Source organism: Solea solea, chromosome 10, assembly GCF_958295425.1.
Source record: "Solea solea chromosome 10, fSolSol10.1, whole genome shotgun sequence".
NCBI classification, from domain to species: Eukaryota; Metazoa; Chordata; class Actinopteri; order Pleuronectiformes; family Soleidae; genus Solea; species Solea solea.
In genome coordinates this window covers 18236327-18522070 of record NC_081143.1, presented here as the reverse complement: position 1 = coordinate 18522070, position 285744 = coordinate 18236327, and the positions used below count along the sequence as shown (strand labels likewise).

At 40.0% G+C, this 285744-nt stretch overlaps 17 protein-coding genes and 1 long non-coding RNA gene across 33 annotated transcripts; 14 read left to right on the top strand and 4 right to left on the bottom strand.

Annotated features, from left to right (window-relative positions):
- The first annotated feature begins 2237 nt into the window (after positions 1 to 2237).
- Positions 2238 to 3978, top strand: smdt1b (single-pass membrane protein with aspartate-rich tail 1b). Of its 2 annotated transcripts, none has more exons than XM_058639573.1 (3): positions 2238 to 2409; positions 3389 to 3543; positions 3713 to 3978. In XM_058639573.1, exons 1-2 carry the CDS (start codon positions 2248 to 2250, stop codon positions 3524 to 3526), a joined length of 300 nt encoding a protein of 99 aa, XP_058495556.1. In that variant the 5' UTR covers positions 2238 to 2247; the 3' UTR covers positions 3527 to 3543; positions 3713 to 3978. The 2 variants fall into 2 exon arrangements, with proteins under 2 accessions (XP_058495556.1, XP_058495555.1); XM_058639572.1 differs by having other exon boundaries at positions 3389 to 3548.
- A 79-nt stretch (positions 3979 to 4057) lies between these two features.
- Positions 4058 to 12437, bottom strand: LOC131466384 (TRIO and F-actin-binding protein-like). Its single transcript, XM_058639571.1, has 15 exons — positions 12214 to 12437; positions 11135 to 11274; positions 10809 to 10962; positions 10631 to 10708; positions 9741 to 9773; positions 9534 to 9602; positions 9295 to 9384; positions 9022 to 9116; positions 7669 to 8224; positions 7321 to 7555; positions 6430 to 6541; positions 6071 to 6230; positions 5308 to 5421; positions 4373 to 4459; positions 4058 to 4290 (listed from the first exon to the last, which is right to left on the bottom strand). Exons 1-15 carry the CDS (start codon positions 12277 to 12279, stop codon positions 4144 to 4146), a joined length of 2136 nt encoding a protein of 711 aa, XP_058495554.1. The 5' UTR covers positions 12280 to 12437; the 3' UTR covers positions 4058 to 4143.
- LOC131466386 (uncharacterized) lies at positions 10294 to 10911 on the top strand. The gene is made up of 3 exons (XR_009241420.1): positions 10294 to 10536; positions 10643 to 10726; positions 10823 to 10911. It is a non-coding gene; the product is annotated as an uncharacterized LOC131466386 (long non-coding RNA).
- Positions 12438 to 21659: 9222 nt separating the features above from the next.
- LOC131467693 (ATP-sensitive inward rectifier potassium channel 12-like) lies at positions 21660 to 31053 on the top strand. Its single transcript, XM_058641756.1, has 3 exons — positions 21660 to 21914; positions 27943 to 28122; positions 28620 to 31053. The coding sequence occupies exons 2-3, from the start codon at positions 28031 to 28033 to the stop codon at positions 30283 to 30285; spliced, it is 1758 nt and encodes a 585-aa protein (XP_058497739.1). The 5' UTR covers positions 21660 to 21914; positions 27943 to 28030; the 3' UTR covers positions 30286 to 31053.
- A 12735-nt stretch (positions 31054 to 43788) lies between these two features.
- On the top strand, positions 43789 to 46648 carry LOC131467393 (transcription factor Sox-10-like). The gene is made up of 4 exons (XM_058641270.1): positions 43789 to 43928; positions 44258 to 44942; positions 45327 to 45598; positions 45714 to 46648. Exons 2-4 carry the CDS (start codon positions 44500 to 44502, stop codon positions 46499 to 46501), a joined length of 1503 nt encoding a protein of 500 aa, XP_058497253.1. The 5' UTR covers positions 43789 to 43928; positions 44258 to 44499; the 3' UTR covers positions 46502 to 46648.
- Positions 46649 to 49200: 2552 nt separating this feature from the next.
- rnaseh2a (ribonuclease H2, subunit A) lies at positions 49201 to 56170 on the top strand. Its single transcript, XM_058639551.1, has 9 exons — positions 49201 to 49277; positions 50359 to 50487; positions 50578 to 50649; positions 52352 to 52478; positions 52570 to 52657; positions 52923 to 53060; positions 53532 to 53619; positions 53750 to 53873; positions 54796 to 56170. Exons 2-9 carry the CDS (start codon positions 50361 to 50363, stop codon positions 54950 to 54952), a joined length of 921 nt encoding a protein of 306 aa, XP_058495534.1. The 5' UTR covers positions 49201 to 49277; positions 50359 to 50360; the 3' UTR covers positions 54953 to 56170.
- Positions 56171 to 63780: 7610 nt separating this feature from the next.
- Positions 63781 to 129514, top strand: LOC131466919 (microtubule-associated serine/threonine-protein kinase 1-like). Of its 6 annotated transcripts, none has more exons than XM_058640515.1 (27): positions 63781 to 65011; positions 72565 to 72593; positions 94387 to 94475; positions 94803 to 94878; positions 95270 to 95342; positions 98951 to 99111; positions 102128 to 102203; positions 104514 to 104723; positions 104812 to 104913; positions 110650 to 110782; positions 112461 to 112531; positions 112632 to 112705; positions 112850 to 113058; positions 113717 to 113855; positions 114676 to 114808; positions 115866 to 116031; positions 117150 to 117251; positions 118044 to 118166; positions 118333 to 118442; positions 120771 to 120928; positions 122300 to 122544; positions 122801 to 123058; positions 123397 to 123629; positions 123840 to 123962; positions 124113 to 124249; positions 124576 to 124763; positions 124976 to 129514. In XM_058640515.1, the coding sequence occupies exons 1-27, from the start codon at positions 64973 to 64975 to the stop codon at positions 126682 to 126684; spliced, it is 5166 nt and encodes a 1721-aa protein (XP_058496498.1). In that variant the 5' UTR covers positions 63781 to 64972; the 3' UTR covers positions 126685 to 129514. The 6 variants fall into 6 exon arrangements, with proteins under 6 accessions (XP_058496498.1, XP_058496496.1, XP_058496497.1 ...); XM_058640513.1 differs by having other exon boundaries at positions 72562 to 72593; XM_058640514.1 differs by having other exon boundaries at positions 63782 to 65011; positions 72562 to 72593; positions 112464 to 112531.
- A 1205-nt stretch (positions 129515 to 130719) lies between these two features.
- Positions 130720 to 138107, top strand: atg4da (autophagy related 4D, cysteine peptidase a). Of its 2 annotated transcripts, none has more exons than XM_058641577.1 (11): positions 130720 to 131086; positions 133040 to 133279; positions 133401 to 133484; positions 133822 to 133995; positions 134557 to 134908; positions 135008 to 135072; positions 135183 to 135334; positions 135440 to 135518; positions 136366 to 136442; positions 136561 to 136680; positions 136770 to 138107. In XM_058641577.1, the coding sequence occupies exons 2-11, from the start codon at positions 133066 to 133068 to the stop codon at positions 136947 to 136949; spliced, it is 1497 nt and encodes a 498-aa protein (XP_058497560.1). In that variant the 5' UTR covers positions 130720 to 131086; positions 133040 to 133065; the 3' UTR covers positions 136950 to 138107. The 2 variants fall into 2 exon arrangements, with proteins under 2 accessions (XP_058497560.1, XP_058497561.1); XM_058641578.1 differs by lacking the exon at positions 130720 to 131086 and adding an exon at positions 132083 to 132318.
- Positions 138108 to 139042: 935 nt separating this feature from the next.
- LOC131467023 (transcription activator BRG1) lies at positions 139043 to 158724 on the top strand. 5 transcript variants are annotated; one of them, XM_058640702.1, is made up of 34 exons: positions 139043 to 139134; positions 140698 to 140954; positions 142082 to 142214; positions 143351 to 143893; positions 144058 to 144156; positions 145386 to 145644; positions 146699 to 146825; positions 146905 to 147078; positions 147190 to 147363; positions 147456 to 147629; positions 147747 to 147794; positions 148398 to 148528; positions 149203 to 149260; positions 149345 to 149454; positions 149556 to 149703; positions 149785 to 149948; positions 150055 to 150121; positions 150248 to 150358; positions 151319 to 151561; positions 151676 to 151789; positions 151943 to 152050; positions 152314 to 152400; positions 152478 to 152524; positions 152635 to 152801; positions 152917 to 153080; positions 153758 to 153985; positions 154107 to 154184; positions 154282 to 154500; positions 154632 to 154894; positions 155813 to 155921; positions 156251 to 156352; positions 156564 to 156696; positions 156902 to 157041; positions 157361 to 158724. In XM_058640702.1, exons 2-34 carry the CDS (start codon positions 140736 to 140738, stop codon positions 157394 to 157396), a joined length of 4977 nt encoding a protein of 1658 aa, XP_058496685.1. In that variant the 5' UTR covers positions 139043 to 139134; positions 140698 to 140735; the 3' UTR covers positions 157397 to 158724. The 5 variants fall into 5 exon arrangements, with proteins under 5 accessions (XP_058496685.1, XP_058496684.1, XP_058496683.1 ...); XM_058640701.1 differs by having other exon boundaries at positions 154629 to 154894; XM_058640700.1 differs by having other exon boundaries at positions 153758 to 154018.
- A 5153-nt stretch (positions 158725 to 163877) lies between these two features.
- On the top strand, positions 163878 to 174773 carry ldlrb (low density lipoprotein receptor b). Its single transcript, XM_058640058.1, has 18 exons — positions 163878 to 164131; positions 168161 to 168286; positions 168821 to 168943; positions 169380 to 169757; positions 169889 to 170011; positions 170142 to 170264; positions 170448 to 170570; positions 170719 to 170847; positions 170976 to 171147; positions 171267 to 171494; positions 171619 to 171737; positions 171829 to 171968; positions 172340 to 172481; positions 172585 to 172737; positions 172826 to 173023; positions 173257 to 173328; positions 173419 to 173579; positions 173680 to 174773. Exons 1-18 carry the CDS (start codon positions 164050 to 164052, stop codon positions 173716 to 173718), a joined length of 2631 nt encoding a protein of 876 aa, XP_058496041.1. The 5' UTR covers positions 163878 to 164049; the 3' UTR covers positions 173719 to 174773.
- Positions 174774 to 179550: 4777 nt separating this feature from the next.
- ap1m2 (adaptor related protein complex 1 subunit mu 2) lies at positions 179551 to 185303 on the top strand. Its single transcript, XM_058640060.1, has 12 exons — positions 179551 to 179782; positions 181284 to 181440; positions 181700 to 181767; positions 181903 to 182033; positions 182156 to 182303; positions 182733 to 182859; positions 183011 to 183153; positions 183671 to 183742; positions 183892 to 184050; positions 184204 to 184329; positions 184641 to 184716; positions 185047 to 185303. The coding sequence occupies exons 1-12, from the start codon at positions 179741 to 179743 to the stop codon at positions 185070 to 185072; spliced, it is 1275 nt and encodes a 424-aa protein (XP_058496043.1). The 5' UTR covers positions 179551 to 179740; the 3' UTR covers positions 185073 to 185303.
- A 325-nt stretch (positions 185304 to 185628) lies between these two features.
- Positions 185629 to 189446, top strand: cdkn2d (cyclin-dependent kinase inhibitor 2D (p19, inhibits CDK4)). The gene is made up of 3 exons (XM_058640061.1): positions 185629 to 185829; positions 187150 to 187308; positions 188468 to 189446. Exons 2-3 carry the CDS (start codon positions 187168 to 187170, stop codon positions 188819 to 188821), a joined length of 495 nt encoding a protein of 164 aa, XP_058496044.1. The 5' UTR covers positions 185629 to 185829; positions 187150 to 187167; the 3' UTR covers positions 188822 to 189446.
- Positions 189447 to 205797: 16351 nt separating this feature from the next.
- si:zfos-323e3.4 (volume-regulated anion channel subunit LRRC8C) lies at positions 205798 to 212759 on the bottom strand. 4 transcript variants are annotated; one of them, XM_058641545.1, is made up of 3 exons: positions 212527 to 212759; positions 211022 to 211176; positions 205798 to 209502 (listed from the first exon to the last, which is right to left on the bottom strand). In XM_058641545.1, exons 2-3 carry the CDS (start codon positions 211160 to 211162, stop codon positions 207217 to 207219), a joined length of 2427 nt encoding a protein of 808 aa, XP_058497528.1. In that variant the 5' UTR covers positions 211163 to 211176; positions 212527 to 212759; the 3' UTR covers positions 205798 to 207216. The 4 variants fall into 4 exon arrangements, with proteins under 4 accessions (XP_058497528.1, XP_058497530.1, XP_058497527.1 ...); XM_058641547.1 differs by having other exon boundaries at positions 211022 to 211170; XM_058641544.1 differs by having other exon boundaries at positions 211022 to 211179; positions 212527 to 212758.
- Positions 212760 to 215298: 2539 nt separating this feature from the next.
- On the bottom strand, positions 215299 to 228663 carry keap1b (kelch-like ECH-associated protein 1b). The gene is made up of 7 exons (XM_058641319.1): positions 228562 to 228663; positions 223015 to 224207; positions 222352 to 222597; positions 218789 to 219465; positions 217686 to 217891; positions 216973 to 217149; positions 215299 to 215894 (listed from the first exon to the last, which is right to left on the bottom strand). The coding sequence occupies exons 2-7, from the start codon at positions 223318 to 223320 to the stop codon at positions 215626 to 215628; spliced, it is 1881 nt and encodes a 626-aa protein (XP_058497302.1). The 5' UTR covers positions 223321 to 224207; positions 228562 to 228663; the 3' UTR covers positions 215299 to 215625.
- Positions 228664 to 230598: 1935 nt separating this feature from the next.
- On the bottom strand, positions 230599 to 257874 carry s1pr5b (sphingosine-1-phosphate receptor 5b). Of its 2 annotated transcripts, none has more exons than XM_058641017.1 (2): positions 257735 to 257874; positions 230599 to 233245 (listed from the first exon to the last, which is right to left on the bottom strand). In XM_058641017.1, exon 2 carries the CDS (start codon positions 233039 to 233041, stop codon positions 231812 to 231814), a length of 1230 nt encoding a protein of 409 aa, XP_058497000.1. In that variant the 5' UTR covers positions 233042 to 233245; positions 257735 to 257874; the 3' UTR covers positions 230599 to 231811. The 2 variants fall into 2 exon arrangements, with proteins under 2 accessions (XP_058497000.1, XP_058496999.1); XM_058641016.1 differs by lacking the exon at positions 257735 to 257874 and adding an exon at positions 234422 to 234568.
- A 5953-nt stretch (positions 257875 to 263827) lies between these two features.
- Positions 263828 to 266771, top strand: fdx2 (ferredoxin 2). The gene is made up of 5 exons (XM_058641019.1): positions 263828 to 264033; positions 264374 to 264425; positions 265242 to 265348; positions 265434 to 265521; positions 265605 to 266771. The coding sequence occupies exons 1-5, from the start codon at positions 263847 to 263849 to the stop codon at positions 265759 to 265761; spliced, it is 591 nt and encodes a 196-aa protein (XP_058497002.1). The 5' UTR covers positions 263828 to 263846; the 3' UTR covers positions 265762 to 266771.
- A 436-nt stretch (positions 266772 to 267207) lies between these two features.
- zglp1 (zinc finger GATA like protein 1) lies at positions 267208 to 273218 on the top strand. Its single transcript, XM_058641015.1, has 5 exons — positions 267208 to 267556; positions 268658 to 270053; positions 270148 to 270260; positions 271071 to 271164; positions 272320 to 273218. Exons 2-5 carry the CDS (start codon positions 268663 to 268665, stop codon positions 272465 to 272467), a joined length of 1746 nt encoding a protein of 581 aa, XP_058496998.1. The 5' UTR covers positions 267208 to 267556; positions 268658 to 268662; the 3' UTR covers positions 272468 to 273218.
- A 2442-nt stretch (positions 273219 to 275660) lies between these two features.
- LOC131467230 (forkhead box protein D2-like) lies at positions 275661 to 277261 on the top strand. The gene has a single exon (XM_058641018.1). It carries the CDS (start codon positions 275668 to 275670, stop codon positions 276634 to 276636), a length of 969 nt encoding a protein of 322 aa, XP_058497001.1. The 5' UTR covers positions 275661 to 275667; the 3' UTR covers positions 276637 to 277261.
- The last annotated feature ends 8483 nt before the right edge of the window (positions 277262 to 285744 follow it).

The following is a 285744-nucleotide window of genomic DNA, read 5'->3' as shown; positions in this document are numbered from 1 at the left end:
GCACCTCTCTGCAGACAGTCATCTCTACTGTCTTGCCAGGAATTTTCAACAGAAGAAATGTAATAGACACTCTGATTGAAATACAACCATCCTTGGTGGGTGTAATGATCTGTTAATAATGACAAAATAGAGTCAATAGAATTTTTACATTTTTGTTACTTTTATACCTCAATGTCATAGAGTTCAACTGTACCACATGTATTCAGCTTTATCTTGGACTCGTCTCCGTCTGTGTGAGCAAAAAGATTGACTTAAATTGACTTTAGGGCACCGTGCAAAAAACAGATCCACTGCATTGTCAATGTCCACTGGGAACAAGTGCTTTTAGCAGCCATATTTACAGAACAGTATAGATCAGACTTGGTTTTCCAGAGTTTTTACATTCTGTAATCATAGATACACATTTGCAGTTCATTTACTGCCCTTATCTGTGGTCAGTTCACCTAAAACCTGGTGACATCTAAAATAGGTCTCTGAAAGCTAAAATGTTGTCTGAAAGCTACTTTTAGCCAAAACATGTGACTAGGTTTTAACTGGTTGATTAGTTTGATTCTGACATGGAGCAGCTTCGGCTCACGTCCTGATTAAGTGACTGATCATCTTGGTCTTTTTCCCCACGTGGCTTTGAATTCCAGCTTATTTTAAAGTTGCATATACCCCACAAAACAATTAGGTGTTTTCTGAAAAAAGTGTGGCACTGAATGACGACAGACTTCCTCTCTTTTTCTCTCTGCCTCTATGCCCCACCCCAGCCAAGAGTACCATTCCTTTTAAAGTAAAAGCACTCTTGTATTTCTGCTTCCTGATTCCATTATTTTTCAACAAGGCATTTTTTGTGAAATATTTGGTATTATACTGAGTACAGATTTAGAGCATTTAAAAGTTATTCATTTTGGCAATAAAGGCCCCAAAACCACAGTAATATGCATAGTATAATATGCATAATAGCATGACAGCAGCACAACTCCAGTTACTTAATGAAATTCAGAAAACAATATGATCTTCACTGTAAATGTTGCTACACAATGAGGACAGCCCAGTCTCTGTTTCTGATTTTGTAATGTCCAGTTGCTGCGTTTCAAAAAAGTCACAGGAAAATAAAAAAGAGGCCACTCACCAAAAGCAAGACGCAGGGAAATGTTGAGAACAGCTTGTAGGATACACAGGAGTCCGAGGGTCACACCAACCACTGTGTAGAGGTTTCTCTCTGTGTGCAGATATCAGCATTATTAGTAAAGCCAACCTGACACTATATGAGACTCTTTTCATTTCTACAGAGGTTTCTTAATTTCTGGGAACAAAAGTAGTTTTTTTTTCTCTCAGACATTATAGCATTTTCTAAAAACACTGCCATCCTCAATAAAGAGTTGTCCATGAACTATACTATCAGACCATTCAGAATCTTTCAGCCTTAAAGTTGCTTACTATTGTTAGAAGCATCAAAACCAGCTCTGCCATCCATGATTATCTCAAACACTGTAACTGCTACAGTTACATAGAATTAACAGAAGACGGAATAAGTTTATGTACAAGGCGTTTTCTTTTCACTTCCCCATACTACTCACACTCAATTATCTTTCAGCATCAGACATATTTGTTCCTTGTTTTTGTTTTGAATTCATGCATCTTAAGTAGCATGTACGGAAGCGCATTGCATTCAGGTACTTCTTTTTTTTTAAACAGTAAACGCATTCATTCCTTTGAGAGCTTGATTTAATGGTAACGACATGGACAGTTTCTTTAGTTTAATCAAGTTTTAATTTGATCTGGGTTTAAGACACTGGGAGATAGTCCTGTCTTTGAGTCACATAGATGGTATTACCGTTAGTTTGTGGACTTTACGCAGGCACCTCAGGACTTTGCGGTTGTTCAGAAGGAACGCCCATTCAGATCAGCATGTATGTGCAGGCAGGAGGCAGGTTGTCGCGAGAGTATGTCGATAATTCAGAAAAAGGGAAATTACCACGAAATCGAGAAAAGAAATTACTCCGAAAAATAGAAAATAAATTCCGAAAATAAACTGAGAGTTTTTTTTTTCAAATGATTGGACCATGGACCATGAATTAACAAAATCCCTTTTTTTAATCAATCAATCTAATCATCAGAATGGTTCATACTTTACATACTTACTTGCTAATTGAGTGATTTCGAGAATATTTGTTGCTGTTTTGTGCCAAACGTCACCACCAAACGAACATAATAAATCACCTCACTAAGTCCCGCCCTCTGTCACAGACACAAGTAAAAATGGCGGCGAGTATACTGCGCCTTTCGATGCGACTTTCTACCAGAAATACGGCGAAAATGAGCCGTAACACTGGTCTGAAATCAACAAACATATCCAAGACGACTTCCATCCGAACCGCAGTATCAACGACTTCGGGGGCAATCCTGCCCAAACCGGATAAAGTGAGTTTATTACTGGCGCTATACCTTCACAGAAACAGACAAGAAATTAGTCATTGAGTGGGCGGGACTAAGCGCTGAAGTGACACGAATTATGGCCAATAGAAAAGCAGGATAACCGTGAGTTACTCGAGTCGACCAATGAAATTAACGTTTATGCGAACTGACGCTTCCAGGAAGTAACAACTACAGATAAATGTTATTACAAATCTAATCCAATCCTTGTCATAAGGAACATTTTTGTCTCGTCAGTTGAAATATTGTGCTGTTGGTTGAATGAATGATTGATTTGTTCAAGCGATAACGGTCCAGAGTCTTAGTCTTGCATATCTTGGTTTGCGTCGTCGTTGTCACGGCAAAGACAGGTCGGACCGTCAGAGGAAAATTAAAGATATATGTTAATATAAGGGGAACACAACTGTGTATTTTATAATGTTATCTTTTACTATCACATAATAGTAATAATAACAGCTCTTATTAGCACACATTTCATATAAAGATAATATTATGAACAAGTAACCCTCAAACATTTGCGACCTGGTTAAAAATGGTGCATTTTCTCAGATATTAAGAACAATACCTTAAAGCCAGTGAAACGTATTGTTATGTATCATCTGTTACCATGGTGCAAAAAAAGAGCTGCTAGGCATCTGTCACCCTCAACAATTGTATTTATTAATTCTTAACTGAAGCAGTTTCATATTGTATTTACACTTAATTACACCTGCTCTCCAGCTGTGTTGTAGCTCCCTGTGATACATGCCAGTGTTCTTTTGAAAGAGGAAGCTCTTATAGTTGTAGACCAAAGTATACTCCAGCAAATCGAGGCAGGAATTTGTTTCAATTTCAATATTATTTGTGTAGCGCCCTTTCATAACATAAACATTATCTCAAGGCACTTTACATAGAAAGGTCAAGACCTTATTTACACATTCATGCATCTGTTTATGGTTGAATAACGTCTCCTTCTCATGTCTTCCAGACACCGTTTGGTCTTATCCGCATGACGGTGGTCGTGGTGCCTTTCCTGTATGTTGGAACACTAATCAGCAAGAACTTTGCTGCTCTTTTGGAGGAACATGACATATTCGTCCCTGAGGATGATGATGACGACGACTGAGCTGACCTCAGTAAATGGTTAAGTCAGTTGTGCACCGGCCCCACCTTCTTTAATCTTTAAACATTTTTGCTGGGACAGTTTGTGGACAATCTTATCTGTAATAAAAGGGTGTAGGTGATACAGTTGTAGTGATGACAAGTGGAAAGTTTGAAAGCTGATGTTTGTCCTTTTTCTTTACATTCACAGGTGCTTTGAAATGCTGACTGAAAGCATAACCCATTAACCTGCATGAGGAAGAGGGAGAATATGGGGCATTTCGACATCCAAACACATCCCTCTACCTCCCACCATCTCACTGCCCTGTTTTCGGCTACTTATGTTATTGTCATGAAAATCATTTTAGAAATCTCATATCATGTGAGGCTATTACAACTACAAGTTATGTCCTCACTCTTGTTTGCATGTGTATGCCTGTCAACCCAATAAACAGACGTTTACATCTGGAAAAAAAATGTTTTTAATTCTTAGCGGTGGTTTGCAAGTACACAGTAGTTTCCATAAATATTTCTAAGCCACATCTGGTCATAACAACACAAACAGTTATTGTAAGTTAATGCTGTTATATGTTATAGTGGCTTGCTTTGATTCTGCGGGTACATTTTAACTGTCCTCATTGCTCAGGTCTGTCTTGGTCCTTCCTGAAGTGCAGCGTTGGTTAGTCTCAAGTGTTCATTGAGGGAGCTCATTTCCAGTTGGCTACGGCCCTTCAGGTCACTCAGCTCGACGTAGGCCTCCTTATAACGCCCATAAGCTGCTTCTTTTTCCTAAGATCAAGGTTGAGACAGTCAAGCATACAATATGTTGGAGTCATTTATTTTTAATCAAGAAATCATGAAAAAAACATACCTTTTTAAGAGACTGCAACTCATTCTGCAAACAGCTGATTTCTTTTTTAAGAGACTGGACCTCACTGTCTTTTGCTCTCAGCAGCATCTGAAAGACAACACATTAATTTATTAATTAATATTTCAAATTCAGCTGTTATGTATATGTACTTATATATAGTTATTTAGCAACCATATTGGTGGAGTTTTATGTTGCAGGTGGAGCCTTCAGTTATCGTCAAAAAATTTTTAGTTTGTCCACTGTTGTTGGCTGTTGCAAAAACATGATAATCCAAATTGACTGACTCTGAAGAGCTGACCTGGATCCTAATATCAAAATAAATGGCCAATGCTGGGCTATTGAAAAACAACAATTCATAGAATCAGGTCATTTTACAAATGTAACGAATGAATTATAAATATTTCATCTTTAATGTCTCCCAAATGATATAAAATCACTCTAAAGTTTACACACTGGACCTTTAATAAACATGAAAAAAGAATGTAATTTGGTTACCTAAAGTACAGAGAACATGTACTACATTATTATTGTGAAATACTATGTGCCTTATTTCAGGCAGTAGGTGGCACTATATGCTGCAACAGGCTGTGACCAACCACACACAAATGAGGCCAACTGGAAACAGGAAGGTGTGACGGTTGCTACAGGGAGTTACTGGTGATATAAGACAAAAAAAGAAAAACTGCTATTATTAGTTTTAAAGTGGTTTTACAATACCACCATGCATAAATCAAATCTTGCTCAAAATTGCTTCTCCATGACAACATTACTGTCAACATTTGTCCTTGAAGCCTAAGATAACGTTTTTTTTTGTGCAAGTGAAAGTGGTTTGGACTTCAGTGAGAGTTAAAGATGTTTTAGAGTCACCTACTTTCACATGAGATGACATTGCATATCTAATTTGGTCACAACTGTTGAACTTAAATTCTCAGTACCTCTACTTCTGATGCAGTGCGCTCAGTGCTGCCCACAGACACCATGTTCGACCTCTGACCTGTGATGAAATAACGCATGCGGCTCATCTCCTCTGCTAGTTTGGCCTTGAGCTCCTGAAGAAATAAAGTTTAAAGAGAGACGTTTACCTCATGTTAAGTCATGAGGAAAGTTTGTGAATTGAAAGTTGATTGTGACACTTTTTATAACATAACCCTATTAGAACATAAAGACAATTTGATCACATTAACAATAAGGGCTGGGATGATATGCTTTTTGTCACAATTGCATCACAATAACTGGGTAATGATTTGTATTACAATTCTTATTTATTGCATTTCTATCGATGTTTGACAGTATCAATAATTGTGACTTTCTTTTTCTCCTTAATTCAAAATTGAATGATACATTTCTTGACACAATGTCATATTTCCAAAAACAACGTGCAGAGCCTGACAGTTAACTGCTACATTTAGCTGCCCCTGCTATCAGTAAAATAAACACAATCAGGCCAAGTACAAAACAAAGTGTTTGTTTGTCTTTGCCTACTAAGCTAGCGCTATAAGAAAATAAAATGCAATGCTGGGCATAAATGAATAGAGCTTCTTAAAACGGGACACGGCACAAATGTGTGCCTTCAAATTAATCTGCTTCAACATGAAACTGAATTTTTTTTTCATAATCCCGGATTGCAGATGCAGATGAGGTACATTTGCAACTGGTACTCTTATAGGATATACAGTATAGCATGTAGTGAATATAAACCTTGTTCTCTCTTCGGAGCTGCTCCAGCTCTCTCTCCTTGTGGCCGAGCTCTGTCTCTCGACTCTTGCTGCTTTGCTCAGTGCGACTCAGCTCCAGGCAAGTCTGAGAGTAATGTTCTGACAGCACATCTAATTCACTGTGCAAAATATCCACTGGGGGCCTGGAACACACACACACACACACACACACACACACACACACACACACACACATACACACAAACAAACAAGTTATGGAGCAAATTATAGTACACCAAATTGTCATACAAGGGGTCATGGTTGAGTGCAGAACATCTAAAGCCTGCAGCAGAAGGCTGTGCGACAAAGCATGATTACAGAGTGCCTGTAAAGAAAACTTACATGGGCCTCCTGTATGAAGACTCCACGTGTGCGCCTCCTCCCGACAACCTCCTGGCCTTCTCCAGCTCTCTCTCAAGCTCATCTCTGTGAGTTGCTCTCAGCGCCTCCATGGCTTTATTTAAAAGTGGGTTAGTTAATTTCGCAATCATCCACAGCATGGAAAATTAGATTTGGTTTCGCAGAACAGCTTTAAAAACAAGACACAGCAGTTAAATATACCCCTCTATGATACCAAGAAGATAACATCAATAAACAATATTATTTAAAAAGATACAAACACAAAGTGCAATAACAAAGTGTTTACATCTCCTCCCTGTAAGTGAAACTTGTGCAGTGCAGGTGTAAAGTATAATATTGAAAATACATTATGATTTGAAATAATTATGTTTAAAATCATAAACATGTCCATTTACCCTAGTATTGCAATTCAGTGCAGTTTTATATTACAATTTGTTTTTAAACTTACTAACTTGGCAGCTTTAGTAACTAGTTTAGTACTGAATGGATTCAGATTGTCAATGCAGTATGAAACAGAACACTTTACTACTAAAGTAAAATGTTAAATGCTTGACTCTCATGAAAATATGTCTGCTCTGTGACACTGCTGTATTACCTCATTAAAATATCTACATAGCTGTATATGATTGTGAAGTAAAAGAATCACAAATGAAATGTTGAGATGTGACAGAGTAACATGTGATAATGGTAACTGTAAAAGATTATTTATTATTGTGAGGAAGGAAAAAATATAATTGTTTGAAAACTGTTCTGAACATTTTAGCAGGGCCAGAAATGTCACCATGTAAATCAGGCATAATAAAAATGCTTACAGGAACAAATGTTTGAATAGTGTTATTGTAAAACTCCTGCAGTCACTGTTGCTTGACTCACCCTTAGCAGCTGCCTCTCTCTCCTCCAGCAGCATCTTGTCTCTCTGCTTCTCCAGCTCCATGATCTCCCTCTTGTGTTTCTCTTGCAGCTCCTGCAGTGCTTTCTGATGGGCAACTTCCATGGCCTCCAGTGTGGCCCTACAGGGGGCCCTGGGGCCACAAGGACTGTCCACCTCCATCCCCATGGCTGCACGCTCTCTCTTAATGCTGTCAACTTGCTTTCGAAGAGAGAGGGCCTTCATGGGAGATGGATTTGTGATCAATGTATGGGTGAGAAAACATCATGATTGCTTAGAAAACACTTAATATTTTTTATTCATCACACAAGCAGCTGTAACTTCCTTCTTACCTCCTTTTGAAGAGCTTCGGCTGCATTAGTTTGAATGCTCGGGACACAACTGTCAGATGGAGGAGCTTCCTTTGCGTTTGTTAAATCTGTCTTTGAACCAGTGACACAGGGTTCAGCCTCCTTGGGGCTGAGGCTTGACTCATAGTTGTGGGTGGAAACTAGGGGCTGCGATGCCTGTGGGGTGCTTGACTGATTCGCCTGAGCTCCAATGAGCGACTGTGCACTCATGTCACTAAATGACAGCGTCTCGAATTCCACCCACTTCATGTTGACCTCTGAGTCCATGGTTTCAATGACAGGCACCGGTACACTCCCCTTTTTAAGCTCCATCGAGTCCCACCTGCTGCCCATCTCACTGAAGGAGACCCCCTCCTCAAACCACTTGTTTCTCTCCTCCAATCGCTTCGCCTGCTCTCTGTCCCAGCCTTCCCCTTCTCCTCTCTGACTGGCTGGAGAGAAGTCTGCGTGCTGATGCCCGTCTACAGTTTGGCGGTGGTCGGCCTGATGGGAGTTTGCAGCTGTGTTGGTGGAAGTGGTTGGTTCATAGTGTGAGTCCCTGCAGGTGAGAGCAGTGAGAGGTTGGTATGACGACGGTCTAGAGGAGAGGGGGTTCTCTTTCTCACTGCCGGTGTCTGATTGGCTGGGGTCAGAGTGAGGGAACGACAGGAGAGTAGAGTTACACATCAGAGGAAAGATGATAGAGGGGGTTCACAAGAGACAGACCACCCAGCCACATCGACTGCATTTCTGCACAGTGATTAGTTTCAGGAATTCAGGAATGTTGTTTATTTTGGCAGAAATATAAACAAATAACATTATAACTACTAAGGCTTCACCATATGGGATATCTTAAATTTGCAAATTACTGACCATAATAATTATTATTAATGTTATTATTATTATTATTATTATTATTGTTATTATTATTATAATAACAATAATACTACTACTACTACTAATAATAATAATAATAACAATAACAATTGGTTATCATAGGCCAGTGATGTAAATATTGTGTTACATTTAGTCTGCGTACATAAAATGATGAATTACCTATCTTAAAGGTTCAGTGAGTAACATTTAGGGTTTATTTGCACAAACTGAATAAACTACCAATAAGAATGCTTGTATAAGTATGTAATAAAACAAAAATAATTTGGGTTTTGTAGCATTATTGTTGCTTCCAATACATTATTATTTGCTCATAATAATACTGAACTTTATTTTAGGAACACTCTTAGTGTAGTACTTTCACTGGGACACATTGTGTTCAATGTTGTATTGTTGATTTTACTTCAGTAAAATGTCAAATACTTCCTCCACGGCTGCATCCGAAAATAAAGTCAGACTCACTGCCTGTTGTTTTGGATCGCCTGCTTTAGTAACTTCACCCAGTTCCGCCGTATTCTGGAGGTCACAGCAGAGAGAGTGAACACTGCTCGCTTTGTCTGGAGGAGATCAAAAGACAAAAGGCAGGGCAAAGACACACACACACACACACACACGCAGTTAAACAGGAAGCAGCCAAACATGATGTGGTAATGGGGGAGGCTTATGTGTCCAACTGTCCACCTGTCTTGCTAGACAGTACAATGGACTGGGCAAAACACAGCTCCAATCACATACTTGTATTTGGAGTCCATAGTTGTTCTCTACGTCACAGTCTGACACATTCACACAGTAGGTGAGGTCGATCTCTCCGTCCAGATCATCTGACTGCAGCACAAAGAGAAGAGCTCAGATTCAGTCAGGTCAAATAAGGCTGCAGCCCAAACATCAGTCACAGTCACACGTGATGGCAAAAGCTGCATTTCAAATCATGTGGACAGAAATAATATTTATTGCTTGTACTCATCAAGTCATACCTCCTCAGCCTCTGAGTCTCTGTAGTACCTTAGTGAGGAATCACCCAGCACAAACCAGTATTTCCTCCACTGAGCAAAACACAGTAAACATGGACAATTAAACTATAATAATAGTATATGATTATCTCAATTATGCCTTTTGTATCTGTCTGGTTGTGTGTGGTGTGTGATATTCTCTGTAATGTGAAAGAGAAGAATTGGGTTTACCTTTCCATGTTCATCCAGCCTTGACATCCACCCCTTAATGTAACATCTGCAATTAGAGTATAAAGAGAGCATAAGGAACAGGCTCTATGAGAGCATTCTGTAGTGGTTTGGCTGTGACCTTACAGGAAACGGAAACTGTTAGTGGCAGACGAGCATGTCATTGTGAGACAACGTCAAGATAATGAATCATAGTGAGGCGAGCAAAATATTACAGCATGAAGAGTGGAAAATGTGTGGCAGAGTAAAGCTCAAAAACCAAGACATGCAGCATTTACAAACTTGGATCGACAATGTAAAGTGGAGGTAACTGGGAAGAGATAGAATAGCCGATGAAAATATTATGCTGTTGGAGCATTTTAGCACAGAATACCAGAAAATACTCACCGCGCATCATGTTGTGACCATCACATAAGTGGGGGAGAGACAGAAATGGAGAAATAGAGATGACAAACACTATTATGTGAAGTGAAAAGAAAGAGGATGTCACTAAAGTGGTATCACATGTACAGTAGCTCTTACGATATGGAAACAAAAAGGCTGTGAGCTGCTAAAAACTTTACTGCGCTGGAAAAACAAAAACATTTGAACATGTCATTTTTATGACCATCCATCTCTTGGCTTTATTTGTTAGCTCAGCTGTTTTAGGGGTGACTCTGCAGTGCTGGGAACACAGGATACACTGGCTTGAACCATCCTGCTATCTAATAATAAAGAAGATAAATCATACGAACACGCTGCCCTAAAACACGGAGTGTAACTAATGGCTTCATACTATGGGGCTGGAGGGGCACCTGAGGTAAAGCAAAGCCAAAATAAATATCAAGAAATGATTTTAGCATGAATGCATGCATACCATACCATTTATGCTGACACATGTGGACTGTTCTCACCTGTGTTTGCAGATGCTCAGGAGGAGTTTGCTCCTTCAGCTTTGAAGATCTATGCTTTCCACTTTGATTATCTAAACTCTTAAATAGAATAAGCAGGTGAGGATTCAGTTTGTGCTTCCACTTTTAAAAAAAATAAATTATTATTATGTTGTTGTTTTTGAAAGTAATTTCACTGTACTTGTGTGTGAACAGATGCTGTTGACTGTCTTCGAGATGATCGTCCATTCTCAGAGTCCCGACACTTCTCTCGTCTGTCTCTTCCTCTCTCTCGAACTCTGCCCCTCTCATCTGGCTCCAGCCTTGAGCTGTAGACATCTATTTCATCTTGGTCCCTTTAGAATGTATTTTATTTAGAATAGGGCCATTGCACATTAATAACTTTCACCGTGTAACCATGCCAGATGACTCTTACTCCCCAACAATTTGCTACACTATCATTGTATTTCACTTTTCTTTCCAGCTGCTAAAGAGAGGTCAACCCATGATTCAGCCGTTAGTTCTAACCTGAATGTCCTGATTCTGTGGTCCCTGCAGGGGCTGGGGCTCTGGTTCCTCCTCCGCAGTCCAGCAAACTCTTCTTCGGACTCCAGATAGATGGTTGGAATCGCAGCCAGAGCTATGTAGTCCTCCATGGTCATCGTCACCTTAGATTCATAAAAGGTTCATCTTTATTTTACATGATGTCCAATCCAAGCACTTTTAATCAGCCACACTGTGGACCAACATACATCTAAAATAACTAAAATGAATTAAAAGATGTAAGATATCTTGATGTGGAGAGTTATCAGCTACATCAAATGGAATGGAAGGTGTTGCCTTCTGCATAACCTGAACATAAACTGAATTACTGGTTTGAATAATTCAGTCAAGCAGTTGGTCGAAGTATTATGAAGAGATAAAAATGTGCACTGTAAATGTATGATTTTCAGAAATAACACTGTCTGTAGTTCTATGTCAGCTTGTGTTTGCATGTAAAAAAGAAAATCACATTTATATATCTAAATATGAGAAGTAGTACTACCTAAACATTTATGTCTAAATAACATTTGAGCAAAATGACAACTACAACCTACAACCAAGTATTTAGACATGATCTGACGTTACTAATTACTTACTAACATAATGTTCTTCAAACCTCCTTTATCCTAGCTTCACATGAAACTATTCAGAGGTTCAATGGGATGGACCACATCCCACTTTGAAAGCCTATATTATAAAATAATGTCATTTTAATTCAAACGTTAATGGGGAGTTTCTTTGTTGAAATGAATAGTAGTAACAAGGGTTGGCTGTTGTTGTTGCTTTGTAAATTTATTGATGTATATTAATGAGAATTCAACTGTAAATAATCCACCTGTTATCGTCCAATTATAGTTGAGCAGTTGGGAGTTGCAATGGTGTCTAATAGGTTATTTTTTTAATCCTGGGAATAGTAAGGTGAAGAGTCTACAGTCTAAAGTTAAGTTGCAGGTGAGGTAAGTGACCTACAACAATGCGTAATTTAAATTGAACGTGTGCAGAAACTTTCAAAGCAATCAATTGAACTGTTGTTACATGTCAAGTAAAAACAAAACTATACTCACCTCCTCAGGTTCTACTTCCGATTTCTTGGGTTCAGAGGTCAACAACGCATCCATTCCTCGTCTCATGTTGCTACTGCTTCTGTCACCACTGAACTTATTATTCCCCTCAGTGCCCTTATCAGTTTCAGTGACTGCAGCATGGGACACGGCATTGTGAAGCAATGCACCTGAGCAATGCACCTGAGAGTCCACGCCTCGTCTTGATGTCGAAGACCCACGTGATGATGGTGGGAGGCTGAGTATGGAGTGTGCAGAACCCTGCCATGAACCTTGAGAAGGACTCAGTCTGCTGTCTCTGGAGTGAGAATCCTTCTGTGAGGTGGGGCTGTGTGTGCTGTAGATGTTCCTCACAGATGTTTCTGGTGATACCTCTCGGCTGTTAGAGGTGCGAGTGTTGGCAGAGCTGTTGACATTTGTTCTGGTTCTTGGAGATGCTTGAGAGCCTTTGTATGAGTTTTGCTGAACGTCTGAGGAGCCACGGCGAGAGATGAACTCCAGATTTCTGTAGAGTTTCTCAGAGTCCAGACTGTGTTTGACTGAAGCTCGTGATGGACTCCTTGACTCTCTGCTGCATCCCTTTTGAGCATCATAATCTCCGTTCTGGTAGTGGAATGAGTCGGTGTGCCTGTGAGACGAAGGGGCCCTCAAGGGGGAGCCAGTCCGAGAGATGAGGGACTCCCTTCTGCGAGATGGACTGGACCGGCCTGATGTGCGATGAGAGGGAACATGCGATGGGAGCTGAGAGGAACCACGTGATGAGACATGTGACCGAGCATGGCTCCTAGATAGAGAGCTCCCCCTCTGCGGTCCTGAAGGAGATTCGGGTAACTTGTAGCGATCTGGACTCACAGAGCTGTGACGGGTTGGAGAACTCGTCTGTGAGTCAGCTCCTCGTCTGAAGTTGGAGTGGTATGTGTATCTCTGTGGAGATTCACTCCTCCAAATTTCTTGCGTGTACGTCTCTGTGTTCCTCCTCTGGGACGGCACACCAAGGTTGACATTTCTGTAGGGGACGCAGGCCTTGGGTTCAAGATGGTGGTTGCTGGGTAGAGCATGCCCTCTCTCGTAGTAACGGAAAGTCCGTTTGTTGACGTCCTCCATCTGCCGCTCACGCTCACCTTTTCTGTCCGGAGAAAAGTAGCCACTCTCCTGCTCCCTAATTCCTCTGGACTCTGAAAATCATAGAAGCCTTAGGTCATTGATGTACTGTATGTAAACAGTAAGAGAACATAAGCACATCATGAATGACATTGCACTCTCTGACCACTCATCAGACAGAGAGTGCAAACTGCCTCTTAATGCCTCCTAATCAGTCGATCACATGGAAACAACCTAATGTATTTAGTCCTGCTGAAGTTCAAATTATTTAAGTGACTTAAAATGTGGGATGGGCGGCCACATGGTTGGTGTAGTGGTTAGCAGCAAAAACACTGGGGTTAGAGCCCCAGTTGGAACAAGGGCCTTTCCGCATGGAGTTTGCATGTTCTCCCTGTCTCTGCGTGGGTTTTCTCCGGGTGCTCTGGCTTCATCCCACAGTCCCAAAACATGCAATATGGGGATTAGGTCAATTGACCGTAAGCGTGAGAGTGAATGGTTGTTTTTCGCTATATGTGGCCCTGCGATGGACAGGCAAACTGTCCAGGGTATGACCCTGCCTATCGCCCTATGTCAGCTGAGATTGGCACAGCACCCCCCGCGACCCTTCCTGTGGAGGATAAAGCAGTAGAAAATGGATGGATAAACATGGTATGGTTTTTGGTGCCAGATGTGCTGGTCTTAATTTTTCACAAACTGCTACAGAAAATGGTCTGAAAAAAGATAATGTGTCCATTGAATGGCAATTTTCTGGGTTTAAATGCCTTATTGATGCCAGCGGTCAGGTGAGACTGGTTTGAAATAAAAGTAATTCAATAGTTACTCAAATCACCACCTGTTACAACCAAGGTATGCAGAAGACCATCTCTGAATGCACACATTGAACCTTAAAACTTAAAACCTGTTACTTTATAAGGTGTCCTCGGAACCTAACCTAAAGTGGCTTGTGTTTGTACAGTTTTTATGAATGTATGAATATGTCCTGTTATTTTGGGTTCTGGCTCATCTTTTTTTTATTTTATCTGTGACTGACCTGATGTCCGACGGGACCTGTCTCTGCTCCTCCTCTCGTCCATCCAGGATTTATCAGTGCCTCGTTGGGGAGAAGGGTCCAGTCGGGTCATATCTATTTGGGCCACACCACAGTGGCTCTCTGAGCTGAGGGAGCGGCTCCTCTCTGGACAGCCCCACTGGTTTGGACAGCTGGAGGAGGTATAGTAAAGAAGCTGGTACAAACTAAGAAATTTAAATAAATAAACATGTACGCTACGCACTGTTATAAGGGGCTGAGTTGAAAATGCAATAATATGATAATACTCACTCCTTAAACTATGTCCACCCACTATAGTGTATGCTGATTAGTTGCTCTAAACCTAATTTATGTTTTGTAGCCAAACCAAAAACCAGCCAAAACGATTATTATTAGGTTAATGGAGGGGTGAGCAGAGGAGCCCTCTGATTGTCACAATCTGCAGTCTCACCATTAGATGTCACTAATTCTTACACACTGGACCTTTAAATATAAAAGAAACAAAGCATATCCTTTAACATCTGACAAAATGCATATAGGCTTAAGCGTCAGTCTGTATGTGAGAATATTTTTAGGTCCGACCTACATATGCACTCTGTAAAAGTTATCTCTAAAAGTGGATTTGGAAAATCAGGAAGTGGATGGGCACCTGGATTGTATGTCAGTGACACAGATATTGAGTTCCCACTCAGGACTCAGGCTGCGGACAAGACTCCACTCATACATCCAGCCACTGCTGACGTCATCATCATCATCATCATCATCATCATCATCACTACTGGCGCTTGTGGTAACCTCAGAAAAAGCGTGATTGTCGTCATCTGCTTCCTGGTGTGGGGAGAAATAAGTTTTAAGTTTTAAGACATTTTGAAACATCATTTGGGGCCAAACTTGACTTTGAAACTTAAAAACAAAGGAACCATTAGGAAGTTAAACATTTAAAGTTGGTCCTATGAACTTTTTATTGAGCCCAATTTAACGTTGACTGTTAAATGGCTGTTTCTTCAGATTCCCTCAGTTTCCACATGTGATAATGTTTTAAAACAATGTCCCAACAGATACACATTCATACTGTCATTATGATGCCCAAACAAAAAGCACAACACAGCATCTACTTTAAGGTTCGAGTCCTTTGTCTCACATAGAATAATCAACAATACGTAACTTTCACAGAAGACACCACTAAAAAGCCAACAACAACCACCTAAATTCAAAACCCTGAGACATATTTCACTTACTCTGACAACTCACTGTCCTTTCAGCCAACTCTGCTGTCAAGGCTTCCAGCAACTATCTTCCTTCCCTCCTTCTTTCTTCTAGCTGAAGCAGTTCATTTAGACTCGGCACGTAACAGCACGTAACTCAAGCTAGCCTCTGCTCACGCTCATCATTATTTCATTGCTCTGATGCTTTTGCGTTACAAGAACCGCCCACTCTTCAACCTCGTCTTCTCATCTTCTTCTTGATCCCACCATCAGTTTGTCTCATTTCTATAAACTGTGATAACAATTGAACACATAACCCAGTTACTTGGTAACAAGGTTTTATTTATTATCTATCATTCTAGTTATTGTTGCTGGTTTAGGTATTTATTGTACATTTATTATTTTATTCTAGACCTGAGTAGGAATTTTCATTCTCCATGTTTTTAACATAATGAATACAGTGAACTTTGATCCTTGAGAAATATCCTTGATAATGTTTTTTGTCTTACTCCCACTGTACACTTTAACTTAAGTGGGTCAGTGTTGTGTGAGGGGGCTTGTTTGCATGCCTCATATGGGCGTCTCAAATTTCACCTCATTCCCCAAGGATAGTGATGAGTTTTCATTAATTAATGACACAGAATCAAATGCCACTTTGTTGTAGTTTCCTCCTCCTGCCACCTCCACACTGGTTTCAGTGGGTGATTGTGTAATTGGTTGAGCTCATCACAGCGTGGAGAGTAGAGTCGCTGTCAGTAAAGGAAAACAAAACAAAACAATGGAATGTAGTTCATAAGATTAGACTACTATTTTTGTACTGATCACTAATCCTTATCAACACCAAACAAGTTTTACTGTGTTTTGGAGTTTTTCAAAGACAGAATCCCTTCCGTCAAACAAGTTTCAGTCTTTTTGTCCCGGTTTGATCAGGTATTAAAACCACTCATTCCATATGTCCTTCTATACACTCGGTACACAGCTTATATCAAGTATAGTTTTAGATTGTTTTGCACTTGGTTCATTTTATAGTACTTGCAATGTTGCTGCTGAGGTGCATGTGATCAGGCCGAAGGCAGGAGCTGCAGCGGGAAGGGTCAAAGGTGTTGGGCTGGAAGTGATAGCAGTAGTAGTCCTCAGCAGGGGGCGCCATGTTGATCCTGCTGCTGACATTGAAATCTGAAGGGTTTGGTTGGGTATTCTCCTCCCTTTTTGACTGACTGATCACCTGCTGAAGTTCAAATCAAGCATCAGAACGAGGAAGAAAGGTGATTCGTGTGACTTTGATTGTCACTGGTGCTGGACAGGCTGGTCTGAGAAACTGCTGATGTAGTGGGATTTATTTTTGACACTACTATCTTTAGGGTTTACAGAGAATGGTCAGAAAAAATGAGAAATATTCAGTGAGCGGCAGGTGTCTGGACAAAAAAGCAGAAGTCAGAGGGGAATGACTTGACTGGTTTGAAATTATAGAAAGGCAACAGTAACTCAAGTTTGTTACAAAAAAGGTTGAACACACAACATGTTGGACCTTGAAGTGGATTTACCATGGCAGAAAGCTTAACCGGGTGCCACTTCTACCAATTTATTAGGTGTCCTGTGTACCTAATAAAGTGGCAGATGAGTGTACTTATCAGTGAGTCATGCCTCTATGTTACTAACAATGTAGGAAGATATCAGATAGTGTTACACTGCTGAGGAGAGGATTCTAACATAGAAATAATCCTCCACCATAATGTACCTACATACATTTCTAAAAATAAATGACAACATTCTTTACCTTGCAAAGTGATGCAGAGTCTTCATTTCTTCAGCCAAAAAAGGTAAAACGGTGTTTTATCTCCAAGAAAAGATCCTCCTTTACTGAAAGTTCACTATCTAGTGTGCTGTCACCGAGGCTGCGGACCGGCCTTTTGTCTGAAAACAAACCTTCACGGGCCCAGTATGTTGACTGCGTCCTATCAGATATCGTCATCTTTAGAAAGTGAAATGTGGCACTGACAGATGTCTTATGGACAGTGATGGGATAGCTTGCTGCACAGATGGTGTCTCTGGCAGAGTTTGGCCAACAGGGAAAATAATGATAAAGGCCAAAAAAGTGAAGTGTAAACTTCAAAAGGCCATGGATACAGACATACACACTATTTGAAGCACTACTTTTTTACATTTTCTCTCAAAAGTTAAACAATACGCTATCACCAAGGATTAGACAAACTGAACACTACTTAAACAACTTTATTTTGCAGATTAGAGCGGTGACATAGAAATATGTTAACAATAAAAGGATGATATTTTAAAATGTTACCTGGCCGTTTTATCGCTGCCGATTCCTACTTCAGAGTCCGTGTCTGAAAGCTGTTGACATAATTAGGTGACTAAATTCCCATCAGGAGAGAGAGGGAGTGCTGACTGAGACTGTTTTTCAGGCTTTAAACAAGCCACAGGAGGCGGCCTTTATGAGTCTCAGCAGAGCCACAGGTGAACAGTTCACACAAACCAGGGATGCACACAAACTGAATACAAACAGGCACAAGTGAATGTGTGCGCGCACATCGATGTAAACTTAGAACGCCACTGTGACGTTTTCTTGAGGATTAATTACAGTTTCATAAGCAGCCTACATTTTGTCAGTGATATCACATGAGAGATCCAACACATTGGAGTTTAATTAAACATCTCTAGCAAGTAAAATGACAATTAAGGAGAGTTATTTTTGTCCTCAGCTGTGTCTCATGCATGCTGTAGCTACATTCAGCTGCTCTGGTTCTAGAGCCAGTATCCATGGAAATGTCGTAGGAAAAGTTTGGCTCATATAACTTCAAACTAACTAACAGGCAGATAAACATTTGATGACTGCATCAGAGCTACATCATCTCACTGATTTCCTGCTCAGCTTTTAATATGCCGGGCCAGAGATTCAAACAACCCGAGTTTATCTACGTGATTAGAAGAAAGATGAAGAATAGACTTTAACTTAATATAAACAATCATAACAATCAAGTATTGATCACTATCGGTACCTTTTTTAATGTAAAGCACTGTAGCTGTAGCTGTGTATTAGTATTATTATTATTTATTGCCACATTTTAAATATTGCATATGAGAATGTCAGTGTTGTTATATCACTGTCATGGTGAGAAATGAGGAATTACAGAATAGAGGCTGTAAAAGTTAGTCACACAAAGAGGAAAATTGAATGCAGATTGTATCAAAACTGCATGTATCGATCCCAATGTTGTCAATCTAATTTGTGAAGTACCAGTGAAGCTGACAAATAAATCTTTCTGTGTTTCACAGTATACTGCAGTTTAACCATTGCTATCTTGTTTGTGTTTGGGTTTTTTTCAAATCAGAAGACACTTTTTGTGTGGTTTGGAGTGGGTGAAGGTGGGAAAAAAGAAAGTGATGTATCTTCCTGAGAGTGTGAGAACCGGCAGGTCACTGTGTTTGACAACTGACAACATAGAGACACTGAAAAGGTTGCTTTTGTTATGTTAATTGTATTTATTTAGTTTCCTCCTACAAGTCCAGAAACATGCAGATTTGGGGATCACTCTAAATTGACTGTAGGTGTGAGTGTGAGAGTGGATGGTTGTTTGTCTCTATGTGTCCCTGTGATGGGCTGGTGACCTCCAGGTTGTACCCCGCCTTTCACCCTATGTCAGCTGGGGTCCCCCGCGACCTCATGTGGAGGATAAAGTGGTAAAAGATGGATCCATGATGGTGTTTGTGTAATTACTCTCCCTGCCAGAAGGGGGAGAGAAAAGTAGGTTCAAGTAAGAGATTCTTGAGTCAGCTGAAAACAAAATATGAGAAACAATATAGTACACATGACATGTTGGTGTTGTAAAGAACACTGTACACAGTCTTTATTTAGAGTAAATGTATTCATCCACTGGGAGTGGTTGCCCCCCCCCGCCTCCTCACCCTCCTCCTGCCTCCCTCGGCCTGCTTTTCTAAAAACATGATGACCTGGATCAGCTCTCAAAGTGAGAAACGAGGCAGCTGCCTGCTTCTGAGTAAATTGTCTCTCGTGGCATTGGAGGGGGAGTCATCAGGCAGGCGAGGGCCCCAGAGACCCAGAGACGGTCGGCACTACAGAAAATAGCACCCGTCATCTGCTTATCAAATTTAAAACGGACTGAGGGGAAGAGTTGTTAACGGTGGTGTTGGTGGCTTTTGGTGGTGTTTTCTTTTTTTCTCACTGACCTCCTCAGTCAGGCTTGGTGGTGACTGAGACAGAAATACAGACTTTCCTCCCGAAAAGTATGCCAAAGGAAGTACATTAATATCTCACCGCCACCTAGATCAGCGTCAGTGAGGACGGTGTTTCCTTCACCTTGTTCAGCTCAGTGTCCTGCTAAAGACTTGACACTCTTTAATTAGAGTCGTTGACAGTCACACCGTGGCTGAAGAAGAATATGCTGAAACAGGTTTTTTACTACATTACAATTTTTTTTTTTATCGTATATCCTCAGGGCAAGTGCTAATTTGTGTTGCACTGTAAAACTTTGTGTACATTCACAGTCATCAGTTTCACACAGAAGTAACAACTTTTGTTTCATTCAGACTGGTAACATGAAGGACACTGTGTTCCTTCAAGCATGATTTACTCTCAACCCACTCATTCTCTCTGTACACCCACTCTGTTAACCCTTAACTGTACACCCACTCAGTTAACCCTTAACCTCTGGCTTGTGCCCACACGGTTCTCTCTTATATGACTGCTCCCCAACTTCCCACCTACACACTGCAACACCCACATCTTGTCTCATGGAACTAAAAAGAAAGGAGTTTTAAAAATAAACCATGGTACATGAGGGCGTGTGTGTGTGCGCGAGCCTGTTTATTTTTATGCAAGATAAAGAACAGAAAAAAAGGGGAAAAATTGGTTTCCATGGAAACTAAAAGAGTTGTGTCTAATTGGCAGTGACATCTCAAAGAGGTCTGAAATAAGAAACCGTTTGGACATGGCTGCCATGATCAAACAGCAAGTGGTTTAACTTATAAATGCTTTTGCTTATAGGAAACATAGGCATTTAGTCCGTCCAAAAATGCTTTTGGCTACATTTCTGGGACAAATTATTATCAGAAACTAAAGTGGGAGAGTTTATTTTGGTGCACAAGTAACACACATCGACTCACAGAGGTTCGGACAGCTATTCTTCTTGGAACACTGCATTGACTTCCATTCATTTACACTAAACAAAGCCTTATCCCTATATCAAGAAGACAAAAAGACAAGGAAGACAACAGCAGTGCATGTAAAACATTGTTATTGCATATATTTCTGGAGTCTCCAAGAAACTCCAAGGAGGATATTTAACAAAGACCACATCCCTGTACACGTGCAAGTCAATGCAGTGCGATGTAACAAGGGTTGTCCTGACCTCTACATTGGGGAAACCAAACATCCACTGCATAAACACAGAAGAGCCAGCTCATCTGGACAGGACTCTGCTGTGTAACTACATCTGAAGGACAAGGACAAGGGACAGGAGTGAAGGGAGTCATCAAAACAAAACTATATACACAATATAACAAAACTAAATGTCAAGTCTAAAGTCACCAGATTCCTGACTGGAGTTTGACTAAATTGCAAACGTCTGGAAATTAACACTGGTCTGCGGGATTTACACTGAATTACCAGTTTATTAGCATGTTACTTAAACTATGGTAGTTAAACATTTAGATAATAATATTCCATTAGTCTTTTTGGGTTATTTTCAACCATGTACTTGGTGATGCTGCTGAATTGTACCATGTTGCACTGACAAGTGTTTAGATTATTTAGTCTGCCCTGGATAATATCAAAGTATGTATTATGCACACATTTATATATAAAAAAACAACTTAATTATCCTTAAGTCACTTCACATCACTGCTGACACACACTATTTGAGGAATATCTACAATATAGAATACATATTGTACTATTAGACTAACAGTAAAATGCCTCAGAGACAGGTTTAAGTCTCTGCAGGATATCAGTGCAAGTATCCACAATAGCGTACATAAATAGGACTTAATCAGAGTTCTCTCTCGCTCTAGCCCCCTCTCTCTCTCTCTCTCTCTCTCTCTCTCCCTCTCCCACACATGCACATGCATGCTGGCAGGGATTGGGGCAGATGAACAGCCACCAGGCAGGAGCAGCAAATCTGTTCAGCGACTATGGAGCAACAGGACAAAGACCAGACTGGAGACATGTGCAAGTTTGTGCAACACAAAGTCATGACAAAGATGTTCGACTATTAAAAGGGGAAGCGAGGAAGATTTGAGGAGGAGAGGACGGTGCCACCTGTAAACCTCCTGAAACGGCTTTTTATGGAGGATGAAATCCCTCTTCAAGTGATTCACTTTGCAGTAATACCACGGTGAGTATTTATATCAGTCTGTCGGCTCTTTATGGGAAGATTATCAAGAAAATGTTACACAAAAGTCGTTGTTGTTTTTTTGAGTCAGATGTATAATTGAGTCAAATCTTAAAAACTGTATAGTTAGAAACTGCCTCTTTCTGTCAGTTCTGTGTAACAATGAAGCAAACTACTCAGAAAATACAAGTAGTTCTGTGACAGATGGCTCGTGCAGCTGAGCAAGTCAACTGTGAAACATGTGTGAAGTGTAAACAGAAAGAGAAAATATTTTAAAAGCTAACATCAAGGTTAGTGTATTGTTTGGTGCTCTCTCTCTCTCTCTCTCTCTCTCTTCTGTGTTCCCTGCTGTCGATTATTCCTGCAGGCTTTGGATTGATTTTCAGCACTGGACAGCTCCTGTGGCCTCATTGACATGAACATACGTCACGGCTGCTACTTAGTTTGCAAACATGCCCCGTCATAACTTCTGGTCGCACTGTCAAAACCATTGATCAGCATTTGTGTGACCTGTTCCTGCAGTGATGCATGTGCAAAGATGAAAACTGCTACATCACTCTGAACTGGTTTAACACATTAGAACATGTTTACTGGCTGAAAGGGCGATTTGTGACCCAGATTTATGGGATAGTTTTAGGACTTCTTTCGACTGGATTGGTATCACGTTCTTGTATGAAAATGCAAACTTTTTGGCACTGTGGGCGTTTTTCATTCAAATAAAATATCACTAATGATAACTCATAAATTACAGTTACTGAAGCAGGAGTTAGGAATGAGCAGCATTAGCTGCTTAAAGTATCAAAAACACTGATAATACAAAACAATTTACGACGGTATTTTCACAACAAGAAGGATTAAAAGTCATAATGATGCACTTAATGTTGCTTCACAGTGTTGAGCCTAAATTAAATATAACAAGACTTAATAAAAAACAACAAAAACATAGTTCAGTTTATTGTTACTTATTTCCATCATGTATTTAAATAACTACAATACAATGAAAACTATATATTTTAAAGGTAAAAGATTGTATTATTTATTAATAGTTCATTATTTCTGATACGTTTGGTGTGTCAGATGTTATTCTTTCACTCAGGCCCCATTTTCTTTTCTGAGGAGACAAGGACATATTGTGGCCCCAGTGTTGTCATCGGGGACATAAGCGCTCATTTTTATAGCTAATTTTAGGACAGCATCTCGTTCAGAGATTTAGAAATATATAGAAAGTTGGAGGACAATGGCAACGCTTAAAGCACAGAATGACCATGAGTTTGTTTTTCCGGTGGCTTTTAATCCAAGGCAGAAAAAAGAAGAGAACAAACAATTTTCTTTCATATATTGTGAGTGTGTGCGTGTGTGTGCGTGTGTGTGTGTGTGTGTGTGCATGTGTAAGTAAATCCTCCACATTTCTGCAAATGGCATTAGACATTAAACTTCCCCTGACGTCATAATCTCTTCATCTTAATCTGTATTTTTTATTAGATCTCACACCTGTAAAGCCCTCACTTTATCGGGTTTCTTTCTTTCTTTCTTTCTTTCTTTCTTTCTTTCTTTCTTTCTTTCTTTCTTTCGTTCTTTCTTTCTTTCTTTCTTTCTTTCTTTCTTTCTTTCTTTCTCTTTCTTACCCCCTCTTTGCTTCTTTCTTAGCCCCTCCCCCCGTCCCTTCTCATATCATCAGATCCCAGATTACACAAAAGGTCTTAAGGCAGGTCACACAACAACAACCAGCATCCACCTTTCATACTGTTGTTTGGATTGGTGGAGATTAAGAGACATGGTTATCTAGTGTTTGACGTGGTCTTCCTCTATAATTTTCCCTTTCCATGGGATTATGTTGTAATATACGTCAATTTGGTTCCTCTGACGTACTTGAATCAGAGAGACGTCAGATACAATAATCATTTTTCTAGGGGTAAAAGTTTTTTTTAATTTGTGCGCAGGTGTATTTTATCACACTTTGACCCTTAGTTATAGTGCTTTCTTTTCTAAAGGGAAAATAACACACACACACACACACAGAGTATGTGCATAGTCCCTTGGGAGGGAAGAGAGATGTTCCTATGGAGACGGCAAATACAGTAACTATGATCAACCATTAATTACTGTGATTCTCCCTCAGGGCTCTGCTGATAAAAAAAGACATCAGCCAGGTTCACACTGACAACTGTTGGCTGCGTTAGTACAAATGTTATGTGATTGCAGTATTGAGCATACAATTATTTATTCATTTTTGTCAGAAGCCTTTTTTGTCAGTCATTTGGAGCTTCACTAAAGCACAAGAGCTGCATCTTTGGTGTCAACATACTGGCACACTGTGTTTTTCACAATGTAAACAACGTCGTATGTGTTAAGGTCAACTTTTCACTGGGGAGAAAACTAATGATGAGCTTGGAAAAGTAAAACACATTCACTTACAAAAAGTATATATTTGTTTTAATTACGCTAAATCAGGGAAGCGTGGCTGTAATTCTTTAGTTTATGGTTAAACTTAAACAAACATCCCAACAACTCACAGTCACTACTCACTTTTCCCAGAGCTTTAATTTAATAGGATTTGCTCAGTTGCCATGGAGATGGATCCCACAACTCAGTTGGCAGTGGAGGCTGTGTTGATATGGTTTTGTCTTCTTGTATTCCTATTTATTCAACAGTTAGCTTAAGTTGATTTGGTAGTTTGATGTTTTTGTTGTTACTCTTAGAATTTCAACAACCGAAAATTCTTTAACCTTTTTACATAAATGTGTAATTTGAGAGCAAAGAGAAACACTCACACAGGCCACTTTATTAAGTACACAGTACAACTTTGTCATAACGGGTAGTTATTTTTTGAAACAGTCACCTTTCGAACATTTTCAACAAGTCTGGTCATGCCCCTCTGACCCCTGGCATCAAGGAGGCATTTTGCCTACAGACCTGCCGTTCATTGGATATTTTCTCTTTTTATGACCATACGCTGTAAACCCTATGGTTGTTGGTGAAAGTTCCAGTAAATCATTTTTTCTGTTTCTGAAATACTCGCCAACAACTATGTCAGATTCAAAGTCACTTAAATCACTTTTCTTCCCCACTCTAATACTCGGTTTGAACGTCACTCATCAAGTGTAGTGTTCTGGACAAGCCATCACAACTAAACCAGAACATTATAGTCTGTCAGTCATGCCTTCACTGTGAATCCACAACACCTGATCCCACACACGATGCCTCTGGAACTGACAACACTGACCTGTCTGAACTGTTATATTATTGGCTGGCGTCTTTAAGAGCTCAGTAAGAAAAGGTTGTTGATTTGCTGCAGCTAGTGCTCTCCTCCAGCTGTGTTGAGCTGACGTAATCATCTGACCTTTTGGGATTATCCAGTCGAAAATCACCCTTCATGCAGCCAATCAGCAGCAGGCAGATCGTAACATCTGTCCTCGGTGTAACAAAGAAAGTCTGGAAGCATCACACACACACACAAACACACACAAAATCCCTTCTGTGTGTGTTAAGTGTGTTTCCGTGTGTGCAGTCGACGTCACAGTGACCTCGAACAAAACCTTTTAAACTGCAGTGAATTCTTCCAAAGAAAATCCATTATGAACTTTTATGAATGCAGACCTGTCAGACAAAGAGATTCCCATATTATAAAACATCAACATGTGTGTATGTGTGTGTGTGTGTGTGTGTGTGTGTGTGTGTGCGCGGCCATGTGTTGATTATGCAACCTGGTGCTTTTTGAATCGTCTGGTTGCTGACTTGCTGACATAATAAGCTGAGCGAGATTACCCTCCAACCTTGTCATCAGGCCAAACCGCAGATCAATTGTTCCTCTAACAGTAAATTACCACTGATTCATCTCTTTTTTAGACCTTTGTCTCTTCCAATTGCTGTTTGGTTTTCCACCACTGGTTAGCCTGAAGCCACCTGAGGCTAACAACGAGCAAGAATCAGATCAATAAGCTTTCATTACACACAACTGTCTGGTCTGCTCTGTGCATTAGGGCAAATTTTTGATTCCTGTGATTTTAATCTATGCCGGCGGAGTGGCTCTATGGTTGCTCCGCCACTTTGGTGATACCTCAGCTTAGATATATGCCTCTTTTTTTCTTTCTCTCCTCCATGTCAGGCTACATGGTGACACCACATAGTTAAAGTTGTTCTATTAGTACTTGAGTTCAAGGCAAGAGCTGGGTAACACTGCTGCAGCTTTGTATTTGAATAGCATAATGAGATGCAGGTGAGCAGGTGAACTAGCGGGAGTTGAAACCACCATTAAGGACACACACAGACATACAGACAGGAAACTAGAAGAAAGGCGAGAAACTAGGAACATAAAAGACACACCATGGAGGGGAATCAGCAGAGTCATGGAAGAGTAGAGGAGTTTTACTGTCATAAAACAGAAGGGGAATACAGTTATAGGGTCAACAGAGGGTCACCCTTCCAATCAATCAAATACCAAATCCCTGCTCTGCTGGCACACGAAAAATACATCAATGAGCCAGAGGGGAGGGCGGGTCAGCATGAGGGCAAAGAGAACGGACTATGGCATGTATTTTTGAGCGACTTTATTTAAATACAATTTAAAAAAAAAGACTTTTTTTGACACGACACAAAATGACCAAGAGGTCAGATGAAGCGGGTTTTATGACTTTCATCCATTTTATGAACTCTAAATCTAAAGGTCTGTTCTCAAAAACTGATCGATCTGGTTTGTGTTTGGGTGCCAGAGTGCTGTCGTCAGCTGCTAGTCTGGTGTTGTCTGCAGAGCAGAGAGAGAGAGAGAGAGAGAAGGTTTTTGAATGGGGGTCGTATACCTGCAGGTATGGGTAAGTTAACTGTGTATTCAAAACAAGATAGGTAAGAACTCCATGAAAGAGGGTGTAAGGGGATTACACAACACAGCACACATTCCAGATGCTAGTTTGCCTGCTCACTTTGCCAATCCCTAGAAAGCGCACTTTTTAAAGAATAGTGAGTTACAGTTAGAAAACTGTATCCCACGCTAAGCAATAGCAATAAAGATAGTCTTTAATGGATCACAGGGAAAACAGGAATTTAAGACAAGAGAGGAAAGAGTTTGTTGTGGCTTGAACTTGTAGCTAGGTATGGTTGGGTTGGAGTGTTGACGTTGCCTTGTCACTACCCCCATTGCTATTGATGATGATACATTTTGGCCTTATGAAACAGGCAGCTAGGAAATGACCAGATTGATCTTGGTGCATGCACTTAGCAGCAGCCTGCATCCTGTACAGTTACCCAGCTGTAGACAGGTGAGTCCAGGCCTATCTCATCCGAACTCTGAACAAAGACACTGCTGATGAGAACAGTCTCAGTTAATCTTAACACACAGGGAAAAAGTAGTATTTACTGTATATTATTATTATTGTTGAAAACTTTAACACAAACAGTAACTATGATCACAAACAACCCAATAAAAGCATACCTTGGACTGAGCAGTAGAGTACTGAGGATATTGTAACATCGTGTTTAATTGTGGTCGAACATTTACCCCCCCCAAATCTCCAGTGAATCGCTCGGTGTGTGATGTGATGTAGGATTCTCATAGAGATGCAGGCGGAGGAGCTAGTTGTGGTTGTTTCCTGAGACTGACAGTCAGAGACAATGTGTAGTGGTTTGGAAAGAGTATGGGAGGCAACATTTTGATTGACAACAGACTGGTTAATGGCAGAGAGGTCATAGGGTGATTACCCATGTAGACCAAGTAGGATTTGTCTGGAAACTGCTCTGTGGTGGGAAGTGACGTCTAGCAGGTGAACTGTGGCCAGATTATTGTGTTTAGTTCAGTCAAACTACAGTTACAGACTTTTCCCTTTACACTTCCCTCTACCAAGGACATCATGTAACTATGGTGTTCTTCACAGAGAGGATGCCATTCTTCTTCGTTTGAAAAGAAAACTTCCACCCCACAATGTGGTTCTTTGGCTTTGGTGCTTTTTTTATTTTTTGATATACAAACTTTTTTATATATACAAACAAGCATACTTGTGGGTAAGCATTTGATTGAGTATCGTCTGCTCTTTGTCCACAGGCAAATATCCCTTTAAAAGACAGCGGTGTTAACAAATGCCAAACAGACCTGAGCTCATACCTCCCCTCTGTCCAGCAACAGAACTTTAATGGTTGGAACTGCCCGCCCCAACCTGCACTACTGCCCTCGCAGACATAGCCTGATGATCACTGGTGCCATGGGAGCGGTGCGAGTCAACAGGTGAGATACTAGGATGCAAAAATGAAATGAGTGGACTCGGTTGAATATTGAATATTTTGTAAAAACAAAATTAAAAAGATGTCTGACTTATCATTTCTTGTGCTCATCACTTGATGTGTAGTTGTTTGTATTACAGTCAGTCTTCTGTTCTTTGTCGAATCGTGTCCACCAGTTCTGTTTTGGGGTCTTTGTTTTGGGTTTTTGTAAGTTTTTGATTTAATTAATCTTTTTTTTGTTACAAACTAACACTTCTCCTGCGTTTGGGTCTTAACCTGCTCCCAAGCTTGAAAGAAGCCTGACGCCTTCACATGATTCTTATTTTAAACCCAGTCAGGATGTCATATTAGACGGCAGAGCAACACTGCCAGCGATATCTGTCATGTAAATAGTCAAAATTGCTACAATTAAGAATCATCTGTGTTTGAACATAAAAATCCATTTATCCAGCGTGGTTCTCCTACACCTACTTTTTCTTCTTCTTCTTGTTTTTGTTCCAGATACAGCATTGTTTCCACAGATGAAGATGCCCTTAAGATCTCCACCTTGGGCCTCCATAACGGCCACAGTCCTCTGACTCAGCAAACACTGTCGGGGGTCTGTATGCAAGGTGAGGAAGGAGAAGGAGGAGGAGGAGGAGGAGGAGGAGAAGGAGCATGTCCAGGAAGTGATGAAAGAAGAGGGGCTTTGTCTCTCAGGGTAACAAATGAGCCTATTGTCCACAACAGCTGCCGTGCTTCACCTTCATGCCATCTGGGCCTTGATCTAAGCACCAGTCGCCTGCGCAGCCGCTTTGTGAAGAAGAATGGCCAGTGCAATGTAATGTTCAACAATATGGAGGATAAACCACGGCGATACTTAGCTGATATTTTTACCACCTGTGTGGACATACGCTGGCGCTATTTGCTACTCATCTTCACCACCACCTTCCTTCTGTCTTGGTTGCTGTTTGGCCTGATCTTCTGGGGAGTGGCGCTTGCACACGGAGACTTTGCCCTCCGCATCCCTGTGAAGAATGAGGATCCCCGCAATACTGTGGAGGAAGGAAAAGACGAGTGGCGGCCATGCATTCTCCATATCCAGGGATTCATTGGAGCGTTCCTTTTCTCCATAGAGACCCAGACCACCATTGGATATGGTTTCAGGTGTGTCACTGAAGAGTGTCCAATTGCTGTGGTGACTGTGGTGGTGCAGTCCATTGTTGGCTGCATTATAGATGCCTTCATGATTGGCACCATCATGGCAAAGATGGTGCGGCCCAAGAAGCGGGCACAGACCCTGCTGTTCTCACACCATGCTGTCATTGCACTGCGAGACGGTAAACTGTGCCTCATGTGGCGTCTGGGAAACATGCGCAAGAGCCACATCGTAGAAGCACATGTGCGCGCTCAGCTCATTAAGCCGCACGTGACGACTGAGGGTGAGTACCTTCCTTTGGAACAAACAGACATTGACGTTGGCTATGATGACGGGACGGATCGACTGTTTTTGGTGTCCCCACTGGTGGTGGTCCACGAGATCAACAAGAACAGTCCTCTGTATGATCTGAGCAGCACCAACCTCCCGAAACAGGATTTTGAGATTGTGGTCATCCTTGAAGGCATGGTGGAGGCCACAGCTATGACCACTCAGGCCCGCACCTCCTACTTAGCCAAGGAGATTCTGTGGGGCCACCGCTTTGAGCCTGTGGTCTTTGAGAAGGGTGACCGCTACCATGTGGACTATTCCCGCTTCCATAAGACCTATGAAGTGCCATCTACACCTCACTGCAGTGCCAGGGAACTGAGCCAGATGATGGGCCGATGCCGACGATCTTCATCGTCCAGCTCGAGTTACTCCAGGTCTCCAACACCATTTTCCCCGAGGGCAGCTCGTCACCTGCTGGGTCCTCACTCTCCCAGTGCTTTCTGTTATGAGAACGAGGTAGCTTTGTGCTGCGGGGATGATGAGGTTGAGGAGGATGTTAAGCAGGAGGCAGGGAGCCTGAACATAAGAAGTGACAGAGATGTAACGATGCGAGATGACATTCACTTGGGTTTCAAGGAGACGTTTGTGAAAGAGCAGACAGTGGAGATGCTCTGTGTTCTGGACACAGAGAATCAAATCGGTCTTGACAGACTACAGCCCACCCTGCCTTTATACATCAGCAGAGAGTCGGGAGTTTAATCGATGGTAATGGCCCGGACCTTCAATTTGTTTCCTCTCTTTGTCTGTGTGCATCCAACCAAAGTATTGAACTGGTGTAAAATAAAAGGAGGACACAATTTAAACTGTACATCCAGGAAAGGAGAAGGATCCATTTTACAGCTGTTACAAATGTGTAACTTGCTCTGGTTTCAGGGATTGTACAGTTTCCTTTGTAACATCAGTATGTATGACACACACACTTCAACTGTTAAACATAGTGAACAGGTATTTCTCTCAAATAAGCTTCTCTCAAAAGGTTTTGTGGATTTTTTTGTTTTATTAAATATGACCTCTGTATGAGCTATAGTCAAGATACTTGTTTTTTTGTAAATATGATATGCTACTGTTAATATGCTAAGTCAAAATGATCTTGCATGTATATATATATATATATGTATATGTATATGTATATATACATATATCTTTACATATATTTACTTTGAAGGACGCATGATTCACATACTCTACTTTAACATGCACATTTCTTCTGCAAAACATGATTTATTCTCAGATACTTCTGTCTTCCAGCCTTAGTTCTGTAACTTTTCACATTTTATAAATTGAACTATTTTCTTTTACGTCATTGATCGCAGTTTATTCTACAACAGAAACACTAAGAAATGAAATCCTAAGCAATGGAAAACAGCGTCAAACATGTACAGATTAAAAAAAAAAAGAAATGCACTTTATTCTCACTTTTATCAGTAGATGAAACACTTTGCGACAGTGCGTTGTTTTGTGTGGACAAAGCACCAAATAAAAACAGTACTGTTAATGCTTCAATTGTATTTGTTGACCCTCTGTTGCACATTTACACAACAGTATAGCCATCATGCTGATACCCCTCCATATCCGTAAAATCACACACATCAAACCTCCAATGTTGGCAATTTTTGTCAGTTGTGTGTCGTTGGGGAGGATTTTTACTACTGTAATAGAATTTTTATTTTTTTTCTCTCATTTTCTTTTCATATAAAGATCATATGGTATTTTTTTTTTAGCATAGAATAAGCCTTTTAAATGTACTTTATAGTCAAGGGCCTTGCTCTATGCAGGCTGACATTTAAGGCTGACAGGTTTCTACAGCAGCCTGAATGGACAAAAACAGCCAGTGCATGTGTTCAGTGCTTTAAAACAGAAGCTTACTATGTAGATGAAAAAGAACAACAATCTTTTCTGGTATGTGAAGGCCACTGTTGTTCCCTTAGGTGCTTGGGAAAGGCAGAGTTGAGCTGAGGAGTCCTGTGTTCACTGCAATCTGCAGTGTCACCATTAGATGTCACTCCCTCTTACAATCTGGACCTTTAGACTGAAGAAAGGCAATGAAGAAAAAAGTATCTGCTGTTTGGTGATGAGTAAAAATATACCTAGGTCACCAAGGCACTGTATATGTGTAAAAATGAAACTGCCGTTGCTGTGTTCTTTTAACAAAATAGGTACAGTTTCATGATAAATTTGCAACATAAAATAATAAAAACAATGAAGAATAATTCCTTCAATTACAATAGGTCCTAACTAAAGCTATTTTTGACAGAATGCTTCTGTATGAGCAGTCACAAGCTGGAGGAGAAGTTGTGTGTCACAGTATGAACGATGTCCTTCAGTGACTCAAATACAGTCATTTTTGTCTTGTTAAGTTGCCATTGAAAAGTTCCACAGAGTGAAAGACTGCATCAAAATGGGCGAAACACACAGATGGCAGAATAATAAATAGACAAAACAGTGGTAACTCAAGACGTTCCATGTTGTTGTGGGGGGAAAAAAACATGTATGACTATTGGCTCCCTCATGTGGTCAAACAGTGACACTACAGTGAACAACAGTGCCCAAGTACTAATTTATGGGTTTTAATGGATTTCTAAACCATGCTGCTCTGTGGCTTTGTTGGATTTGGTTATTATACCCTGCATGTCCCACTTATTAATTAATTATACATTGTTTGATTCACTGTCTCATAGTTAAAAAAAAAGTTGTGGTTAATCTGACATTTATTTTCCCCTTCAAGATCTCACAGTATTATATGGAGTGCCATGTAGTTGTTTTCCATTATTTATTTAATTATATTTACAATATGTAAATATGTACAATATGTACAATATCTACACACATATATATATATATATAAATATATATATATATATACAGCCAAGTTAAATATTTGAAGGGTAAAATGACCCGCTGATCACAGCTCACAACTTTAAGATATTAACCATGCATCATGTGAGGAAGTGTCACATGCAGCCCCTTTATGGATTCACAAGCCATGAAGGTTGGGAACCGTGCATTTTGCGTCCAGTAATTGATACATTACACTAAATAACAACACTTTTCATTCATGTCTAGTTGCATCCCCCCCAGAGCAAAGCTGAAAAAGACAATATGCAGTATATACTTCACTCCTCTTGCTTTGAGTGTTCAATGTTCTGACTATTCTGTATTCGTCTGTCAGGCCACACTAACACAATATTATCTTCCTAACACATTAAGCAGCAGGCAACTTTATTTTTTATTTGAGTGTAATTTGAACCTTATCGCTGAAAACAAATTGTAAGAAAAAAAGAGTGAGTGCCATTACTTTCAGCACAGGCTGACAACTTTCAACCGTCCAATATAGCTACACCATTTCTGGTGCTCAAACGTTTTTCTTGTTCCTAATTAACATCATACTTACAATTTGTGTCACTAATCAGATCAGCCATAAATGCTCCATATTAAGGATATAGGGAGTTTCACATGTCATATGACAATTGTTTTGATTTTTCATTTGAACTTTTAAACAAAACTAAACTCCAATGGTTGTATTATGACACTTGTTGAACTAAAAGTTGACCATTTAAATAAACGCTACCACTAACTACCACTTTATTGCATAATGAAGATGTAGGGGCAGATCCAAAGCAATGTTAACAGGTGTCTCTGATTCTCTGGTTGCTGAGTATAACAGGACACGTCGAGGGCAGCTGAGAGTATGAGAGCTGGTGCGGGAGCAGCGGCTGAGTCAAACCCAGCATGTGCATGTTTGTATCAGCAGAATGAGGACACAAAGCCCTGAGGGGAAGCATGTGGCCGTCAGTCATCACCTGCTTAGCTCTGTCACACAGTACTCAGGTGACTTGCCTGACAAAATGGATATTGTCAGCATTAGCCCTCAGGTAGCATGTAATTGATTGGATAGAATCTAAGCTATCTTAAAGTTCCAGTGTGTAACATTTAGGATTGTTTTTATTATCAGGAATGGAATACACCATTCATATGTTTGTATTATTGCTTTTTTTAAGCCTTTTTATGAACTTAAAATGTTTCTACAACAGCCTGAATGGACAAACCAGCCACAGAGTCCATTTTGCGTTTTGAAGTGGAAGCTGACTACGTAAAAGAACGTCGTATGCGAAGGCTGCCATAGTTTCCTGACTGAAAGAAGAGGTGAGAGTCGTCAGTTTGCTCGTATCTGCAGTCTCATAATACACTAATGCATACAGTTAAGTTTACATCTACAACTAAAATACAACTCTATATTTTTGAAATATAATCGACATCGCTCGAGTCAAACGGACCGCAGCACTGCAGATGTGTCGTATAGCAACATTTGATTTATTATTGAATTAGTCATTTAAATGTGTTTCTATGAACTTGCAAAGGACTTGGCATACAAACTTAAGTGGCAACCAGTGGTGACCTCATCGAGACTCATGATCGAACAATAAAAGCTGTCAATCACACAGTTCAGTCTTATGTTATTGTGCCTTATAGCCTCTATTTTCCAATAGAGCTTTTTTTGCAACCTGTGGAGTATTCTTACTTCCTCTTTAGCTTCAACATGGCAAACTGGAAGACCATACTGAATCTGTCTGTGAAAATGACTTTTTATGACAGAAGCTTTTTACTTCAAATTGTTTTCCATGATTCTTCACACAGTCAGAGGGAAACTCCCTTCATCAGCTTCCTCTCCTGTAATCTAATCAATGGATCTCTCATGTAGTCAAATGTCGTCTCTTATCCACTCTAACAAGTTGTTTCCCCCTTCTTGCAATCTTCCCCTCCGCCTGCTGTCATCCCATCCTGCTCCTTTCTGATGCTGGTTAATTAAGCGCACTGTCACACCCCCTGTCATCAATGTTCATGAGGCAGAGCAGCTGGGTGACCTCTGTGACCTCTGGTCAGGCTGCTAATGGCTGACGAGGATCTTACCTAATAAGCTGGTGTGTGTTCATCTTCATGTAGGGTAAGTGTGTGCGAGTCTGTCCGCTTTAATGTGTGTGACTCCCAGTGCATCTCCATGCCCTCTCTGGCCTAACGGGCTGTTTGCGGCCTCGGGCTGTGTGACCAGAGCCGGTGACAGCGTGTGTGCTCAGCAGGGGACAGTATTTAGACACTGGGAGCTGTGGTCGGGGGAGCTTTGATTCCATAATGAGCTGTTTTGTGCTGTGGAGCTGTGAAGCAGCTCACCGAGGGGACAGAGGAGCATTGTGTGCAGCTCGGCAGAGGAGGCCTGACTGAAATGGCTGGGAAGCACCACAGGGCAAAGATCTTCTCGATCTGTCTGTCTGTCTGTCTGTCTGTCTGTCTGTAAAATATGAATGTAATGCTAGTCTGGTGACTTTGAGTTTTTAATTACCTCTCGAGACCTCTGCATGTCATAACAAAAGACAACAATGACCTCAAAAATACCTTATTAATGTTTTAAAATACATTATTCTGGTGCAATTTAGAGCAAGATTTCATTTTTAGTACAAAGAGAAGTCGTTTTTTAGTCACATTTGTTGATTTGTCTGTTTGTGAACACCATAATTCAAACAGGAGGGATTGGTATGAGACACAGGTTACGGGTTAAAAAATAATTAAAATTTTGTGGTGATCTGGATATGATTAATGCAATTGTTTACTATTTCAAAACTGATGCTGGTTGATTAGTTCTTATAGGCCTTAAAGTGCAAATGTGCATAATAACTCAAACAATCAAAGTAATGATTTATGGCATTTTAATAAGGGAGCTTTCAAAAACAGAGAGGATTTTCTTCCATTTTAGACAATATTATGGCAACTGTCTTTCACTTAAGACACTTAGCTACTGGCTACATAGCTTCATATTTATATGTGGACAAATTGTCTTTTGTGCTGCGTCTTTCAACAAACACTGGGCACATATTTGAAAACTGAACTTGAATTTTATGGTTTTTACTTTTGATGTTTTTAAGAATTGAAAAAAATATCGACACATAGTATGTGATCTAAATCATATGATCTAATCATACATGAGACAACCAGTTCCTTATTTTGAATGAATTCTCCTGGAAAACAATTTCAAGGTACTTCTTCTTTCTATAATCTATAAGACTGGATTAGAACAGGGTTCCCTTTGCTAATGAGGAACTTTGGAGAAAATAAAGTGGGCTATTGTTTTGTATTTTTTTTTAATCAACATAGTTGATTGAATGTGTTTCAGGCAGGTGTTGTCGAATATCTGCAGGAGTTCATTGGAAGGCGTCTGTTTCTAAGCATTCAGCATCATCACTGGCAGTTCTGGTAAGCTTGAATAAGACACACCTGTGTCAAATTTCTGAGAATCAGAGCATTAAAAAAGGTTATAAAGAACTGGAAGCATGCTGACTGCACACATGTAGTCGAATGGAAGAACACTACTAACAAAAATAAGGAACTTGGAAGTTGATTTTGAAAGAAAGTGGAATATGGCTGATGACAAATTGTAAAAAGTGATAAAAAAACACACTAGAAAACATAAAAAATGTAAATATTTATTATTTTTCCTTTGTTTTCTCTGCCACTTTTTCCACAATGATGTTGTTTATGTTTCTTTACAATTGTTTTATAGGTGTTTACAAAAAGAAACCACAAATTCTAACTGAAAAATAGTATGTTTTAAAGATGTTATCTCACCAGATTCATAAATATGAGTTAGTAAAAGTTGGCGGCACATTTTTTCATGTTCATTAATACTCATCTCTGACTGTCACACGATGGACATTCTCGGCTGCTCATATTCATCCACATCTTTTTCAGGAAATCAAAATGACAAGAAGGAGGAATGTCATAAATCACCATATTTCTCCGTCTCTGCTCCCAAAAATCTCATCCATCTTTCTGACTCCTTGTCTTTTATCTTCCCCTCTGCCCGAACAACAACAGCCTCTTTCATGTAGCAAACTTTTTCCTCACAGCCCTCGGGCCTTCTTCTTTTCTCTTTGGTTCACACAAGCTAATTAAATGCTCAGAGCTGGTAATTGGCAACGCCGCAACACTTTCCCTCGTTCATTTTGTCCCTCTTGCCTTTTTCAAGAGTCTCGTAAAAATTGGCCCTGTTGGCATTTCAGAGTTGGTGTATTAATGAAGACATGGATGCCATCTTTTTCATTTAAAATCCCTTTATTTATGGTTTTAGATCAGTGCACAACAAATACAGTATACAGTGAAATACAGCAGATAACATATTGTGTTTTGTTTTTTTGTGGGTTGTACAGTGGTTGGCAGCTGAAATATGACAGTTTGAAAATAATTGGGTTTCTTCTGCCTTTGTACTGTATGGTATTATTGGCCTGTGTTGATGTTTGGTTTTCTACCACACTTATTAAATAAAAACAAAGTAAGCAGACAATGTAAAATAAGTTTGCTTAACTTTTGGAGGAGTACACAAGTATTATTATCAACCTTATGCCAATAATGACATGTGTAGTCTGTTAGATCAATAATGTAAGTGAGAGCATGAGTGAAGACGTGTGTTGAATGGAGCGGCAAAGAAAACCACAACCAAACCCGAACAACTGAGCTCCATTGGGCCGTTGCACGGCAGCCATTTTACAGTCACATGCTTCAGCAGGAAAAACAAAGGTGTTACTGATCACCTTCACGATGGCTCTGCTCACTCCAGGTCAGTCAGCACAGTGTGACACAAGTTAAATGGAACTTGGCCATCACTGATTTGATTATTTACACAAAATGGCAAATGACCCGCAGCGCCATGCAGGTGCTGATGCCCCGCCCACCTCCACATACTACTGCAAAGAAAGCAGATGTCCGAGAGTCACAATAGGAAAAGTTTAAAATTGGGCAACCTGATAAAGTACCTGCAAAGACATTGCATGTACTGATATATTTAAGTAAGTGTGTGTGTGTGTGTGTGTGTGTGTGTGTATAGGCCTTAAATGTAGCTGTCTACAGCATCTCATATAACCTCCTTCGACTACTTCCCTCAGGTGCAGGCAGCATGAAGGAAAAAAGACGACCTAAGAGTTCACCTGGGTCCATATGATCCTAGTGCACTCGTCATTTTACTTTTCCACTTATTGTATTTTTGTTTGACCAGACACATTTTAACGGCAAAAAATACTATGCGGTATTTTTACACTGGTATACAAGTAAAAGGCCAAATAACATTCATGAGCTCAATCTGAAACATAAGCCATTAAGATAATAGTGTGAATAAAACACTGTGCCATCTCCAATTACCTTGAACTAAATAAGGTAAAAAAAAGAATAAGATATAATCAGATTAAAATATGTTGAGTATTCTGATTTTTATGTATATTATTATGTAGTCTTAGGCCTATCTTTTAAAGTAACATATACACAAGTCATAATCAGACCATGTTCTGTAACATGTTAACAGGAACATGAGTGGAAAATGACATGAGTAAATATTTTAAACGTCATAATCTGAATAAGGTCAATCCTTGGTATCCATGTGAACATCATCACTTTCAGTAAGGAAACATTCTTACATACTGATTTTGTTTTTGCTGCTTTGCAGAGGTTAACAGTCGTCTTAAATGCATGACTAAACAGCCTGCTGGCATGTATGACTGAGGGGCAAAACCGTCATAGAGACACGATATGAATGCCACCATTGTCCATGTCACCATCATCCCCATCTTCATCATCACCAGCACGCTCTGAGTTTCAACATCCTTTTGCATCTGAGTCACAGGCATAAATATAGTCTGTTTATGACTTCTTCTTCTTTTTTTCCACAGACTTTCTCTAAATCTTAACTGTCTTTTTTTTTTTTGCCAAGCACGTCTCTCATCTCTTGTTGTCATCAATGCCCCCGAACAGCTCTACATTTCTTCATCTCTGTGTTGTTTATGTTCTATTCCTCCATTTCTTTCAGTCAGGCTGAAGCTGTGGCAGAGCGATGCGGACACAGCAAACCACCAAACAATAGGCCATTCATGATAGCCTGCAATGCAATGATGATCCTGCTCTGCCCTCCACCCCTCACCCTGCACCAGCCTCCACAGCTGCACAAGAATGTGGTCCAACAAGTTACCCACTGCCCTCCTCCTCCTCCTCATCCTCCTCATCCCCCTCCCGCTGCTGCTGCCGCCACCACCATCGCTACCACTGCCACCACCTCACCAGTGCTGCCGCCATTGCAACCGAAGCCCCTCTTCCCCAAATAAAAAAGACGAAGAAGGCAAGAAACTATAGAGGGGGGAACTCTGCAGACGGAGCACAAAGAGAGGATTCATGGTTGGTCACATACACTCCCAGAGGAAAAAGAGGGGGACCCATTTAAGTGTGGTGCAGCTGCACTAATTCACTGGGTGAAAATAGGCAAAAGAAGACTGACAAGAGGTCAGATAGCAGAATCATTTTTTATTCATGCCCATGGGTAGCGTGTCACTGCATCATCACCACTTACAAAGTCAGTGTGATGGATAAATCAAGGGATGAATCCAGAGAACACCTGCTGCCCTTGCTGTGTTGAATTCACACTTGTTCTGGACATGATTTCAAAATAAAAGCTGACGATTTGCTCTCCCTAACAGGTCACTGAGTTGAACTAGAAGTGCCAACCACTACCCTTGTCTCAAGCCACATGTCGTTATTGTACTACAGATGAGATGACACGTTACTGTATGACCTTAAATCTATTTAATGGTTCTCTCAATCCAGGATTTGGTGTAAATCTCTGCTTAGGTCTCGCACATCAGCTGGAGGAGGGGTTAATAATTAGATTTACGGTTCAGCGTGAAAGTCTGAGTCAAAATATTTGAGTCACATGAGGGTCAGAATTATTGATAGTGCGGAGTCTGCGCGAGCTGGAATTCCCCAAGCAAAAGTATCGACCTCAACTGCTGTCTCGCACAAGCCCCAAGAGCAAATTTCATCTATAAACAGTGTTTTTCACCGTCTAAGAGCGCATAGAAGACCCAAAAGCATGAGAAAAGCCCTTGTATCTAGAGACAAACTGTAACTTAAGATGCAATTTCATCCCAGCAGGGACATGTTTTGATGAAATCTGTGGCCGAGGGAGAAGAAGAAGAGAACATGCCTCTGTGCCAATATTCACCATTTCTGACATATAATTTCGGATCCTTTTGTCAGGTTCATCATCATTTGGAACAAATAACAGCATTCATTTCAGGCCCAGTGTGGCTATTGACATGGGAATGAATGCTTTCCACCAATTATACATGAGTTTAATGCAGAATGTGACCCAGCATGTGAATATTTGACCGCATGCTTTCCTTATCTGCATCACCCTCTCTCTCACTCTCTTTCTCTCTCTCTCTCTCTCTCTCTCTCCCTCTCTCGCACACACACACACACACTCTATCTGCATCTTTCTGTTTTCCTCTCCACCCATGGTCAGATTTCAAGAATTCTCTCTGGGAGTATTAAGGCCAAAACTATCTTCTTTCTTAGTTTTCCCACTATTTTCTGTCTGAAACTTTCTCTTGCAAAATAAAGCTCAGAACTAGATATGTCTACTCTCATCAAACTGTGCCCCACGGGGCAACATAGTTTCATTCCAATCACAGCAGAGGGAAAAAAAAGAGGGCTGTTTGTGCCTCAGTGTGCACCTGAAGGCTGACTCTTTGACCCTCCTGCTGATCATGATCTTTGTCCTCCCTTGCTGATCATGAGATCTTGTCCTCCTCTGCGCTCCATGTTCTCAACCAGAGGGCAGAGGAAATGGGCTCTTGTGACACAGTGGTCTGTGCTGCGATGGTGAGGCCCATTAATGCAGTCACATGGCAGGTTAGCAGAGAAACTGATGCTACCATGTGAGCTCTATTTTCCAACCAGTTACAGCCGCCCCGAGGCCCATGACAGTTCCACACAGGATATAGAAAATGTCTGAAAATGCTTAGCAGGGTTTAGATTCTGTATAAAATGTGATGCTCTCCTCTTTCTTTTATCTCCATGAGTGAAACTGAATCAGAAACCAATTCGGTAAGCCTTCATCGAGTGACAGTTGTAACAAGCACAAGGAAAACATTTTTTTTCCCTTTTCCTCCTTTCCAAACAAGGTAGCTACATACAAGTTCTTAAAGAAAACAAATTAGTAGCCTGAGATGAGACATCTGTGATGCTCTGAGATTTCAATCATCCAGGTGTGACAGCAGACCTTGATTTGAATCTCCTAATTCAGAGATCAACAAAAATAATCTGTAAAACCTCTGAGAATGAAGCATGAAACTATTTGACTCTTGAGTCTGAGAGAGTAAAGTGGTGCTTGTCTATAGATCTGTCTCTTTATTCTATAAATTCTAGGAACTCATACCTTTATAATAAACATTGTATGTTTAAGGTTCAACAGTTTTAAAGTTTGAAGTTTGCCTTGAACTCCTAACAAAGACAAATATCTATGACAGACAGGCTTGGGTTGGATATATGAAAATAATGCCATAACAAAATTTAGGATAACAATAAACGACACAAAATCAAACAAGCAAAAAATAGTAATTATAATTCAAACATTGCAGAAGGTTTTTTGAAACTTTCGCCTATTTAGACAGATTCGTTATTTAAAAAAGCAAAAACAAAACTAAATTTGGCCCGAATAATTATGTATTACATTCGTCAAAACAACAATGATGAGAGTAATAACATTTTCATCAAACATCAAATTTACATAAATACATTAAACGTCATAAAACGACTATGATGCCTTACTTTTTCTACTTGTTCGAGTGTTTAAAATAAAAACACATTCATTGATAAACTACAGTGTGATATCTCTATTGATACACGTGCATTTAATAATGCAATTAAAACCTGATATGTTTGCATTTCGTTTCAGGCCGCGGCGATGGTTTGAGGAGGAGGAAGACCGCTTTAAAAGGTTATAGTATTATTATTTTTTCATTATAAACATTTGATCAATGTAAAAATGTAACCGGAATACAAACTTATATTGTCCCACAATTTATAAAACGAAGAAATCGCATGCATTAGGCTATTATTGTTTCAATTTAAATCTATTAAAAACAAATAGGAATAACGCTTCAGATAATTCTAAAAATCATAATTTGGCTTTTTGAACATCCCTCGCGTGATTTATTTACAATATTATTATTTTTAATTATTGATAACATCAACAAAACGAATTTAATATAAAATACACCAACTGTGAAATAAAACTTCGGAAGAGATTCCACTAGAAAAAAAAATGGAAACGATTATAATAATGTATGGATTTAACCAATTTCAGCATTAGGCCTAAACATTAACTTTAATAACTATTGTTATTTTATGATATACATTTGAATGTTGTCATCATTTTTTAAAACACATTTTCCTGCAGCTTCATGCAGATACTATGATCCTCGCAGTGGGTCAGATAAATTGCAATATATTGTTTTTTATATGTAACCCATTGATAATAAAAATAATTAAGTGGCGTAAATTTGAATTGTAAATCAGGCGATGGATGTTTTCAGTAACACACATTAAAAAAAAATAAAACCAAACCACCGTGTCCTGTCAGACAGACAGACTCACTCCCTGGGGGGCCGTGCACATCCAGTTGCTAAACTAAACACACTCCTTGAAACCGCAGCTTCCTCCAGCCCTCTGGTGGGAACCAGCCCCCAAAAAACACACTGCATTACAACGAATTAAATCGAATAAAACTGCGGCGTCGCTCCCTTCGCATCATTGACTCTAATACAGATAAAAACCACTCACTTCACGCACCTCGGCGGCCTAGAGCAGCTGTCCCAGAGTAGATTTTTGTGAATCGGTGGGGTGCAGCGGCATAAGGTGCACACACACACATTCCCATACACACACACATTCCCATACACACACACATGCGACCCCCAGCATCCTGAAACACCGCATCTCCCTCTACCATCCACACCTCCAGCGTCCAGCTCCAGGTGCTGCGGAGCATTTTGGAGTCAGAAAGTATAGTCGCGCTGTGGCGGCAGAAACAGAGAGATCCATGTGTCCTGACTGCTGCGGAGTGTTTTCTATGTGTGCGCGACCAGTGTCTTTGCTCGGACATAAGGGGAGAAAGACGCACACATCTCTCTCTGTTATCAATTTTTTCCATGTTTGCAAGCACAAAACTGCTTTTTGTTCCCCATTTTTTCATTTACGAGGGTTAATGGATAGAGGCTTGGGCGTTTGATCACATGTCTACAATTCACCTGAGATGGAGACAAAGAGAGCAAAGAGATCGGAGAGAGAGAGGGAGAAAACCGAGAGCCGGCCTCGACATGAGAGGCAACGGACACACAGGGGTTATTGTTGCTTTAATTTTGTATGTGTGTGTGTGTGCGCGCGCGTGCGTGTGCGTGTCCGGGTGCGCATCAGAAGCTACAAAAGCTACTCTTCCTTACCATAATGTCAAAGACACCAATCATGGTCCATAAACAAGTAACCATTAAGGGATGTGTTGTTGTTGTGGTTTTATATTCAATATTATATTATTATTTAAATGCACTGTAAAACTGTGCTCAACCTAACCACACCCTGCTTGTTTCCAGGACTACTTAACAAGCAGGGTATGATTCAATCTTGAAATTCGATCAGGATTTCTAGATTGATTATTGAATGAATAGCGTATGCGATAATATAAAAAGAGGATTAATTGAAGTTGAAAAAACTAGCCTTTAACAAATGAAAATATCATAAAGTTCCATTCATAATATTTAAGAAAATATGAACATGAGATATATGAGTTTATTTTGTTTAACAACATACAGACTGGGAGCTTGGGCAACTGTTAATTAAATGACATTATTTATCATCAACCACACATTGCTCATGAATCCTGATTTGCTTAAACCTTGTATTTCGTTTTAAATACATTTTAATGACCTCTTTTAATCACACGTGCTGTATGAAAACCATGAGCTTAATCTCCTGATCTTTACTTTTTTACTTTTACTTTTTTTTCTATGTTTGAAGAACGTGACCACATGAGGCAATAACTCTCCTCAGTGATTGTTTATTTGTTTGATATAAGATGTCAACACGTCCAACAAACCTGCCCTTTCTCCTGCCTGTAAAAGGGCGCTCTGTGGAGTCATTTAAGCCACTCCGATGTAAAAATCTCACCTCTTCTCTCTTGGATACGTTGCACTGATGGACGGACGGCCATTACCAGTGTGTCAGCCGGCGTCCAATCAGCGAGCGGCGGGATAATTAAAGAGCCAATAGGCGCGCGGCGAGGTGCCCGGGGGCGGGGCTAACACTGTGCTGGAATGCTGCCTCTCTGGGAATGTTTTCCACTTTCAATCACTTTTTTTTTCTCCCGGTCCTTCTCACAAGGCGCTCTTTAAGCTCCGCTGTCGCCACACAGAGCAGCCATTCATCGGCTCCACAGTCGGCCACACACTCCCATGTTGAACCACTGGACATCTAAATTGGTAAGTTATGTAATTTTTTTTTATAAAAAAAATAATACATTTGTAAGATAGAAGGCTATATTTCATTTCAGTGCTTTTGATTCTGATTTATTTTGTTTGTACTGAAATGGATTTGCTTCACTTTGACTGTACACTTTGTTTATACATTATTATTATTATTGATTTTTTTTTTAAATTATTATTTAGACGCTTTTTGTGTCGCATTTTGTCCGCTAAAACTTGAATCTATCTATCTCGGAATTAACCGAGCATCATAACAAACTAAAATCACACCTGAACTGTGGACTTATTATGTTTATGTCTGTTATAATTTGACATTTCATTTTAAGGTGTAGCTGTTTTTTCTGAGGAGGATTTCCAGCTCAGACTGGGGAGGATTTGGACACTTTTACGCAGCAGCATGACTTTGCCTGGAAAGAGTCCGCAGTAATTGGATCATCGTAGACTCCGAACAGCGTGTTCAGTTAAAACTATTTCATCGCTCTCGATAGTTTGGACACGATCTATAACTTCTTTTTTATTTTGTATTCAGTTTTGACTTTTCGTTTGCTGAAATTTAAAAATAATAATTATGTCGGGAGAGGAGCACAGCCTGTCCGAGGCGGAGATGAGTCCCGGAGGGTCAGACGACGGTCACTCACTGTCACCGACTCAACCCGGAGCGTCACACGGCCAAGGATCACCTCTGCCCGGGCCGCCGCAGCAGCTGACCGCGCTCTGCGTCGCGGACGGCGTCGGGGATGATGGAGATGGATCCAGGGCCAAATCAGAGGAAGATGACGATCGCTTTCCGATCGGAATCAGAGAAGCGGTCAGTCAGGTGCTGGACGGATATGACTGGACTCTTGTGCCAATGCCGGTGCGCGTTAACAACGGAAACAAATCAAAGCCCCACGTCAAGAGGCCCATGAACGCCTTCATGGTGTGGGCTCAGGCGGCGAGGAGGAAACTGGCTGACCAGTACCCCCACCTGCACAACGCGGAGCTCAGCAAGACCCTGGGCAAACTGTGGAGGTTTGTATGACGAGGCTGTCCCTAAACAAGAAGAACAGTGTGGTCATACATTGGCACATTTCCTGTGCAGCCTGTGCGTAAATGGATGTTGAGGGCGCACATGCTTATATATTTGCACCCAACGCTGATTGAAATTAAAAATACACATGGTCAAAGATTAAAAACACACTTGGTGTAGTTTATGTTGCAGTTCACAATAATACTCGATACAGTTTAATACGCAATCTAAACTTAGACTTAAAGTGTGTTTCGCTGTCCCACAATTTGTCCATTACGCACGGGATTTAAAGCAAAAAAGTTAGATATATTTAAAAAACACTTCTTCGTTAAGCCAGAATTCCATCAAGACTAAATCCCACCTTGTTGTTTTTTCTTTTCCCTCAGACTGCTGAACGAGAACGACAAGAGGCCATTCATCGAAGAGGCGGAGAGGCTGAGGAAACAGCACAAGAAGGACTACCCGGAGTACAAGTACCAGCCCCGGAGACGCAAAAACGGCAAACTATTGCCTCCCAGTGAGTCTGATATCCAAGGGGAAGGAGAGGCCAGCCACTCCCAGTCTCACTACAAGACCCTGCATCTGGAGCATAATGGTGGGGCTGGTTCTCCCCTGGGTGACCTGCACCACCACCACCATCACCACCACCATCCTGCTGGTACATAAGATTTAGAATTCAATCCACATAAATATGAGAAAAAGAAAAAAACAGTTTGGCAACTTGTACTTAATGTCAAAGTTCACCTGAACACTTTCCTCCTTCTCTTTCGTAGGTCAGGGTCACAGCCCACCAACGCCCCCCACCACACCCAAGACAGAGCTCCAGTCTGGAAAACTGTCTGATACCAAAAGGGATGGGGCAACAGGAGCGGCCGGAGGATCAGGAGGGTCCAGAGGAGCCCTGGGGGTGGGAGCTGAAGGTGCATCCGGTGGTCCCTCTTCATCGGGTGCTAAACCGCACATCGACTTTGGCACGATGGACATCGGTGAAATCAGCCATGAGGTGATGTCCAACATCGAGCCATTTGACGTGAATGAGTTTGACCAGTACCTCCCTCCCAATGGCCACCCACAGAGTGGACCCGGGGCCCCTTCAGCCGGCTCTTCTGCCTCGTCTTATGCCTATGCCTTGGCTGCGGCGAGCGGGCACTCAGCCTGGCTCTCCAAACAGCAGCAGCAGCCTCAGGCCTCACCATCGTCCTCTGACCCCTCTAAGGCCCAGATCAAGAGCGAGTCAGCTTCTGGGAGCCACTATGCTGAGGCCTCATCCTCTCCTTCCTCAGGCACCCATGTCACCTACACCCCGCTCAGCCTCCCTCACTACGGCTCCGCCTTCCCCTCGCTGGCCTCCAGGGCTCAGTTTGAGTACGGAGAGCACCAGGCCCCTGGGGCGTACTATGCCCACTCCAGCCAGGCCCCAGGGCTGTACTCAGCCTTCTCCTACATGGGCCCTACACAGAGGCCTCTGTACACTACCATAGGTGACCCCTCCAGCGTGGCCCCCTCTCACAGCCCCACACATTGGGAGCAGCCTGTTTACACCACACTCACAAGACCCTGAGGGAGACCAGCTGAGCAGAGGGAAATATGGGAAGCGTGTGAGTGGATCTGTGTGACTGCAAATATGTGAGAGTGTGTGTGTGCGTGTGTGTGTGAGTCTATGCCATACTGATGTTATGTTAGAGGTTTTTACTTTTTTAGCCAATAAAGTGCAGAAAAAAAGCCACAAACCCACATTGTATAAAATAAATCATGGATCAACAACAGCCAATCAAAAAACAAATACACCTTAACAACTGTGTGCCATTATAAATATGTATGGAGTCTGGATGTACAGTAGACAAAAGAGAGAGACACTGACAGTGGACAGATATTGATGAGTGACTCTGATTTGACCCAGACAGCGATGGGTTTAGAATGACATAATCAGTTTTTATTAACCAAACTAAAGGATGTTTTTGATGTTATTGTGTTATTTTATATGAGTAGTAAGTTTATTGTCATTGTCGATATCCTACATAGGGTGTAACTTTATTGTGACTGATTTGACCCCACATTTACACATCTGCACCACTGCTTTGGGAAAAAGCATGTTTTGTTTCAGTAGCAAGTTCCCTGGTATTTTGCTCCATGGCCAGAAAAGGAGAGTTTCTTCGACCTTCATTCTTTGTAGATAGCACAGTTTTCTAACTCTGTCCTTTCTTTACATGTTCTTCGTTGAACTGAACAATTAAGCATTTAAGGGGAAAATAGGAAAAAGAGAGGGAAAGAGAGCTCTTAAAGGGTGTATTTCAGCTTGTTGCTCAGTCATGGACACTTACCTCAATGTTATTCATTTTGTGCCAGTATAGAAAAGGTGTACAACCATGTACACTTGATTGGAAAGCAATTTGAAAAATCCAGAATTCTGAAACCTCCACTTCAGCCTCTTTATTTTTTTTGCTTTTAAAGTGCCTAATGTTTTTCCAATTCACATTCTTATTGATTCAATAACTGAGTTAAAATCTATAAGGACTAAGTCTTGACCAAACATCTCAAGATAATTGGCCAGCTTTGGGATCTACTTAAGGATTAGAATCACATGTACAACCATTTTATGTAGGCCAAAAGCATGTTTTCTTCTTTACATGTAGCCCTCTTCTTCTTCTTCTTCTTCCTCGTCGTCCTCTTCTTCAGCAATGTGAATAATGGTCATTACCACAGGCTTCACCTTTATCAAGTGATGCATACTTTATCATTTTATACTGATCCTCTTTACCACGCAGTTATTATTTTTTATGTAAGTAATAATGTATTGTGTGTCACACCTTTGCTTCTTTCATTTTGTATAATTCTGGATAGTTTTGTAAAGTGTTTGCTCTACACTCACTCGAGTATTTTTTGCTTCCTTACAAGAAAAGCAATGTTGAAATGTTATTGTTGTCATTTATTAAATCAATTTATTTATAAAAAATATATACATCCAGTGTAAACTTGTTTTTTTCATGCGGTAGTGCCGGTTTGGAGATAACACACGGTGCAGTAGCAAGTGAAGGGCGAACAACATAAAATCAGAAGCATGCTGCTGACGTGTGAACTGTAATAACAACACAATCAGAGCCCCACCAGGCTAAGCTGTTTAGTGTGTTTGTGTGTTGTAGGCTAAAATTGACTACTAATTCCCCACATTTAATCGGCTGGGGACTGCATGTTACTGAGAAAGACAAAGAGAACCATTCAGTGAGGCAGAGGGACAGAAAGAGAGAGAAGGGGTGGGTGTAAAGCGCCAGAGGCAAGGCCAATTTCAGCGCCGTAACCAGCACACACTTAGACTTTTGTACACGTTTCTCCTTTCACTGTGGCCTCGCCTCTCCACCTGAGGCTGCCTCCACACTCAGCTGCAGTTAAAACCCATTCAGAAAGCATCCTCAATAAAAATGTCAACTTCATACTGGCATTCTTTTAGATGTAAATCAAAGGTCAGGGTGGAGGCAGTGAGAAGGGAAAGTATTCTCAGGGTATGAAGAAAAGCGATGCAACTTGCTGATGAAAAACACAAAAACATAAATTACATTCCCGGTTCACACGGAGGCGAAGTGGCTAGCACTGTTGCCTTGCCAGGAAAGAAATCTGGGTTCACGACGTAGTCTGAACGAGGTGCGTTTGTTTTCTCCAGGTGATCCTGTTTCCTCCCACAGTCCAAAAACATGCATTAATTGAACACGTGTAGGTGTGATGTGAGAGAGTGAATGGTTGTTTGTCTCTGTATGTTTGACCTTTAATGGACTGGTGACCTGTCCAGGGTCCACAGCCCACGACAAACGATACCCACGATATATATATCTCAAAATGTGCTGCTTATTTCTTTTGAATTACTTTAATGATTCTGAGACTGAACTTGGAAGATATCACTTTTATGTGAAGATGCCATTATCCATATAAAATATTGTTTAGTCTACAAATCAGTAATCAATGTGATCTTAAAGCACAAATAAATGACATTTTGTTGATGTACACAAATGTTTTTATACAAGTAATATCATCACTGTAGGACTGATTTCCCATTTATTTTATGGGACTTTTTCACTGAGTGCAGGAAGCATAATTTAAATTGAAAAAATATGATAACAAGCAGAGATTACATATGAAAAAATGTATTAGTTGTACTCATTTGCTGTGGCGACCCCTAGAGCGCAATAGTAACTGCAGGCCTTGCAGTTCAAACTCCAGACCGCGTGGAGGCAGCAACGCGCCTATATTTTTACTTTAGACGAAGAAGATTTTTCTTCCTGGGGCGCCAAATCCACAGCAAACGAGCACAAGTTACTCCAAGCCGGTTATAATCACCGCATTTACAGGTAAGAGCCGGTTACTATAATTATTAGCTTTGTCATGAAACGTAAACTCTATGTCTTTAATGACAAACACCCATGTTTATTGTATAAATGGCCAGTTTGAGCAGGTTGAACCGTGTCAACAGTGTGTTAGCATTTAGCTTCTGCATCATAACACTGTCAGCCAGGGAACTGTATGTGTGCGCAGTTCAGTGCTAACGACGAAATGAAGTGAGCAGCGGAAAGACTCAAAACTCAGTCTTTTTTATTTTGCCTAAACAAAATCTGTTTTGTCTTCTATCTCCTATTGAGATTGATCTCCTTTTTACACGGGATACTTTCCCAAATAAATAAGTCACAGCACATAGATTACATAGACTTTCAAACAACATTAACACGTTGTTTGAAAGTCATCAACAGAGGTGGACATAATTTATTTGCAGATATCCACATTTCACATTGTGGGTATCTGCATGAATCAATGATATTTTAATGCATATCCAGCCTAGCTATTTAATGTTAAAACAGCTTAACATATACTAGTCCTGTGGCTTTATTTGGCAAGTTTAAGATTTTTATTTTAAAAGTTTTATATCATATAAGATGGAGTAGTGATTAGCACTCTTGCCTTAGTAGCATGAAGACCTGGGTTTGCAACCATGTCCAAACGGGGTCTTTCTGCATGGAGTTTACACTTATTGTAAGTCGCTTTGGATAAAAGCATCTGCTAAATGACATGTAATGTAATGTAATGTTCTCCCCGTGTGATCTCCGGGTTCTCCGGTTTCCTCCCACAGTCTAAAAACATGCAGGTTGTAGGATTAGGTAAACTGGACACTCTAAATTGACCACAAGTGTAAGAGTGGATAGTTGTTTGACTCTCCTTTTGCCCCACTGTATGTCAGATGGGATTGGCACCAGCAGCCCCTGTGACCCTCATGTGGAGGATAAAGTGTAAATAATGAATGAATGAATTAAACATCATTTATATGCTGCTAAAATGGCAGTTAGAGAGCTCTCACCCACTTTATGATTTCTCAGTGGGACAGAATAAACGCTGACTTTCATTCACTGAGTGACCATCTGTTTTTTACACTGCCAACAGTCATGGATCTCAGTCCCTTTGAAAAAGACAACGCTGTAAGCTGTCGACTAGCTTCTCAGATACCTGATGTCTGCAAGATGGAGGACTGTTGTCTGGGCATCGACGAGGCAGGCAGGGGGCCTGTGCTGGGTATGATGTCAGGATGATGATTTGATTTGCTTTTACTTGTTTCAGCTGTGACGATGTATATACTAACAGTTTTTATGTTTTGTAAATCAGGACCCATGGTGTATGGAATATGTTTCTGTCCAGTATCCAAAAAGGAGGAGCTGAAAAGTTCGAAAGTGGCAGGTAATCTTGTTTATCTGAACAGCCTTCACTAGCATGTATTTATTTGTTTATTTATTTATTTACTTACTATTTTTTTGCCCTCTGGTAAAATTAGCCTGTTCAACTTAATTTTTTCAATTAATTGATTAGTTTTGTCCATAAATTAAAAAAGGTGTTAAATGTCAGCAAAAAAACAGTCCATAAATTATTCACATTTGAGAAGCTGAAATCACATAACTTGTTTTTATAATAATAATAATAATAATAATAATACATTTTATTTGTTGGGGCCTTTCTGACCCACAAGGTCACCTTACATAAAAACACACAAATACAACATAAAAATAGAATAAAATACAGTAAAATATAATAATAAAAGACAATAAAATTGTGTTTTTCAAAAAAAGGTGAGTTTTTAGTTGCGATTTGAAGTGTGTTTTGGAGGTCAGGTGGGAGGGAATTCCAGAGGTGTGGGGCAGAGCGGCTGAATGCTCTGCTCCCCATGGTGACGAGACGGGCAGGAGGGACAGTCAGGTTCATGGAGGAGGAGGATCTGAAGGTGCGGGCAGGAGTGGATATGTGGAGGAGATCTGAGAGGTACGGAGGTGCAAGGTTGTGTATGGCTTTGAAGGTGAGGAGCAGTATTTTATAATTGATGCGTTGTGTGATGGGGAGCCAGTGGAGCTGCTGTAGGACCGGTGTGATGTGATGGATGGAGGGGCTTTGTAAGATGATACGTGCAGCAGAGTTCTGAACCAGTTGTAGTTTGTGGAGGGTTTTCTGAGGGAGACTATACAGAAGTGAGTTGCAATAATCCAGACGGGAAGTGACAAGACTGTGGACCAGGATGGCAGTGGTGTGAGGAGTGAGAGAGGGGCGGAGACAGTTAATGTTGTTCAGAGGTGGAAGTAGGCAGACCGAGTAATATTATTGACATGGGATGTGAATGAGAGAGTGCTGTCGACGATGACACCCAGATTCTTTACCTGAGGGGAGGGGGAGATGGAAGAGTGAAGAGGGGACAATACCAGTGGTGAGGGAAGAATGAATTATTTGTGTTATGAAGGGGACCAGGGACGGAAGGGTGGTTTTAACTAGAATGGTAGGGAGGGGGTTGCAGTAGCAGAGGGTACTGTAAAGGATGAGAATGGGTGGGTGAGGGACACAGAGGGGACCAGGGAAGATGAAGTTTGGGAGATGTTTGGGATGACTTGTGGATGGATTAAGTTATTTTGGGATGTGAAGAATGACATGAGTGAATTGCAGAATGTTGTGGAGTACATGTGAGGAGGGAGTGAGCTACAGGGTTGTGTGATTTTGTGTAGTACTGTAAAAAGAGCCGAAGAGTTTCCTTGATTGGAGCAGATGAAATCAGAGTAGTATGAGGATTTTGCTTGTGATAGACAGTCCTTGTAGTGAAGTGTGTGGTTGTGGTATATTTCTTTATGAACAGTGAGTCCAGTTTTCTTGTGGAGACATTCCAGTTGGCGGCCTTGGGATTTGAGTTGACGGAGAAGGAGTGAACCATGGGACAGAACAGATGAAGGGTTTTGAGAGGGGCAATGTTATTGAAAGCAGTTCATCAGGGGTGTGGAGACTGTCCGTGCTGGGGAGGTTATTGATTTATGTTACAGACCCACTGATAAATAGATTATAAAAGAATAGTTGTCATAATTTACACACCGGCATCTTATATTGATGCATTTTATCTCTCCTACTACAGATTCTAAGACCTTAACAGAAGCAGAAAGGGAAAACCTTTTTCAAAAACTGGATGAAGCCAATAGTTATGTGGGCTGGGCACTGCAGATTCTCTCCCCCAACACCATCTCTACCAGCATGTTACAGAGGTACAGTGTCTTCTGCAAATGGCATTTTACAGACAGAAGCATTTTATTTTAATTTACACACGTCTGACATAATCTTTGCTTTTCCTTCAAGGACAAAATACAACCTGAATGCTCTTTCACATGATACAGCGATTGGTTTAGTGCAGTATGCTTTGGACAGTGGAGTACAGCTTAAAGAGGTAAACATTTTACTTAATATAAAGTATAAATGTATGCATGTTGGGTTGTTTAGGCCCTATTTTCCTGATGTGTCTATGATCTTCAATGTAGTCCTTTTTTACTACTTTCGTCAGGCTGTAACCAATGACCATAAACAATCACCAACTTTTATGGAACTTATTGTTTAGAGGCAGTCATGGTGATTATCATCTCGCCTTACTTTTCTCTTCTCTCTCTCGGTTTCATTCTTGGTTTGCCTTCTTCCTTATGTGTGGCACTCTGCAGGTTTATGTGGACACAGTCGGTCCAGCAGAAAAATATGAGCAGAAGCTCTCCCACATATTCCCAGGTATCAATGTGACTGTGAGGCCAAAAGCTGACTCCCTCTTCCCCATTGTCAGTGCAGCAAGTATCTGTGCTAAGGTAAGTGAAGACCAACATGGTCTCATTCACTTCTTCTTAAATAATACAATTTGCCTTCCCCGTGATGTCACAGCGTAACATTATGGTTTACATGTTTCTGTCCAATTCACAACTCCACTGCTACCAGTGGCGAGACACAGATTATCATGGAAGAGGAGGAGCCATACATGTAGTTGAATTGCTGCTAGTCAGTTGTTTGTCAGCCACTAGATTTTTCAATGGAGAGGGACAATTTGGCAAGTTGCATGAAATTGAATGAAATGAGTGTTACCTTATATTGTTTATTTTTTAAATGTGTAAGTTTAATAAAAGAGTAAATGGAGACGTGGAAGAGAAAAGGCTGATTGATGGTGAAGTCAAAGGCTGTTTTATCTTTTATCACAGATGCCACATAAAAGGTCATTTTTTTTCCTAGATGGAATAATAACCCTCAGTAAATCCAGTCTATAGCTTTGCGTATATATTTTTCAGGTTGCCAGGGATCGTGTCGTAAAAGGCTGGAACTTTGCTGAGGACCTAGGAGATGTGGAAACAGATTATGGCTCAGGATATCCGAATGGTAACAAATAGCAACACTTATTGGAATAAAATTGTGTGAAACATCATCATCAAATCACTCATAATAATACCTAAATAAATCGATGACCCATATTCCTGTTACTGAGGCTGACTCTTGAGTGTGTTTTCAGACCCCAAGACTAAAGCGTGGCTGCTGAAGTACCTGGATCCAGTGTTTGGTTATCCTCAGTTTGTTCGATTTAGCTGGAGCACTGCCCAAACCCTGATGGACAGCAAGGCAGTGGCCGTTCACTGGTAAAACATTTTTCAGACTTGTTCTTTTACATATGAAGGCAGAGAATTTGGCACAAAACATGATTGATAGTATCTGATTTCCTTTGGGGTAATGATTGTATTGCAGATATCAAAAAGCTTTTAGCAATTTTCCAAGTCTGTACAAGCTCCAAAACAAGGAGGAAGTTCTTGTACTCTTGCCTATTTGACGTGCTGTTGTTTATCCTTGTATGGATATGTTTCCTTTGAAGTGAGGACCGGTAGGGCTTAGGCATTTAGTTGTTTAACATAAGGGTAAGAGAATACATTACGTCAGTAAGTGTACTTGCAGAGATAGACATACAAAAGTGTGTGTGAATAAATAAAGTACTTTGAGTTAAAAATATTTGATTTTTGAGCACATTTCAACAAGGAAACTTTTAATTCTGTCCTCTATGCCTCTTGGGGGCATTACAGCAAGGACTGGGTTCAGATCATTTAAAAGGAAAGGAAAGTAAATCATCTTTATTGTCATTATGTGTATTTCTCTGTGAGATGAATAAAGTATCTATCTATCTATCTATCTATCTATCATTATACAACTGACATTGGACAGTGAAATTTGGAGGTCAGATGGAGGTTAATGACATGAATGAATATGAACAAGGTTCATCAGCACCATTTGCACCCTAATTCTAATTTTATGCCTATAAAGGCGTGATAAATGTGACTCATTTAATTTTATTATGAAAAAAAAGATGTTTGTATTAAGTTCATACTGTGTATTTTGAAAGAGTAAAATGTCCGTGGGGTGTACTTCACATGACATGTGAGAATACTTCCATGTGTTCATGTACGGAAACCACAACGCGTTTAATTTTCCACACACAAATCGTTTTACCTCAGGCGACGAACTCTAAGCGCACTGTAAAAATCAGCCTTATTTTGTTCAATCTGTCCTCAGGGATGATGATGAGGAGGACGGGGAGAAGACGGCACAGCGGCAAGGCAACAAGTCCATGTTGTCCTACTTTGGTGCTTCAGCTGGAGGTAACGAGCAAAACCACCAGACACACCGGTTCTTCACTGAGAGGCGGCTGAAAAGCCTCAGCACACTCTGAAGACATACCCAAACACACCGGGCAGAATAAAGCCCTTGTGAGAAGTACATAGTGTATAGTGAAGCAGTTGAACATGGACTGGGATGAAACATTGCCGGTGTCCACCTTTATTTGACCTGTGTGTATGTGTTATACACAAATATACAGTTTTTTGTAAAAAGTGTTTTTCCTTTTTCTGGACACAAACAAGCAACACAACTTTGTTGGGATTTTCTTTCCAGGTAATACTGCCCTCTGCTGGTAAGATGATAAAATCCACCAGGTGTTTGAAAAGCATCAGTAAGCACAATTATGTGCTGAAGACACTTGTGCACTTGTAGCTTTTTCACAGTAAAAAAAAGCATGTCACAGAATGATAAGCACATGTGTACATAATTACAGAAGATTATAAATATAGTAAATAATCGTTAATGTTATCAGTAACGTGCTTTTCCTGCCGTGACATGTCAACATTTTCAAAAACAATGTGATAAGGACAGAATAAACAACCCACAGTCTCTGCAATCTTTTGCACCGTCACAAATCTGTACCATAATTCTCTACTGTACATACAATATTAATATTAATCAATTTAATACTTTTCTTTTTTTTGCCTGGACCTTCTGTACAACACTTACTTACATGTAGTTTGTGTTTCATTTCTTCACTTATCTATTGTAATCCCACTTTAAAATCTGTTCACAATATATATACGTAATGTACACTCAGGACACATACATGGTTTATTTTCTGATAACATTTTTAATGTTACAACACTGCACTTGCATTGTGGTCATTTTATGCCAAAAGCCTGCGTACAGAGTTTTAATAGCAACACTAAGGCAATAGGCTACTTTTCTGTAATAACATTCTTTATAAAGGAATATGTACATACATTTTTTTTACCTGGTCAGTTTTTGTCATTTAAAATAAAACACTTATATTCTCAAATGTCTAAAAAACAGACATTTATAAAAGAATATTGCCAACAGTCAGTGCTCATCTTCAGTTGTTGATTTGTCCTCCAAAGCTTCATCCTCGTCTGGCTCCGGCTTTTTCTCCAGGCTAACTTGAACACTCGGGGAATCTTCACCTGTGACACATATTAACACATTATAAGTATTTTCCATGGAAACACAAATGATAACCACCTATGAAGGGATGTCAGTCATACCATAATTATTTGACTTGCCTGGTTTAACACAAATAATAATAAAAAAAAGGCATATCCATCTGTTGTATCCTAGTTGCTGTTGGGTTTGTGTCTTGACTCCTGCATCCGCTTCCCACAGTTCATAGCTAAAGTTGAGACCGCAAACGAGGACAGGATCATGATGGAGCTCCCCACAAAGTGAGACGAAGCTCCTCTGGGGGTCATTCGCAGGGCTTTCCTGGCGAAGGTCTCTCTGTCAAAGGCTGCAGAGTCACTCCCCGTCTGGGCCAAAGGCTCTATGGTTGGAGACGATGCTTGCATGTCCAGAAACTGAAGGCCTTAGTTTCAGTAGCTCAGGCGTTGGTTCCTCAGTGTAACTGGTGCAGTTTAAGCGTGAGGTGTCTGGATCTCTCTGGCCTCACTACCACGTCAGAGGTTTGATCTGTTGTGTCCGGTCTGATTGCCCTCCTAATCTTTAACTTCACATCCATTTATAACCTTCCCAGGCTGCTAATCTCACCCCCCACCCCCACACTAACCTCGTCTCCTACTGCGTCAGTGGAATTAAATATAGTAATCCCATGTTTGAAGAGGATTTATGTGGTTTAGCCAATAAAACATTGTAGATTGATGTAGATTATCAGAACATTGGAACTTAAATCCTTTTTTCTTTTTTTTTTTACCTTGGTCTTGTATTGTTATATAGTGAGCATCAGCAGCACAGAGTGCGAAAACAAAATATTTTAAAACCACCAACTAAATTTATGCTTGTTAATCTGAGCAATCTTGTGATATGATTGTGCACACTGGTGAGTAAACCTTATCTCCATCCGTCAACTAAAAACACTTTGAATATTTGCACTGATATCTGTGACTTGTGTGCTCTTGTCAGCCCCAAGGACAGTTTAGCCATGACACAGGTCAGACGGTGTCAGCAGGTCTCTAATCCCGAGGTTGTTAACACACAGTTTATTTTCATGGCATGCCTTTAAATGTGCTTATTGGATTGTGCTGGTTCTTTTCCGCTATACTGACGCAGATTAGCCTTCATGAATGAATGAGTGGAGGCAAAACTGTTGTGGTCGTAAAAAAGATGTCTCGGCTATTAATTTAAGGAATAAATTCAGCATGGAGCATTAGAGTTATGGGTTGTCTAACTATTTTTGTCTCTTGTTTTACTGCTGGCTTTGCTTTTTTGAGTGACTTGTGAGTCAAACAAAAGGATTCAGACATATTAGCTGTATTAGAGGTGTATGATAAAGAACTTATTTGAGCTGAAACAATTACTAAATGAATCGTCCACTATTTGGATTATCAATTAATTATTCTTAAATTTGAATATTTTCTTAATTTCTTTGCTCCATATAACAAAGAAATCATTAAAAGTGAATGATTTTGGTATGTGGACAAAATAAGAGCAGACCAAACTGTCCTTGGGGGCTGTCGGCACACATTTTCTAAGTTTTTTTCATTTCCAGGTTTGACAAACACTGATCAACATTTTTTAACATTTTCTGATATTTTTGGACCAAACGATTGCTAGATTAATCGTGAAAATAATCGACAGATTAACCGATTATGAAGATAATCGTTAGTTGCGGCTCTAGAACGAATTGCTTAATAAAGTTATTATATTTTTGCTGATACATCTGCAGTGGGTTTCACAAACATGCTTGTGTTAAATGTATGTAATTAATAGTTGTAATTGTACAAAAGTGTGTACAGAATTCCGATAATGAACTTTTAGTTAAGATGTCAACATGATACTGCTCTTTATCTTCTGTTTGGGGGAAAAAAATGAAGACAAGTCTGCAGTAGCAACCAATTAGAACTGACAAATGGCAAGATGTAGTTTGTAAATGGCATTATCAAATTATGTGACCTTTGTTTTTGGTTGTCATCATTAAACTGTGTAAATGTCCCCTTGGCATTTCACATTGGCGCTGTCAGTACATTTTTAACCTTTCATTTCCTAAAGTAGGGAGCTCATGAAACATCAGAGCTTTACTTACTACTCGTAGAAATATTGTCTATCTTTGCTTTGGGTCCCGTATTATATTCCCACAGCATCTGTCCCTGGTCTCCACAGACTGTTGTACTCTTTTATCTTTGTCAATTACGCACTGGATCACAGAGATTTCTCTTGGCTCACACATACAGCGTTGTGGCCAATATTAATTGTAGTAGCCTGCCATTTCCACATAGTGTCGCTATTGCCTCATAATGAACGTTTTATGTTTTTATTTATTATTTTATTCCTATTACAATATCATTACATGAGACTTTAAGTTTGTGGAACAGACTTATAATATATTTAAACTTGGTAACATGGTTATGGTTTTGTCTCATCATTATTGGATTTTCAGTGTCAGTCATGCCAGAGGCCTTGGTGTTATCTTTAGCAGTTCAGTCAGATCAACAATGTTCAAGACTCACGTTCGAATCGTAGCCTAGTAGTATTTTAATGAATGTTTTTTTGCGTTTCTCTCCTGCTGCACGTTTTATTTTATATGAAGATGAATTATATTTTATCTTTTATGTCGGTTTTCTTTTGCTTCATATAGGGTTGACATAGAAATTCATGCGTGCATTTTCAGTTAAAGGGTAAACATTGAAGAAGACCGCATTTGGGTTTTACTTCATGAGAGAAAAATGTTATTAATATTTACCTGAAGCCTTGAATGTGAACATAAACTTAAAAAAACTTGGTTAAAACTAATAGAACATTAAATTTGGCCTTCTCCTTCCTCCACTGACTGACAGTGTATTTTACAGTGTACATTCTAAGGGTAACATTTAAGAAGATAAGAATACATGGTAAGCGAACCCAATAGTAAATTTACATTTACCTTGAATAATTTAGCAACACATCCGCATTAAAAAGCCAAACTCACTTCAGTGTAGCTAGCATGGTTATCATTAAAGTGATCACTGATAATTAAGACAAATTAATTAACAAAAAGTAGAGTTAATGGTCCAACAAAGATAAACATGTATGAGATGTAGGTTTATAGATTGAATATTTGCGTTGTCACAGTCTCCACAGATCTGACGAAATGGTGGATGTAACAGTGCCACGACACTGTGCCAGCAGGTGTTGCTATAGCAACGGAATGTTCAGCTGACACCACCTGCTGGTAGAAGAACATTCACAGTACGCTCAAGTTTCACAGTGGATAAAAAGTACACGCTGCTGAACTGATGACATTACAGACACCACCCTACTTATTGGTCCATTTAATCAGAATCTCCTGTATGGTAAGATAAATGTCATGGTTGCAAAATAGATAGACTGTGGGCGTTGAAGAAACACCGGTCGCAAGGGAGTGATGTTTTTCTGTCTATCAGCTGACTTATTACTCTGACTTACTGTGGTACCCCAGGGAAAGGATACTGAAAAATGGAACATTTTAGGCCAGTTATTTTGGTACTGTTCCTAATGGAAGCACAAAAAAATTTGTACCGAACCGAACTGTTCCACTCGCCATAAAGTTCCCTCTTGAGTCACTCTGGAGTCCTCCTGGCTGCCATTCATGTGTCCTCTAAAGAAAAAATATACGTTTAAAATTTTTTTTTACTGTTTCTAAAGGAGTGCCTTTCTAGTAAAGAAACGTCATGCAGTGCTCTATAATCTGTGATGGACTGGCGACCTGTCCAGGGTGTGAACCCCACCTTTCACACTATGTCAGCTGAGATTGGTACAGCGCCCTGCGCGACCCTCATGTGGAAGATAAAGTGGTAGACGATGGATGGATGGTCTTTGCTGTCAAAAGAGGATGCAGAGACCCCATGCGAGCGGACTTTGTAAATTTGTAAATGGGCTCGGAAATCATTACAGTATGTGCCGTCTGGAGCTCTCCATGCCCGCACAGAACACTGGACTCTGTCTGGTCCCAGAGTTAATCAGATGTGAGCACGTCACCGCAGGTTTTTCCTATCATGCCCACTCTCTGTGGAATAACATCCCTGCTGTCGTCAGACAATCGGACGCTGTCAAGGCCTTTAAATCAAACCCACATTTCAACTTAGCATTCAATTAGTGGCATGATTGCTGATTCACTTAGGTCGGATTTCTTATCTGACCAATATGGGGGGTTGTCTCAGTCTTAATGACGTTTCAATTATTGTTATTAGTAGTACATTATCCTGCCGACTGTAAATGACCAGTTCATTTTATCTTGTGACTGCTTTTCCTGGACTTTTCCAAACTGTACACTAGATCTCTCTCTCATTCCCTCTCTCTGGTCATCAGGGCTGAAAGGAGGCCATGCAGCTTCAGACTCCTCCCATCTTTCCTTAGGATGGACCTGTGACCGTGGACCACCCACAGCCTCATGCAAGTGGAAATTACTGTTTTTTTCTTAAACCAAAACAACAAAGCCGGAAACCCACTTAACTGGTCAAGCTGCATACATACATTATGTCTGACATCCTCCCATCTTCTCTACATCCGTGTTGGATTTATGTATATATGATGAGGTACTCCTGAGACCGCTGATTGTATGGTATTTTATTTAGAGGCTCATCTTCCCAGACCAGGCTTTTAGCAGAGTTGTAGTCTGTGACCCACTCTTTCAAGACAACCAGGCTAGAAATAAGATGAAGGAGGAACGAGCGTAGGGATTGTAATGAATCGTGGGGGCAAAAGGAGGTGTATATCTGTATATAGATACTGTATCATATCTGTTTATATAATTATCTGTCACCTTTTATATATATATATAAAAAAAAACATTAGCACCTTGTGATTTTTATAATTGCTGTCTAATTTGTGTTTTTAAAGGAAGTGCTCGTTGTTATGTCTGCTCTGAGGCACAGAATATTTTTTTCATTGTGCTAAATTGGAAGTGATGATTAAACAATTCTTCTGATTTGCAGAGCAGGGGAACTTATGAAGGGAGGGATTTGGAGATGTGGGCAAAGTGTACATTGTGTCCCTGTTTTATGAATCACGGCAGATAACTCAGATTATAGGGATTATAAAGAGCAGGTCGAGAACAAGTGGTTTTGATCAGTGAGTAATAATTTCTGTCATTCAAAATGACAAATAACTTTAATCTCCCAATCAGTACACAATGTAAATAAACTAAGTGGTTGTGTGTACGTACTGTATATGCAGCACCTGCACATGCAGTGACGTGATACATCACCAAGTGAAGAAATTCACTTAAAATAATGCCTACATGTTACAGTTTGCGTATGTGTGGGGAATCCTAAGACTTTTATCAAGCTGCACATAAACACACTCACACAGCAGATTTTATTTGGGGGGGGAGAGAGATGGCACTTGCACTCTATGAATAGATGTGGTGATGTGAGCTGACGTAGCTGTTGTGAGACAGGCTTGCAGTGGGCAAACTCCTAATCCCAGCTCTGCTACGTTTTTGGTTGCAGAGAGGTGATCTCATGTGACATCCCCCGCCCCCTCCGAACAGGGCATCCTTTTAGAAAGAGTGACATCATTTCTGAGAGTTTTTGGCCAGAGGGAAAGGTCCTTTGCATTTTAAAACGGTGCCTTGTGTGAGCTGCCGTCTTCTCCCCTCAACTAATCTCAGAGCGCATGAACAAAAAGATATAAAATTCATGTGCCTTCATCAATTATTTAATATTAATAAGAAAAAGCAGTATCGGCTTAATGTATTCCAGAAGTCAGACAAGCTGCTAACTGGGTCACTCGCTCCAACATCATTTTCCTCCTGCTGACACCTTTGCACAGTTCTGCTACCACAACGACCATTTTTGTAAGATAGAGATTTGCATATCGATCAACTGGTTTCACTTTATTCTCAGGCCACTGTCAGCATAATATATCTTCATGTTGGTATTTTACCATGTTCCTTCTGTGTGTGTGTGTGTACCTGTATTTGTTCCCTCTTCAGGACCTTTTGACATAAACACTAACCTTGTCAGCACCAGTAGTCCTAAGACCTAAGCCTCAAAATGTCCGTCTGGACTTTTTTTTGTGCTTATTTTAACATAAAAGGGGCAGACATTTCCTGTGAGTAAGTAATTTTGCCCATTTTTCCAGAATAACTTTCAGTATCTGGCAATTTGCTGCATGTTATAATAGTTTATTAACAATTTAAAATGAAGAAAAACAAAAAGGTTTATTCACATTCACATGAACACCAGATTTTGTATGTTCAATTTGACATTTGAACCTACAGTGATCTGAGAGCAGTAAAACCTCACAGAGACAGGGAACATTAAGGCCAAGATGCTAAAAGCCACTAAGTCTCCCACTTGTCTCTCTCTGTCCTGGAACTGGAGCTGGACCAGCTGCTTGGCCTCCAGTGTGTTTTTTTCTCTCTCTCTCTCTCTCCACATTGATCCATCCCACCGGCAACCTTTGGCCAACATGTCTCTTTTTTAGCCTTCCTTTATTTCTCTTGAGAATGTTTAACATTGTGTGAACATGGTAATGGACCTTGCCCTGAAATGATTCAGTATAGTCAGTGATTAATTGTACTTCACGGATGTTGATGAGTGAGGACGGGATGCTTCATTTGGTGAGAATATTAGATCTGCAAAAAAATACAGGTTTTCTCTACCTTTAAAATCGACAGGGGGAAGTTTGTTCCTATGGCATCGCTCATTCATTAATATTTGGGTGTGGGTAATTGAAGGTTCCTCACCATTACATTTTATGACACCGAGTCCCACGTGCAAATAATGAATACTGTCACCAATTCTTCACTGAAATAGGAAGCACGATGGCAGGCTGTGTCGACTGCTTATTTAGTCACACCACAAAGTATGTGAGCCAGACTAAACGCCATCTGAAAAAGGACTCTGTAAACATGCAAAGATGGTGGGTCCTGTCAGATTCAGACAAAGGTCTGAGGATTTCTGTTACACTCTGGCACACTTTATGGATCATGTGGATAAATTCTGTCATCGTCCTGTATGTCAAAATGTATAAGATTGAAACTGCGGACTGTAGCAAACGGATGACTGATCCACTCGCCCCGCTATTTTCCAAGTGAGTCAGGGAACTGTGAATGCCCGTCTCCTTCATTTGCATAGTAAGCTTACGCTTTAAAACGTGAAACGCACGCTCTGGTGCCATGTATAAAGTACATGTATAAACCATTTTTTTTATTTTAAAGTAGTTGTACAGTTACATGATCTTAAATCTCTGCACAGTAGTGTGCATATGTCTTAGAGCACCACCATTTTTTTTTGTTATTTTAATGTCTTGTCAAATTAGTTATCATTGGCATTTGGATTGCAATGACTTTAACTCATACAACGTGTGGATGTAATGTTTTTTTTTTTTACAGCAGATATAGTAGGACAAACACAGGTTTTACCACTAACAATAATTAAATATCGGGGTTCTCTGGTTTTCTCCCACAGTCCAAAAACATGCAGTTTAGGGGGATTATGCAAATTGGACACTGACTGTGTGTGTGAGTGTGAGGGTGGATGGACTTGGCGACCTGTCCAGGCTGTATCCCGACTTTCGGCCTACGTCAGCTGGGATTGGCACCCGCGACACCCGTGACCCTCATGTGGAGGATAAAGTGGTAGAAGATCAATGAATATTCCCATTTAGAGAAAAAAATAGATAATAAAGTGATGGCAGATATGTGTGGACACTAATGTGATCTGGTATCGGCCAAAAGGAGCCTTGTTGCAGTTTCAGAACAGGAGTGTAGATTCTTATAGGTGATTCATAGGTCATTACTGGGCATCATGTTGTTGGTTAGTTAATGAATACATTCTTAATCAATTAACATGGACTAATGCCTTATTATCACCACGCCTACACTGAATCCGCGTTTCCTCGTCCTTTTCTTATCACAATAAAAGTCCCCACCACATCTCGCTCACCAACTGTGTCTCCTCCACAGCGTCTGGTCGCTGAGGGGTTAACTGTCGCTCGGTGTAGGAAGTGGGTGGTTGGAGCTGAGGATGAGGAGCGAAGCCTGTGCTGTGCCGCCACAGATCATTTTCCACGAAGAAATAGCGGCATTACACCAGAGGAGGAGAGAGTGAGAGCACACCGTGTGACTGAGAGAAAGAGCGAGAGAGAGAGAAGAGAGAAAACCGAGGATTGTGTTTTACCTGAGGACGAAAACGTGAAGCTGGGATGAGAGCGTTTCATCAGAGGGACGAATTCACAGTCGCTGCTCCCAATTCTCACTGATTTGCCCCCTTTTTTTTTATTATTATTTAAATGCACAGATGCCGTGACAGTGTGTGTGCGGGGCGCTGATAATAACCAGGATGTGCAGTTTGATGATGGACAGCGTGTATTCAGTGAATCTGCACTGGTGTCCTCTCGTCACACACACACACACACACACTGATGTGGCTGCTTGTGTGTAGTGTTTGAATAATTGTGACTATTGGAAAGACTAATGTTTGCAGGATGACTGTAGTGCGCTGCTACTGCTGCTGAGATCGAGACACTTATGAAGTGATGGATTTTGTTTTGAACTGTGTGTCGCGCCGGAAGATGTGCGTAAAGTTGTTTGGCTCGTGTGGTTATCTCGGGTGTGACAGTCGGAGCTGTTTCATCTCCATCTCTCAGCTGTTGGAGTCGAGCGCATGCTGATCACGCTGATCTCACCAGTTATTCAGCACTTCCCACCACCAGTCGCTGTTTGTCAGCCACATTCTTTTAGTACTTTTGGCACATTTTCACGTTGTAGTTTTTACGCACGGGAACATAGCGCTTAGGTCACTTATCGGTATTCCGTCGATAAGTGTTGTTTATTAAATTCGTCAACACTACTCCAGAGAAATCCGGCTGCGTGATAAATTGTTGAGCCGTGCCGGCCCGGCTCATTGGTAGTCACGCGAGAGTGGAGATACCTCCTACGTTACGTCCCCTGGAAAACACGGGAGCCACGAGGCAGGTGTGAACCCGGACACGCGCCATGGATGATTCCGGGATCATCCGAAGACGGAGGCTGCAGGTGAGAATTTTTACCCAGAGATGGAAAGAGTATTGAGATATTCTACTCAAGTAAAAGTACCACTATGTTATTATTATTTATTTTTTTAAAGAACATTTTACTTAAGTACAAGTAAAAGTAGACTGGTCTAAGAATGTACTCAAATTAAAGTAGTAAATGTAAATGCATTACTTTCTACCTCTGTTTATATCTACAACATGTACTTGGGATGTAGATCAGGTTTTTTTGGTGGTGATGAAGGAAACTGAGCAGCCATGGTACATGTTTGAGTGCTTTCTTTTTTTCATTTTTTTCATATCAAAACATTCATCCTATTATGTTTGGATCCCTTTCTGGGATTTTAACAACCAGTCCTACTACGGATTCTATAAAATGTAAAAATGAATGGTCTTCATTATTTATGTGTCCAAAGTAGGTGGACATAACACATCCCTCTAGGACTATTAGAGTATCGCTCTATACTATATATATATATAATATCTTGATAGGTGCCTATGAATGATGTTAACATGTCTACAGTATGATAGTAATCAGTCATAGGGCTACTTTAAAGAGACTGAAAGTCAGGAGTAGATTAATATTTGCATGATTTAGGCTGGTCACTTAGCCCCCACCTTGCACATTAAGACTGTGCACAGGAAGGCACTGGTAAAAGCTTCCTTCCTTTGAGATGTTTGTCTCAGCGAGCGCGTGCATGAAATTGATCAAATGACGCAGGCAGCGCTCATTGTGCAGTTTTTTGTGAATTAACTCACAGTGAAAGTACTGTGATGCACATTGTGTCAGAATACGATGGATTGCTCTTGAAGATTGCTCATTATTTATAAATAATACACAAGAGCAAGTGGAAGATTTCCTGTACAAATGTTGATCATGTAGAAGAGCAGCACAACACTGCAGACTTCCAGAAAGTTTACAGTCCTCAGTAGGTGCAGTGTTTCTACTGTTTGACCAAAGTGGGGGCCATGGGCCAAAGTTGACCCACCAGTGGGTTTCATTTGGCCTATGGTCAACCTCTACTCCACCTCTACCAGCAGCTCTATTTGTTGAACAGTTCTACCCCGTTTTCTTGTTCTCACTGACATTTAAACTGTGACGTTTCATCATCTTTGTCTCTCTGTAGCAAATGAAACTACAGGGAGACATATGGCAGTGTTTTATTCTGCAGCAGTACACCACTGCTGCAAGATTAGTGAGCACCGCCGCTAAAATGTCACACAATCATTAATATCAATGTGCCACTAATGCTTATCACTTATAACTTGCACGATTAAGCATCAGAGGATGCAAATCAAGATACGAAAACTAATGTTTATATAACATTATAGCTATTTGGACTTGAGCGAATATGGGCCGTGCTGTCACGGCATCCTTGTGGACAATGGCACAACAGCACCGCTGCTGAAATTCTAGGGGAAACACTTGGTGGCCATTCATTGATATGATGTTTGTGCTGGAGTATTTTAGTTTTAAAAACAAGTTAAACATGTCTCCCCGTTATTGTCTGGATGAGTCATGTGGTTTTTAAAATGCCAGAAAGTAGTGAATCAACTTATCAGTCATTTGATGTATAAATTATTTAATCCATTTCAGGTCTGGCTGCAAAAGACTGGAGCGATACCTACACATACACACAGAAAGCTACAGAAGTAAAAGTGCTTTGTGTACATTATTAATCTAGTCTGGACAATAAAGAAATCACAGCCTCTCAAATTCACACACATGCACATATTACATATTTACATTATGAAAAAAGGCAACTTCAGTTTTGTGCAAAACTTCATCAATAAACTCTCTCAGTAGGTTTCGCTCCAGAGGCTGTAGGGACTGTGAATTTGAATCTGCCATCACTCACTGTACACCTGCTGCTGCTTCCGCGTGTCCAGTGTAGTTTCGAGTTGTATATCCCGAAGCAGGTAATACCTTAAACGACCTCTGAGACAACCCAACCAAAAAAAACATTGGTCCTGTTTGTTGCATCATTGCAAGGTCAATCGGTTTTCCCAGACAATGTTATTTATGGATCCCTACCAGGATGTGAAGAAGAGGGTTTGAATTAATGAGGCAAAATGTGTTTTTAGTAACCAATAACAGACAGCACATTTAATGGCATTTAGTTTTGATTCATGCCACAGTCTCAAATTCAAAGATCAGTGCTCTTTTCCTCTGAAATACACAGAGCAGGGAAGTCTGGCACAGGGGCAGGAGATAGTCTGACATGAATATAAAGGTTAAAAGTAATGCATACGGTACTCTGGGACACAGCAAGACATACAGTACTGTACACCCACACTGTGCCAGGATGGACTTTGTATTGAGCTGAAATGAAGAAGAGACAGACCCACAAAAAGAGACATGCACTTACAATGAGATCACACTGGTGAGTCAAGCCACACTTGGTCGTCAGATGTTGAGTGCATGTTAATGTGTTTGTGTGTCCGTCCGTCCACTCAGCCGATTGGACTGCAGCTACACCAAACATCTTGTCTCGCATGTCTGTGTGAGTGTGTGTGCGTGCGCGCACAACATTCATGCCTAGCGTATGTACATATCAAATTGACTCCCACCACCTGCCCCTACTCTCCATTTCCATTGAAGTGGTCGATATCCATATCTCAGACGGAGTAGGTCTGAATGCTGAGGATGTGGCACAGTTGTCAGACCCATTAACAGAACTAATGGTGGCCTAACAGCCCCTGTGTGCCCTCAGGGACGAAGACCAACCACCAGCAGCAGCAGCAGGACGGCCTGAAAGCTGGGCTGAATAGACTGGAGGCAGGGAGCAGCTGTGAGCTATAGTAGACCCCATTTTAAGAACCTATTACCATATGTGGATTTCTTAGCTGCCTGGATCTACTTTCACACAATAGACGGGAGGGAGGGAAGGGATTCTTTCTGTGTGTGTCTCATGTATTGTTATTTAATAATACATTGGATATAATATATATCGTAATACAATTTTCTTCATTAAGCTTCACTGTATATTGATATAACGTTTATACATTGTGCAAATATCCTTGCACGCAAGGGTATTCTTTAGGTTTTAGAATGGTGAGGTACATCCTCATTCAGTCACACAGTTACAGCTATGGTCCATTTAGAGCAGGCATGTCCAAGTCCGGCCTGCAGGCCAATCGCAGCCCTCGGTCAAATTTTGTATGGCCCACAGCTTCGGTTTTCATAATTAAGCCATGGCAGACGGACACACGTTCACTTATATTATGATATCTGACTCCTAATATGAAAGAAAGGCAGATTTGTTTCTTTTGTTCACTCCTGCGTGGCTTAGATTTGGTTGCGTTGCCATTTAAAAATGAGAATTGTGACAAGGAAAATACAATAATTATAAAACAGTGCATTTTATGTAACTTTCTGAAGTGAAGTGACCATCTCTTATATTATCGTTTGGACACCTGATTTAGTGTCCAATTAACACCTAAACCCCAAACTACAGAACAAAAGACAACTTAATTTTCAAGACAACTTCAGGTCTGGGAGATATTTACATCGTTTATAGCCCTAGACATGAATGTGGCAAAATGACTCATTAGCTCCCCCTATAAATTGTAAAAAAGCAGCCTGTGAGGTTTGTTAAATGCACATCTTTTATATTTTGGTGTGCTTATATAACAAGTCAAGATCTACAAAATATTTCCTTGGATACATAACCTTTTATTTGCCCTTTACTGTACAGATGTTGAACTTTAACAATTCTTTATTTGACGATTGACATTAAAGACAGGTATTAAATGTGGGGGTGGTGAAGGGAGAGGGAGACGACACGCAGCAAAAAACCTCTAGCTACAAGATCTCTTACTGTTGTTTAGTCAGACAATTAAATGTGACGTTTTCTTCTGACTGAATGTTGAAGAACCAAGTTGATTATGGTTTAAAAAGGAAAGGAAACAGAAACGTTTCTTAGCCCCACACTTAAACAGTTCTTCACAAATGAGGTTCTGCCTCATTCGGACCAGTTTGTAGTCTCCATGATGATTACTGGTTCCGACAAGGTCGGTGTTTATGCCTCCTGAAGAGGTAAAACAATAAAAGTACACATTCACACAAACACACACAGTACAATTTGTCCAATGTTTTTTCATGGGCCGTGTGCCCATTTCCAATATGCTCAGCACCGGGGATCAGTGCATGATCACTGCAGAAGATCCAACTGTTTTTGCCAAACCCTGTAACTATCCGCCATGTCCACTGCTTTCTTCTGCCTCGTCTGACTCTTCTGATGTCAGGATTATTTAGAAATGCTTGTCTCTGTACTGTGGGGCGAGAGTGTACATCAAAGCAACTGATCTGAGCCAGAATAAATTTGGGAATAGCTTTAGATGTTTGAACTACTTTAGCTGGGCTTCAGTGTATCATGCCGGGCGTCTTTAAACAACAGAAGCCGGAGTCTGACTCAAACCCCAGAACAGACAGAAATGGACAAGATAAGTAAAAAAAAAAAAAAAAAGAAAAGCACTTGTCAAGGTTTATAAATAGACCCAGAAAGTGGTAAAGGTGAAAGCGTGTGAGACAGTACTTGGTTTTAGACCTCAGTGTAATGACCAGTGGAGTCGGAAGCTTTCTAGATAAAAATGGAAGCCCTGTAGAATAATACACGGTGTGACATTTGCCTCACAATCTGCTGTCAGATTTGGCAGACGAAACACAACAGAAGCCTCACGACTTGGCCCAGTACAGCAGCATATTAACATTTTTCTTTTCTTTGGTTTCCAGTTGGACTTTGCTTTGTCCTTGGGTAAATATAAACCAAACATAAATAAATAAATGAGAGTCTATATGCAAAACACCTTCCTCACTGTCAAAGCAGAGGGAAAAAAAAATGTTTAAACATTAGCAGTTATTCACAGTTTCGGGGTGTGTGTGTGTGTGTGTGTGTGTGTGCATAATGTATAAGAACGTAGGTAAAGTAGGTGTTTGTTTGTATGTGCAGAAATGGGCGAGGGTCTGTGAAACGTCCTTAATTAATGTCACTTTGAGATTTTACCTTCTTGCTTTGAGCTACATATCCACAGCACACAGGTCACATCATTTTTAGGTACAGGGATACATTTACATCACATCACATGTTTGAAAAGGAGTAGGCAGAAGTATAAAGTGTAATAAATTTACCTATACCCCATTCCTATTACACACAACTCAATGTATCCCGTCACCAAATATTTACATATTTACAGTATTTTATACAACGTTGTTCATGTTCTCAGTACAACACAAGTATATGTCGTCTGGCTTTAAACACGTTTCCATCACCGTTTTGGATTAAACTGCTGCTTCTTATATTTATTAAAATTTGTATTTTGTGTCATCTTCTAAACTGATTTATGTTTTTACTTTAATTCGTCTTTGTTAGACTGTTCCAATAATTTAACCCCCGAGATTGAAGCACACATACTTTTTGTTGTTGTCCTGGCACTCTTGCATTTTTAAATTTAGTTTTATATCTTTATTTTTTATTTGGAAGTACGTTATTTCTTGCTTTGATTATTATTTGCGCCGTTTCAGATCAGAAATGTTAGAGCTTGTATATTTAAGAAGAGTTCATTTGCGTGGTCTCTGTATCCTGTGTTATTTATTAATCTGATATACATTATATTGGTTGAATATTGCTTTTGTTTCCCCTCATCTACACAGTAACCTTGTTTCCTCAGGATTTTGTGGTTCCTTTAATGATGCTGCAACTTCACTGCACTTGTTCAGTTCCCTATAATGATGACGGTTGTGTTTCTGCTGTTCCTCTAGCTCACCATACTTTCATATTAAATGCGAGTATTAATGCCTCACAGCATTAAAAAGTAAACCGGGCAAGCTTTGATGGCAAGCTTGTGTTGAGTTTGTCTCTAGACGACAGCTCCAGCTGTCAAATCGTGTTTCATGTGCTCGGCTTTGTTTGGTTTCTGTAATGCCTGTTTACTTATACAAAGACACACAGAGCGAGAGTATGAAATTCTTTGGAAATTCAAAAACAGCTTCTCATTTTCCCCTCATAATTTCCCTCTCTGTGTGTCATGAAGCTTTCCCTGAGTGAAACAAAACAAATGATATCTTTTGAGACAAGCCACTGGACTGGAGAAAATGGCTTAGACCGACTACACAAACTGGCGGTAACCCAATCTCACTTAGGCCAAGTGTTAAATGGAATCAAATTGGGAAGAGATGGGCAACAAGCACCACACAGATCCATCCTAGTTGTTCCTTATCACATCAGAGTCCTTGCTCTTGTGTCCCAGTATCATAAATATAGCAGCAACAATTTTTTTTTAAATTGATTTTGGCTCCATTCGACCTGCTGGTTCCTGAGGCTCTGAAGTCTCCTGGCACTTTGGAGGGATCAGTTTACAATCTGCTTCCTACTCACCCTAAACAATCAGGGCAGAAATGACTAAATCAAACCAAATTGTTCCTTCGTTATAGGTTTTTCATACTGTACGTCATCTGTTTTACTGGGTCATATGCAAATGATGCTCACAGTGTTGCTGAGGTAAGATACATGATTGTTAGTGAGCGTTCACAAATGAAATCAATAATCAGGAGAGGAATCGGTGCCAATTTGCCTCAATGATTTTCTTATTCACGGTAACCTAATGTCATCAACGTGCAGTCCATTATTCTGAGAAGGTTTGATGATCTTTAGTGTTTAAGAAGTATCAAACTATTGTAATTTAAAGAAGTAAAAAAGGGGTTTAGTTGTTGTTTCAATTGGATCAATGTAAAACTTCTCCATTGCTTACAATTCTATTAACCTTTAAAGAATCTAACAAGCAAGGTGAAAGTAGGATGAAAGTAGCAATTGACCACTAGGGGGCGACTCCATTACTTGGGTCTTCTTCCAAAGCACATGCTGTCAGTTTTTGAGATTATGTTTTTCATTTAGAGGACAAATGAGCGGACAGTGGACACCAGTGTGATTTACAGCTCGTCCAATAGGAGCCTGACGGCAGGTGCCGGTCCGATAACAAATGTCAAGGCTTCACAACGGGAGTTCATTTTTCAAACTGACGCTATATACATTTTTATAAATTGTCATTCCATTATTCATGGTTAATTACAGTATCTATCGTTCGTTTATTTCGACATTGTTAAAAACAACGATTTGCGGTGCATATTTCATATCTGAGGAGGAGCAGGACGTAAATTCGAATTTATCAGGTGGTCTGTCATAATCTGGGCTTAATCTCCCGTGTAGGCCTGACACTAACTCTGGAGGGTGTTAATTCAGATCAGTTGATCTACTGTATATAGAGTCTGTGTATACTAGAAATATGAAAAAGTTCAATCAATGACTTATGAGATATGTGATAAAAAAAATCTAAAATAAAATTGATAGGACAAATTATGAAGGTTTCATAAGAGTTTCATAAATCAATAAAATAAGGATCCATAAAGAACTCTGTTAGACATAAGTAACTGTAAAATTAATTAGATTTCCTTTTTTTTTTGTTCCACTGTAACGAGTTCTGCTGTAATAGACTCATCTAATGTGTCTGCTTTCCCCCTCTTTTCTTTTCCTCTCTTTGCTTCCTCTTTCTCACCAGAAGGATCTTCCTCTGCCCCGAAAAAGCAGCGGGTAAGTTCACACTGACACACGTGTTCTCTGTATGTGTTAAGTTACTTTACACCACAAGTGCAGTCTGGATTTCCTTTCATTTTAAATGTATTCTATTGTCATACAGGAAACAGATTAAAAGCACTTAAGTTGTTACAATGAAACTGATTTACAGTGGGTTCTTGTACTGCAGCGCAACAATTTATTACAATACAGAATAAAAAGCCGAATAAACAATCAACACATATATAATCTATAATATAATCTTACAACATATAGCTTTTATGTGATTGTTTGAATTTTGGAACAGAGGTAGTTGCTCCAATATAGGAAGGGAATATGATTTCAGATTTAGTATGAAAACGAGATCTTTTGTCAGTAGTTATTTTTGTAGGATGGCACTGGAAGAAGAGAAATGGATCTAGTGAATCAGTCCTGGGCGGAAGTATCAAGGAACGAGACAAATGAGTCACTTCAATGTGTCATGGCAACATATTATCCAACAAAATGTCTTTTTTCTACCTGTGGTGCTGGGGTTTTTTTTTTCTGTACAGTGTACTCGCTCACCTCAGAACCAAGCTGTTTTCTGGGCTAAAAGACACAAACAAGGAGGGAATTCTATTTTTAGGTCTTGGAATATTTCCATCTTTGTCACAGGAAGTCATGGTTAAGTGATGGTATTCCACAGTGGGAGTCTTGTCTTCAGACTGCAGCATGTCATAGCTTTGTGTGAGCCCTTTCACTCCCGGTCGGGCCAATCTGTTGCAATGAAAGTTTAGCAGCAGGAGAGCCGTGCTGTGACCTCACATCCCTGCGTGGTTCTGGGAAGGCGGAAACGGCTGAGAAAGTAGCATAGAGCAGTTAAGCCATGTAATACTTTGTATATACAACCTATTTGTAATTCAGTATTAATTAATTACCAGGAGTGGTGAAGATTTTGATTAAAACAGACAAAATTGTCTTTGTTTTAATGCAATTAGAGACAAGCTAAGAAAAAAATATTGGCCTCCACTTGAAGGCTAAAAGAACCTCAACCACAAAAGGAAGGCATCATTCAAACAGCAGTGCTGTGTTTTATAAACTCTTAAGTAATAATGATAATAATGATTTAAAAGGTACTCAAAAAGCACTTTTCAGAGATCGTTAATAAAACACAAACTAAACAACAGACCGACAAAAACAAGTGACATTACAGTTATTAAGTATAAAACCGTTTAAGTATAAAACAGTGAAAATAAATGGCAGGATCATACATTAAAGCTCCAGTGCAGATCTTCTGTTGTCCCCATGAGCAATTCTGAGTAATTATTAAAACACTTAACATAAAGTATGCTTAGTTGCAATAAGCATTTATCTTAGCATTTTTAGCATTTGCTTCCAACAGTCTTTATGTAAAATGAATCACTTCCTTTGTGCAGCATAGGAAATTCACTAGGTGACACAAGATCTTAACATGTACTCAGAAATACTACATATAGTACTTTTTTCATTATACAGTTCGAGCATGTGGTATAAGGCAAGTCATTTTCCATTACTGGAAGTACCTCCTCGGGGGGTCGTCATAGCATGGCTGCACAAAACTGCCGTTTTTTATACGCCACACAAACTAGATACACCAGACTCCTCTGTTAAATATTGAGATTTTAGAAATTCTCTTGCTAAATGTTGGAGATTAACGCACATTTTCAGGATCTTTAAGTCAGGAGGTCAGTGAGACTCAAGGTTATGGAGAGCTTTGTTGCTGGTGAGGAGGATTTTGTGTTGTATTCTTTGTTGGACAGAGATCCAGTGGAGGTTTTGGAGAACCGGGTGAACTGTGGTCTCTGCAGTAAGAGTCGGTGAGAAAACAGGTGGCCGAGTTAAAAAAAAAAAAAAAAATAATTAAGTTTATTCAAATAAAAGCTCCACAGAGAATGAGATTCTCTGTGGATAGCATACCTGGCATATTTCAGTTTTGCTGAAAAGAAGTGCTTGAAATCATAAATAGAAGTTTAACTTTCTCCTCAGCCTCTCGCGGGTACTCTTCGATGAAATCGCAAGTGGAAGTTCCTCCACAATGTCAAAAAAAAAACTGGACATTAACATTCAGAGGCAGCTCCACAAAATATGATTGGCCTCTCCGAGGCAAAACAAGACAATAAATTGGCTTCTCCTCAAAGATGGATTCTGTCTAGTGACTGAATTGTGAGTCTCTAAAGTCATTTTCTGTGCTGAATGGGATTGAATCATCCCTTGATGTGACAAAACTGATTTAAACATCATAATTTGCTGTGCATGTTCAGGAAAACAGCCACATTGTTACGAAATAATAGCAGGCAAATGTGAACGTTGTCGAAGAGCTGATCTTGTTTTCATGCAGTCTCTGTCCATGGTGCTGAAATTTACTTTTCAAACAGTTTTTTTTCCCCTGCAGTTTCTATATCTCTCTGTTACTCTTTTACATCTCTTTCTTTGTATCCACCGTGAATACAACACTAAACAGTGCAGTATTATTTTTTATTTCTCCATTTATATTGAAAGGTGCAATTTGTTTTAGCAACATGATAATCTGTTCTCTTATTAACAATAAAAAAAAGGTGATTAATAAGTAGTTTGACATTTTACAACCGTTTTATATTTGCTTCTAAAATAATTGCACATCGTCCCTGTAAAAAATAATCATGAACCAATTAAATATAATGAATAATAAGAATTCTTGTGCCAATGGATGTGGAGGCAGTGTAGGCCCTTCAACAAAATACTTTTCCACAGAGCTATTATTAATTCAGATTTTGAAATCTTTGAACATTTTCTGAAATTGCCGTAGTCCAGAGCTGTCAAATAACTCTTGATTATATAAACCTTTGCTGGTGCACAGAGAGTGTTGACAGAGTGGGTATTGTAAATACGAAGCATGGCTTTAGCGAAAAGTATTTTCTTCTTTATTTGTGTGTGTAGCTGTCTGCTCTGTATTCTGCATGCATCACACTCTGGACAGAGGTACTGTCTGGCAGAAATAGCCTGATGGTGTGAGCATACATACGTACCTGGCATATTTAATGTGAGTGTGTGACGTGTCATTACAATTTACTGCCGATTTGATTTATCCACATGCCTTTGTGTGTGTGTGTGTGTGTGTGTGTGTGTTCCTCACCACTGTCATCGGATGTGTTTTTCCCCCTGTGACCTCTGACACGTGTGGCGGGGTGGCAGATGTCATAGCATGATATAAAGGAGACACTGGAGGCTCATGGCCAACCGACAGCCCACCCCGCCTTTGCTGTTAAAATTTAAGACACCCATCGTCATGTGGGTGGAGCCGGAGTCCTTGTGTTCTGTTTGTGTAAAAAACTATCTAATAAAACAAAGTGACAGCCAAGTCGCCAAATACTTACAACACTGAGAGGTTAAATATTCTTCTGTAAATTACAGACACACCAAGCCTTCTATATGATATCATGCTCCTCGTCCCTGTCTGTGACCCCCCGCTGAGTTCCAGTGATATCACCACCCTCATCCTCCAGCAGCCCCCCCACCTGCAATCGTCTCCTCTCGCCCATGTATATTTTATCCGTCCAGACTCTCACATTAGAGACAGCATCCATTATTGAATCACTCCCTTCAGCACTTCTGTGCAACTGTCACCCCATGTCAGCTTTAACATTTAGTGGGTTTGTTTTAAAGGGAAGGAGGAAGGGTGTACAAACACACACACACACACACACACACACATTCACATTTGTGCATTACAGAACTACTTCTTTGATATCCAGTACAACTACATGATGCCAGAGTGCAAAAAGTAGTTCTGTATCATTGTTTGCACATTTAAAAATCTCTACCTTGTTTGTGGCACTCAGCTCCTACTGGAGATTTACATTTACACATCAATAATACATGTACATTAACATTTTTAAAGGCTCAGTAAAAGCACGGCTTCCTTTCTTTGAATGCAGTGTCTGCTACTGCGTCCACTTATTTAAGGAAATGAGCCGTAATTTTGCCGTATATAATCTGACTTTAGTTTGACTTTGGAAGGAATGGGCTCATGTCTGCGCAACACAGACGAGTCGGGGTGATCAGAAAATGTTTTTTTTGATTGTAGACAGAAGTGCTATAGGTTTATGGTCTGTACATATATTCAAATATAATATTGCAAAGCCTTAATACAAGCACTGCTCTCAGTAACTCATCCCACGTGCAGCATACATATATAATATCTCATGTTCAATCTTTGTTCATACTGTAAATATCAAGCCCATACTGTATATTCTGGAAACTGTCTATAATGCACTGTATATTCTATTTTAACTTTTTATAGTCATATTGTTAATATCTTTCTATATTGTCCTTTCTTGGAAACGCATGTTTGCTATTTATTATCTTTATCTTTACTGTCTTTGCTGCTGTGGCAATGTAACTCAATGTAAATGATCTTATCTTATAATAGTTACATGGTTTATGGTACAGAGGCACAGGTTCTGTCAGGAATTTGTTTATATAGTTGATAGTCTGTTTTTGTAACTTATTGTTGGCTTTTGTGTCATTGTGATTTGGATTACCAGGATAATCTCAATCATGAGTAAGATGTTTAACAGAAAAATCAGACAGAATACTTCATGGTGTCATGTTCAGTTCATTTATTTCTCTCTTTCTCTCTCTCTCTCTCACTCTCTCTCTCTCTCCATTCACATTAGTCTTCCGTTCACTGCTTCATCATCTCTCCACCTCTGATTGGCTTTCACCCTGTTTCTCTTTTTTTGCATTCTTGCTTGTTTTCTGCCCCATGCTCTCTCTTTCTCATTCATTCTGTTTACACTTGCTTTGACCCCCACCCTACTTTGTTTTATCTCTCTCTCTCTCTCTCTCTCTCTCTCTCTCTCTCTCTCCCTCTCTCTCTCTGTGCCCTCCTCCCCTCTCACACTGTCACGCTGCACTTCCTGGCTTGGCACGATACCCTTGAGAACAGCCCCACAATCCTCTCTCCCTGTGAGAGGGATGCTCGGCAGCCTGTTTCTCTCTCTCCGCCGCTTCCTCTTCTCTCGTTTCTCGCTCGCTCGCTCGCTTACGCCCGTGACAGCTGACATTTTATGCACACACTCCACGTTTTCCCCTTGCATACAGAGTCACTGAGAGACCTCAAAGAGAGATAGAGAGAGAGCCGAGAGTGTGTTTAACTGGCCAGAAGAGGCTCACAAGCCGGCGTTGAGCATAATCGCTGCCTCTTGACTGCCTCTCCATGTGTGTGTGTTTGTGTGAAGACTCAGCTGCTCTCATGTTCACTTGCCAGCACAGCCTTTGCTGCTAGCACCATGTTTCGACGCACGCAAAGGTAAATGGCAACAATCTGTGTGTGTGTGTGTGTGTGTTTGCGGTGTTTGTGACCAGTGTGCTGCCCAGCTGTTGTCCGTGTGTGTTGATTCACCAAAGGAGGTTGTGTTTTTCCATGTATTTTTCTTCTGCCTGCCAGATATCACGCCGTCTCACAGTTGTCTCCCAGTCTCCATTTAGCTCCAACAATATGGTGTGTGTGTGTGTGTACCTGATGTCTTTTTACGTGCATATGTCTGCGTGTAATGTGTTTCAAGGCGTCTAGTATGATTCTACAGCTCATGAATTTGTGACTGTAGGGGTTTTAAAGTAGCCTCTATCAAGGTCAATCATTTGTTTGCTCATGCATATTTCTGTTTGCTCCGTGTGTGTGTTCTAGTAAACTATACTGCTGCTACAGTCTGTATATATTTATATTTCCATTAAGCTGCATTGTACTTATGCACAGGTGCACAAGGATTTAGTCTTTAGCTTATGACTTGTGAGCTGGTGAAGGATGATACACACCAGTTGTTTGGCAGTGGTGAAGTGCTCTCTGTTTGACACGAGAACATGATCATTTTCTTCCTTTCTATCATCAACTTTTTATTCTTTATGTTTCCCATCTCTTTCCCATTCTTCCCTTGATTATTTCACAGTTTTTTGTGTTTTTGTGTTTTTTTCAATGCTTCATTGTGACTCTCCTCTCCTCAAGTCTGTACAAACCCTTTAGTCCCTCCTGCAGTGCTTCATTTCAGCTTTCTTCATCTCATCTAATCTCAGGGGGATTAGTGGCGTCTCCACCGTTGCTCCCACTGTGCAGGGAATGAAAAGCAAGATATTCTGTAAACGCACAGGAATAAAACCTTCCTTGTGTTCTTTGTTGGACGCATGTGTTTGTGAGAGAGTTTGCTTATGACGTGTGTTTGGCTGTTTCCTCGAAACGGTTTAAAATGTTTACTATTTTCGATAATTGTTTCTGTGACGCCAGCCACACAGTTGTTCTACTTCATGTGTGGTGATTTGCGTATTTTGCTAGTTAGACCAATAATCCATAACAGGGATAGCATGGTACCATTTTTTTGTGTGTGTCAATATCACAAAATCAAATATCTTCCGATACCGATATAAGTCCGATACACCTTTTAAGCCAGGGGTGTGAAACTCAAATGACCTGGGGGCCAATGAGTGTCCAATCTGATCCAGAGGGGGCCAATCTAGAGAACAAAAAAACAACTGTTCAGTAGCACAAGTTTAAAATGAAAACACAGTATTCCATCATGATACATATATTATCTTATATTCTGTCTATATTCTATCGCCTCACTAGCAGCTGTGCCTCACGCTGTGTTTCAAAGAAGGGGAGGTCGTGGGTCATGTTTTCACATGATATTAAGTGGTGGGCCACATGTAATCGATTGGGAGGGCTGTATGTGGCCTGCGGGCTGCCAGTTTGACACCTCTGTTTTAAGCTGTTACCAACACATTTTGTGCTATTTCAAGACATTTTAAAGATATAATCCTCTGGACAACATGTATTCTTATGTAAAGAAAAAAATTAACTCCTGACAACATGACTCAGCTAAAATGCGGATATTAATTTACATATTTACAGTCTGTTCATAGTGAAGCATGCGATGTAAAGGACGTTTGGATTGTATCACATTTTAAATTTGATATCTGATCCAGTGATTTTGACCATTATTGGATCGATACTGAGGATCGAATCGGCTAATCCATAATCCTAATATAAGATAAAATCTCATAATGGGAAAGCTACAAGCAGCAAATCTTTAGCACTTGGACACGATGCAGGCAGATATCAAAGCCGAGAGTGTCTGTTTCTGAGCTGCAACCAGGTAAATCCCTGAAGTCCAGACACTAGGTGGTGATGATTATTGGTGACCTGGTGAGACTGATGAAGGATGAAGACTGATGGATCAGATGTGACTTGGTGTTGATTGTGGAGGTGGAAGGTGGTCATGACAACAGTGTGAGAGAACTGAGGCAGAAAGAGACAAAGTATTTTAAAAGACGTGTGCAGATTTTATATTCTGGTAAGTGACTGCTGGGAATAGAGATTGTGCATAAATTATAATATAATCATTTTACTAATTATGACAAAACACAAAGTACTGTACAGCTGACGGTGGAGTCACGTGTACACATCACTTTCACATGTGATCCTGACACCTTGTGACTGTCGGACGTTAGCAGAGCAGTGTTTGTCATAGCCGTCTACCTAGCAACAGTTGCTAATGTTGTTTAAGTGATGGAGATGTGACGTCCACCATGTTTGCCACTTTTGAGTACACTCTGTCTGCAGCAGGGAGAAGTACTGTATGTTGTCTGAGAGCGCCATTTGAGCTGCGTAGTGTAATCTTAACGCATCATGTGATTTCATTGGCTAGCACCTGTTGGTATCATTTTTAATTGACTGACACTCAAAAATGGAACTAATTCTCTGCTGCGTGCATCGTGAGCGAAGCTTAAGCCTGCTCCACACTAGACGATAATTGCCCTCCCAACAGTCGTGGGCGTCTTCCAATTTTAGGCTGATTTGAACAGATTATCTGGCTAAATAATCCTGTAGTGTGAGGGGTTAACAGACGCAAGTGTTAATGTCATCGGATGCATCAGAGTCTTCCCGATTTCAAATCGTATGAAACATGTTTGATATTTACGACTGAACAGTGATTGGGGGCGTGAGCAGAACCCCGCAATAACCAATGAGAGGGAGTTGACCGGGAAATGGATGTTGCACACTTTTTTGTAGAACCGTAATTTGTACAAACCAAGTTGATTCAGTCTTCTCAGCCATGACCTTTTTTTTTGTGCTTTAGCAACAAACTCACAAAACAGGTCATCAACACTTGACGCTGCTCCATTCAAAGAGAAGGAGAAGTGTTTCAGATGACGCCTCCACTGTGTGCGTGTGAGTTATTGCCTCTGAGTCTTATGGGAAAGTCTTCTCCTTCCCACGTTGTCCTCATGGTGTAGCTTGTGAAAAGTCACTTTGTCACACTTTGTCCTAAATCTGACTCATACATATGTTTAGATCATATCTGAAATCCTATTTTGTGTGTGCCTGTATTTTTTTAATCATACTGTACATGTGTGTTTCCTTTGGCGTGCAATGTTAATTAAGAGAGTTTATGCGTTGTGCCAATTCCTGAACAAATTGAGCTTGTTGAAAATGAGTCATATAAAAGAAAAGCAGCCAAACTAAGGAAGAAGAGAGGGGTGGTATTAAAGGCAGAGTGCAAGGTGCACATGTAAGAGTAGCCCAATAGGGTTTACTTAGAGTATTTGTCTTCTCCTTTCCCTCATACCTGTCTTCTTCACCTGAAGGTTAACTGGTTTGTTTTGGCTTTTTTTTTTTTTTTTATTCAGATAATGACAGGAAGACAAAGAAACAGCAGGAGTACATTATTCAGGGTCTGACGCTGCATGACATCTTCAGTGGTTTTCTAACCAAGGAAGAACATGAGAGTGCATGTTTATTTTCAGTCACTCACAGAGCACATACAATATTGTCCCTCTCATGCAGATAATTAAAGCCATGCGTGATGCACAGTATAAACGATCCCACTCCCACACAGAGGACGCCGTGTTAACGTTGACTGATTAGACAGGGGACAGGTGGTTTCACTGCGCTGAACACAAAACAACTCTTACCTCGCATCAGCAATTTCATTTTACACATATGTTGATTCAGCTGTAATTTTTTTTGCGACGGGCACTCTGGAGTATTTCAAGGCCCGGTGTGTAAAAAACCATCTAATGATGAGACGGCAGATTTTAACAAACAGATGACTCCTCTGCTCACTACTCCCTTACCTGGTTGGGAACTATGGTGGCCTTCACATACCAACCAGAAAGGATGTCATTTGTCTTTGATTTATTTTTTAGTAATCTTCCACTTCATAAAAGCAGAATGCACTGGTTTGTCAGGTTGGGCTGCTGGAGAAACATAAAGGGTTAGAGCCTTTGTTTAAATAAGGCTTATTCTGAGGCTATGAAAACCGAACACAAACAATTCTAATTTTATACAAACATACTGATGGGTAGTATATTCAGTTTCTGCCAATAAACCCTCCTGAATGTTACACACTGGACCTTTAATTTCAACACAGCACACATTACGATGATGGACCTGAGCGCTCATTAGTAAGCACTACAATTATCAGCAAATGACCCATAGTTATAATAAGGCTCGTGCTCAGTGATGCTGTGGCTTCTAGATATTGCTAAACAAAGGTGATTTCTTTGATATTTTCATCGTCTTATTTGTTATTTACAAGGTCAAAATCTCTTCCAGAATCCAGAAAGGTGTCGTAGATTCAGTGACATGCATTTTTGCATTTTTTTAATTTTTTTTTTAAATGGGGAGCTGTAGAGCGAACAATAGTACGGGCAACGACAACTCCTGTACCTGCTCTACTGCTGTTGTTGGTACCATGACAGCACCATCTGTTAATGGCTGGTGTACAAGCTGGCCTTCACCGAAACACGCACAATGTTTGTGGTTTGTCTTTGATATAATGGTGACACGATAACACAACTTCTACCTCTAAACAGCGACCTGGCTGTGCGAGAATGATATGTTTCCAGTTTTACAGTTGTGGGTGACTCCTACTACTAAGAAAACAGTTTAATAATGTATTTAAGGATTGGATTTTAATGTTGATTTGTTGACTTTCTGATGCGAAACCAAAACATTATGGAATTACAACCACCAATGTGAACTATGTAGCACTGTCAGAGTGCGTGTCTATTTCCTTAGCACATATCCTCTGGGATTTTTTGTCCATATGTGCAGACTGCACTTGCTCGTTCAGGTTAGATGGGAAGTGTTGGTGTGCAACAGTCATTACGCCGTGCTACAAATTCTCATTTAGATCAACTCTAGGCTGTGATTATTTAGCTCAGTCTGTGTCATTTAAATGTCTTTTATTTACGGAATAAAATAGGTTTTCCCTCCTATGTTTTAAAAGGGTATTTTTCTTTTTACCTTAACAATTCTGACAATGTTTTAATAATATAAAATTTTAAATGGAAAACATTTAAAAGCAGCAAGGCACTGTGTATTCGGTTAGCAACATATCTGTGCCAAGATAATTCTGGAGCAGCACAGTTATTCAGTTGGTTCTAATGCAAAATTCCTATTATTGTTATTACAACTCTGATTGATTTGATTGGGGTCTCAAATAATGCTTAATGCTTGTAATGTCACCAACATAGTATATAAGGAAGTACAGTAATGCAACAAGCCTCATGGATGAGAGTTGAAATGTCTTCAAGAAATCTCATTGCTAGTGATTGAATGACATTTGGAGAACTGGTGGTTAATGAAGAGTTATCATCAATCATCAATAGTTATTACATGCAAATCTCATCTGCTTTTCACTGACAGTGCTCTGCTGTTCCTTGAAGCTTGTTTAAAATCATTAGTATCATAATTTGAAGTCTAGTAGCACCACATCAGGCAGTATATTAAGTTAACCTTGCTCATGCCATCTCCATTTTTACAGACGGGAAATGTGGCAGTGCTTTCTTGTGAGCCCTTATGCATTATCCATAATCCGATTAAGTCAATTTTAATGTCTCTTTAACATGCTGCGAGACTCTCCACTCATGCAAATGAGTGCTGTGTTCTGGAGAAGCTCTTTTAATTCTTTATGATGTAAATGCTACAGATCATTGGCCGAGCATAAGGTCACGGTGGAAAAGTCTCGAGCGCAGTGATTCAGAGCGCTTCTCCGGTCTCCACATGACTGGAAAGAGCTGAAACAGCAGCAGCCGCTGACAAATGCAAGGAGGAGAAACTAATGCAGACAAACAGAAAAGCAACGGACGAGGGGCTGATAGTGACACATGCGGAAAGATACGGCGAGGCCTTTGCACTGCTGTAATTTCCTGCTGCATCACTTTGCCTGAGGATCCACTTTCACACATTCAGAGGACATCTGACAACACCTTTGACTGGAGAGCTGTGATGTGACTAAAATAGATGGGTGGGTGGATGGGCGGATTTTTATTGTGTCCTGTTGTCTTCTATTCATGCGCTGGGTCTCTGATAGTTGTGTGTGTCGAACCACTCAGTCTTTGGATGTCATGAAATGACTTCTATAATCTTTTGAACTGCAGTGTGTAACTTTTTAAATGTATAGTTGTCCAATAGATTCAAACCTTTGTCAAATGAGTTCACACAATGCTGGTTGAGCCTATTATACCTTTACAGCTGGACGATGGCTGAAAAAGCCTAAATGTTTCTAAAAATAAACCTGGATGTTTAGTAGGGCTGTATACCATCCATCTATCTGCTTTATCCTGCACATGAGGGCCACGAGGGGTGCCAATCCTAGCTGACATAGTGCAACACATAGATACAAACAACCCTTCACTCTCACACCCACAGTGTCCAATTTGCCTAATCCCCAAATCTGCATGTTTTGAATGTGGGAGAAAACTGGAGAACACCTACGCACATGCACATAAGGGAGAACATGCAAACTCAATACACTGTACACTTGTATTTTCACTTGAATTTTAATCATGGCTTCTCATGATTAAATAAAGGGGATTGTGCTCCTCCAATAGAGGGCAAAGCAAAACCAGCATTCCCTACTCCCAAAACATCTGCCTAACAAGCCTGCAACTAGGCATACATCATGTAGAGATAATGGCGGTCTTTTGGTAATCATTCAAGATTCCTCAGGGGGCTGATGGAAGTTCCAGGCTGGAACTTTAATCATAAACAGGAAGCTTAGCGGAGCTCTGGTCATTTCAAGCTTGATCTTTTATACTTTACTGTGAATTCAAGGTCCAGAATCATCTGGCATCCGTCTTTATTGATTAATTGACTTTGGTGTCCTTTCATGACCGTATTGTAGAACATTGAAAACCTCAGTGTCAAGGAAAAGTCTGACCTTGTTTCTTATCTTGTGATACCTGAGCCAGCAGAATTTTCTTTTTTCTGAAGAGATTTGTTGTTAAAAAAGCCCAGAACTTGTGAGAGGTCTTTCTTCTGATTGTGTCATATTTAGTTGAGGTTAAGGATAAGTTAAGTTCTCAAATGAAAAAATGATCATAGGCTCCTCTGAAATTAATTAAAAGTAAAAAAAAATGTTTTTTAAAATGATGATACCACTCTCATCTGTCTGTCTGTCTATGAAACCAGAGCCAGCAGGTTATTAGCTTAAGTTTAGCCTCGTGGTGGTGTCTCAGTGGCAGTTTGTTTCTCTGTGAGTGGATTTAGACGACAGCCCCAGGCTGTGACAGACTTTAGTGTTATGACTCTATTTGTCAGACAGCCATTATAAAACTGGCCTGCCAGTGAAGCCAGAAATTCAGTCTGAATGTCAGCCAGCATGTCAGTCATCCAGTCAGTTGGTTAGTAATTCAGCTACTTTGTCTGCCAGCCAATTCTTTATTAGAGTCACAACAAAGCTCATTTGGACGCGTTTGTCCGTCTGATTGTGAGAATTATTACTCATGAAGGAAAAAAAAAAAGACAGATTTTGATTATATTTTCTTGGGAAGAAGATTTTTTTTGTGTTCAGGAAATTGTTAACCTTAAGAGACAAGGGAGTGTATTAACAGTGGGAAACTGAGTGGCCTTTGTGGAGGTTTCTCTAGTTTTCCTGTCCTCCTGAACACTGAGACCTGCCCCTAAATCACAGTATGAATTGCCAAAGTCACTGCTATTTTTCTAACATGGTTGGAGTCAGTTGTAATTCATGTTGTTCTTCTCATTGTCATTCTCTAACTGTGTTTTTTCTTCTTCTACAACTGCAGATGCAATGGTTGTTACTTTTTGGTTGGTCATGTTTTCATTTTTCTCCCCCTCCTTGTTTTCTCTTTCACGAGGAACAGCAGTCAATGTCTGTGTGTATTACATTGCATAGCAACAAGAAAGACATGTGACCAACCCCTGCAGTAATCCCTAACACCAAGACGCGCTGTCCTCCTAGTTTCACGTCATTTGTCTTTTCTAACCCACACTCCTTTTTTGTTTGCTTTCACCTTCTCCCTGTCGGCATCACTCAGCCATCCTCTCAATCTCCACCTGACTGTCTTGTGCTTGATAAATGCTCACATGGCTTAATGTGGACTCTCCACAGAGTTTGAAATTCACATAGGCCTAGATCCTAGTGGTTGTTTTTAACCGTGGCATGAAGAATGGTGGATGTTTCCTAATTCGAAGTGGACCAGGCCCTGTCAGAACGCAGAGCTTTTTAAATGGGAAGCATTTATTGTCTCAATTTTGATCCCAGAGAGAGAGAGAGAGAGAGAGAGAGAGAGGTCACCTGACAGGAAGTGAGTCTGGTGTAACTGTCAGGAAGGTCATGTCCTGTGAGTCAGCATTTAGAGCAGAAGATGACACGACAGATAGACACAAACACACACACACAAACACACACAGTTAATAATCTACTTAGTGGAGCACATTGAGCATGCACAGCCACTCACACCTGTCTTACATTGGCATGCAAATAGATAATCAGTTCAATCTAACATTACACACACAGAGAGTGTATACACACACACACACACACACATTATTGATATTTAAAGGTGTCAGTGTTGGCTCTTGATCCGGAACGGGCTCATTCCTTTAATTTGATTTTGGGGAACATGGAGTGATTGTGTTTAAACAGATCATTGTTCTCACTGCTCTTGTTGTTCTGCTCCTTTTTTTGTTAATTTATTTCTTTTTTCTATTTTTAGCGGTGTCCAGCTGTTGTAATGAGTGCACTCAGGTGTCTGAATATAACCTAAACCAGCCAGAGGCCATTTTGCTTGTGGACAGAGAAAAGTCATTATAGGGAGAAAAAAATAAATCACAATGTAATGTAACATGATGATGATGAGTTAAATAATTAATAAGCACTAATCAGAGTCTGCTCTGTCCGTGATAAAGACAAGTTAGACGTGTGGTATATATACATAGAAGTCAAAAATAAGGATGATAAAATATTGCATAATAATGCAATTATTGCATTCAATGTGTTCATTCACTTCTGTGTTCAGTTCAATAGATTTGCTTAAGTCTAGTCTTAAAACCAAATATTCAGTAGTACACTAAAAGAAAACTGAAGATGCTTTTTTTAAAAAATCATTCAAATGGGCAGCAGACACATTTGATGTCCCTCTTTGGTTGTAAAGACACAGACGTTTCAAAATGCTGGTCAGGACACAGGTATGTTCCTCAGTGCAGGTGCTATGATGCTATTCTCTGTTGTGTTCTGAATATCTTTGTATACCCAGTCCATCAGCTGTGACCAAAAAAGAATCACTTGTCCCCAGACAATAGCTTTGTGAACTCATTTGGCAATGGCTTGAATGTAATGGACATGAATTTATATTTAAAAATGACACAGTTTTATGTCGTATATTCTAGCTTTAAAGGGGCAACAAACAACCTTTTTCTCTTGAAGTGGTAACATTTGCACTTGTGCCAGATCGTGTTAATTTTTTTTTTTATCATCTCCTAGATTGTAATAGAATATTCAAAATGTTCACCACTACATATTTTATAAATGCTGGCACCTGAAAGCAACATGTCCAATTTTTAGATTACCAAATGATCACTGAATCTTGATCTTAGTGCAGTGCCAGAGGCACAGTAGACAGAAAGAAGTAGGTCACTTGCAGTTGTGAGTGGAAATAAAATGTTCTCGTCTAGTCTCAGAGCTCAGTTCACAATTTGATTGCCCATTGGGATCAACACAACATTCATTTTTTTTTTTTTTTTATCTCCCCATGTGTTTACCTGATGTTTTTGAGGTGTTCATGTGCTGTTCAACATTGTTGTTTTGCATGTTCTGGGACTGGGTTGTCTTCACCGCCCTGAGCATCACCCAACCAGCACAACTAAATATAAAAATGGATAAAGTCCTCTGGTTTAGTAAAGGCCAGGAAGTAGAACTGAAGTAGTATTTGCAAACTCTGTTTGAATGGAAGTCTAGGGGGAAATTGATCCTACTTCTTCTTTGATTTATAATTGCAGTAAACATAGAGAATTGACTCACTCATTTCAGATTCTCTATAATAACACATGATGTTTATGTTGTAAATTATATTCCCATTTGGAAGAAAATAGATGATAAAGCATAAACACCAAATGGTTGCACAAACTGTCATGGGGTCAAATGCAAATTTTGAGACTTCAAAATAAGACTTCATTTTGCCATTGGAACACTGCATGAATTTTCATATGTCTATATGTCTGCGGTATTTAGGCTATCTCACTGACTTCTGTCTTATCATGTAATCCCACACTGACTCAATGATGTAATGACCAGGGCCCTGTGGGGTCTATTGTACCATCTGTCACATGTTTCTTTCTGTAGCCCAGGATGCACAAACCATAACCTGGCTCTAGAGATGGACTTTTGTATATGTGCATTAGCCAAACACCACCATAGGTTCTTCTTATTATTATTTTTGTATTCATTATTTAACCATTTGACCCTGGCAGCTGTAGCGACCCTTATATGTGTGCTTCCCTGTGAGTGCAGTTACTGTTTTATCATCTCTTTGCTCTTAGCCGTAGTGACGCTGTTGTGTTGCTGCTTTGCACCAATTAGCTTAACGAGGACGTTGCTCTCATAACCAAAGCCCCAAATCACAATCACAACATATTTATACTTTAGGAACAAAACATTCTGAGAATATATGAGCTCATTTTTATTTATAAGCAGACACTTTGTTCAGTTGTCTCCTCCTAACTTACCACTAGGAGGTCGTCGTTTTAATGACCTGCATCCAAATGTTGGTGTTTTTCTTACTTGTGTTGCCAAAATGAATGTAGACAGTTTGTGACAGTTTGAGGGCAGTGTTAGGGGACCAGCGCTGTGTTTATGTGTTTTTTTATTTATGTGTGCGTGCATGTGTGTGTGTGTGTGTGTGTGTGTGAGTGTGAGTGTGAAGGAGACTAATGGTCCAGTGTCAGGCGAAGTCCTACAGGGGGATAATTGCTCGTCAAAGCTTCTGCACGAGTCATTACCACAGATTTAGCCTCTGACCCTTCCACAGCAGGCTGACCATAATGTTGCAGCCAATGAGAGTTCTGGGTTCCATTATTGGGAGCAGTGAGACATGAGAAGGGGTTGTTGGCTGTGTGTGTACGTGTGTGTGCGCGCGCGCGTGCATGTGACAGTAATTTCTGCGATTTCTCTCAGTCATAAATCGTGGTCAAACACAAAGCGTCATCAGTTTACTGCCAGCACTACACCTCCTCTGTTTTCAGACAGATGGTGATATCTCAATTCTTTTCTTTCATGCATGAATTGAATTTTGAAGAGAAGGCTAAACGTTCACTGAAAACAAGACAGCTTGCTTTAAATTACTCAGACCTTGTTTGAGCTAATGGGATTAATCAAGAACAAATCACCTCTTTCAAGAATTAGCTGATCAAAAAGAATACAAATGAAGAATTATGGGAGAGGGAGGGAGGGAGGTGTGAAGGGGAAAATTCTCGGCTGCATTTCCATAGCAACACATTTGGAGTCACATCTCCAACTGTCATCATCAACAACTTCTGTGTTCACCAGAGCTCATCTGTGATGAACTGAAACTGAAGTGTAAAGCAGCTTTGAGTGGTCATCAAGACTAGAAAAGTGCTATATAAATACTTTCAATGCCAGTGTCATAATCTGTCGTAATCCATTGTGTAAATCCATCATATAGGCTCAATCTGTGTGTGTGGTTCATGCATCGGGGTCAGTGTTGCATGTTTCTATTGTGCGGGCCTCTGTCGATGGACACCAGAGCTGCTGCGGTTTCCTTTATGTTTGTTTGTTTATTTTTTAGGGTGGAGGGATGTCGGGAGGATAGTGGTCCAATACTGGTCAAAATCATTGGATTGAACATGAGAAAAAGAAACATTACATCCGAAATGATCTAAAAACCCTTAACCCACTCATTGAAATACTTGGAAATAAACAAAATTCAACCCTAGAGTGTTATTGGAGATGTTTCCAGCACACCTGACTAATTTCATTAACTTACCATCATTAGTTTTTAAGATATTACCATGGAAGCAGGAGAAGACTGAGCCGTATGACCCTACTTTTTGCCTTCAGGAACTGCACAGAAGTTTCGAGCATCGCAGTTTAGAGCAAAGACTCTAAAAATGTAAATAAAAAGCAGCAATTTATTTTAACTGAGCCATGTTGTGGGAGTTTATTTCCTCTTAATGAAAGTATAGTAGTTGTTACACAGTTGGAGCATTTCCAGGTGGTACATGCATCAGCACTAATGTGTTGTTAACAGCTTAGTAGTTTCAAAGATGTAAAATTACTGTTTTGGAATGATATTGTTGTTGGTATATACTGTTCTCAAGGTTGAAATGTCTGCTTCTATATCAGACATGTAAAAGTAGAATTGAGGATGCAGGTGCTGTTAAGCTAAGCTCTTTTTAAATCCTTTGAGGATTCAACAAAAATGATGGACATAAAGAGATATTATACTGACATTTAAAAACAACATCTGTCTTGGGTACAAATAACGTCATGTAAATGATGTCGCTCACTTTTTCGCAATCATCTTTTCGACTGCTTTACAGAGTCATTTCAACATATCTTAGTTCACGGTTCACTATTTCTAGTTTCAGAAAGTGGCTGTCAATGGGGACACAAAGTGTGAAACACACACACTCGCATACACACACAGGTTTGCGTAGTTATTCTTCCTAGGACACTTCATTGACTAAAATCCATTTGTACATCCTAAACAGAGCATTGTCCCTGACCTTAGCCATAACCAATTAACAGTAACCTAAACTTTAACTTAATCGCAATTCATATCTTAGCCTCATTAGGATTAGGCTTTGGTCTCCATGAGGACTACTGGTCCTGGCAAGGTCAGTGTTTTGACAGAAAAGATCATAAAGAGGCAACAGATACACACCCAAGTACACACACACACACACACACACACACACACACACACACACACACACACACACACACACACACACCCTCTTAACCAGATTGGGGCAGGGTGAGTCCAGGCTGCATGGGCATAATGATATAATGATGACAGAGTCACATTTACACACACACACACACACACACACACACACCCTCTGCCCTCCACCAGCAGCACACTGTCACCTCTTATCTCGTGTATTTTTAAAGCTTGTTAGTCTTAAGCACTTACAGGCACATATAAGGCTCCACTCCTATAACCTTCACTGGCTGCCCATTAAGTGGCCATTCAGGGCAAGACGGGGGCGTATGACTGGACATGACAGGTTAACATGGACACCTTCTTGCTCATGCCACCTTATCTGTCTGTTCCGTTAGAGACGGGAGTGAGGTGAAAACCCTTATGACTGCAAAGGTTTTTTACAGTCGTGCTATTGATTGTGCTATTCCACACATTTAAACCTGATCATTGCATTTTCCATCCTGACCATATTTGGGTAAAGGTAATAATGCTGTTTACATGGTAGTGTCTAATTAAGCGTTAGAACTGTCTACTGACTTTATTTTGAATCAGTAATTATTACGGATGGATGATTATGACGCTTGCATGAGGTGGTAAGGAGATATTACCTTCATATTCCTGTTGAGGCTACATGTTAGAAGCCCAGTTATTACCATCCTATGATGAGACTGTAGACCATAGGTCTCAAACATGTGGTCCCCTGGTGAAGTTATAATGAGTTTTTTCTGTATGGTTTTTGCATCATAAATACATTTATATTGCAAGCTATTTATCGTTCCATATCAAAATGATACACTTCCAGTCTCACACTTTCTCTGCAATTTCCTCCTATTTATTTGTCCTTTTTTGTTTGCCCAGTAATCTTTTCAACTCAATCACATGTCTGTGCAAAATGATGCCTTCCATAAAGCAAGGCTCCTGCCTAAAGTACACATAAAAGGCGTATTCTAAGGAAATGAAAACCAAACTATTTTTATTTCAAGGCAATTACACATTTATACAAACATCCTTATCATTAGTTTATACGTATATGTTTTGCCAGTAAACCCTCCCTAAATGTTACACACTGCACCTTTAAAGAACATAATCCAGCTTTGACTAAGTCGTACATTATGTCCATTACTGAAATAATCACTACTGCGTCAGGTAAATAATGGAATACTGCTATCAAAGTAAAAATAGTTACTGAATGATCCTCCAAAGCAGAACTTTTAATGTGACCTTTACAGGCTGGTGGAGCCCAGACTAAAGCGTTACATTTAACCTTTTTTACACTACCATTCCTTTCTGATGATGCTCTTTGAGTCATTCATTTAAGATAAGCAAATAGCTGAAAGAGATTAGATTGCTTTGCCCTAGTGTTTTTATTCTGTATTCTAGTATTTTAGTTTAGTCTCTGACCCTTAAATCTGGAGTTATAGAGGAGGAATAAGATTTCTTCACTTATTCAAATACCTCATTCATAAAGAAGGAGGAAGCAGAATGAGAGCAAAGCAGGGTGTGAGGAACATGTGAAAAGGTGCAGGAGGAAACAAGTGACTGATTTAAAAGTCATCAAAAGATAACAAGTAGATTTACTGAGAGAGAATAATAAGCATTTGAGGAAGATTCACTCAAACGAGGTAGATTAAATGAATCCCTTTCCCTGTATGATGCGGTTTGCAACATTAGGCGCTAGCTACGAGTGAGTTGCTGCCATTTGGCAATTTGCTGGTGGAGCGGCGTTGCTGTACTGTAGATGTGATGAATCATAAATCAAAAGCTTAGAACATGTTGTGGAGGGATGCTTGATGTGCTCAAGTGATTCAGCTTTTGATTGAGAACGAGCCGCAATGAAAACGTGGATTGCAGAGAACAGGGCTCTAAAGAGGGAATTGAATAGGCAACTTCAAGAGCATACATGGGTTTAAGAAAGAAGGATTAAGAGGACACAAAAATCTATTAGAGGAATATATTTCAGTCTCTTCACTTTCTCCTCCTTCACCCTTCCCCCATGAAAGAGAAAGATGGTGTTCAGCCACTTCCAGCCCTCTGTCCAAAGCTAATGCATTTCCCTTAAATATTTCAAAAAGCTCCTCCTCTGTTCTGCAAGGTTGAGCACACGCATTCCCTCAGCTGGTGCCCAGAGAGGCGCAGTGCCACTGCTAACATCTGCCAGGGGTTTGATGTCTCCGAGTGTTAGAAACAAAGAAGAATGAGAAATGAGGCAGAATGTGGGAGAACTGTGAGATAGATTATGGGGTGAGATGTTCTTTTAGATGTATCAGAGAAGTGTGTCGCGTAAGGTTCAAAGAAGTGAACGTTACATCACCGCTGTCTTCTTCTGCTGATCACAGAGGGCACGAATGCAAGTCAAGCTGAGCTCGCCCTCTGCTTGACTACTGAGTAATTACTAATTACAAACCGTCTGACGCAGTTCTAGGCTGGATATTTTAACCTCAAACGTTTTTTTTATGTTAAAGTTTGAATTATCACCTTCTATTGTACTGTAGAGTTGCACTCATGTTTAAAAAAATCCATTAATCTTTCTTTATAATGTAAACATTAACATGTTTTAATGATGCACCAGGTTAGAGAGTTCAACATTTTGTATAATTTGCAACATTAGTGCTATAAAAAAAACTGATGCCCAGCCCTAGTGTTGTATGACCGTGCCCTTTCATATGTTATGTGTGCAGGCTGTGATTTGATGCACTGCCTGCACAAATGTAGAACAGCGTGCTGGCTGATGCAACTTGGGGCAAACTTGTGTTGTTTGTCAGAAGTGCCTCTGCTCTGCAAAATGTGCCCTGACAGGCTCAGGAGTAAATCGCATGCACACACACACAAACATTCAAGCATGTGGGCATGCATGCAATGAGGTAAAGGGAAAATGAGAACGCGAGAAAGAGAGCCATGACAGACCTGTGAGCAAAACCCATTCCACTAATGAAAATAACACCTGAAAAAATCACTTCCCACTATACAAGCTGTTATGTAAGACAATTCCCCTTGTGCATTGTGTTGTGTGAGTACACACATGTAAGTGTACGTGTGTGTGCGCGCGCATGCAGTGGTAACACTTCAGTCCCTGCTCCTGTGAGTGAAGTGTTTATGGTTCAATAATTTTGTCTCTTCATTATGGTCTATACCGTTCCTCCCTGCTCCTTTTATTCTTGCTCTCTATTTATTCTTCCCTCCCCCCCCTCCCTCCGTTTCCTCATCACTCCTCAGCCATTACGTTTCATAGCAGCATCCATCGCGGGGCTGGACATAGAGGAAATTAAAAATCTTTGTTGCTTTGTCCCTCTCCCCTGTGAGTGGGAGGCTATCAATAAAATCTTGCCAGTGCACACATACTGTACTCAACATAGAAAGCACATGCACTCACAGCCACACATGCTTTACTGTGTTGCAGGAAAGGCCATACATTTACTCAAGGGGATAAGCACACACAGAGCCAACACCGATATGGTATATTCATTAACCTGGGGGTCACCCGCTATTATCTGTGTGGTGCGGATGGAGTCTTGAACGTAATAAAGACAAATATTGACGTGCTCTTTGTTCTCGTGTGTTTTTGCAGTTGCAGAACTAGTAACCGGAAGAGCCTCATCCTGACCAGCACGTCCCCCACCCTGCCACGGCCACACTCTCCACTGCCTGGACACATAGGTCAGTATGTCCGTATTGAATGTGTGTACACGAAAGCAATAATTCATTATTCTGCATTTCGAAGCAAATCCTGTCCTGCGTGAAGGGCGGAAAAGTCAGTGACAATTGAAATTTCCAAACACTGCTAATATCCTCCCTGAAGATGGACTGCACACAGATTTGAACCCCACCCTCATAAGTGTCGATGTCAGCCAAAGTAATGCAATATTGCTTTCAAAGTGTGGTTGACTACGTATTGTAATGGAGTTGTTTTGACATAAATAACTTAAACGAAAGAATCCATAGTGTATGTTTTCTGTCATCGTCTGTGTCTATGTATGTAAACAGGAAGCAGCCCTTTGGACAGCCCACGCAACTTCTCACCAAGCGGACCTGCCCACTTTTCCTTCGCCTCTTCTCGAAGGTTGGCATCCATCCTTCATTCACACAACAAGTCACACATGCAATGGTGCAGGAACAGTGCTAAGTAGATTGGATTATTTTTACATGCACGCACACTGTCACAGTGAAACTAACCCTCCGGGAAGGCACCCCCATCCTCCTTCCACATACATGCAAAGTGAGGCTGTGCGCCATTTGTCCTTCGTGTGAGATCAGGATAAGACGACTCAGGCCAGGTTCCGGGGTTTCGCCCAAATGTGTGCCATTTATTATTCGCTCAGAAATCTCGGTGCTGAATGGGGAAGAGAGGAATAACGGGAGCAAACATATTTTATTGGATAAATTGAAAGAATAGGAAGGTGGTGAACTGGCTGTAGTATAACTGCTCTAACATCTATTCCATTTTCTTTCAGGCCTGATGGACGTAGATGGTCCTTGGCCTCTCTGCCTTCCTCAGGATATGGCACCAATACACCCAGTTCAACGGTAAGGAAGAAAAGTGATTTCTGTGCCACCTAAAACTGAGTTTGATTTTGATACCTGGTCCACTACTGTACAGGAACAGTATGAAATCATTGGCAGGAGGATCTGTCACGATGAGCTGTAGAGATGTCTTTTTTATAGAGATGTAATATCTCTTGATTGTGTCTTGCTGTGGCAGCTGCACAACTTTGGTTGTGTGAGTTCTTGTTAAAGGCAAGACTTCTGTGTAGGTTTCCTTTTTGGCACCAGGACACCATGACATTGACTTAGCATGAATGTTTGTCGTAAACCTGATGTTATACAACTTTGAGCAGCTCTCAGTATTTTTATTTTAGATCAACTGTAACATTTTCATTGTTGTTTTCTTCGTCCTCCTACTAGTTTTGTTTTCAGTGCATTTGTGACATCACAATTCGCATTGATCAAAAAGATCACCAGTGGTGTTAATCGCCTTTTTTTAGCAGGTTCACCCGGGTTCACAAATCCCTGGTACACCCACTCATTTTAGCGTGAAGGAGGCTTCACAAACAAATTGTCTTACTACGGTTGTACAGCACTGTTAAAGTGGAACTGCAGGATGGATGCTTCAATTCATGGGGCCAATGCAAGACACTGTTTGCAGTGTTTGTGGAACAATGGCAGTCATTTTGAGACTAAAGAAATCATCAATGGCTACTTTTAACAGCCTGCTTCAGAAGAGATGTTACCATCTCCACCACAGCGGTGACTACAGTGTAGCCACAACTAGCCTTCATCTATCAGATAGTGTTACTGCAGCAGACACTGCACCTTATCCTCTCCCAAATGAAGGGTAAAGCTGACTAAGTGTGTCCTTGCAACAAAAGCCTTGTGGCTATCAAGCTACACACCACAGTTCAGCAGCAGTGTCCTGAAGCAGACTCCCCGAGGTGGCTGTCTGGTTCTGCTGGTTTTTTTTGGAATATTCTTCCTTTGTGTGTCTATCCTCATACGTTCTTTTCTTCTAAGAGAGAAATTGGAGAAAAGTAAAAAAAAAAAACACTTTGATCTGCAAAATGGTACGTTTTGATTGTTCTCCCATTGCTAATTTGATGATGCTGGGTTTTTGTATCACTTCCATGAATGTGTAATTCCCTCAAAGAATGCATCTAACTCACTGTGTGCTATTCTGCATGTAAATTCATGTTCTCAACTCGCACCTTCTACTTTTGTTTTGTTTCGGTTTTAAGTGATTTACACACCATAGTGGCATCTAAATGCCATGACACACATACTGCTGCAGGTCTCAGATAACTATATAAAAGCATTTTGCTGGTGAAGGAGAACATGCATCACATGTAAATCAGCCCTAAAAATAACTTCACCGTTGCTAAGATATGATCGACCAGATTAATCTACTCATGATTACTTGGTTTCTTCAGAACGAGGTGTAGCGGGGATAATTGAAATGAAATAAAACCATCAGTATTTCTTCCCTCGCAGCGGTAAAACCAGTGTTCCAGTAACTATTTCTCCATCCATCACTTTATCCTGAGAGAAGCAGAGATCGAAGATAAAGAGGGGCAGCGGAGACAAATAAACGCGAGTGTAGGTGGAGGTGAAATGTGTTTTGAAGCAAGCGCGGAGACAACAACAACAATGTTCTCTTTCGTCTGGGTGAAAGATGTTTGGAGCGTGAGACACCACTCAAAGGGGAATGAACACTGCCGAGGGCCATTTGGTAAATAGTCCATTTGAGAAATGGACCTTAATGTGTACGACTCTTGTATGGAGGCAAGCTGTTGACTCATAATCCACTCCCTGTACATTTCTGTGCTGACCCAAACACAGTCACCCACAGTCCTCTGCATCTTTGCTGCATTTCTTTCATTGACTGTCTCTCAGCAGCACATATAGTAGAGCGAGAGAGCGAGAGAGACTGTAAGCAGCTGATTGATCTCTCTTTTTTACCAGTGACTGATGTTGAAGGTGGTTTCTCAGGTTGTCCACATAACTCTCCACCTCGTCCCTTCCATCCCTTCAAGTTGCAGAGCTCTGCTGATTCTTACACGGGTCATTACACACTTGATTAGTTACCGCGGGGATTAAAGGAGATGTGTCTACACTGGAGGATTTCGAAACATGAAGAGGTGGATGTGAGCTAAATTTATGCAGAGAAGCTGCAGGAGGTGTAAACAGTTGCGAGTGGAGGTAAGACAGGGAGGATGTTGCATGATGCTTAGATGTCACAGATGAAGAAGATATCCCAACTGCTGGTTAATCCCAGAGTCATAAACAACTTTCAACATTTGTTTAAAAAATTAATTTGTTTTCACGATCTGTCATTTCCACTGTCACCATGTATAATGTATAATGATCCTGTCACTGTCGGGAAGAGGAGAAACATTTTCAATTAATGGGACACTGAAAGTCGCTGTGCAGTGGGGAGAAAACTAATTTTGATATGATGAGGCACATTACTTATGAATATGTCAACAAATGTTTACTGTCACAGAGGAGCAAAGAAAACCAGAAATTATTCATATATAGCAGAAATCTGAAGCTTAAAAAATCACTCGAAATGATTCATTGATATTGAAAATGATTGCTTATCAGTTACTTATTAGTAATTGATTAAGTGCAGCCTTACTTTGTTACCAGATTACAAGCTGTGGTTGGACATCGAATATTTTAAGGGAAAGCATCCAGATCTAATCTCATAATCTGTTAAAAATGCATTCCCCTAATTCCTCTCTCCTTGTCTCTTCGGTGTCAGGGACTGAAATGCAGTGAATTAAGAAGCCCACTGAGGCAGACACCTAACATTTCACATCTGTGACAGCCGTCTTATCCGTTGGCATTTTCCTCCCTCTCTGAGCTCTCTGTGTCTCCAGAGATATTGTGATGATGCAGACTGGATCTGCTGCTTTCACAACATCATCAGTAGTCTGCAGCTTGCAAGAGGCTAAGACCTGAGTGGAGTCTCTAATGGATTTTTATAGCAGAAATTGTTGTGTGGCCAACGGACAACCCTGGTGTCCCACTGGGAGTTGTGTTCATTAAGCCTCCAATTGATCCAGAATGTTTTTCCCCTCCTGTGCCGAAGAAAAGACATTTGTTTAAGGCGAAAAAGTGCTGCCGTACCCGCTGATGAAGTAGACACCTAAGATGGCACAAAACTTTTGCTGTTTTTTTCCCCCCAGATTATTCCGTTTGTGCCCTCCTACTCTAACTCCTTCTGGATATTTTCCTTGTTTCTTCACCTCCCTTTCCCATCTCCCTTTAACTTAGTATCTTCTTTGTTTTACATGTTCCCACCCACGCACCTCAGAGAACACCTTGTCCTCCTCTCTTCTCTTCTCTTCTCTTCTCTTCTCTTCTCTTCTCTTCTCTTCTCTTCTCTTCTCTTCTCTTCTCTTCTCTTCTCTTCTCTTCTCTTCTCTTCTCTTCTCTTCTCTCCCTTGTCTCCACATCAATAAATCTGCTCTTGCCATTTGTTGTTTTTGAAGTCCTCTTCTCCATCACTGGGTTTCTATTTTTACTTTATTGATGCTGCAGCTGAAACAGAGGCTTTGAAAAAAAAAATCATATCAAACAAAATGCCGTTCATTTTTGTTTTTTTAACCTTGTCTCTTTTTCATGTCTGTCTCCAGTCATCCAGCTCGTCCCAGGAGCGTCTGCACCAACTGCCCTTCCAGCCCACCATGGACGAGTTGCACTTCCTGTCCAAGCACTTTGGCAGCACAGAGAGCATCACGGACGACGACGGGGGCCGACGCTCACCGCATGTCCGGCCTCGCTCTCGGAGTCTCAGGTGAGAGCAAATCAAACTCCCCTGCCTTTGTTTGTGACAGCAAATGTCGAATAAGGACTGTGGGTGTGTGATAGTCATAGCAGTATCTCTAGTAATAGTGTCAATGTCACGCTCAGCATAATGTTAAAATAATGTTACAAATGTTTAATTCTGACACAGTTTAATGCAAATGTCTGGTACTGTATATACAAAATGTAAAAGATCAACTTCATTGTTACATCACATTCAAAAACACTTTTCTAGCAATTACTCTACGTGGAGCATTGGTTAAGCAGAAGCATTAAACCGGTGCTATATGATTAAAACTCAAATGCAGCATGTAATAATAGAAGGACATTTAACAACCCTCAAAGAATATAGAAATTGTATCTTATTTAATTTGCTGGAACAATGTCAGTACAGGGTGATACGGCGGTGCAGTGGCAAGTATTGTTACCTCACAGCAAGAGGTTTAGATCCCAGTTTGACCAAGGGCCTTTCTGTGTGGACTTTGCATGTTCTCCTCCCTGTGTGCGCGTGGGTTCTCTTCTCTCCCACCTCTGGCTTCCTTCCACAGTCCAAAAACATACAGATTGAGTGGACAGTGTGTAGGTGTAGGTGTGAGTGTGAGAGTGAACGGTTGTCTGTGTATGTTAGCCTTGCCATGGACTGGGAACCTGTCCAGTGTGAAACTAGATCAGTTTTATTCAAATCACATCCAACACCTGAATTATCCTAAGTTGATGAAGACAGGTGCAGAGTTTGCTAAAGTACAGAATGTAAGAGTCCAATCAGCTAAGGTGCATTCAGTGGAAACCTGACATGTAACAGTCTCAGAGGAGAAGAAACAAAACAGGAGGAAAAGTGCCGGTGAAGAAAAATATTAAGAAAATGGATAGATGCGTCCACATCATATATTCTATAAGCTTATTAAATGTTTTGTGGGGAATAAAAAATACAAGTATATTGGGTTCGAAATTATCAATCATTCCAAATAGTGTGTATGAATTAGTTCTTTACTTGAGTACATATATTGTAGTGTTGGGATATTTTCCACTCTTATTATCTCAGTGTCCGTCCGACCCTCCAGTGTTTTGAGCCTCTGCAGTGTAGCGGCAGCTTCTTTATTAGCAGGAGTCTCTGGGGTACGCTCCCTCCAAACATGCCCATCATAATTATAATAGCCATCCCTCTGCATGCAGCACTGCCTAACTACATGTGACATGCTACTTAGTCTTTGTGTTTAACTCCTTAGCTGTCGCTGCTGTCCTAGATAAAATCCTGTGGCTTCAGTAGGCTGGATGCCTTTATGGTGCACTGACTCATTATCAGTGTTTGTATCACATCGTGTGATGCTGGCATGTGAGTGATGTGTTTGTATACAAGACAGAAAACATATATTCACAAGGTTTTGTCCCACTTTGCCCCATCGAAGTTACTGACTTGTTATCGGTTGTGTTTGATTATTAATTATGTCCAGGATTTACTCTGCCTCTCGCCCTCTGTCACCTGTGACTCTCCTGTGGAGGATGAAGTGGTAGAAAAAGGATGGATGGATTTCTAACTAGCTTGATTAAGAGAAACAGCGAAAAGTACCAGTTGCCGCTTAACCTCACAAAGTACTGGAAGTTCTGTGTTTTCTGCAATCCAGGGTTTTGAAAAGACATTTTCAGTTTCATTTGAAGCTTGTTAATTTGAAGGCTCACATGGATGTTGTGTCTTGTTTTGAGAAACTCTGACACTATCTGTTTTTATAATTAGGGGCAAAGGCAGGAGTTAGCCTAAAACACCCTTCTGTTGCACACCACCGTCCACTCAGTTTAGATTAAAGTCACGCTGACTCACTGACCTGCGATGTGCATTGATTTTGGAAAGATAACTAGTGGGTTATTGTAAAACATCCCAGCCCTAATATTTCATTTACTTATTCATTTTTTGCTAATTGATTAAACTCAATTTCTTTTCATTAGATTGAAGGTGCATTTTTGAGTATAATTCAATTATGTTCAGGGTTCCCACATATTGGTTGACATCAAATTTAAGGACTTTCCAGGATCAATTCCCTCAAATTCAAGGACAGAATATGCTGACACAGTTTAAGATGGGAGAGTAAGTACTTGTAAGAGCCGCCTCACCCATGGTGTCCACTTGTATTGATTTGCAGCACGCTCTGCATCCGGCCAAGTGATTGTCCTTGGGCTCTTGGACAAGCCAGGCTCTATAATTTTCTTTGGTGAGTCAGAGATTTTGGAATTTGCATTTCCCAGGCGTCACGTACAGTCAATTTGCTCTCTCTTGCTTGACGTTACTTGCTCATTGTTCTGCATGGAATCTCACGTCAGCGGCGGAGTGAGACAGTGGAAAGTAATTACAACTCGACATTTGACATCAAGCAATGCAGGGCGCATGATACAGTAGGTGGTGCCGTAACAAACAAGGTCACATCAGTGGCGGGAGATATTTACCTTAACTTCTTTCTTGCACAAAATTCAAGCACTTTCAATGACCCATGTCTATTTAGGGCAATTTCCCAAAACTTTCAAGGGCCTCAATCTTTCAAGGATTTCAAGGCCCCTGGGGAACCCTGATGTTGTTTATACATGGTTAATGCAGCAATAGAGATACTGATGAAAGAGACAATTGTATATGCTTTTTTTGTGATGGTCAAATTGGTTTTGCTTTGTTCCTGCCACATGTATGTGGCTTGTATATCTGTGCTGGTTGTTTCTGACATCTTCACCATTCTTAGTGGCGAGAGAGGAGTGCGGTATGACGTGCAGGAAGAAACCACGTCCATTAGAGCAACAGAGTATGCTGAATTTTTAATTGGTCGATTAGCATAATGTACAGAGGGGATGGGCATGGTGGGAAGCGGTGAATTATTCCTTCATTCGAGTGGAAAATGCAGAATTTCACGACTCCCCTGCCTCACCAGCTGCCTCCCTTCAATCACTGTGTCACTCAAACCTGCAGCCTTTAATTTTCTTAGTCAGGGCTGTAAATTACACTCCTGCTCTCTGTGTTTGTCTCTCCTCAGCCCGGGGCGCTCTCCATCCTGCTATGACAATGAAATTGTGATGATGAACCATGTCTACAAGGAGCGCTTCCCTAAGGTCGGCCTCGCAAACAAATACGCAAATGTAAACTGTGCATTTACACACACATCAAACATGCAGGGGAAACAATATACAAGCAGACAGTGACCTTCTTTTTTAGCTGCGCTAAGTGACTGCACTGCTTTAAGTATAAGTATGTTGCAGGCAAGTGTCTGCCATCGTCCCATCATCCTGTGCTCATTCACAGTGATGCAGAGTAGGTGCTAATGAGTCTTCCTAAAAACTACTGCACACTTTCCAGTATTGTCAGTGAATGTGCACTTTGCTGCGTCTCCACCATCATTACGAGGAGAATCATCATCAGCAGTTTCCTATGTTGGAAAAGTGTCAAGTGGAAACCTGAATTCTCTCAGCTTTATTTAGACTCCTTCACGTTTTTTCCCCCCTCTTGAATATGTTAATGTATTGCACACACCATACCCAAGTGAAGTGACTTTATCTGTATCCTACAGGTAGATGGCTGCAGTTGTAAGACATAGGCATCCTTTTGACACACATTTTACAGACTGCATAGCCAGCAACATTTGTCCTCTTTTACAAAAGCTGAGAGAAAGTTTGAAGATGTGTTCATCTCTGCGAATCAAACATCAATTGTCAGTGTTTATTTATGTAGCAAGAGTGTGTCTGTCTGCTTGTCTTCTTCTTCTAGTTCTAATAATAATTTATGGTAGGCTGCACACTGAAAGGTGTAATGCTGCCCTCCACAGTTTGAAGTTCTTCTTCTTTTTCATCTCCGTAGCTGCTTCTTTCTCTACCTCTTTCTATTTGTCTATCGTCAAAATGTGTGTGTCTGCCTATCCTTTTCTTCTTTTAATTCTAATTCTTCTAATTTAAGTTTGAAGTTCTGTATCACAGTTCTCATCCTGTCATCTCCTTAGTCTCATCCCGTTCATTGCAGTTCAAAGTTCTTCAAACTGTGGAGAGCAGCTGTGCAGCCTGTCGGAATTTCTAAGAAGAACTAATGCCCCAAACCTGTTACTTCGCTGCAAAATGCATTTAGAAGACAAAGGTTGAACAATTTACATTTAAACTAAATAAATTCACGTCACTTATGACATTTTGCTACAGTGAGAGTCACAAGGCTTTGGAGATTACACATGTTTGTTTAATTGTCAATATGAAAACTGAAAACCCACAGCAAGCAAAAATAAACATGAGTCTATGAGGACGAGGTTGAGGTTGCACTGTGAAAAAAGCACATGCTTGACATTTACATAAAAAGTACACCGTGTGAAAGAGGACAACATCTTCTACAAAACCTCTAAATTGTGTACTTGTGAAAGCTATGGGAGCTGAGAAAGAAGAAAGCTGAGAGAAAGTTATAATGAGTCCTCTCGCTGTTGCCTTTGATGTGCGTTCTATCTACCTTCCCTGCCTTTGAAATTCTGGCTTCACCCCATATTTGGATGTGCAACAAAATGAAATGTGTTCTTCCCCTCACTCACTCCCCCATCCCTCTACAATGCTTTGTGGAAATGGGTTTAGTTGTCTCTTTTTTTTGGAAAGCTGCTAGCAGACAGACAAAACAACAGATCCTGGTGAAAATGTAACCTCTGCCATGCAGGCCAAAAACAGGTATGCTTATCAAGCTGCCCGTGTGTGAGCTTTGGTACTTTACCAAGAAATTCCAAAGAATTCAAAAATGTCTTCCAATTAGCTTAGCTCTGGTGCCGTTCTGGAGCATCAGAACCTTGGTGCTTTCTGGCAAACCAGCCCACATACACACCACTTTAAATGGAACCAAAGTGGGAGGACGTAACTCTGCGTTACTCAGACAGTAAGTAAACACAACACTGGCAAAATCTCCATACTTCCTGCTGGAAAAACCAACATAGACCAGTATAGTTTCCATGCTGGTCCATGCTGGTCATGCTGTTTGACCAGCATAGACCGGCATAATGATGCTGGTGGACCAGCATAGACCAGCATAATGATGCTGGTGGACCAGCATAGACCAGCATAATGCTAGTTTGCTGGTCCCCAACATAGACCATCATTATGCTGGCCCAGCACCAAAACACAAACATTATGCTGGTTTTCTAGCAGGGGCTTCCTTTACTTTCCGCTCATCTTCACAAACCAGAATATGACACACCCACTGATGATGTCACGGTTTGCGTGGAAGAACCACTATATTTTGGGTCCAGCTGAGAACAACTGGTTCAGCCAACCGGTTCAAAATTAGGTTTGGGAACCCGGAACCGGCACAGAGCCCTGCCGGTGTGAAAGGGCTATGATTGTCTGTGTTTGCATTACTCTCTCAACACCAGTGTGACAATAACTGTTCACCCCTCTCCTGTCCATCAGGCCACAGCTCAGATGGAGGAGAGGCTGGCAGAGTTCATCCACATCTACTCCCCAGAAGGTGATCTGCCACTGGCTGATGGGGTCCTCAGTTTCATCCAACACCAGATAGCTGAGCTGTCCAGAGACTGCCTGGCCAAATCACGTGAGGGCCTTATTACCAGCATCTACTTCTGCGAACTGCAGGAGAACCTGGAGAAGCTGCTTAATGATGTAGGTTGTGGAGGTGGACGAGAGGTGAAGTCTGTCACTTCAGTTCAAACCCAACGTCTCACACACTGACCCTGTTTGTCTCCACCAGGCCTATGAGCGCTCAGAGAGTTCCGAACTCACCTTCGTCATTGAGCTGGTCAAAAAGCTCCTCATCATCATATCTCGTCCCGCCAGGCTCCTCGAGTGTTTGGTGAGTGTAACAACGCTCTCTAATAGCATATTCTGTGTTTTGTTAACCTCAAAATCAAGGCTCAGAGATTCCAAACACACACCAACATGGATCAAACATGCATCAATTGTGCATTTATTGAAATGAAGTTCAAGATTGTTTGTGTGCTCTCATTCGTTTGCCGGGAGAGACTCCCTGGGTCAATTCTTCAATGCTAAAATGGCATTTTGTGAATGTGATGAAGTGGAGTAGGCAGTCTACTCGGCAATCTGAAGGGATGAAAGACACGTTTTGCATGCATGCACTTTTGAAATGCTAATTGAGTTACAGCAGGGGAAGCTGTGCTGTTAACTCTTGAGGAGCACCATAACTGCAGAAAAGAAAGGAGTTACTGTTATTGTGTATCATACAATATGTTACACATACTGTAATTCATTCCTGATAGATAGTAATAGTAGATATTTATTTTTGATTAAGTGCTGAGGGTTTTATCTCATAACTTGGATTTTTTGTTGTTTTGTACTGATCTTCCCCACAATGATTTTTCTTTATGAGGACTCCAGAGATTCAGTCTTGAAAGAGAAAGAAGCTTTCATGGGTAAAAGTTGTATACAGAACCAGAACAATAGTTGGGACTAAAAATCAAGGTATCTTTGCCTTTGCTGCTTCAGCTCTGATCCCTCTTTATCTGTTTCCTGTCATTTCACACAATTTATGAAGATGCTATAATAAGTTGCTGGACTGTCTTTGTAAGCCTGCAGGGGAAACACATCTCATAAGCAGGAAGACTCAGGGAGAATTTGTCATTCTCTAACAACATTTGTAAAATGAGTGATGTCAAAGAGAATGGCAGCAACTGAGTCTGAAAGAAACTCCCTGATAACATCATGTCACACACTAGCTTTTAGACATCACATCAAAACCCAAGCAAGAGAAGTGGAAACACAGTAGGGTTTCAAATGCCATGCACTTACCTTAACCAATCAACAATTATTAACAATAAGTAATAAAACAGCAATTTGTGGAAGATGGCGGACCACGGTTTGGAGTAGACATGTTTGTAGGGAGCTCCACCTTCACAAAATTAATTTGCCTCACCTGAAAGATTTTGACTTAAAGTGTTTTGGATTTTGTTCTTGACAGGCAACACCCCCAAATGATTCCTTCTAAGAGCAGTGTGACCCTAAATAATCTTATACAGTCTCATAATTTGGTGGATATTTGGAGGCTTCTTAATCCCACAGGGAGAGATTTCTCCTATTTTTCAGCAGTTCATAAATCCTATTTGAGGATTGATTATTTCATATTAGATTCTAAATTACTGTCACAAATAGCAGACTGTACTTATAACAATATTCTCATACCAGATCATGCCCCAGTCTCTTTGAGGCTTAATTTGAATCATAAACGAGGAGAATTCACCTGGCGTCTAAATAACGCCTTACTGAAAGACAAGGAATTTTGCTCCTATCTTTCAAGCAAAGCAGCACACTGGTGAAGTTGATGATTCCATGCTTTGAGAGGCCATGATGGCAGATCTTAGGGGTCACATTATTTCCTATGAAGCGGCAGAGAGGAGAAAATCTAAAGAAAGGTTAACTGAAATAGATAATCAACTGACTAATCTGGAAGCGCTTTACAGGGAAAGTCATAAACCTGAGGCATTAAGGAAGATTACTGCATTAAAGTATGACTATATTTCTATACTGTCCAAGAATGCTGGCCCAAGTGAGGCAAAAGTATTTTGAGTTTGGTGGTAAACCCCAGAGATTACTTGCCCGCCAGTTAAGGCAATCTCAGGCCTCCAGGGCCATACATTCTATCTGGACGAATGGGGGGGCTCTCTTGACGGATCCTGGAAAAATTAATAAGTGTTTTGCTCATTTCTATGAGTGTATCTATCAGTCACAAGGTGAACCTGATCTTGGAGCGATGGAGGATTTTTTTGAGAATCTGGAATTGCTTTGTTTACCGGGAGAATCTTCTTCCTCACTGGATGCAGATTTGGATTTGAAATAAGGCAGCAGGGCCTGATGGATTTAGTGTTGACTTTTTTAAGGTATTTAGCCCTAAACTATCGCCTCTTATATTACGCATGTTTAAGCATTCAATGCTGAGCTCTAGGTTACCTCCAACTCTATATAGGGCTTCTTTCTTTCTTTCTTCCTTTCTTTTTCTTTCTGTCTTTCTTTCTGTTTCCTTTTTGTTTGTCTGTCTTTTGAAAAATAACAATAATAATAATAAAAAAAAAGTGATTTGTGTCATCCTGTCATGAAACGCACAGTATGAGTGTGTCATTTCTGACACGAGGGGCTTCTGAATCAAACAATAACAAAAGACCAAGTTTGATGATGTCGGAAAGCAGCATGGAGTCATGGGATGATTGTTTTCTTGTTGACTCATTTGGTTCCCCTGTGCTTTATGGGGAGAGCTTCGGCAGCAGAATACACAGCAAATGGCACCGAGTAGTCGTGATCCATTAGGGGCAAATGCACACAATAAAATGAAAAAACAACACACTGGTTAAGTAGTTGTATTGAATATTTCCTTCCTCACTTACTGTTTTATAGGAGGTTTTCCCCAGTAGTAGCAGAGATGGTTAAAGTCTGTTAATTTGAATAAAAAATAAAAACTTTGTACTTTTTATGCACAAGTTGAATCACGGGGGTTTCATTTTGTTTTGTTTTTATCAGTGTTTGGTCGACATTCACTCCAGGTCAGATAGTCATCATCTGCTCTATTTTTCACATGGGTTTAAAAATCCCAGGTATGCCCACTAATGTTAGTGTAAAAAGAGGCTATATAATATATTTTAAAATCAGGCTGCAGTCTCTGATGACATGAATGCCCCTGGAGTACTACACGACCAACCTGGAGGATCAGAGTGTGTTCACTTTCCACCAGTCAATACGATTAACACCCAGAGGAGAGGGGATAATTCCTTCATTCCTTTTTAATCAGTTCAATTCTTAATGGCAATTAACTAACTAAAGGTTAATAATTAACATCCATAAAATGCAGAACTGCAGTCTCTTCTCCTTCACCTTTTTCTGCACTTAGGTTTACCATGAACTAGGACTGGGCAAATATACAAATACAGTTGTGTGCAAAAGTTCTGAGATCATTGGCTTTTGGATTGGAATGATGATGATGATGATGAAAGTTGGTGTTACATATGACTAAGCTATCAGTGAGTTTAACAGCATGTGTGTGTAATGCTTAAGCATGTCTTGAATAAACCTGGTGTAATAGACCAGTTTCAACACAAAAAAAAGTACTTATCTTTCTTACTTTCTCTTTTTTAAACTGCTTACATGTTTCCCCTATTTTCCAATAAAGTAATTATATCGTGTGGTTATTAAAGCATTGTTGAAGCAACAAATCTAATGGTGGCCTTAGACATTTGCATAGTACTATATACTCTGCACTGCCTCCGATAATTGTACTGTCACCTTCAGCAGCATGAGATGTCGATGTATGAATGAATTCCTGGTGTTATGCACGTCATGGTTTAGATTATTCTGCTACAGTAGAATGAGCTCTCATTGCCACTCTAACTTTAAAGAATTCTCTCCACCTCCACTTTTCATTGTTCTTCTCAGCAGCAGCACATGTAACAGGCTGTAAATGTGTCCTTGGGATGTCGATGCATACAGAACATAACTCACTACAACTTACTTAGTAATAACAAAGTCTCTGTAGACAATAGAGACTCAGCAGTACCTGGATATCAGCTCACTGATTGATGGCCCCGATGTTCCTCATTGGTGCGGTTCCTCCTCGAGTGCCCGTGGCTCATCTTTCTGTTGCTAAGGCAACCGTCAGAAGAGGTCGATAGGGTCAGGCAGGATGTTGAGGGGACTTCAGATCCTCTTGGCCCTTAGCTCGGAGAGGAGAAGACAAGCAGATAAAATGTTGTCCAGGGCTGTAGAGTTCATTTAGCATTCAAGTCAGTTGTGAGGTCTGATTTGGTGAAAATGTCACGCCGTCGGAAGGCGTTAAGCGACACAAATATTATCCTGAAGCAGAGCATGCTATCAGACAGGCAGGTTAATGCCCTCCATCTCAATACCCTGGTTTTTCTGTGGTCTAGGGGAGCAGATATGAGTGAGTGGGGGAGGAAGGAAATGATCGTGGCTGCCCCAGGCTCCACTTTCTAATCAAAATGTTATTCCACCAGCAGGAATGAAAGTAAATCCCACAGGACAACACAAAAGGCTGCTTCACTGGAGCTGGAATTTTTTTTTTTTAATGTTTTCAAGAAAGCAATTTAAAGTTCTGAGGTGTATTAACACTGATTATATTTGTTTGACAGTCCCATAGAGGTGTTTGGTCAGTAATTTCCTGTAGGTTCAAATAAATTTGTGTTTTGTGATTTTTTTCAATTGAATTCGATTATACCATTTACTGTGATACATTGATGTAGTGCAACACACACACAACACAAAACAGTTAATCAGCATTCTTTCACTGTTAGCTCTTATCACATCACCCTGTTACTGCTTTACAATGATAGAAAACAACAACAAAGTCTTTTGAGATCAAAATCATTTTGAGACCAGGCAAAATAGCACACTAATGATGAAGAATGTAGAGAAATCGTCTTTCAAACCGCAGAAGTACAGACTATACAGATGCACAAAACAAAATACACCCCAAGGATAACATGCACATTCTTCGATGTCTAAAGGTTATTACATGACCGGCGCCACAAAGTTGGAAAAAGCTGCACTACCAAATTCCGAAATCGAGGATTCCTGGTAGAGCGGTCAATATTTTGTGAGTGACAAGACATTACGACATTAAGACATAAAGGGAATTCATTCTGTGTGGTTTGAATAATAAATTTAAGTTTGCCAATGTTGCTGTCTCGTTAGACTTAATGAAGGCCTGGAAACCAGATCTTAAAGTACACAGTGATGTTATGGGACAGTGAGTTGGATCTAAATGAGCGTCTACGCAGAGACAGTGTGCAAATAAATGATGTCCCCATGGTGTAGAACACTTACAGTAAGAGCACAGCCTGAACAAGTGTTCTTCTTCTTACTGCTACTTGCTCTGGGCTGGCAATACAAACTCAAAAGCTCAGTTTTCTTTGTCTTCATTAGTTTTTCCAATATGCACTTGACACGCACATGTGCACCTAACTCCAAGAAGCAGCTGCTGAGGGGACGAGTGCATCATCTGCATAAAGAGGCATTTACTGAAGGCATGCCACTCCAAATGTTGTTTAAATGTACCTAAATGTGAAAACTATAGAGGGGCTGGAATTGTTTCTTGGAGAACTCCCTTTGAATTAAATCATCTGCACATTCAAACCATCCTTCATGTGCAAGTTTGTCTCTGAGCCGCTCCATAGCTTTATCACATATAAAGACATCAGCTTTACTGAAAACCTGGCCAATTAGGATCAAGAAGATCTTGCAAATAAAGGGACAAATCTTTTATTTTCTAATCCCATATCAAACACCTCATCAGTAGCAAGTGTTTTGGTCGATTTTCTATTGTTTGTATCATGTGCCGATATGTCTCCCTGACTGCTCTTCAAAGTAATCGGCAGTAATAATTTTGCGGTGCTGCATGCACTATACTGTGTTCCCCCTTTCCCTTTGTTTTTTATTGGAGAACCTCTTATAGGTGCACCTAAAGTCTATATGTGACTTATTTTGCCTGCTTGCAGATCTTTCTCTGTGGCCGTTTAAGCTTTAAGATGTCTTCAATTATAGCTTTCTTTGGTTTTCTTTACTCTAATAACAGGAGTTCAACCCGGAGGAGTTTTACCATTTGCTGGAAGCAGCGGAGGATCACGCCAAGGAGGGACAACTGATGAAGGCAGACATCCCTCGGTACATCATCAGCCAGTTGGGGCTAACCAGGGACCCCTTGGAAGGTAAGAGAATTGCAGAGCCAGTTTTAGGTGAAGCATTCAGCATATAAATATTGTTACATAATTTCTGTTCGTACAGACCAAACAGAGGCAGAATGATAAAATAAAAAAAATCACTCATCCACTGCAGCTTTAAAAGCCTAGGACCTTGTTGCTATTGTGTTCTTCTCTGAGTCATAACTCAGTCAGATATAAACACAGAGAGCACATTCAGTGTGACATATACTTCTCAAGGATATATTATCTCCTGTGTCAATCACAAATAAATGTCTATAAATCTGGTGGGTTTTTTTCCACAGATTTATGGTCATTTTACAGCCTCGGGTAGATTGAAAAAAGAATTATGCTAATATTGTCATATTACTCATTTACTTTACCTGTTCAAACACAAATACTCTAAAGGAATGAGCCCAGGTTCTGTTTATACACTGACATTTACTCTGTATTGAAAAGCTGTGGACAAATCCTCATAGAGTAAAGCAGTGAAACTCCTGTCTATAAATCTAAAATTGTGTCCATGGGATGTAGGCTAATACGCCCCTTCTGCCTGAAGCTATCGATCAGCTTCACTGGATGTTCGGGAGTAGGACCTTTATGCTTTATGAGTCTGAAATGCTGGTTGATGGTGCAGTGGCATCACAGTCGTTCATTAATTGTCAAACCCTTAAGTCCCAGTCCAATCCATCAAGTGCATCATTAGCTTATGGACCCAGAAATGGCTCTTCAAAATAAATATCTGCAGTTTTGAATTAGAATTTTTGAATTCACGAAATATGTCAATAATATATCTTAAAGGAATACTTCACTGATTTGAATTTAGCTTTGTATTACTGGAATAGGGGTAGTATTTTTAGTAGTTTAGTTACGCTAACAGGACCAAGTGTCACTAGTAGTCCTACAGTATTAGCATAACTATTAGCAAAGATGCTAACACTGTTAGACACTGTTTACATTCTGGGAATTAGGTCCCGTCCCCCTACGAGTGGGTCTAAAAAAGTGTGGAATTAGCGTTGCAGTTTCAAGCCTCGGACCAATTAAGGCTCAGACGAAGTGTCACTGGTGGGCACGTAACAAAGTAAAGAATGAAGATGTTTCTCAACTCAGGGGAAACTGAGGTTGGGAAGCACTTTTTTTTTTTAAATACTACCCCTGTTCTAGTAATCCAAACCTAAATGCAAATTGGTGAAGTGTTCCTTTAACTCTTTCTCGGTTCATCCTTGCTGAAAATGTGCCACTTCACTCTCAGTCCTTTTCTTGTTTCCTCCCTGGAACTTTTTCAGCCCCCAACAGAAACCGACAGTATGGTCCTCATATCAGTTAAATTGAGTTAATATCGCCAGAATGACTCTGTAGATTCTAGTGCATTGTAGCTGCTGTCACAGACAGTCTTAAGGGCGCAAGGACATTGAAAACTAACTACCACGCCAATCAAGGAGGAAGGAAGTACAACTGTGAGGTGTGAGGAGAGCTAAAAGAGTCAAGAATATTTTATGTGAAGAACCTGTTTTATAAGGCTAATGCTACGTTTTATTTCTGCGATGTGTTGCACGATAGCACTTTTAATAAATTTGAGCATCTTGACAATTTTAATCTTCTCACAGCAATGTGGGAGGATTAGTGTTAGAATCTCACATCCTTTTTTTTGTCTCTGCATTTCGCTGTTAACTAACATGTTTCCCAGCAGAAATTGTGAGTCTTGACAGCTATGACAGCGAGGGTCCACATACCCCAGAGACGGATGACTCAGCGGAGGTGAGAACCCAATACGCACCAATAGATTTTTGTTTACGTGAATTCTTATACAGTATGTACCCATTTTTGCACCAACACACTTTTACACTCATTTCACCAGGGAAAGGGGAGAGTCCTCAATCCGTGTGAAGAAGATTTTCAGACCATCAAACTAATCAGCAATGGAGCTTATGGGTAAGCAACACAGTGATACCTCATAGATCTTTTATACAAACTTAATTACATCAAACTGAGCTCAGTTGTCATCTGCCCCCGCTGTCTGTTCCTTGATACTTACCCTGCTCCGTCCTGTGTTCCTCTGACTCTCCTTTGTTCCAGTGCTGTCTACCTGGTGCGGCACAGGGAGACACGTCAGCGTTTTGCCATGAAAAAGATTAACAAGCAGAATACGATTCTGAGGAACCAGATACAGCAGGCGTTTGTAGAGAGGGACATCCTCACCTTTGCAGAGAACCCCTTTGTCGTCTCTATGTTCTGCTCCTTTGAAACACGGCGACACCTCTGCATGGTCATGGAATATGTTGAGGGTAAGGGAGGAAGGTTTGCTTTACAGTAAAGGTTAAGCCATATTGAAAGAATGTTGATCATTAATAAAGCCTCTCTGAATCATTGACTTCATTTGTTGGAGGAAATGATCAGGTTACTATCTGGTTTGTATAATAACAGTTCTTTCAAGGCTCTTCTCACAGGCTTCTAATACCTGACTTGGCACTTCTCAAGTACTGGAAAATATTTTTTCCCTACACAGTTTGTTTAGCTTGTTGTGGGAGTGAACTTTTTTAATGTTGTTTAATAAATGGTTGTTTAAATCTAATTGCACATGCAAGGTTCTTTCAGTTCTCTATTTTGGGACCCATCTGTTTAACATCTGTCTGTTCCCACATGATAAGATTATATCAAGTATTCCTTTAAGCTGTAGGAGCGCTTATGTCACTTATATTTGCTGTTAGTGCGCACAGTCACAGTGGTGTGTATTTTACTCTAATGATGACGCTGCTAAAGGTGGATTACACTGAATAAAGATGAATTTCAGGCCAAAAAAAGAGAAGCATTACATGTACTTATTCAAAAGTGCAGGTAATTAAATAAAATAAGAGTGTGGGGTGCTCAGTTTTCCTGTCAAAACTATGACATTTGGCAAAAAATGGCTTTCTCAGTAATAACATGGTGTTTCTGTGTTTGTAGGTGGTGACTGTGCCACTTTGTTGAAGAACATCGGAGCTCTGCCTGTGGAGCTGGCGAGGATGTACTTTGCTGAGACTGTTTTAGCCCTCGAGTACCTGCACAACTATGGCATTGTCCACAGAGACCTCAAACCTGACAAGTGAGTTTCAATAGCGGGGCTTTTAATATTTTTAGTGACTGAGTGTCACGTAAAAGGGGAACCTTGATATTATGAGGAAATGACCACCTGGCAGGGGTCACATAGAGCTCTTGTTTAGTGTTTCGGCTCATTGTTTTGGTTTTACTGCCCACAACTTCATTCAGATTAGAAGTTTTAGCAGGAAAAAAGAGACTCTGATGGGCACAATTTGCACTACATGCCACCGAAACACAGCCAAAGCAGCCAAATATATTATACTATTTAACTGCCACAGGGGTCAGTGAAGATCAGAGACTTTAAATTCATCATGTGGCCAGAAACACTTGATCATTTGTGATTCCTGAACTGGACAACTGTTTGCTAATGTGCTCACCATATAGTAATTAGGGATGGGAATCGTTATGGGTCTTATTTTGGTCACCGGATCGGATATCGGACAGATATTTGTGTAAATCCAAAAATCAAATATGTTGCATGCTTCACTATGCACTGTATGACTGTAAAAATGTAAATAAATATCAGCAAAAGCATTTAGCATTTATTCATGTTTGGGCTGTTTATTACAACAATATTTGTTACACAGTTGGAGAATTATGTCTTTGAAATGACTCAGCACAAATGTGTTGTTAACAGCTTCATAGTTCAAGGAGAACATACTTGTGGACAGTTGCTTTTACAAAGTCTGTACCATGTATTTAGTCAATGGCATTTAGGTTTTCAGACTGCTATTCTCAAGATCTAGCAGTTTTAAAACCTCAAATAGGAAACAATAATCACACACTGATACAATTGAAACACACTGTTTTCTCTCCCCTTATAGTCTCCTGATCACCTCCATGGGCCACATCAAGCTCACAGACTTTGGCTTGTCGAAGATCGGCCTCATGAGTCTAACCACTAACCTATATGAGGGACACATTGAAAAAGATGCCAGAGAGTTCCTGGACAAGCAGGTAGAGTTCCTGTTACCTAGAAATAGCATGTGTGACAGATTTGTGGGCAGTAAATGCTGCACTGTAGCAGTCTACTAGTAATTGTGATTTCTGGCCGCTCTGTTTGTATATGTCTGTCATTGTGTTGTATTGTTACAAAACAAATAGCCTGATGGGGGTCATAGTTTTTACTAACAATATCATAAAGCCCTCTGTGATTTTACTGTGATGTCACACCATTTTCTGGATGATTATTTGATGTCAATGAGCCAGAAAATGCAGCTTAAAGTAAATGTAGGATCAAGTTAAGGGTCGAGGTCTCGGCAACTGCTCATTTAAAAAACTTTACAGACTTTGAAATCGATCAGGTAGAATATCGAAGGACAGACAGATAAAAAGAAAGACATGTATTATTTATTATTAGAGTTCTCAGACTGATCATATCGTGGCTGAGAAGACAGCTGCCATTACCAGCAGCTTTCAGTTTTCTTAAGTCATGCATGCCAATCTGCTAAGTCATCCGGCAAAATCAATACTCTCTAAATAAAGACACAGCATTACAAGGCTTGGTGTGTTGCCTGCATTATTCACGAATGCTCGCCCTCTCCATCCTAATCCCATTTAACTATCATAGTTTTTAATGCGGTGATTTACAGCAGTGCAATTGGCCCACGTGTTCTCCAGCTCTTTTAGGTGGGAGCAGGTATCTGTTTGCCTTTGTCTGCCAGTAATCAACTCACTTCTTTTTGCGGGTTTTTCTTGTTCAGTTAGCATCATAGATAACTGACAAACAACGCCATACACATTTGTTCTCACACTAACGCTGGTGCAATCATTTACATTTTCTTTCATTCCTCACAAATGTCACATATTGTTGTTATTGTGAGTGAAACCTTGCATTTGAAGAAATATAAAACAGAGGTGAACAACTGAAGGCACATGTAGTTTCCATTTTCACTGCCTCTTTTATTAATGACACAAACAAAGTAAGCTGCAGGTCTGAATAAGCCTAATGCTTCTTAACAAAAGTGATAGTTGTGTTTGATGACTTGGGTCTGTCAAATTTTTGTCCACACAGGTATGCGGTACTCCAGAGTACATTGCGCCGGAGGTGATTCTCCGTCAGGGCTATGGAAAACCAGTGGACTGGTGGGCCATGGGCATTATCCTCTATGAGTTCCTGCTGGGCTGTGTGCCTTTCTTTGGAGACACTCCTGAGGAGCTGTTTGGACAGGTTATAACAGGTAAGGAAACTTTAATCTTACATATTTTTTTCTGAAAGAAATTGAAGGGAGCTCAAATAACACAGGCCTCCACCAAGGAAGAGAGTGGAAAAAGGCCAGCCAGTCAATTTGGATCTGTTGCAAAGGGTATCGGATTCTTCCTTGGGTCATTACTGACCCCTCTAGAAAATTTCATGGAAATCAGATCAATTTCTAGCAACCAACAGCAATGAAAACATTGCCCCTGTGGTGGTGATACTGCATTACTAGGAATTAAAAGAAAAGCACACATTTTGTTCACATTCTCTCTTATAATAACCCTTAACCAGTGGTGATTGCTCTAAGACAGCAAGGGAAGCTCAGCTTCCTCTAAAATGTTGTCAAGTATGTACTGTGTTGTATTTACATTTCAATAATAATTATATTATATTATAACGTGTCACTAGTTTGTTCAGAATCAGCTGTATATCACGGATGACGGATTGTCTTACGTGATTTTCGTATTCCTGTAGCAGCCTCCACATTAAAACCACTTGAAGCTCAGCTTTAACTCTTCTCTATGGGACGACACAGAAAATGTTTTTTTTTCACTGTGGTGAGCTTGACGGTGATTGGACAAATGTGGCAAAAACATCACTTCCGGGGAAGCTCAGCTTCTCTCTGAGTCAATGGAGCAGTCGGCCTCTGCATGATGATTGGAGGAAGTGTCTAAAAGGCGGAACCAGTTAATGATTGACAGATTTGTAGAAACATACATGACAGCGGAGCCTTTTCTGCCTCAGGCCTGTGTGTATTTTGCAAGGGAAGAGTGTAGACAAACAGCTGGTCGTTGTGTGTTATTTTTTACCATTTTCATTTGTACATATGCACTATAAATTAAAACAGTTTTATAGCATTTTAGTTTTATAATTATCTAATTTCAATGTTCTAGTTGTTCGTTTGCAGACTTTATGTAAAAATACCGGCCTGAAATTAGCTTCCCCTGTTTCAAAGATCACAGACCGCCACTGTCTTCAAGAAATGGATGAATAAGTCACCATATACATTTTTCCATGTTAAACATTTTTTCACCTCTCATATTCAGTCACTCTGGCCTTTTGCTGTCTCTTTGTTGACTCTTTGTTGTCGTCTCTGTTAAGACAATGTAGTTTGGCCAGAAGGTGATGACGCCCTGCCTGCAGACGCCCAGGCTTTCATATCTGCTCTGCTGCAGACAAACCCTCTTGTGAGGTTGGGCACAGGTACTAACTTCTGCACTTACTTGACATCAGACCATCTGCTGCTGTTTGGCAACTAACTACTATAGAAGGAGGATCAAGATAGCATAAAGATGAATATTACATTTTTTCCAAATATGCTTATTTGTAGTCTAGTAGGCTGTTAAATGACTAGTTACCTCAGCTTAAGTTATTTACTGGACAACAAGAATTTGTGGATTCAAGGAGTTTTGCTCCTTGTTATATCCTGCTGCTGTGCTAAATGAACTTTCTCACCATATCTTTAATTTTACAGAACAAATGTGAAAAAAGTATTGATCTTCTCATCTTTAAATGAACGGGTGTATATTGTAAAATTAATGTTTCCATTAGTGAGAATGTTTCTGTATATTTAACCCAGATTATGAATTCACTTTATGAAATCAATTCTGTATTCAACTGTTTTCTACAATAGACCCCAACTGATATGGATTTGTATAAGCAGATTCTGATACTGTGAATTAAAAATATTTCTGATATGTTATATCAGGTAACATATATATTGTAAGATAAATAAATAAATAAATAAATAAATACAGCAAATACACAGAACATGAACTAAGTAACAGTTAACAGAAATGCCAATGTTTTCTCCATTGTAAACATTGCAAGGATCATTCTACACATCTTTAAAAAAAAAAAAAAGTTAAAATGCTTAATGGCACCATTTTCAACAACTGCTTTGTTAAATCATATAAAAAGTCAGTGAACTGATGAATCGTCCCTGTTTATGGCATGAAGCTAACTAGCTGTGTTGTTTCGTGCCCCTGCCACAAGGTGGAGCATTTGAGGTGAAGCAGCACCCATTCTTCACTGAGCTGGACTGGAACAGTTTGCTGAGACAGAAGGCGGAATTCATCCCTCACCTGGAGTCAGAGGAGGACACCAGCTACTTTGACAGTACGTGGGTCTGGATTTATGTTTCTGTAAAGTGCAGCAGCTACATCAATATTAGGTTTATGGGGTGTACAATAACATTCTGACACCGACATTCTAGTCAGAAATGCACATTTCTCTTTGAAGTGACAGCTCTTATATTTCATGGCCTCACTCTGTCCTCCGCCAGCCCGTTCGGATCGTTATCACCACATCAATACATATGACGAGGATGACACCAATGATGACGAGCCGGTGGAGATCAGACAGTTTTCCTCCTGTTCTCCTCGCTTCAGCAAGGTCTGCCTCTTTCTTTCTTCTGTGCATCCTTTCCTTTTTCGTGACTCTTTTGCTCTCTCTCTTTTTCATTTAAATATCTTTTTGGTCCCTCTTTCTCGCTGTTGAAATAATTGTCACATAGAATCACACTTTGCACACGTGAACATGTGATGTGTGACAGGAATAGACGAAGAAGGGAAGTCTCTTTGATGGGTAAAATGAGGTCTTACCACCTTTCAAGCCATGGTCTCACTTAACATTTCTTTGTGTTTAACAACTCAGATAATCTTTCAACTCTATTTTCATCCGCCCTGTAGTGCCACATCTCACCATTATGTTCCTTCTGTCACACCTCCCTTGACTGTCCTCACTCCAGCTTCCAGATTCCTGTGGAACTGCAATGATTATTTGACCCATTTACTACTTATATCATATAAAAATGATCACCAATTACCTTGATAATGAAAAAACTAGCTTGTCTCAGGTTCAGTGTGAGGGTCTTCTACCTCTCGTAGTTACAGATATTTGCTGTTCAGATAAAATAAGATGATAATGTTTAACATAACTTATAATATGACATTTTATAGTGTCGGAAAAAGTACAATTCAACATTTAAAATGAGAGCAAATAACATTTTCAAGACGATGAAAGACACAAAACAAACATGATATATTACTTAGTTTCAGGGTCTGACTGTTAACATTATTTTGGATTTTCCTGCTGTGAAGACAGCTGGATCTTCCCCTGTTTCCATGGTGCACTGCTGAATATTCTGTAGTCTTCCTTCAGCAGAACTCGTCTTGTTGTCCTCCCCCACAGCTTAGCTTTCCTTTGTTACTCTGCACATAATGAGTATTTTTCAGATCCAATGTGTGCATCTTCTTCTTTGTAGACGTGTCAGTGCTCACATGCATGCTTAGTAATGACATAGAAGCATGGAGGTTATTTTTCCAATAGAGTAGGTCACAGTGCTTGTGTCCTCTTTGGTCTGTGTGTGCTCCCTGTTATTTATCATGTAATCATGATAGCAAGAGCGGTTTGATCAATATGCAGCTGAGACTTGTGTGTAGCCTAAAGCAACTGTGGTGGGGAGGAGAGCAACACCTTTATATTACCAAAACAACTACTATAAATAAACTTGCAATACTGTAGTTTGTTATCCTTAGCATTCCTTCTTTACTGTCTTTTTTACATTAAACAAACCTCATTCAGTGTTATGCTAGATATTTTTAACAATCTGGCATCCTATTTACAACTGGTGCTTGATAAATACCCGATATTAGACTCATCTATTGATATTACATAATATTGACAAAGGCTAATGAATGATGTGGGCTGTGAAAGCCAATGTGGATTTTTTTATTTTTAGATGCAAGCTGCCGGTAGCAGTATATTGTGCCAATATTTAAATTTGGACCGTTTACATGACAAAAGGTTAAAAATAAATTGGCAGTCGAACATTCTACTTGTTGTGGTATACATTTGTAAAATATTATACGCCAGTAGAATTGTAAGCTTGTTCAGGTAGAAGAAAGTTTTGTGGCAACAGCAGACGAGAAAAAGCCAAGTGCCAAACAGTATTACCTGGTCATTATTGTTAAAGTGGAGATTAAAATCACTGCCAGCAACATTTTCTTTAGCAAGGAAATCACAATGAAAGTTAAACTCACCCACAGACCATTATCCTTTTTTTTTTTGCATTATCCTTGTCAAAGTCTACATTTAATCTACATTACCAACAATGCAACAGTGCTGACAGCTCGCAAATTTGAGCGCATTATGCTTGACGTGACTAACGTAGCCTCCAGCCACAGCCGACTGGACTTATTGTATTATTTTAAATCTCCTAAATCACTTAAGTCAATTTGTCAGATTTCACTGAACTCCCTCTGAAGTTTAAAAAGGCTTTATACAACTTAAAAAATACGGGTTTATATTAAATAAGAATTACGGGTTTCAAAAAAGTGATTTAATGAGCGTTTTTTATCATCATCATTATTATTATTATTATTATTATTATTATTATTATTTCAGCCATAAACACTCTTGTTTTAAACACCTGCATAAACACCTGCATTTTTGTTCCCATTGCTTTTCTTTCCTTTTTTATCACATGGACTTTTTATTGTGAATAGCAACTTTTATTGCATTTTTTTTATATGTCTCTTCTGTGGCGCATAACAACCGATCGATGCATATTTTCATATATCCAAAATACATACCAGTAAAAAGAAATCACGGTAAACAAATGACTGTAACACACACTCTCCCCAGTAACTATTTACCAAGCTATTAATAGCAGCTAACTGATCAAGTGATTATTATTAATCGGACCGTGTCCCTCTGCAGGTTTACAGCAGCATGGAGCATCTGTCTCAGCTGGAGCAGAAAGCTACGACCTCGGTGCCCCGTCGGGAGCACAAGGGCCCACGGGATGACAAGGTGACCAAGAGAGAGAGCCTGGGCAGCATGAGGGACAAGGGCTGGAGGACTGGATCACCTGAGATGTGAGTGAGGAATAATAGAGACAGTCATGATTTTACCACATATTTGTAGGACTGGCGCCAGTTGTTGTCAATATGTTTGTATAAAATGAGGCTGAAGGTTTGCTGTCACCTTATGCCTCACTGTCAGGTCCTGCCTATGTTTTAATGACGTTTCTTTACCTATTCATGTGTTTTAGAGCAGGTCCAGTACAAGGTTATAATAGTTTTGGTTTTTCATTAGTTTTAGTTTTGACTTTTTGTTTTTAAAATTGGTTCATTTTAATTTGTTTTTAGAGCGGGTTTGCTAGTTTTTATTAGTTTGTATTTATAGTATTAGTGTTGGTTTTTTGTAATATGGAGTATTTGCCAGGTGCAAGGTTCAAAAAGGTGATAATAATAAGTTTTGTGTCTCAAATACAACTTTTCAAAACTGCCGGCAGAGGAAAACATAAATACACGTCACATGAACCCAAAATGATTATGTGTGAAATGAATTTATAAAGACGAAAACTAAGCAGATTTTCACTACGATTTTAGTTTTAGCACAATTCAGTTTCAGTTAGACTCTAATGTTTTTTTCAATTTTAGTTGTTGTTATTTTCTTAGTTTTTATTAACTGTAATAACCTTGGTCAAGTATTCTGTTGCATTTGTCGTATGTGGATTATATATTGTGAGCCGTATGTTGTCTCTGTCGTGCTGTGATTTTTTCAGTGGATAAATTCTACTTCATATTAGGTTGAAAATTAGAGGGGGGATTTCTTTGGATTTAGTTTCAGCTCAGGGAATGAAAATGAACACTTTGATCCGTGATCTACATTCAGTAAACACAATTCTGCTCTGTTGTTACTCATGTCATGCAGCAGCTTAGACAGGGTGCAGCCTGTTGAGGTCACACATTATTCACTAATTCATTTTTCTGATTTAGAGCATAGAGCAAAATCAGATTGCCATCACTTCTCATAACTCAGTTTTACGTCAGCCTTTAGGAAACATATGACAGTCCCTGTATGTTCCTATTTAAGGTGAAATTATTCGTTCATACTCTCTGCGTTCATCATGGATTGAATCTTTTGATAAGGTGGAGGCAATTTATTACCTTACATATCGGATTTTCCCTTCTTCCATGTCAAGTAAGAATTATCTGTATCATCTCTCCAGGCATGATTCATTTGCTGCTGCTGCTCATTACAAAAAAATTGACAGTATTTCCATGACTCATCATCTTGTCATACATGAACATGCAGATATGTTAAGATGCCGCACGTAATAATTATTAAAAATGCTGATGTTAACTCTTATCTCAAAGCACTGCTGTGCCCAACGACTTGTCAGATAAAGGAATCTTATAGAGTGGACATGTTGTGACTGTTTCCATGTCTTCCTCCTGCAGGAAACGCCTGTCCTACTCAGAGTCCCTCTGCATGGAGGGCGATTCGAGCCCTCCCCTTGGTGCTCGGCGACGCTTCTCAGCACTGATGGATACACATCGCTTTGCCTCACCCCTAGAGGGTGAGTCAGACTTCCTGTCACGTCAGGCCCCCATCAAGGTCCGCGGAACCTCGCTGGACGGGACCAGTGTCCCAACACCGGGTCTCCTGGAACAGAAGGCCAGTCTGAAAGAGATAAATGGAGCAGGTGAGTTGCTGTTAGTGGTCTCCCAGGTAGCGAGGGCATAGGAAAGGAAAGAAATAAGAGACAACACTAGTGAAAGTGATAAAGAATTAATGGTAGGAGCATAGGAGGTGAAATAGCAGCATGTGATACCTAATTAAAAGGTTAGTGCTGTGCCAGTGCACCGCTGGACTATTGTTATCACATGCTATTTTCACCTCTCAAGTGCTGTTTAAAGCTTAAATAACTGTAATTTACATATGACCGTACATCTTCACAGACAAGCCCCCCAGGCCTGGAGAGACACCAGGCATTACTACGGCAGTCACCACATCATCCTCAGGTCCTGTAGTAACTGGCCGTGATGTGATGACCCCTCTGTATGACCCACTGGGGCCGCGGGCCACCAATGACCTGGTGCTCCGCAGGGCACGCCACCAACAAATGTCTGGTGATGGAGAGAAACGCAACTCCAGAGGTGGCAACAAGGTCATAAAATCAGCCTCTGCAACGGCCCTGTCTGTCATTATACCGTCAGGTAAGATGCACAAGGAGAGATTAAACTTAGATCTTTCAGGGGCCGTTCACATGCAGCATCTGAAAACACTTTTATGTATGCAAGAAACCATAGATATTTCCAGCTATAGCACGACCAAAACATGGGAGCTGCTGAGATGACTGATGTTGCTGCAGCTTCACTGAATTCATTCATGCATTAATGCCTTTGTACACATGACTGACGTGCATCTTCAGTAAAAAAAAAATGTATTTGTGCCAGCAAAAGATGCTGCATGTGAACGGCCCCTTAGGAAACAGTAATTTGTCATTCACTTATATGGTATCTGATTTCTCTCCCTCCACCGTTTCTGCAACTAGTGGAGCAGCATGGCGGCTTCTCTCCGCTGGCCAGCCCCATGTCTCCCCACTCTTTTTCCTCCAACCCTTCGTCTCGTGACTCGTCACCAAACAGAGACTTCTGCCCGGCAGTCAGCGTGCTGCGCCCCCCCATCACTATCCATCGCTCTGGAAAGAAGTACGGTTTCACCCTTAGGGCCATCAGGGTCTACATTGGAGACAGTGACATCTACAGCGTGCATCATATTGTTTGGGTAGGAACTTTGTCGTAGCATATGTCTCTGTGGTGGTGGTGGTGTGGTGGTGGTGAGCTGAAGTCACTGACTACACGGATTGTGTATGCTACATGCATCTGTGGGTGCATTTTTAAACGTAGCAAACAGTGAATTCTACAACAGTTCAAAAGAAGAAATCCTTTGATACGTGTCACTTTTCCTCACTCTGGATGTTTTGTGTGGTGGCAGCATGTGGAGGACGGCGGTCCTGCCCAGGAAGCTGGTCTCTGTGCTGGTGACCTCATCACTCACGTTAATGGAGAGCCTGTCCATGGTCTGGTTCACACTGAAGTGGTGGAGCTTATCCTCAAGGTAAGAACCAGCTTTTTTAATTTTTTCAATTTTAACACTTGCACTGGGAATATTTTTTTCTCCTACTTTGTGTTCTGTGAGATCATAAATTGTTGATTCTAATAAATATAAATAAGTGGAGTTTTCATTTAATGTCACTGTTCTGTGCAGAGTGGTAACAAGGTGACAGTGACAACTACACCTTTCGAGAACACCTCCATTAAAGTGGGACCTGCAAGGAAGGCCAGTTACAAGTGCAAGATGGCTCGACGAAACAAAAGGACCATGGCCAAAGACAGCCAGGACAGGTAGGACCAATCAGTACCTTACTGTAATGCACAGTAACCTTTGCATTTTTTCATGTGCCTTTATATTTGTTGATAATACCAATTCAAGAGCCAGTAGTTTTGCATGTCTTTACCCTTTGTTCATATTTGCATGTACAGTGATGATTAGTTTCTGTTGATTTTGGTTCAGTAAAAAAAAAAAGTCCCTTTTCACAGTGTCCATTCTGTCCCAGAGTTTCTCCGCTAAAAATGATTTTGAAAGTCAATTAATAGGTTAAAGTTTATTGTTTGTGTACTAAAAATCTTCCTTTGTCACTCACTCTTTTCATTCTCTCTTTATCCTGTAGTAAGAAGCGTAGCTCCTTGTTCCGTAAGATCACAAAACAGTCCAACCTGTTACACACCAGCCGCAGCCTGTCCTCTTTGAATCGCTCTCTGTCCTCCAGTGAGAGTCTTCCTTGCTCCCCAACTCACAGTCTGTCTGCAAGGTCTCCGACTCAGGGCTACCGTTCCACCCCTGAGCCGTCATACTTGGGTAGGACACTGGCACTTTATGTTTAAAACACTGTTTAAAAAGTGCTTGAAATATATACTTTTAGAACATGGATTTGGGGACTTATCCAAATTTGCTTTCTAGCCAGTGTTTATGTGCTGGACAATATAGACTTTTACATTGTTTTTACATGTTTAGATTTTCCTAAAGAACTCTATATTAATCTATATTTTCTTCACCCTGTGATCCTTTAGGTGCTTCCTCCCAGAACAGCTCTCCAGCCTCCAGCACTCCAAACTCCCCTGCTCCCTCACAGCACATGAGGCCCAGCTCCCTGCATGGCCTCTCACCTAAACTCCACCGACAGTACCGCTCTGCCCGTTGTAAATCAGCTGGTAATATCCCTCTGTCCCCACTTGCTCACACACCTTCCCCTACCCAGGCTTCTCCACCACCTTTACCAGGTCACACCATAGGAAGCTGCAACACCACCCAGTCTTTCCCTGTCAAGCTCCACTCCTCGCCACCGGTGGTGCGTCCCAGACCCAAGAGTGCGGAGCCTCCTCGTTCACCGCTTCTCAAACGGGTACAGTCAGCAGAAAAGCTGGGCTCACCTTTGAGCCAACCCAGCTCTACAGGAGGACTGGGTGGTCCACTGAGGAAACACAGCCTGGAGGTGCAGCACTCTGAGTACCGCAAGGATGCTTTCCTCTGTGAACTCGGGCTCCAGAGTCTGTTGGAGACAGAAGGGGAAAATTTGCCTCCTCGTCCTCCGCCCCTGCCCTCATCCATGACGACACCAGAGACAGGTGTGCTGAAGCCTGTGAGGAGACTTGGGAGGCAGGAATCCCCACTTAGCAGAGAAACACTGTTGGCAGGGAGGGAGAGGGAAGAGAGGGAGAGAGGAAGGGAGCGGGAGAGGGAGCGAGAGAGGGAGCGAGAGACAGAGACTGGGTCAAGTCGAGTTGTTGCAACAGCACCCCAGTCGTCATTAACAAGAAAACCTCATACAAGTGACCTGCCCCTGAACTCTCAAAGCTCCAGACTTGGAGTCGAAACCACTACTAGCACCCCTACCAAAATAAAAGCAGGTCTAAGTGCACAGAAAGCACCTGAAAAAATCCATCAGGGTCAGGTAGACTTTAGTCAAAAGCAATTGGACCCAAAGGCTAGTAAAAGTCTATCTTATAGTAAAAATCCCCAGGAGCAGCAGCTAGGAGCTACAAGTGGGTCAAAGCAGGATGGAAGCAACAAGAGTGTTCACACTAGGCCGGGTTTTCTTGGTGCTGCCTTCACTAAGAGCTCTTCTTCCTCTCCAGATAAATCCATGGGCATCAACTTGACAATGACAGCAGGTCCTCTGAGTATAAACAAAACCTTTAAACCAAGTATGGGGGACAGTCTGAGGAAGGCTGGAGCTGAGAGCAGTGACTCAAGGACTCCAGACCTTGGCTCCAAAAGCCCCAAGCTTCCAGCTCGGATCCTCGCTCCTGTCGTTCCCTCACATGGGCAGTCGCTCTCTCTGGGTAAGGTGAGGCAGGGACTAGGAGGAGTTAACTGCTACAGGGGAACCCTTGATTGGGAGGACAAATGTCGCCTGGAGGTGGTAGAAGAGCATTCACCTTCCCCCTCTCCCTCACCTACTGCTGTCGCCCCCTCGCTCTGTGGCCCTTCCCTCTGTAAGTCGCGTCCTGCCTCCCCTGGCGACAAGACAAGCTTCGTCAGCCAGCTGACCACTGTGGCCAAAAATGTCCTCGGGCCAATCAAGCTTGGCTCCCTGGAGGGGGTCAAGTTCAAAGACCAGCAGACTAAGGCAGCAGAGGAAAAGCAAGGAGGAACAGCTGGGAAGTCCGACACTCCCACTGGAGGTCGAGTGGTTGCAGGAGCTGCAGTGGTCACCCAAAGCCCTGCTGGATCCCCACTAGAAAAGGCTGCAACAGGCAACAGCCCACCGAAAATGTGACCTCATGGTCTCTCACACACAAAAAAAGATGCCTTTTTTTTAAACAATGCGACAGAAGTGAAGCACTTAAAAACACTGTACATTCCAATTTTAGATTATATAAAATGTTATTTATTGATTCTAATCATTGACTGATTCCAGGAGTAAACCAGGAGTAAAAAACATCTGTAAATGTGCATTAACTATTGCTTTTCTATAATAAATTATTTAATAAGAAGACTCTTAATGTAATGTGGAACACTTTATCCGATGTACATGTGTGTGGGTCTCAGTGAATGCATGTCGTATGGTATGTACTGTACATGTTTCATAGGTACAAGAGGTCAAAAAGTGCTTTACTGATCAAAACATGCTGAATACTGTGAATACCAAATCCTGTCACTCTGTTTTGTCTGTCAACCAGCTCTTCTACTGCTTATACCAGGCAATGGAACAGGGTGGGGGAACTGAGGCACAGTCAAATGATGTTGTTATCAAACGACACAAATGCGTGAGTGGTTACGGCACGAAAGCAACAAGATGATTAAGCTAATTTCTCCATCATCCAGCAGTTTGCTTTCTCTGAGTTGCACTCTGACATTCTGTTAGCGGTTGTCACATCAAGAAGCACTGTCTACTTCTCAGTCAGGGGATTGTGTAGTGTGTGTGCACGCGTGTTGGTGTGTGTGTATGTGAAGCGACATTGGGTCTATTCCTGGTGGTTCTCGGAGGCTGTATCCTGCTGCACAAGAAAGCAGGCTTGACAGAGCCCAGGCTCAGCGCTTATCTCTCTTGTGCAGGAGAGCTGCCACAGCTCTTTTCTCCCTCTGCTTCTGACTATCAGGCCGACTGGCCACACAAACACATACACAGGTGCACAAACGCATACACACATCACCAGCCAAGAGGCAGCAACGTCAGCAGCTGATTTTCATGCATTTAAATCCATTCCCTTGAGCTCTACAAACTGGGACGCGCGAATGTGTTAGAGAGCGAGCGAGCTGAGAGGTGTGTGTGTGAACATATATGTCTTTTCTGGGGATAATATAACTCGGCACGGTTGACTCGCCAAGGGTCATGACCAAAACTGTGTTGGACATAAATGGAAAGCAATTAGGATTCCAGTAACAGTCTCAGGATTTTTAACAAATCCTACTGGCAAAGGGAAGATTTGTTGTCATAACGCATCACATAAAAGGCTTTAGAAAATATTGTAAGCACATATACACTGAACCCATACAAGAACAGGAGAAGCAGGCAGTCATGGATGTAGCATACGTAATATATTTGTTAAAGGGCTCTATAGCTGAGGTAGGGTTTGTGGATGTGGTGTATCACAATGCACCCGTTATTGTACAGACAAGGTCATCTTCAGTATATTCAGAATGACTGTTAGCTAGGTAATCAAGTTTTTATTCATGTATTGGTCATTTTTTTTGGTATATGACATACTGATAATTGTGTTTGAATCACTTTCAGCTGTAGCAGGGGTTAAACGGATACCAATCTTCACAGGATATTAAACTTCTCCTGTTGGACTCATTCATCTCTATATAGCTCATGTCTCAGTAACTATCCACTGTACATAATCTTATGCAACTCATTTGCAGCTGTGTGGCAGGACTGCTGTCCCCGCACAGCTTTGATGTGCTTTTTGAATTTCACTCTCTGTCTCTGATTTCATTGAATTTATTTGGATTCTTCCTGGCTCTACCAACATAAACTGATCCATCCAGCAATGACACGCATAAACAGGCTCAACTTGTTGGGTATCCACTTTTTACTCTCAGCTGTTTTTGGACTGGGTTATTTGTTCTCAGTTTAAGCTGGAAGCTCTTGCTCAGTGTTACTGGCAGCGATGTCTTGGTTTTATCCGTCTGAAAAATGTTAAAAATGAATTGAATATGGCTATAGGCGGTTTCGGCATTTTTACATCAAGTCATTAATGTGAACACCTTAGCTCAATGTGTTTTTGATGCAATATGAACAAACTTGAATCCATTTATATCCATGAATCTAATTCTATCTACTATTGTTTCATGATGTACTACTAATTTTACACAACACAAAGTCAAATGTCCCATGCAGTACATAAATTAGCCAGTGAGTTTTCTTTTAATTTGGCGTGGTACTCTGCTGCCATCCAGTGGATTACAATGTTCACTGTTCATGAGTTTTTCCTGTAATGAAGCCGTGACCATAGGTTTACTGAAGAACGGTTGTTATTAGCCATATGGGGTTACTGAATATGCATTAATGTATCAGAGTATTTGCAGTAATTATCAGAAAACACTTGAAACATGAATTTGCTCATTTTTGTTGTTGTGTTTTTCATGTGCCTGTTAACTATATCTTCTGAAATAGGGATTTACATTTTTCAATATGCTGTCTTATATATTCTACTGATAGGAAGGAGTTCTTTTATAACTTGATGTAACAAATGTGTCATCTGGTCAGCTCTGATGACCTGATGAACAAAACTTAACTGTAATGTACTCTTATACAGCTATTACCCACTTTCAGGCCTTCTCCAAGTCAATGGTGTCTATACTAGTGTTTTATGTTTGATCATTTATTTAATGTATTTGACAGAGAGAGTTGTGTAAATGCACTTTATTCAATAAAAAAAAAACTTAATTTGCTGATATTGGTTGTAAGTTACTTTGAATTAGTAAATATATTGTATAGAAATAGAAAATACTGATGTTACAAATGAACACAAACGTCCAAGTATAAAAACATTCCACGTTTCTCTGTTCACTGAAAAAGGTTTTTTTTGTGTGTGTGATAGATGTGATTCCAATGCAGACACCTGAAGTGCAGTATGTGGAATAAAATTCTGACATTTGTTCCAAAACTTTCCACCTCTCTGACTCTATAATTATCTGAATATAATCTGGGATAATGATCCTGAAGCAGTTTTGGTATAATCTCAGTAAACCACTGTATACACATGCACACTGTAACCATAGAGCTTTATTCACAGCATATATTTTGATGGGAAAAGAGATCTTGTATCACAATGGCTAAATAAAATAAAATAAAAATGTGTTAATAGATGTAATACTCTTTATGGCCCCATTTAAATATAAATGGGGCTTTCAAGTTCTGCTGTGCATTTTTCTAAACTGGGGGAAAACTCTATATTGAATAGACCTGTTTCACAGCAGATATGTTCATGTGTCAACTCAGCATATGAATTAATGAAGCTTTTATCATGATGTTATTGATCAAACAAAGAGTGCTTCTCTGAAACACCTGAATCCATTTAGCAGCATTTACTTGGACATCAAAATGAAGATTACAGTACAGGATACAGACATTTTAAACTGAGCAGAAATGAAAAACTAAAGTGGTCTGAAGAAGGGCTTGACCTCGAAACCTGACCTTGTCCCACTGATTAAAATGGGGGTAAATAGACTATTAAAATATTCACAAATATAATTATATATCTTGAGTGGTATGTTCTTACAATCAAATTAACATCTTCTATCCAAATACGTACAAGTTTGTCTTGCAAACCAATGTATAGGCATTAACATAATAATTATTATGTCGTGCATTTTGTTTTTACACTGCCATTTCACAGCAGAAGAAAACACTGTTTGCCACTGTGCTTTATTAGGCGCCCTATGTACCCAATAAAGTGGCCAGTGAGTGTAAAGGACATATTTTTAGATATCATTTTATATTCCTACTATTGCCCTTGTTTGATTTGTTCTTCCTTGTCATTTGCTATTTGTATTTTTTTGGTTGGTGGATTTGTAAGGTGACCGTGGCGCGTAATGGTAATAATAATAACAATAACAATAACAATAACAATAATAATAATAATTATTGTTATTGGTGTTGTTATAATAATTATATGTATTATTATTATAATAAAAATAATAATAATTATTATTATTATGTTGTTCATATTATTATTTGTTGCCTGGGTTACAGATTACCTAACAGTGAGTGCTACAACCAGAGAGGGAACGAAAGCTCATGGTCATATACTAGGATGATCCAATCACTTTTCTCTCAGCAATTACTCCAGCCAATGTCGTCGTATCAGGAAAGGACAACAGGAAGTGCGAGGAGGGAGATGCTAAAGCGGCGGAACAAGAGAATCATACCGAAACGCACAGACCCATGCCGACGAAGTAACTCGTCTGCCAGATGCAGGAAATCTTAGGCGCATCCATGACAGCTGTGTTCGGCGACCATTTAACTCATTAAGACGTTTGCTCTTGATGCTGTTTGAATGGTAGCACGCTAACTAGCTAGCTAGCGGACGCCGGGGCTAGCGCTCAGAAGCGGCTAAAGTGAAGCTAAGCTAACCGTGGAGAGAATTTACCCGAGGAGACAACAGCGGTGGACGAGAGGACAGAGACACAGAGACACAGGACGACACCGACATGAGTCAAACTGCTACGAGGTACAGACCAGTTTAACAGACCTTTATTGTAGCTGCATAGATGCCAGCTATTGAACTTTAAACTAGTCGCATTAGCCATTTGAAATTGTGTATGACAGACATATGTGAAATATTGGCAATGTTCCTCCAGTCAAGATTATCCCAACAAAAGAAATGTATTTAACCACAGTCCATCAACTTATTTTGAGCACCTTTTGTCGCAATGCCTAAGGAAAATGTCCCATTCCTTCGTGTTTGACTCAGTCATCAGTGTATTTGCATGAGTAGTTCAACTGCTTAATCTGCAGTGATTAATGCTGACAGCCACCACAGGCAGGTGACTTTCACAGACGCTGTGTAAAAAGCTTGAAACGGTAGCTGTCAAATGTCAATCACATGATGGGGTTCCACTCTGATGGGAAGTGTTCCCACACACACACACACACACACACACACACACACACTATTGTTCCTTGTTAAAACTGCTACTCATCAATTTCAAGGCAGACAGGTTGGAAATGTCACTGGTACTTTCCTCAAGTATTTTCTGCATTGTGAAATAAGCATGATGACGACTTGCTTTCACACGCATTTATTTATGACTTTCAGGAAGTGAGATTCTTTTTCTGGATGAGAGACTCATGAGTGCTATAGCGTAGTGAATAACTGAATTTGATTGGAAATTATGAATTGAAAGGGCAGATCAAACACAGGTAAGGAAGATGACACACAGATCAAAGGCAATGGCATGAGTTCACCTTACTGAGGGTAGAGAAATACACAGAGAAACATACACACATGGTGAGAGCGCTCAGTTTTCCCAAATACATTTTTTTGAGGTGAAACCATAACTTTGTTAAATTAGATTTGGCAAATGACTATTATTTGTCACATTCATGTCAAAAATAACTTTTCTAACAAATATATTAATGAAATGACCCAGTCGTTGATCTTTATATTTTTGATTGAGGAGCTGAAATAATGATAGTAATGATGATATTTGATAGTAATGTATCATAATGTCACAAAACACTTTCTTTTAGCTGTACTCTATTTCAGTTGGTAGTCTTTGTGAGTGTATAGTTTGTTGGATGAGTTTGATCACTCTTAATGTGGATTGTTTCTTTTTCTTTTTTTGAATGTGTAACACAGCTGAGAAACCTCTCAACAAGTTAATCTATAACGTCAGATATTGGCTTTTTCAATCGCCTTCTCAGCAAGAGCTTACTAAAAGAGACACGAACAAAGATGAGGTAAATCAAATAAACAATTTCTTTAATTTAAAGTTGTTTCATTGTAATCTTCACAGCATGTACAAGCCAAGACTGTCTACTAAAGCAGCAAAGATAAAGGAGCAATCTGATCATAATGGGTCAAGTCAAATTACATTTATCTCTAGTATATAGGTCAGTGTCACAAATCTCAAATTTATCTCAACGGTTTCTCACAGTTCGTACAACATGTGTTGAAAACAATACTTTCTAAGATACATTTCAGCGCAAACAGACATTTTTCCAGTTGCTAAAAGCTGCAGCACAACTGCGGAAGTATTCTTTTTGTTTGGGGGATGCAATACTTCAATTTGAGGATGTGAAGCATCGTGGAATCAAATCAAATCGATGTACAGCCCTAGTGTACCTTATGGGCAGATAAGGAAAAACTCAACAAAAGGGGATTAATAGGGAAAATAACAAAACACCTACACGTAGAGAGTAGTATCCCTCTTTAAGAACAAGAGATTTAATATTTTATTAAATCTTGAATATTATATTTATAGTGAACCAAAATATAAATGGTGAAACACAGTTAGTCGACAACACTGGGTTAAATTTTACAGGGGTGTACATATTAATTTTTCAAAAAGTTAAAGAGTTGTGTTTGGAGTGAAGAATGTGAACATTTTTCTGCAGTCAATAATTCACCTAATGTCCGTCCTTTTGTTCTTCTGCTCAAATCTGCAATGACCACTACCAGTGTCCAATGCTGAGCACTCTACAGGCATGAACTCCGTTTCTCCTAGCTCAGCACAGTACATCGGGGGAGTGATGCAGGATGAGCTGGCGGAAAATCGGAGGCAGTCCATGGAGCGGCAGGGCAGCTTTGGTCTCAGACAGCCTCAATCTCCAGATCCAAGCGGAGAAGCAGCTGGAGAGCCTGACGAGATGGACAAACTAAAAGCCAAACTCATGTCGGCATGGAACAGCGTGAAATATGGTTTGTTGTCCCACTATGTAGAAATGCATTTTATATATGTACAGTATTTAGATTTCCTATGCTATGTGGTTTACATGTTTGAGAATCACCTCACCCACTTCCATTACCTCTGCTCCTGTAGGCTGGACTGTTAAGTCTAAAACATCCTTCAACAAGATGTCACCAGTCACTATCCTGGGACACTCCTATTTGCTTAACAGTGAGGGTGAGTTCTAAACACAAACTAATCTTAAATGACTATGATATGTAATCCCTTTGATGCTGAGTAGATGTTTATTTAATCTCCATAATGGGAAACTTCAGCAAGTGCAGACCACAGAGTGAAGTGTGCCTTTGGTTAACCCCAGTAAAAAAGATTATGGGTTCACACCAAACAGAAGCAGGAAAACCCCCATATTTTAGTTCAGTAATGCATTTAATATAATTGCTCTCAAACTGGATGATTGTCATAGAGGACCTCTAGTTAGAATAAATGTGTAAATGTACCTTTTTCCTGATAGTTTGTTTTGTTGTCTCACCCGTCCTTTTAATCTTCCTCTCAGATGAGGTGGAGCGGTTTCGTTTGGCTTTTGTGTCCAGGATCTGGCTCACGTACAGACGGGAGTTCCCTCAGCTGGAGGGCTCCACCTGGACCACAGACTGTGGCTGGGGCTGCATGCTGCGCAGTGGCCAGATGCTGCTGGCTCAGGGACTCCTGGTCCACTTGATGGCAAGAGGTTTGTGTCTTTGTCTGACAGTGGCTTTCACTTAGAAAGCGACATGTACACTTAGTTAAAACCATACAGTGGGGCTGTAACTCGTGATTCTTTTCATAACTGATTAATTTGTCACAATTGTTGTTATTGTTTTCTTGATCAGTCAATTAGTTCTTCGGTCCATAAAAAATTCAGAACATGGTGAAAAATGAAGATTGTTTCCTCAAACCTCAAAAAATTACGCCCTTAAATATCGTGTTTGTCAGTTTTTCTAATTTTTCTTTGCTGTAATTAATTTGGTCATCAATTAACTGCTTAATTGTTGCTGCCTTAACAATCAGCACTTCAAACTTTCGTGAATGTGTGCTTTCCAAACAGTTAAATTCTGCGATACAGAAAAGCAAATGACTTTGTGTTTGTTGATTTTCCGTTTTTTTTTTCTGCTGCCAGTTTTTACTTTTAACCCTTATCCATTTTCTATTCACATATTTTCTGCCTCACTTCTCCTGATGTATTCTGTTCCAAACTTACGATCAGGGTTATGCTAGAACATGCAAGAACAAGTATTTTTGTTCTCCACAGATTGGGCTTGGCCTGACGCTCACCAGCTGACTGATGTGGACTTTGAGGTGTTCAGACCACGTTCCCCAGCTCGGGCTGGTGGTGTCCCCATTCCTTCTTTCGGTTTGCAACGAGGGTCTAGTACCCCTGAAAAGACCTTACCAAGTGATCAGCTCCCCAAATGCAGCCAGAAGAAGAGACCTGAAGGTTTCAGGGACAGTCGTGCGGAGGCCACCCACCACAGGTTGGTTAACTGGTTCGGGGATCATCCTCCAGCACCTTTTGGGGTTCACCAGCTGGTGGACATTGGTAAAAGTTCTGGGAAAAAGGCTGGCGACTGGTATGGCCCTTCGATAGTTGCACACATACTTCGGTAAGCAGAATTGTTTTTAGACCCAACTCTTTATTTTTTCTTCTTTTTTTTTCCACATTGCTGACAGAAATATTAAGCATTCATTTCTCTTTTTTTCAGAAAAGCAGTATCCAAAACTTCTGTGATCCACAACTTGGCTGTATATGTTGCTCAGGACTGTACAGGTGAACTCAAAAGACTTGGATATTTGTTGCATGAAGTAATGTCTGATTATGAGAGCAAAGAAATCCATGTTCTTAACATTTTCTCCTCACCACATGCCTGTGTTTTCTAGTGTACAAAGAGGATGTGGCTCGTCTGTGTGATCTGTCACTAAGTCAGACTCCTCCTGATCCGTCCAGTGAAGCCTGGAAATCAGTTATTATACTGGTGCCAGTACGACTGGGAGGGGAGGCCCTCAACCCAACTTACATCGAATGTGTCAAGGTCTGTTTTATGCCTCAGATATCCAAACAATCAATATGTCTGTATTCTTGGTCTGGAGTAATGTTTCCTGAAGAATAATAAAAAATAAATAAATAACATTTCTAGAACATCCTGAAGCTGGAGTGTTGTATTGGAATTATCGGAGGAAAGCCAAAGCATTCTCTATACTTCATTGGCTTCCAAGGTAAGGAACATTCTTTATGTTCTATTTGAAATAGTGAAAGTAAGGCAGAAGGGGAATAAAAAACAATATTTGTACTTGGAGGAAGGAACTGGTGTTTGTAGTTATCTGCATATTTCTGGCAATACTTGCATTAGAAAGGTAACTGGCTGTAGGGTTCCAGATGTGGTACATTTGCACTCAACATACTTTATTGTAATACTGTGTGTTTTTAATCTCGTCTTTCCTGTTTAAACTTGAGCATATAAACACTGCTTTGCTTAAGACAATGTGATAAACAGGAGGCAGCAGACTTGAGTACAGCTGAGGTGGAACAACCTGACTGTTGCTATCCGTGTTTAACGTTTACTCTGAGCTGTGAAGTTAAATCATTAAACAGGTGTTTCACCATTATATTAACAGGTCAAAATGTGATTAGTTATAGTTTACAGGATTCACATCCTGCTTCTGTGCACAAGTCCATACATGTTATACTTGCAGTATATTATGACGATGATGATGATACTGGATTATTTTTTTAAAACTGCTGTGAGCTGTGAAAGTATGTATTTTCCGTACGTCAGGACTCTTCTGTTTACTCATTACTCTTGCATTTTCTGGTAACAGTTCCTTTTTAGTATGGTTACAATAATAGTGACACACAGTCAGTCCACCTCTGTCTCTTTTAAAATGCTTTGCACAGCAGACATGTTGACATGTTTTAGCAGGAAAAGCATGACAAGTTGTTAAGCCATAGTTGCTACTTGGTTTCATTGGATCTGTTTCTGATTGGCTCTTGGTAGATGAAGATATTGTACTCCTATACTGTGTTTTGATTCGTCTTCACAACTTCTTTTTCTCTCCATTTCAGATGAACATCTGCTGTATCTGGACCCTCATTACTGCCAACCTGTGGTGGATGTAACACAAGTTAACTTCTCACTAGAGGTTAGTTGCTTTGTCTACCTGTCTCATTCCTGTCTATCTTGTCTTTGTAATGCAATAATATATGTTCAATCTCTTCTTCTTCTTTTTTTAACTTTACTCATCTGCTATTACTCTCTAGTCCTTCCACTGTAGCTCTCCTAAAAAGATGCCTTTCAACCGCATGGATCCCAGCTGCACGATTGGCTTTTACGCTAAGAACAAGAAGGACTTTGAGTCTTTGTGTTCTGCTGTAAATATGGTGAGTTCACATGTTCCTCCTAATGACTGATTCTAAATGTGATGATCTTTTTGATATGTCTATTTGACTGAGCTTTGTTGCCCTTACAGGCCTTGTCATCATCCAAGGAGAAGTACCCCGTGTTTACCTTTGTAGAGGGCCACTGTCAGGACTATGGATTTGAGGGTCATAGCAGCAATAACAGTGGAACCACAGCCCACATCCTGCCCCCGGGCAATCTAAGCCTGAGTAACAACAGAAGAAACAGTGATGAGTTTGTCTTCCTGTAAGGCCCTGAGGAGGATGCTCTCGCAGCTCTTACCTGTAGGTGGCAGGAAAGAGACAGAAAATTCCATTTCAAAGGGAAGGACTCCTGTTACTTTTGCAGCTGTGAGATGGACATGATGCCTTTGTACTCCATCATCCTCACTGGTGGACAACAAAATAAACAGTGGGGAGCCCGTTGCCCCGTCTGTATAGATGGGTATTATAAGCTATTTGAGTTGGGTCCTGACTGGAGCAGACATTTTCTGGGCAATGAAATATTTCAAGCTCATGAAGTATTCTTAATTCACTTGATCTAACGTCTTGAAAAAAGCTTCAAAGTCGGGCATGTGTGCAAACTCAAGTGCTTTACAGTACACGACTCAGTTCCTCTCAACTACTGTTTAGTCTCCTCATCTGAACTGGGCATATAGGAGACACTGTGTGGTCTGTTCTACATACAGTAATATTTATTGAGCTCACTGGTCAGGTGTAGCACTGTCCAATGTTCTTGACTCATACCAGATACCAACTGCTGTACATCTCTTTATTTCCCCTATTTATCAGGTTCCTGAGTGTGATTGAGTGAGTAAGTTAGTGAGTGTGGGGTTCATGTAGTTTATTTGTCTTTATTGATTGTACTGATGTATTTATGAGTCACACTGCAACCACCGAAGTTTCAGATTCTTCCAAGAGCATCTTGTACAACTGTTGTATGTTGCAGACTGGCTGGTTGTCACACAGCTGACTGCGGTAATTGATCCCAAATACATTCAGCTTCTGCACTCCAGTATTCATCAATGAGATTTATGGAACACTCTCATAAGTCTGCAGTTGAAATGCTCCTGTTGCTTAGTGGGAATAAATAGAAATGGTATTTTAAGTCATCTTTAGTCATTGAATTGAATCTCATGAATTTGGCTATTTGTAAGGTATAACCTAGGCAGTCTTTTGTTTAACTTGTGAAGTACTGGTTCTGGATTTTACTTGGCAAAGTCATTAAGTCCTGTCCAAGCCGAATTTTACTGGAATATTTAGCTCCTGATCTAATTTAATTAATTTGTGTTTAAGTTCTCCCTTTTTTTTCTTCTTTTTTAAAACAAAACAAAACATGAAAGCTATTTCTGCAAGTTGCACTACTGCTGTTGGATTGTTGTCCTGATTAAACTTCAAACACACTGGAATCACATGTATCGCTTGTATCTCTTACTAAGGAATGTTGTGTTGTAACCCAAACCATGTAAATTCACAGATCAGATGGTGAAAATATATATTCCTTTACAGACTTGAGTGAGGAACACTTGTAGTAAATGGCACTGGACAGAACAGACTTGACTCGACAAATACGACGTCACTGTAAACTCAACTTCTTTCCTTTGCACACCTGACTCTTTCATGTCCTCGCTCTGCTGATGCATGTAGCTTCTCTTTGGCTTTCTTTTTCAGGTGCCTACCAGCATCATCCTCAACACTTTCCTGCTGACATACTCTTCATCTAAGGATTGGGAATACCATGGCTACTTAAAAGGTATCTGACGATTTAACATGGTTTGTATGTTTGGCATGCCTTTTAAAGCACATTACAGCTGGATATAGAGTTTGTGTTAACCTCCACTCCCACTTTTAAAAGGTTACGGTTCTTTATTGTCTTGGCATAAAAAAATTAAGTTATTGATAGTTTATTGTCCTTCATTTGTAAAGCATTGTGTTGTATCTACAGCCAGAAGGGAGCAGTGTGTTGAACGAGTTCAGGGGTTAAATGGAAGTATTGACAGATGGAAATAGAGGTGCCTTGGCAGAGGTTGCTATTATGGCTAAATAAGTGGGCACATGAACACTTACATTTAACTGGCACAACATTATCTTGGCAATTTAAGAAGCAGTCATGCCATTATTATAAACCACTTTTATCTACACAGATTTTCTACAAGAAAATGATTTTGAAGTCTTGATTAAAGCATGAAAAAATTAACTGAACCTCACCAACATTTGAGCACCTTTGTTAGTGACTGTTCTGCGTGATTTACCAACACTGTGTACAGTACATACATGTTGCAGCATGAGCCTTTAAGTGTGAAGTTGCCGTCGCTGCTCACGCATGCGCAGGGGTGATCGGCCGTGACTAGACATTCGGTCATACGAGCAGTGGAGGGGGGCGCTCGAGCCACGTCGGTGAAACAAATCAACGCTCCGAGGCAGATTACAAAGAGGGTGAGTGCACTAATTGCGACAGTTGCTGCGTTTTCTTTCATTTCCCGCAAACATCAGACCCGGGAGCGCAGACATTCACGCAGGACTGTACATCCTGCTGACGCGGGTAGGTCAGTCACACAAGCACAGTCCGCCATTCCCCCCTTTTTTTTTATTAAACGAAGCACGTTTTCATTGTGTGACAGAGGATTGATCTCAGTATGGTTCATGCTCATATGTGTATTTGACTGTTTTACCCGGTGTTCAGTTCAACTCCAGCCCTCGACCCTACAGCTGGATGTGCGCGCAGCGAGCTTTGGTGCAGCGTAGCCGGTTAATAACAGACACAAATCAAGCATATTCTGCAAAGACTATGCACCCACTTTTGTTTTATTAGAGAATTTTATGTCATGCATCCATTTTATTTATCATTCTTTTTTTTTAATTATCATTTATTCTAATCAGACCACCATATTAATGATTATTGACCAGGATAGACATGAATATTTGATTATAAATGATTTGTTTGATCAGTTAATGTGACTATGTGGAACTATATTAAAAATGATACAAACCTGATTTGACAATTGGATTGATTAAAAAAGAAGCTCTCTTCCAATATAGAGATGGGATATACCACATTTTTGTGTTTGATATCTACCGATATTAGTGCGATACAGTCATTTTAGACCATTTATGAATCATGAAGCCGTTAACGACACATTTCTGAGTCATTTCAAAGATATAATTCTCCAGCTGTGTATCAAATATTGTTCTCTCAAACAATGAAAAAAAAATGAACATCACTCAGCTAAAATGCATTTGCTGGTGATTTATTTAAATTTTTGCAGTCTGCATATTGAAGCATGCGTAATAAAGGCTTTTTGGATTCTATCAGATATTACATTTTATCCGATCCAGTGATTTTGACCAGTATCGGACGGATACTGACTCATACCCATACTGAGTCCCATTCCTGCTTCAATAACTACCACATATGTGGAGCATCTATTACCACAGCGGAAGCACCAAACATATAGTTAGTGGACTGCATGCGTGTTTGCAGTAGTATTGGAATTTTAAAGGTTTCTTGAATGCATCTCATTAGCTACTCCCCTGTGAACTCGGCGAGCCCCCCTTCCTCCGTATTTCAGTTCAGTGACTGTGTCAGATGGAGTGTGTGCTCCGGTCATGTGTGAACAAATCTATTGAATTAACTAATGATTCAGTACACCAAAAACAACTGCTTTACAAGTCACTAGTCACTCGTTTGTGTGTGTGTGAGTCGTGTATAACACAGTCCCTGCAGTTTCATGCAGCCGTGCAGTGATGACTCCGCCCACTTTGAGGAGGTACTAGAAAACCAACCAAACCGTGTAGAGGAGAGCTGTGCCGTGCTGAGCCACTGGGTAGTGGAAAAAGTATTGGGGATATTGAATATTTCACAGATAACCCAGATTAATATTCGAATAGTATGTTTTTGCTTTAAATGCCCGCCCCTTTTATTTAGATGAGGAACTCTTAAGTGATGTCATCCCTGTGAGTTTTGCAAAGATCACTCCCTGCTTTTGTCTTTTCTCTCAGGTCTCTGCTGCTCAGCCAGGAGCAGGAGATCCAGGGCGATGTCCACACCAGATCCTCCCCCCATTGGAGGCACCCCACGCCCAGGTCCTTCCCCTGGTCCAGGTCCCTCCCCTGGGGCAATGCTAGGCCCCAGCCCTGGACCCTCCCCAGGCTCCTCTCATAGTATGATGGGCCCCAGCCCGGGTCCTCCATCCTCTGGACACTCCCAGGCAGGACCCTCTGGATATGGCCAGGACAGCATGCACTCTCTGCACAAAGTGAGGACACCGGCAATGCTTCACTGTCCCACTGAGACACACCAGCATTCTTCAAACAAGGATGATGTGAAGATTGATTCCACAACATTACCTAAATCATCTCTGGATTTACAGGGCAGAGTCGCCGTGTTTCTATGAAATATTTATATATGTTGTAAAGAGCATATATGCACATTTATTCAATTCAATTTTTACTGAACTCAAACGATTCATCTTAATCATATCACCTTCTAACTGACTGTAACTGCAAACACAGTTAAGAGGTTTTGACTCTTATTTGACACAATTGGAATTCGACCATTGAGGGATTTTCTATGGCCGATGCAGATGCTAATTTGCCGGTTGACCCATATATTATCCCGATTTTCTTTTTTTCCCTCCGTCTGATAAAATATAAATGTGTAATGACAACATATAATGCTTTATTTCAATAACCAGTTATTAAACAACAGCGTAATGTGTGGATAGTCTTTAAAGAGTCTTTGATGCTTGGACACGATGGGGGGAGGATATCAAACCTGGGAGCTTCTGCTTCTGAGCAGCAACCAGCAAAATCTTTCCAAGTCTATACACTGGTGGTGATGGTGGTTGGTGATCTGGTGAGACTAATGAAGAATGAAAAATCATAAATCAGATGAGGTGACGAAGACTTGGTGGTGACGGGGAGGTGGAGGGTGCTCATGACAGCAGAAGGAGACAACATATGTAAGAAAAATAAGGAATGAGACGAGGCAGGCGTCAAGCAGTGTGCTTGGGACCAGCTGATAAACAGCTGATCGCACCATTGACATTTTGGGAAATTACAGCTCTGAACTGAGAGTGTATTTATTTTGCTCAATTAAGTACATTTATATCTACATCTGCTGTGTGAGTATTACATAGTAGTACATGAGTATGCAAAATATTATGTTAATTTCACTACAGAAAAGAGTGAATGACCTCTGCATTGTGGCACAGGGAAAAACTTACATATATATCAGTATTGTATCAGTTATTGGCCCACGAATTCTCGATATATCGGCATATTTGATATTGGCAAAAAAGTCCAATATCGTGCAGCCCCATTATATAATGTTATTGGTGTTTTCCCACACGTTTCCTATTAACACTGTTGGATTTCTCCACAGCCAATGGAAAGCCTGCATGAGAAGAGCATGAGTGAGGAGAGCCGCTTCAGTCAGATGAAGGGACTGTCTATGAGACAGGGCGGGCACAGTGGGATGGGCCCCCCACCCAGCCCTCTGGACCAACACTCACAAGGTAGGAACAGCACACAGATTTGTCTTGAGCAATATCATCCTTCATAGCGTTACGTAAGCCTGTGTTTTACAGTGAGTGTGATTTACTGTCGCGGTGTAGTCACAAGGGCCTGTGTTTCTACTGTGACGAGCTCTGTCATGAATGAGTCATATGCTGATTTTCAAACTGTCTGGTTTCTTTTTCTTGTGAAACGGTAAATCATGCAAATCTGGAAAAACAAAGACAGTGTTTACAGTAAGGTGTTGGCTTGGACTCAGCTGTCTGCTGTAAAACAAGACAGTCAGACAGGTTAAGCATTGTGAAATGGAGTTTAAAAGATGAATCATGATGAAATAACAGGCAGGAGGGTATGAATAAGAATCACACCTGTGGCAACAGGTGGAGGACGTAACTCTTTTCTGTTCCCTGAAAACCCAGAGGGCAGGACAGACTGTTAATACAGGTGAAAGTGCTTGAATTGTAATGCAGTGTTTTCAAGGTTTGAAAGGTGCTTGAAAATGTTTGAAATCTCATCTGTATTTCTCTCACAATAACGAGATATCTTACTAAACAGTTAAGTTCATTAGATGAAGAAATTCCTGGTAGATCAACAGTTTTTGAAACCACAGCACATTTAAAGTCACTACCTTTCTTCTCCATTCTGATGCTTGATTTGAAATTTGGCTATTGGTTGCTGCCACGTGATTGGCTCAATAGAATTAACAAGTGGCCCATAACTGTATGTGCTGTATTATAATTCTGCTATTTTGAAACACAGTCTGGGTTGTTTATAGGATAATACCAGCTCTTTTAATGTGAATAAAAAGCGTAATGATAATTTCTGAGTAGGTATATTTATACTTTTGTATATAATAAGTAATATACAACAGCAGTTACTGCAATGATAAACAGAGGAAATAATCAGCTCAGTGTTTGGTAATGCACAAAACGCACACTGAGAACAACTCACCAGAAATCCCATATCGACATATAACTGAACTAATGAAAGCTGAGTGGATTCACAAGGACAAAAAAAGGCAAAGGAGAGAGAAGAAGATAGTGAGAACATTACAGAAGCCAACTGCCATAAAACACTAAGCACAATAAACACCGTGCAGAACTTGAAAAGATTGTTCTTTGCCTGTCTGGGTCTTTAGGCTACCACTCTCCATTAGGTGGCTCTGACCATTCCAGTCCTGTCCCGTCTAATGGTCCTCCTTCTGGTCCTCTAATGCCATCATCCTCCTCTTCCTCCTCCTCTGGTGGCCCTGGCTCTGCCTCTACACCTTTAGATGTTCCAAGTGGAGATCAGCACACACTTGGTTCCGGTAATCGTCCTGGTCCACCAGGTAGCTCTGGCCCAGGACCGAGCCCTGGACCCAGTCTTGGACCCAGCATCTCCACCCTTGGATCTGGCCTTGAACCTGGGGGTCCTACTGGCCCTGGAGGTCCTGGTGGACCAACTCCCTTCAACCAGAACCAACTCCACCAACTCAGAGCCCAAATCATGGCTTATAAGATGCTGGCTCGGGGGCAGCCCCTACCAGACCACCTACAGATGGCTGTCCAAGGGAAGAGGCCGATGCCTGGGATGCAGCAGCAACAGCCCATGCCTAGTCTGGCTCCTGGGCCTGGAGGTGGTCCTGCAGGACCAGGACCAGGGCCTGGCCCAATGGGCTCAGGCTACAGTCGAGCACATGGTGAGTATGCATGGAGGAAATCTGTAATACCAGGCTACGGCTGGGTCCAAAAGACTGAGACTACTATCAAATATCCTGTGGTCTGATGGTTAATAATTGAACTCTGTTTTCAAATTATAAAAGACCTGTGTAATAAATGTACTGTTTGTACCTTATTTTGTCAGGTATGATGGGTCCTAACATGCCTCCACCAGGCCCATCAGGGACCCCAACTGGAATACAGGGACAAAACCCAAATGGACCACCCAAGTCCTGGCCTGAAGGTGTGTGACATGACTGTAAGACCATGTTAAAAACCTGCTGTGTACCTTTGTAGAACATTTAATTTGGTAGTAGAGAAAGAGAGCCGATATTTCCATCTAACTTGCACTTATTATATATAATAATTATGGTAAAAGATAAGTCAGTGGAGATGATATCGTACATTCATGGGCCATTTTTAAAGTTTTGGCAGAGTAATAGATCATAATCTCCTTTACTGCTCTTTGTGTGGTGCTCTCCTCGTCAAATTTAGTAGAATAGAATAGAATAGAATGAAATAGAAACTCAGTAACCACTCGGGCTGAACCATTTCTCACATCTGATTGCGAATTTTTCTGACATACAGTAGGTTTCAAATGCAATTTGATTTGTGATATAACTTTTTAAATCATAGTTAATGATTCAGTCGTACAGACCCTAGCGTGTTACATCTATATCACCTTCCAGGATTTATCCTCATGTTAATCTTTAGAATTCATGTAAGGGTGCCATGTGCAGTCATATATAGTATGTAGTCTAATCTACATGCAGATGTGTCCTCGGGCAAGACACTTAACCCCACGTTGTTCTTGATGGCTGTGCCGGCAGCGTGTGAATGGGTATGAAAGATGAGTGACAGAAAATGCGCTGTAGGAAATTGTGAGTGAATGTGTGTGAATGGCAAAAACTGTTTCTGTTTTGACCAAAATGCAAAAGCTCTGTCTTTGTTATGTAACAGTTTCACTGTGTTTCATGAAACATCTCCCAAGAAAACTTCAAAAATATTTTAAATCACAAATTATTCACACCCATGTTTACTCGCTACCAGTTATTACTGGGCATTGCTTTGGCACTTTATTGTCTATCATAGTTCTATCAATGGTTTAAATGCAACAGGGTTACAGAATTACAGTGGAAATACTAGACCTTTTTTTTTCTTTGACGATTCTAAAAACATCTCTCTACGTCAAACGTTTTCACTGCAGAAATTAAAGGCTGCATCAGTGGAATACTCTGGTGGCAGTGGTTACTGCTCACTGCATGTGTCCATGTCCTTGTTTCCTGTCTGTATAAAATAAAGGCAGATAAGCCAAAGGTTATAGTTTGCTGTTGCAGTTTCAAGTTTGTTATGATTGCTTTGAGGATAGGTGTACTGGTATCCATCCATCCCATATATGAAACTCTGTCATATACTGTAGACTGCAGTGGTATTTACAGCAGTATGATTTCTGCTTACTTCCTGGCCTTCCAGGTCCTTTGGTAAATGCAGCAGCCCCTTCAAACACACCACAAAAGCTGATCCCCCCACAACCCACTGGCCGACCCTCTCCTGCGCCCCCTTCCGTTCCCCCTGCTGCCTCCCCAGTAATGCCTCCGCAGACACAGTCCCCTGGTCAGCCAGTACAACCTACTCCCATGATGCCTTACCATGCCAAGCAGAATCGCATTACCCCCATTCAAAAACCCTGCGGCCTCGACCCAGTGGAGATACTGCAGGAGAGGGAGTACAGGTATGTGATGGCCTTTGGGGATGCAGCTTTCTTCTCGTTTAGCTTTTCTGCTTTGATTGTTTCCATTATGACACAATGTGGATTTAGCTGTTGACAGCTGATTATTTTAGTTACACTATAATAAACTCTTAAAGTGATAGATCAGGTTTTTTTGAAGTTTGGGTCTAGGAGGAATTGATATAACAACATGGCTGCCACCAGGAAAACAAGGAAAAACTGATTCTAGCTACCAAACAAAAGGCTCACTTGATGAAATCTACACCTGCCTTAGTCTATAATATCTTTTCCTGCTGGAAACTAGAGTCTGTACACTGCTTACTGCTCACCAAAGTCCCTAGAGAAAATCAGTGGTTTTACTGCCTTCATCAATAAGGTCAAATGTGATATCTTGTGACTTTTTTTGCTCCCTCTCTAGAGGTGCAGTGCACAGTGCATCCTCACATTTGATTTGACCGAGATGTTTATGCCGGATGCCCTTCCTGATGCAACCCTTCCATTTATCCGGGCTTGGCACTAGCCTCCCTGTGGCTTGGGTCAATTAACAATAAGGGTACATTGCTCAGGTGTAACCCAGCCTTTGACTTGAATCAGCAACCCTTCTGTCACAAGCCAAGTTCTCTTTTTTCTTGAATGTGATATTTTGTGACTTAATTGTTTGAAATCCTTGAAATTACACAAGTGACACAAACTCAACAAAGGAGGCAGAGGTAGAGCAGCAGCTATTGTGTCCCTGCAAGGTAAAACACTGATTTTCTCAATGGACTTTTGGTGTTTCCAAACGTCAGTTTTTCAGACAGAGTGAGCAGACGGGAGGAGGAGTGGAGAGTATTGGTTGCGATGTATCTTGCCATATTAAGACACCATATTTCTTTATTTTTTTGACAACTTTATTAATGGCTATCAAAAAATAATTCAAACTGTATTATCACCGGAATATTAGCATTGCTTTGCTGCTGTACACTTTATCATTTTGACAGATGTGGAGCATGCTATTGCTATTAGCAGATTAATGAAGAAGAAATCATAATATCTGAGTCTATCTTTACTTCCTCAGGTTACAGGCTCGTATCACTCATCGTATCGCTGAACTGGAGAACCTGCCTGGTTCTCTTGCCGGTGATTTACGTACCAAAGCAACAATTGAGCTTAAAGCTCTTCGACTGCTTAACTTCCAGAGACAGGTACTGTGCATATAATATGATCTATACCTTCACCTTTAAATTTCGTCCACCATGAATTAAAGACTCTTGCATTCCACAGCTGCGTCAAGAGGTGGTGGTGTGCATGCGCCGTGACACAGCTCTGGAGACGGCCCTCGATCCCAAGGCCTACAAGCGTAGCAAGCGTCAGTCTCTGCGAGAGGCCCGCATCACAGAGAAACTGGAGAAACAGCAGAAGATTGAGCAAGAGCGCAAACGCCGGCAGAAGCATCAGGTAGAGGACTAAAGGCAGCTGTGACCTTAAAAGTTAAAAGTTAAAAGTTAAAAGTTGTTCTTATTGCTTTCTCTTTTGTGTCCAACTCCCAATTTCCTACTTGAACTCCAGGAATACCTCAACAGCATCCTCCAGCACGCCAAAGACTTCAAAGAGTACCACCGCTCGATAACAGGCAAAATTCAGAAACTGACCAAAGCCGTGGCCACCTACCACGCCAACACTGAGCGAGAGCAGAAGAAGGAGAATGAGCGTATCGAGAAAGAGAGGATGAGGAGGCTCATGGTAAGAAGGAAACCATGCAGACACAGTTATACAAGCGTGCACAAACACACTTAACAGCAGACACTCCCTCCAAATACTGTGTTTCTCCCCAGGCCGAGGATGAGGAGGGCTACCGTAAACTGATTGACCAGAAGAAGGACAAACGTCTGGCCTATCTGCTGCAGCAAACTGACGAGTATGTCGCCAACCTCACTGAGCTGGTCCGAGCTCACAAGGCCGCACAGGCTCTCAAAGAAAAGAAGAAGAAGAAGAAGAAAAAGAAGAAGGTAAAGAAAACTGGGAGACATAAAGATGTCTGATTTATGAGACGTTTATGATTTATTGTCCCATAATGAGTTGCACTGTACATGTTATTTCTGACTCAGTTGTGATCTGTATTGTAGTTGGAGAACGCTGAAGGTCAGACTCCTGCCTTGGGCCCTGATGGAGAGGTGAGCTGCTGCCGAAACTGTAGTGATGGCAAAGCTTTATAGACGTGAGAATTGTTAACTCTGTACACATAAATAGTTAAAGTATACGGTCGGTTCACAGCCGCTCTTTTGTTCTTTTGAATATGCATGGTTCCCATAGCAAAACTGATTGATTGCTTTGTTGCTTTCTGTGGTCTCCAAAGTGAGTTCCCGTAAACACTGCGCAGATCAAATTTCACACATAGCATTCAGGGGGTAGTGTTCCTTTTTTTTTAACTGTTGTCATGGCAATAAAAGTAGACACTGCCACTTTGTTCTGTGCTCCCACAATGATTTTTGTTTACTGTTGCTGTGCAACTTTTTGATCAATTGAATTTCATTGGGCACATAAACCGTTTAAAAGCCTCTGCTTCATGCAACAATGTCTGAATGAAAGCAGTGAGCAGTGTGTGGCCTTCAGTCACCGTCACCTGTTTCATTCATTGGTTAAAGAAAGTCAGAATAACTAACTGTGTTGCAAAAATACTAATTTATCCACTGTATTAAAGCTACTGTATGTTTGCTTGATGTAATTTGAATCAAAAGATAAAAGTCCAGACGTTAACTGGCATCCTCCCCCTGCAGCCTCTGGATGAAACAAGTCAGATGAGTGACCTGCCTGTGAAGGTCATCCATGTGGACAGTGGAAACATCCTGACAGGGGTGGATGCACCTAAAGCTGGACAGTTGGACACTTGGCTGGAGATGAACCCTGGGTGAGGCTTGAGAGAGAGAGAATGACTTGTGAATATGAAGTGGTTGCCATGTTGGAAAAAGAAGGTGTTTGGCTGAATTCCTGCATCTCTGCATTGGAGTGTCATCAGCTGGTTTGAGTCTTAGTTGGAATTGTTGTAATAATAAGCCGAAGCTACAGGATGTCGCATCATTGAGAGAAAGGTCAAATGTAGAGTTTCATTTGCACATTATTAAAATACTCATGATTTGGCATCACAGCTCTCGGTCCTCAGCTCGTCTCTTGAGTTGAACATAGACAGATTCACTGGATTTATTGCTCTTGTCAGTATTATTCACTCTGTTTTAGACTCTTTCCTTTTTTAAGGTTTCTTTGCGATATAAGAAGTTTTTTATCAGTGCTGCAGAACTGGGACTGCAGGTCAGTTCCCAGTTTCATTCAGATTTAGTTATGAGGTTGTAAAAAAAAATCCAATAATAGGCACAGAAGTGTCACTCTCTTTAAGGTCACTAGATTTATATTATACTAAAAGGTTAAAAGTCCTACCTACTGTACCTTTAATGCTACATACTGTGATGACGATCAGATGTTACACATGTTTAGGTAGCTAAATGTAAGTTAAATATGAATAACTTCAGTGTAAACATACAGTTTATGCAGATTTACTAACTCTCAGTGTGTTTGTGTTGTGACCAGCTATGAGGTGGCTCCCCGTTCGGACAGTGAAGACAGCGAAGAGGAGGAAGAGGAAGAGGCCAGTTACTTTGTTCGATGTGTTTGAATCACCTCTCACAGCCGCTGCTTCTCATGACAAACTGTTGTTTCCATTGTCTTTCAGGAGGAGGAAGAAGAGCCGCAGCCTTCGTCGACTGCAGTGGAGGAGAAGAAGAAAATAACGGACCCTGACTGTGAGGACGTGTCGGAAGTAGATGTTCGACACATCATTGAGTGAGTGCAAAGATTGAAGGATACAATTTAATAATTTGTGTTCTTCTGTACACCCAAGAAACAATACTTATACCCCAGTGTTTTTGATGTTTCCTCTTCAGAAATGCGAAGCAGGACGTGGATGATGAGTATAGTGGCGCAGCCTTTGCTCGAGGGCTACAGTCTTATTACTCAGTGGCTCATGCTGTGACAGAGAAGGTGGAGAAACAGTCCAGTTTGTTAATAAATGGACAACTTAAACAGTATCAGGTAAAAAAAAAAACCACACCATGCAGAAAGAAATGTTTGATTAGCTGCAGTCAGTCAGTACACATGAATTTTCACTTTCAGGTTAAAGGTCTGGAGTGGCTCGTTTCCCTCTACAACAACAACCTGAATGGGATCCTGGCAGACGAGATGGGTTTGGGAAAGACCATCCAGACCATCGCTCTCATCACTTACCTCATGGAGCACAAGCGTCTCAATGGACCCTACCTCATCATTGTACCCCTCTCGTGAGCTAAATCTATTCGTGTCTGTTTTTGTTCTCCACCATGAAGTCCCTTTAAATAGGTAGAGCCTGAACTGCTGAATGAAAACTGAGCCGTGTTTTATTGACAGAACTCTTTCTAACTGGGTGTACGAGTTTGACAAATGGGCACCAACAGTTGTCAAAGTGTCCTACAAGGTTAGTTTTTGCAGTTCACTATAAAGAATCTTGTGGCTTGCTTATTTTCTTGTGTTGATGGAGATACTGTTTTGTTTTTGTTGTTTTTCCCTTTTGTAATCTGTGATTTCTGTTTTTGGCTGTCAGGGATCTCCTGCTGCCAGAAGAGCCTTCGTTCCCCAGCTACGTAGTGGAAAATTTAACGTTTTGCTCACCACCTACGAGTACATCATCAAGGATAAACAAGTACTAGCCAAGGTGAGATGAGGTGAACAAACAAACACAAGCAGAAGAACACATAACAACAGTCAAACATCATGTAAACCTTTCTCTGTTCCCGTGTACACATGCTTGCACTGAGATCGTGTTGCTTTTATTTTGCTAATTATTTGCCTTTGCTTGACTTTTTCTTTGTTTGTTAGTTTTTTTGTGTGTTTTTTTCATTATCATTACTCCAATTCCCAAAGTGCTCCAAAAGTGTTTCATCCTGGCCAATCTGACCTCCTTCTGTGCTGCATCTCAGTCCTCTCTCCTAGGTCCTGCCACATTCTGACACCGCCTGTAAACCACATCTCCCTCTGTCGTCTGTGGCCATGTTGCTGCCATGCACTCATGTAGTCATATATGCTTCCTGACTGTGCTGCCAGGTGGGTATTGTAGTTCAGGCAAGGGTTTCCCCACATGGTGGACCGAGCCCGTTTGGGATATGAGGACAAAATGGAGAAGATATTCTCCATTTGAGCACTTTCCTATTTTATTTTATTTTTTTTGTAATTGAATGGGCAGAATCATACTCTATAAAAAGATGTACCTAGTCTTCCAGTTTGAAAAGTAAAGCCCAGGAAGAAGAATGGAGAAGCAGTTAGCCACCTGTTTCCAAAAGAACAGAGTGTCGATGACAGTCTATGGGAAAATGAGATGCTGATAACATCAGCAAATGTTTTCCCTGAGGAGTTAATGACTAGAATTTAGGTCTTCTCTAAAAGCACATGATGCCAAGTTTGGAAATGATGTTCCCATTTAGAGGAAAATAGATGATAAAATAGATGCATGGCACACACCAGTTATTAAAAACTGTCATGGTGCCAGTCAAATTGTCACTCTTGTTGCTTCAAAACAAGAGTTTGTTTTTCAACTGGAAGACTGGGCAGTGTCAGTGAAGCATTAGACTGACCGCTTCATCCAAATGTTCTCCTCTCCTTATGTCTTCCCCGTCAGATACGTTGGAAGTACATGATCGTTGATGAGGGCCACCGTATGAAGAACCACCACTGTAAACTAACCCAGGTTCTGAACACTCACTACCTTGCCCCACGGCGAGTCCTTTTGACAGGGACACCATTGCAGAACAAGTTGCCCGAGCTCTGGGCACTGCTCAACTTCCTCCTGCCTACCATCTTCAAGAGTTGTAGCACGTTCGAGCAGTGGTTCAACGCTCCCTTTGCCATGACTGGAGAGAAGGTGTGCTGGACTCAGTCATCGCTACATGCCTGTTTAACAATGCAGTCTGCATGTGCTGCTTGTGATTTGTCTCTTTGTGTTTTACAGATGCCAAATATTTCTCTTTCTCTTCAGGTGGATCTTAACGAAGAGGAGACCATCTTGATCATCCGCCGTCTCCACAAAGTGCTTCGCCCCTTCTTGCTGCGCAGGTTAAAGAAGGAAGTGGAGGCGCAGCTTCCAGAGAAGGCACGGCACAGTAGACGGACGACCATAGATACATGTTCACACACAAGAGGAGTTCATAATGGATAAGAAAACACGAAGAGAAACAGAGAGATGCGTCATGTCTGACCTCTTATGTGTCTTTTAAAAGTTGAATGCATCTCTCCTCTCTGGCAGGTGGAGTACGTGATCAAGTGTGACATGTCCTCTCTTCAGAGAGTGTTGTACAGACACATGCAGGCCAAGGGAGTTCTTCTTACTGACGGATCAGAGAAAGATAAGAAGGTGTGAAGTCTAATTTTGGTTTAGCTCGTCTGGTTTTAGACCACAGTTTGTGCACCATGGTTTTTCAAAAGTATAGCAACATGTGTCACACTATATATATAGAGTCTGAAATTAAAGCAACCGTTTTTATTTGCTTTGGTTTGGCTACCGTTGATCAGCGAGTATATAGATATATAGAGAGTATTTTTTTGATGATGCTTTAAACTGAGTATTGGTTACCTGTGCTTTTAATGTTGTACATTTCATCTTACTCTGTTTACCAGGGTAAAGGAGGCACAAAGACGCTGATGAACACCATCATGCAGCTAAGGAAGATCTGCAACCACCCTTACATGTTCCAGCAGATAGAGGTACCACTGAGGAGCACAGGGCAGGAATACTTTGCCTCTGGTTGTTTGTTTCACCAAATCCGACACTGTTTTTGCAGGAATCCTTTTCTGAACATTTAGGATTCTCTGGTGGGATAGTCCAGGGGTGAGTGTGAATTATTCTTTAGGCCAAGCACCATTTCCCCTCCCTTTTTCTCTCTCTCACTTGCACACACACACAAACACACACTGGACTTGTAATCCTCTCATTTCCAGAGCTGACCTGTATCGGGCATCGGGAAAGTTTGAGGTGTTGGATCGTATCCTGCCCAAACTGAGAGCGACAAACCACAAAGTTCTGCTCTTCTGTCAGATGACTTCACTCATGACCATTATGGAGGACTACTTTGCCTACCGCAGCTTCAAGTACCTGCGTCTAGATGGTTAGACGGTGTTCGTTACCGTGTCTTGCAGCGCTTGTGTGTCAGTCAGTGCCATTTTTCTCATCATCCCATCTGTGTTTCTTCTCTTTTTATTTCCACCTCCCTGACACCACAGGCACCACAAAGGCGGAAGACAGAGGGATGTTACTAAAGACGTTCAATGAACCAGAATCAGAGTACTTTATCTTCCTCCTGAGTACAAGAGCTGGAGGTCTAGGCCTCAACCTGCAGTCTGCTGACACCGTGGTCATCTTCGACTCCGACTGGAACCCACATCAGGTGAGATGCACGTTCAACATGCATTTATTTTTTAATTACACAAGGCACCATTTAAGAAAACCAAGCTGGTGTGTTTAGCACCTGGAGGCTCGTTTATGCCCAACACTTACTATACAACTAATAAAAGACTTGAACGTGGTATTTGGGGATGCATGCCCACAAGCCTCATTTAAAACCAGAGTTAAGGAGAAGAATGGGAAGCTTCTTCCAGCTCTGCAGTCAACTCTCCAGTCACTACTTATAACCTGAAATAATACTCATGCATCACACAGCTGGTTTTGAGATACTGTACTATGCACCTTTTAAGAGGAGTGACCTTCAAACTCGAGGTGTTCATTTCCCCTGGTGATTTTAAAGCTCTCTGAACATAGTTGCATGGTAACTGTTTCTGTGGATTGTGTTTCTGGTTCTCTGGCCTCTCTTGAAAAAGAGATCTTAGTCTCAATAAGGCTGCCTGTTTTAAAGTCTAAAGTAATAAATTAAAAAGTACAGCAAATAATTATGTCAGAGCTCCACAGTATTGTATGTAATATGCAAAATATGAGACAAAGAAAACAGCTCTTTAGACTATAATAAGTGTAAGACATTCTCCTTAAATTGAGTGCGGGATGACATTACACTACTACAGAATACTACTCTGAGTAATCTGATATACGAGTGTACTATTGTGTTTGCAGGATCTGCAGGCTCAGGACAGAGCTCACCGTATTGGTCAACAGAATGAGGTGCGTGTGCTCCGTCTCTGTACTGTCAACAGCGTGGAGGAGAAAATCTTGGCCGCTGCCAAGTACAAATTGAACGTGGACCAGAAAGTCATCCAGGCAGGCATGTTTGATCAGAAGTCTTCCAGCCACGAGCGTAGGGCCTTCCTACAGGCCATCCTGGAGCATGAGGAGCAAGACGAGGTCTGGGGACAAGAAGTGTGTCTACGCATAAATGTGTGTGCGTGCGTGCACCAGCGACACCCAATTTCAAAGATTGTGCTTTCTTATGCTCTGCTTGCCAATATGTGCCAATTGTATTCAGGAGGAGGACGAGGTTCCAGATGATGAGACGGTCAACCAGATGATCGCGAGGAGTGAGGACGAGTTTGACCAGTTCATGGTAAAGAGGTGATAGCTCAGGCTTCCAGCCTGCACTGAGTGTAATTAAATCTTTGATTGATTTGATTTTTTTTCTCTTCATCATCTTCATCCCGAAGCGTATGGACCTAGACCGGCGGCGAGAGGAGGCTCGAAATCCGCGGAGAAAACCTCGTCTGATGGAGGAGGATGAGCTGCCCACTTGGATCATGAAAGATGACGCCGAGGTGGAGCGGCTGACCTGCGAGGAGGAGGAGGAGAAAATGTTTGGACGAGGGTCTCGGCAGCGAAAAGAAGTGGACTACAGCGACTCTCTGACCGAGAAGCAGTGGCTCAAGGTTGTTAGCCATATGGGTGAAGTTTGGGAGACAGATGACGGAATATTAACTAAATCCAAAAGCCAAGAAGACAAATCTTTCTTTCTTTCTGTACTAAAATTTACTTTTATCACTTTTATTACCCCGAGCAGGCAATAGAGGAGGGTACACTGGAGGAGATTGAGGAAGAGGTACGACACAAAAAGACGACCCGCAAGAGGAAGAGAGATCGTGACATAGATCTTCCCGGTCCCTCCTCCTCGTCGGGGGGACGAGGACGAGGGGACAAAGACGATGACGGGAAGAGACAGAGGAAGAGGGGGCGACCTCCTGCTGAGAAACTTTCCCCAAATCCACCTGCACTCACAAAGAAGATGAGGAAGATTGTGGACGCTGTCATCAAATACAAAGACAGGTAGCAGCAGTGAGCTTTGGTTGTTGTCTGTGACGAAATGTGTGTGAACATGCAATAGGCACATCGTCACTTCCCTCTCTGTGGGTGTTTCTTTTACTGATATTAAGTGTGGAGCAAGATTCTTGACACACACCACTACTACTCACACCACCGTTTGAGTTGATTTCACAACTCACTGACTTGATCCGCACAGTTTTTATTTCTTTTTCAGACTTAAAATTTGCATCTGTTCCACAATTATGGCCTTTACCATGTACCAGGCAAATGGTACATGGTAAATAATAATAATAATGATAATGACTGCATTAGGCATCAGTGTGATTCCTCTTTCTGTTAAATCTCGGCACCATTTATTGACATTTTGAACTTTCTGTTGTGAAAATGTTACTTCTCTATTTTTTCAGGTCAGTTAAAGGAAGAGAAGTGAACGTAGTTAGTGATTTATAAGAAACTGAAAAAACTTCCAGATTACATTACCTTTTGTTGTTGTTTTTTCCCCTTAAACTGTAAACACAAAATCAAACCCATCAACCTGTTTTCCTCTCACTAAAACACTGGAGTTTAAATAATGATAGTTTATTGCCATTATTAATATATGATTTAGCTGTTAGATTTGTTTACAAGTTTACTTGTACAAATCTGCCCCTTTTGTGACCTGTTCCACTGCATGGTGGTGACCTTTTTCTGTGGCAGAAGTGGAAGAAGCTAAACTAACTAACTACTAACTCATACTTTTGTAAGGTTTTGCAAAACGAGCCAGTTTGCTGAAAATCGGTGACCAGTTCAGACCGGATCTGAATCCAAAGACTTAAGGAGGATCTGTTCATGCATTTAGATACAATTAGATTATGATAAGATTAGACTGAGATGTTAATAATGTGTTTTTGTTACTCCTGCTGATTTCATGATTCCCTGCAGCACCAGTGGGCGTCACCTGAGTGAAGTGTTCATCCAGCTGCCGTCACGGAAAGAGCTGCCCGAGTACTACGAGCTGATCCGCAAGCCTGTGGACTTCAGGAAGATCAAGGTGAGGATCATTCCAAACAGATGAAAGCACTCTGTCGCTAATACATTTACAGGTAATAAAAACATTTTATTCATCCTTAATATAGTCAGGAAAGTCCCATTACACTATACACAATCTCTTCCTCTAGGGAGTCCTGGTCAAGAAAACAGCAACAAATAGTACAAACAGTTACGGAGATAAAACAATTTCACATATAATAAAGTAAAGTGCAGAAGTATACAGGCCATACCAACAAGATCCTAAATCCGAACCCCTCAAAAAGGCAAAAAGTGTTTCTTTATTTTTTGATTATCTATAAATTATTATACATGACTTTAATCCAACAACAGGAGAGGATTAGGAGTCATCGCTACCGGAGTCTGGGTGACCTGGAGAGAGACGTCATGCTGCTCTTCCAGAACGCTCAGACCTTCAACCTGGAAGGATCGCTGGTGAGACACACCTGCTCGCTCATTCATTCATTCATTCATTCATTCATTCATTCATCCATTTCTGCCCCTTTATTTGGGAAACTCTGAGGTTTATTGGATAGGTAAGAATTGCCAGGCAGTTGCTGGTGTTACTGGTGTTACCTGTATGTACGTACATGGTTACAATGATTCTAAGCAGCTGTTTTCTCCCATGTTCCTCTGATGTGAGCAGATTTATGAAGACTCCATCGTCCTCCAGTCGGTGTTCACCAGTTTGAGGCAGAAGATCGAGAAGGAGGAGGAAAGTGAGGGGGAGGAGAGCGAAGATGAAGAGGAGGAGCAGGACGAAGGATCGGAGTCTGAAAGTGAGTGGGCTGCGTTTGTGAAGCACTTTCTCTGTCTCTGTGATCACTCAAACACTTTGTGTTGAAGCATCTGTTTATTTATCACTCCTATTCGTGTCAGCGCCACAGGAGAACAGTGTAATTTTTAAACGCTTTAGTTTGTAGTCGTCAGCCAGTGACTTCATCTCATTTTGTTTGGACTGTAAGAAACTGTGTCTGTGTCCAGCTCGCTCAGTGAAAGTGAAGATCCGTCTGGGGAGGAAGGATAAAGGTGCAGATCGGGGGAAGGGACGCAGCAGACGGACAGGACGCACCAGAGCCAAGCCTGTCGTCAGTGACGACGACTCTGAGGACGAGCAGGAAGAGGTAGATCATTGCTGCATGTGCTACAACAAAAGTGTGGTTTTCAAACTAAAGATAAAATTAAGAAATCGGTACAAGTTCTTCACCCACCATAGTGACATAAAGTGAGTTTTTTCTTAGTTTATACTGGTGTGTTCTTTTCATACGTATTGCAGCCGCGTACATCCTTAACATGAAGATAGACTTTGAATTTAAACTTGAATTTTCATTCTTTACCATCCCGATTTTTTCTTTTAAATGTGGTGTCAGAAATGTGGAATAATAATAATTCATATGTCAAGCTTCCCTTTTCTAGACATTTCTCTTCTTGCCCTTTTTCTAGGAGCGATCCCCCAGTGCTACTGATGAAGAGTCTTAAACTGTGCTGTGTCATGGAAGACAAGAGGGATAAAGGGACATTCCACTAATTCACCGAGCACCGTGTATACAGTAAATACAAAAACATGCCTCCGTCAACTCCATCCCCCCTTAAATTCAAATTCCAGAGGAGTAAAATACAAGGTTCCCAGTACGATAAACTAAACAATATCATCATATAAAAGACTAGTTTATAAAGCAGTGAATACATCACTGCATTAAATTGCTTTAACACATTTACAGATCATGAAAAATCCAGTGTTATGTTGCAATATTCAATATAACAAATACAGTGTTATAATCGTGACAAATCGTGAAACACCAACTTTTGTGCAGAAAACAAGACACTTGAGGAAGTTACTTTATGCATTTCCTGAAATTGATAATCCACAGATTGATCCTTAGTGACGATAATCAATTAAATACATACATTAAAAACATACATGTTTATATTCTGTTGATAAAGCTAGATGTTACAAATACTACATGTTTTACGTAGATATTTCATTTCCTAGGAAACCAACACAATTACTTTTCTTTTTTTCTTTTTTGCACAAACTACCAAAACGTGATGAAAATGAACCAGTAAGTGAAGTAAACAGCGTTGAATATAATCAGAGGTGACCTGATGTTTCAATCACAGCGCATCACATACTGAGTGTTTACGGTGGAAATGAAAGCAGCGGTGTTTGCACAAAGTGACGTCTCAGCAGCTCTTCAGGAACTCACCACAGTTTTTTGATTGAGGTTTAAGTCGTGTCCAGCTCGCTCATGAACATTACGGTACAGCATAAAAACACACTACTCTCTCCTCCTTGCTGCTGCTGCTGCTGCTGCTGCTGCGTACCTGTTATACTTCTAGTATGAGCACTTATAACTGTTGATTGTAGACTTAAAGAATCACGAGGTTGTATTTCATCGACGAGTACTGTAACTTTACTTGCTTCCCCTCCTGTTATCGTATGAGTAGTGATTTTAGGATTTCAGAATTGTTTGATGTACCTCAGCACTTTTTTCTTTTTGGATTCTATAATTTTTTTCGATTTGAAGACAAAGGACCAGAGGGACAGTGGCTCTTCTCTGCTTGTGAATGCCTGTTGGCTGTACGGTGTTGGATATACTGTTTTCTTTTTTTAAAAGTCCATGCACGTGTGTTCAGCCCGCCAGTTTATTACTGTACTTTATTTCCCCTTACGTTTACGGTTTACTAGAATGAACGTACAACCAAAGTATCGCCATTTTTGCCACTAAATTATTGACTTGTCTGTTGTGTTGTGTCATTATCGCTGGAACTTCACAATGTAACAATAAACTACAGTTAAAGTGAAAGCTGTTTGTTTGATGTGCTGAAGTAAAACAGTAGACTAATGAAACATAAACACATTTAACTATAACTGAAATGCTTGTTGTTCAACCAAAACAAGAGGCTTCCTAAATGCATCTTAGTTTTTGTTTGTGATGCATAAATGAGAGCCACACAGCGGTATAGTAGCTGGCACTGTTGCCTCACAGCAAGAAGGTCATGGGTTTGAAACCCAGTTCAACTCAGGGTCTTTCTGTGTAGAGTTTGCATGTTCTCCCCGTGTGTGCATGAGCTTTCTCCCGGTTCTCTGGTTAATCGGTCACTGTAAATTGACAGAGTGAATGATTGTTTGTCTCAGTGTGTTGTCACTGGGATATTGTGTACCCCAACTTTCGCCCTATGTCAGCTGGGATTTGCTCCAGTTCCCCGCAACCCTCATGTGGAGGATAAAGTGGTCGAAGATGAGTAGATGGATGGGTGTTACTTTTTTAAGTCATTAACCCTTAGTGCTCATGCGGCACAGATCTGTGCTGTAGGTGCACCCTTGGTAAATTGCCGTGGGAATAATGCAAATAAAAACTTCTTATATGGACATCCTGGGCACATTCTTATAGCCTCTGTATAAACTGTATGTTTAAACATAGTAATGGATAAAAGCAGCCAGAAATGCTCTGTGTTACCAACATTACCATCAGTCAAGTCTTCCGTCCTTTCATTTCAAAAATCTTTCATTTAAAAATCAAGCAGACTGCATTTAAATACTGAGGCCAAACAAAACCAACTTAATCTCACACTCGGGTTATTAATGCTGGATGATGGTGTAATACCTCTGTTTGACCACTAAGAGGAAGCATCAGGTAAATAGAAAACCGTTTTCAAGTCAAGTTTCAAAAATGGTTTTCCTTAAAAAAACAAACAAATACAAAACAATAGTTACAACACTAACATGTAAACGTGTGCATCTACTTGAGTTTTTAGTTACTTTGGCTCAATTTGACCTTATTTTCCTGTTCAATCCCTACAATGAAGCAACATGAACTCAGCATTGTTAGGTAAATAGGTGGAAATGATCAAGCCAGGTCAGATAATGTAAACAATTCAGCTTTGATTTTGTTTGCAGTTGTATGGCTCAGAAATACTGTGTGTTGTATGTATAGTGTCTGTTTAGAGGCCGTAACCTGGCACATGTCAGGAGAATGTGTGTTTCAAACAGAACCTCAACAGTGAGCCCTTTGTTGGGGGTTGGTGTGTTTGCTCCTCGTGGAGTCAAAGCGGGAAGGGGAGCAGATTCTGGATTTCAAGGAAACCACTAGATTGCTTCAGCATTTCAAGTCCAGCTGTTCACATCTGCCAGTGGGGGGAGGGGGGAAGGAAATGGCTGAAAAATAACAGACTTCAAGCACATTCACAGGCTTTTACCGAAACTACTGCTCCCATGGGGATCACATCCAAAGAAGGACAAATCTTCAAATTCTTACAGTGTTTGTCACTGTGGGTCAATTGGATCATTCTTAAGCCTGAGTTATTTAGATGAAAGATCTTCTCTTGTGATTGAATGTAAATGTTAGATGTATTTACACACTAACTGGCCCGTATGCTCCTGTATTTCATCAAATCTACAAACTTTGCAGTTACATTCACACGTTATGTGTTGTGAGAAAAGAAAACCCCTCACAGAAAGACAAAAACATGTTTACTTGAGGACAATTACTAAAAATCCCATGATGAACAGTCAGGCTAGAGCTAAAGACTCTGAAAAACAGCAGTTTAAAGATAAAAAGCCCCTGAAGAAGTGAGCCATGCAACAACGTGTGTTCTTGTATTTGTGACCTCTTTTAGTCAGTGAGCAGAAAGACCAAAAACCTGGTCCTAAAGAGGCAGAACCTCATTTCTGTGGAACTGGTTAAAGTTTAGGGTTGAGATTTGAATTGTTGGCAGGCTCAGACATTAACTGGTTATGGTTACGGTTGTCCAAATGAATGGAGGTCAATGAGAGTCTAGCATAACTGTGTGTGTGTGTGTGGGCTTATCATATCTGTCGGCCCTGAGAACTGGACATGACTTTGACAAGAGCAGAAGACATGAATACACATACTCTGCACACAGTTGGTGTGAGATAAACTATTACACAGTGTGAAAGCTGTGAATGTCTTGTTGGTGTAATGTTATGATTAGTGCTAACACTGAACGTAGTCTGGTCTGCCTGTGACTTCTGACTGTCACATTCAGAATGTTCAAAACAAAACAAAAACAAAAAGATAAAAGATAATAGGAATAGCATTTTGCCTGGAGCTACATCTCTGAATCAACCTTTGGAATACGTCCAGACCAAAGTAAATAATGAGTAATCACAAAAGGCAGTTATCAGGACCACATCAAAGAGATAAGAGGCGTCAGATATGAAGAAATATCTAAACTGCAGTTAAGAAAGAAAAAAACACGATAGGCTGTACAACATGCTGAATAGCTGCGTTGTGTTTTGAAACAATTCAGTCTGAACTCTAAATAATGAAAAACTTCAGTTATTCCCCATAATAGTTTCTGAGTGAGCTTGAGTGAGTCGGAAATACATGGATCTGCTGTTACAGTAAAACAGTCATTATGCTACTATTATTAATAAAGTGAACATACTATAAATAAATATTATACTGTGCTTAAAACCACTTGTCTAATAGCAGTTTAATGCAACTGTTCCTCTTTATATATATATGTATATACTGTGTATGTATATACATATATATATATATATATATATATATACTTTATATATATACTTTATATATATATATATATATACACTTTATATATACATACATGTGTGTCATTATGACATTTATGTTTTGACTTCATGTGTATATATATAATGTACAGTATATGTCATATATGGAAATTCAAAGGTAGAATCTATAGACTCATTGTCACATTTTATTTCACATTTCATTGACTGGCCTGGTTAATTATGCACACCCATGTAAACCCATGAATGACTCCCTCCCTCTCGTGACACAGTCTCCTACAGAAATCTCTGAAGTCGATGTTTCACTAAATCTTGTAGCAAGTGGTGGTAGAAATGTAGTGTGCACACATGCTCTCATGTGTCTGTGTGTGTGGATTAACGGAGGGTGTAGCAGAATATGTAATCCAGCAGCTATTTCGACATTCCAGGAATACCTCCCACGGCTCATTCCCTGACTTGACTGGGAGCAGTTGAGGTCCTCTGCCTCACACACACACACACACACACACACACGCACACTCACGTAGAGTTTCTTTCTCCCATTCACCCCGTTTATATTTCCGCCCTTTCTTCTAACCCAAAGCTCTGCCCACTCTGAACTCATACGCACATGAAACGTTTCATCATAAATCGTGGAGTTAAAAACAGAAAGTTCTGACTCACTTTTCTGACGTAAATCAGAATGAAGAGTGGAGTAGGAAAAGAAATTCCCCTGTGAACATCGCTTAAAAGGGAAACTATGAATAATCTCGGGACTAAAAATCTGCTACCAATTGAACTCATAATAGCTTCTGAACACTTGCAGTTGCTTGAGGGTTATCATGTTTCCTGCAGACCTGCACTCAGTAATAATACATTTTTGCTTTGCAAATGCTCTGTTTGCTTTGGAGGAGGAACAGAACACAGTGGCTGTGGATACAGATAACCTTCAGTTTTACGTTTGATCAGGTATCAGGCTACAGCAACCCCAAGCATGTGTCATCTGCTCGGTCACTGTCAATGTGAACACACCGCTGTCAAGATAGAACTATATTAAATGATATGAGATTTTTTTTTGTGTGGCACGTGTGTGAGAGTCTAGCCACAGTTGGGGAAATGTCTGAGGGAAAAACAAAGCTACAGTGTACAGTATGTCACTCTTATGACCCACAGCCAGAGGAGAGAGCATGTGACGGCACATGTTTTAATGTGGTCCCATGCACACGGCCAGTGTGATGTCATCACGGTCACCACTATGCTGTGCTGGGACTGTGGCTTTTGTTTCTTGAGTGACTGTGAATGTGATCTGTCTTTGTTTTGTCTTTCTTTTTGTGTCTCTTTGGTCTTCTTTCCTCTCTCTCTTTCTTTCTCACACACACACAAACACACACACACAGCATTCTCAGTGAGATTGCTGTTCAAGGCACTCGTAGACACAATTCATTTCCTTATAACCCCTTACCCTAACCTTAACCATCACAACTCAGCCTGACCTGGATCCAGTTCTAACCCTAAAACCAAAATGACCATCATAAAGCCCTTTAAAGTTGTGAGAACTGGTCAAAATGTCCTCACAAAGATGAGTTTAAATCATCAATTTGTCCTGTGTGTGTGTGTGTGGAGGATGTTTTCTAGTGTAAACACTGATCTTGTCAGGATCACCAGTAGTCCTCATTATTAGGGTTACTAACTGGTCATGGTTAGGTCAAGGAATATCTTTTGATTCGGCTTCGTCAAGTGGAGTCTCCTAACAAGAATAACCACGTAGGCCTATGTGTGTCCTTTGTGTCTTTATCAGGCTGTGAGGACACAACTTCAAATTAGTCAAAAATGTAGTTAAGATTGTGGAGAGTTAGAGATTATTAGGTTACGGTTAAATGTTAAAGGACAGAGAAAAGTACAAAATGTACTTGAGTACATATTAAAACCAGTACTTTTACTTGGAAATCTTTTAAAAATAGAGGTACTTTTACTTGAGTGGAATATTTCAGTACTCTTTCCACCTCTGTGGTTAGGCATGTCCATATGAATGGCAATCAGTGTGTGGTCAAACATGCACACTCACACACAAATGAATAGAGAGTGTGAACCTTATCTTGTTTTCATTTTATCCCTACATGTCTTTATAATATTTCACAACACAATTTCTCTTTTATTTTGACACTTGCGTTGACAGTGTCAACGTATGTTCCCATAACAATAAAGACCCTTTTTCAATTGAATGGAATTAAAAATTGAGAGAGAGACAGAGACAGAGAGGGAGGGGGGAGGCGATCATACAGGTTTGGGAGGAAGAGAAATCTGGAGTAGTGACGGAAGTAGTACCACACACACACACACACGCACACCCACTCTGTCATCACTGTGGCTCCTCCCCCAGCGATGCTCTCGTCTAATTTCAAACATCACACCACCGCTGTAGCTCCGCCCTCTTGCCGGCCTCGTAGAAAATGGTCAGTTGTGACTCGCGCTCCATAATATTTAGTCTCACAGACGCTTGCTGCGTGTCTCGTGTGTTGTCTCCTGTCGTGTCTGTCACATCCAGAGCCTTTTACGCACGGGCTCTCAGACCTGACTGTTTGACATTTGTCTTTACTTTGGCTGTGTAATTAAGGACAGACAGGGAGGACGGGAAATGTTTGGGATGTGGAGGACACTCGCAGGACTGTCCACATGCTGGTGTGTCCTGGTGCTGATTCAGTTTTCGACTCCATCAGGTAAGAAGATGCTCCAGTGTCTCAGAGTTCCATGTTTTCCGTGAATGGAGTTCAATGAGTTATTCAGGATTCATTTTAAACCTGACTTTGAATTATCCTGTAAAACTAGAACCGGGTTATTAGTGGGGAAATCGATTATTGACCGATATCGATGACAACAAAAGTGTGCTTTACAGTTCCATCGTCTATGAATGGAATTTACGCACCGCGCTTTGATTGGTTCGTTTCGTCTCGCGAATGTAGCCGAGTAGCCAATCGCGTCGGCCGCGTAACCGGCCCCGTGTCAGGTTTCACATCAGAGGAAGAGGAATCGACGAAACGCGCGGCTGTCTGTGCGCTGGGTGCGGTCAGAGTTTCTGGCATCCTCCCTGCGGCACCATGGAGTCAGAAGTGATGCAGGAAATTCCGCATTTTTCACAAGACTTTTTCACTCGAGCGTCTAACAATACGCGCGTGTGTGTGTGCGGGTGTGGACAACAGTAGCTGCCACACATTCATTAATAGACAGTCATGTTCTAATATTTGTTTATTTTATTTAATTTTATTTTACTTGTTCATGAGAAAAGAACAAAACAAAACAGCAACATTTCTGTATAACGAATTATCCACTACACTGTGCCAAACCATCTTTCTTTCTTTGTTTATTTTTTAAAGTTCTGTTTAGACTTATTTAATGTTTTCATTCCATCAGTACAGGTGTGCCATATATTTACTATTTCAGTTCTTACCAGGGGCTTTTGTACAATTATATTCTGCATAGATTGTATTATTATGTTCTTGTCTCATTTGGAACAACCATTGGCACATCTAGAAGCTGTTGTTTTATTATCATTATTATTATTATTATTATTATTATTGTTGTCATTAGTTGTAGTAGTAGTAGTGTTAGTAATAATAAAAGAATAATTTAGAATGTTATGTTTTTGCATTTAAAGGGAGCTTAGATCACACATCAAAGGACAAAGGTTCACAGATCTTACACAGATTTACAGGACACTTCTTACTAAATAATTAAAATAACCTAAAGCAAGGGAAAAACTGAAGAAAAAGCTCTCAGAGGAGGACGCAAACCTGCACCAAGGTTTCCCCACAGTGTCAGTACACGCCCCTATCTCGCAACAAACCCATCAGTGGACTGAGAACCAAGACTTTTCGTTCCTATTTTCCTATGAAACTGTGGTGTTTAGCCTCCATGGCTGAATGCAAAATGAGTCACTTAAAAAACACAGACACATGTGCTCAGAATAGACTCAGCTACAGCAGTCCCATTCTGCCAGCTCCCCTATGCTCATCGTCCAATAATCCCAACATTTTCAGATTAAACCTTTTATTCCAGTTGTAGAGAAATATCCACGTGTGCTTCCTCTCTCTGTAGGTCAGGCGCTGCTTTGTTTGATTTTGTCTATATTTAGCATACGTCTGAACAGAGGCAGAGCCATGCACCGCTGGAAAAAGACTGTGGTCACTCATGAAGATACTTAGAAACAGCTGGTTTTAGTGTCTTTACTGTTGCTAGTCAACATATGTTGGATCTGTAGGCAAATGTGCAGCAGTCATGCTCCAGTTTTAGTCCACAATTAACTTGGTTCGGTCAGTGTGAGCCATTAAAATAATCCCAGATCCACAGCAGAAGTGATCACTGATGGTTCTGATGACGCATACTGTACATTCTGGTTATTTATTAACTGGTGTGTTTAGGTTTGAGTCAATAAACACACCTTTCCGTCGAGGGTTATGAGGGTGTGCATGTTGCATTGTTAGTGGACAAAGTCACATGCAGCCACAATAGAGGACTGTTTTTCATACTGCTTTGTGATGACGAACGGAATCTTAGCTGCTTTGTGTGTTTGAGGTAGTACTCAAATGGCCTCATATGACTGAGTAGGGTTCTGGTTGTCAGGTTCAGCTGTCGGTATAAATAGCATCTGAAAGATTTGGTTTCTTTACAGAGGCGCTCTTAGCCTGAGACACTGGAAAAAGATCATTTTTACTTGCAGTTTGTGGAGTGAAAGCATCTGTATTGTATAGTTTTTCACAATAAATAGATTCTCATCTGTGCCAGGATGTTTTTAGATTTGGAAAATAAAGTAGCTGTGGCTTAGGTGACACCATTCAATCAATGAATTTTATTAACAGGCACTTGGTAACCTATGTGGTTATGCCTGTTTCCAGTGAAAATGAAGTAGATCAAAAATATTCAGGGCAAACAATTAATAACTGATATCCTCTTCAACGACCAAACTAAAATAAACTCACTTTCCTCCACAAAAAACCCCGGAAAATAAAGTCAAACTAGTCTCTTTTTACTGAACAGTGTTCTCTGTAGCTGTGTGACCCATGTGAGGAAGCAGAAGGGAAAGATAATCAGTGGAAAATGAAAACATTTGCTCGCACAGTTTATAGTTTCCACCCTTAGATACCGAGGCTGTGAGTTTGAGGGTCAGGAAGTGCAAGCTCATGACCCACTTTTGCTTCCTTTATGTGCAATACATGCACAAATGTAAAAAAGAAAGAGAGATTAGTGAGATCTGTTGAGAAACTTTTCAATGTTGCCGTAAACTTCTCTCCAGCAACAGCTGGACTGGTGCTTTTGAGAGCCCGTTCCTGGAAACCCCGCTGGCTGCAAGCCTGGCATCCCCACCGTGTGTGAGCAGTTTTCCCTTAAAAGGATGGGTGTGCGGGTTGCACAGGAAGAGCGCAGTTCTCTTTTTCTTTTCACATGTTTAATCTCCTCACACACATCAGTGTGTCACAGTCGCCCTGTCCCTTTTTTTTTTTCCCTCTGTTATCACTGACTCACTGAAGCTGACAGACTTCCTTGTGTTTCGAGTCTCCGCCTCACTTAGCCCGGGTCTCTGTGGTGATGCTGTTACGGGGAATGTCACTCTGGGACCAATCAGTAGCTGGTGGTGTGATTGTTCAGCTCCTCCCATGTCATATTGTCTTAAAGCCATAATCTGACATGTCACCAGCCCAGCCTCCATGTCACAGGAGGGACTTGTGGAGCAGAGGTGATGGAGGACGAGGAGCGCTGTGTTAGTGTTAAAGGCCTGTGTCAGTCTCATACACTCCTTAATGTCATTGCCCTTGTTTGCTTTGACTATAGGGTGCACTGTGGTGTTTATGTCAGCCGAGAGACCTTAGAGCCCAAAATAAACCAAGGTCACTTTGAGGTTGTACAACGTCAAACTCGAACCAAGTTGTGAGGCTGTTCACACCTGCGGGACAGAAGGATGTGCGAACGTGCTGTTACGTACCTTTAATGTGTCAAGTTTGGTTTAACTTGCTTTCTTTTTATGCTGTAGAGGAGATCAATGTGTAAAATACTAAGTAAAACATAGACATAATAAAAAAAAAAAATGACACACAATTATTTTGTTTTGATAGTTTCTACACAGAACTATATCTTGAGTGACAGAAGACACACGATCTAGATTGGTGTTTCCCAAAACCTTGAAATGAAGCAATGTAATCAGAAAATATTCACATTTGAGAAGCTATAATAAATAAAGCAGAAGTGCCTATGTGTGGTTGCACAGAGCCAGTTACATTACGATGCAGCTAAAGTGACGTATTTGTTCTAAATAATGATCATCTCCAGTCACTGACATTTTGTTTGTGTGAATGAGGAAACAAAAATACACAGAGGACCATGCAAGAAGGAACACCTCTGTCCTAACCCCTTTATAGTAAAGTGTCCTGTCTTCATACCTTGTTTAAGTCATGGAACCACACTGAGTTGTTAACTCTGAGTTTAGTAAAGAGTCAAAGGAGTGGATTTCACACCGTCACTTATCTGAACGTCAATAACTGTCTCTGAGTTTGTCCCGTTTTCGGTTAAACGTTAACCCTCAAAGGAAATCTGTTTACGTGCGTCCGACACAAAGTCGCGTATTACGAGGTGCTCACGAGTGGGGAAATGTCAATGGGGCAGTAAATGCTGATAGAGTCCGAGCGTAAATGTAAATGGTGGGAGTTTGCCCATGTGTGTCACACTGAGTGAACTCTTGTTGTTTTTATGGCTCACAGATGCAGCGTTCACGTGCAGCTCCACTCAGCTCAAGTGTGGAAATGGGAGGTGTGTGACACGCAAGTGGATCTGTGATGGAACTGACGACTGTGGTGATGGAACTGATGAACTGCCTGAGACCTGTGGTATGTTATTTCTGTTTTTTCTTTAAAATAAAGATGCAATATATGGTATTAGGGAAGCTAATCATTGTTATGTTATACTGTTGATTATTCTGACATTTATTTTTTCATCATAAATTCTTCATAAATATCTGTGTTCATTTCATATACACTAAGAAATTGAGAGAACACTTAATTTATATCATGTAGGTCCTACATTTTGAAGCAGTGTATATGAAAAAAGATCCAATCTGCACATTTTGAAATGGCAAAAATAGCATAAAGTAACTCTCTGTTCTTATACTAAGAACATGAGTCATAATAATCAAGTCAATGTTGAACTAAAATAGGATTCATTCAAGAAAAACAACTGTTATCAAATGTTCTTTTGACCTACTGACTCACTTGTAAGATAATATCAGCAGAAGCTACAACGGTTTATCATAAAAACACGTTACAGTAATAAAACTGTAGTTTCTAGGTGTAAATGATTATTCTGCCTTATCTCTGCGTTAAGCCATGAAAGGACTTGAGTCAAACATGTGTTTCTGTCCTCAGCGACCAAAACCTGTCTGGAGTCAGAGTTCAACTGTGGCCTCCCCACGAACCAGTGTATCTCGGGAAAGTGGCACTGCGATGGAGCAAACGACTGTGACAACGGGGCCGACGAGAAGAACTGCAGTACGTTAAATTTTCACCGCAAGAAGATTGTCTTATTTACTGTGCTAATAACAAAGGAATGATTGTCTACACATCACAAATGCTGTGAACATCCTGGTCCATAAAAGACAGGGTTACTAAGAAAGAGAACGATTTAAAAGTCCAGTGTAAAAGAATTCCCGACCTCTAATGGTGAGACAAAATACTTTCTAACCCCAATTAGATATTTTAAGGCCTTTATACACTTATACAAATATACTTATGGGTAGTATATTCAGTATTAGCCAGTACACCCTCCTTAATGTTACACACTGGACCTATAAACCATTCATACAGTAAACTCCTTTTTAAACATTTGTCAGCAGTGGTGTGTCCTACCATGGTCTATCTATCATAAGGTTATGAGAGCAATAAATCACATCGACTCCTCTCCTCTTTCTCCCCTGACTCACCACAGCGGCCAAAGAGTGTAGCGCTGAAGAGTTCCGTTGTGCCAACGGCCAGTGTATATCCAAATCCTTCGTCTGCGACAGTGAGAACGACTGCTCGGACGGCTCGGACGAGGCCTCATGTCTCAAGCCCACGTGCAACTCGCGATCCTTCCAGTGCCACAACTCGGTGTGCATGCCAAGTATGTGGCGCTGCGATGGCGACGAGGACTGCGCGGACGGCTCAGACGAGTGGCCGGAGAACTGTGTGGGAGAGCAGCCGAAGAAAACGGAAGCGCTCTGCCAGAGTCACGAGTTTCAGTGTGCCAACGGGGAATGTATCCACGGCAGCTGGAGGTGTGACGGAGGCACGGACTGCCGGGATCGATCGGACGAGAGCAACTGCAGTAAGTTTATCTTTTTCTGTCCATTCTGGGCCACCTGCAATTACGTTCTTATCCCGTGTCGTCCAATTGTTTCCATTAGTCTCTGTTTTCACTCATTGTCTTTTTTTCAACACCCATGTGTCTTTTTCTAGGTCGAGCTACTTGTAGTCCGGATGAATTCCAGTGTAATGACGGCACCTGCATCCATGGCAGCCTCCAATGTGACAAACGGCCCAACTGCAGGGACGTCAGTGATGAGATCGGCTGCAACATAGGTGACTCTCTCACACACACACACACACACACACACATCCTGCCAATTTTCACCCACACCACATCTGTCTGTATACTGAAGCTAATGCTCAGAAGGCCTTTGAACTCACGCTCCCCTGTTCTCCCTCACAGAAAATGCATGTGAAGGTCCGACTAAGTTCAAATGTAGCAGTGGGGAGTGCATCAGCGCGGAGAAGGTGTGTGACGAACGGAGAGACTGCGCGGACGCTTCTGATGAACCTGTCAAAGAGTGTGGTAAGTGAAATCAGTGACACCGCATTTCAAAGTGTGGAACATATGGTCACAAAAAAAGCCGACCGAGATAGTTTGTGGTTTGAGTGACGGTGTGTTTTGTCTTCAGTTAGAGCTACCATTAGGAAACTACTTGTCATAAATATTATTATTATTTCAATTCCCTGTGTATCTTCATCTCCATAGGCAACAACGAGTGTCTGACAGAAAACGGTGGCTGCTCCCATGTTTGTAGCGATCTGAAGGTCGGCTACAACTGCTCGTGCCCTTCTGGGTTCAGTCTGAAGGTGGACAAGAGAACGTGTGAAGGTGAGCAAAAGGAGCCTGAGGCCATCTTTGGTTCACGGATTTATACTTTAACAAACATCAGAAACTTAAAACAATTTGAGTTCCAATCAGCCAAATGCTACAGTCACTCTAGATTGTCCTATTGAACTCTGTATTTCTCCACCCGCAGACGTTGATGAATGTGCTCAGCCAGACATTTGCAGTCAGATTTGCATCAACTTGCCAGGCAGCTACAAGTGCGACTGCAAGGATGGCTTTGAAATCGACCCCGCGACCAAAACATGCAAGGCTGAATCAGGTAACATTAGAAAGGAACCTTGTCCCCACTCAATACCTACTCCTAAAAGACAATTAACAGACCGTATAAGCTCTTTAGAGTAATAACCCTGTCTGAAAACTACTCTCATCTCCTCTTGTGTCCTCCAGGCACTGTGCCAACCCTGTACTTCACCAACAGACATGAGGTGAGGAAGATGACAGTGGACCGCAGGGAGTACGTCCATGTGATCCCACAGCTGAAAAATGCAGTTGCTCTGGACATGGACATGCCAAACAAGATAATGTTCTGGTCCGACTTATCTCTGAAGAAAATCTACAGGTTAGAAAGACACTTTTTCAACCTTTTTATAGCGTCCTTTTGTTTTATCCAAGATCTTACCAGGAATCCTGAATCTGCAACACTCTCTAAAGTGATTCTGAACTCTGATCTCCCTGCAGCTCCAGCATCGACTTGGCGAGTAACTCCTCTTATCACTCTGTGGTTATTGGGAGTGACATCGAGGCTCCAGAGGGCATTGCAGTTGACTGGCTCCACGGCAACATCTACTGGACTGACAGCGTTATGAAGACCATCTCTGTAGCAACAACAGACGGCAGCAAGAGGAAGACCCTCATTACAGAAAACCTGGAAAAGCCGAGAGCCATCACCGTGGACCCAGTAAATAAGTGAGCGACAGTTTCAGACAAGTTGCAAAGATGCAAAAAACATGTCCCAACTTTGCGGAATCAGAAAATGTGCTTTGTTTTTCCTGATTATCAATGGTTTTGTGTTGTTCCGTGTCCTTTTTAGCTTCATGTACTGGACAGACTGGGGTGAGGAGGCTAAGATAGAGAAGAGTGGATTGAATGGAGCGGATCGTGTTACTCTGGTGACAAATAACATCGTGTGGCCCAATGGCATCACCCTGGGTAAGAAGGAAGACAAGAACGTCCGTTCAAACTGTACAGTTGTGATAAAAGTGTAATCACTGAAACACTTCTGCTCTCTCTCTCTCCACAGATATGCTCAACCAGCGTCTGTACTGGGTGGACTCCAAGTTGCACACACTCTCCAGCATTGACGTGAACGGCGGCACAAGACACACTGTCATTTTTGACTTGGAAAGACTCTCCCATCCTCTTTCCCTCGCTGTGTTTGAGGTGAGTGATGAAGGGAATTCATTCACCGTTTTGAAAATGTAGTTGCTTGTTACAGAAATGGTGCGCAGAATATGGTATGAAATATAAAGAAAAATAAAATGGGAACCTGTGTGTGTGTGTGTGTGCTTCAAAGGATCGTCAACTACTTTGTTTTTATGCAATTTTAGTAAAATGTTATGGCTAAATTTCAGACTAGCTAGTTAATAATAGTACTTGCAAAGCCAGTACTTTGCATGCCATTGCCTTTTTATTTCACCTTTTCAAATATTCATCCATTCTGTGTATGCATTTTATTTAGTCTCAGTGTTTCACTAAACTTTACTAAAGTAATTACAGAATTACTGAAGCTGTATGTCTTTCATTTTCCACAGGAGAAAGTGTTTTGGACCGACACAAGCAATGAAGCTGTTTTTAGTGCCAACCGTCTGACAGGAAAGGATATTACTGAGCTGGCAGGGAACCTGAACCATCCAGAGGACATCATCCTCTACCACAACCTCAAGCAGCCCAGCGGTACAGAAGCATTGCTCGATCTCACAGTTATCCTAAACAAACAGCAAGCTCTTTTGTCGTAATGTTGTCTGATGTTTATTGTGCTCTATTTTCTGTCATGTAGGTCTGAACTGGTGCAGCGGAAGTAACAGAATGAATGGAGGGTGTGAGTTCCTGTGCCTCCCCGCTCCCCAGATCAACCAGCGCTCTCCGAAGTACACCTGCGCCTGTCCCGATCACATGACCTTGGGAACTGACATGAGGACGTGCGTGACAGGTAAATGTCGCCGGCGCACAGGACCACAAATCACCTCAATACCAAACAGAATCACTACAGTAACCTTTGCATTCGTCGTCTTGTGCAGGCGCAGTCGTCCCTCCTGTCGAAGACAAAGGTGATGCGTCGCTCCCAGCTACAACCACCACCAAGCCCACGACACCCAAACAGCCTGTCCCCACTACAACAACAACGACAACCGACATCAGAGCAACAGAAAAACTCTCAACTATCTCAGCCTTTAAGACCACGCAGGGAACACAGCAGTCGTCTGCCGACGCTCAAGGTACAGAAATTCTACTCTGGACTTGGTCACTTACACAATTTTTAAAGGAATATGTCAATATTTTGGAGAAATACAGTTATTCAATGTCTATTTCATGTCTGTGCCATCAATTCCAAGCTATAGTAGTAACTGCAGTATAAGAAACGAGAACACCCAGTCCAAAGAAGTCTCACAAATCAACACTTTGCTCCCTGTCGGGATAACATGTATAAACAAATTCTTAATTCTTTCAGGTAACAGAGCATCCATGCCCAAAGAGGCCCCTGCCTCCCACCCCATTGCTCTCTATGCCGTGTTGCCTATAAGTAAGTTCCACATCTCAGCTCTCTGTCAAACGTGGTCTGCCTGTCACACACTGAGTCTAAATGACCTTTGACTCTTCTCCTGCTGTGTAGTGCTCATCACCGTGCTGGTCGTTGGAGCAATGTTGCTGAGGAGACGCTGGCGTCTGAAGAACACCAACACCATCCACTTTGACAATCCGGTGTACCAGAAAACCACCGAGGACGAGGTGCACATCTGCAGGAACAGCTCCGATGGCTATGTTTATCCTCAGGTAGTTTCACTTTGACGCCATTTTGACATTTATAACTAAATGAAACGGTGGTACTTTTTACAGCTTTGCTTATTTTATGTTACTGTTTTTTTCTTCCCAGAGGCAAATGCTGAGCATGGAGGACATGGATATTGCATAATCGAAAGATGAAGACGGGTTTTATTGGATGTGATTTGAAGCATCACATGACATTTTTCTGCACAACTGTTGCCTCCCTCCCCCAGTACCTCATTCTGTGGCGGATATTTCTAACCTCAGCACTGTGCCGTCCAATTTTGAAGAAACAACTTAAAAAAAGAGGGGAGGGGAAAAGATTCTTTCAAACTTTTTTTTACAACAAAATAGAGCAGAACTACAGGAAGCCGGTAATTCAGACCACAACGCGGCTTCAAAATGAAGGACTACTGCCTAGTTTTACAAGATTATCTCTCTGGTCACAGGCTACATGAAGCATCTTCTTTCTAAGGAGGTGCAGAAGAGATTTCAGCTTACCGTCAACACACCGCCTCGGTTTGATGATTAATACATGTGCATTACAATCTTTCTTCAATGTCTTTCACTTGGAAAGTCTGACCTTTACTGTCTTAACTCATACGTGTGCCTTCTATCCACTCTGGTGGTTTGGTGAAGTTTGTTGGATGTCGATACACTAAATGCCTTCACTGACCTCACTACCTTCCAAACCAGTTTCTGTGGTAAGTCAGTGTTTTAGTGCTTTAACCCCAGGCAGTGATGACCTGCACTGGGAAATATTGTGGCCTTCTCCTCTCCTGGATAGAGCTTTGCACATTTTGTTGTCTACTATCCTCCGTTTTAGTCCCTTAAATGAAAATCACATTTGAATCAGTGACCCGATGTTATTTTCCCCTCCAGATGAGACATCTGAGTATGAAGAGTAAAGTGAAAAAAGCTGCTAAGTTTTCTGAATCAAGCAAAATGAAGAAAATGCTCTTTTTTTAAATGAAGAACGTGAACAGTGATTGTACGATTGATGATGACCTATACCTGAAAATATTTTATTTTGTAAATACTGTTGTAAAGCACTCGAGTTAATGGTGGAGTTGCCTTCTACATTTGTAAATTTCAATCGAGATGTAAATATGTATAAGATTCCTCTATTTATTTGTGGGAAGGGTTTTTGGTTGTTGTTACTTGGTTGTAAATATACTACATATATATATGTGTGTGTGTGTGTATATATATATGTATATATATATGTGTATATATGTATATATATATTTTTATATATATATATATATATATATATTTTTATATATATAGTGTGTGTGTATGTGTCTGTGTGTGTGTATATAAGCATCCACCATGGTGAGTTGTTTTCGTTCCATCCGTGTCAGGTTGACTTTTACATTGTACAGCCATTATTTAACTTACGCCTCTGAAAACACAGCTCGGTTTTGTGTGTATTGACATCCTGTGTGAGTCACTGCTACAGAGTAGTGTAACCGTGATGCACTGCAGAGACAAACCACATAATTTATTTTGCTCCTGCCTTCCTGTACAGTTGCTTTATATTATATACAGTTCACGGCGGACAATACAACTCGGCTTTGTACAAACTTTGACGACATTATACACAACATCCTGCACATTGCTTTGTGTATTTTTTTTTATTTGTGTTAGACTTTTTTCTAATGAAAGAATAAAACATATGTATAAAAAAAATGCATTTATCTGTGTTGCATTTCCCTGTTTCACAATAAGAAGGTTGTTTTACAGAAAATAATGAATGGAGGAAGGATTTATTTGAAACATGTGAACTAAACACACAAAATTACAAAAAACAAACACAAAAAAACGAAGTGAAGTAAGGAGATAAAAAAAAGGTGTAGGAAGAAGCCCAAGCTTATTTATTCCTATGCCTTCTCCACTATTTAATTACTCATGATCACTTCCTGTTTACATCCTGGTTACAAATAACTTCTTATATACAAATGTGCAAAGCCCCACCTATAACAAAACAATATAATCAGTATCAGATCAGTTGGTATTATGTCATGTTAGTATAAAACTTAAAATACTATACTGTATTGTAAAATATGGACAATAACACATACTCCTGTCTGAGTTTATTAGACCATAAACTTTAAACTCCCCCGACTGAGCCGTTATAACATAACAAATGTTCATGAAACCTGTTTATATTCCTGTTGCCTGGAAACCTGGTTGCCTTCACTCCCCCATGCATACACAACGCGATACTAACAAAGAGCAGATGAGCGCTTCAACTAATCAGCATCAGACTCTCGTCCTTGCCCTCTGCCTTTGTTAGAGAAGCAGATGTATTATCACAGGAAGGGGAGTTTTATGTTTTTGCACACTGTTCCTGTCATTCGAGTGACTTTCCGGTTTCACCTGTTGGGTTTTGTTTTAACAGAGAATGTCAGCCTTAAGTATTGCCCACAGTGAATGTAGCTCACTCTGCTTTTCACCATTGTGCATGATGTGCATGCTATTGTTTTGTCTACACAAGTACACAAGAAAGTACTTGGGATATCTCCTCTCTCTCTCTCCCTCTCATTACAGATCAAGGCTTTTCACTCTGAAAGAGTTTGTTTAATTTTTCCTATTCTCTGCACAATGTCAGTTTCACCAGAAAGGTATTTTATAATGTAAAATAATATTAAATGATGGGTTTAATGGTTTCTAAAAAGGGAGTGTTTCTGTGCGATCTGACATATCCATCAAACAACCAGCCAACATCCTCCAAGTAATCTAATAAAGCTCGTCCATAATTCATGTCCAATATTGGTTCCTCTCTGTAAAGTAAATGAACCAGCAGTGCTCTGTCTGCTCCAGTGCATTAGAGATAAGAGGGGAACGGTCAACATGAAAGCAGCCGTGTTGCATCAGGAAGTCACAGAAGTCATAGAAAGAGGATACTGATGGGTTGTGCCAGTTTTTATTTCACTAGTTCTTGTGTTTTTTAATCGTTGTGATGCATTTTTAAAGCATAGATCCCTTGCAACTGATGTCACGTGTTACAGAAATGGCAGTGAAATCCGTCAGAGACATTTAATGATGCACAACGTTGCTCGTGTCGTGATTTATAATGGGTCACAATGGCTTGTCGTCATTAAATGGTTTGTCGTCACATTGGTTGGACAGAAGTCAGAATTGTAAGTGGATATATGAGTCACCTCTTGAGTGACGCAGAGAATACCAGAGGAGCTGGATTTTCATACCAAACTTTTTTTAAAGTGCCTCTAATAGCTTTCCTAATAGCCCTGCTTTGTACATGGGGATTTCAGCACCCAGCCCAAAATCACAAAGAGCTAGAGAAAGCACCCAGAGAGCACAAACCTCTGCCACTCAAGCAGTAATCCATTCAAATCTGTCCTCAACTTTTGACTTGTCTCACAATCAGACAAACAGAAAAACGCAGACAAACACATGATCTTTCTTTGCAGTGCAGGTGATAAGCTTCACAAAGCATCTTCTTTTCAGCTTTACCAGCAACACATCGCCTTGGCTTGATGATTAATACATATGCATTACAATCCTTCAATGTCTTTCACTTGACATGTCCGACCTTTACAGTCTGAACTCATATGTGTGCCTTCTATCTATCTGTGGTAGTTTGGTGAAGTTTGTTGGATGTAGATGAGCAGTGGTGATGTCTACAGAAAACACTTATTTATTTTCAATATAAAAGGTCAACTTTAATAATGCACACATTCGTTTTGAAGCACTTCACGTTCGACGTGTAAAAAGAACACGTCGAACGTGTGTGTGTGTGTGTGTGTGTGAGACATGGGCAGATCAGGAACATACTGCACCACCGTTTGAATGGGAGTGGTATGTTGTCTGTCAGGATTGGGGACCCACATTCCAGTGTGAAGGACTCCACACCCAACAGTGTCACATCTGACAAAAGACAAACATGGTCACCACTTCTGCATCTAAAAAAAGGGACAAATCTCTCATTTCACCAGTCACCAGGTGATCTACAGTCTGACTGCATCTACGGTCAAACTGCAGTGTTGTCATCACCCGCAGCATCACTGTTGACACTCTGCTCTAATTAGCTGGAGTATCACTTTGTGGTAATGGGCATTACCCATGAGGCAACAGGCAGATACACACCTGAGGCTCACATGACAGAGGACACCTGTCCCAGCTATGCTCTCTGTCATGCACATCACCACACAATATTCGCCGTCCTCTATTGGCCAACTGGTACCAAAAGGGTGGAGTTGCATCTCACACCACTGACTCGTAAGCAAAGAGGAGTGTCCTCGAAATCAACAGCGGGGGGAGGGGGGGAGGAGCTGCACGGATGGAGGACAGATATTCCCCTGTCACGACAAACAGGTCACGAAATGTCCCGATGACAAGGTGACAGCAAGAGCTTGTTTGGTCTCTGCCTGACGACCTGAGGGCCAAACAAGCTGAGCTGCAGGTCTCTGGCTGCAGGATGATGTAAGTGATACATGTGCTGTGAACCCCCCCCCCCCAAAGCTGTTTATCTTAATAATCTGTAAATGGAGACGGGCCAATGCTTCAGTTTACACGGTGGTGAAAGTCATGAGCGTCTCTGTTGGGTATACGGTCAAACTATCACTCACAGTTGCTATCAAAGCAGGTTTTACAGGAAGTCTCACTAATATCTCTTTCACTCTGATCCACCATGCTGAGCTCATCTTATCTGACCCCGGCAGTATCTGTTCACTCTCAACAATAGAGGGCCTTGACGGCCTTAAGCATCAAGTACATGATGAACAGGCAAACATAGTTCAGAGCTGCCTTTCTCATGACTCCATGATGGAATCAAGGTGATTGTTGTCTATAGAAACATAATTCACCTTTGATGCCATATTCAGTGATTTGAGTAGTTATGGGACAGGGTTAGTAGTATTTATGAAAGAAATGATTTGATGATTGTTTTAAAATAAATAAATATATAAGTTCATTTTTATACACTGTTCCTTAGTTAATGCTTAGGTTTTAGTCTGAAATGTTTCCGTTACTTAATTGATACATATTTATATAACAATGAAATCATATATTTCAACGTTGTTGTTTTTTTGTTTTCTTTAATCCAGGGATAGGTCGAGGGCTGAGACGTGCTGTCCACTGCTCTGGTGCCTGGATGTGTGTGTTCACTACTGGAAGGATGGATTGAATGCGGGGGTCAAACTCACTATCACTAACTGGTGTGTGTTTGTGTGCATATCAAATTCATATTCTAAACAAAAGGTGCTGAAAAGGAAATCTTCTACCAGCACAGACGGTCACATATTGCACCTACTTTAAGTAGGAAAAGTCACATTTTTAATCTTGTCTCACTGTGAGGTGTTTCCATATGTTTGTGTTGGACCTCTGCCACTACAGGCAACTCTGTGTAATCTGGATCACATTGAAGCACTGAGGGAGACTCAAACACACATAGACCAACACGTGGTTCAAGGTCAACATCGTAAAGATCATGTTAACATACAAGGGAAAAAATGCTCTTCCTGTAGTCTCACATCGATCTGGCTTGTTGGGTCAATGTTTGTCTTACAACAGTTACAACAGCAGACATCCTGTGTCTGAGATGTGACTTTATCATTAGATACAGGGTAAACAGATAAGGAGAACCAAACCTATATGGACAAAAGAGGTGGTTTAATAGGAAACTGGTCTCCAGTTTCACACATTCACAAATCCTTTGTGATGGTAGTGTTATTAACCATATTAACCTATATTCTCACATAGAGAATATGGTGAATATGGCAGTTTTTCTGGGGTCATCTCTCACCAGTTTTCTTTCCATAGTCTTTGAAATCTATCTATCTGTCTGTCTGTCTATCTATCTATCTATCTATCTATCTACGTACATGTATATGACGTGTGTTGGGAAACAGGTTTTTGTGGGTCTGTGGCGCTCTCTAGCGGATAAACCGAGCATCACACCCTCCTCCTCCTGCTGCTGCCCGCATGTGCTCAGGTGAATGTTTCACCTGAGCACGGTGACGTCACGACCCCTTCACGGGTAAAGGGGAAACGAAACGGTCGACTCGGTGACCAGCTGTGGCCGAGGCTCTTTGACTTCTCCCGGCGTGGATGGCGAAACCGCAGTGACACGAGTGGACACTTGAAGCTGAGTTTTGTTGTGTCGTGTCAACCGAACGTGGACGGAGAAGAAGAAGAAACACGACATGTCGGCCTCCGCTATATTCGTGTTGGACCTGAAGGGGAAGGTAAGATGATCGTCAGCACACACGCACACACGCACACACACACACACACACACAGACACTCACTACTCTAAATATGTACGTGTTTGTGTTTTTAACACACTTTCTTCTAACTTTGGCTGTTTTTTAACTTTAGTTTGAAACTGTTGCTTCAGCTGTTAAACATTAATGACACGTTAAAGATTAATGTCGAGCTCATTTATTGGCCCACTGGCCTTCCCCTCTCTACTTCCGGGATGTTTTTTATTTTTATTTGACCCATATTAAGTGACTGAGGGGGGGCCTTTAAAATTGAAATACAATCCGTTTTTAAAATTAAATACATATTCATTTTGTGTGTAGGCGATCTACTGCGCTTAAAATTAATTAAAAATAACATATTCAATCATGATATCACAATAAAGATATTCATGTTGATATTTCACAGAATTTCCAAGTAAAAGTGCTTGTTTTGATATAGAGTAACATACTTAACATAATTAAACACGTATATGATGCAAAATTATCTATTAATCGCAAAGACATAAATAAATCCAAGTTTAAGTGAATAATAATGTGCACAACCATAATTAAAACACCAAACAAGCTTATATATATATGTATGCAATTTAAAGTTGACTGTAATGATACTATTATAAAAAATATTGCTAGCAAATATATTAAGTATTACATTCTGCCTATATTCCATCACCTCACTGGCAGCTGTGCCTCAGCCACACACGTTGTGTTTAATGAAGAGGAGCCCGTGGGTTGCCAGTTTGACCTTATGTGTCGAAGCAATAAATTTGCTTTATAGAACAAAAGAAAAATGGTGCAAATGTGGTGGGAAAAATAACAAAACAAAATGAATATCAAATTGATTTATTGTAAGATAAAGGATGAAGGCATCAATCAGCAAATGGCACAAAAAGCACACAAAGTTTTCTGTAACCTAACACAGTAGTTAGTATAACTCAAAACAGATATTTTTTGTTTGATAAGAGGGTGTGGTGACAACTGGTAGTGATCTCTGACAAACATTGTGTCTCGTCTGCCAAATATCTTAAGGCATGATGAAATTAAACATTCATCCTCCTCACTCACTCAGTTACTCAAAACAAAGTAAATCTGCAAATCCTCACACCTGAATGAGGCTATTTGTGCCTCAAACCATCATAGATCGCTCATAATATTTTTCTTGATCAACAGAAATAAAATAAAAAAAATGTCTCTTCTACATTACTATATTTTTCTTGATCAACAGAAATAAAATAAAAAAAATGTCTCTTCTACATTACTATATCTACTTCTATATTTTGTATCTGATAAAAAGGGGGTTGGTAAATAAACTATTGCATTACCTCACTGGCCACCAGGAGGAGAGTAACTTTATTTTTAGACATATAATTATTTGTCCCTTGCTGGTAACATCTGTCATGTCTGAGCATCACTTCTGCTTCAGCAGCAGCAGGTCACATGTAAGACTTGTGATAACTACGTGGTGTGTTTTCTTCTCTGTGCTCAGGTTTTGATTTGTCGAAACTACAAGGGCGATGTGGACATGGCGGAGATCGACCACTTTATGTCTTTACTCATGCAGCACGAGGAGGACGGGCTTATCTGTCCAGTAATGTCACACGGAAACGTTCACTTCATGTGGATCAAGCACAGCAACCTTTACTGTATCCTTGTGTTTGATGATGACAGTCTTCCTTTATTTTCTCCTTTGGTGTTTTACAGCAGTAAACATCTGTAATGTTGCATTACTGCCTCCTTCCTCTCTTCCCTTTACACACCATAGCTGTGTGTGCTTTTCTACCCTGAATCTTTCTGAAACTGGACCAAGCATACGGTAAAACACAATGAAATAATAATTTATGCTGATTTTGAATTACCAAAACATGAAGGTGTGGAATACTCCTTGACCTGATCTTTGCATAGTGGTGGCCACCACAAACAAGAACTCCAACGCCTCCCTGGTGTACTCATTTCTCTACAAACTAGTCGAGGTGAGTGGCACAGGCTGTGCAGTTTTTTTTGAGTGTAGTTTTGCATTAATGTGGAAATTTGGTGAAAGACTGCAGTTAAATATGGTGCTTATTGGTGCTGTGGTGCGTGCTGTGCGTGTTGTGCGTGTTGTGCAGGTCTTCACAGAGTATTTCAAAGAGCTGGAGGAGGAGAGCATTCAGGATAATTTTGTGGTCGTCTATGAGCTGCTGGATGAGCTGATGGATTTTGGATTCCCTCAGACGACTGACAGCAAGATCCTACAGGAGTGAGATGCCCACTGACACACATGTCTACTATATAATCCGGATGTATACTGATTACACTGCACGACACTGAGTGTGGTGCTGAATTACAGCAGCTCTTCTCTTCTTATCTCGTTCTTTTCAGATACATTACCCAAGAAGGTGCCAAGCTCGAGGTGGCAAAGAGCAAGGTGCCGACAACTGTCACCAATGCTGTCTCCTGGAGGTCAGAGGGCATCAAGTACAAGAAGAACGAGGTGTTTATCGATGTCATTGAGTCCATCAACGTGCTGGTAAGTTGTTGTTAGGAAAACTGCACTTAATATTAACGATTAAAAAGTTTAAACATGTTAAAATGTGGCCATGGTAAAGTCAATATGCTTAATGTAGCAATATGTAATACTGTCTTTTAATAACATTGGTATCATTCTACTTTGTAATTTACTGTAATTTAATATAATTAATATTAATTAATTAATTAATTAATTAATTAATATATACAACAATACATACAATGTATTAGTAGTATTAGGGTCTTTGTGCCACTTTTATATTAAATGAACTGATTTCATATTCTGTAATCCTGAGACTATTTTCCGATATATGTCAACTTTCATTTCTCTTCCAATTTATTGGTTAAATTGACTAAATAAATTTGCTGATGATGATTCAGTTACATGATACATTAACATTGTATTGCTCCCTGTGTGTTGCATGTAAAGGTGAATGCTAACGGCAGTGTGATGAGCAGTGACATTGTGGGCAGCATCAAGCTGAAAACCATGCTCTCTGGGATGCCTGAACTGCGCCTGGGCCTCAATGATCGAGTACTTTTTGCCCTCACTGGACGTATGTATGGAGCTGCTGCTCATTTATATCATACCATAACCATATCTATCTGCTGCAACTCCAGACATCTACAAAGATATGTAGCTAACTGATCTGATTTGAGTCTGTTTAATGGATAAACACTCATGGTGTTATTCTTTTCTGTGCTCAGGTGACAAAGGGAAGACGGTGGTGATGGAAGACGTTAAATTTCACCAGTGTGTCCGTCTCTCACGTTTTGAGAGTGATCGCACAATCTCCTTCATCCCTCCAGACGGGGAATCTGAGCTCATGTCTTACCGCATCAATACTCATGTTAGTCAAGGATTGATATAATTTTGTAATGGTCATTCACATCATGATGACACCTAATGCCCTGTAAATATATGAATTCAGCATGACTGTTGACTATAGCACAGTCTAACATATAAGGAGACATAAACACAAAAGTAGACTTTATTAATGGAAATGTGGGTTATTTAACAAATCAACAAATTAAAGAAATTACATATAAAAGCAATATGTTATACTAATACAACCACTACAATAAAGGGTATGAGTTGCTGTATCATCTCCCTCCTCCCATCACACAGAGGGTGAATGAAAGGTTGCAAATATTTGTTTATTATGCAAAATACTGTACTGTACAGTAGAGCACAGACAAGCAGTGAGTTTAGCAGTGAAAATTCAGGAAAGCTTTATTGTTGGGTCCCTCCTGTTGTGCTTTTAAACAAAGTAATTAAAAACAAGGATACCTACCAATTTGCCTGTGTAACTCAAAAAGCGTGTTTTCTATAAATGGTGTTTTAATCGTGCCTTTCATCCTTCACAGGTGAAGCCTCTGATATGGATCGAATCAGTCATAGAGAAGTTTTCTCACAGTAGAGTGGAAATCATGGTGAAGGTATTGACAACATAATTGCCTGAATAAAAAATGTTGTTTGTCATTGAGCAGGCATGTCCTTTAGAAACTGATATAAATGTGTTAATAACAAATGGAAATGCAAGTTTTCACAACAGGTGTTCAAAATCAATGTGCTCTTGTATTTTTAGGCAAAGGGGCAGTTTAAAAAACAGTCAGTGGCAAATAATGTGGAGGTGAGGGTCCCAGTTCCCAGTGATGCTGACTCACCTAAGTTCAAAACCAGCACAGGCCATGCCAAGTATGTGCCTGAGAAGAACCTAGTGGTGTGGACCATCAAGTCTTTCCCTGTAAGAAATTCACATTTCAGTATGCTATGTAATTGAAATAATATTGCCTGTGTGTGGATATTCAGGTCAAATGTTGACATTTGTTTGTATTCAACTTGTCCTTGTCTGCGTATTTGTCTAATCTGCTGTCTGCGTTTGCGTTCATTCATTCAGGGGGGCAAAGAGTTTCTAATGAGAGCTCATTTCGGTTTGCCTAGTGTGGAAAATGAGGAGCTTGAGGGCAAACCTCCAATAACAGTCAAATTTGAAATCCCCTACTTCACAGTCTCAGGAATACAGGTATGTGTTCACACGGATTTTAGTTTGTTTATGGTTAGAACAAATGAAAATACAGTCTACAAAACTAACACACACATTTTTCTGGATCTAAGGCCTGTATTTTGATATAGACCACTAAAAGGTTGTAATAAGAACCTGAGACAATCCCAACTCTGTGTAGGGTGTAAACAGTAAATAAGTGTTTAGTCAAGTCGGGTCTACTTGGAGCTGATGATTGTGTGCTTAATGTAGAAAAAATAGATTTTATTTGATGAGGCACATTCAGGCTTCTTGCCTCAACATGTTTCTCTGTGCCACTATTTTCTCCACAGGTGCGATATATGAAGATCATAGAAAAAAGTGGCTACCAGGCTTTGCCCTGGGTCCGCTATATTACACAGAGTGGAGGTAAGTCAGTAATGTATTCGTGAAACCTCAATATCAGAATACATAATTGTTTTTGGAACATTTTATTAGGTACACTAGACACCTGATAAAAACAAGGGTTGATTCCTGTCTGGTCTTAGCGTGTTTAGAGATGTCTTCTTCATACCTTGGTTGTGATGAGTGTGTTATGAGTGGTTATTTAGGTGACCGTTGCCTTAGATATTTGTGTTAACAAGCGGTTGAATGGATGTGCCTGATAAAGAGGCCAGTGAGTGCCATATGGGGCTATTTTTGGAAGGGATCAGATAAGATAAAAGTGGATGTAAAACAATTGTTCTTTCTCTTATTTAGATTACCAGCTGAGGACCAATGTATAAAACTTGGAGGAATACACTGCTATGTATGACTCACTTCCAGGACTCCCGGAGGAGCGTCAATAATCACTTTAACTGTTGACTGAAAGAATGTCTTCAAAATTTCACCTGTTCTTTAAAATGTCAAATGTTTATGAAGTCTGTGTGTAGCTTGATTTTAGTGTTTTTACTGTGATCACTGTTAATTATTGAAATGCTTAATGATTCCCATTTAAACAAAAAAATTGTTGTGTATCCTCTTGCTTCTTGGTCTTTCTTGTGAGGTCACAACACCATGTAAGGGTTGAATCTGTAGTTGAAACGTTGTGCAATCACAGTCACTAAAAACTAAAAACGTCGACCCGCCTTTTTTCCACATTTGCTTCATGACATATACATCTAAAGAGGTTTAAAAGAGTGAATGAACTGCCATCAAAGACATCAACGTATACAAATCGCCCGCTTTCTTCGCTGCGGGCTCTGATTGGTCAACTGCCACTGTTGCCACAGACTTTGTGTAGTAACAGAGGTGTAGCCCCGCCTCTTTTACCACATATGGAAGGACGACGCCCACCGACTGAGCTGTGATTGGCCAGCGTGCGATCTCTCCAATGTTTGTAAATTGTTGTCTGAAACGGTGCAGTGTGGATCTCACCGCGCAAATGTATTTTCTAATGCCGATAAACTTTCCTGGTCTGGATTACATTTGAAAATCACCGGTCTTTGGAAAGAGTGGGACAGAAACCTGGACGGCGCTGTGGACCCCGACGAACCGCACAAGGTGAGCGTAATTAGCTCTGTATTTTGCTCTTGTGAGCTATTGCTAGCGGTTAGCCTGGGTGTTAACCGTTTGTAGCACTCGGTGGACTGTCTATCAGACGGCCGGAGTAAAACAACGCAAAAACAAACACCATACTTAGTTTAAACGTAGACGTTGTGTAACCGTGACCAGATGTAACATTACGACAGTCTGATAACATGGCGTCTACGCGGAGCTGAAGCTTACGTTAGCCGGATGTCGTAGTTGCTAGCCGTAGCCGTAAATGCATCTTCCTGAATAATAGTGGCTTCGCGTCTGTGTTGGTTTAGCGAACACGGTGACGATTGTACGTTCAGCCGCTTCAACACTTCATAGCCAGTGTGGATATCTGTTATACATATCCTCAATTCAAATATTCCCCGTGAAAATTAACATTTAAGGTATCCACCGTGACAGTCTTTCTACCCTCAATTGTCATGTCAGCCGACTTCGTTCTTCCTGGGACAAATGACGTCACTTTTCCCATTTATGTGTATGGGCTTTGTCGTTATTTCATTAATCGACATCCACAATATATGCATTTTTTATATATCTGCATTACAATTATAGCAATACACGATTTCAGTTTGAGAAATCTACATTTAAATTCTGACCGAGTTGTCATAATTGCAGCGGGATATTAAGAAATACTGGGATCTGGGATTATGACTATTCGAAACTAAACACTTAAAAAGTCCAACTACGAATAGTAATACTTTATTTGTAGATATCTGAAATGACAACTTCGGATAGGAATAATGACCGTGTGGATATCTGACATGTTTTGATCAGGAAGAAGTGAATCAGAAAATGAAACAGTAATCCCTAACCCTAACCCTTCACTCAAAAATAAAAAAAATTAAATAATTTCCAGAGATAAATGTTATTCGATAATGAAACATTGGATCTGAGATACATGTCTCATTCCCAGAGCAACAGAGGAGGTTGAGATTTGAAATAAATAAATACAATTCACAAAAATTGACTCTAAGAAAATAAAGCCCCACACTGCTCTTTGTGTGGGAAAAAAATGGGTTCATTTTGTTTTCAAACGTTGTTATGGACACAACAACGCAACAGAAAAAACATTCTGAGTCATAATGGTTATAGCAAATATGTGATTGTTTTCAAAGTGTGTTTACATAAGGCATCAATGTGTAATGAACCGTGGACATGATGTTTAACTAAATTATATTGCGATTTCTATTATTCAGATATAGCCCTGCACCATCTAGACTGTTAAAATAGCTTGCAATAGGCGTGTTGATGTTGTAAGTGAAAATGCTCTCTCCTACTGCACAGGCAGCAAGATAAAGTAGAATGGTCTTTATTGAGATGGACGACGGCAGAGCTTTGACGACGGCTGCAGCCAAAGGGAATACGACCGAGGTGCAGAGGATCCTGGAGGAGAGAAGAGTGCATCCTGATACTCTCAATCAGTTTGGCAGAACTGCGCTGCAGGTGAGTCAGTCTCTGTGGTTAAATGGTTACACATGATCTAAGCTGCACAAATACACTCAATCTTAGACTACGTCAGACACTCTTCCCTATTTACTTTTATTGGCACACAGTCAACTTAAACTTATAAATTTGATGTGGCGTGTGTTTGGACTGAATGTTCTGGTCACAATTTTTCTATTCGAACTTTAGTTTAATATTCACTGTCTTAAAAACATTGGGGTGCATCACTCACCACATGACTCTATCAGAAAAGTGAACTACTTACTATACAATTGTGCAAGGGTGAAAACTTATGAAAACACATTTCAAAATATAGCATTTTTAAGTGGTGTAACACAGAAAGAGGAAAAACAAGAATGATGGAAACTTGGAAAGTTTCTTCAATTCACTCTAAGAAGGATATTCATTCAGTGGTCATTTAATTAGATATTATGTGTCCTTAATAAATTGGCCAGTGTGGATTTATGCCGTAGCCCATCCATTTTAATGTTTGACTGCTTCTGCATACCATGGCTATAATGACCGCTTAATTAATTAATTTACCCTTGAGATGGATGTACGTGAAAATTCCAGTGGATCAGCAGTTCCTCTGGCACCAACAACCATGCCACGTTCAAAGTCACTTAAATCACCATTGTCCTCCTTTTGTGATGCCCTGTTGACAACGTCTACATGCCTAAATGCCTTGAGTTGCTGCCATGCAATTGGCTGATTAGATATTTGCGTTAACAAGCTGAGCAGTACACCTGTTGTACTGCTCAGTTGATCCTCACTTTTTTTTTGGTGTGTCTGTTTTTCGTTTCCCTAATTTTCTTTGACTATATAATAGCAGAATAAGATACAATGTATGTTTATAAAATGGGGGATTTCTAAGCCAAGTGAATTGGCATGACAAAATAAAAAAATCTGTATGTATGTAAAATGAATCCTGCACAATAATCATGAATTTAAACACCTATAAAAGCTGGACAATATAACCTTTATCAGGAAATGTATTTGATTTATTAGACTAGCATTAGTTGGACCTGATAATCTTGCAATTTATTGTATTAAGATAACCTGTTGTTATAGACACTATCACTGTAATAAAACCTAACAGGAACAACCCAGCCTGAACATTTACTATATGCTCTCATTATCTTTGTGATGTGTGCTACAGGTGATGATGATGGGGAACTCAAAGATCGCCCGGTTGCTGTTGGAAAATGGAGCACAGCCTAACATCCAGGACAGACACGGGATAGCGCCGGTCCACGATGCTGCCCGAACAGGGTTCTTGGACACTCTGGAGGTTCTGGTGGAGCACGGTGCTTCTGTCAACATCCCCGACCAGAGCGGGGCCTTGCCTATCCACATTGCGATCCGAGAAGGCCACCGGGACGTCGTGGAGTTCTTGGCGCCGCGGTCCGACCTGAAGCACACCAACATCAGCGGGCAGACGGCGATGGACGTGGCCCAGGCGTCACGGGTGCCTGATATGATTGACTTGCTTTTCGCTTACATTCATTGTTAGTTTAAAGTCCGGGTGCTTTTTTTTGGGTGACCTTGATATGTGTTTTGCTTCAAACCTGGTGACTTGAATTCATTGCTGTGTAAAAGATTATTGTTGTTTTTTCAGTTTTTTAGTGGTTCAGCATTAACATGTGACACAGGACATATTGTCTTGGCAGCTTATTTTCAGTGGTTGGTTGTCTACATACAGTAGACACCTCTTTTGCACAGTGCAGTTTAGGCACCTTACATATATATATATAAATATATATATATATCTGTTTTCCCTGTTGACTGGGAGTGCACATCTGTAGATACTTTTTCCCTCAGTGTTTTGTTATTATTGCATTATATTACATTGTGTATGAATTGTAACAGTTGATACAATGTGTTTTTAAAAAAAAATATTACACACTTGACATGGTGCACCCTGATTGCTTTGCATAGTTGTGTCTCTTAAATAGATGTACTTAGAATTTATTGTTATTTATTGTTGGAATAGATGTGAATATTCCTGTGACTCTGTTAACAGCGACATTTATTGTGATTTGTTGAAATGTTATTTATATAAATAGTTTTAAAACAAAAGTGAGATTTTTCACTTTGCTCTTTGAAGATGAAAGCACAAAATAAAGTCTTGAACTTGACGCCGTGGAGTCGTGTGGATTTTGTATTTGGTATAGTTTGTAGAGTATATTGTGTTTACTACTGACTGCACTTTATTTTCTTTCTGGTAATGTGGGTTGTATAATAAAATTTGTAGGTATTTACATGTGTCCGCAGGTGTTCAGCACTTCGACCAAGGTGATCCATCAAGGACATTTATAAATAACTAAACACTGGAATGCACTGCACAATGAAAACCTTCTTAATGATCTCACAGATACCTGGATTGAAACCCAGAATGAATGAATGAAGGCCCTGTGTTGGTGAGGATTGAAGGTAACACAGCTCGCCGATGTTTGTGCTCGGGACTCTTATGGGACAATGCGTATTTTGTTTTGTTGTGTTTTTCCCCCGTATGCCCTGCGAGAGGAAACAGTTCCACAGCTACTGTACGGCCAGCTATCTGTGTAGAAGCCCATGATGCCATGGAAATACACTCCACACATGTTCTCACAATGTAATCACATTTCAATTTTCTCAGTTGATATTCATAGATATTATGACTGTGATTTAATAAGTAGTCGAGAGAAACGCTACATTTTTACAATATGAATGTTAATTGGGAATTAAAAGCATTGTGTGATGATGCATATCCTGCAAATGTACTGTATTTGCCAATATAAATATTCTAAATTATTTATAATATGCCATTTCAAACGTATTGGTCAATATCAGAGGTCAATATTACTCGTGTTACTGTAATTAAGTTTTTGTGTACTTGTCCTTTTTAAAGTCATTTTAAAATGTGTTATATTAGTTTTACTTAAGTATGGTTTTTTGGAAGTACTGTACTTAGCTATGTTTTAAATGACGTCCATTACTGAGTAAAAGAAATGGCCTGAATTAAAAAAAAAAAACAAAAAAAGGACAGTTAATGTTGAGGACAATTAATGTCCCCGAGTGAGTGAGCCATTTTGACTGATTCATTATGTGTTTACATAATTTATTTTGTCAGCACTTCAATTTGTAAAGCTTTGCCTTTAATTAAAAACAATTCATGTGAGATTTGTGTCCCCTTGTCCTTTTTGACTTACACAAGAAAGAACCCCAACCTTGTTAAAAAAATGTCACTAAGTAACTTTAAGTCTAAGTATATTTTAAACAAGCTACTTTTTTACTTTAACTTGAGAACATTTTTAGACCAGTAAAAAATTAGAGTAGAATATTTCAGTACTCTTTCCACCTCTGGTTAATATATAAATTCTGTATAAGATTGATGTCATGTCTATAATCCACCTCAGTTTCTCATATCACTGTATCCAGTTCTATTGTTTACACAGTGCTTAAATGCTTTTCTCAAAATACTAGTATCACTTTTTGTCAAATTTTGGATGACATACTATAGTATGACTTTTTTGACTGATTTTAGACGACATACTATAGTATGACTTTTTTGACTGATTTTGGACGACATACGATGCTATGACTTTTTTGACTGATTTGGCACGACATACTATAGTATGACTTTTTTGTCCAATTTTGGACGACATACTATACTATGACTTTTTTGACTGATTTGGCACGACATACTATTATATGACTTTTTTGTCCAATTTTGGACGACATACTATACTATGTCTTTTTTGATTGATTTTGGACGACATACTATACTATGACTACTATGACTTTTTTGACTGATTTTGGACGACATAATATAGCATGACTTTTTTCACTGATTTTGGATGACATACTATAGTATGACTTTTTTCACTGATTTTGGACGACATACTATACTATGACTTTTTTGGTCAAATTTTGGACGACATACTATACTATGACTTTTTTGACAGATTTTAGACGACATACTATACTATGACTTTTTTGATTGATTTTGGACGACATACTATACTATGACTTTTTTGACTGATTTGGCACAACATACTATAGTATGACTTTTTTGTCCAATTTTGGACGACATACTATACTATGACTTTTTCGATTGATTTTGGATGACATACAATACTATGAGTTTTTGTCAAATTTTGGACGACATACTATACTATGACTTTTTTGACTGATTTTGGACACCACTATAGCATGACTTTTTTGACTGATTTGGCATGACATACTATACTATGACTTTTTTGACTGATTTGGCACAACATACTATAGTATGACTTTTTTCACTGATTTTGGATGACATACTATAGTATGACTTTTTTCACTGATTTTGGACGACATACTATACTATGTCTTTTTTGATTGATTTCGGACGACATACTATACTATGACTTTTTTGATTGATTTTGGACGACATACTATACTATGACTTTTTTGACTGATTTTGGACGACATACAAAAGCTTGACTTTTTTGACTGATTTGGCACGACATACTATAGTATGACTTTTTTGTCCAATTTTGGACGACATACTATACTATGACTTTTTTGACAGATTTTTGACGACTTACTATACTATGACTTTTTAGTCAAATTTTGGACGACATACTATACTATGACTTTTTTGATTGATTTTGGACGACATACTATACTATGACTTTTTTGACTGATTTTGGACGACATAATATAGCATGACTTTTTTGACTGATTTTGGATGACATACTATAGTACGACTTTTTTGATTGATTTTGGACGACAAACTATACTAGGACTTTTTCGATTTATTTTGGATGACATACAATACTATGAGTTTTTTGTCAAATTTTGGACGACATACTATACTATGACTTTTTTGTCAAATTTTGGACGACATACTATACTATGTCTTTTTTGATTGATTCTGGATGACAGACAATATTATGAGTTTTTTGTCAAATTTTGGACGACATACTATACTATGTCTTTTTTGATTGATTTTGGACGACATACTATACTATGACTTTTTTGACAGATTTTTGACGACTTACTATACTATGACTTTTTTTGACTGATTTTGGACGACATACTATAGCATGACTTTTTTGACTGATTTGGCACAACATACTATAGTATGACTTTTTTGACTGATTTGGCACAACATACTATAGTATGACTTTTTTGACTGATTTTGGATGACATACTATAGTATGACTTTTTTCACTGATTTTGGACGACATACTATACTATGACTTTTTTGTCAAATTTTGGACGACATACTATACTATGTCTTTTTTGATATATTCTGGATGACATACAATACTATGAGTTTTTTGTCAAATTTTGGAAGACATACTATACTATGTCTTTTTTGATTGATTTTGGACGACATACTATACAATGACTTTTTTGACTGATTTGGGACGACATACTATAGTATGACTTTTTTGTCCAATTTTGGACGACATACTATACTAAGACTTTTGACTGATTTTGGACGACATACTATACTATGACTTTTTTGACTGATTTGGCACAACATACTATAGTATGACTTTTTTGACTGATTTGGCACGACATACTATAGTATGACTTTTTTGACAGATTTTTGACGACATACTATAGTATGAACTTTTTGACTGATTTTGGACAACATACTATACTATGACTTTTTTGACAGATTTTTGACGACATACTATAGTATGACTTTTTTGTCAAATTTTGAATCACATGCTATACTATGTCTTTTTTGATTGATTTTGGATGACATACAATACTGAGTTTTTTGTCAAATTTTGGATGACATACTATACTATGACTTTTTTGTCAAATTTTGGACGACATACTATACTATGACTTTTTTGACTGATTTGGCACGACATACCTTAGTATGACTTTTTTGTCCAATTTTGGACGACATACTATACTATGTCTTTTTTGATTGATTTTGGACGACATACTATACTATGACTTTTTTGACTGATTTGGCACAACATACTATAGTATGACTTTTTTGACTGATTTTGGACAACATACTATACTATGTCTTTTTTGATTGATTTTGGACGACATACTATACTATGACTTTTTTGACTGATTTGGGACGACATACTATAGTATGACTTTTTTGTCCAATTTTGGACGATATACTATACTATGTCTTTTTTGATTGATTTTGGACGACATACTATACTATGACTTTTTTGACTGATTTTGGACGACATAATATAGCATGACTTTTTTGACTGATTTTGGATGACATACTATAGTACGACTTTTTTCACTGATTTTGGACAACATACTATACTATGTCTTTTTTGATTGATTTTGGACGACATACTATACTATGACTTTTTTGACTGATTTGGCACAACATACTATAGTATGACTTTTTTGACTGATTTTGGACGACATACTATACTATGACTTTTTCGATTGATTTTGGATGACATACAATACTATGAGTTTTTTGTCAAATTTTGGACGACATACTATACCATGTCTTTTTTGATTGATTTTGGATGACATACAATAGTATGAGTTTTTTGTCAAATTTTGGACGACATACTATACTATGACTTTTTTGACTGATTTGGCACAACATACTATAGTATGACTTTTTTGATTGATTTGGCACAACATACTATAGTAAGACTTTTTTGACTGATTTTGGACGACATACTATACTATGACTTTTTCGATTGATTTTGGATGACATACAATACTATGAGTTTTTTGTCAAATTTTGGACGACATACTATACTATGACTTTTTTGACTGATTTGGCACAACATACTATAGTATGACTTTTTTGACTGATTTTGGATGACATACTATAGTATGACTTTTTTCACTGATTTTGGACGACATACTATACTATGACTTTTTTGTCAAATTTTGGACGACATACTATACTATGTCTTTTTTGATTGATTCTGGATGACATACAATACTATGAGTTTTTTGTCAAATTTTGGACGACATACTATACTATGTCTTTTTTGATTGATTTTGGACGACATACTATACTATGACTTTTTTGACTGATTTGGGACGACATACTATAGTATGACTTTTTTGTCAAATTTTGGACGACATACTATACTATGTCTTTTTTGATTGATTTTGGACGACATACTATAGCATGACTCTTTTGACTGATTTGGCACGACATACTATACTATGACTTTTTTGACTGATTTGGCACAACATACTACAGTATGACTTTTTTGTCAAATTTTGGACAACATACTATACTATGTCTTTTTTGATTGATTTTGGATGACATACAATAGTATGAGTTTTTTGTCAAATTTTGGACGACATACTATACTATGACTTTTTTGACTGATTTGGCACAACATACTATAGTATGACTTTTTTGATTGATTTGGCACAACATACTATAGTATGACTTTTTGACTGATTTTGGACGACATACTATACTATGTCTTTTTTGACAGATTTTTGACGACATACTATAGTATGACTTTTTTGACTGATTTTGGACAACATACTATAGCATGACTTTTTTGACTGATTTGGCACAACATACTATAGTATGACTTTTTTGTCAAATTTAGAACCACATGCTATGACCTTTTTGTCAAATTTTGGACGACATACTATACTATGTCTTTTTTGATTGATTTGGCACAACATACTATAGTATGACTTTTTTGACTGATTTTGGACGACATACTATAGCTTGACTTTTTTGACTGATTTGGCACGACATACTATAGTATGACTTTTTTGTCCAATTTTGGACGACATACTATACTATGACTTTTTTGACAGGTTTTTGACGACTTACTATACTATGACTTTTTTGATTGATTTTGGACGACATACTATACTATGACTTTTTTGATTGATTTTGGACGACATACTATACTATGACTTTTTCGATTGATTTTGGATGACATACAATACTATGAGTTTTTTGTCAAATTTTGGACGACATACTATACTATGACTTTTTTGACTGATTTGGCACAACATACTTTAGTATGACTTTTTTGACTGATTTTGGATGACATACTATAGTATGAATTTTTTCACAGATTTTGGACGACATACTATACTATGACTTTTTTGTCAAATTTTGGACGACATACTATACTATGTCTTTTTTGATTGATTCTGGATGACAGACAATATTATGAGTTTTTTGTCAAATTTTGGACGACATACTATACTATGTCTTTTTTGATTGATTTTGGACGACATACTATACTATGACTTTTTTGACAGATTTTTGACGACTTACTATACTATGACTTTTTTTGACTGATTTTGGACGACATACTATAGCATGACTTTTTTGACTGATTTGGCACGACATACTATACTATGACTTTTTTGACTGATTTGGCACAACATACTATAGTATGACTTTTTTGACTGATTTGGCACAACATACTATAGTATGACTTTTTTGACTGATTTTGGATGACATACTATAGTATGACTTTTTTCACTGATTTTGGACGACATACTATACTATGTCTTTTTTGATATATTCTGGATGACATACAATACTATGAGTTTTTTGTCAAATTTTGGACGACATACTATACTATGTCTTTTTTAAATGATTTTGGACGACATACTATACAATGACTTTTTTGACTGATTTGGGACGACATACTATAGTATGACTTTTTTGTCCAATTTTGGACGACATACTATACTATGACTTTTGACTGATTTTGGACAACATACTATACTATGACTTTTTTGACTGATTTGGCACAACATACTATAGTATGACTTTTTTGACTGATTTGGCACAACATACTATAGTATGACTTTTTTGACAGATTTTTGACGACATACTATAGTATGAACTTTTTGACTGATTTTGGACAACATACTATACTATGACTTTTTTGACAGATTTTTGACGACATACTATAGTATGACTTTTTTGTCAAATTTGAATCACATGCTATACTATGTCTTTTTTGATTGATTTTGGATGACATACAATACTATGAGTTTTTTGTCAAATCTTGGATGACATACTATACTATGACTTTTTTGTCAAATTTTGGACGACATACTATACTATGACTTTTTTGACTGATTTGGCACGACATACTATAGTATGACTTTTTTGTCCAATTTTGGACGACATACTATACTATGTCTTTTTTGATTGATTTTGGACGACATACTATACTATGACTTTTTTGACTGATTTGGCACAACATACTATAGTATGACTTTTTTGTCAAATTTTGGACGACATACTATACTATGTCTTTTTTAAATGATTTTGGACGACATACTATACAATGACTTTTTTGACTGATTTGGGACGACATACTATAGTATGACTTTTTTGTCCAATTTTGGACGACATACTATACTATGACTTTTGACTGATTTTGGACGACATACTATACTATGACTTTTTTGACTGATTTGGCACAACATACTATAGTATGACTTTTTTGACTGATTTGGCACAACATACTATAGTATGACTTTTTTGACAGATTTTTGACGACATACTATAGTATGAACTTTTTGACTGATTTTGGACAACATACTATACTATGACTTTTTTGACAGATTTTTGACGACATACTATAGTATGACTTTTTTGTCAAATTTGAATCACATGCTATTCTATGTCTTTTTTGATTGATTTTGGATGACATACAATACTATGAGTTTTTTGTCAAATCTTGGATGACATACTATACTATGACTTTTTTGTCAAATTTTGGACGACATACTATACTATGACTTTTTTGACTGATTTGGCACGACATACTATAGTATGACTTTTTTGTCCAATTTTGGACGACATACTATACTATGTCTTTTTTGATTGATTTTGGACGACATACTATACTATGACTTTTTTGACTGATTTGGCACAACATACTATAGTATGACTTTTTTGACTGATTTTGGACAACATACTATACTATGTCTTTTTTCATTGATTTTGGACGACATACTATACTATGACTTTTTTGACTGATTTGGGACGACATACTATAGTATGACTTTTTTGTCCAATTTTGGACGATATACTATACTATGTCTTTTTTGTCCAATTTTGGACGACATACTATACTATGACTTTTTTGACTGATTTTGGACGACATAATATAGCATGACTTTTTTGACTGATTTTGGATGACATACTATAGTACGACTTTTTTCACTGATTTTGGACAACATACTATACTATGTCTTTTTTGATTGATTTTGGACGACATACTATACTATGACTTTTTTGACTGATTTGGCACAACATACTATAGTATGACTTTTTTGACTGATTTGGCACAACATACTATAGTATGACTTTTTTGACTGATTTTGGACAACATACTATACTATGTCTTTTTTCATTGATTTTGGACGACATACTATACTATGACTTTTTTGACTGATTTGGGACGACATACTATAGTATGACTTTTTTGTCCAATTTTGGACGATATACTATACTATGTCTTTTTTGTCAAATTTTGGACGACATACTATACTATGTCTTTTTTGATTGATTTCGGACGACATACTATACTATGACTTTTTTGACAGATTTTTGACGACTTACTATACTATGACTTTTTTTGACTGATTTTGGACGACATACTATAGCATGACTTTTTTGACTGATTTGGCACGACATACTATACTATGACTTTTTTGACTGATTTGGCACAACATACTATAGTATGACTTTTTTGACTGATTTGGCACAACATACTATAGTATGACTTTTTTGACTGATTTTGGATGACATACTATAGTATGACTTTTTTCACTGATTTTGGACGACATACTATACTATGACTTTTTTGTCAAATTTTGGACGACATACTATACTATGTCTTTTTTGATATATTCTGGATGACATACAATACTATGAGTTTTTTGTCAAATTTTGGACGACATACTATACTATGTCTTTTTTAATTGATTTTGGACGACATACTATACAATGACTTTTTTGACTGATTTGGGACGACATACTATAGTATGACTTTTTTGTCCAATTTTGGACGACATACTATAGTATGACTTTTGACTGATTTTGGACGACATACTATACTATGACTTTTTTGACTGATTTGGCACAACATACTATAGTATGACTTTTTTGACTGATTTGGCACAACATACTATAGTATGACTTTTTTGACAGATTTTTGACGACATACTATAGTATGAACTTTTTGACTGATTTTGGACAACATACTATACTATGACTTTTTTGACAGATTTTTGACGACATACTATAGTATGACTTTTTTGTCAAATTTGAATCACATGCTATACTATGTCTTTTTTGATTGATTTTGGATGACATACAATACTATGAGTTTTTTGTCAAATCTTGGATGACATACTATACTATGACTTTTTGGTCAAATTTTGGACGACATACTATACTATGACTTTTTTGACTGATTTGGCACGACATACTATAGTATGACTTTTTTGTCCAATTTTGGACGACATACTATACTATGTCTTTTTTGATTGATTTTGGACGACATACTATACTATGACTTTTTTGACTGATTTGGCACAACATACTATAGTATGACTTTTTTGACTGATTTTGGACAACATACTATACTATGTCTTTTTTCATTGATTTTGGACGACATACTATACTATGACTTTTTTGACTGATTTGGGACGACATACTATAGTATGACTTTTTTGTCCAATTTTGGACGATATACTATACTATGTCTTTTTTGTCCAATTTTGGACGACATACTATACTATGACTTTTTTGACTGATTTTGGACGACATAATATAGCATGACTTTTTTGACTGATTTTGGATGACATACTATAGTACGACTTTTTTCACTGATTTTGGACAACATACTATACTATGTCTTTTTTGATTGATTTTGGACGACATACTATACTATGACTTTTTTGACTGATTTGGCACAACATACTATAGTATGACTTTTTTGACTGATTTTGGACGACATACTATACTATGACTTTTTCGATTGATTTTGGATGACATACAATACTATGAGTTTTTTGTCAAATTTTGGACGACATACTATACCATGTCTTTTTTGATTGATTTTGGATGACATACAATAGTATGAGTTTTTTGTCAAATTTTGGACGACATACTATACTATGACTTTTTTGACTGATTTGGCACAACATACTATAGTATGACTTTTTTGATTGATTTGGCACAACATACTATAGTAAGACTTTTTTGACTGATTTTGGATGACATACTATAGTACGACTTTTTTCACTGATTTTGGACAACATACTATACTATGTCTTTTTTGATTGATTTTGGACGACATACTATACTATGACTTTTTTGACTGATTTGGCACAACATACTATAGTATGACTTTTTTGACTGATTTTGGACGACATACTATACTATGACTTTTTCGATTGATTTTGGATGACATACAATACTATGAGTTTTTTGTCAAATTTTGGACGACATACTATACTATGACTTTTGACTGATTTTGGACGACATACTATAGCATGACTTTTTTGACTGATTTGGCACGACATACTATACTATGACTTTTTTGACTGATTTGGCACAACATACTATAGTATGACTTTTTTGACTGATTTTGGATGACATACTATAGTTTGACTTTTTTCACTGATTTTGGCCGACATACTATACTATGTCTTTTTTGACTGATTTTGGATGACATACTATAGTATGACTTTTTTCACTGATTTTGGACGACATACTATACTATGACTTTTTTGTCAAATTTTGGACGACATACTATACTAAGTCTATTTTGATTGATTCTGGATGACATACAATACTATGAGTTTTTTGTCAAATTTTGGACGACATACTATACTATGTCTTTTTTGATTGATTTTGGACGACATACTATACTATGACTTTTTTGACTGATTTGGGACGACATACTATAGTATGACTTTTTTGTCAAATTTTGGACGACATACTATACTATGTCTTTTTTGATTGATTTTGGATGACATACTATACTATGACTTTTTTGACTGATTTTGGACGACATACTATAGCATGACTTTTTTGACTGATTTGGCACGACATACTATACTATGACTTTTTTGACTGATTTGGCACAACATACTATAGTATGACTTTTTTGTCAAATTTTGGACAACATACTATACTATGTCTTTTTTGATTGATTTTGGATGACATACAATAGTATGAGTTTTTTGTCAAATTTTGGACGACATACTATACTATGACTTTTTTGACTGATTTGGCACAACATACTATAGTATGACTTTTTTGATTGATTTGGCACAACATACTATAGTAAGACTTTTTTGACTGATTTTGGACGACATACTATACTATGACTTTTTTGACTGATTTGGCACAACATACTATAGTATGACTTTTTTGACTGATTTTGGATGACATACTATAGTATGACTTTTTTCACTGATTTTGGACGACATACTATACTATGACTTTTTTGTCAAATTTTGGACGACATACTATACTATGTCTTTTTTGATTGATTCTGGATGACATACAATACTATGAGTTTTTTGTCAAATTTTGGACGACATACTATACTATGTCTTTTTTGATTGATTTTGGACGACATACTATACTATGACTTTTTTGACTGATTTGGGACGACATACTATAGTATGACTTTTTTGTCAAATTTTGGACGACATACTATACTATGACTTTTTCGATTGATTTTGGATGACATACAATACTATGAGTTTTTTGTCAAATTTTGGACGACATACAATACTATGACTTTTTTGACTGATTTTGGACGACATACTATAGCATGACTTTTTTGACTGATTTGGCGCGACATACTATACTATGACTTTTTTGACTGATTTGGCACAACATACTATACTATGTCTTTTTTGATTGATTTTGGATGACATACAATAGTATGAGTTTTTTGTCAAATTTTGGACGACATACTATACTATGACTTTTTTGACTGATTTGGCACAACATACTATAGTATGACTTTTTTGATTGATTTGGCAGAACATACTATAGTATGACTTTTTGACTGATTTTGGACGACATACTATACTATGTCTTTTTTGACTGATTTGGCACAACATACTATAGTATGACTTTTTTGTCAAATTTAGAACCACATGCTATGACCTTTTTGTTAAATTTTGGACGACATACTATACTATGTCTTTTTTGATTGATTTGGCACAACATACTATAGTATGACTTTTTTAACTGATTTTGGACGACATACTATACTATGACTTTTTTGTCCAATTTTGGACGACATACTATACTATGTCTTTTTTGATTGATTTTGGACAACATACTATACTATGACTTTTTTGATTGATTTTGGACGACATACTATACTATGACTTTTTCGATTGATTTTGGATGACATACAATACTATGAGTTTTTTGTCAAATTTTGGACGACATACTATAGCTTGACTTTTTTGACTGATTTGGCACGACATACTATAGTATGACTTTTTTGACTGATTTGGCACAACATACTATAGTATGACTTTTTTGACAGATTTTTGACGACATACTATAGTATGACTTTTTTGACTGATTTTGGACGACATACTATACTATGACTTTTTTGTCAAATTTTGGACAACATACTATAGTATGACTTTTTTGTCCAATTTTGGACGACATACTATACTATGTCTTTTTTGATTGATTTTGGACGACATACTACGTATGACTTTTTTGACTGATTTTGGATGACATACTATACTATGACTTACTATACTATGACGTTTTTGACTGATTTTGGACGACATACTATACTATGTCTTTTTTGACAGATTTTTGACGACATACTATAGTATGACTTTTTTGACTGATTTTGGACGACATACTATAGCATGACTTTTTTGACTGATTTGGCACAACATACTATAGTATGACTTTTTTGTCAAATTTAGAACCACATGCTATGACCTTTTTGTTACATTTTGGACGACATACTATACTATGTCTTTTTTGATTGATTTGGCACAACATACTATAGTATGACTTTTTTGACTGATTTTGGACGACATACTATACTATGACTTTTTTGTCCAATTTTGGACGACATACTATACTATGTCTTTTTTGATTGATTTTGGACAACATACTATACTATGACTTTTTTGATTGATTTTGGACGACATACTATACTATGACTTTTTCGATTGATTTTGGATGACATACTATACTATGACTTTTTTGTCAAATTTTGAACCACATACTTAATGATGACTTTTTTGTCGAATTTTGGACGACATACTAAACTATGACTTATTTGTCAAATTTCGGACTTTTTTGACTGATTTTGGACGACATACTAAAGTATGACTTTTTTGTCAAATTTTGGACGACATACTATACTATGACTGTTTTGACTGATTTTGGACGACATACTATACTATGACTTTTTTGTCAAATTTTGAACCACACACTAAACTATGACTTTTTTGTCAAATTTTGGACGACATACTATACTATGACTGTTTTGACTGATTTTGGACGACATACTATACTATGACTTTTTTGACTGATTTTGGACGACATACTAAAGTATGACTTTTTTCTCAAAATTTGATCCACATACTAAAGTTTGACTTATTTGTCAAATTTTGGACGACATGCTAAAGTTTGACTTTTTGCTGAATTTTGGACGACATACTAAATTATAACGTTTTTGTAAAATGTTGGACGACGTACTAAACTTTGACTTTTTTGTCAAATTTTGGACGACATACTATACTATGACTGTTTTGACTGATTTTGGACGACATACTATACTATGACTTTTTTGTCAAATTTTGAACCACATACTAAATGATGAATTTTTTTTCAATTTTGGACGACATACTATACTATGACTTTTTTGACTTATTTTGGACGACTTACTAAAGTATGACTTTTTTCTCAAAATTTGAACCACATACTAAAGTTTGACTTACTTGTCAAATTTTTGACGACATACTATAGTATGACTTTTTTGTCAAATTTGAACCACATCTAAACTATGACTTTTTTGTCAAATTTTCGACGACATACTATACTATGACTTTTTTGACTGATTTTGGACGACGTACTATACTTTGACTTTTTTGACTGATTTTGAACGACATACTTTAGTATGACTTTTTTGTCAAATTTTGAACCACACGAAGTTATGTCTTTTTTGTCAAGTTTTGGATGACATACTATACTATGACTTTTTTGTCAAATTTTGAACCACATACTTAATGATGACTTTTTTGTCGAATTTTGGACGACATACTAAACTATGACTTATTTGTCAAATTTCGGACTTTTTTGACTGATTTTGGACGACATACTAAAGTATGACTTTTTTGTCCAATTTTGAACCACATACTATATTATGACTTTTTTGACTGATTTTGGACGACATACTAAAGTATGACTTATTTGTCAAATTTTCGACGACATACTATACTATGACTTTTTTGACTGATTTTGGACGACGTACTATACTTAGACTTTTTTGACTGATTTTGAACGACATACTTTAGTATGACTTTTTGGCAAATTTTGAACCACACGAAGTTATGTCTTTTTTGTCAAATTTTGGATGACATACTATACTATGGCTTTTTTGACTGATTTTGGACGACATACTATACTATGACTTTTTTGTCAAATTTTGAACCACATACTTAATGATGACTTTTTTGTCAAATTTTGGACAACATACTAAACTATGACTTATTTGTCAAATTTCTGACTTTTTTGACTGATTTTGGACGACATACTATATAATGACTTTTTTGACAGATTTTGGACGACATACTAAAGTATGACTTATTTGTCAAATTTTGGATGACATACTATACTATTACTTTTTTGACCGATTTTGGACGACATACTATACTATTACTTTTTTGACTGATTTCGGACGACATACTATACTATTACTTTTTTGACTGATTTTGGACGACATACTATACTATTACTTTTTTGACTGATTTCGGACGACATACTATACTATTACTTTTTTGACTGATTTTGGACGACATACTAAAGTATGACTTTTTTGTAAAATTTTTCACCACATACTAAAATATGACAATTTAGTGACTTTTTTGACAACATACTAAACTATGACATTTTGGTGACTGCATTATAAAATCTGAAAACGTGGATTGAACCTTCAAAACTAAAAGTACTTTGACAAAGTGGTATTTTGGTGGAATCAACCTTTAAAACACCAAGTTTTAAAGCAGAGAGAGAGAGAGCGAGAGAGAGTGTGGGGGTTTTCTCAAAACTGCGGTACGAGTTACACTCCAAGGTTTTGGGAGGAAGAGGAAAATCAAACGGAATAAATGCATAGAATAACAAGAGATGTTTGCGCTGCAATGCAATTGCTATGGAGAGAACTCTATGGAGTTCTCGCTAGTGTGCCTTGCAGCAGCAAGCACTAATAAACACACTCAGTCAGACATGCTCTGAGCCACAAGGTGAAGCTGCCTGACTTGAGTGTGTACGAATGTGGGTGTGGTGTGATGTGTGTGTGAAACCTCCTTGTACAAACACTGTTGCTTCTGTGCTTCTGAGAGATAAAGTTTTGCACCCAGCAACAAATAGTGGAAGCAGACAAGAAAAACAAGTATCAGGCTTCTCTCTCTCTCTCTCTCTCTCTCTCACGAGTACAACGACTGTGAGAATTACAGAGATACAGTTACAGTAAAATGGTGTGAGTCAAGAGTTACAACAAAGGTACAAACTGTCTTGACACACCCACACACGGATAAATGGATCATGGCGGTGACAGTAAGCCTATTCTTTGTTTGTTTCTTTGCTGCGATTAGATCGGAAGATCACAGAGGAAAAAAAGGGAAAGCAGGAGTTTGGAGATGAAAAGCAATAAAGATCTTCGACTGGACTTGAAGTGAGAACCCTCCTCCACTTAACAACTCTCTCAGAGCTCCATAAATTAGCTGAATGTTGAGTGAGGGAAAATTAATTGGCACCTACCCAGATATTCTATCTATCTATCTATCTATCCATCTATCTATCTATCTATCTATCTATCTATTTTATGAGATAATGAGGCTCAGTCCATTGAGTACCAGGGAAATGTAGCATGCAGTCCTAACTGTTCCAACCGGGGGAACTTCACAACTTCTCAAATCATAATTTGCCTGAAAGGGGAGGGGGAATTTATAATCCACACATTTAGTAACATCGTCTGTCCTTAGACCCTTGGTGAAGGTGGGTAAAATTCCCCTAAAAGTAGTTGAAAAATGGATGAGCCATTTCCTGGCCAGATAGGATATGTAATTCCTCTGGGTCTGCTGCAAGGTGTCGTCCTAGCTGGGCATGCTTATAAAATCTCCGGGAGTTTGTGATCAGATGCCAAACGACCTCAAGAGGCTCCTTTTGATGTGAATGACAACCAGTCCTAATAACACAAACCTCCCACATGACTATAGATACAGCTGCAGAATCTCATTTCTGAACTATTGTCCCCTCAAACTTTCAGAGCTCAAACACAGCCTATGAAATGTAAAAATGTGAATGAGATGAACACAAGGTTTCATGGAGGTGTGTGTGGCAGCGCGGGCAGGTCAGTGTATGTTAAGATATTACTGAGGTATTTCTGTAACCTGACAGACGGGATCACATCTTGTGGCCTTGCAAGCCAGGACATGACTGCACTGCAGCTCAGACAAAGCAGTGGATGAGAAGATGTATACTGCAAATCTGAGTCAGAGTTAGTGCTGGAGGGAACATGAGAGAGAGAGAGAATGAAAATACTGAAAACAGATTTGCAAGTCAACATGTATCCAATGTAGAGCTTCAACAATCACTGTACATCTAAACTAAGGCCATAACACAATAAAGTGACTAAATGAACATTTAATGTTCTAGTTTTTGTGTGTTCAAAATTTGTTCCACATGTATTTACTCTTTGTAGATGGTTTAGTTGTTGAAAAATGGTTGAAAAGAGTTTCTAGTTAGGTTAGTGTCATAGCAGCCATGTCGTATTAATCACATTCCACTTAACCAAGATGTTAAGAAACAACTCCCTATTTCCTCCATGATTTACTGTAAATGTTGAGTAAAACTGTCCTAAAGAGGAAGTACAAAATAAAACAGGTTTTCATGAATTCACAGATAAAGCTTTGAAAGAAAAATACACACTGCACTGCCAACCATCACAGGACATTGTTCAGGTAAAAAAAGTCATTTTGTCCTCTTTATCGCCACAAATGATTTTTTTGTGTGTGTCTTGCTTTTCATACTGCTGGATATTATGTTGACCTGAGATTTGCCAGATTCATTATTCTCAGAATGAATTCAGTCTTTCCTCTATTTGATGGAACATGTAAATAGAAGACTCGACATCTATTCTTCTGCGCCTGAAAGACTTTTTATCCCTCGACTTGTTTAGGGCCTGAATGGAAGCAACATGATCTTCTGCACAGGGGAAAACGTTGTATCATGCTGAAAAAAACCTGTCCAACAGGAAACATCACAGTTTCTAAACCCTTCAGCAAAGAAACTAAATGAATAAAAATACCAGGTCATGACAATTTGAAAAAAAAAAGTCTTTCTCATTGATTTTTTTTATTGTCAAGCGTTCAGCCCTTATATTAGATAACAGTAGTCTGATTTTGCATTAAAATACGCCTTGCCAATTTTTACATTTATATGCAATTTACATTATATTTTAGAAAAAAATAAATAAAAATAAATCCAGTAAAAATATTTACAAAAGGTATCTTTTGAATAAATGTATACAAAAAAACATGTGAACTATGATTTTTTTTTTTTTCACTTATCAACACAGAGAACTTAAAGTAAAATTCAGTTTTTAGCCTTGTTTTCCTTTTGTGTTCAGCTGTGACTTTGGTCATGGTATCCTCTTTGCTCCTTTGTGCAACCACTGACAATTAACCATTATTTAGCCTGGTTCGCACATCTGACGGCAGCAGATCCAGCAGTTTCTCCTCTACGATCAACCCACTGAGGTTCAGCAGGGGACAATCCGCTATTTCCACTGGTAGAGACTCCAAACGGTTTCCTTTAATCTCCAGACGGACCAGCTGGGCTAGATTGGCCACCCTGGAGCTCAGATATGACAGGCAGTTGTTTCCCAGAACCAAGGTCTTTAGTCTTTTGCAGGAGAACAGCTCATCTGGCAGTGTCTCTAGAGAGTTGAACGCAGCAGAGAAGACCTGGAGACCCTGTGGGACGCCCACCTCAGGAGGTAGAGAGGTGAGTTGGTTGTGGGAGACGTCGATGTGCCTGAGCTTGGTGCAGTAAAACAGCCGCGAGGGCAGCTTTCTTAGCTTGTTCCAGCTAACGTCAACCACCTCCAGGGAGTGCAGCTTACTGATGTGATCAGGGATGTAGGTGATTTTATTGTGCCACAGTCGGAGTGTCACTAAACGGCGACAGTGCTGCAAGCTTAAAATCTCCTCCACAGTGGTTAGTTTGTTGTCTTTCAGGTCCAACTCCTGTAGATTGTTGAGGCTGAAGACAGCACTTGGGATGCGCTCCAACTCACAGCCCACCAACTCCAATGAGACCAGGTTGGTTAACTTCTTGAGGCTGCTGAACGCTTGGAGCTTGATACCTTCATTGTAGATGCACAACCTCTGCAGCTGAAATGCCACATCCCCTACGCTCTGTGGGATCTTTGAAATGCTGGAGCAAAGAGTGAGGACTCTCAGAGCTCGAAGCTCTCGGAAGGATTCCAGGGTGCCACCCCTAGCTACCTCATTCAGAGGAACATTCAGATTTAATTCCTCCAGGTTATGCAGAGTATAAATCCACACAGGTACATCCTCTAAACTTTCAAAAGTTAAATTAAGGACCTTTAACTTTTCCTTCAGGTGGGTCAGGGCGGGCAGCTGGACCTTTGTAGGGCAGAAGATCAGCGATAGCTCCCGCAGAGATTCTAGCTTGGCCACACTTGTTGGAATAGTGACGTTTTTAACTTGCTCCAGTTTGAGTGATTCCACTTCTGGGATCTCAAAGACGGTGTCAGGAAGCCCTGGTAACATTAACAGGTGCAGCTCCAGAAGGTTACTTGTGTTCTTGGCAAGTCGGGCGCGCAGCTTTTTGGCAGTCCACTCATAGTTAAGGTTGAGCTGATGGAGATGACTCTCACTGACCTCAGAAAGAAAGACGGCAAATCTTTTCGAGTAAAGGGCATCATATTGGTCCACAAGGTGCAAGAGGAACGCAAAATCATTCTTTACGTCCGGTATGTCATTAATACCCGTCTCTAGTCTGACCTGCTCAAAGGAGTAAATCTTCAGAGGCCGATGAAAAAGCCAGTAGAGGGAATATATGCACAGGATTCCATACACTCCAACAAAGCAGATGTAGCAGTAGGCTAACTTAGAGAAAAGATGGGCTTTGTTGTTGTTACAGCAATAGATGTCAAAACCAGTCAAGTCAGGAGGCACTAAACAGCGCACAATAATCTCAACGTTTGGCGCCATCACTGCAGTGTAGATAATAATTAACACAAACTTGAAGACCTTGAGGGAGGTTTGTAGCACATACATGACATTCAAGAGGTCTCCCTCTTCCACATGAGTTCGCAACTTCTTCACCTTCTCAAACAGAGCTTTGGCCTGCTCTCCTTCTTTCTTATCTAGGACAGAAAGGGACGACTGAGGCTCTGCAGGTTTCTTTTCTGGATTAGACTTGACAGAGGAGGAGCGAAGCAACCCCACACTCTCCTCCTCGTCTGCCCGTCGCTCTGCATGGTCCTTTGAGGTGGTATTCCTCCTCAAAATGACAAGTTTCTCCTCTCCTCTTTCCTCAGAAACTTCACTCAGGGCTCGCGTGGTCCAGGGTGAATCAAAACACTTCCCCAAGATGGTCACAAAGAGATCAATTTTGGACGATGTCCCAGGGAACTTGAACCAGAAGCTGCTCGCTACCATGAAGATCAAAGTGTGGATCACAACCAGGTATGGGAAGTACTTTGCATACCAGTGGACAAACCTCTCATAGCAGTAGTAGTTGACAAACAGGTACTGGTGGATGTCCAAATTGTTCTTGCGGCCAAACACCTCCCGGATGATGGGGGTGGCAGGTTTGACCAGCGTGTGACGCTGTGTCTCATTTTCCTTGTAGGTACGGATGTGGCTGCAGTCGATTGCTTCAGGCGTTGGGCTGGTGAGGGGACTGGGCAGGCAAGAAATCTTGTCTTGGGTGAGCTGTAGAGAACAGATGTGTGGATTCATGAGTGCATTTAGCTTTAATCAAACTATTGAAACACAAATATACCGTATAAATAAAACACATCCATTGGAGTGTGAGAGTGGATGGTTGTTTGTTGGACTCAAGAAAATACATTTTAAATGCAGATTTATTGTATAAAAGGCAAATTACACAAAAAGAGACCGTAGAAATCCATGCCAGTTATCACTGAAGCTGTTTTTGACGTAATTCTTCTTCTAATTCAGTCACAAAACTAAAACAATGACTGAATGTTTTTATTATTCTCAGAGGATAGTCCTTAATAACATTTTCAATACTGCTGCCGTGAGCTTGCGTTTAAAAATAAACTGCATTGTACTATGTATTATATTTTTTTTAAATTCAGAATTGATTTCCTACCTTTACTTAGTAAATGTACTATCATGATAGTAAATGTATATGAAATACAACATTTTCCAGTAATATATGGTTTCTGCTTGAGTTAAATTTAAGACTTTTACATTACTTTTTAATAGCCCCTCCCTCCTCGCTTTCTCCCCCCATTCTGTCCCCCATTTTTCCTTTCACCCTAACCGGTCGAGGCAGATGGCCGCACATTTTTAAGTCTGTCTCTGTCTCTCTTCTTTTTCTCTCCACTGATTTCCAATACTTGCTCATTGTGTGAATTGTCGGGTTTCTCGTCTCTCTATAATATTGTAAAGGTTTCTGTCTACAGTGCTGATGAGATAATGCATGCTGTGATTTGGAGCTATACTAATACTAATGTATAATTTATGTAGATCAAACTGACAGGGTTGAAGATTTACGAGTGTGTTTTCTATATTTCTCAGCTGTATCAGTATCATAACAATAGTAACATTAGAACTAAATGATCATAATTCAATCAATGATTGTTGATTTGGAGATTGATATCGCTTCAGAAAATGGATGAGAGGAACAATGAAAGTTGATTTATTTTTTACAAACAGACCAGCAGCCAGCAGTTGTGACGATACTGACAGTGCTGTTGTTAGTACCCACTCTCATCTAATTTAGTGTAGCAACTGCATAAGTACTGATCCAGTGAAACTTGTTGTGTCTGTAGACAATATGTTAATTTAAACAGTCAAGGTAAAACCGACACTAGTCTCCTGTTGTCAGTTAAGTTTTGCTTTTCTCCCTGGGAGACAAAAACAAAGAAAGCATACATAGTAGCGCATCTTAATCCTGTTGATTTTCTCTCTGTGACACCTTAATGTGACACAGGTGGTGAGAGACACATTGAGCACTAAGTGGGTCAGGAGAGTCTTCAGTGAGACTGCTGCTGTTTTCATCTCACTTGTAGGTCAGACAAAAGTGTTGTGACATGTGACATAACAAACAGTCCAGGGTGTGGGGGAGCACAATTTTACCCCAGATACAACGATGAGTCACAACAACTGGAACACATGCTGCAAACATCTTATCAATTCGGACTGTGGTGGGTTAGTATTGGTTACTATGGAAGAGACATGAGGGTGTGCAAAAGGGCCTCACCTGCAGGGTGCACCCAAAGACTCCAATCATGAGCATAATGACGCACAGGTACTCCGAGAAAACATCCCACCATGGTTTCAGGACACGTAGCTTTGAATTCTGCTCAATGCCAAAGGATTTGAGTTCATTCACAGGGATCATCCTGGCTGCTGCTGCTGCTGATGATGAAACAAATGAGTGGATGTGAATACTGAGGATATGACATATGTATAATAGATTTAAAATTAAAATAGTATTTATTGAAAAATAAAACTTTTTAAATCCTATCAAGTTTGCCTGTTCATTCATGTACGACTGCGAGTATGACTACTAATGTGCAGATAGATTAAAATAATAAAATTAGTACAATAGTCCCCAAATGGTGTCATGTTAATGTAACCAAAAAAATGTTCTACGTAGCTTGTAGGAAGGTGGTGTCAAAGTAACAAAAGAGACTGTTCTGTAAAGGTTGTATGAAGGTTATGACAAACGTGGCTACGGGAACGTTCCGGAAACCAAAAGAGAAAGTTCTGTAAAAGTTGTATGAAGGTTGTGACAAAGTAACATTAGGGGAACGTTCTGGGAACCAAAAGATAACATTCTCTAAAGGTTGTATTGAGGCTGTATAAAAGTAACGTTAGGGGAACATTCTGGGAACTACGGTTAGGAAAACTATCCATATCAACCTCAGGAGAACATTGGGGGGAACCCAATAGTTCCCGCAACCAAAAGGTAACGTTCCCAGAACGTTCTGGAATTAGCTGGGTTATTTTATGGGCCACAGGACTGTTTGTTTCCATGACACTGGATAAGGAGTATGACTATTTTAATACAGAACGTTTACCAGTCTAAACATTTCAAGTCACTACTGTAACTCTTACACACTGCACCATCAAAGCACAAAAGATCCCATTTACAGGATGTATAATAACCAGAATGTTCAGGTGTGAGCAACTGTGATAATCATGTAGACAGAAACTACAAGCTTGAGGTATTTATTATACATGAGCAGCCTGCCCTCAAGCTGAAGGTGGGTTCAAAGTGGATAAACTAGTTTGACCACAATGACACAAAGTTAACTCCCACGCAGGAGAGGGATGAGGGTGAGTTTCTTGTATTCATTTGTTTTGCAAATCTCTAAAAGTTACAAAGTTAAATTCCAATAAATGTGATTAACACTTGTAAATAACATCACTCAATCAAAATCAACCAAGTAGCTCATTGAATTTTTGCTCTAATGTTTAGAGGTAAACAAATAAAAAAAACACTGCAGCTAAGTTACCTGTTTGACTTTAACCAGTTTCCCCACACAGTTCTAATTAGAGAAAGTTAAACATCACACCAGGAAAAGTACTGGACCATGTTGCGCAATAGGATCACACGGACACTCAATTAATCATTAAAAAAAAAAAAAAAGACATGGAATCAGAAAAAGTAGTAAGTTTGTGTCTTAAGTATCAGCACAAACACATCACAGTTAAACACTTCACTATTGTTCTGCTTTAACCAGGTGAACTTTAACTTACCTGCGCCCGCAGAGGATCCACAGGTGTCCACAGGCTATGAGAATCCAGGTCTGGACTGTTTTTCATGGTTGAAGACGAGCGCACCGGTGTCAAGTTACCGAGAAACAACCAACATCCGGGCAGGATTTTCAAAATAAGTCCTTTCTCGGCGCCTGAGTACAAACTTCACTCACAACAGGAACAGAGATTAACTTTGTTCAACCATGACATTTTTAATAAATGTTTTAATGTAAATGGCTACCTTGCCTTCACATTGTACGATTTTATTTGTGAAACTTTCCCAGGCTGTTTAGTTGTCTTTCTTTAAAAAAAAAAAAAAAAAAAAAAGCCTCAACACACACAAAGCAGGAAGTAGATGGTTATTTGCATAGTACAGTGGTCACTTAACATTACTGAGAGTTAATGCATAAAATCGCTATTTTCCTTTTTTTAAAGCCCTGAACAGCCTTGGGATACAATGCTTTCTATGTTTTATTCCAATATAAACAAAAATACTACATTCCATTTGAGACAAAATATATACAAATATTTAATTATATATCAAAATTAAAATATCTCTATTTTCAATAATTACATTACATTACATTACATGTCATTTAGCAGACGCTTTTATCCAAAGCGACTTACAATAAGTGCATTTAAACATTTGGGTACAAATAAGAGCTAGAAGTAAGTAAGAGCTTCAAGTAAATCAAACTATGAAGTGCTAGTCATAAGTGCGATATATATATATATATATTTTTTTTTTTTTTTTGTCGTTGTCATTATCGTCTTAATGATAATAATGTATCATATTGAAGCATAAAGGTAATCACTGGTGCCTGTTGTGATTTAAAGTAGATATAAAATGTGCATTGCCTGAAGTATGCAATCTTGTAAATGATTGCATGAAATGCATTAAGAATCTTTTGGGGTTTTTTCTCCTCCTAAAGGACACAGATGTTTTTACAGCTTGAACAGTTCCGCTTTGATGTGGGCTACAGTGGCCTTTCAAAGTTTGGCAGGATTGGGTCTTGATGCTCTCGTAAGCCACATAATCAGGTAAGTTTTCCTCTTGGATAATATAATAATGGTCTTTCTCACAGTGTCCGTGCAGCTCAGAGCGGAAATGAGACGTGTCTGGAATCAGCCTGGGTGGTCGATTAAAGGCACAATAACACATTTAGACAGACAGAAGAAATGTGAACTTGGCTCAATACGGTCATCAGTGAAAACTAAGTTGATATTGATTTATGCTAAACATGACGACAATACAGAAAAACAGGTTCAGGGTTTGTTTAGTATGCAAGAACTTTAACTCCCCCTAGTGGTCACTACTCTAAAATGCAGCAATCTACGACCAAAACCATTCTACACCATTACAATAAACATATATTTTATTTTACAATGTATTATTGTACAGAACATTTTTGCTTGGAAAAAAAATGTACAAAGCAGACCTTAAATATTCTAATTTCCATTCCAACTACTGACAAACAGGAAACAAAGTCCCTTTTCTTTTTTTAAAGTGAAGCTGTTTTTTTTTTATAGTTTTTTTGCAAACATTCAAAATTAGCAATTAAACAGGCATTCCTAATCAGTTACAACACATGCTAGTAATTCAAAAATCAGCAACAGGGTCTGATTCAATACAAAGCTGACGTCAGTTTAGAGGAACAAGAAAAAAAAAGAGAATTTGAACAAATAAATAAAAAAGTGAGCTCAAATTCTGTACAAGGTGTCTTAGAGTATCAATGTACAAAATATTATTTAAAAACCTGTGCAGCTTAAATTGCTGTTAGAAATACACTGCTTTAAGCAAGTGTTTGTCATTAGCGTTCAACATTTGAACACCAACGTACAAACATGGTCACTTCTGTTTTGGAGGTCTGATGGATGTGGGAAAAACCAAACGTTCAACTGTGAGAGAGACAAGAGAGAGGTTCTCAAGAGTCAGTGATTAGTGTTTTTGAAAAACACATTTTGCAACACTTTCATTTTGTTTTTTTGAAATGCTACAGTATTCCCATTCCTCTAAACACAGTCACAAACCCTTTCTTCATCTTCTTGGCACTCCACATACCAACTACACACATGTCCAACACCCTATTCACACCTGTTCATTTTATTAACTCACAAGTGACTTTCATTAAATGGACACATTAAGCTTTAATTGTTATGTTCTGCTTCTCCTGTAACTCATTCATTTAAGGCCTAATGCAAGAACCATCATAGATTTGTTCTTCAGGGACACAAAAAGATAATTTATTTATTCTGTTGTACTTAAAGATTTTACGGCCATATTTTACAGTCACAAGTCTCACAAATTTGCACTTCCTCGTGAAGAGGTGGCTTAAAATAGGTTTAAGGAGCAAGTTTGTGCAGTGAATAGAGCGTCTTTGGGGACCCTGACTTGGGATATAGACAAAGAAACAAAAAGGTACTTGCATGAGACCCATTGTCCCGTACAAGCTTCACCTTGTGGCCATCTGTGTTCATTTGTATGTCACACAGTGACTGTCTGTGACTTTCCAACAACAAGCACCTAAAATACAATATACTGATGACAGTAATGCCACAGGGATTGTAATGGCACTTTGAACTCTACTGCCCATACTGACTTACAAATGCTACTTTTGTCTTTTTTCAAATATATATATATATATATATATATATATATATATATATATATATATATATATATATATACATATATATATACATATATATATATATACATACATACATATACATATGTATATATACATATATACACATATACACATATACACATACATATATATATACACACATACATATATATGTATGTATAATACAATCAATTGAAATTCTTTCCTCCACTCAGATTAAACATTACCAAGTACTTACGAGTACTTTACCTGCCTTTTTTTATTTTTTTTTAAGTATGCAGCCCTTTACTCCCATGACTCACACCTGGGAGATGATATAATGGTCCGACTGAGGACATGAACACACATACACGTGCGCGCGCACACACACACACACAAAAGTTGGATTTGGCAAAAAACGATTTACCATGGAAGGGCTGTGTTGGGGTTTCGGGCGCTTGTTTGTGTATGTGCATGTGTGACAGGTTCTTCAGGTGCCTTTGCCAAAGGGCCCAGGGCTGTGCCTCTGATTGTGGTGAAACCCAGAGCCAGAGTTAGCTGAATGATAGGCCGGGGACACTGTTCCACTCTCCCTTTCAGACGTTTGACATGGGGGCAGCTCTTTCTGGCAGGGCTCCATGGTAACGGCCACGCCGACGCCGCTCCGCCCCGATGTCATCCGCGTCACCTCTGACCAACTGTCCCTCTCTGGGTCGTAACACTCAACACTGTCCAGGAAAGTGTTGCCGTCGTAGCCTCCTGTGAAAGCAATGTTGACATTTGTTTAATCCCAGATGTGCTACACTTTTTACATGTTTCAGGTAAAAACAACTAAAGATACACTGATTTATTGGCTGTAAATTAGCACCTGAAAATAAGATGACATTTGCCGATACATACACTGACGTTAATCTGAGCTTTATATAAAATTCTAACTGAATAAAGCCAAATTGTCAGTACACACTACACTATCTCTCAACAGGAGGAACTTCCAACTGATATGTCTCACAAAACCACATGGGACATGGGGAATAAAAGTCACATGCTGAGCGTTTATTGAAGCAATGTTGTATTTTTGATGTTGGATTAAGTGTTTTACAAGTCTGGTAAACAAGTTTCTCTTGTAAACTGCCATTTTACTCCTGGTTCTTAGTTTCAAATCTTTGAAATGGGTCTCAGTGTTGAGGGAGCAGTGGCAAATCTCCACAAAGCACATGCTGACAGTCACTTACATAGTTGGAAAAGTTGAAAGGGTTTTAGACCCTTTCAACTTTTCCAACTATGTAAAGGTATTATTACGGATGATTTCATACATGACTGTTATACGTCTGTATACATTTATGATCTTTCAAAGTGTGATAGAGTGCAGAAACAAACAACTTTAAATCTGCCACAATAGAACAAAATAAAACATAAAAACGAGACATCTGTATCAGTATAAGGCAAAATCTTACTTTAAACACTGATATGTATATCATTATAAATAACAATCGTGGCTATAACAAACATTAATTATGATATTAGTTAGTTATGTGTGCTACTGCCATGGCCTCGGCTGACAGGAGTTTCAAACATAGAACACGGTGGGGCAGGTGTTTGCTTTTTAAATATGTTCATACAGTTGAGTGCAAATAAAACAAAAACACTATGTAAAGTTAGTTGAAATAAAATAGTTGGCCACGAAACAAAAGCTGACTTTATGAGATGAAGACATGCCTGCAGCGCATGGGAAATGCGTCAGTGTTCGTGAAACAAAACAGGTTTGGCTGCAGAACAATAGGGTGAGTGACTGCAGGGGAACTTCAGTTTGTTAAAATTAGAGGGCAGTACAACTCACCCAAAACAAAGATGCGTCCATGTAAGGCAGTGACTCCCAGAGCACTGCGCCGGTGCCTCATGGAGGCAGCAAAGCTCCACGTATCAGTTTCCACGTCGTAGCGCTCCACTGTGTTCAGCTGGTTGGTGCCATCGTAGCCGCCCATCACAAAGATCTGATTCCCCAGTGCACAAACACCTAAAACATACATGCTAAGTTTACTTCCAAGTCTGACAGTGGTTTAACTGGATATGCAGAAAATCTAAATATTTCTAAATATTTCACACAAGCATACAGGAAGACAAACTCAGTTCATCCCTCTATGACACCTGTGTACAAACTATAAATAAACACTTCTATAATAATAAAGATGAATGAATTTGTCTGACATGAATTCCCAGACACGTATGAAGACGTCATAAAATATCTGCACATTTTTGTCATCAGTGGAATTTTGTTGTATATGCACATGATCTGACATGCAAAAAGGCTCCTGGTGGGAATAAAACTGGTGAAAATATGGCTATTCATCATGTGTCTTAATTACTTTCCTACCTTCCTCTCTGATTTAAATCCCTTCTTTGATCTCACTAGCAGGAGTAAAGCAACATTTGAGGCAGTTTAAAAAAAACTTGCAGATAAAAGTGAAATCTCCATAAAAGTGTGAAACTATTGTTTCAAACAGACTGCACAAGTTTTCCCTATCAGAAAATAGTTTTCTCTTTCTTATTTACCAGCTCCAGAGCGCACAGTGTTCATGGGGACCATGGTCTTCCACTCGTCCCTCTCCGGGTTGTAGGACTCACAGGAGCTGAGTCGGTTGGCCCCGTCAAACCCTCCCACGGCGTAAAGCAGTCGGTTGATGACAGCCACACCCACACCAATACGCCGTGTCAGCATGGGCGCTACCAGCTGCCACTGGTCTCTCTCTGGATCATACCTGCAGAGAAGAACCAGTGCAAATCAGTTTGTGTATTTATTTCCTTTATACTCTTTTCCATGGGTTACATTCCCAATTTTCCTCGATCCACCAGTAGGATTAGACATAGTTGCACCAAGGAAGGTGTGCTATCAGCTTCTCCCATAAACAATCACGCTACAGTCAAGATGACCGAGTACTGAACTGTGCAGCAGGATCACTGGTGTTAGTTTTCAGTGATTCTGCTTCTTTAAGACGTGCCACGGGCATTCTGGCAAGTTTCTGTTTCATAGTGGTTGGCCTGGTTAATATGTGCTATTTGTCACTGCTGCCTGTTTGCATCATTAGGAGACAGAAGCCAGAGGTTGGATACATTTTAAACCATGAATAAATTATTCACTGATTTACAGAAGACCTGGCAGGTTATGGATTATGTCACAGGTCTCCGTCTAGATTTCCTGTTGGTGGGATTGGAGCGAAACATCCTCCAGCCTCTGAAAGTACTCCATTAAGACTGGTGTTGTTGCAGGCTCACTCTGCAGGCCAACCATAGAGGGGAAGCTGAACTAACAAAAATTATATTTCACAGGTGTGAGATTATTTCTCTAGTGGACAGAAACTTCCTTGCTGAACTATAAATATACAATGGGAAGGGGAGCAAAACTAATCATTTTCTCAGGAAGTTACCAGACCACACCATAGTTTCAAGCTTCACTTTAAATCAACAGGCATTAAAAATAACCTAATATAAATTTAAAAAAAAAAAACACACACCCACTACAGCACTCTTAAAGTAGCTGTCAGCTGTGGCAATACAGATTGTTTTCAGTATAAATACAGCACTGGTTTCAGAGAAACTGTTGAGGACAATACTAACTATAAAAAATGTCAGCCTTTCACATTCAACATTCCCCTTACCTTTCAACACTATTATGATGAATGCAACCATGCGATCCGCCAACTGCGTATACCATCCCATCAATAACACCAACTCCAATTCGATTCCTCGGCATGCTCATTGGTGCGCATGGCAGCCAGCAGTCATTCATGGGATTATAGCAGTCCAGTGCATTTGAGTCCATGTTGCCATCGGGCGCGTTGTTTCTTCCACCTACAGCATAGAAAAGCCCACTGATCACACAAGCTGCCAGGCCACTGCGGGGCACCTGCAGGTCAGCGAGCCTCAGCCAGGTCCCTGAACAGGGATTATAGGCTTCCAGGTAACTGAGGGACTGGCGGAAATAACCCCCGGCTGTGTAGATGAGCTGTGGCACCTTTGGGGTTCGGCAAGAAATGACTTTGTTGGGCTTGTGGAGGGTGAGGTCTTGGAAGATCTGGGCCAGGTAGTCTTTACACTGAGGGTCCCATTCGAGAGACTGAAGCTGGGCCTGCAGGAAGTGGGGGGTGAGGGAATGGCAGCGGACGGCCTTGAGCAAGGCTTGGACATACGGCCGCCGGTTCTCGCGGTCATAGCGCACCCAGGCCACACATGCCTGGAAGACTTCTGACTCGCAGCGCACATTGAGCTCATCGCGGCTGATTAGGTTGACCAGCTGACAGTGGGACAAATTGAAGAACTCCTCCTGTGTCGCCACCTGGAGGCACAAATAGGGATACAAAAATTCTAATAAGTTTTTTTTTTTAAACAAGTGAAAATACTGGATCTAGTTTTTTTGTTTTAAAGGGGACATATTATGCAAAATCAACTTTTTAACCATTTTAATACTGATATTTGGGACTCTGGGGGCCCTACCAGTCGCCAAAGTGTGGAAAAACAATACTCAGTCATGTTTTCGTGGTTCCGCTTAGTGTAAGTATAGGCGATAAAACGCTCGATGTTGAATTCCCTGCGCTTATGACGTCAGCATGCGCATTTCACCGCGAATGTTACCGCCCCACCAGTACGTTTACTTCGCAAGCTCCACCTTAGCTCCACCTTGTCCCCGCCAGAGTGCAGGCGAGGGAGGAAGAGCGGTATTATGTCAACGTGGCGGGACAAGTGTGCTGTTGGTGGCTGCACAGTGGAGCACAGTGTTTTACAGAGGATTTTATATATGAAGCTAATGTGCCGGATAAAGTCAGCAATCGTGTGTTCGCACCACTTCACATCAGACTGCGGCCAGCGGTTGCCGTATTTAGTCAGGGGACGTATTTCACCGACGTACAAACACACAAATTGTTAAGAAAAGATCACATAGAGCTCATAACTGACCATTCTGACACGTCCTAATTAAACATATTTGTTCAGTACGTCCTCCATGACCGGAGCACAGACTCAGTCTGATACAATCACATAAAGCAGCTGTTTATGCAGCTCGCCGCTGACGATCAGCGGTGCTGCACTCTCTGTGCAGCGGTGCTACACTCTCTGTGTCACCGATAGCCGAAACTGCCGCTGGCGATCGCTGATCGGCAGCGGCGCGCTGAATAAACTGTATGTTGCTGTATCAGACCGGAGACTGTCTGATACAGCGGTGGCGCGTTACACTGTGATCGCCAGCTCGCCGGAGCACCGGAGGTGGTCAGCGGTGGTGAGGTCTCCGGAGCACAGTCTCCGGTCTGATACAGCAACATACAGTTTATTCAGCGCGCCGCTGGCGATCAGCGGTGGCGCGTTACACGGTGATCGCCACCGCTGATCGCCAGCTCGCCGGAGCACCGGAGCTGGTCAGCGGTGGTGAGGTCTCCGGTCTGATACAGCAACATACAGTTTATTCAGCGCGCCGCTGGCGATCAGCGGTGGCGATCAGCTGATCGCCAGCGGCAGTTTAGGCTATCGGTGACACAGAGAGTGTAGCACCGCTGCACAGAGAGTGCAGCACCGCTGATCGTCAGCGGCGAGCTGCATAAACAGCTGCTTTATGTGATTGTATCAGACTGAGTCTGTGCTCCGGTCATGGAGGACGTACTGAACAAATATGTTTAATTAGGACGTGTCAGAATGGTCAGTTATGAGCTCTATGTGATCTTTTCTTAACAATGTGTGTGTTTGTACGTCGGTGAAATACGTCCCCTGACTAAATGCGGCGACCGCTGTTTGCAGTATGATGTGAAGTGGTGCGAACACACGAACACACGATCTGATACAGCAACATACAGTTTAACTGTTTAACTGATTTACAGTTGGACAGTGTTCGGCTCGATCCTTATGTAGGACGTCTCTTCCTGTGACGGCACTCTCGCTGACATGTTGATATTGTAAGAGAGCTAGTGGAGGGAGGGGGAGACGAATAGAGCTGTAAAGAGGACAAATCAGAAACCCCCTGGAAGAAGTGGGCGTGTGTTTGCCTGTGTCTCATTTGCATATAAAGGGACCTTGCACGAAAACCGAGCGTTCTGAAAGGGGCGGGTTTAGCAGGGTTATTGAACTACTATGATTCTTCATCCTTATGGTATTTTGACCAAAGCATGTCACTGACATGTTCATTAGGACACCAGGGAACTATTTTAATGGGGGAAATAGGGTATAATATGTCCCCTTTAAAAGTGAATTACCCAAGTTTGTGGAGCAAGGAGACTTAAATTATTTCTTAATAAGATAAGTCCTGAAAACAAGGGGCACATATGCAAGATACATCATAAGAGAAATACAGTCCAATTTTCAAAATTGCCCTTTCCATATGAATTTTCCGACAATAAGACATGAGCTACAGATGGATATAATCACATTTGATACACTGATTTGGCTCAACTGCCACCGTTTAACTACACTTTCTTCTAAAAATGTAGCAGAACAAATTCCCAGTGGAGAGAATAAAGCATATCTGATGTTATCACAAATCTATGTCACGTGGTAGTTTGTGTCTTTGCTGCTGCGTGGTACCGTCATATTTTTGAAGTCAGTCATGTATGCTCAAACCACATGAAAGGCTACGCGCCACTCATCATGACTCATAGCTTGCATTCTTGACAATCGTGAGCAGCTCTGAAGAGGAAAAAGCCAGCCAGCAAGAACCACAATGGAAACTACCTTTGCTTGTGCCTTATCACTCTACACACAAGTCCCATTGTATAAATAGTTCTATGAAAAAAAAAAGTGAATATCAAATTTCTTGTGAGCAGATACATTTACAACCATCACCACAACTGATTATTGTCGATCACTTTAGTGTTACTTGAGCATCTACTACAACTTAAGTTTTTTTTATCTGACTGGCTAGACCATAGCTGATAATTACAGCAGCACCCACAATAAACGGTGCCCTTAAATTAATGTACAAATGATATGCCGTTACACAGCATTGACACTGGTAGAATTTCAGGTGCAGCTGACACTGCTTGCCAGATGCCACATCTGTTTCTGACAACACTTGGCAATAGTTTACACATACCACGTAAGTGCAGTGCACATTTGTTGCATGAAAAAAATATCTTTGTCCTCTCCATATTTCCCCATCTGTTTCTACAAGGTAAACTCCCAAGATACTACAATTAACAACAATACAGTGAAGCTTTTGTTAGAAATGCTGTGTGATCTTCACCTCACTGAAGTTCATGTAGATGTACTCTCGGGCCTTCTGGTGGAGCTCGGTGCAGCCTATCTGCTCAGCAAAGCTGGCGATGCCAATGGCGTTGCTGGGGTCGAGCTGCTGGACCAAAAAGTCACAACAGGCCTTCACGACGCTGTCAATCTGGTACATGACCGCACCATTCATCACATGGATCACACACTTCTCCCCTACAGAGATGCTGGCGGTGTAGGCGAATTCTATCAGTCTCTCCATTACCTGAATAGGTGAGGAGGACAAAATGATTGGGGGAAAGGTGTTGGCAGAGTAAAAGGAACAAAGAATTGGGTGAGGGTAATTATACAGAAAGAAAAGGAAGCAAAATACAGCTCAGCTGCTCTGTTGTGCTTTTTTAGTGTGTACACTTCAAATGCTGTGAGAACTTAATGTTGAAAACTTTTGTCAATCTCACACAAAATCACTGATAATTCAACTCAGTTGTAAGGACACCGCTGCCTAAACAAGAGGTCAAAACTACACTCCAGTAAAAAAATCAGTTAAGGGAAAAATATGTCAGTAAAATCTAGTGTCTGATCTCTTACAATAATAGATGAGTCATGCTTATGTAAGGAGTGTTGTGTCAAACGGAACAACATGTCAAACCAAAGCAAATCCAAAACAAGACATGTTGCTCACCTTGGGGTGGATCCCCTCGATGGGCACCAACTCCATACCGCACTCCTTCAGACCATTGGTGAACATGGCCCTGAAAACTGGGGATGAGGAGGCCAGCACCACCTTGTGAGCCACAAAGTCCACCGCCTCCAGGTCTTTGTAGCGCACACGCAGCGTGACGTCACACAGCTGACGCTCCAGACGCAGCTCATTCATGATGGCAAAGGCGGCTGCTGTGTGGCTCTCTAGCGTGTAGCTGAAGACACGGTGGCCATTGCGCGTGGACGGAGTCACCAGCGCTTTGCATTCTGTCAAGCACTCTGTCATTTCCTTCCTGTTCTCCACCTCCTCCTCCTCCTCAGTCTCGTTCTCAGGAGCAGCGGGCACTATTATGGGGCATCCTTGCACCACATGCAGGCATAGTTAAATTAAAAGAAAGGCTCTCCTGGGTATGGGTGATTTTTGACTGTGCGAAAGAGTTTTAAAGTGGAGTTATTTGGACATGAGGATCCTGTTCATCAGCTCAGCACTAGAGTCCAGCTGTACTGCTCAATATGGCATTACTGGAGAGTCCTGCGGGAGCTGCTGGGTGCCCTGTAACATGCTGCATTTCCAGCATAATCACAATGTCCCAGAATTCCTCTGGGTTTTGCCTCAGGCTTAAAATTGAAGAAGCAGGTTTCAAGGAAAACGGGCTCTTAAAATTCTTGTGAAAATAAAACCTGAACAAGTGGCAGTATCACCTTTGGTTCAACTGTTTGTGTTTTGACAACAGAAATGATTTTCTTTCAAAATTTGTTCATGTTGGCAGAAATTTGTCATCTGATCACAACCACAACTGCAGTTGGTGAGTACTTTCTAATAAGCCATCTTTGTTTCAACCTGCTCATATGTCTTCAATATTCAAGTGTCCGAGTCAGGTTGGTCCTGCATATGGATTATTTAGGAGAAATGTCCGCATCACATCCTCATTTCAAAAGAGGTACCAACTCAATCTTCTTTCTGCTGAGAGCAAATACTGTAGACGTGGCAGTGGAAAAGTTGTTGAAGAAAAAAAGGTCTAGTACTTAAGCGTCCTATGGATAATTTGGAGCCCTTTGGTGTGAAGCGGGTGTTGAGCGGCTTTCTCCAAAAAAGTCTTTCTTGTAGTTTCTCTGCTATGGTATTTATGTGCACTGCTGTGTTTAGTAGGAAACCATTGGCTTAGCGGACATCTGGAAGAAAATGGAGAGGGAGAGAGAGATAGTGATAGTGAGTGTGTATCCTTATATGTTGTCTATTTGTTTCAATAAGGAATTATACAGTTAATAACTAATTTTCATGTCTACTAAATGCTGACAAATACAGTTTTCTAATGTAACAAGGGGCCCAGCACAAGCCTTTCACAATAAACTTGCACAGCAGAGGTTTATCCATGTTGTATTCGGTTCATCATCATGACTTCTACATTCAGGTATATTCTTCCTTGTGCAGTTCACTGGGGTCAAAGGTTCCCCCTTGTCACAATGCAAATTGTACTTTTACTTAGGGATGGCACGATGTCATTCTTTCATGTCTGACCGCTACTCATACCACAGCCTTGAGTAAAGTAAATATGTATTAGTAATCAAATATTTAGGGTTTTCTGATTGCATGAGATGTTAATGCTAATCCAGTGAAATTGATCAAAATCTGACATTCTCAGATAATGACAATTGTATCAGCTCATCCTTATTTTATTTACTTTACTGCTCCTTTCATTGGGATCTGTGATGAGTCAACATGTAAAAAAAAAACACTGAGGCAGATAAGAGCCCAAAAGTAAAAGTATAAGTGTAAATGTCACAGAGTAAGTAAGGATTAAGTATGGGCCGGTTTGAAGGACGATGGAGTGACTCTAATTAGACTTGAATTGTGCGGCATGACTTCTCTGTCCTGTGACCAGCCCAGCTTGGGGATAGGAAAGAGGAAGCATTTTACACAAACAGGTTAACAGTCAACATGTTTGTGTAAAACATAGTTTTGTTTTACTTTAAGTAATGCAGCAAATGACAAACCAAGAGAGAGGTGGCAATGCAGACACATTAGGCAGTGACTGCTTCTCCTGGGAACACTGGAGAAGACATCTCTCACTGTGTCAAGCCATTAAAATAACCCTGAGGGATGATACGAAATAAACACCAACTCTAGGTACAGTAAGTCCTTCTTCTTTTCAGAATAGGAACTGCTGGTGACAGTAACTGTCTAGTATCTGATCTGATCTGATCTGATCTGATCAGGAAGAGTCAGAGTTACTCAGCAACAATGCCACTTTGAGCATTCAGGGTTACATAAGAAAACCCCATAATCTCTATCAGTAATCGTTAACTTGAAATAGTGATAAGAGGATGCAGTGTGCAGGCCACAGAGTATGTCGCTGTTGCTGCTGCTTCACTGATTCTCCCAGTAGGTTTCTGTGTATGCGGTAATCAGTAAAAGATGAGGAAACAAAGTACTTTTAATGCCGGGGCATGGTGACATGGCAGTGTCATTTCACTCAGCAGTTAAGTTAGATCTGCTGTAATATGAAACACACTGATTTCATTTTACGGTCATGCTTTTCTGCCTCCATGATTCTGGATAAAACGGTTTCACAGGACATATTGCTCAACTCACTTACTCTCAGAGGAACACGGAAACTGACAAACACGCTCCCTGTACCTGTATGTGATATCGCACACACACAAAATACAATACAGAGAAAGTGCTTCCTCTTTTTACAGGCCAACAAAAATAGTGAAATCGTACCTCATGAGAGAGATACAGTATTTGATGATGAATTTTACTGAAATGATTAGCTGTGAATCCTGAAATTTCATAAACCTAATGCTTATATTATATTTTTCATCATGGATCTGTATTTTACTTTACTTTTCATGACCTCTACAAAAATGTCTATTACACACCATTTCCCACAGCCCATGAGACATCTTCAAATGTCCAATTCTGTCTTATCAACAGTCTAGAAGATCACATGATGTTATTTACGTTGATGATGACAAAAGTGACAAAGGATAGAGAAAGCGACAAATATTGATTAAACAGAAAATACATGCCTGGTCATCACTGACCACTACTTAACACACATGACTTTGACAGTATGTTATCCATTGTCCACAGTTGAATTTACTTATATTTCACTTTTGTTAACAAAGTTACAAAAATAAATGTAAACTTAACAAAATATCAGAGGGTAATTAAATTAAGTTATACTACAAAAGCAGCAGGCAACTGCAGTTTCATTTCTTAAATCAGCTCCATTTTTCTGTATTAATCTCAAACAAAGGCAACAAACATTCTGCTACGATTTCATTTCGTAGTAGTAGTAAATGAAACAATTTAAAAAAACAAAAACCATCCGCATCCAGATTAGGGATGGGTATTGTGAGGAATGTATTGCTATGGTTACTGCTGATTGATGCCTGTACATCCTGTAGCATAAATCTCTTATAATCTTGGGAACGGCCCTATGAAATGAGTCGTTTTTTTACGCATATGTTTAGACAAAACTGACTGTGACGGACGTTCTCTGGCATTATTTAGCACAGTGGCTCCCAAAGACTGGGTTGGGACCCACAGGTTGGGTCGTGAGAGATTGCAAATTTGCTGAATTTTTCCAAACTTGAAGTTAAGATATGTGTGTATATGTTTTAAAATAATTTAAAAATCAGTCACTATATTAATATGCACAAATTTGTTCTTTTTATATTTATATTGTGAAAAGGGTCACAACAGTTTGCCATCTTTAACAAGGGGGTCCCCATATATAATGTTTGGGAAACATTGATATATTACATATATTATTAACAAAATAAATCACATCCGGAGTAAGCAGTTACACATTTACATTCAGCCTTCCATCAGTGTTGGAGCCAGGAAGATGTACAACAGAAAGGTTTGTTTTCCCAAAAGCAGTCAACATGCACGTTTATAAGTGAAGCAGTGAAGAGTGTTGCGTGTGTAAATGTTTTGTGGGGATGTGAGTGTTACCCGTTTACTTTACAACAAAATTTTTACACACGATACAAGTCAGGCATGGAGTTTGCATGTTCTCCCCGTGTGTGAGTGGAAATTGACCGTAGGTGAGAGTGGATGGTTGTTCGTCTCTATATGTGGCCCTGTGACGGACTGCCCAATTGTTCAGAGTGCACCCCGTCTTTTGCGCCCCCCCGCGACCCTCATGTGGAGGATAAAGCAGTAAAAGACGGATGGATGGATGGATAAAAGTCATTTTTGCTAATTTAAGCAAAGTGAACCCAAACTTTCGAGCACTGATCTGCCACAATGGCTGGAGTGAACAACACAGCACAACGTCACACAAAATTGCCTGATATCAAGATCGGGACAACTAAGAAGCAGAAAATGCTTGACATGAATCACTTCCTGTGTACACTGTGGGAATGTCACCAGGTGACATGAGACTTAAACACAGTATTGCTTTGACTTAATCAGCAATGTAATGTAAATGAAAGATGGTTTGTTTTTATATAGCACTTTTCTAGTCTTGATGACCACTCAAAGGCTGCTTTATGTGTGGAAACTCGTTTGACAATAGTTTCAATGTAATTGCTTATATTATTATAAAAAATAACAATTAAGTTAGAAGTGAACAGAAGGAAAATAGACAGATGAAAGAATATAAAGACAGATATATTGGTAGCAAAACTTCTCCACAATATAATCAGTATCAGGTAGGCTGTAACTACTCCTCAGTACGTGAAGACACCTTCATGGACTCCTGACTCAGCGCCAACACCTCTGTTTGGGGAAATACCGCTCAGGCCTGCTACAATCCTTGGATGCCATTCAGCAGCGATTGCACAATTAGTGACGTGACTTAAACTTTAAAGTTAATCAGTGTAATAATAGTACAAGCTGGAAGGAGCGACTTTAATTCAACAATCCTGACAAGGGTCACAACAACAACCAGGAGTTGTTCTTTCTTAACGCATTTCACTGGCACTTTGGCAAAGATCTGTACTCGGTGACTCATCCTGAACTCTTCACCGAGCAAACTGACTGTGGAACTGGATGTACCAAAACATGACCCAGAAGGGAAGCGTCATTATATAAACCCGAGCTGGAATTACATTTCCGCGCCATCTACGGGCGTTCACACACACAAAACACCCGTTTCCGATCTGGTCCTATCACAGGTTCTAAAAGCTGATCATTTCTGAGCTTGTTATGATCAAAATACTCCAGAGCGGTGGCGTGCACTGAAAATAAGCGTGACCCAGGTGGAACAAGATGGTTTAAAACCATCTGTTTGGCCCACAACGAGACGTGAGCTCAATGAGTACACAAAACACGAAGGAGACATCAAATAACAAGCTAAACGTTTCGGAAATAGAGCTGGCTGCGATGTGAGCTACTAATAATAGACAGTAGCGTAACGGCTGTGAGCTGGTCTGAGCTCAAATATGCTAACAAAGCGGTGTCCAAAACATAGCCCCGCAGCTAGCCGCCCGCTCACTTTTAAATATCCCCACTACAGAAGTCACATTATTCACTGTTGGCTGCTTAAAATGTCATATAAAAGAAACTCACGCAGTCTAGTTCAAATCCTCCATCGCTGACTGTCGAGCTGTGCGCCACATAGGAAGGAGGGGGGGGGGGGGGGGGCAAAGCAGTAACTCACCATGACTAAGCATTGTGCCGGCCTCTTCTCGCTTTCACAATAAGAGTCCGCCTCTCCGCGGCACTGGACCGCCTCTGTTTGAAAGCACTGAGGGTGACATCGGTCTCTAAGGGGGCTTTTATTGAGGAGGGACGTTAAAATGAAGGGAAAACAAGGCCGGTGGGTTTGCTGGCAGGATGCCACAAAACTAATGGTGGATGTGAGGGTTAATGTCTATCCAGTTAAATTCATGACTTACATATAATTAAATATTTGTGAAGTGTTAAGTTTAGGTTCGTCATGACTTTAGATCACTTTATTAAGCAATTTAATTTTATGTTGACATCTTTTCGAGAACTTACTACTTACTATTTTTTTCAGTGTGATTGTATGAGCCATTGACACATTGTTGGCACTTACTTCGAAAAACATTCTTTTTCAGTTGCAAAATAAGTTTCCACTTCCAAATGTGAAACACACTGTGGCTGGTTTGTACGTTTGGACTGCTGTAAAAAAAAAAAAACAGTGCAAAAAGGTGACTTCTAAAGTGAATATTATGTTTTATTTCAAAAGTATGATGTTTATTATTTTTATTATAAAGCTATAGCACATTTAAACGAAAACCCTGCACTAGACCTTCAAATCGTCAACATTTTAAAAATGTTTGTTACTTTATTTTCCTATTAGACAGACTTTTACACTCACTTATCTCCATGGTCTAAATGAAGTAAGTTACACAAACCTCAGTTTTAAGTTGGAAAAGACTGTCTAATGGCAAGATTAAGCAGCAAAAATATCTGTAAGCTATCTCAGACAGGGGTAGGTTTTATTAGGTGAGCCTTTAATGAAGTGGCTAAAACCCATGTTTCCTTGTGTCCATGGCAGCAATGTTTTCAGTGAGAGCAAGCGTTCCATGCATGTCTCAGGATGGTTCTCCACAACAATGGCACATTCTGAATAACAATGTGTCAGTACCACCTTATTCAACCATACTTCAAAAGCCTGAATTATCAAGTGAACTGTATAATGGTGCTACAGAAACATGGCTGAAATGAAACATAATAAATCTACAATTCAAACTACTTCTCACCTGCTCCGTCACCAAAACAGGTCCCAGGTCCCTCAGTGCAAAGCAGCTTGTTATTTCTCCATGCTCTGGGCAGAGGTTGGCACACTATTTAGTGTATTCCCTTCTTGCAAAATAAGCAACAACAAAAAAGTAAAGTCAACATTTATTGTACCCTCCATTGTAGATAATAGCCACAAGGTGGCGCCACAGGCCAGTTGTGAAACTGCAGGCCAAAAGACCCACTTTGTCTTCAGCTGAAAAACATATGAAATATGTATTGCAGTTGGTCTTAGGACATGGATACTTCAATACTAGAAGTATACACTGCACAGGTCACGTTAGATGTTTATAATGTGTTAAACATGGTGCAGCACATTTAGCATTTGCACAAACTGTAAACATATCTATGATTTCAAATTTCCTGTTTAAGTCACAGGGATTTGCATTTTTAATAATGATTTAGAGGTGAAAAGCTTTGCTCTGACAGCAATGGACTTACGTCTTAACTACTCTTTCTCCAGAGCACATGTCACTTATCAGCACTGACACCCAGTCAGGTGAAAATACGTCTTCTCAGTCTTGGCCATGACAAACATCAGGCCAGAGGAAGGAGATGGCTCATCTTACTGGTGGAATAACAAAAATTTAGTTTTTAGTGTTTAGTGTTATAATAGCTACATTGTGTGGTGCTTGGGTTGTTTCTAAGACACGCACCATTTGTAAAAGAACACTGTACTGTATGTAGGCCAATGCCATTACCAGATGTGAGAGAAGGGGGCTGACTTCCTGTGGTGCTTCTTCAAGGACGCTTCTTCCATTCACGCAAACTTCAAATATACACCGATATGCTTTCATGGATGAAAATAAACCAAAAGCCACTTATTTAAGAAAACATTTTTATTTCTTTTATGAAAAGAAAAAGACACTAGCTCTCTCACTGTTAAACAAAAATAGATATAATTTACAATATAGATTATATAAAAATGTTATCAGCAATATCAAACGCCTGCTACATGTATTACAGTACAAAAAGAGCATACCGTCTCATTCATTCATTATGGTTTGAAAAGACTTCACTAAAATAACAGCTGTACAAAAACTGATGTCAAACTCATTTCATAATAGGAAAAGCTGTACACCTCAAACTACAATCAGACATATTCTGTTAACTAGGCAAACAGTGAAGGGGAGTATTAGACTAAAAATTTGCCCTGTGTCTGTGTGGTTTAAGTTTATAGGTATATTGTCCTTAATACTCCTGATGCAGGCCGAGGATAAAGATGATTAACTACATATTTACTGAACCCATTCACCTGATCATTTATCAGACTTATTCTTACAGGCGATTGCAGCTGTTTTGACAGCAGCAAGTGACAATGACAAAAACATTACTCACATTATTTGATGTCATTTAGTTGTTGTTGAAGTTTTCCTGCAGATGACACACTAACATTTCAGAAATCATCTCTGGGTAACACCTGTCATTTGAGAACAGTGGGGGATTGTAACTTTCTGCCTCCCACGTCGATGCCACATTTTTTTTCTCCATCATGTTGTTTGTGTAACAGCATTTCGCTATCATTCCTGTTACCTTTTTCTCCCCCTGTCCCCTGCATAACATACACAAACATGTGTGGAGGTGCTGCATAACTTTATCATCACTCATCAACTATACTAAACATCATATTGTCTGTTAAGGCATTTCGATAAGAAACTGCAAAGAAGAAGAGGGAAGATACTCTTTCAGTCATGCCAGTCCTTGTGTTCTACAGAACTGTCCTTCCAGGCTTTATTATCCAAGTCTGCTGCTCCATTTATTGTGATATTTCAGTGCAAATTAGTTAAGGAGTCTCATCACTTGCATTCAATCGTTACGGTTTGTTTATATTTGAGCAGTATCCATTTCAATCCACAATTAAGTTTCCTTTGGAGTTTGATGATGTGCCTATATTGCTGTAACTGCAGCACATTCGATGTGCCATGGTAAGATCTTTTTCATTGTACTTAATTCCTCCATAACATCTGTTATTACTGCTAATGCTACATAATGTCTTCTGTTTAGTGGGAAACCCATTCACACATTTTTGGTCTCAACCCTTGAGTCTGTGTCCTTATGATTTGAAGAGTTTGGGGTAAAGAGCTTTGATTGGAGAGGGTGTGGTGATAACATTCCCAGAGGAAATGGTCGTCTCCAGTCCCCCCTCTAACTTCTGGGAAGCCACCTCAGTCTTACTGAAACTGCATTCCAGGAATGGCATCCCGATCTTCTTCACTTGTCCATCTCTGGTCATCAGACATGGCCGACAGAGCAGCCTCAGAATGGCTCTCCTCATGTCTTTACTGGTCAGGGTGTAGATGATGGGGTTGAGGAGTGAGTTGACCATAGCTACTCCGAGGAAGTAATCAGCCTTGTAGAGCAGGCTGCAGCTGCGGATTGGACAGAAAAAGTCCAGGAGGAGGAGAAGGAAGAGGGGCAGCCAACAGGCGATGAAGACACCCAGCACAATGGTGACTGTCTTGAGGAGGGCGATGTATTTCTGTGACTTCCTTGCTAAGCCTTTCCGGATGCTACCCGACAGTCCCAGTCGCTGACGCTGTGTGTTGATGCGGACAATGCGGAAAACTCTGGCATAAAGCACCACGATGGCTAGGAGCACTGCACTGAACACGGATACGCAGCAGAGGATGTAGCTCTTTGCATAAAGTGGGAGAACTGTTGAACACTGGTCCAGCCTGTGAATGCAGTTCCACCCCAGAATTGGTAGGACCCCTAGAAAGCCTGAGAGGGCCCAACTTGCACCAATCAGTGCCAACATCCGCCCTCGCTTTGCTCCGTGGTATGGCCTCATTGTCACCATAGTAACATGGCGCTCAATTGCGATGGCCAACAAACTGATGATAGATGCAGCCAGAGTGATGAAAACCCCTCCCTCCCTGAGGAACCACAGCAACGGTGTCAGTTTCAAACTATTAGGTCCAGACATGATAATGTTGGCCATGTATGTAATCCCAGCCAGTAGATCAGAAAGAGCTAGGTTACCCAGCAGGTAATACATGGGCAGATGGAACTTCTTGTTCCTCCAAATGGCGATGAGAACCACAGCATTCTCTAGGACGATGAGGAGACACACCACCAGGAACGCAATGCCCTCAGGTTTGAGACCCTCACGGTAGCGGTCTTTCTGTAGCTTGCCAGTGTAGTTGTAATGTTCCACAATGACAGAATTGTCGTGGTACTCCCAGAAGAACTGTAAGTAGCCAGGAGAGGAGGGAGTAGGGAATGTAGGGAATATGGATGCAGAGGGGGATGTCTCTGTATATGCAGAACTCCAAGCCTCCATGGTTTATGTTGCCTTTCTTCTCTTCAGCCTGTCAGTGGCTATAAAGTCATTTTCGCTGACATGCTTTTAGCATTTGGGGCTTTGGAGGATTTGTCCCAGAAACAGAAGACGCACAAGGTGCAGTCTTCAGATCCCTCGATGTTGTCCCTTCTGCCAAAAGACGGTGCTCTTGAGCTCTGCTTGCCTGGTTAGTGGGTCCAAACCCTGCGGAAACACATGAAAATGCAGTTCTTTAGTGAATATACCTTTTTTTTTTTTTTTTACATTAACTTAGTTTACACTGAAACTTTAAATAACAATCATTGAAATTCATGAACCACATTTCCAGTTCTTGAGAATCAAAGTGTCAGCTGCTCTTGTGGTCATGAAGGGGGCTTTTGGGGCTAAATGCTTCAGTCTGAGTCACATTCACAGATGATCCAATGAATTGTCATGGTATGAAGCTGAACCCACTGACATGACCTTATGTTGTCTTTTAAAACAATAGAGACTGAGATGATTGAGCAATGATGCTGATTATGTGTGCAGAGCAGAATGTGATGCAAAAAGAAAAGCGAACATTTTGAAGTCAAACAACATTTAGTCAGCATAAGGTTGTTCGGGAGAAGAGAACCATCCCAACATATGCACATCATTTGGGCACACATGCAGCTGCTTTCCCCTCCAGCATCATCGTTGTACTTTCACAGTATAGATGAGGTGTGTTTGAAGTGCCCCACACATGCCAATACACTTTAAAGACTGAAACACTAAAAGCTGCGGTTGAATTATTTTAGCTTTTACGCTGAAAACAATCAGGGGTGATTAGGGTTGCATTCCTGAGCCTCTGTCGTGTGAGGGAATGTTTTCCTCATTTCTCGAGCCATATGTTAACATTTAACAAATGGTCTGGAGATTGTAACCTTTCCAATATGCACCCAGGAATTTGAAAAATGAATGAAAAACCTGACCACGCTTGGACAAACAGCTGAGAGCTGAGTGTGGAGAAGTACGGATAGAAGATGAACTATTTCAATTTCACCCCACTAGCATTTGGAGATGAGTGATAAGATTTTTTTTAATACTTAACATTTAAAATATCATCATTAACAACAAAAAATTCACAGCATGCACCATTAACAATAATAGTAGTTTAAAATACATAAAATCACCAATGTGATGTACATGGCTTCATAAGTCCAGCGTAATCATGACACAAATTTAATTGCATTAAAACATATTTGAAACAAAAATCCCATCTATTACATATTACATATACAGCAGAGGTGTATATACAGCAGATGTGTATATACACCGCTGCTGTATATACACCTCTGCTGTATATACAGTCAGACATGGAAAATTACAGAGAAATAATATTGTGGTTGTTGCAGCACTGACCTGATTCTGCTCTTCATTTGCTCTTTAGCGAGGGGAATTCAAACACAAGCACCAAGCACCTCACAGTCAAACTGAGAGTGAAGTGAGACCTCAGTTGAAACATGCAACAGCTAGAGGGGGTTGGTCCTTCCTCGCTCTCTCCCTCCCTCCCTCTCTCTCTCTCTCACACTCTGAAATTTGAGTGACACATATACTAATATAGCAAAGAACATTTCTTCAACTATCTTGACTTGTTGTCAAACAGGAACAATTGTTGGATTAGGATGTCAGCGATGCCCACCAATTCAATCAGCCACAACATCTGAGATGATGTCAAATTTCAAAGTTCACACAGTGATCTACAGGCTCAAGTAATCTACAGTCTATGATCTGCAGGTTAACACAAATAATAGGTGATATAAGCTGAATCTAATCATTAAAATGCTTTCTGGTGCACAATAACCTGATGTTTGACCTTGCTAATATGGGGCTCCTTAAAAAGCCCTCAAAATATTACGTACGTACTTACATAATAATAAGTAGTCTTTCCATCTAGTAATGTCCTTACTGTATGTTAATATTCAGCAGAATGACAATAACACAAATCTTGAATTTGAATAAATCCAGGTATACGTGTGTCCTAAGTAAACTCTTCAACTTTCTGAAGTAAAAATCTTGCTGGAAGAACCAGTTTGCAAGCGAAACGGCTTAGTATCACTTACCCAAACTTTGTGAAAGTGAAATGATATGTGGATGCCTAAGGTTTTGTATTTCTGAACTTCCTGATTTTGTTTACATTTCGATTTGTTGCTCCCACGATTATCCGTTTGCAAGCCCTACTTATGCAGGCAGCTGAGGCGGGGAGAGAAGCGATCTGATTCACATTCACAAGTCGTAATGGTGGGATTCCAAATTCCCAGCGCCTGTCAGAGAGATTGCAGCATGCAGTGACACGCATCAGCGGCTCACCTGCACAGCCCCCTGCAGGGCCTGCAGAAGCTTTATCAGGAGAAAAAAACAGAGTAGGGCGGAGGTGAGAGGGCTGCTGGATCAGCCTCAAATCAAATTTGTATTGCTTTTGTTTCCAAGCTGGTGCTCTGTACTCTCTGCACATGCTTTAATGCATTTCATAGTGCAGGTGCAGGTATGTTCCAACAAATGTCTTTTCTTTACCCACAGTTTTTCGACAGTTGGAAATCCTGCTCTTCATCCGGCTGCTCCTCTGATGTGTTACATGACACTGTGTGACTATTCAAACAGAATCTCCCTTCAGCCAAACCTGTTTGTTGTGGTATTACCTGAATAATTCTGCGGCTCTATTGTTTTTGTGTCTGTCTTTGTTTTTTTTTATATATCCCACTTCTATATCTCTTCTATAGTCTACTCTGATTGTGTCGGCCTTGCATGTTCTTCATCATTCAGCTTGTGCTCGTGTCTGACAGGGTCAAGTGGCAGCTTTTTTCAAGCCCCCTGATATTGCCAGTTAAGTGCGACTGTTGACATACCGCCACACACTGAATCAACAGATCTAACGGTCAGAATTCCCCGCACCAATGTTCATCCAGGCTTTGTATTGAAAAAGGATCAAACTGAGCCACTGGCTGAAATAAAAGCACCTATCAAAAAAGCCTTGCTATGTCCTGTTCAAGTCATGCTAGAAGGCTGCTTTGTCTGTGTTTGCACTCAGGACTATCTAAGTCATATAGATTTGTGTATAGTTCCTGTCGTCGAGGAAAGGGAAGTCAGCGGGTGAACTGTGCATCTCTCTGCGTCTGTGTAAATGTAACATGTTTGAGCAGCCACACTCCCTGCTGTGTGTGGGAGATGAGCCTTGTCCTTAGATCATTAAAGAGCAATATCCTGTTGGGGTATATTCAAAAGCCTCACATCAAAGCCTCTCATAGAATCGAGACCCTGACTCTGACAGGATAAGTAGTCTAGCAGATCTACAGTACTCACACACACTATCCTGCACAAGAAGTAAAGCATGTTCTCTTTCATCTCGTCTTCTTATTCACTTACTCGGTATCGTCAGTGTGTCTGCGTCCTCGTTGGACATGTTGGTGTCTTTCTGTCTAGTTTTACTCTTCCAGTCTTACTCTCCAGTTGAATCGCTTCCAACGTGCTTCTGTTTTGTTTACTCTTACTACGCTAGAAATACACACACACAATATTCCAGCTGAGCCAGCTCCTCGTGGGTGTGGACATAATGTTGACCCTGCTGAACTAGTTATGTGACCAACAGCACCTGTTTGTGGTGCATGAGGGGTTTATATTTGACCACAGCCACCACGCTGACTAGATTCTACTGAGGCGGGGATGTTATGGTGGCTTATGTAAGCTGGCAGTGCTGGTGGCAACAGGTTTCAACAGTAGCGTTAATATTTTTATGCCCTTGATGTTTTACCACCCGTGTGGAGAGGTAGGCCATCAGATAGTGTGGGAAATCAGGACCACCTACAATGTGTGAGCTTTGAAAGCATGTACCTGTAATGGCATTGTGGTATTTATTTCATGTTTTGGAGGTAGCTTTTGGCCCGATCGTGAACCTGGCCCTCACTTCCTCTCAGTGCAATAAAACTTTCCTACCCAGGTGTTTTTTATTTATTTTAAAATTCAATTAAAGTTCTCCTATGCTTTCTTCCTCATAAACTAAACAATCGAGGCAGGGGCTTTTCAAAGGCTATTGCACCACTGCTTCTCCTGCAATCTATCACCACTCCTGTCCTCAGTTGTAATCCACTGATAAGTCACAAAAATTAAACAAGCCAGACCAACACTGTGACGATAAGACAGCATTCCTCACTGCTAGCATTTGTATCTTTCTAGTCCCTTTTTTTGTCCCGTCACACACACACAGAGCATCAGATTGTCCCTCTCCACTTGGACACTGTCCCCTGCTCTCCACATTTCCATACAGCCTCACTGAAGCGCGGTGTTTACTTTCCAGTACCCAATCACTGGATGAGCTCAGGGGGTTGTGTTGCATGACCTAAGACAGTCCAGCCCACTCATCAGTACATTGTTTGTTTGGATTCTCCGGCAGTCTTGCTGCGGTTTGGGGTCCACTCAAAGGCGATTTATGAGGTTATGTGGTCCTTTGAAGAGATGGGCTGACACTGCAGCTTCAGAAGGCAGGATGAGTTAAGAAATGAGTTCAGAGGAAGGGAGGGAGGGGAGGATTGCGGGAAAGGGTACAAGTGATCTGGTCTTCTTCTGACGACAGCTGAGTGCGTTGCTGGGAGATGCAGAGAGAAGCAATAAACCATCTCCCAGGAAATTACCCCCTATCACTCCTGTTACAGTGATAAGAGTAGATAACGTCTTTGGCAAAAAGAAACCATTGATCCCTGTGAGTGGAAGTATACCTGTACATCTGTTTTCTGTGTGTTTTTCTTTGCATGGATGACAGACATCTACACCTATCTGCAGTTTTCATGCAGTGGTTTCCATCCTCTCCTCTTGGAGGGGGATCGGGTCACCGAGCGCTCTACTGGTGAGATGCTCTGTTTTTTTTGGCTTGGCTGTGTCTCTGTGCTGAAGCTTTGTTGGTTGAGTGTGGCTGCAGTTTGGATGTGTTCACTCCAGCACTGGCAGACTACGGGGCTAACGAGAACCACATGGCGAACTTTCTTTGTTTAGTGCATGATACTGAACCTCCTCCTGGCTCCATAGAGCTTTAACCATCAAAATCAACCCTCAAGATGATGTATTCATTCCTGTGATGCCAGAATGAACACAGAATGTCACTCATAGCTCTGTCCCTGAGGTCATCTGGGTGTAACTGCCAGTTATGGACTTGACATACACACATCTCGCTCTATCACTAAACACAAGTGAAGTAATAACATTAATTAATAGTTTGGATATAGTTTTTTTTTTAATGAATAAGGCTTGCATTTGGACAAAAAAAAGCATTGGAAGGCAACATAAATAAAATAGCTCTCTATCAATTTCAAGCTTTCCACTTCATTCATATGAATCAGCAAATAAGAAATACAAGATTCTAGTACAGAAAATTCTATTACAATAGGAGGTAAGACCTTATTTCAAGAAATAGCTTGGTAATAACAATAGGGAGATAAATAAAATGAAAATGAGTTATTATTATTGGCGACCATCAGTAAAATACCTTCATATGAAAATGTTTGGGAACCAACGTTGATAAATATAATTTCATAAGAATTCAAATGTATCCATTTATCAGTAACATGGATTGGCAATATTACAAACATGTTATTGCTCGACAAGTCACTAACACAGACCAAGTTGTTACTTCCATCAATAACCTTCAAACCAACCCAGTATTGATCATTTCACCTCTTACACAAAATTATTCTTGTCGAGTAAAATTCAGAAAGTGGTCATACAAAAAATCTTATTATAAAAGAGAAAGACATTTGTGTTATATAATTTGTTTAGTCACTAGGATCCTTAAAATGAATCAGTAATATATAATATATTATATGTTGTGGTTTTCTGGATATGTGCAGTTTTATTTGCATCCATCTCATCAGATTCCACTGGGCAGAAACAAAACCCTCATATACCCCCCGAGCACTGAGCACAATAGCAGGCAGGCAACGTCAGCAAATAGCTGGTGCACTTAAAGAATGACGTAGAGACGGAAAGCCAGATATTTTCCTAAGGAGTTGGTGAAAAGTACAACAGAGCTATAAGTAAACACGGGTGTCCAGAAAGACGCTAACGTTGCTGTCTGAGGGTGGTGTAAATAAAATAAATAAGCTTTGTTTACACGTCTGCTATACCAACTTAAAAAAGATTCTTATACACGTGAGCAGCAGCACTTATGAGCAGCAGCACGTGCTACCACCGCCACCAAAGGGCTTAAAACGTTTTAACATACAAGCGTAAGCACAGCTTAACCAAGCATATTTCACAAGAATTGTGTAAGCATATAAATTCATATGTAGTTACAGAATAATACTCGCTCCTCCATATCATATGTAAATTGCTATGGGATTAAACTTTTGCAAACCCATGAACACACATAAGTTCTACCATCATGGACCCCAGGAGACACGATGGTAATCAGAGGAGATGGGCGGACAAAGACATTACAACCACACGGCAGCCCTACATGTCCCTCTGGGACGCTCACTCAGGGATTTTGTTGCTTGAACGAGTGCTGCTCTGTTTCTTTTTGGCCCCTTGAAATTCCATCTCTCTTTCTTTTGAGGGGGAAAAAAAAAAACGAAAGACAGAGCAGGAAAGCTACAAACCAGTAAGAATGTAAATGAATACCAGCTCTCCAAGTTTCAAACCCTTTCTCCGTCGCAGAATCATTTGCAAAAATGTGAAGCCGACATGCTGATAAGTTGGAGAGTGAGGAGACAAGTTCAGGCTCGAAATCTCTTGCGTTTAATTCTTTAACTTCTGCTTCTCTACTTCTCTATTTTCATCATTCAATCTCCACTCGTCCTTTTTTCCTCAGTAAGTCTTTCTCTCTGTGTTTCCATTCAGAAGGTGCTTCATAAAGAGAGGTTCAGGAAAAATGGGCAGAGCACCGGCTCAGTAAGGTTAGCATGAATGGAAGTGATTTGAAGCAAAGTCTGACTTCCTCTTTTATAAAAATTACTCCGATTTATACTGAAGGAGCATACCGCTCAAAAAATGCTGACCTCAGGTTGAAAAACAGCCCCTCACCTCTCCTTTATAGACAACTACAAAAAAGTGAAGTTGCATTAATGCTTTTAACACTTGCTCCTAATCGTGCGTTGGACAAATTGAATTAGTGTTTATTTCGATAACTTATATCAGTTCAGATTTTAAAAAATGCAGTTTCTAAATGGATTTATGTGACATTGACTTAAATGCTCTTGACACATCATCAAACACGAATCAAAACTTGATTAGAAACATTGCTACATCACTACTTCAGTGCGATGTGCAACATGTGTCACAGATGTGAGCCGTGTTGTAACGCATTTGGGATTCTACCGTTTGTGTGTCTGGTAAATAACCGCAGAGCTTCATTAATACAGCGTTTAATCAGAGCAGCAGGACATCGTTTAGCCTCCAACAGTTCTAATACATGTCATCTGCCTTGTATGACTTTAGATTTAGACTTTAGAGATGGAATGGCACAAAGCCTAAGATTATAAAAGATGACAAGTTAGAGGATATCACAACAGAAAACCATCTTCATAGTAGTTTATAGTTGAAACAGATTTGTCTTTTATTGACAATTGTCACTGTCATGTTTTCTACTCACCTCTTTATTTAGTTACTGTCTTTTCATAATTATCTATGAGTCCTTATATATATTTTTTTTTTCTACGAAATGTAAATAATAACTTTTGGTGTATTTCACTATACTCTGTTTCAACAAAGACAGCAGCTGTACAAATGTGAATGCACAAGCATAAATAAAAAAAATATGGTTAAAGACGATGATAAATCCCTGGGTCGTACTGTGTGTAAAGCCTCATGTACGATCTGAACTATTTTGTTTTGAACAACACCCCGACTCTTTCCAGCAGTCAAAGTCCATGCTCTGATGTCATTCAAACTCTGCAACCAATTACGTGCGGTTCGGAGAAATTCAGATGCAGTAACTTAATGTTTTCCCTGGTTTCCGAGCCCCCACATCTATGTGTCAGTCACCCCTCTCTTCTCCCCTCATCCCAGCAACACTACCGCCTCCCCTCCACCAGAAACCACATTTCAGAACTGCAAGCAGCTCGGTGCCGCGTCGCAGGCACACCAGCAGCTGGGTCCTGTTTCAGGGTGCTGCGGTGCAGGTCGAGTGCGGATTTTCTGAAAACCGAGTGTCATGAGTGCATCAGCAGACCGTACTAAGATGCAAACCAGCTGCTCTCTTCAGCTAATTTCCTTCACAGTGAAAAGAGAAAGAAAAGCAAAGGCATTTTAACATTTTATAATGTGAACTGCAGGGTTTCCCCTACTCCACCTTGAGTGATTGCAGCAGCAGAATATTCACATCTGCCTACATGCTCACATGTACGGGCATGCACTCACACACGAGCACAGAGAGCCACTTGGGAGGGTAAATTCTTCCAAAGCCATGTTTGACTCTTCATTTTTCAGACAACCTTTCTCTTTACCCTCAGACTTCAGGAGATCAGAAATAGCTCCAGCTGACAGACAGCAGGGACCCAGGAAATCTCCAGAGTCACAAATTTCCCTGCCACACGTGGTTCTGTAAAAAAAAACAGTTTCACTTTCTCACGTTTTCAAGGGCGTCCCAAATACTCTTCACTTGTGATTTGACTGTTTTCATTCAACTGTGACCCCCCCCCTGCTGCTTAAGGGATTGGGTTACACTGCAGTTTACGTCCATTTGAATCCTATTCTTACCGTTGTTCGTTCATCAGCAATGTGCAATCAACGTTGTTGAGTCAATTCAGCGGAGGGGGGGGGGGTTCAAATGGGCCTCATTTGCCCGAATCTAACATCATTGCACAAACCCTATGGTAGGTCTATCATATAGTTTTCCTCAAACCCACAAAACTTGTAATTTCTAGTCAAGTTGCCAAAGCGTCCAAAGATATCAAATAAGTCATGGATGAATTATAGGGTAATGTGTATAAAATTACTCACAAAGACATCAAACATTTTCCTTATTTTGTTTCATTAATTGTAAATGTAGCGCTGTGACGTGCTGGAACATGCAGATCAGAACGATACTATCTGTAAACCAGTTTTATCTTATTTTAACGCTACTTTAGGAGAAGGAGGCTATTTTAGTTTTTTTCCAGCGGCTGATAGGCCTCGTTGTTTACGGAAGCACAATTATACGAGCGACTGGGCAGCATACTCGACCCCAGATGAGTCCCCAAAGGGCCACTCTCTAACTGTTAAAGTTTGGAGAATGAGCAGGTTGTGTCTTTGCTCGCCGCTATAAACAATTTTACTGTTGGCAAACACTGCAGCCGTTGTGCTGGCCTCTGTTTGCAAGGTCTTCCTTTTTTTGATGTTTGTGCAGAGAGGGACTGATAGAGGCAGAGGTATTTTTACATGTGGCGGAGAAGCCAGGAAAAGGAGCCAGTGGTGATGGATTTCACAAGCTTCCTGATGTGCCGCCGACATTCCCACTGGGACTTGTCATCTTGGACCTTTCCCCTTTCCCACTCGCTAAAAGGTATGATGCCAGGAGCAATTTAGAAACTTTAGAAAACTCAAAGAAAGACAGTTTTAAGAAGAGAGGAATAGAAAGCTGGACAAAGGTGAAAATGACAACATAAAAATTATTATCAACTGATTTAATTATCAGGCTGACGCATATTATTTTTCTACTTCGCACAAAAAACTGCTTCAATAAAAGCACGGAAATGAGCTTTGAGTGTTTCTCTATGTGAATAGCTGCAAATATGCCAGTGTCCCAAGAGAACTGGCACTCCTCTCTGGACCTTGTTTAGTCTAGAGAGGAAAAGATCCTCAATAATTCTTCATGCTGTCATCTAGTGTCTTTTCTGCTTGTGTAACCTAAACCTTCCTTTCTCTCTGATCATGCTTTCCTCCCGGCATTTGCACCGCGTACAGTGCTCAGAGGTGAATCTCTGGCCCTGCACATCTGTGCTTATCTGTAGGAAAACATCAAACCCACTGCAGCACTGTGGCAAAAGGATTTTCTGCGTCAGCCGCGCTGCATCATTTAGCACGCTGTGTTTAATTACCTCACCAAAGACACGGTGAACAGAACATGCACTTATAGCCAGCCAGTTGGTTTGGCATTCAACTATAAATCAGTGGCTTTTCATTCTGTATTTATATGTTCTGCAGCAGCGTGTACGAGACAGAGGAACATGAAGACAGAAGGTTTCGAGGAAGGGGGATGGAAAAGCATTGTGATGAAATATTTGGCAGTGCTCAGTATGAGTGTGAGAACCCAGCTGGACATGCTGGAGGGCTCTCTCCTCCTTTTTTTTTAACTTGTCTGTGCACTTTTTTTTGCTTGAGTGTTCTCACCCATCCCTCTCTCTTACTTTCTCTGTTTCCTCTAATCCTCCTCTTCTTTAAGCCATGGGCACCATGGTCTGCTGCCAGACACTGTCCATGTCCCACGTCCCACGTCTGCTTTACAGCCGATTCACTATGTTTAACTGATGAGAAGTAATTGTGATTAGCTCAACAGGTGTAGCAGCTCATCTGTGCCCATGCAGAATATTTATTCCCCGGTGAGGAAACTTGTTTGTTGCTTTTCAGCTACAGTCGATGGTGGTGTGTGCAAATGCAATTTTTCTTCCCAATACAACCAACTGAGGCAGCTTTGTGGTAAAGGTCACCATCGGCTGACCTTCGGGGCAGTGGGTCCCATGACCTGTTGTCATGTGCTTGACTGAACCTTTCTTAAGGCATAGATAATGTGATGAGGGCCTCTTTATGCTTCAGGCACAAAATGGTCTTTGGATCATCAAACAGCAACTAAAATCTTTTATATCGAGGGCTGGTGGCCAGTTTGGTTTGGTACAGTGTAGTTTGGAATGGTAAAGCCCAGAGTCAGGCTTGCATTCCGACTGAAGACAGTACTGTGGAACTTGGTCGGCGGGATGTGTGCTGTGTGCTTGATGGCCGCGCCAGCGAGATGCATATTGTGAAGTCGTATCAGTGTGATGATATCCAAAAATGACGAAAAAAAGACTTTCCGTACCTTAGCATACCACACCGAACTGGACCGTTCCACTCGGTGGAAACACGGCTTTATTTCAGTCAGAATAGAGTGTCTTTGGCGCTTGGTCTGAACTTTGATGGTGGTCGATCACATGTTGAGACTTGATTGTGATTGGGAGGTGGAGGGCGCTAACTAAGACAAGAAGAGGGTAACACAATTACAAAGGAGCAGCAAAACGGTAGACCAACAATGGAGGTGTGTTACTGTGCAGTTGGATAAATGAAACGAGCTTTACACAGAGCGTCCCTCAGAGACAGATCGTAAAATGTGTGACATTGATGCGTCTCATGCCTCTCCATGATGATGCGGAACACTTGGGATTCAAACCATCTCTGAAGCAACATCAGACAAACTCATCAGCAAAGGTAGTTCATTAAAAATTAGATTCCAGATTTATAGAGCCAACTACTCGAAAATAGTCTAGTCTCAATCTATTCAGAATATGAGAATACAGCCTGGTGATGATGACACAAGAAAAGGAAATACAGTAACAGACAGTGTCATCAGTCTGTTCCAGTCACTGTGAATAAGAAGGAAAGAGATTATAGGACCACACTTTCCCATGATTAGTACTTCTCCATCCAGTTCAGGCCAGAACCTTGTTGGTTGGTAATATTATTTGGATGAGTCCATTAGAAACAAGATCCAGATGGCTAAAATCTCCCTTCAGGCTATCGTCCAAATTCCATCTTCTTTAAGACAGCTGACAATATCATGCCTTTATTTCTGGACAGATCTCTGAGGGAATCCATGCTACCAGGGAACGGAGCAAACAAACAGCCACAAAGTCACCAAAAGTTATCGTCACGTTCGTCCTGTTCAATTTCAAACACAGACATTAACTGTGAGATTTCAATCACTCATTTACAGGCTATGTGTGGGCCGTTACTGTACTGCAGGTGGGCCAAGTCTTTTTAATTTTCAGTTTTGTAGTTAAGTTTTAAATCGATGTAAAATATGTAGGCATAAAACAAAATCATGGTGTTTAAATGATGTGTGACCTTTCTTTTATCTTACCTAGTATAGCAAGTAATATATATATATATAGCAATATTGTGATATTTGTAAGTGTAAGTACAGGCCGAATATTTCAGTATTTGCAGTCAATGTAAATTTGTTCATTTTCATTCATAAATATGTTTTTTATGTTGATGGATACTTACGCGTATTGAGAGTGAGCACTTAAACCTTTCAAATATGACATGGAGCCCGGCCGTAATAACCACACGCATGTGTTGAAAGATATGCAAGCTCAGAAATAAAGTGAAGAGGACAAATTATTAATCTGCACTGAAGTTTTGTATCCCATCTTCACATAAGAACATTAATATATAAATGGGGAATTATTGATCCTAGTCTCAGAGTCGTGGTTTAAGGTTTGGGTGGGCCTCAGAGGATTTTCAGATTTCAAAGTGGGCCCTGGCAGTCTTGAGTTTTGGGAACGGCTGGGTTATACTAACAACTATTCCTCTCTCTCTGGGCAGTCACATGTGTCATGCCAGCAGGACATGGAAGAGTGATTAGGTGACGAAAGCTGATTAAATCTCCAGAAAGGATTGGTTTATTTTGTTTCTTAAGCAAGCACTCGGCTAAATGGAGATGTGATTTTTCCGTTTGGTTCTTAAATTATTTGTAATGTCCTCGCCACGGTTGACCTTTCACGTTTCTGTAGGAAGAGGATGTTTGCGGTGACCTTTGGCCTAATTATGAGCATGTGTATTTGCATACTAAAGTTTTCTGAGTGTGTGTGTGTGTGTGTGGGAACCTGCCCCCAGGCCTTACAGGCAGGTAGAGTCTTGGGCTTGAAAAAAAAAACATTCTCACAAAACGGAGCTCAATAGCACTATCTGTGAACTTTGACCTATGGTTTTAAGTGGTGATTCCTGAGAGCTTGTTTTCATTCCTTACATTTACCTCATTCCCACTGGCCACACCCACTACATTTAACCCCCCCTCTCACCATCCAAGCCCCAGGGCTCAGGGTCAATTTTTCCTTTTTCTGTAGAAGCAATCGTTTATTTTTCTCTGCCCCGGCTCTTCACAGCCGCATTAGCGTCAATTCACACAATTTAACCAGAATGTATGAAGAGTTAGCACGTTGCCGCTGTCCAGCCAAAAATGCATTTGAGCTAATAGCAGCTGTTCGAGCCGGATCTCATAACACATTCACATGTTCCATTAGGAGCTGCAGTCGTGAGCCAGTGGCCGATTGACTGGCTCCAGATGTTCTTCGTGGCAGCAAAAATAAGCCTCACAGGATACAACAGAGGAGATGAGGAGATGTTTTTTTTTTCTCGAGGAGACAAATGAGAATTGTCCCTAGTGATTTTGAATACCCTAAAAGGAGGTCCACTTTTTTTTTTTTTTTTTTACCAGCTCTCAGTGTGTTGAGCTGCATTTAATCAGGAAACCTTTGTTATGCCAAATGCACTTGAGCAGCCATATCCTCGGAGCTGTCCACATAATAACACCTCAGTGATTATGTTTTATATTTTCTGGGAAAGTAAACACTTGCTGTGTGTAACTGACTTGAGTTTGGGATGTAAGCAGAGGTGGTAAGTAACTGAGTACAAAAACTTACTGACCTTCGGAAGACTGTTCCGGTGTCTGTACTTTACTAGTAGTATTTATACTTCTGACAAAGTTTCCTTTTATTCCCTACATTTAAACACAAATATCTGTACTTTCCACACCTTACATTCTTGAACAATCTTGTCACTTTAATTATAGATTTGTTTTATTTTGAAAATTATAATATTTTTCATTTGGCCAAGTTAACAAAAGAGGTTTTGTTTATCATTGAGGTTAAAAAAAATTATATTTATCTTTTACTTTGTATTTATGTTTAGTTATCAGAGCATATACTTCCCTTTGGGTAAAGAAGTTGAATCCGTACCTTTACTAGAGCTCATTTATACACTAGTATCTGTGTGTATAGTAATATCATTTCTGAATGTGAGGACACAAACGCAAAAAAAAAAAAAACACTCTTCTATTACTGTCCTCTCCAGACTTGCCTGTTAACAGGGGGCTTTTTGTGTCCTGTGGTGATTGTGTCAATGTTTGCTTGTACTAACTGTAAAACTTTCCATTGTTTGTGCAGAGAAACTGGCAGATTAGCAACATGTAAACTACTGTTGCTGGTAAATGTTGTCCAAAGCGGACAGCTGTGTTCTCTGGGAAGAGTTACCATCGTCATCACACTCTTTAGACACTTAATCAAGCTTTCATACTTTCCTCTCATGACAATACTTGATACGGTTTCTTCTTTTCCAGCTGTGAAATGATGTGTACCACAATACGGGGATGAAATGTCATTATTTGTATTCAGTCAGAATGTATATTTCTTAAAACAAGTGATCCAAAACCCTTCTGCTGAGCTTCTTTACAGATTCAACAAGCCTCTGAGATAACAGACGAAAAAACCCAAAAAACAATCAGACATAATCTTTTTGTCTATTTGATTTTTTCTTTTTTAAATAAAGCTCAAAACCTGCAGAGACTTTTTTTTGCATCAGTTCTGGTAGCGCAGTCTTACTGGAGCTCCGGGGCTAATGACAGCTCAGTGAAATAAAGTTTCACCAGCTGAGAATAGAACTGTCAAACACTGTAGAAAGGCCACTTTTAAGCACCATGCAAGTGAATTAGCACTTTAAGCCTCCTGTATGTTATAGCTTCAAATCACATACATGAGTCTTTCATGTTACTGGCGTCAAAGCAGCCATGATTTCTGGTCATTTTGCTTGCAAGGATCAAGGGTTTTCTGTCCAAACAAAACACAGACAATGTTGTTCATGCTTTCATTTTCAGCAGACTAGATAATTGTCATGGTGTCTTCACAGGTCTTAGCAAAAAAAAATCAATCAGGCAGCTGCAACTGGTCCAGAATGCTGCTGCCAGAGTCCTGGCTCCAGAGTCCAGGAAACTGGACCATATCACATTGGTTCTTACGGATCACTACACTGGCTTCCTGTGAGTCACAGGATAGATTTCAAAATCTTACTCTTGGTCTTGAAAGCACTGAATGGTCTTGGACCAAAATACATCCTAGACTTATACATACCCTATGAAGCACCCAGGCCTCTAAGATCACCAGGGACTGGTTTACTGTGTGTTTCCCAGAAGCAGAACCAAACGAAGCGAAGCAGCATTCAGTTACTCTGCTCCTCACCTGTGGAACAAACTTTCCGAAATACCTGCATTATTGTTTACTGAAGCTTTCTCTTCAATTTTCAAATAATAATTTTGGTGCATTTTTAAGACAAGAGTGAATTGATAACTTCTATTATTCTAGAAGTTATCTATTAACTTTTTTTTGCGATTAATATAATTTTAATGTCTTCTTCATTTAATGGATTTCTGTGTCGGTGGAGAGCCACCTTGCATTTCCACATGTGCAAACATATGCGCGGCGATCTCACAGAGTTCATTTTTTTATGTTCTTTCATTCTTTGAGCACTACGTTGTATATGTATACCTGCGGAACCTCTTCACATATAACCTCAAGCAAGTTTCAGTGATTGCCGTCTTCTTCTTCAGACCAAAAAGTGTGTAGAACCATCTTGACTTGAAAGTGTTTTGCTACAGGATGCTTATGCAGTTGGCATGTACGGTCCATGCTGATGCAAACTGTATGGGTGCTTGGGCTTGAGCGATGAGTGGAATTACTCATTGTTTCACTCACCTGCTCTATTTGCTGCATGGTGCCAATGAATGTGTAAGTTACTGTTGTGTCACGCTGTGTAGTTTTTAAAAGCCCGTCCGCTCATCTGTGCTTAGTTAACACTAGTTGTGTTCTCTTGTGGTTCACGTGGCTCTGGTGTCTGTAGTTAACTGCTCCTTAAGCAGTTAAGCCTAATATAAATCTTCAATTCTAAGCAGAACTTGAGTTGAGAGGGGGCTTTCCACATCATAGCAGGTAATTGGAAGAACTGGTGTCTGGGGAGTCTTTTAATGATACAATCACTGGGGTCTTGTATTTGCTTAATGGTGCCAATATGGTTAACATCTGCTTGCTTACAGTGAAACGTGTACAAGATGAGGAAGAATTGAATAGAACTCTCCATAATCATTTCATTTGTGTCTCATGATCTCTATGTGTAGCACACATTTGCTGTATGAAAACTCATTATTAGCCAACATTTCTGGAGCAAACAAACACATTTCTTCCAGTAATGTGCTGACATTGTGTCTGATAAACACCCGATGACGAGCCTCCTTCTCAACTTCAGCTCGCACAAAATGTTTCCATGTAAGAGTAAGCACATACACAATCAAAGATTTAACCATGTGTGTGTGTGTGTGTGTGTGTGTGTGTGTGTGTGGTGTGAGTGTGGTGAGGGATACTGGTCTTAATGATCTTTGGCGTCAAATGATGGAGTGACACTGTAATGGTGTCATAGGATCCTCCGTTTTTCATTAACAGCACTCTAAGTAATCCCATTCTGTTAGTTGCTGCTTTAATGACATGGAATTAAAGTCAAGTACAAAATGTTGCAGTCGACAGACAAGTGCCTGCGCAGTCTATAGGTGATGTCACGTCCTCACTGAATGACAGAGAGAGAGAGACATTCCCTAAATTCTTGCTGCAGACTGTTACTGTTCCTGTGGCTATGGTCACAGTTAGGTTAAGTGTCTCCACTAAGTCTTATCAGTGGCTGACTGACAGATCCTAGTTTGAAACCTCAGTGAGTTACGGCTGTTTTTTACAACATGACTCACTCTTGACCACCAGTCACTGTATATTTAAAAAATGTTACTCCCAAGAGCCAGTTTAAAAACATCTCAGTTGTCACAGTGTTGGCAGGAAAATAGCAGAGGTAAAGTAAAACCTTTGTCTTAAAAAGTTATTACACGTTCTCTCCTGCATTAAACTTGACTCAGTTATGTTGCAGTGACTGCACACTATGTGCACCAATTTCCACTAAAGAGTATTTGCCATTTTGGTGTCGCCACAGCCAGATTGTGTGTGAGCATTGAATGCACTCGTTAAAGATTCAGTAGGCGGTATTTTTGGCACTATTTATTAATAATGTATTAATAATGTGATTTGAGAGAGCGACACTTCAGGTCCTCCTCTGGGCCATGTTTACAGTACAACCTCACAACTAAATCTGGATGGAGAAAGTACGTCTGTACACGGGACAGAAAACCTGTGGATGAAAGTCAAAGAAATATTTTCTTTTCAGGATCTTGCCTACTGCTGCTTTACGTAATTACGACTAACACAAAGATCCTAGGACTAATAGACCAATACCCATACATTAGAATAATACTGGGGTATCACTCTCCCACTATGAAGAACAAAGATAATAGCATATTTTTATCAGTGCCTTGCCAAGTTGATCAAAAGTGGTCAGAAAGCATGTCTATATACAGTAATTATTTAAGTCATCTACCTCTAAACAGTCTAATTCATTGAGAACCATCTCACGACTAGTACCCCACAGGAGCATTACAATAAGAAGTGGACATGCTCTCAGACCTGGAGCTGGAGCTTCTGGCAGCAGAGTGTGTCCACAGTTCACTTTAGGTCGAGATCAGTTCACAAGGCCTGACAACAATTGATAAGTCCGTCATCATGACACTGTGATACATTTTCACACAAAACCGGAGGTTTTTTTTTCTCTGCAACAAGCTCTCTTCTGAGAACTGTGTTGGTATGAATCCAGTCCATGTTGTCATCCTTCTAATGACAACTGTAAAGTTATTGAGTCCCACGCCCACTCTGTGTAAACAATCTGAGTTGTTCAGTTCTGATTCTAGACAACTGGAGCCATTACCATCCACCACAGAAACCCAAGGCTCTCTCCTTGTTAAAGACTTGCCATCATCCATGGTCGTTTTCATAAGCCCTTCTACTCCCTCCTCTGCTTCCCGTCCTCCCTCCCTTTCTTCCCCGATCACATTCTTTGTGGGTTTGGGGTTGGCAAGCGTTAGGCGTCACAGAAATTGAGGCCCACTATGTCTTTACTTCTCCCTCTCCATTTCTCTTTTACTGTTCCCCCTCTTCTTCCTCTCTCCTTCCTTCCTTTGCGCCTGTTCTTAAGACTGGGCGTTCACATGAAGAAAGCCTTAATGCCAAAGCACATGTCAGAGAATAACAATGAGAGAGAAAGGAGGCCAAGATGTATAGACTCCAACGGGTCGGTACCCAGGTAAGAATGTGAGCCTTCCAGAGGAGACCATGGTTTGCGGGTGCGGCCCACTGGGCTTTGTAGCCTGGAACAGGGTGATTTACCTCACACAGACAGAACCCGCTGAACTAAAAACACACAGAGACATTCACTTAGATGCTTGCCAGAACAATAATATGCACACACTGATGTTCTAAATTCTCTATTTCCTTTTGTTCTGCAGCTGCAATTTTAGGTAAGCAAATCCTAACAAGTAAAAGCCTTGTTTACAAGTTTGATATTCAACTTCAACTGGTGAGAGATCAACAGACAGTCAATGGAAACATGCGGCGATAGATAACGAGCAAGAATGCTGCTGAAGATGGAAGGCACACACGCACTGTTTTATGAGCAGTGTGTGTGTGTGTGTGTGTGTGTGGGAGGGGGGGCAGATGGACCCCTGCAGATGTCAGTAAAGGAGGCCTTTGTTGATAAGAGTGATGGATGATGTTCGATCGTATCTATTTTATACAGACTTAAAGTTGGGTCTGGGGTAAATGGGGAAAGTGCCGCACTCTATTCATCATGTGATGAATGAATGAAGGAAAAGGGAGAAAGGATACTAAGAGATAGCACTGTTTGAACACCACTTGTTTATGAGGAGTTCTGCTCCTTACATGGGGCTTTTTACCAAACGCCTTTCAACATAGCATGAAACACATGATGGAAATGGGAGTTGGTAAGAGAACAAGGGTAATTATCGGATCGGTGGGAGTTTAAGAGTCATGAGGGAGTGTAGTCTGTGTAACTGGCATATCCTCCCTTTCTGTGGTTTTATATGAATCATTAAGAAGAGTTTACAGACGATTTTCATCACTAGTTCTCACACATGTACTCTGTATTGTGGCTGTTGTGCAAACTCAGAGAATGAACTTGCCGTTTCACCTCCCTGTGGCTCCTGCTTACTGTGCATGCTTTGCATATATATGAAGCATATCTTCATATTGTGCACAGATGGCGAAGCTGACCTCTTGAGGCACAAATTGTTAATTTTCTGTGCAGGTATACATTAGTGACAGGCTTCCTGAAAAATGTTGCTTTTCGAAAAAACATCTGCTTGCAGTCTCTGCCCGGACCGGTTTGACTCACAGCCACCACCTCTTTGTGCCACTGACATTTGCCATGTGCAGTGCAGGAAAAAGGGAGAGTTTAAAGTGGCAAAGTGCCACCGGTGAGGAAACATGATCCAGGGCACCATCCTTCCACACCAATTGTCTCCCCTTGAAACACTCTGCAGCCTGTCTTTGTGAAACAAAACTTTATTTAACTGAAGTTGACCCGGGGCTGACTGTCCAGCCTATCGCCCTATGTCAGCTGAGATTGGCATAGCACCACCCGCAACCCTCGTGTCGGGGATAAAGCAGTAGAAAATGGATGGATGGATGACCTGGGGCTGGACTCTCTTTTTTGCTGGAGTTGCAGCAGGTGAGTTGGGGGAGCTGGTGTGGGATCACTCATAGCTCCCCAGCGTTCTGCCTGTGTGTCTAGTGCAACTGAAAAGAATGATCTTTGGTGTATTAACATCCAGTTTAGGGTCCGTCTAATTGTTTCTGTGTTACTTTTTAAAATATTTTTTGAATTTCTTCTAATTCTAATTCTGATCATCAGCAATACATAAAGGTGTTTGGAGAAACAGGTTGAAAGAGCTGTTCTCTGTCAGAGTTTTGGGGTGCGAGTGAGAGCATGGGATGCAATAATTGCATTTTTTTCAAAATGTAGCCTGCTATTGCTACCTTGATCAGGCTGCTATCCCCAGCTATCTATCTCAAAAGGAGATGAGGATTGTTCTGAGAAAACGTTTGAGAATGGCATTGACAAAGTATTCACCCCTTCACCTTTTTTTTCTCCATTAACTCAAAGTGCCTGCAGTTCATGGATTGGTACGTTGGGAGAGAAAATGCCTCGAGGAAAGTCAAAGAGTCATTTTCCACCAAATTCTTTCCATGCAGGGAATTTCCACATACTGGTGGTGGGTTACTTTTAGACTTGTCTAAATTGTATATCTTCTGTCATTGGAATGTATACCCCCAACCCCCCCTCCCACTCTTCTTTCATGTATGTAGCCCTGACTATGTGAAATGAAACCCCCATCAGCAACTTATTAAAAACCAGAAAGATAAATGGAGTTTCAGCAAATGACTTTGTGACCAGAGATTTGGCAGACAGGATCTGTGGCTAAGCTTCCCGTAAAAGATACAGTCATTGCAGTGTCTTTTACTTTTTTTCCCCACACTAATTGTCATCTTTTTTGTGTTTATCTGTTTTCTTTTATTCATCAGTGAATAATCAGATGACACATGCACCTCTCTGTGAAGTTTTCCAGGTTTTGTTTAATTAGTGACTGACATAATTTGTCATGACGAGGAGTCTGACTGCTTGTTTACATGTATATACGCTACGTATGTGCAGGTTTATTTATTTGAGTTTTTATGAAGTAATGTAACCAGGTGCTGCTGTATAGACTTCAGAGAGCCTATGAGGTAAGTGCATTGGTATAATTAAAGGATGCAGTGTTTATATGTGTGTCCTGCAGGGGTTTGTATGCTCATCTCTATGTCTGAGTCTGACTGCTTGTTTGGATGTGTGCAGCGTTCATGCATGAGCGTTCATGTCTCGGAATGTGTATGACTAAAACTGTATTGTGCGCCGGCTTGATGTTACAGTGACAGACTAACACACCTGTTCATGTCACCTCCCGAAGTGTCTGGTTTGGACTTTTGTCTTTTATGAGGGGATCCTCAAGACAGATATCCATATAAATTTATATACCATGTCCACAGGTGATTTCACCACATGTGACTCAACACCCCTCCTGGTTGCATGTGTTGTGTACGCATACATCACACATTTGACAGTAAGCGTGGCAGTGTGCCTTTATGTGTGTGTCTGTGTAGCTGTGTCTGCAGGAAACTGTGGAGTAATAACTCACACGGTGCAGTGACAGAGTGGCTGTGATGCCCAGTGCAGATACATCATCCTGAGGTGAGGTGATGCCGTTCACAGCTGCCCCCCATTTCCAAGAAGAACCACAGCAGACCGTTCAACTGCCACCTGCCAAGCCTTTATCACCAACTCCCTGTCCTGTGTAACTGTGTGTGTGTGTGTGTGTGTGTGTGTGTGTGTGTGTGTGGACATGTTATGTAGCCACTGGTAAGAATTGCTTCATATTAACAGCAGTTTGTCTGTGTAGTTATCTTAATTTCCATAATGAAAATCAAACAAACTATTTAACACGTTCACACAAAGCACACATTGTCCCTCCCACGTAATGTTAATTTACTTAACAAATGATCATCTCAGATGAACGTTAAGCTTGTTGGTTCTTCAAAACACTTCTTTGTGTAATGTAATACGTTTCTCACTGGTCGGAAAACACAAAGTAATGAGAGTTAGTTGCCAGTTTCAGTAGGTGAATTTTCCGTTCCGGACATTTTTTTCCACTCTCTCCATCTGAAAATCTTTCAGTCTGCTGCACAAACCCTTGCAGTGTGAAAAGAATGAAGGCTTTGTTTAAGGGCTTAAGCGTTAAGCTTTAATCTTTAATCATCAGTGTGGAGAGCCTAATCTCCTCGAACGTCTTCAACCACAGCAGAGCTTGCAGTTCACACACCATCAAAGCGAGACTCAGATCATTTCACACATATTGGGATTCTCACAACACTGCAGGTACTTTCGCTCTTATTGTTTTTTTAATCATAATTAGAAAATCAAAAAACAAGAAGGAAGCTAATATAACCCGCAGAACACATAGCATTTTGGTTTAAACATACAGTATATACAGAGGGTATAAGAATGTGCAACATAAAGTGTCTTATTTCGTTCAGCACACATTCATCTGATGACGAAGAAATATTAATTTTCACTAATTATATAACCACATCTGAGCAAAGAGTACTCAAAATGTTTGAAATCGGATAGAATTTTTGAAATTTGGAAATACGTCACAGTTCAAAGTTCACTCGGCTCATTTTTGTGGAGAAAAAGAAAAGCAAAACGGTTTATTTTGTGACTTCTGCACAATTATTGCTACTTTATATCGCTACTAAAAATGCGATATAAAATGGATCATAACTTTGACTCAACAACACATAAGAACAAAAAAAGCCTGAATATGTGACCTATAAACACACCCACCCCTAGGATGTCCATATATGGAGTTGTGTATATTATTCCCACAGCAATTTACTAAGATCCGTGCCGCGTGAGCACCTAGGGTTAGACAAAAGATGCCTTGTATCCATTATACATTTATGTAATATCATTTAGTTCTCACATTGGCTGCGATATATTTTAAGGGTCACTTCATTTAAATTACAAAAATATATAAAAAAGTGATTTAATTGTATTAATTTAAATATACTTCATACAGTATAATGACTAACCCTGACCAGTGACACATGCACATTAATTAGTAACTTGCATGTGTATTTATATCAGTGTGAACAGTCATGTGCGTATTGTGGACAAAGACGGAACCAAGACTGGCCGATGAGCCACATCCTGAGCAGTCTCTTATCGTCTCTGCTGAGCTTTAGATAATAACAGAACCCATGCAGGCAGGAGACCGCACTCCCGACATGTGTATTAGGTATTAGACACACACTCACACACAAAGAGAAACACACCACAAACTGTTTCCACATCCCACATCATACCCTCCAGATAACAAAATAAACCATTTACTATCAAAAAGATGAAATTAATGGGTTGGACAAGACGAGGCACTTTCAGAGTCTTTACTATTCAGATATGAATTGACACAGATTTTTCCATCTTCAAGCTTGACAGTGGATTCAAAATTTTCCAACTGAGTACTCACATTTTATGCACATACTCTGGTGCCTGCCGTCAAGTTATGCATCAATAAAACAATACTTCAGCCACACACACAAATTCGGTTTCCTGTCTCACGCCGCTTTAAGACTTTTCAGTCTACAGGCAGCACTGATAACATTGTTTAGACTGGCTATTCTGTAGGCACGTCGGTCTGATTCCCTATAAGAAAACTGGGCTTGTGTGTTATGTTTTGGTCACGAAATGGATGTGGGATGAGGGTTCAGGAATAGAAAAGAGAGGACAAGCAGAAACAAGTACAGAAGTTAAGAAAGTAAGTAAAGAAATTATGAATTATGAGTCTTCATGAATGACGCTTCCCGTCATGGCAACAAGAGGAAGATGAGATAACTGATAACGAACATCCACGTGTGGCCTGGTGACAAAGTTTTATAATTGTCTTGATGGTACGTGCTTAAAAAGGGAGAGTTGAGGGAAGTTATCATTAGTATCATCATGGAATCTGTTATTTGGATGTCTGCCTTTTTGGGAACAGAAAAAAAAAACGTGGCTTCACTGAGTAGCAGAAGTAATAAAAAAATAAAAGAATGTGACCAGAGTAAAGAAATTGACCCACAAAACAAAACAAATGCAAGACATTAAGATGCTACTATTGTTCACTTTAAGTGGGCAAATGAGAACCATGTTGGTTCAATCGTGAGTCTTTGTGTCTTAAATACAGAGTGACCGGACAATTTGAGAATTGTTCGTGCTCAGCTAGAGCCAAAATTAGGTGAGACAGAGAGGGGTGGCGTGCTCATACACCATGGCATGGCATGCACCCATAATTTTCAATTAAATGAATATGACCACTAAAAGTAAAAGCAAACAACTGTGACCACAGTGTTTTCTAAAGGCCATTCAGTCAGTCTGCGATACATCGCCGAAGTGAGAAAAAATGTATTGCTGCAGTGAAAAAGCTGCAGTTGGATCATGTGGAGTGAAACAGTTCAGTTAGTCACAGAGTTAACACCTCTCAGTCCCCAGAGAGACATTGTACTCAGGTCGGGCTAAATGTCTCGCAGGGGCTGTGTCTGGACCACGGAGGGTCACTTACAGTCATGGTTACAACCATAAATCAACAATAACACACTGAGCTCCACAAATGGATAAGACAACATGACCACAGAGGTCTGCAGCAGATGGTCCGGCCTTCACAGAGCCACAGAGGATTCAATGGCCTTGAGTTATCAAAAAAAAAAAAAACAACCCACTACCTGCCGAGTGCCTTAAATACTACATGCAAACATACACAGGACAGAGCTGGTGTTGTTTCAAGGCAAATATTTATCTCCTCCCCCGAGGAGGTTATGTTTTTGGCCATGTTTTTGTGTCACGTCAAATGTTAGGGAGGTTACAGGCAAAGGAACAATATTAGATTTTGGTTGTGATGCTCATATGGAGCAAATACTGAACAGCACTTGGCAGAGGTCTGTGTCGCTGAGGGTTTTCTCTAATTTGAAGGGGGATTTTTTTTTTTTAAATTGCTTTTTTCCTCTATTTGTTACGAAATAAACAAACAGACATTAAAAAAAATCATGGCAACATCCTTTCTTCATTTTAGTGTCTAAACTTCTCACAGTGCTGTAAATGATTACACTTACACACATACTTTGTTCAATCTCTGGCACACACACTCTCTTTCTCTTCTCATATGAGTAAAAATCTGACCTGGAGCCGCCGTCTTCCCCCAAGAAGCATGTCAGTCATTCTTCCGCCTTGACAGCAGATAATTGGCCTGTGGTTGGCTCACAGTATTTCTAGTGGTCTCCCAAAGCCTGAGAGCAGTTGTTCCTCCGTGTCATACTTCAACGCTTGTCCAAAAGCTACACAGGCACAGAAATTAGACATATTATTGAAATGGATGACATGTTTGTGCATTAAAATGAATATAAACAATGTAGTTAATTTTTGATCAGTCTCACATCCAATATTCTGTTGCAGAAATATTCATTGTAATTTCCCAGAATAGTTTAATTTCAGTATGATTTCTTTTGTTTCCACATGAGGAACTTTAAAGTCACAGTTTTATTCACATTCACCTTTTTAAACCAAAGTAAGAAAGGGAAATTTATAGCCGGAGCAACTTTCTTCACTTCAGTGTGTTTGGATTTGTTGACATAATGTGTTGCACCTCCGTGACCTCCCAATTCTCTGACCTTTCTCTGCAGCGTTTCTTTATCTAGTGTCAAAGGTCAACAAGTCAGTGGTCAGTGCTGTCTATCACAGTCCAGACAGCTCTTACTGAGGCCACAGACAGAAACCACTAAACCACATCCAGACCTCGAGCTAAAGCAAACATCTCAGTGCTGGCCGCTGTGCAGTTTTGAGTGTTGTGTGTGAAAAAGGTCATTAATCACAAACAACTCAACACAATCCTGAGCCTTGGGGGAGACTCCCAAAACGCTCCTACCTTCAAACGTGTGACACACACACACACAACAGAGAAAGTGCCCCAGACGTATAAACATCACGAGAGTTTGACTAAGAGCTTGTTGCCCCTGTAGTAATGCCAGCTCCCAGGCTGTAGCTGTGTTTACTCACACTGATGGTAAGTTTGCCTTTTGTCTGGCTCAGACTCAACCATTCCCACACATGTGAACCATAAAAGGCCACAGGGATTTCTTTTTTTCCTTCTACCTGTTTCTGATTAGTTACTCTGTGAGTCATCGGGGAGAAGGGAGTCACACGGCTTGCAAAATAATCCCATGTGCAGGTACACACATGCAAACAACAACACACAAGTACAGTGCACTCAAAGCATGACAGCGTATTATGAAAGAGTTGGTTTGCAGTAAATCAGACATATCCCGTTGTCAAGCTCTGCACGATGTCAGCTGTAAAGTGTCAGTGTGCGACTGAAATCGATTCCAAATGTTGCATCAACATTTTTAAGAAAAAGTCAGTCTTATCATCATTTACCTGGCGCCAGCGCAAAAAGGAAATCTCCACATTTAGTTTTGGGCTTTAAATGTCAATCCGTGAAGTATTCAAACTGCACTTCCTCCAAACACCCAGCGAACATCCATCTGACTCCGAGCAGACTGCTCCCAGAGGAAGGCAGTAAAAAACAAAAACAAGTGAAACCAAATGAAACAGCTGCTGTCATTCAACTCGATGAACTGATATAGATCATCTGATCGACTGACGTTGTTTTTACAGTGAAGCCCGAACCAGCAACAGGTGTAGAAAGTAAACGTGAATTTGCAATCACCTTTCACAAACTCTGAAGAAACCTTGGAACATTTTCTACACTCACACTGTTGGTGTTCTATATTTTCTTCATTATATTCGACATCTTGTTTATTTATTCTTACTTTTGCCCTCTATTCTTGGTCAGAGGCCTCTTAGTCCTTTAGAGACCACCCCGAATTAAAGATAACTTTTAAGGGATTTCTTCTGGAGCCAAATACATTAAGCTGAGCATTAACAAACATTAGGTGCTCTGGTGAGAAGTATTGGCATGAAAACTGACAGTTATTTGATATTACTGTTACTATTACTATTACTATTACTATTACGATAGTATGGCTCACTAAAGTGTAATGAAAATGTATGGAGCCATTCACACTTTGATTACAAAGACAATGTTTAGTATGAGTATTGCGGCCATGACGAGATGAAGGATATTCCAACTTTATTCTCAAAATTTCAAGTTTAATCTGCGACATGTCGTATCATGTCACAGATTAGGACGGGCAGTGGGTGTCTAGGTATATGACTTGAGTTATTGAGTAATGTCATTTAAGAGAGATACTTAATGTTATTGATATTTTACAGCTTCCAGTCAAGAAAAGAGTTTCAACAGGTCAAAAACTCATGTTCTTGTTCCAACCACGTCTGAGAATGATTGTCCAGATTCAGTGTCAGCTTCTGCGACGCGGTCAAAACTAAATGTCGAGATTAGAGACGACATGTCGACTTGAAAGTATTTGATCATGACTTATTAAGACATTTTAAAAGTTCCAAATGCTGATGAAGAATCTTTTAGTGGAAAGAAATAAGTTTGAAAAGATTTCAACACAACGCAGGATCCACACGACAAAAGTAGAAATCAATGAAGAAAAACATGAAGCAACATAAAATCCTACATAGCAGGTATCACAGTGTACACACAGTCACCGCTGACTGAAGCTTTGTTCAGATTACGGGACTGAAGTGACTCAGCGGTTGATGTGACTCAGATCTGATTTATTCTGTGATGTGTGGCCACGGTTGATTTTCAAATCAGATTTGTGGCCCTAGTTCAGATATATAGACGATACAGTATGTTGCCATGAAACATGAATGAGATTGTCTGTCGGTACGTTCACATGACATTAGAAAAAAAAAATCATTGTGTTACTGTAGTCCAATTAAAACAGGACCAAACTACAGAGAAACATGTCAAAATCAAACTTATCAAAGCCTGGGTAACACACCCAGACCATGTGATTGGGAAACAAATGATTATTTCATATACTATATACTTCCAGATAGACCCGAGTCAGACTAAAGTTGGCCTGGGCATCTGCATTATTATACTGTAAACTCAAAAGGAAAGAATGTAATCAGGGGGAACTGGTAAGTCACTTTAGGTCCAAGTCAAGTGTCTCATGTCCTCACATGTACACACATCTGCAGGACCCGAGGACAGCAGGGCCCAGTGATTTACTGAGGGCTCTCACTACCCAGACTTCACAGACACAAGTTAAATGTCCCTCAACGCTAATCCTGCACAGGTGTTAGTGTGTGTGTCTGAGACAGTACATGCAGTAAAGTGCAATAGTGTTTCATTATGGACTATATAAAGTGGAATAATCTATATGCCAGAGAGTTGACCCAAAGCACTCACTGTAGAAAAAATGTACACATGGTGAGTGCCTCATTTACTTTTTATGGCCATGCACATGGGAGGAACCTCTGCAGTTTGGTTCAGATGGGGGTTAGTGTTCATTTTAAGATCGACTCTTGTGTGTAATTGCCACTCTAACAACAGATCATTATGAGACACTGAGGGAGAGACAAAAGACACAAAAACTGTAGTGTCATCCCATTGGGTGATCTCATCAGTCAGTTAATCAGTAAATCACATCTCAAACTTCCACACAGAGCTTCACTGCTCTGTAAAGGGATGGCATGTTTAATAGCTCACTTCCTTTTCGGATAGCTTTGCGTCTCTCCAAGCAGATGTCAAAGGCTGTGGGATTTATGTGCGATATTTTGCTGTCTTTCGTGGAAACTAGATCGAGTTCTCTCTCAGAGAATTCAGAGTTGAGTTGAAGAAACCAGCCTCTAGTCATAACATCATTGCTCAGACTTCACATGCCAGTGGTTGCAGTGATAAAAGCTACCACCAGCCTGCATCAGATTTCTTATCTAGGTTTGTTTTTCCCTTAGCACAAAATGTATTTACTGTCATGAAGGTGGAACTGTGAAATATCTTGTTTTGATTCTGTGGAGTTGCTGGGAAATTATAGATTTAAACACAATGAATTTATGTCAAGAGGAGGTATCCGGATTAGATTAAAAAAAAAATTCAATCATACATTACTACATATTAGAGACACACATTTAAGTAAAATGTGCAAATGCACAGTTATGCAGTTATGAACACTTGAGAAACATGAGGAAATGAGAAGATGAAATCAGTGCAAGCCCATCTCAGTACAATATTTAAAATATTTCAGTACAAGTCAACAACCTCTTCTTAAACATAACTAATTTGGCATGTTATTTCTTGTTGTTATGTTGTGAAAACCTTTGTTTCTTTATCATGTCGGTGGTCATACTGTCAATAATGTGTTTTGAAAGTAAATCCTAATTAATCAGATTGAAAATGGAGTGTTAACAAAATCACAACATTGCTTGCGTGATGTTTTGCCCTGGAAGTGTATGACAAAAGGATCATACTCGGGGTAAATTACCTCAAAAGAAGTGTACCTTAAAAGTGCAGCACTTCCCAAAAGTTTTGTTTTTGTTAAACATGTGAACTAAAAGATATCTAATACCCACATGTGCAGGTAAAAACCTTGTATTTGCTGATATGTTTGGCTATTTATAAACAGTCAATACCCAATGATGTGGAAATATGCTTAACCTAAAAAATGTTTTATAAAAAAATGACATATGGCCAGTCTGCACAAAAAAACTATTAAAAAAGTCAAGTTTTAGTGCACCTTTAAGAATTGTTTAGGTTCCTGAGAAGAAATTTATTACATATTCATAGGTTTCTTATATGTTGTCCAATCTATTCATGTGCCCTGTGAAGGCTTCTAACTCTAGTGTCTACTATACTGGTGAGATCCTGGTGATTCAACGACACCACCATGTTTCTGTTTCACTTGCCTCAGTGGTGGGGATGCGTGTGAAGAGAGAAAATGCATTATGTGACGCCATGGTTTCCCCCTAGTCCAGTTTAAACTTCTTAGCCTTGTTTACAAAATTCCTGAGAGTTTTTGATGTGGTGTGGTGTGTTGTCATGCAACCAAGGGGGCTAAAAGTATGGCTATAAATGCTTCCCTCTACACACCTGAGTATACAATAATTTGGATGACCAAGAACTGTTACAGACATGTAATATGGCTTATTGTTATTCTGCGTTCTGTGTTTTATATACTTTGTAACTAGTGTTAGGCATTAACAAGTCACTCAGTGACATATTACTGCAACATTATTACTAGTATAAGGGATCACATTTACAAAAGAGTAATACAGCAATTACTATGGTAAGTAATAGGGATGGGACGACACCACTTTTTGTGTCCGATACTGATATTACAAACTCAAGTATCTACCAATACCGATATTAGTCAAATATTGTCATTTTAGACCATTTATGAACATTGAAGCTGTTGTCATTTCAAATACATAATTGTCCAACTGTGTAACAAATATTGTTCTCCAAAAAATGAAGAGATAAACAGCCCAAACATGACTCAGCTAAAATACTTTGGTGATTTTTATTTACATTTTTACTGTCGGTGCATAGTGAAGTATGTGATATTTCGGATTTTTGGATTGGATTTTACATTTTTATCCATCTCAGATCTAGTGATTTTTGACCAGCATCAAACCAATACTGACCAATACTGATTCCTATCCCTGTAAGTAACGCTAAATAATGGCATTATTGTGTTACTAGATTTAATGTTTTTGTCCTTTTGAGGCTATATTATGAAAACATGTACACGTGGCAGGTCACATGTGAAAGGACATGAAATGTTGCCCTTTTTGCTTTTAGATGCTGCCATGTTTACATTTCTTCAGCTTGATTGATCATTTTATGTTTCAATAAAGTTATTTTAGCTCCAAAATAAAGTTTGTTACATCACTCTGATTTTTTCTAAAAAAAAAAAAAAGAAGATAATATAATGAGCAATGTATCTTATTACATTTAAAACCAAGTAATAAATGAAGTAATTGTTATGGTCACTTTTGTATGTTATTGCAGCTTAGTGCCTGTAGAGGGAGCTAGAGTATCTTGTTATTGAGAAGAGCGTCGTCACCTTGTCAGTCACTGTGATGTGTGGAGTTGTTACCTGTATTAAAGCCTTTTAAATCGATAACAAAATTTGAGCACATTGATATTAAAGGAGAATTGTGTAATGTTTTATTCATCACACTTCCTGAGTAACTTGCCCAAAACTGTAATCCTGACAGTCCTGTATGTTGTGTGGAATGAGTTGAGTATGTGAAGCAACAGCGCTCCCTGTTGTCTAGGCGGCATACTACGTCCAGGACGTCACGCTGCCAGCGCTGTTTTGTCATTGGCTCCATTCTCACATGTGACCAAAACAGAATCATGGCGGCCGCTGCTGCAGTCCGGTCGAGCATGGGGCTGACTTTGAGACTTTCTCGAGTTATACCGGACTGTAGTTCCTGTCCTCTGTCCAGGTCAAAGAGCTGTGTGAACAGCGCAGCTTCACTACAGAGGAACGGCTCTTTTGACAACTGTCGAATCATAAACCGACACTTGCAAACGACCATAGGTAAGTGTGTGAGTGAGAGGGGCAGTTTGCTAATAGCTTTAGCCTCAGCAGAGTCTGCTCACACTCTTAGCACTGTTTGTTTACACTACGTATTTTTCAGTGGTTGTTGATAATAGTTTTCAGTTAAATCTACGGCTGCCGGCGTGGTGTCACTTTCAGGTATTCGACAAAGATCAGCAGCAGTTATTAAAGTCAGCTCAATAGAAACTTGTGTAACTTCACTCCAGCATTCCTGGATGGGATTATGAAACTCTGTGCAACATGTCAAACATACTCCATATCCCTCTGTGGTCAGGAGGAAATTAACTTATGAACTCTGATTGTGATTCTTTTCTCAAAGGACTTTACCACAGTGAGGAAGGGAGCTCCAATGCAGAGGCCCCAGAGGATGTGTAAGTTTGCACACAACATCTGTTGGTCTACACTCACTGGTCACTTTATAAAGTACATCCTCTTCAGACCTTGTTGCCAGATCTTGTGAGAGAAACAAGCAAACTGTATGACGGGGACTAGCAGAGGATACTACTTATTTTAAATTATTACAACATAGAAATAGGAGAAATGACATTTCAACTTTAACATAAGTCTGCAACAATAAAGTGTTTCGTGCTCTGACAAACAAATAACCGAGTCTTAAGTTGGAAAGTGAAAAACTCTTTCTCTTGGACTCTTGGACGGATCCAACATATATGCAATTACAAATACGCAACTGCAATTTAGCCACAAGGTCAAAAAACCCATGACTACCAATATTTGTAAGCAACTTCACGTCACTAAAGCCCAAAGTTGCTTTTGATAAACAGACTTGGCAACTATGGTATTAATGTCTGTCCAGTAATCCAATTACAAGTGGATAGCACAAAGCACTGGTAGTTGTATGAAATATTCAGACCAGCCTGCCTGGCACCAAAAACTTCAAAGTCAATCAAATAAACCTACTCTGACTGACTGGAATGTTTTAACAATGTCTTTCATTCCTTAATTAATCTATTTGCTGCATATGATTCACTGATAAGATATTTACCTTCACAAATACAGTTGAACAGGTGTATTTAATAATTTGGTTGGCGAGTGTTGGAATGAATCAAGATGCACATCACTTCAACTGAAACGTTTCCAGACAAATACAAACATGATTCACAATTCCACTGATTTATGTTTTACATATTTCACACCTTCTTATGATTGCTATCATTGTTGCTGTTTAGAGTGAATGTGGTGTATATAGATCGTTCTGGCAAGAAGACTCCAGTCAAGGCCAAAGTGGGAGATAATGTCTTGTATTTGGCACACAAGAATGGAATTGAATTGGAGGGTGAGTGTTTACACATTTAAAGTTTTGAGCATGATGGTTTTAAGGCAGTTAATGTTAACTTTTTAATTTGTTTCTGTTTATTCAGGAGCCTGTGAAGCATCGTTGGCCTGCTCAACATGCCATGTCTATGTGGACTCCGCTCATTTTGACAAACTGCCAGAACCTGAAGAAAGGTATACCTTGACGTTTAAACTTGAACAATTGTAAGTGATCTTCTGGTTAATATTAATAGATTTAAATTGATATTGGTTGTTAGGGAGGATGACATGCTGGACATGGCACCCATGCTTCAGGAGAACTCTCGGCTGGGGTGCCAGATCATTCTCACTCCAGAGCTGGATGGCATTCAGCTCACCTTGCCCAAAGTCACCAGGAACTTCTATGTGGACGGCCATGTTCCCAAACCTCACTGACAAGAGACGAGAAAGATAATGATGGGTACTGGAGAAAAATGAGAGGGGACCGCGGTGAGCTGGACGCTGCTGTGCTGGTTGAGTGAGGGGTCAACCATCAAGAGATAGGCAGCTGGGAGAGTAAAATCCGTAGCAGCGTCCAAGACGTCTGACTAACTCAACAATTCCACATTTAACCAATGGCATGACAGGCCTGCATAACTTCACAGAGAGTCAAAGACTGTGTTTCACTGAAGGTTAAATAATGTTTAGTTAAAAAAAATCTATCTAATAATGTATTTATTCATGTGGAGCATTCTCAGTTCAACATTAAGACACAGTTCAATCTCACGTGCTGTTCTTATAGACATTTCATGATTGTGTCACTCGTACAGCTGCTCTTAACACAATGTCTATCTTTATGCTGATGATAAATGATCAATGGAACATTCCTCGTTACCGCTCATATACGCACAAATACCACAAGATGATGTTCTTTCTCATTTTGGTCTGTCCATCATCGCCACAGATAGCATTTACTTTCCTTATATGTATTGGGTTGATTTGAAGATGTTGTTTAGCCTTAGGAAGTATTCACTATTCTATTACTCTTAAACCTCATATTTACAAACCTCAAAAGGGTTTTTCTGTGCTTTTGTACTAAAAACCAAAGTTCCTCTGAAGCTTAAAGGATCTTAAAGACGGTTGAAACTTGCATTTAATTCACAGCAAACGTTAAAATCAAACATTCAGGTGAATTGTGTATCAGTGGTCTGATGAAATTTGTATTTTAACACACCTGCCAGGTAAGGGCGATTTGGCTTGATTAGTTGATTTGGTTCAGGTGTGCTTGGGTCCAGATCAGGGTGGAAGTGCATGGGAGTCTGTTTTGAAGCTGGTTTACATGAGTTTACCACATGTTTTTAACTCTTCTGTAATCCAGCGTACACACAAATGTTAGTGAATTCTGTACATTGTTTCATTGGAAATACTCATACTTAAGGTTGTGCAATAAAATGTTTTAAAAAGGACACTTGTACACTGCTTCAGAACCTAACAACACCTGAACACGTACTCTTAGAAAGTAATCTATGAACTTGTATAGACTACAAAATTAAAACATATTAACATATTTACAATACCAATACATTCACAGTAAAATATCCATACAAATGTGTCTATGGGGAGTCACTTTTTAAAAAGATGACAAATCATTGTGACCCAGTTAATCATATAGTGAGAAAAGCAAATGCATAATTTTTCTGACAATTTTACAACTATTTTATGTAAAACACCAAAAAAAAAAAGTAATTTCTAAGAGAGAAATGTTTGCTAAATGATCACAACTCAATTGTATACCAACAAGTTAAACATACTCAAAAATGAGGAGTTTTTTTTTTTTAGGTGAACAAGGTGAAAAATAGGAGCGACAACAATGTCAAAATGTGCTTAAGGTTTAGCAGTTTGGACTCATGTTGTCAGTACAGGAGCTTAAAGTTTTGGTTCTAATGTTTGTGTGTATAAAATGAGGGAAAACTGCCAAAATAACCAATGCTGTGTCTTTGCATGAGCAGAAAGTGGCTGCGGCTGCTGCAGCAGACAGCAAGTGAAACTGTCTCACAGTGTGAGCAGGACTTTTATCCACCAGCAGGTGTAATTTAGCAAACTAGTAACACCTGCGTTAAGTCCTACTGGTCCAAAACACGAGTCGACCATAGCAACCGGCCCCACCATCGGTTTCAGAATATCCCAGTGAGTATAGAACACGATCTGACTCTTCATCTCTGAGCTGGTGATCGATCCCATGGATCAGATGGTGAGCATGAGCATGAACACTTGTTGAACTCACTCTGATCCGTTCCTCCTCAGGCCTAAATGATAAATATAGCCGAAGAGGCTATGACAGACATGACAAAGAGTGTTCTATGAAAGCGAATGCAGGTGGTGAATGCTGTTATTCGATCTAATTATGCGATCACTTCAGTAAAACGCATTGAATTAATAAAACACCCACGTCCGTTGCTAGAAATACAGTGTTTCCACATCCTTAAAACTGTGTTTGGAGCTGCCCAAAACATTCAGGCCTAAAATGTATCATATATAGCGAAGTAAAGGGAGAATACAGATGAGTGAGTTATAGACGTTTTAAAGTAATGTATAGACGGATTTAAATGCTACATATTTATTTGACATATAAGTACCCTGTAAACACGACTCTTTTTGTCGGTAACAATGCATTTATCTGCTCCTGCGCTCGCGACACTCAAACTTGAAAAGACGCCCGCCAATTTTTTCCACACACTAGAACGTCGCCGGGGGCTACAATTGTATTTGAAACTCTTTGAACTTCGCCGAAGATTCCATTTTTTGTTATGCTTTTTCCGGTAAGTTCTATTTTCTCCGCAAGAAAATAAGTTGGTGTTTTTTTCAGAAGGTTGCTTCAACCAACTCTATTTTCATGAACAATGACAAGCTTTAAATGAACAATTTTTTTTTTTTTTTAAAAGATAGCACGGACAGCAATAAGGCCTGGCTTTTGCCAATATGACACATTAGTACATACATGGAATAGTTGCCTACAATCACCAGGCAGCCTATATTTATCCCTGTAATGTCTGCAAAACAAAAAGAAAACATCTATTTCAAAAGACAAACAGCAACCAAATAAATCCCCCTTGCTTTGTTTAATTTCTTTGAAACATTTCCGTCAAGTGAGACAGTGTGTGTGTTTGTTTGTTTTTTTTGTTGTTGTTCTGTAACGTGGTATTATTTTGAATAGGTAAAATAGAAATGTTTAAGTTCAGTTATTCATAAATGAATATTAGTGAAAACACACACACATTTTTGAGCAAATGTATTCAGTTACTGCCCCAGGTAAATGCTACGTATCTAAAGTGTGTTTGTCTGTTTGATGCAGACACCATGAGCACAGCACCAAGGACAAAAGCTACTTTTATCCAAGGAAACCACCAGAGTGCAGTAGAACAAGAGACCCCCCAATCTGCACTCTTCTACCTTTTCCAAGAGGTGTCGAGGCTGGCATCTCCCGTCCACAGCAGCTTCCTGGACACTAATTCATCCTCCAAATGGCTTGGTGAGACGTCCAACCAGGATACGTTCATCGCTAAAAGGGAGGAAGAGGATGCACAATTATTTCAAACTTTCAATAGTTCCTGTCAGCACAGTGTGTCTGGTGTGTTGCCTTGTGATCGGGTAAACATAATGAAGGAGGAAAGTCACAGCAGCATGGCATCACCATTGACTGAGCCACATCTGGAATTTAGCAGTCCCTGGAAAGTGCTAAGTCTCATCAACCTGCAGTGTGAGAGGCTCATGTATCGGAGTGATGCAGCAGAGTCGGGCCCGAGTTTAGTGTCACCAACAGCTAAGTCATCAAGTGCTGCAGGAGGTGCTGAAGAACAGAGGGTTGTTTTTGGAAGTAACGCTGTTGACAACACATTAAGACCATCTCTTTTTATCTGTAAGAGACAAGAAATCACAGCCTCTGTCAGTCATGTGGGAGACATGAGAGGAGACTGGAGTAGAGGAGCTAGTAATCATAAACCACAGTGGTTTGTGACAGAGTGTGAGGTAGGTTGTCTTGTTCAACCACAGCCTGGTGAAAAAACGACAGACACTGTTATGCCAGAGCTGGTGAAGGAAGATGCAACAGCATCCTGTCGCCCTCAGCACAGAGACAAAAGAGAGGCCCTGTTCAGTGGTAACACACAATCGGCATGGAACCAGGAGTGTAAGAAGGAGTGTATCGCCACTGAATTTTTAAATGTACCCTTCTCTGAACATGCATTGTCACAATCACACATGCCCAGTGAAGCTATGAGTGTAGATCTGTCAAAGTCGGCACCAACACTAGACTGCAATGCTAATGTTGTAGTGACCACACATTCCCAACGTGACACCCAGTCGTCACCTCGGAGTGCTGTCCTGCCTTCTTCACAGTCACCATCAAGCAGTACAGAGCGTTGTCCCCCATTTTCACAAACAGAAAAGGAACTCACACAGTTTAAGCCAGTCATTTCCACCGAGGAGAAGTCTTCTCCAACTGAACTGAAATCCACAAGTTATAATGTGGCATCTACCAATTTGCAACCAGAACTCTGGCCATTGGAAAAGGAGGAGATAACGCCTCAACCTTCCCAGAAGCGGAGAACCAAAACTCCAAGAAAACAACCTCATCCCAGTCGAAGTGTTGACATCCAAGACCCAGACATCCGGGGTGTGACGTTCAGGATGGGCCCAGAGCTGGACGACAGCAGGGAACATTGTCGACTCCTCATAACTTCAAAGTACAGGTACTGATAGATAAGATGTGGAAATTTAGACGACAGTGGTGTGACCTTATTAAAAAAATAAATGTGTTATCTATTGCGTGTGTAACTGTCACAGCAAGGAGCTCTTCAAGAATGCAAGAAAGCGTCGGCTGAGGACACGAGCGTTCCAGAAAACCTTTAAAACTAGCAGCTCTGATGAGGAGAGTGACCCGGCAATCACAGTGTCCAGTGAGTACCTGCAGTCTCCACTGAAGCTTTAGAGGCCAGTAATGAGGAATCCTATCACTTAAAACGACTATCTCATGTGAAATTATGTTATTTGTAGTCTGAGGTCAACAAACTTTTCAGAGAGATCCCTGCATATTTGATTTGGCATAGGTTTGATTTAGAGGGTCCAATTAATACTTATTAGTAAGTTGGGTAATATTTAAGTGACAGGACAGTACACCAGCCGTTGAGCAGGCATTGATTTGACCTAACATAACATAAAACTTAAAGCCCCAGACAGTGTTATCAAAATTCAGCCGTCAACTTTTGATTTTTGCTGCTCACAAACAGACAGACAAGAAACTGGCAAAAATATAACCTCCTTGGCAGTGGTAATGTAAAACAACAACATTACTTTGTTATTGAAATGAAATGTCATTGTGATTTGTAGTGCCGTTTTATTCCACTAGGGGGTGCCACGTCACTTGTGAGTCACAGCATCAATTAGGTCTGGGTTTGCACATTTGTTAGTGTTTTTGGAAACAGCTGTGTAAACAGTGTGAGAGCACAATATCACAAGTACTGCCCTTAAGACTGGTAATAAATACAGATTAGAGTAAAATAAATAAATAACATACACGTATGTTATTGTATACAACACATACATTTAAACTGTTGGGAGGATCTGTCAGGATTTGCAAATGAAATGCAGCGATTAACACATTCATGCAGAACCTTCAAAAATGTGAAATGTGCACACCTTTTTTATCTTGATTTAAAAATAAATAACATAACCATGTGTACACATTTTTTTTCTTTGTGTTCCATCAGAGGGTAAAGTCTGTGCATCTTGCTGCACCAGGAAGACTCCCATGTGGAGAGATGCAGAGGATGGGACCCCGCTCTGTAATGCTTGTGGGATAAGGTATAGCTCATATTTGTATACATACATCAAGCCAAGTTTAAGATATCACTATGGAAACATGGAAGTGCTGTGTGCGTGTGTATGAGTGCCGACATTACAACACACCCATTTGTCAATATCAGATTTTATATGACACAAGCTAGGTTTCCATACACATTTGTCTGTGTTTCCACCCACAGGTGTTAATATAACTAATATATTGGGAGTTAGTTCACTGAGATGAGCAATAGCTGGGATAACGTATAATATTTAAAGGTTTTATGTCCCAAACAGACCAGGAGGAGCTCATTCATGCGTTCATCTCCAGTAGATTATTCTAACAGTCTTCTGACAGGATTCCCCATTAAACAGCAGCAAGTCATTCAGAACGCTGCAGCTCGAGTTTTAACCAAAACAAAAAGATCAGTGCACATAACTCTGGTTTTTAAGTCTTTACACCGACTCCCTGTCAGTTTTTATAATAGACTTTAAAGTTCTGCTGCTGGTCTACAAATCACTAAAGGGTTTAGGTCCAGAACACATTAATGACAAAGAATATACACCTCTGAGATCTACTAACTCAGGTCAGATAGTCGAGCCCAGAGTTCAAACCAAATATGGTGAAGTAGCATTTGATTGTTATGCTGCACACAAGTGGAACAAACTACCAGTGGAACTGAAATCAGCACCAAATGTGAACATTTTTTAAATCCAGGTTAAAAAACAATGCTTTTCTCAAGTGCTTACGATTGAACTTAAATTTTAATGTTCTGCACTTTATATTCTTTTAATCATTTTAGAGTCCATTATTGTTGCTGCGCTATCATATTTTATGCTCCATTTTAGTCTAACTCTGTTTTCATATCAGTTTTATTATTACTCTGTAAAATTTTAAGTGTTATTTTGTTTTTATGTGACGCACATTGAGTTGCCCTTGTGTATGAAACATGCTAAACAAATAAAGCTGCCTTGCCTTATCTTGTCTAGGTGGCATAAAAGTCTGTGTCACCACAGACGGATCATGACACGCAACTTAACAGTAGAAAAGTAGAAATAAACTCAGGCTTAACTTTTTAAAAGAGGAATGAAAAACCAGGCCTTGAGATTAAATTAAACAAAGAAAGGAGTTTAATCACCTGTATCTGCGTGTGTGTGTGTGTGTGTGTGTTTAACAAGGTATAAGAAGTACAGAGTACGCTGTGTCAACTGCTGGCATATCCCCAGGAAAGACGGTAACTCCAACTCCTGCTGCCTCAAGTGTGGAAACTTGGTGAGGCTGACCTCAGCTCAGCGGAAAACGCACCACATAGGGAACAAACACTGAGCAAAGAGGTTTTTTAAAATATCAAAAGAAATCCACATGTGACACATCTGCACAAGACTATATCGTCTCTGTTCCTGTTGTGTTTTTGGTGCTCTCTAGTTCACTACAAATGTGAGGGCAAAACCTTAGCCTCTTGTAATTTTATGACTTGTATTGACTCGGGTATTTGAATACGTTTCACTGCCGCAGTGTTTCCTCTCAGACAAACAGAACTCATTCACTAAATGTGTTGTTTACATACAGGTAAAAAAAATATGACAGACAAAAAATATATGAAGGTTTGTCTGAAAACAATCTTGCATGTGTACGTGACACATCTATTTAACTTCTGTCATACATATGCGATAACAAAGTGCGACTATAACAACTGTGCACATGCGGTGGAAAGTGAAGTCGTAATTGTTGACAGTTTTCAAGTAAACGGCCTCAGTGTTGCTCGTGTGTGATGGCCAGCTGTGTCCAAACAGCTGTGATATAAAAAGTTAAAACTGCAGCTTGAGCCCAGTGCTGTGTTCACTGTTATTGACCGCTAAATAATTTACTTCCCTTGACCTTGACAGCAAGGCTGCCTGCCATGTTCCCCAGACAAATATTTAGTTACAGCAAGTTAAAAATATTTATTTTTGTTGTTTGTTTTTCTCCATGTTTATTTTGAGTTGTTGCTGTGGTTAAATTGGTGCACTGATTTTTGTAGTGTTGTTTTTTGTGCGTGTGTGACCTTGCATTGGTTTTGGTTTGTATTAAAATCAGTATGAAACATTTTTTTCCTGACTTTTTTTTTTTTTTTTTTTTTTTTTTAAATGTGTGTGTAGCAAGAGTCAAGCCCGACTTAATAATAACAATAATAATATAATAAAAATGCCCTTACCAAAAAAAACAATAACAATCAAATAGTTTCAGGTAGGTAGCTTACATGCAGGGTGTTACATTAAACTATAGTGAGAAGTACAGTGAAGAATTGTTCATTAATGAGACTTCCCACAGTTTCCCGAGCCCACCCTGCAGTAATGACCTGGGTGGCCTCACACAGATTGATACAGTGCAGCTTTTATTTCAAAATGGATTGCGTCTTATTTGAAACTGCTCGAGATAGAGGGAGGGAAAGGGAGAGTTAAAACATCCTGCAATGAAGGAAATGAGCCGTGCATTAGCCAACAACATAAAAGATTCAAGTCTTTAACATTAATACGGTTATTTCATTTTTATATTTAACTTATTTCAGCCCACGTTGAGTTTCACCTGCTGTGGTCAGTTCAGCATCTACTTTAAAATAATAAATGGAATGATGGTGATGGAATGTAAATGAAAACATGCCTCTCTTCTGAGAGACCCAGTGTCTCATTTAAATGAGATTACTTAAACTATATATAATGGTTACATTTTAAAAAAAAGAAATAAATGGACTCAAATAAAAGTTCCTGTAACATTACAGGAAAATCACTTGTCTGTTTTAAATGTTGTGGCTGTTCAGTGTTTACCCAAGAAACCTCCTCTTGTGTTGATAGAGGAGTTTTTTTTGGATCAAAAAGTTACATTGAAATCATTATGGAAAGGCAAAAATCATAGAGAGACTGATCAAAGTGGGAGTTGTTGCTGTAGCCTATTAAGTAGATTTATCTGTCACTTTTCTGTGGTTGTTTCTTTTTCACTAATAAATACGAGATTTAATGTTGTGGCTAATTCACTTCTCAACATCCTAGGGCCTTATGGTTAAAATGAGCAATCAGCAAACATGACTCCACATCGTCTTAATACATCATTAACAAGGCAGATTTTTGGTTATTCTTCTATGGGTCACTGTGATTAATATACTTTTACCTGTGTTTTGCATTAGTTCTTTTACATAAGTGTGTGTTTTAAATGCATGACTTCATAATAATAATAATAATAATAATAATAATAATATTTCTGAATGCCCCCAATGCTGCTATAGGCCTGGCTATGAATATAAATAAAAGAATAGAGTATTTTATCCCATTTTAAGACAATGAAACTAGTCACTGATGCTCACTGTCATATACAGGGACCATCCATAATGTGAACATGAAGGTCTCAGTCAGAATCTTTGGCTACATTCACATTGTTCAGTTAGGATTCAATTCAAATGTCTTGCATCTGAAGGCGACTGTACTCTGAAAAGGCACACATATGCTCTATCGCCTCTATTATTGTTTATATGTTTTATAACTCATAACTTTATAACTTTGCCGCTGCGGGTCAATAACAAACCGTTTAGTGCATACTGGAAAAAAGCCACAGATTCTGATGTGACTGCTCTCACTCTAGTGCCACGTTCACCAGGCTGAAGTGACTCACATCCTATTTTTCTGTTAACGGGACTCAGATCTGGGGGTTTTCCAGCACTGTGTGGACAAAGGCCTCCGTTAAACCTGGCATTAAAATGTATTTTCTGTGATCGGATTGCAATCAGATAGCACCTGACCACTTGCAAGTACAGGTGTGAATACCCCCGAGATGAATTGTGACCACCATTGAGCAGAAGTGTGAATGCAGTGAGCCTCTGATGCTGGGAAACTTTGCAGAAGAAGAGGAGGAGGTGACGCATAAGGGGGGATGTGAACACATGTTAATAGCAGGTGTAAATGCATATTGGTGAAGGTAACCAATCACTATCTGATCACAGAAATTGCATTCTAATGCCAGGTGTAAAGGGGTCATAGAAATACAACCACCAATTCTGATTTTACAAAACAGATTTATGCCGCTTGTATGTGGTCGTAGATCAGATGTGGTCGTGCTACATGAATGAGAACGGTCATGTAAGAATCCTTGCAGCTTTTACATGTACTGAGCAGCAGCAATAATTAAATATTTGAATATTAAATAGGAAGCATTTTCACATGTCACATGCCCAACACTTGCATATGAACCATCAAACCTGAGAGATAATGAATCAGAATTGAATCAGATTTGAACAATGGCCACAAATTGGATCTAATCTGACAATCTGATGTCTGTTCACACAGCCCTGAAAAAAATCAGATCTGATTCATATAAACTTAAAAAAGTCACTTAAGCCTAGATTCATGTGAACATAACCTTCATGTTCAGTTGTTTTGGTGGAGAAATGTTTACTTCACATGATGATGATGATGATGATGATGGTGGTGGTGAGGAGGAGATTATTAGTGGGGGGGCTGAGAAGTTGAAGATGAAGTCAGATGCTGAAGTTTTTGTGAATGAAAGAGGAGACGGGGTTTGCTGCTGTCAGATACACAGACGCGCTTACCTCGGCTCTTGGCTCTGTCCTGTGCCACACACAGCACTCACTGAGGACCATGACCTTGGAGAGCGTATATATCATGGAGGAGACGGACATTGACGTGGAGAGACACAAAGACGGCAGTGGACGTGTGAGGGACACGTGTGTTTCTCTGTTAGACCAAACCAGCGCAGACTCGGATCAAAGCGCGTCCTCTTTGCCTCCTGAAGGAAAGTTCAGTGCAGACACAAGGACCACCTCAGTGAAGCCGCCGTACTCCTACATCGCTCTCATCACCATGGCAATCCTCCAGAGCTCCAAAAAGAGACTGACCCTCAGTGAAATATGTGACTTTATCAGCCAGCGATTTGTGTATTATCGGGAGAAGTTCCCAGTGTGGCAGAATTCGATCCGGCACAATTTATCTTTAAATGACTGCTTTGTGAAGATGCCCCGGGAGCCCGGGAATCCCGGGAAGGGCAATTATTGGACCCTGGATCCCATGTCGGCAGATATGTTTGACAACGGGAGTTTTCTCCGGCGGAGGAAACGCTTCAAGAGGCAGCACATCCACGTGGAGGCGCAGGAGCGCCGCCAGATCATGTCCGTGTTTCCTCTCCTCGGAGCGCACAGGAGGATGATGATGATGGATTCTTACCGCGATCTGGGCTCAGAGAGCCTTTTAAGTTCGCACAATAGCTCCAACGTCCCACCACCTGTGCGCAGTATTATCCCCGCGCTCTCCTCGCTGCTCTGCAAGAGTTTACCCCCCTGTTTATCCTTTGAACAGTTCCACCCGGGACGCTGCGCCTTTGTCCCTCCTTCAGCTCCAAACTCGTCCCGCACGACTCCTCTGTCCCTGCACGGAATGATACCAAACTACAGTGTTACCCAGCTGTGCAACTTTCCTACCCGGACCTTTAAAATTCCGTCTATCTCCCACTGACACGATGTCCCTGCAGGTTTATGCCTCTAAGTAACTGAGAAATGAATTGACTAGTCTACTCTCCTCAAGAATAAAATGATTTACAGGCTTCCACAGTTTTTTATGTTGAAGTGTTATTTTAAAAATTATTATAATGTTCTTATTACAAATAAAACGCGGTTGAATTTGCACCGCGTCTGTGCAACTTTAAATAAATGTATTTATCATTTTTAATAGACCTATGGTCTTGTGCTGTCTACAGCAACAACAACAACAACGACGACAATAAAGACACTTTCGAAGAACCATGCACGTGTCTTTTTAGCAACGGTTTTATTTTTGTTTCCCACTTTCTTTTCGTTTTAACATATCTTTTTTAAATATTATTTAGGGTATCGTTACATGAGAGATTCGTGCAAGACAAGCAGCAAAAAAATCATCATCATCATCATCATCATCATCAGTAAACAATCAAAATGTAATTCACTCTCGTTTAATTAGCAAAACACAAGGGATCAGAGAAAGATCTGATAAATAAATAAAATAGACATATTATTGACATGCAGTGTTAGGTTAAAGTTTTCCAGCAATCTAGTCCATACCATTGATGAAGACACTTTACAATATCTATGTCATGTATGTTCTTATATTTCCCAGGTTATTTTATATATATATATATATATATATATATATATATATATATTTTGATCATTTCAAAACTATGAATGTGTGAAGACATTTACTCCAGTCCACCGACATTTTGCACGTGAGGAAAACTTTGACAATGTTGGCTGTGGGTTGACTTTATAAATAAAACCTTTTAAATATATACATTTCTTTATCTTCTTTTATCCACTTCAAAAGGGAAACTGAAAAAAAAAACCCTCCATGGATTTGTTGTAGTTCTAATAGATTTTCATTAGCAAACAGCTGCCTTCCACTTAAACAGTTCCTCTGGGGAGTAATTTGCTTCTCCGCTCAGTCATAACTGAGTGTAATTCTTGCCATTTCATTTTGAATGTGTCCCATGTATCACTGTGGATCATTACATCAGGCAGTGAAGTGTGAGGACAGATCCTGAGACTAACTACATGTACGACTTTGTGTTTTTGGACAAAGGGAAGGGAAATCATGTCAATCCCTGATACCTGTGAGTTTATAATTTATCCATAAAGTGTTCGCAAAGACAATGACTTCATTGAAAGAGAGGAACGGCACAGAAAAAGAAACAACAAAGTAAAAACCACAATACCTATAGTCTTATTAAGTCTTTCAATCAGTTTAACTCGTGTGTGTGTGTCTTAAATAAATCTGTTTTTTACCAATAACATTAATCAAGGTTCCACTCCAGGTTTAAGAGAGCCAGGGTCGTATGTCACACTAAATACTTGACTTTTTTTTAACTGAAAATTTTTATTTTAAAACTGCATTCCTACTTCACTGTTGGATGTGTTCCAATAAAGTGATAAAGAAATAAGTCCTCTATAGCGTTAGTAAAAATGTATCTAATGGTGGCTGAAGACTTTTGCACAGTACGGTAAATGCATTTTCTAATGGTATGATTTAAATTGAGTTAATCAAAGGTTTGTTATTTTGTTGTGAGTTGTAATTAACACATATATAAATTACAAAGGAGAAATAAAAGGGAGTTAAAAACAACAACAACAGATACTAGGGCTTCATTTCCATAATCTCAATTTTTTTATTCTTACTGAATGTGACAAGGTTAAATGTGTACAGTTATTGTCAGGACTTGACAACAGTAGCAGAAAAAAAAAATCTTATTTTCAAGTAAACAGATCGGGTCACATATTTGAGAATCTGTCCTTGTGTGTGTTTCTGTGTTTTGTTCAGTTTCACATGTTCCACTTTTTACCACACATAAAAATCTATTTTATGAGCCAACAAAGAAAAACAAAGGAAACTCTTTTTTGAACTTGTTTTTTAACTTCCAGATGTTCGCTTTTTGGTGCTTTTTGTTTGTTTTGTTTTTTTTGCAGGATTATGCAAACACTTCTCAACTAATCTCCTTGAAACTAGGTGGTGTGGCTCCAATGCAAAACCCCTTAGTTTCTGGGGTGGATACATTACATTTAGCATTATGTATCCTATTATTTATAATGAAAAAGACTGGTTCTGACTAAGCCAACAAAGGAGGAGGAGGAATCAGCAGGAGAAGGAGTGTTTACATCCGTTCTGGGGGGCACAGGCCACTGGAGAAAATGAGGGGTCAGTGGAGGAGTCCTCATTTGTTTCACTCTGCAGTCTCACCATTAGATGTCACTCAATCGTACACACTGAACTAAAAGCCTCTATAATAGTAGTCCACCAAACAATGATGTCTGATAGAAAAGCAGTGCATTTAGGTGCACTGTATGGATAGAGGGTGAAGGGACAAACTGCAGTGTATAAATACCATAACATTGATCTTGACTTCTCTCCCAATGTCATCGTCTGTTTTTGTAAAGAGAAAGATTCACTGTTTAGAAGAAAAAAAAAAAATATATATATATATATATATATATATATATATATATATATATATGTAAAGACCATAACGCTTGATAATGCAATTCAGTCATTCATTCATTATTCTACCACTTCTCACCTATCCTGCTCATGAGGGTCGCTAGTGTCAATCCCAGCTTACAAAGGGCAAAAGGCGGGGTCACACCCTGGACAGGTCAGCAGTCCCATCACAGGCACACAAGCAAAAATCCACTCTCATACTCACACCTACAGGCAATTTAGAATGTCCAGTTAACATGTACATGTTTTTGGACATGTAGGAGGAAACTAAAGAACCTGGAGAAAACCCAAACACAAGGAGAACATGCAAACTCCATGCAGAAAGGCCCTTGTTTCTGACCAGATCACAAACCCAGGTCTTCTTGCTGCCAAGGCAAGAGTACTAACCACTACAGCAAACATTTTATTTACATTTAATGAAAAGTTTAAACTCATAACATATAGAATAAAGTATAAAATGTCAATGTATTATACCACAAAATTTCTGTCAATCAGCAGGTCACACTGCAGCCCACAAAATGTAATCTCATGGCGTCAAGGTCAACACTGAAATTGACATTATTCTTCAGCGCCTCGTTTGACCTCAGTGTCGTTAAACGCCACTGTTGTTCCTCTGATACTCCATCAGACATGCAAACCAACCATCATCAGTGTAAGCCAGGTTTCAGTACCCATAGCTGCAAGCGTGTTTAGCTTGTTTCGCCACTGGAGAGTACAGTTGTGCTGCTTTCGCTTCTGTTCTGCAAATTCCACCCACAATCATTTCTTCAGTAGCACCTCTAAGAATAAGGTGGATACACATCTCACTCAACAACAAGTCAGGGGCGAGAGTTGCGTTGTTGCAGGAAGATGACAGTGGAAACACAAACAAAGCACTGGAAGTGGGCATTCTATGGACTGTTGCAATCACCCCAAACAATTACAAAGTAGCCACGACAGAGAGAGGGAATCTACTGCACTGCTTTAAAGGTTTGAAATGTTTGTAAGTGCCAAGGATTTATAGTACCACATTCATTGTCTCAGGGCCTGGGCTGAAAATACTGGAATGACCTTTTAAGCAATACAGTGAGTGATAATTACTCCTGTACAGCAGTGGAGAGACCGGTGGATCTATCTGAAGACCTGTTCTCTGAAAACGTGACAGATTTTCCCAATCTCTCTTGTTCCAAATGACTCTGTATCCACTCCTGCCTCTAATGCTCATAAAAGACTCCAGAGGCATGAGAGAGAAAGAGAACATGGGATTATTAATGAGGCTTTATAATTCTTGTGTTTTGATTGTTTTCAAAACTAAAATCTCAAACTACTCTTTCCATAATCAACATATTCAACAGTTTTTGGACTGATTCGTGTGAAGTATTGAGGAAATAAAGGAACATGAATCAGAACTACCAAGAATCATCTTTAGGAACTTTCAGTTCAGTTACGAGTCTTGTTTCACTGGCTTTCCTGTTCATTCTTCCTCTCTGCTTCTCAGAACTAAACTGAAAGTTAATTTTGAGCTAACTGTTTGGTGCTGGCAGGGGTGGAATCAGTGCATGGCAGTTTTCATGGAAGACTGAATCATCTTTCTGGTAAGGTTTTAACAAAAACAGGAACAAAAGCACAATAAGTGGCCTCAAACAAAGGTGAAAGCTGAAATAAGTCAAAGAATCTCAGTAAAGCAAATCATTTCTTAGAAAGAATCCACATGAACATACTGAAACAAAAACACGTGGCACAAAAGGTAACAAGGTTTACTGAACAAGGAGATTAAATACATAAGGAACCTAACAAGACACAGGTGAAACCAATAAGACACATGTGACTCACATTAGGGCGGAGCAGATAAGGCGGAAAAATTTAACACAGGCAGGAAGTAACACCAGACAACCAGGTACAAGACTACAAAGTAAAACAGGAAGTAACGCCAGACAAGACAGAATCTACAAAACGAGACAACCACAAAACAAATAAAAAATAAAACACCAAATTCAAGACACAATAGTTAAAGTCTTAAGTGTAAATGAAAAATCCATGTCAATCATATCACACGTCAAAAGTTTTACAGGGTCCAAAAAAACAAACAAAAACCTCTTCTTTTAACCTGCTGTAACAGACAGTTCAGGAGTGATGTGCACCGACTGAGAGTGAAGTGAAGACGACTGTTTATCTACTGTACATTTCTTGCTCTAAAAAAAAGTGCACATTGTCTTTCTATTTTAAAAGTGAAGCACAGGAAGTATTAGGGAAGTAGCAGTTATGGCCACTGGGGGGGCGAATGTAATAGAGAAGAAAAGGAAAAAGTAACTCATTTGAATGAAGGTCTATGGGGAAAATGAGTCTATACTTCTCAGTTGATATTTAACGTCACTGAACATTTTCATTTCAGTTGATGGCCCCAGTCTCTACTTCCAGGTCTTCAATAGGGCATGATGTTGATTTTGTAAATTATGTTCCCATTTAGAGGAGAATAGGACAGTGAAAAAGTGTGGCACGTGAGTGGACACCAGTGTGTCTAACAGCTAGTATCGTTTCTCTCTCCTGTGCTCATATATATTTAAGCTTCTGAAGTTTGTTGCTATTGGCTGACTTGTTTTGCTGAATCCAAAACTTACTCAAGCAGCTCACCAAATCAACAGGAAAAGACAGAACCAAGAACCAGAAAGATATTGATTCAATCTGTGATACTTTCCCCCATTGCTGACGGCTTGTAACAGAAACAAGTTCATGCGTCAGCCAGAGTCATCTACAAGCTCAGCACAGTCACTTTGAACCATATTCACCCAAATATTCAGTCAAACAAGGCTTCAATCCTGAGTGGAGAAACACAATCACTCAGTGTTATGATTCAACTAAAAAAAAAAGAGAATTAAAAGGAAACAATGCAAGTGAGATGCAGATGTGTTGAGAAGTAGAAGCAGACTCTTATTATTAAACTTTAAAATATCAAGTTGAAAGACACGAGAGCAGATAATGTTCCAGCATATGGCCGCCAGATTTGTAACAGATTTCCAGTCATAGATTTAAAAAAAATGTGTGGAGGGATGAATGCGTGTCTGTGTGTGTGAAATCTGATGGACACTTCCATTCATAGCAATAACTGTGTTTTCAATGTGATGTTCATTTGCAGCGGAGAGGAAACAAAAACATCCTGTCGTCTGTCAGGCCATGTGTTTTGATGTGAGTATTTGTTAATGTCAGCAGCAGTAATGATTCATGTAGTGAGAAATCAATGCTTCAGTCAAAGCTCGAGTCAACGTTTCACTTTGATTTGTTTGCCAAGGCAAAAAAGGGTGAAAGGAGGAGAAGGATTTTAATGATGCATTTATATGGAAATAAAATGCCCAACTTTCAAGTTAGATGAAAGTTTTAAAGTTGAAGGTCGTCCACACATTCATCCATCCCTCCATCCATCCAAAGATTTATCTATTAATCTTCATGTTGATCCTATATGGGAGTTCTTTTTTTGCCCTTTTGAAAACAAGTGAGGTTGTTGTAGAGGTTGTAATTTACAGTGACAATAATTAGTATAGTTTATTGTTATAATATATGAAAACAGTATCTGAAAGAGACATGTGCCAAAAATGTGGATTTATTATCTATTTCACAAACTGACATTCACAAACTCACAATTCATCACCTGCTCAGCAGACATTTAGCAACTATCAGAGGAACACAGTGGAGCTTTTAGCAGCTGAACATGTTAAAGTATCATCGAGTACTCCCAAAAAAACAACAAAAAAAAACATTTGTTGAGGTTTGACCATCACCTCTTTTACATTATTACTCTGGATACTGAGGACACACATAATTGGACACATACTGTAGATACAGCCTCACTCATGTAAACACAGACTCACAAGCCCACACACAGTTCTCATTTTAGAATCCATTACATGAAATCACATTTAGCTTTTAAGAGCATCTATTACAAACATGTCTTTTTCCAGCACACATTTCTTCCAGGTCATCTGCTCTGATCAAGGCTCATTTTCCAAACACAAGCAACTTCATGAGAAACCCATGCGCTCACTGGGGTGTACACAAATTTGCAGGAATACAATGTGAGCACCAAATGAGCAACAGCTACAAGAATGTCAAGTGGAATAAAACTTAATAGCACCCAATAACCAGAGCAAACTAAAATAGCCTTTAACAGTGCCAGGTAACACAAGTAAACATGGCCTCACATGTTTAACTCTACATGCTCACTGGTTAAACTTGATTAATTGTGATGAGGGAGATCTCTGTGGTTACTCAGCCAGTGTGGAGTCATGTGAAGGATCAGGTACAGTCCCTGTAGCATGAGATTTAAAAAATTAAAAATGCAATTAAGACCTAGAAAAACACGGCAACTCATAAATATAGACTGTGTTTTAATGCTGCGCCGCATAACGAGCCACACGTTTATTTTGTTAAACTTTATTAATTTGGCCTCAGCATTTATCCCAGGTTTATAGGGCTTCACAACACCTGAATCCCAGAGGTACAGCTTGTTGAACAGAGCCCACCCACTGTTAGCTATGTAAACAGCTGTAAACCACACACACACACATGCTGCAGAGAAGAGACACAGTGAATCCAGAGGTCAGAGGAACTACGACAGACTGCTGCTGAAAATGTCAAAATTGAGCACTACAAATATTCTATGAGGAGTTATATTAAATAATTTGACTAATTTGACACTACACACAAATATTTGATAACAAGTATATACACACTAGACACTGACTAAATATGTTTTCACAGGTGGTAATCAGTGGTTCAGCTCAAAGGTCCAATTGGGGGACCCAGAGAAGCTCTGGGTAAAAATATTGTGGAACACTGCACACCTATTTTAAATGTGACAAACACAGCTCAAATAACAACTAAATTAATTATTACATAACAAACTCTGTACGGCAGCTGTGTCACCCATTCGCCACATTTCAGGATATGACACTTTATTCAGAACACACAGCATACAGCTCGAAGGAAAGCATAGACTCCACTTATTCTGAGTATAAGTCAAAGTATCCGACAACAATGCAACACAGACATAAAAGCCTAAGAATAAAGACAACATAAATCGCTTTATCAACGACTGCTACAATTGCTCTTACTTGTGATGTTTCTCCTTAAAAACAACTGTCCGGTCCATGCCATGTTCAGACGGATTTCCTGTGTTACACTCAAATCATTCCGGGCGTCTCTAAAGGAAATTAGGACCCAACCAATCCGTCGCCACCTTGTGTTCATTTTTGGTATGGGAACTATGTAGAAGTCTGTTTGAACTTTCAAACAAAGCCTAAACGGTTTTATTGAACACTAATAGTAGATAAAAATGAAATAAGTACTTTTATAAATGAGTCAAACGTCAACCATTGCAGAGATGATGCTCACATTTTTTTTTTTTTTTTAGGCAAGCCTGATTTTTTTATTTTTTTTTTATTTTGGTTGTGTGCCATCTTCATTTACTCTTCACCAGTAACACATGTACTGATATTTACATATCTTAATAAATCTCACAAGTGTTCCCTTTACCATGACCGCCAACGTATTCAAATAGACCTTGTGCTTGCAGATACAGTTGAAACCAGAAGTTTACATACACTATATAAAAAGACACAAATGCTTTTTTTCTCACTGTCTGACATGAAATCAGACAATCACTTTTCCTGTTTTAGGTCCGTTAGGACTACCAAAATGTTTTCTATTTGCTAAATGCCAGAATAATGAGAGAAGGGACAAGAGATAATTTTTTATTACTTTCTTCAAAGTCAGAAGATTATCAATTTCGGAAAGCCCAAATGAAGATGTCATGTCTTTGGAAGCTTCTGATTTCTCATTTCTGGTTTATTGACAACATTTGAGTTAATTAGAGACACACCTGTGGATGTATTTTAAGGCACACCTGAAACACATTGCATCATGGGAAAGTCATAAGAAATCAGCCAAGATATCAGGAAGAGAATTTTGGACTTGCACAAGTCTGGTTCACCCAAGTCTGTGTATGTAAACTTCTGACTTCTGAAACAGGAAAAGTGATTGTCTGATTTCATGTCAGACAGTGAGAAAAAAAAGCACATGTGTCTTTTTATATAGTGTATGTAAACTTCTGGTTTCAACTGTATATACTCATTTCATTATGACCTACAAGAGCTACTGTATAATAGCAGCCTACAGTGGAGGAGATGAGAGACAGTCTATGTGTGTCTGTATTTGTTACCTCTTTAGGAACAGTAGACCTCATAAAGCACCGTTTCACTGCCCTGCCCATGGTTTAGATGTTTCCCTGCTCCAACACACCTGACTCAAATAGTCAGCTGGTCATCAAAGTGCCACAAAAAGCCCATATAATGACCCATTCATTTGAATCAAGGACCAGGATTGAGAAACACTGTCATAAAGACCTAAACCAGGTCCTAATGAGACAGAACAGAGCCTAATTTCTGTGGAACTGGTTATGTTTGGGCCTAAGATTTGAATTGTGGTTAGATTAAGGTTAGGGTTGGGCATTAACTTGTTATGGTTAAGGTTAAAGGGATAAGGCTTTGAATTGATGCCAATGCAGGGTCCTTAAAAGAAAAGCTGTGTGAGCCTGTGTGTGTGTGTATGTGTGTGTGTGTGTGTGTGTGG

Coding starts and splice junctions, on each gene's coding strand:
- smdt1b (XM_058639573.1), top strand. CDS start 2,248: ATGGCGGCGAGTATACTGCGCCTTTCGATGCGACTTTCTACCAGAAAT. Junction 2,410..3,388: donor TCCTGCCCAAACCGGATAAA/GTGAGTTTATTA, acceptor CATGTCTTCCAG/ACACCGTTTGGTCTTATCCG.
- LOC131466384 (XM_058639571.1), bottom strand. CDS start 12,279: ATGAGACGAGGAATGGATGCGTTGTTGACCTCTGAACCCAAGAAATCG. Junction 11,275..12,213: donor CGGAAGTAGAACCTGAGGAG/GTGAGTATAGTT, acceptor TATGAATCTAAG/GTGACGATGACCATGGAGGA. Junction 9,117..9,294: donor ACTATGGACTCCAAATACAA/GTATGTGATTGG, acceptor GATCTCCTCCAG/ACAAAGCGAGCAGTGTTCAC.
- LOC131467693 (XM_058641756.1), top strand. CDS start 28,031: ATGGTTGGAACTGCCCGCCCCAACCTGCACTACTGCCCTCGCAGACAT. Junction 28,123..28,619: donor GGAGCGGTGCGAGTCAACAG/GTGAGATACTAG, acceptor TTTTTGTTCCAG/ATACAGCATTGTTTCCACAG.
- LOC131467393 (XM_058641270.1), top strand. CDS start 44,500: ATGTCGGGAGAGGAGCACAGCCTGTCCGAGGCGGAGATGAGTCCCGGA. Junction 44,943..45,326: donor ACCCTGGGCAAACTGTGGAG/GTTTGTATGACG, acceptor CTTTTCCCTCAG/ACTGCTGAACGAGAACGACA. Junction 45,599..45,713: donor TCACCACCACCATCCTGCTG/GTACATAAGATT, acceptor TCTCTTTCGTAG/GTCAGGGTCACAGCCCACCA.
- rnaseh2a (XM_058639551.1), top strand. CDS start 50,361: ATGGATCTCAGTCCCTTTGAAAAAGACAACGCTGTAAGCTGTCGACTA. Junction 50,650..52,351: donor GAAAAGTTCGAAAGTGGCAG/GTAATCTTGTTT, acceptor CTCCTACTACAG/ATTCTAAGACCTTAACAGAA. Junction 53,061..53,531: donor CAGCAAGTATCTGTGCTAAG/GTAAGTGAAGAC, acceptor TATATTTTTCAG/GTTGCCAGGGATCGTGTCGT.
- LOC131466919 (XM_058640513.1), top strand. CDS start 64,973: ATGGATGATTCCGGGATCATCCGAAGACGGAGGCTGCAG. Junction 72,594..94,386: donor CTGCCCCGAAAAAGCAGCGG/GTAAGTTCACAC, acceptor GTGTTTTTGCAG/TTGCAGAACTAGTAACCGGA. Junction 123,630..123,839: donor GCGTGCATCATATTGTTTGG/GTAGGAACTTTG, acceptor GTGTGGTGGCAG/CATGTGGAGGACGGCGGTCC.
- atg4da (XM_058641577.1), top strand. CDS start 133,066: ATGAACTCCGTTTCTCCTAGCTCAGCACAGTACATCGGGGGAGTGATG. Junction 135,073..135,182: donor TGTTGCTCAGGACTGTACAG/GTGAACTCAAAA, acceptor TGTGTTTTCTAG/TGTACAAAGAGGATGTGGCT. Junction 135,519..136,365: donor ATACTTCATTGGCTTCCAAG/GTAAGGAACATT, acceptor TCTCCATTTCAG/ATGAACATCTGCTGTATCTG.
- LOC131467023 (XM_058640699.1), top strand. CDS start 140,736: ATGTCCACACCAGATCCTCCCCCCATTGGAGGCACCCCACGCCCAGGT. Junction 149,261..149,344: donor AAGAGGAGGAAGAGGAAGAG/GCCAGTTACTTT, acceptor ATTGTCTTTCAG/GAGGAGGAAGAAGAGCCGCA. Junction 152,525..152,634: donor TCTGGTGGGATAGTCCAGGG/GTGAGTGTGAAT, acceptor TCTCATTTCCAG/AGCTGACCTGTATCGGGCAT.
- ldlrb (XM_058640058.1), top strand. CDS start 164,050: ATGTTTGGGATGTGGAGGACACTCGCAGGACTGTCCACATGCTGGTGT. Junction 170,571..170,718: donor GGACAAGAGAACGTGTGAAG/GTGAGCAAAAGG, acceptor CTCCACCCGCAG/ACGTTGATGAATGTGCTCAG. Junction 171,738..171,828: donor GCCCAATGGCATCACCCTGG/GTAAGAAGGAAG, acceptor CTCTCTCCACAG/ATATGCTCAACCAGCGTCTG.
- ap1m2 (XM_058640060.1), top strand. CDS start 179,741: ATGTCGGCCTCCGCTATATTCGTGTTGGACCTGAAGGGGAAG. Junction 182,034..182,155: donor GACAGCAAGATCCTACAGGA/GTGAGATGCCCA, acceptor CGTTCTTTTCAG/ATACATTACCCAAGAAGGTG. Junction 183,154..183,670: donor CTTACCGCATCAATACTCAT/GTTAGTCAAGGA, acceptor CATCCTTCACAG/GTGAAGCCTCTGATATGGAT.
- cdkn2d (XM_058640061.1), top strand. CDS start 187,168: ATGGTCTTTATTGAGATGGACGACGGCAGAGCTTTGACGACGGCTGCA. Junction 187,309..188,467: donor TTGGCAGAACTGCGCTGCAG/GTGAGTCAGTCT, acceptor TGTGTGCTACAG/GTGATGATGATGGGGAACTC.
- si:zfos-323e3.4 (XM_058641545.1), bottom strand. CDS start 211,162: ATGATCCCTGTGAATGAACTCAAATCCTTTGGCATTGAGCAGAATTCA. Junction 209,503..211,021: donor TCTTTGGGTGCACCCTGCAG/GTGAGGCCCTTT, acceptor TGTTCTCTACAG/CTCACCCAAGACAAGATTTC.
- keap1b (XM_058641319.1), bottom strand. CDS start 223,320: ATGACAGAGTGCTTGACAGAATGCAAAGCGCTGGTGACTCCGTCCACG. Junction 217,892..218,788: donor CATCATAATAGTGTTGAAAG/GTAAGGGGAATG, acceptor TCTTCTCTGCAG/GTATGATCCAGAGAGAGACC. Junction 215,895..216,972: donor TGGACGCATCTTTGTTTTGG/GTGAGTTGTACT, acceptor TTGCTTTCACAG/GAGGCTACGACGGCAACACT.
- s1pr5b (XM_058641017.1), bottom strand. CDS start 233,041: ATGGAGGCTTGGAGTTCTGCATATACAGAGACATCCCCCTCTGCATCC.
- fdx2 (XM_058641019.1), top strand. CDS start 263,847: ATGGCGGCCGCTGCTGCAGTCCGGTCGAGCATGGGGCTGACTTTGAGA. Junction 264,426..265,241: donor GCAGAGGCCCCAGAGGATGT/GTAAGTTTGCAC, acceptor GTTGCTGTTTAG/AGTGAATGTGGTGTATATAG. Junction 265,522..265,604: donor CTGCCAGAACCTGAAGAAAG/GTATACCTTGAC, acceptor ATTGGTTGTTAG/GGAGGATGACATGCTGGACA.
- zglp1 (XM_058641015.1), top strand. CDS start 268,663: ATGAGCACAGCACCAAGGACAAAAGCTACTTTTATCCAAGGAAACCAC. Junction 270,054..270,147: donor CTCATAACTTCAAAGTACAG/GTACTGATAGAT, acceptor TAACTGTCACAG/CAAGGAGCTCTTCAAGAATG. Junction 270,261..271,070: donor CCCGGCAATCACAGTGTCCA/GTGAGTACCTGC, acceptor GTGTTCCATCAG/AGGGTAAAGTCTGTGCATCT.
- LOC131467230 (XM_058641018.1), top strand. CDS start 275,668: ATGAAAGAGGAGACGGGGTTTGCTGCTGTCAGATACACAGACGCGCTT.